The sequence below is a fragment of the Mustela lutreola genome, chromosome 2 (assembly GCF_030435805.1).
Source record: "Mustela lutreola isolate mMusLut2 chromosome 2, mMusLut2.pri, whole genome shotgun sequence".
Classification (NCBI taxonomy): domain Eukaryota; kingdom Metazoa; phylum Chordata; class Mammalia; order Carnivora; family Mustelidae; genus Mustela; species Mustela lutreola.
Genome location: NC_081291.1, coordinates 103331584 through 103575376, shown reverse-complemented (window position 1 = coordinate 103575376; position 243793 = coordinate 103331584). Strand labels below are relative to the sequence as shown.

At 47.2% G+C, this 243793-nt stretch overlaps 2 protein-coding genes and 1 long non-coding RNA gene across 8 annotated transcripts in view; 2 read left to right on the top strand and 1 right to left on the bottom strand.

The window, feature by feature from the left end:
* The first annotated feature begins 1141 nt into the window (after positions 1-1141).
* On the top strand, positions 1142-148016 carry ADCY5 (adenylate cyclase 5). 2 transcript variants are annotated; one of them, XM_059162861.1, is made up of 21 exons: positions 1142-2287; positions 86386-86535; positions 91003-91124; positions 102580-102691; positions 104257-104384; positions 106105-106263; positions 107183-107324; positions 109173-109313; positions 113640-113662; positions 114507-114651; positions 115731-115828; positions 118746-118833; positions 131071-131187; positions 131557-131721; positions 134673-134848; positions 136971-137000; positions 138344-138476; positions 142157-142420; positions 143466-143670; positions 144643-144767; positions 146776-148016. In XM_059162861.1, the coding sequence occupies exons 1-21, from the start codon at positions 1151-1153 to the stop codon at positions 146902-146904; spliced, it is 3789 nt and encodes a 1262-aa protein (XP_059018844.1). In that variant the 5' UTR covers positions 1142-1150; the 3' UTR covers positions 146905-148016. The 2 variants fall into 2 exon arrangements, with proteins under 2 accessions (XP_059018844.1, XP_059018845.1); XM_059162862.1 differs by lacking the exon at positions 106105-106263.
* Positions 148017-154894: 6878 nt separating this feature from the next.
* Positions 154895-220724, bottom strand: SEC22A (SEC22 homolog A, vesicle trafficking protein). 5 transcript variants are annotated; one of them, XM_059162863.1, is made up of 7 exons: positions 220622-220724; positions 213326-213526; positions 202578-202741; positions 201057-201251; positions 183079-183194; positions 168345-168410; positions 154895-159402 (listed from the first exon to the last, which is right to left on the bottom strand). In XM_059162863.1, the coding sequence occupies exons 2-7, from the start codon at positions 213505-213507 to the stop codon at positions 159202-159204; spliced, it is 924 nt and encodes a 307-aa protein (XP_059018846.1). In that variant the 5' UTR covers positions 213508-213526; positions 220622-220724; the 3' UTR covers positions 154895-159201. The 5 variants fall into 5 exon arrangements, with proteins under 5 accessions (XP_059018846.1, XP_059018849.1, XP_059018848.1 ...); XM_059162866.1 differs by lacking the exon at positions 220622-220724 and adding an exon at positions 220384-220404; XM_059162865.1 differs by lacking the exon at positions 220622-220724 and adding an exon at positions 220239-220344.
* Positions 220725-227508: 6784 nt separating this feature from the next.
* LOC131824631 (uncharacterized) overlaps positions 227509-243793 on the top strand; it is an 18283-nt gene continuing 1998 nt past the window's right edge. Inside the window, exon 1 of the long non-coding RNA XR_009350917.1 lies at positions 227509-227621. This is a non-coding gene — a long non-coding RNA (uncharacterized LOC131824631). The remainder of the gene's footprint in view (positions 227622-243793) is intronic.

Sequence of the window (243793 nt, the reverse complement as noted above, 5' to 3'; positions counted from 1 at the left end):
GCCTCCTCGGAGCGCCCCCGGGCCGCAGCAGCTCTTGGGCGGACCCCTCTCGGCTGGCTGCATCTGAGTCCTGGCCCTCGATCTCTGGATGCCGCACTGCCCGGGAGAAGCCCGCCTGCTTCGGGGCACAACGGCGGCGGCGCTGCGCCGGATTCCGCCCTCCGCCTAGTCCTTCTGCGCCCGGCGGCGGCGGGCCCGCAGCCGGCGGCGAGGAGCCTGGGGCTTACGGAGTCGGCGCGGCAGCCCTCCTGGGCCAGCGGGTCCGGGCCAGCCCCGCTCGGTTTGGGGGGAAGGGGGAGGCGAGAGGGGAAGGGCCGCGCCACAGGAGCCGGTCCTCGCCCCCGCCCCCTGCGCGGACGCGCTGAAAGCTCGGCTCGGCTTTCGCGGGGGCCTCGCTCCCACTCTCGCTGCGGGAGGTGGGGGATGCGGGCGACGGCCCCCCTGGGCTCCAGGACCCACCCCCCAGGGCCCCGGAGCTGTTGCTCCGCCCGCCGCCCCCTCCCCCGTCCTCTCCACCCCCCATCCCACCTCCCCACCCCTCGTAAGAAAATAATGCTGCCTGGCTCCCGCACCTCCCAGTCGCTCCTAGTCCGCCGCGAGGAAAGGGTACCCGCTCGGTCTCCACGCCGGGACCCCCGCCTCGCCGCCCTAGCCGCCGCCTCGCCGCGTGTGCCTCTGGGCCCCGCTTAGACAGAATCTGCGAGCGCCGCGCCCCGGCATTGCCAGCCCCGGGGAGGCGCCGCCCGCAAGGACACCTCTCCGTCCCGCCTTGTCCGCAACAACTCCGGTCCTCGTCGAGCTCGACGCGAACCAGGAGTCCGGACGTCCCTCTGCGCGCGGCGCAGCCGCTCGAGCAGTCCCAGCTGCCCCAGCTCGGAGCCAACTCCATCTCGGACCTGGGACTCCGGACGCGGATTCTCAGCCACTTCTCACCTCGGGGCTGTGCCTGCCTACCCGCTTGCCCTCCTGCTGCTCTGCTTCTCCGCTCAGGACGGGGGTGCCAAGATGCCCCGCTGCTGCGCAGGGCCCCGGGCCGCCCTCGACGTGTGACCCCAGCCTGGTCCCCCTGCTCGGCCGTCCTCCGTCCCCTTGGAGACCCCCGGCCCGACCCCGGGGGGAAGAGGAAGAAGACGACGAGGCCGAGGGGGGGATGTCCGGCTCCAAAAGCGTGAGCCCCCCGGGCTACGCGGCGCAGACAGCTGCTGCGCCGGCGTCCCGGGGAGGCCCGGAACACCGCTCGGCGTGGGGGGAGGCGGATTCCCGCGCCAATGGCTACCCCCACGCTCCCGGGGGTTCGACCCGCGGCTGCACCAAGAAACCCGGGGGGGCGGTGACCCCGCAGCAGCAGCAGCAGCAGCGCTTGGCTAACCGCTGGCGCAGCGACGACGACGACGACGATCCTCCGCTGAGCGGCGACGACCCCCTGGCCGGGGGCTTCGGCTTCAGTTTCCGCTCCAAGTCGGCCTGGCAGGAGCGCGGCGGCGACGACTGCGGTCGCGGCAGCCGCCGGCAGCGGCGGGGCGCGGCCGGCGGGGGCAGCACCCGGGCGCCCCCTGCGGGCGGCGGTGGCGGCTCGGCGGCGGCGGCGGCAGCGGCCGGCGGGACGGAGGTGCGCCCTCGCTCGGTGGAGCTGGGCCTGGAGGAGCGGCGGGGCAAGGGCCGCGCGGTGGACGAACTGGAGGCCGGCGCCGTCGAGGGCGACGAAGGATCTGGGGATGGCGGCAGCTCGGCAGAATCGGGTGCGGGGCCCGGCGCAGTGCTGTCGCTGGGCGCCTGCTGCCTGGCGCTGCTGCAGATATTCCGCTCCAAGAAGTTCCCGTCGGACAAGCTGGAGCGGCTGTACCAGCGCTACTTCTTCCGTCTGAACCAGAGCAGCCTCACTATGCTCATGGCCGTGCTGGTGCTCGTGTGCCTCGTCATGTTGGCCTTCCACGCGGCGCGGCCCCCGCTCCAGCTGCCCTACCTGGCAGTGCTGGCGGCTGCGGTAGGTGTCATCCTCGTCATGGCTGTGCTCTGCAACCGCGCCGCCTTCCACCAGGACCACATGGGCCTGGCCTGCTACGCGCTCATCGCCGTCGTGCTGGCCGTCCAGGTGGTGGGCCTGCTGCTGCCCCAGCCACGCAGCGCCTCGGAGGGCATCTGGTGGACCGTGTTCTTCATCTACACCATCTACACGTTGCTGCCTGTGCGCATGCGTGCCGCGGTACTCAGCGGAGTGCTCCTGTCTGCCCTCCACCTGGCCATAGCCCTGCGCACCAACGCCCAGGACCAGTTCCTGCTCAAGCAGGTAGGAGCCCAACTGGCCACAGGGCCATGGGTTGTGGGGTGCAGAGGCCTGGGGCTGACTCCAAAGAGAAGCAACCCCATCACCCTTTCTAAAGCAGTGAAAGAGCCAGAGTGACTTGGCTGTGCCAGTCAGTGGTGTCTATAGAGCCACTTAACCCCCTCTGAGCCCCAGCATGTCCATTTACAAATGATGCCGTTGCCCCCGGAGAGGACACGTAGCCACTAGTGTGGGGCTAGGCGTGAGGAAGGAGAGTTGGAGGAGAAAATTCTATGGCGAAGTCCCCCTTCCCTCCCCTGTCCCCGTATATAAAAGGCCCCTCACAAAAGTGTCTGGACCCCATAGCAGCCTCTCCCTCCTCGTTTGTTGAGGTTTCCTGGATAGAGCGTTGGGGAGGGGAGCTCCTGGGCGCCCCTTGCCTGGTTTCAAGGAGGAGAAATGATAACCCTGCCAGTTGTCCTAGGCCGAGGGGGTTTCCATCTCCCGAGCTGGAGAGGTCCCTGAACTTGAGGGAGGACTGACAAGTTTGTTTTGTTTATGAAAGTGCCCAAAATCAAAACCAAAACCAAAATAAAAACAACCTGCCTTTAGCAAAGGTGGGAAGGAACCTCTGAGATGTGTGTGTGTGCGGTACTCCCACTCCTGGGCTGAGCAGAAAGCTAGCATTGGGTGGTGTGACCCCTTTCCCAGGGTGTTCCTGGCTACTGCTTGTGGTGGGGGCTCTTTCTTTCTGTTGAGACTGGTTCCATGCGCTCAGAACGGTGAGCTCTGGAGGAAATAAAACCTCTGGTTAACTGGTGACTCCACTGAAGGCTTCTGGAAGAAAGGTGCACTTGGTCTCCCCACCTCCGGTGAGACCAGCCCCTCTGAGGCACACCTGCTTCCTTTAGCAGTGGCCTTGTCTGGAGCTGCATGGGCCTCAGGCATTGACCCTGCTTCAGTGCAGCTCAGCTGTGAGACTCAGGTGAGCCCTTGACTAGGCTCGTTTCTTGACCGTGGACCCCACTGCACCCCACCCCTTTCCGGATGTCTGCGTCCTCTGATAGACCCTCTGGCCATATTCCATTGACATTCCCTTCCCCCTTCTCCCCGCTTTTGATGCCTTTTCTCAGACTTTGATCCTGTTGAGTACTGCATATTCTTTGAGGGATTTTTCTGTGCCCCCAGCTTCCTGGGTGTGGTACTCATCTCTCCACAGAGAATAACACCAGTATGGGCTTCAGGGAGCTGGACTCTAGCTGCACCTCCAAAGTACTCCGTGACTGGGAGGGAGAGGATCTGCAGCCTCTCTGGGCCCCAGGTTCTTTTCTCGAGAATGAGAGAATTGTGTATGCTCCTTCCAGTTCCCACCTCTGTGCCAAGCCTCACCCTCTGTGCCAAACCTCACCTCCTACCGGGGGCCCCTCCTTCCAGTCCAATCACACTGGTCTCTCCCTCTTCTGCATGGTTAACAATAGAGTGTGAGCCACACAGCGGAGCACTTACTTATTTTCCAGCGCCCATTGGTTTTGCTCCCCGTCCAATGTAAGCTCCTTGCATGCAGGATTCTTGACATGTATCGTTTTCCTTCTCCACCCTCTCCCTTGTCTAGCACATTTTCGGGTACTTAGTAGGGATTTAATAACTGCTTGCCAGTTTGGTTGTGTTCCAGTGAGTGGAGTAGGTGGGGCTCTTGAAGCTTCAAGTTTTTCTGATCTGGGATCAGAAAGAAAAAAAAATCTTCAGAGATCAGCTTTGAACTTGACAGAGAAACCCATTGAGAGGTGGGGTATAAGAAAAAGTTAACTGGTATTGTTAGTGCTTATATAGGCTGCGAGTATTTCTGACCTGAGGACCCAGGCTCTCACAGGGATATCGTATCTTTGGGCGTTGTTCCTGGCTTGGGTGGGAGGCAGGTTGCTTGGATGGGTGTAGCTTTTCTGCAGAGGGAAGGGCATGTCATCCATATGGAGAAGCAGAAATTTCTAGGATCGTTCAGGGTATTTTCTCTGAACTAGCCCTAAGCCATCCTAGATGTATGGTTTCAAGGGACTGGAGTCAGATCCCAAGAAAGGAGTTCTGGTCCTGGGGTGCTCCAGCCCCATCTTAGCATAAGAATGCTCTGGCCACAGCAGAGGGACTGTCTGAGGGGCTCCCCTTCTTTCTCCGGCAAATCTCCCTTCTCTCCTCTACCTTCACCACCTCCCACCCAGGCTGCTTTTACCTGTTACGGTCTTTAGACTTGGCTGTAGGCTTTTGGGTGGATTTACACTTAACTTCTCACATTCTGCTCCGTTGAGGACAGCAAAGCTTGTTAGCGATGGTCCAGGACGAGGGAATGCAAACATTCTCCTTGCCTTCAGAGAAAACTGTATTTTAGGGGGGTTTGTATTTGGTTATGCCTGGTAGAAAATTTGTGTTTCTTGACCAAACTGTGATGGATGGTAGGGAACCATTAGTGGGACAGTTTAGCATTAACCTCTGCCTCAGAGCAGCCGTTGTTTGAGGCTGGCTTGCATTACATGCCTTGTTCTTTTCTGGGGTAAAGACATACGTCCAGGGAAATGGGGGAGCAGTGCATGGTTTCTAATGTTGGGGCATTGGAAATCCTCCCCACACTTCGCCGACCCACAGTGCCTTGGACACATAATAGACCCTCAGAAAACCATATTCTTCTCTTCTCCTGCAAGGCCAGCCCCTTTGCTCCCATAGCCCACGTCCGTCCTCAACATCATTATCTGAGCCGGGTATTTTCTTCCCCCCCCCCCCCCCCTTATGTTCAGGGCTCCGTCCTTTGCTCCAGTTAGGAGGAGAAGTACTTGGTTTCTGAACCAGTGCCTCCTGACAATTTTTCCTCAAAAGATGAACGAGATGTAGTCGTCTCTGGGGGACGGTGTTTCTTCCCTTCCTATGCCTTTTGCTCTAGCTCTACCCCCAGCATCCATCACCCTCCCCCTCTGCTTTCTCTCTCACTTCCTCTCTCCTCCCGCCCCCCTTCCAGTTCCCTGTTGCTCTCTGCCCACCTTTCCTCTCTTATCTGCCTGCCGGCTCGTGCTACTTCCCCATCTCTCACTCCCTGTTTGCAGCCTCCCAGCCTCTCCTGTGATCTTTTCTCACCGTTGTCTCCTCCGTGGGGTACAGTAGGAGCGTCACGGGCTTGTTTTTTTTTTTAATCCTTCTTTGCCTGTTAGAAGTCCCTCTGCTACACCCATACCATAAATAACACTCGAGCATCTGCCAAACACATTCCTCACTTGTGTTAATAGGGCTGCAATGATGCTGGAGCCTGTTGCCATGGCAACCTCATTTTTGTTTGATTGTATCCCACTCTGCTACATAAAGCCTCTGCACGCACTCACACACAAACAAGCACGCTCGCACAACCATCACATATGCTCAGCTATTAAAGATCATTTTGGAGAATATCTCTCTGGGCTCCGTGGGTGCGGGCGGTCATCTACTCGAGGAGATGAACATTCCTACTGTCCGGTGTTACTCCATGAGGTGATGACAGATGGGAGAGGAAAGTAGAGAGTCCTGTTCAGATGTGGGGTATTATTATTATTATTATTTCTGAGAAGATTCTGACCCCGTGCGTGTCCCTGTGAGCTTGGGAGAGTTGCAAGAAGCCGCCCTCGTGGTGTGGGATGACCAGTCCTCCTCCCCCGCCCCCATCACCTCCTTCCTCTCTTCCAGCCATGACCCTTCTGGAGAAACCCCACGATTGCCTGCGTTTCTTCCTCTGTGCCTGTTTGAACCTGTAACCATCAGCAGTTGTCCCAGAGATCAGAGAGGCACAGGCGCTGTGTGGGTGATGTTCTGTGGCTGTGAGCACGTGTGAGTGTCTGTAGCGAGCTGGCTGGTGGGGGGAGGGGCTGCCGAGCACGAACTGACTGCTGTGCATGCGCGGGTGTGTCTGCCGGTGTGCGTGCGCACACACGTGTCTGGTGTGTGTGTGTATGTGTGTTCATCGCATGGGCTGACCCCAGCAATGGAGGTGGGCCTGGGGACGGCTTTGTGTTGACTTCCAAAGGAGATCACTGCAGCTCTGTCCTGTTTCTTCTTGGCTGGTGGCTGGCCTTTCTGATTCTGGGCCTTGACTGCCTTCCGACCTTGACCTCTGGCTCCTTGGGGAAGTATTCTGGGTACACATCCTCTACTATCCCTAATGAAGCTGGGGGCTAGACTCGAGTGGTCAGCTCCTCTGAAATATAGGGCTCCGATCCTTCCCTTTCGAAGATTCTGCCTCCTGCCCACTCACTCAGCTGCCCAGTGAGTCCCATTAAAAGGCTGCCTCCTGGGCGCCTGGGTGGCTCAGTGGGTTAGGCCGCTGCCTTCAGCTCAGGTCATGATCTCAGGGTCCTGAGATCGAGTCCCGCATCGGGCTCTCTGCTCGGCAGGGAGCCTGCTTCCTCCTCTCTCTCTGCCTGCCTCTCTGCCTACTTGTGATCTCTCTCTGTCAAATAAATAAATAAAATCTTAAAAAAAAAAAAAAAAAAAAAAAAGGCTGCCTCCTTGCTCGGGAGCTCGGCGCAGAGGCCTGTGTGGTGGGTGACTGGGGCTGCCGCCGGCCGCTCCCTCCTTGCTTGCTGGGGTGCTGTGAAGGAGGACACTCTTCCACCACAGTGCCTGGGAATTTCTGACCACTAGTTACTGCCCCCATCACCCGCATATCTGGACAGGAGACATCTGGCAGCAGTCTGTCTGGGGTGGGGGGGGGGGTGGGCTCTGAGTTTGGAGCCCAGGAGGGTCTGCTTGTCTTAGCTCAAGGCTGATTGTTTTTGCCAATTCTCTTTGCTAATTGTTTTCAGTTATGTTGTCCCCTTCCCGATGCCACCGGTCAGGGGTGTTTGGAGGGGAGCAGAAGCCTGGGGTGGGGGGTCGTCAAGCAGGGCTTCAGGGTAAGGGTTGTCTTCCAGATCCCAGGGGTGCCTTGTTTCCTAGTGGGAGGACTTCAGGCAGGCCAGAGACCCAGCCGAGGAACATGACCAGCTTCTGTATTTGTGGGAATGTTCAGTGTTCATAATTCAATCTAAGTTTTGCTCTGGAGCAAAAGCCTGAAGTATGTGTGCCGTGAACACAGAACAGTGTGCTCATGTCTGTCCGTAAAGAGGACACAGATGCTGTGTTGAGCCTGGTCACGGGAACCTGCCCAATCTCACAGAAAAGTTTCAACAATCAGTATAAAAGTTCTGGACAGACGCTTTTTCATGCAGAAGGGCCCTGGCCATTGGTCACCTGTTCTGAGGGGCAGCTGGCAGCAGAAGCAGGGCTTTGGCCCACGGTGGGCCAGGCCTCTTGTTTTCCTAAGGGTCATGAAAGGTGCAGCCTTGGTCCCAGCCAGAGATGGAGTGGGTGTTGGGCAAGGCCAGATGGGAGACTCCTGTGACTGTACCAGCCTGTCTATGGGAGATGTCCTGTCCATGACGCCTGCCTCAATTAACTGTGTGTATCTTGTCGGGGGTCCAGCTCCTGGTCATTTACTTCCCGGGGGGGGGGGGGTTGGAAACTCATGCCCATCAATCCTTTGGGTGCCGTGACATAGGTTATGTTTTAGAATCTCCTCCTTTCGACCATGCTTATCAGATGGGGGCAGCTAGCTAACTGAGGGCAGGATCAGCATTAATGTTCTCTGCCAGACCCAAAACTTCATTGAGAGAGTTAGAAAGCCCTATTTCCCATCTCCTCCTCCCAGTTTTTCTCAAGGCATTGTCCAGATGTAGGACAGGGAAGATCTCTCTTTTTATAAGGTTGCAAACAAAGTCTGGGGGTTTCCAGGTAATAGACTGTGTGTTCAAAATGAGCCTGCATTGCAGACTGGCTGTTTGAGAAGACCAGTGGGTTAATGAGCATACCCAGTTCCTGGGAGGATTCAGGCCCCCTTTGAAATACTGTTGTTGATCCTGGAGTTCAGAGGAAGGTGACCAGTTGGGAAGGGGACTGGAGACCTTGACTTCTGAGAGAACATTTGAAAGGCGGGAGAGATTCAGCTGGGAGGAGTGCAGGCTATAGCAGGGTAAGAAAACAGCTGGGCAAGACATCATTGCTGGGACCCTTGTTACCAGACACTAGAAGAGGGACTAAGTTTACTTTTAGTTGCTCTCAAGGGCAGAGTTGGGGTAAGTGGGTGGAAACAGTGGACAGATTTCAGCTCCAGGAAGGAAGTACCTTTCCAGACTTTGGGGCAGCAGCCACTGAACCAGATGTCTCCCAGGGTAGGCAGTGGGGCAGTGGAGGCTTTCAAGTCGAGGCTGGCTGGCCTCAGCTGCACCTGTTCCTGAGAAAGTGGTTCTGCTTTCAGAGGTCTGGCTTGGGCTCCAGAAATGGATCTGTTTTTTTAAACAGCTTGGATCTAGTTTTCAAAGTTCTCCAGGTGATCTTGACCGATGCTTAGGCTTAGGATCATTGACGAAGATGACTTCTTGGGTCACCGTCGACCCTAGGAGTCTGGGGTTTAGTACCCGGCATCAGTGTGACTATCCCCTAAACCCTGTTGGGGTGTTCTATCGTCATGCCCATCTCAGGCTCTGTTTGAAAGAAGCAAGAGCAGGGGAGGGCACCTGGCTGGCTCTGTCAGTGGAGCGTATGACTCTGGATCTCGGGGTTGAGTTCAAGCTCCACATTGGATGTAGAGATTATGTAAATGTAAAAAATTAAATAAAAAATTTAAAAAGAAGCAAAATCATAGCAGACCTGATGTGAGACTTTCAGGTGGGGCTGGCCAGGATGTGCTGATGGGAAGATGCAGGTCTGGAAGGCGATGGGTGGTGGTGAGATCGGATGGAAGGGATGCCCCAGACCTGGACTCATATTCTCCTCTCAACTTTTCCCATCCCCTGCCTCTGATTTGGACAAAGCCCTCTGTGGCCCTCTGTGGCGGTGCTGGGGGGCGTTCAGCAGAAAGGTCGACCTCGGTTTGAGTCCTGGTTTATTCATTCCTTTGTCTGGTAGTGGTTATGAAAAATACTGAGGATACCCTGGTCCAGAACAGACGCACAGGATGGGGAGAACAAGGAGTGGGGCAAGAGGTAGGTTTGAAGGAAGAGTAGAGCTTCAGGAAAGCGAGAGGAGATTGCAGCTCTGAGGATGTGGCCAGGCCTGGCCGTGGGGGCAGGGATGCTGTCTGGGAACAATGGGATGTAGTTACCAGAAAAGGGGGAAAGACAAACAAACACGGGGAGACAGTAGTGGCTTTATTCTACAGGCCAGCCTCATGTGTCAGTGTGCGATCCTCCCACCCCCTCCTTGCTTGTAGTGGGGTTATGAGCTGTTGCTTTTGGGCTTGAGGCTTCCTAACCTCACACTTGGGTGGTCCCCCTCCCTTCCCCATAGGGGTCCTTGGGCTTTATTGCACAGCTCACTGCAGTCTCAGTTGGCTCTTGAAAGGGGTCCTCGGGGACCCCAGTGCCTGGCACATAGTAGGTGCTCAGTGAGGGTTTGAATGAGTGAATGAATGGGCGGTGGGGTGGGTGGATGGCTGCACACAGACTCTGTTGTGCCGAAGTGCTAGACCAACACCTCCACAGAAGGAAGCGATGCAGCTTGGCTTGGAAGCCTATTTTGGTGGATTGCAATCCGAAACTCAGAGCAGGGCTTCCAGAATCCCTCCTGCTGCAATCTAAAACGTGTGCCTTCTTGGAAACGGAGAGCTGTCGCCTGGCACTGCCGATACTATATCACTTCACAGATCTGAAAACCATTATTAAGTCATTCTTTCAGCCTTCTCCCCGTTCAGTCAGACAGCAGCTGTTTATTAGGCACCTACTGTATACCAGGCACTGTGCTAGGCCATGGCGGGCGGCGGGGTGCGTTACAGAGGCTGGGTCGTGGCACCCAGGACTGCCATTAGTACATACTCTAAGTGTCCTTTGGAGGGATGTTAATAGATGTTTTGCCTACACACATTTGCTTCTGTGTCAGATGAGCTTTGGACATACTGGCTTAAACAGAATTCTTTACCATAGGACTTCAAAGCTTTGAATGTGTTAATGCACACTAAAATTTGTCAAGGGGGATATCATATGAAGCCTTTATCAAGCATATTTGACCCTAGAATCCATTTTTTAAGAAACATAACAGGGGTCAGTAGTGTTTGTTGGGGGGCGCTTGGGTGGCTCAGTGGGTTAAGCATCTGACTTCAGCTCAGGTCATGATCCCAGGGTCCTGGGATCAAGCCCCTGCATCAGGCTTCTTGCTCGGTGGGAGTCTGCTTCTCTCTCTGCCTCTGCAGCTTCCCATGCTTGTCTTCACTCTCATGCTTTCTCTTTCTCTCTGTCCAATAGATAGATGAAAACTCTTAAAAAATTAAAAAAAAATAGTGTTTGTTGGAACTCACTTTAGGACACAACTGCTTCAGGAGCTGGGAGCAGCCTGGAAATTTCTCAGGCATGGGCCTCTGGGATAGGCCTAGGCAAAGTAATTGAGATGGGGGCATTGTCTGGGGGCTTTCCTCCCTCAAGAAGATTTCTCAGCTGGCATTGGCTGGCTGCCCGTTTTAAAGTCTCATTCCTCATCTGGGTCTGAAATCCTTATAAAATAGAGGGTTTTGATGGAAGGGACCACAAAGATGCCTCCTTTAATCTAATTTTAGTTTGTTTTTGGGTTTTTTTTTCTGCCTTTTTTTTTCCTTTTTTTGCTATCATTCGACATTGGAGCAGGTTGGTTGGGTTTCTGTATAATGACCTTTGGTGGGTCTGGGGGCCACTGAATGTCTTTCTAGAACTTTCTTCAGGCTCTGATTATATGGCTGTCTGTAGGGAAGTAAGTGATGGGTGATTCTAGATCATTCTTCTTCCCTAAATTTTGTTTTCTTCCCACCTCAACTTCTTCATCCAAAAGGAAGAAGTCTTGAAAGATTATTGATTATATGGGATGCCTGGGTGAGCCTGGGTGGCTCAGTCGTTAAGCGTCTGCCTTCAGCTCAGGTCATGATCCCAGGGTCCAGGGATCAAACCCTGCATTGGGCTTCCTGGTCAGTGGGAAGCCTGCTTCTCCCTCTCCCACCCCCCTGCTTGTGTTCTCTCTCTCTGCTGTGTCTCTCTGTCAAATAAATAAAATCTTTAAAACAAAACAAAACAAAAAAACAAAGATTATTGATTATAAACCATGAGTATATACTCAATGTTTACTAGGAGCCAGACATGGAAGGAACTAATCCCCTCCATACATGACCTCATCTAATCACAATATCCCTACGAGAAAGACATTTTTATCCTCATTTTAGGGCTTGGATAATGAAATAAGAGAAGGTAAGTCACACAGCTGGTGACAAGGTCACACAGCCTGTGACAGAGCAGATGGTATGGCGTGCCCCCATATTCCCTGGGCATGTACCTTTCCACTCCTGCCAGCCGTAAGTACCTGAGGGCTTTTTCTGTCCCTGAGCCTCTCTGCTTGCCCGTGGGGCAGGTCAGAGTGCTGGGGGTCTCCAGCCTGAGAGTGGCTCTCAACCAGTGACCATCGTGTGCTGGTGGAGGGATGCCCCAGCTCTCTTGTCCCTGGGGTGCGGGGAGTCTCACTCTGAGACATGTGTTCTACCGGCTCCCCACCCCAAGGAAGTTGTCGGCTCTAGTTGCCCACAGTGGTAGCAGGTTTGATGATGTTCCCTTTTTCCGGGCCTTCTTCCTTTCCTCGTCTCACTCATCCATTCCCCTTTAGTGTTTCTTGGGGTCACCTCCCAGGTAAGCCACTTGTACTTGAATCCTTGTTGCACGATCTTTTCCTGTGGGGAATCCAAATCGAGAGTTGAGAAATGGGGCTTCTAATCCAGGTCTAACTTAAACACCAGGAAAGGGGAGAGGCTGCTTATGCAGGTAAACATGCATTGGGTGCAAGACTCTGTGGCAGGCTCAGAACTTAGTCTTGGGGTGCCTGGGTGCCTCAGTCATTAAGCATCTGCCTTTGGCTCCGGTCATGATCCCAGGGTCCTGGGATCCAGCCCCGCATCAGGCTCCCTGTTTGCCGGGAAGCCTGCTTCTCCCTCTCCCAATCCCTCTGCTTGTGTTCCCTCTCTCGCTGTGTTTTTCTCTGTCAAATAAATCAAAACAATTAAAAATAAAAAAGAACGGAGTCCTGCCTGGGCCCCTCACTCCTACCTGGTAACCTTTGTCACTAGTAGAGTGGTTGTTGCTGGACAAGAGGAATGAACTGGAGTATAAAAAACAATAAAAATATATATATATCTCTATAAATATACACTGCCTGGGTGCTGAGTGAGGAGCAAATGCGGGGCTTGATCTCATGACCCGGAGATCCTGACCTGATGCTTAACTAACTGAACCACCCAGGCGCCCACCATCTCTTTTTTAATGACTCACTTTCCCATTTGACTAGCACTTGATTGGTAACAAAGGACTTTACCATGTGTGATCTCCCCTGCTACTCATGAGGGTTCTGAGGCATTGATGGGTTTGGATGGGGCAGTCAGGAGCTCTAAGGCCCAGAGGCCCAGAGGCCCAGAGAAAACCCTCATTCTGTCCCAAGCTGAGCTGCTTTGCCCCCTCAGTGTTTCCTGTTCACGAGGGATGATAGATTCCTGATTGACAGGATCTGACATTGCGTGGCCAAAACAAGGTAATGCATTCCCAATTCCAGACCTGTGTTACTGATATTATGTTGGAGAGGGGGAAGTAGGGATTCTGAGGGCTTCAGTGAACTCATTTAGGTTACACAGCTAGCCGTTTTGCTTGGAACCTGCCCCATAAATCCCGATCTCTGACTCTAAATCCTGTGCTCTTTTCACATATGGACTCAGCCTTGCCTCCACTTCATGGTGCATACAGAAGCTAGAGAAGGCACAGCTGTTGTCAGGTTTTGGAATGCGTGGTGTTTTATTTGTGATAGCCTTCCTTCCTTCATGGTGTCTGGCTCAGGTGGGCATTCAGTGAGTTGTCATTTCCTGAGCCTGTGATGCGTCGAGGGAAGGCAGCCTGGAGGTGTTCAGGGGCTGCTTGGGACCAGATGCTTACCGATGAAGAGCTCCTGAGTGGTTTTATGGATGTGCGATAGGGACTGAGACCCAGGGGAGGGGTCAGAAGTGACACTAGGATGGCTTACCTCGGGGGAGGCCGCCTCCTATCCACTCTTACGGTGGCATAAGTGGAGTAGCGGAGGGGACGGAGGAGGCTGCTGGGGATGCGTCATGGTACTCCTTGGTAGAGCCTGGAGGTCAGACCCCGGGTCTTTCTGGCAGTACCATCTAGTAGATGTGCAGTTTCGTGCTTATGAGAGTGTTCCTTTGATATAGTGGAAGCCCAGCTCCTCACAACTAGCAACATCCTAAAAAGTACCCTAAACATCCTGCTTCACATCCGCTTCTCTCCCTGTTCCTCTTCTCAAGAAGACGAGAGGAAAACATTAACTCCTACCCAAGTGCCATTTTTTGCTAAGTGGGATTTCAAGATCTTTATTTTCACATTCTCTTTTGGGGATGGGAAAGCTATTTATTTGTTTACTTAGCCTGCCAAGTCCCCAGTCTGTCTCTGGCCAACGCCCTGTTCCTGTCAACATTTTACCCTGTTGCACAGGAGGGAACCATCCACCACCCTCCCCCATTCCCCAACCGGCTCCCGGTGGGTACCACCAGCAGGCAGTGTCTTGGCCCTACATCTCAGCCGAGGAGTCTGCCAGGGAGCAGTGCGTGAGCTGAACCTTGGTGAGCAGGGCAGCCTTGTGCCCCCCTCCCGGGGCCCTGCCTTTGCAGTTGAACCCTGTAGCTCTAAATTAGAAGGTCCTCTTCTTTTTCCCTGTAGTACTTATACTGGTCTGTAATTTGTCTTGGCTCGTTTTTCTATCTTTCTACTTGACAGTCAGCTTTCTGAGGGCAGGGGTCTGTGTCTGCTTTAATACCCGGGTTTTTACAGAATGCTCTTGACTGTCTGGTTCCTACTTGCCCAGCAGTGTGGGAAGACAGCGGACAGTTCCCCTTCTCCGTTTCCGTAGGGATTTCTGACTTGGCAGAGAAGAGTCCCTCGTGGTGCCCCCTCCGTGGACCAGGGCAGGCTCGTCCTCCACTGGCGGGGGACCACGTGTCTAGGGTCATGGCGTTAGAAAACACTTCTTTTCTTCTGTACTCTCTTCTCTCTCTCGGATTTCCTACTGGTCTGGCTGGTGGCGTCAAGAAGGGCCCCTGCCGCTGTTTGCTCCGCCCCTCCCCCCATCCTCAATCCCCTGTCTCTTCTTTTTTTTTTTTTTTAAGGTTTTATTTTATTTATTCATTTGACAGAGAGAGAGAGGGAGAGAGCAAGAGAGCACAAGGAGGGAGAGCCGCATAGGGAGAGGGAGAAGCAAACTCCCGGCGGAGCAGGGAGCCTGATGCAGGGCTTCATCCCAGGACCCTGAGATCATGACCTGAGCAGAAGGCAGACCCCAACTGACTGAGCCACCCAGGTGCCCAATCCCCTCTTTTTCTCCTCTTTCCTGCTGCCTGAGTCCTCCCCAGCTCCGCCACTCCTGCTGTAAAGTGTGGGGAAGACCCCCAGAGACTTGCTAGGAGTCAAGTTTAAGCATAAGGACAATAAATATGGGCGCGGATGACTACACAGATGCCAGAAAGTGTTCTTCATGCTTCTGAAAGCAACCCCGTGGAATCGCGGTTCCCGCAGTACATTCTCAGCTTCCTTCGAGCTGGTTGCCGCGTGCTCCCGAGGGCTCCGCTTTTCACCTCAAACTCCCAGGGCCAAGACCTCAGCTCTCTGGGTGGGTTAACCTTAAGAGACCCAACGGAACTTAATGTGTGGGAAGTGAAGACACATCTAGGGGTTCTTACGTAACCCCAGTACCCAGGCTCATGCGGGGGAAGGGGCCCCGGGGGTGGAGGGGAGCTGGGCGTCTGCAAGTTCTCACGTTCCTGGTGAGTCTGCCGCGCACTGGGGCGGACAACTACCGCCCTGAGCTTCCCTCCCTCCGCCGAGGGACCGGGTAGATGACACTGAGTCTGATTTATGGCTCTACTGAAAGGCGAGTTGTTCCTATCGAAAGGGTTTATTGTGGTGATTCAGGAAAGAGTGATGGCCACTAAAAATTATTGCAGGCATGTAATGGGAAGGAAACTTGGTTGGTGGTCGGTGTATAAAATCTTGTCAGGCGAGGCTGTGGCTTGGTATATTTATGTTGCTCTTATCACCAGCAATTAGCCCCAAACGCAGCTCGATAAATGGCTGAGCATGGTGCTGTAATAATGGCAGGAATATTTTTGGAAATGACTGCCGCACCATGTGCTCGCCTGAGCCGCCCTAGCAGGGGCGCAAATCTCCCGCTCCGGGCTGCGGCCCCGGCAGCGACACCCGGGTCCCTTCTGCTCCGCAGGAACTCCGTCCTGTTCTCCGTTCATGGCATCTCCCTTTGGAGTGGGCGGAAAGCGTGCAAACACCCAAGGCCTTCCTCCCCACCCTCAGCAGTGTTTGCGGCCCTCTGTGAGTCCCTCCACCTAGCCTGTAAAGGCGAGCAGCGTCTGTAGTAGATGATCAAAAAATATTTGTGGGATGGATGAATGAATTTGCCCTGAGGGACACAGCAGGTCACTAGCGAGGTTTGCGCTGTGAACTACGGGTACTCCTTGGACTGTTGATTTTTTTGAAAAGCAAGGGGTGATGTCGTTAGTGACTCCCTGTGTGCATTTACTGCTATCAATCAGCCTGTGTGGCGAAGACACCTTCAAATCACTTCTCCAGCACCTTCAGATCAGGGCAGGAAGCACAAGGGCTCTGCTTCAGTCTTCACGCTCTGGGGACACCTAGAGAAGCACAGGAAATGGGGGTCCATCTGAGAACTGGGACGATGGAAACGCATCAGATGTGTGGGGTGGAGGCCTGGAAAACACCCCTATCCAGGACAGAGCGATGTCCTTGGGTTAAATTGTACGCGAATGGCCACATGTGGATTACGCCGTGGTCTTTTTTGGAAAGGGGTTATCTGGGGAGAGTTAATTTTGGATTTTGCTTTACATTTATTTTTAAAGTGGGATATTTCTCCAGCATTGGTGACAATGGCCTAGAAAAGCCAGTTAGTCACCAGCTGACATCTTCCCTGTGTGGGGTGTTTTGCCCCTGCCTGTTTCCCACCTGCCTTCCTTCCGTGGGGTGGGTTTAAACCCTCTCCCTCCGAGGTGTCTGGGGAGATCGCACTGGCAGACAGGTCTCTAGGGAACTCCTGCTGGGTCTGGAGTGGTGTCATTCTCTGCTTTGATCCTGGGGTGTGTGTGTTGGGGGGGCAGGTGAGAGCTTATAGGGGTGGCAGGATGGCCTCCAGGGGTGCTCTTTGCTTCTCCTTGGAGGAAGTAGTGGCATCCAGGTGAGGCTGTGTCCAGGTCTGTAAGCAGGTTCCAGCCTGTATTCTCCTGTAGTTTTTTGTTTTGTTTTCGTTTTTCTTTAAATTTGCTTTTTATCTTCTAGAAGTAAAAGGGAAATCACCCTAAACCCAGACATGGCAGGTTTGGAAAAATAGACCTGGTTTCTCTTAAGGAAACAGAGATGTAGGCTGCCCACTCCACTTTCCCTAGGGTCCTCTTTATGTTCCACTGCGGAAGGAAGAGGGTGCCTTGGGCCCCTGGGTGAGGAGGGCCCCCTCCACACCCCCCAGGCTGGCCCTGGGATGACAGGGAGCACTTAACTCATTTACTACAGGCGAGTAAACACTATCTGCTGGAATGAGCCTAATAGGGCTGGCTCAGGCCTGGAGGGAGCAGAGCAGTAGCTGAGAGCAAGTGAGCTTGGGAGGACCTGTTGCAGTCCCGTGCAGGTGTCGGGGTGGGGGCATTCATATCCTCCTTAGAGTGGAGGGGCTGGCAGCCTTGGGTTTCCAGGAAGCTGAGAAGCTACCAGGTTAGCCACACCCTAACTTCTCCCACTTGCTCCCACCACCTTAGCCAACCCCATCTCTGGGGAATGGGGACTCTGGTGGTCTCGGAGGAACCTAGTTCTCTCTGCCATTCCCGTAATTCAGGGGCTATGGGAACAAAGAACGATATAGCCCTTCAGGGACTGAAAGTCATGCAGCAGACACGACAGGGTTCCTGGATGCTTCTTTCCTGCTTTAACCTCCATCAAGGGTCCCTGTCCACCAGTCCTCCCGGTCAGTGTCCTTCCACCTCCTGGAACTTAGTATGTCCTAAACCGAAATTCTTCAGCATTCCTAACTTGGCTTTATTTATGTCAGTGTCATTTCTCTCTCTGCCTGGGTCCTAATGTCCAGGTTGGTGGATTGAGATGTTTAGCAAATATGGCCCATGTGTTAAGCACTGGGAACCAAGATGAATTAGCCACTGACCCGTCCCTTGAGAGGAGACCTGTGAATAGTGTCTCTCACGTCCCAGGCTCTGTTCTAAGTGTTTCAGTTGTGTTAAGTCATTTAAACCCCACAACTGCCCTCTGAGATAAGCACAGATGTTGTCACCCCCATTCTGCAGATGGGCACATTGAGACATGGCAGGGTAGAGCCAGCTGAACTGATGACCCAGGCAGCCTGGCTCCAAGTCTAGTCTCTTACCTCACACACCCCGGGGCTCAGTGGGGCACCCGCAGTGTTGGCACCAGAGACAAAACCCACTGGCTTCTCCCTGGTGGGAATGGGAAGTGCTGCAGCAAAGGGGAGGCTGGCTCGTAGGTGGGACTAGGTTGGGCAGAGTGTAGATTTCTGGACCAAGGCTTGTTTGTTTGGAGGCAAAGAAGATCTCTAGAAGGTTCTTATGGATAGCAAGTGGATGTGGCCCCATGTGCATTTAGAAATGTGGTTTTAGTGTTGGTGTTTGGAGCTGAAGCGGGGAGGGTAGGATGTGAGTGGAGAGACTGCTGACCTTGGCCCTGAGACTGGGTGAGGTGGGGAGGGGGAGGGTGGAGAGTTGAGGGTCGGGCCTTCAGACAAGACAGGGCGGTTCCCAGAGAGCACCTGGGCATTTGCCTATTAGTTTCTTCTTGCCTTGGTTTCCAGCTGCTCCCTCGTGCTCTCTAACCAGGACACCAGTTCTCCAACCTCTGGGCAACTGGATATCACCTCCTTTCTGGGGAGATCTGGGATGGATCCCTCCTTTCCTTTTCTTGGATTTTAAATATCCTGTGTTAGCCTCCCCCACTTTGAATCCCTAGGGCTCTGCCTTTGTCCAGATGTTAAGCCCTCGACATTCAACCTCTGAGTTCTCCCTCTGGAAACTGGGACCCCCTGCCGCAGCCAGCCCAGCCAGGTACCCAGAGATCCCATGTCTCTGAGAACATTACCTGCTCTGGGACCTGGTGTCTTGGCCTTGCTGACCCCCAGCAGAGCTCCTTGCACTCCCCGAGTCCCATTATGCAGACTTCTACATATTGTCCTTTCTCAGAGACCCCGGACAAAGTGCGTATAGAACTCACTCATTCATTGCTTGCCTGTGCTCCGTCCCCCACAGGAGTGCCTGCTTCCCCAGGTAGAGCCTCATGCTCAACGACCGTCTTCCCTAGGCCTACACGGTTGGAAACCCCAGGTCTGCCGCACCCCTCTGGGCCTCTTTAGCAGGTCCCTGCCCCTTCTGAGCCTGTTTTGCATAAAATAGGATCTAATACAAATCGTGAGCTTGGAGACTCGTGTCGGACAATATATGTGATGATATATACAAAGGACTTAGCACAGGGCCTGCCCAACTAAAATGCCCTGAATAAATGACCCGTGGTCTGTCCTGGCTGTGTCTAGTTTGTACTTTTAAATTCCCACACATTCTAGGAGAGCCTAGTGTTTGTCTCCAATGTCTGTGAGCATGGATGGTAGTAAAGAGGGTAGAAGAAAATTGCACTATCTCCCAGAAGAAGGCTAAGTGGAGGGAGGTCTAGGTGCTGGGGCGGGGGTTTTGATTTCAGGCTTGCCTCATCCTTATTCTGGCTACCAGACGACTGGCATAGAACCCCTAGGAGTAAGGCAGCTTCCAGAACCGACTGGGACTAGTCTGGGAACTGGGGCAAGACTTTCCTGGGTAAGCATGAAGTGGGGAGTGGGCTGGGCCAGGTCCCTCCCTGAATTTGGTGGTGGCTGTCGCTGAGGAGGCTGTGAGGAGATGAGGCCTGTGACCAGCATCCCCTATCAGGACCTTTCTAGAGAGGCCAGTAAGTAAACTGAGAGTGGTTTTCAAGAGTCGAGGCCCTGGGGGCGAGGGGGACACACATCTGCTTTTCCCAGACGTACTTTCTTCTGTAACTTCATTAAGACATGTACTCAGGCAGCAAAGGACAAAAAAACCCACCCACGGACCACCAGAGGCCTCAGTGTGGAGAGCACTCTGAGCTGGGGAGAAGTCCAGAGAGAGGCCAGACTAGACACTTGAGGGATCTGGTTTGAGGGTGAGGGCAACCAGGCCATTGAGTCACTTGGCTTGCCCCTCAGTGAGTGTCTAGGTGGGACAGGGCCCTTGCCTGGTCAAGGGATCAGTGATGATGTCCAGAACATTCCCCCACCTGGTTAGACCTTGGGGGCTAGAAACAGGGCTGGCCAGCTGGGTGGACTGTTGGAGAACTGCTAGGAAGCGGCCTGCCGGCTTCCTGCCTGTTCCTAACCTCATGTACCCCAGACAGGGCCCCTTCCCTCCAGTGCTGCTACTCTCCTGGTGCACCAGGGGCCCCCTGTGCCTGGGCTGCACTCAGGATGCCTGGGGAGGGGCTAGGCCAGCGCCAGAAACCACAACAGACCCTGACCCTGGCTAATGGAGGCGGTCTCGAAATGGACCTTTTTTCTTTTTGGCTAAATTAACATTTGGCATTTCAGGGTGCTGGCCCCATGCCCAGCTGCTCTGGCCTTCTGCCTGTCAGCTCCTTTGAGGCTATTTTTGCCATTCACTTATTTATTAACTATTATTGCTCCCCAGGACAGATGGGCACACACACACACACACACACACACACACACACTCTGACATGCATGTGTGTGCACAAACACACACCCTCAACCCAGAGCCCATTGGAAAAGCTAGCCTGCACCCACCAGGCTGAACACAGGGTGCACAGGGGGATGTCATTAAAAGGATGGTCACTGAGTCGGGGTGGAGGAAGGGCTGATGGAAGGCAGTGGCCTCCCCAAACTCATCATTCCCCAGAAATGCCTCCCACCCCCACAGAGCATCTCTGTTCCTGTTCTCTCGCCCTCAGGGATGTTCAGTCCTAGGAAGGGCTCATGGGGGAGAAGATTGTTAGCCCTGTCTGAACCATCATCCTTCCGGAAAAATAAGCATGGGGCCTAGGAGAACTAAGGGCCCTCTTGATAGGACTTTTCTATCTGGTTCCACCAAGCCCATGTCTTCCAGAGGAGGGAAATGTCACTTCTGCCTTCGGAGAGCTCCCAGCCTGGTGGGAGTAGCTGTGGGCTCTGTCGGGGAGAAGGAGTTCTCAATCCGACCCCCTGACAGCCAAGAGTGTGAGAAGGGACAGGCATGAACCGAGGGGAAGTGTGCACACAGCCCTGCCCATCATTTGATCCCCTTGAGAGCAGGTTGCTGGAGCAGAACAGATGCTAAGCCACAGCACATAGACCTGTGAGCCCCTCCTGCGTGCAGGGCACTCTGTGCAGTACAGGGGTGTATGACGTGGACCCTAGAGCGCTGTGTGATGATGCCCACATTTGTTTCCGGTCTCCTTGTTTGGGGGCCAGCCTCTCTGCTCTGAAGCTGGAGCCCTGGCCACACCCCCCATCCCCCCAGCAGCCCCTGACACTGGGGCTCCCAAAGGCAAGCGTGGAGCCAGTGGGAGAATAGAATGAACAGCAGAGACCTTCCGCCTGAGGCTCTCTGGCCCTTTTCCTGGGTGTTGGCTTGTTCATGTGAGAAATGGGACTGATACTCTTGCCACCTCCAAGATCAGGGGCTGGGGTGGAAGCTGCCCGGGAGTGATGGTGACCAGGCCTGAGTCCTGGGGTAGCTCCCTATTTTCTCCCACTCTGCTGGCCAGCCCCACCCTTCCCTTCTTAGGGTGTGTGGCAGCTACTTTCCTCATCCCTGGTGAAATGCCTGCCCCATCCTTCCAGAAAAATAAGCAGGGGGCCTAGGATGGTTCTCTGCCTCAAGGAGACACCGCACTCCTGTCCCTGGATGCTGTCTGTAGAGGGACAGCCAGCTGCTGGGCTCTGTCCTGTGGGGCTTCTGCCTTGGGACCAAGTGCCAGCCCTTCTAAGAATGTCAGAGAACTTCAGAGCAGGGGGCTTGCCCCTTCCATCAGAGTGGGCGCTAGGGCCGGGGCTCCATCTTCCCTATCAAGACCAGGAGCTCCTGAGGACAAGGACCATGTCTCCCCTATCAGACTAGATGTTCCCTGAGGCCAGGGGCTGAGTCTGTCCTCAGCAGATTGGGAACTGTCTGAGGGCAGAGGATGTTACCTCCCCCATCAGACTGGGAGCTCCCTGAGGATGGAATTGGGTCTCTTCTTCCCCACTTTAGGACCCAGTTCCTGGCCTGTGGGACACAAAGGTGCTCAGTCCCGGGAACCTGGAAAACCTGGAAAGTGGGTGGAATGCTCAGGGCTCCACAGTTTATAGCCAGGGATGCTGGCAGAGGAGAAATTTCCCACCTTCCTGCAGGAAGTCAGAGCCAAGAATTAGACCCCCTTCAGCGGGAGTTTCACTTTCCTTTCCCTTCTACCCAGGGGTGGAATGGGCATGGGTTTTACAGTCAGGATGTCACAGTATGATACCAGGGGAGCTCTAAGGGTTTGTACTAAGCCCAGGGCCCGAGTCGGGAGTGGGTGCAGGTGTGGGATGGGTGGGTGGTCAAGGAGGACTGGGTGGCTCTCTGGTGGGCCAGTCTAACTGTCCTCTTGAACTGCTGCCTTACGTGACCCAATTCTGAGCCCAGGGCTGAAGCAGCCCTGGTCACTTGTCCTGTCCCCGCTTTGTCCTCAAGCTTGGCCCTGATGCTTCTCCCCAGGAGGGACATTTGGGAGGACCTCTCTGCTCCATGCATCCAAATTGTGCTAGCCTCCTGTCAGACTGTGATCTGTGTCTGTATCTTTCTCTCCTACTTGAGAGAGGACAGTCTTCCTGATTTGTGTGCTTGTCCCTCTCCTGGAATGGCCATGACCCCCAGATTCTTCTGGAGTAGCACGGCTTCTAAGGGCTCTCAGGGGCATGAGGAGGGGCTCGTTGAGGAGGGGTCTAAGCCAACTGCTGATGGGCCTGGAATGGAAACTAGTGTCATATGGTCTGGTCATTCTGGTGGGGGTTATGGGAGGGGGATTTGCAGCACCTCCAGTCATGAGCTGAGTTAACTGCCCTTGACCTGCAGTCATGACTCAGTTGCTGTCAGGTGCTTGGGCTTTGCAGTCAGACGGCTCTGGGTTTGAAATCCACCTCTGCCACCTCCCTGTGCACAAGTCACCTCGGATGAGTGCCCACACGTCTGACCTTCAGGGTCCCCATCTGATTACTTAGGGCTGTTTCTGTTTATTCCATAGCACTGTTCTAAGACTTGTGCGCTAATCTGTGTAAAATCATGGAAATGCCTGAGACCGGCCGAGAGGAAGAGTGCGGTCAGTCAATTGTCTAGCTCCTTTGGCTCCTGTGCTCAAACTAGTTTCTCCATGGTCTTAAGTGTTTTAACTTCTGGCTGCTCTAGCTACGCATCTAAATCTTGCCTCAGCTTTGGTGCCACTTTGCCGAGAGAAGGGGAGAAAGTGTGGCCATATTAGGAGCTGAGCAGAACCCCAGGAGGGCCCCTTTCTGCCCAGGAGGAAGCTGGCATTCCCAGTGCCGGCACACTGTTCTGCCTCCTAGGCAAGACTGCATTATTATGAGCTAATGTCTGTGCTGTCCCCAGAGTGGCCAGGGAAGAAACCTTGAGTAATACGATTACTACAACAGTAATAATAACAGCAACAACACCAACAAGGACGCGCAATTATAGAGAAGCCAAGATTTGAGGACCTGGCTCCAGGCCAAGGCTGTGGTTAGTGCATGAGGGATGGCTGTGAGGCTGGAAGGCAGTGGGTTTCTGGCTTTTCATGCTCACCTCTCTCTCTCTCTCATTGTCTTCCCCCATTAAATACAAAGCCTCTGGACATGGGTACAACAGGCTTTTGTTGAGTTGTATTTTCCTAAAAGACGTTGAAATTCTAATTCAGTACCTGTGGCCTTATTTGGAAATAGGGTCTTGGCAGATGATCGAGTTAGATGAGGTCATTGGCGGGGGGGGGGTGTTAATCCAATATGATTGGTATCTTTATAAAAAAGGGGAAATTTGGATGTAGAGATAGACATGCGTTGAAAGAAGATGGCCTGGAGACAAGGAAAAAGGCCATCTACAAGCCCAGGAATGCCCGAGGCTCCCTAAATCTAGGAGGGAGCCCTGAGACAGATTCTCCCTTCCAGCCCAGAGGAACCAGCCCTGCTCACGCCTTGGTTTTTGGACTTCTGGGCTCCAAGACTGTGAGACAGTAATTTTTGTGGGCGAGCCTTCAGTTTGTGGTGCTCTGTCAGGGCAACCCCCGAAACGAAAGCCAAGTCTGATGGGTGTATGCTCCCTCACCCCAAGCCACCCTGAGCTGCCTTCCACCCTCAGGGGAGAAGAATGGAGTTGGCGTGGAACAGCCATGGTCTGTGGTCTGCTGTCAGGCTTGGGCTGGCCTTGGGCATCTGACATCTGTCTCAGAGGGTCCAGGTCCTTGGCCTGCAGATGAACGAGCTGGAGACATTTATAGGGCCTGAGACACAGAGAGCTCACTCCTCACCTTCTGCCCTGCCTTCCTGCCCCTCTCCTCTGCTTCTGAGAACACTTCCCACCTCCTCCCTGCTCCAAGCCAGAGGAAACGGAGAAAGGAGATCCCAAATCCCCAGAGAGGGCAAGCCAAGGTGGGGATTTGGGCCTGAACATTACTGCCCATCCCCTCACTGGTCTCCTGGAACCTTAACTCTGTTCTCTAGGCGGGAAATGGCTCGCCTGTCTGGTGCGTATCTGTGTGCCTGTGATGTGAGTGTGTGTATAGAGAATGTCCCTCATTAAGCTGCTGTAGGCCTCGTGACCATGACTCATAAGCGTACAATCAGGCTGCGCCGGACAGAGGAGACCTGTCCCCGGGGCGGGCGATGCCGGCTCCCGATGCGGCAGCCAGCGCCAAGGCCCTCCCCGGCGCACCTTGGCAGCCCGCCCCTGCCTTCTCCCTCCAGAGAACTGGTTGTTCAGTGTCACTTGAGGCAACAGATAGGTCCCAAGTGCCTCTGTCTGTAGGGCACGGGGATCCAGTGATAAGGAAGGCACAGGGCTCGCCCACTGGGAACGTGTCATCTGTGCAGGATGGAGGGGTGGGTGGCGTCTAAGACGAGCACACGAACGTCTGAGGGGAATAAAATAAGGAGCATGGAGAAGTGCAGACTGAGAGCCAGAAGCGGGCAGAGGGCCTGGAGTGAGGAGGAAGAGCTCAGTAGCCTCTGGGGATGTTGGGGGCAGGGAAGGAGCCCAGGGGGTCTTCATGAGGGAGGTGCTGACAGGCCGCTGACAGAAGCAAAGGGCCAGACACTGGAGGGTTGCAGGGTGTGTCTGGGCACACTGAGTCTTCCTGGTGACCCAAGTGCAGAGTCCTCCCTGGGGTGGCTGGGAGGTGAGGCAGGAAACGTAGCCCAGGGTGGCCTCAGACACGGGCTGTGGAGTGTGTGTGTAACAGAACTGTAGGCAGGGACCCTTCAAAGACAGGAGTGTGTGTTCAGGCTGCACTTTAGAGGGGGGTGGGGGAGGGAGAGTTTGTGGGGTGGGGAGCGTGCAGCCCTGGAAAGAGGCTGAGGCGGTCTGGGAGGTGGGTGGGGAGCTCAGTGGGAGTGGGAAGAAAGGTTGACGGGAGAGACATTTCTCTTGGACAGCTGACAGGATCTGGCAAGGAAGGGAGAGGAGGCACGGAAGATGAGCCAGGGTAAAGGAATAGGGCTGCCATTCAAAGGGAAGCGTGTGGTCTGGGGCTTCTTGGCCTGTGGGCGTTTGGAGGGAAGGGGCTGGTGGCTTGGGGTCAGAACTGGAGCCCCTGATGTGGTGGAGGGCAGGTCTCTGGAGAATCGTGAAGGGGCGAGGGAGATGTAGGGCCAGGGCCCCCTCTGGGGTGCCTGGGATGGTGGGATTCTTGGGTGAACACGTGGCATTTCCCTTTCCAGGATGAGTGAGCGGCGTGGGTCCTGGCTCCCAGGTCCCTGGCTGTTTTAGTAGCTCAGACTTGCCAATGGGCCTGGCGGCCAGGGCTCCCCGGGGAAATGAGCCCACTCTGATTACTGTGGCTGTCTCCTTGCCGCAAAAGAGTTGGTAACCACGGCTGGTTCAGGGTCTTCCTGTGCCGGAGGGCCACTCTGGGTCTTCACCCAGCATGTTTCAGGCCTCTCAAACTTACCCTGCAAATCTTCACTTGTATCATTTTCTGCACTTTACTACCTACAATTCTGAAATGTCAGAGGTTGCAAGAACGTTAGCTATCGTATCCAGTTCTTATTTTTAGTGGCATGAATGGAGGCCCAGGAAGGCGAGGTGACCAACCACCGAAAGTCACGGGACTTGTCAGGGCTGATCTAGACCTTTCATAATTGATTGGGATTTAGACCAATTTTCTGAACTGAGATATTCTCCACTTTCCCATGTCACCTTCTTTATGTGTGGGTTTCTGGCCTCTTCAAAGTCAGGAGCTACATGTCCATCTCTGGCATTCAGCTAAGTGGACATTTAATAAAAATTTGTTGCCTGAATAAAAGGACAATGCCTAGCATATGCAAATAGTCATTTAGGGAGTGGCAAGGGCTTAAGGAAACGTCCTCTCTGGGGTCCTGGCTGTTCAGGGCCTGTGAGAGAGGAAGGCTCACTGGCTTTGGCTGGCTTGATGGCAGGGTGATTTTTTTTCCCTCACTGCCTTGTTGAGCCCAGGAAGAGGGCTGAGGAGGAGAAGGGGAGGGCCTCTGGCTGGTGCCAACTCCTATCCTTCCTTGGAAAGGCAGACCCTCTGTGGGCTTTTCTTGCCTCCTGCCCTAGGTCATGGCATGTGTTGGGTGAGGAAGGCCAAGGCACCCTCTACCTCTGAGCGTGCTAGGCAATCAGGTCTGCTGACTGGGTCAGATGGAACTGCAGTGCTCCTCGGCTCTCTGAGGGGAAGAATTAGTCAGTTTGGGCTGCCATAACAAAATACCACAGACTGGGTGGTTTAAACAACAGACATCTATTTTCTCACAGTTCTGGAGGCTGGAAGTCCAAGATCAAGGTGCCAGCAGATTGAGTTTCTGGTGAGAACTGTCTTCCTGCCTTGCAGATGGCCGCCTGGCTGGGTTCTCACATGGCCTTTCCTCTGCGCATGAGCTGTTGAGAGGGAGAGAGGAGACTTGTATTGTAAGGAGACTTATAATACCAGCCCTATTGGATGAGGGCCCCACTCTTATGGCCTCTTTTAATCTCAGTGACCTCCCCAAACCCCATCTGAGTGTCCCATTGTGCCTTAGAGCTTCCTCCCCTCCAGTTAGGTCAGGGCCAGGGATGGCTTTCGGGATGTCAGCGCAGCTGTCCCTCTGCGGGGCAGCGTGGTGTCTTCCTCAAGTCGATTAGACAAAATGTTCTAGTTCTCAAAGTTCCAGAGAAGGAAATTTGTGCTGTTAGCCCCTTTTGGGGAAGAGTCTGGAAATGAGTCCTGAAGAATGAAATCTCAGATAGAGAGCTGCTGGGATGGAGGCGACCTGTTCGTCAAGGCAGCGGGTCCTGGGGGAGAATGCCAACCTCCGTGGGGGCATCATCTTCCCTTCCAAGCCCTCCTGCGCCACCTCGGCCTTCCTCCTGTCCCTCCTTCTTCCTTTTCCCGTGCCTTCCCTGCGCACCTCATCTGGTTTCTGCATTATGACTCCCCTGCCCCTGGGTGGGGCCTTTGTCTCAGATGTTTTAATATGAAACATTTCAAAGTAGAGAGTCATGAACTCCCACATAGGTACCCATCATTCAGATGCAACAACTGTCAGGCTTTTCACCCCATTTATTTCATTTATCCTTTCTTTTCCTTCTTGCTGAAGCATATTAAAGCAAATTCCCACCGTCATGTCAGTTTTATCTCAATGTGTTTAGTATGGATTTTGGAAAAAAGAAAAAATCGGCACCTGAATTTGACTTCTACCCCGTGCCATCCCAAGTCCATCAATGATGCCCTCAGTGCCCAGTTTCCTCACTCTGATTTCTTCCCAAAGGTACGGTGTTGGGGGTAAAATAAAGGAGAGCTGAAAAAGAAAATCCGTGTAGTAAGGTGTATCAGGTTATACCCAGAGGCCTGGGCTTTGTAATTAAACTGCGTTCTCCCTGGTTGGAGCTCCTCCCTGAGGCTGCAGAGGCTCTGTGGGACGTGCTGCCCCCTCTCTCTGGCCACAGGAAAAGTAATCATTTTCTAAACGGTCCCCCAGACGCTGAGGAGAGGCTCATTAGTCCTCCCAGGGGCCCGCTGTCACCCCCGGGAGGACAAATGGCCCAGCTCGGAAAGAATCTGGGTCATTTTATCTTGTACCAGGAAGACCTCCCCGGCGCTCTGGTGAGAAGTGCTCTGACCACAAGACTGGAGGTGTGCGGGCACCTGGCGTGGAGGTGCGGAGTCTGTGGTGGGGTTGGGGGAGAGGCCACTGAGTACCTGTCCAAGGCTGTTTCCACACTGCCTCCCTGGTCCCCGCTGAGCCTGGGGAAGTGTAAGGATTCTGTCTCATTCCTCTCTAACAAATGAATTTCTCTCTCTCTTGGCAACCTCAGCCATGTTTACAGAAAATATCAGAGTCTAGAATAAACAGTTCCTGTCAGACCCCAGGGCCAGTGGGGATTTGGGCAGAACGTGTGGGCCTCCTTCCTGGTCACCGGTAGGGGGCTGCTGGTCCTGCTGGGTTTCACCCCGTGGTTCTTCTCTCTGGGGGTTCTAGATGCTGATGTGGTGGAAGCTTTGAAGTCAGACAGCCCCACATACCTCCTGCCTCCTGCCTTGTCTGCCTGGCAGCCTCAGGCAGGTAACTTGGATTCTAGCACCTAGCTCAGAACTGGTACTCAGAAGTGCTGCTTTCTCTTCCCATTGACTTGCAGCACCTACGTCCCTCGGGCATTCACTTCATGACACAGAGAACCATTGGCAAAACAAATCACTGACTGGGCGCCTAGGTGGCTCAGTGGGCTAAGCATCTCCTTTGGTTCAGGTCCAAAGATCAAGACCCTGATCTCAGGGTCCTGGGATAGAGCCCCTCGGCAGGCTATCTGCTCAGTGGGGAGTCTGCTTCTCACTCTTCCTCTGTCCTTCCCTACCGCTTGTGTGCTCTCTCTCTCAAATAAATAAATAAAATCTTAAAAAGAAAAGAAAAAAAATCATTGACTCCTGTCCCCAAATCATTTTTGGTAGAGTTTCTGAGGAGCGTTTCCCATACATTATCCCACTGATGTGTCAGTGAAGTATTTATTATCATCCTCATTTCACAGATTAGAAAAATGATGCTAAGAGAGGGTAAGAGGATTTCATGTAGTTGCACAGTAAGTGTGGCATTGGGGCTGAGGGGAGGCACAGACTAGTGAGTGAGATCCGTGTGGAGTGGCAGTGGGGCTGGGATTGTCCTCCTGGGAGTGGAGGAGGCTGGGGATGGGCTGAGATGTGGTGCAGGCCTTTGAAGAGTCCGTGTACCCCCAAAGTCATTCATCACTCTCCCATCCCAAGGCAGGTTCCCCAGTAGTTTATATGCCTTTGGTTCACAGCATACTGTCTGCACCACCTTTTCATCCTCTCTCTCCTTTCCCCTCTGAGGTCTGAACCAGAGCTGGCTGGGACCCTTGGGGTCACTCCACTTGCCCTGAGGACGAGGCTAAGTGCGCAGAGGTGAAGTAACCTGTCTAGGAGCACACAGTCCATGGTGGGGCTGGGAGGCTACTCGCACATCTTGTGCAATCCATGGCACAGCCCTGCCCCCTACGCGATCTCCCTCAGTCTGGGCTGCTGCACACTCTCCTTCAGGGCGGACGCTGGGGTTTATGTCTCTTTCCCCCAGCACTGTCTGGTTTAATAAGTGCTTGCTGAACAAAGCAAAGGGAAAGTGAACCGCTTCCTCTCTGTCTTTTCTGAAGAGAGAACAAGAAATACCTCCAGATGCAGCTAGAGGTTTTTAGTTTAGACTCACGGTACGGACAGGCAGCCACGCTGCCCCGAGTCTCTGGAGGCTGTGTCCTTGATTGTCCTCTCTGGTGAGAGCCACACTGGTCTAGGATTTTCTGGGGGGGGGGGTGGTGGTGATGGGGAATCTTAGGCAGGTCTGGACCGACTTCAGGCCTCAGGTTTCTGCGGGGAGGCCCTCCCCAAGTGCATTTTTCTATATGGTTCAACTCTAGAAATTCTGTCTAGGAGGGAGCATTGACATCCCTCCCTCCCTCCTCAGGCTGAGATCAGAAATGGCCATCCTTCCTCTGGCCCCAGTCCACCCATGGGCCTGAGCTCAGAGCCCAGGGACCTCGTCGGGGACAGGAAGTGCTCCTGCCTGCCTGAGATTAGGAATTGGGGAAGTGTTACGTGTTTTAGGCAAACTCCGTGCCTGCCTTCAGAAAGGTCACGACTTAAGAAAACACTGCTTAAGCAAACAGCCTGGCAGGGTCTGTAGCTCCTCTCCCACAAACTGGCAGCCTTTCCAAGATGAAACTGGGAAAACATTGAACAGAGGAGAGAGGCTCTTCGTCTCCGGGATAAGCCTATGTTGTGAAGTCTGTGTCTGTTTCTGCCACTGAGGACGTCTCCGGGGACTCTGTGACTTCTAACAAATCTCGAGTTCACCTGAAACGAAGTCCAAACTGGCTGTGACTCCTGCTCTTTGAAGCCATCCTGGGTGTCTGGAACCCTGTGAGTGAAGGTCCCTGGCCATCGTGACGGGCGTGTTCAGAGACCAGGCTCATTAGAGGGCTCATCAAATAAGCACATAACCATGACTGCCTTTCCTGGTTGTTTGTTTCGTTTTTAGCCCTGAGGACGGATCCAGATGTTTCTGATTCCCCAGATGTTTTTTGTGGTAAAGCTGAAGAGCAGAGATAGGAAATGAGGGGTGTGGGGCAGGTGGGTTCCAGAGGCTTCCACATCACACAGAACTGATTGATCATTTGTCCTCTGTAGGGGTCCAGATTCTTTCTGTGCTGGACTTCTACACGGAGCCCGCCAACATTTCCAACCTCTCTCTTTTCTGAGACTCTCCATCGCCAGCACTGTGATTGCTGTCCTAATACCCTTTACGTGTCACCCAAAGAACCAGCCCTGGCCCCTTTGAGAATCACAGTTTGAGGAGGGCCTAGACTTTTGGAAAACATTATGATTGCACTATTTGGCATTTATTCAGAGCAAGAGAAAGGCAGGTGAGGACAGTGCTATGGGGTTCTTTTTAGCCTTGCTGCTCTGTTCTTATCTCTCCTTTCCCCCCTATTTCCTAGTGGGGAGAATGCCTTCTCTAAGGGCAGTCTGCTGGCAGCAATCTGAACTAAGATGGGTCACCCAGGCTGGGCTCAGGAAAGCCCTTTGGGGGAAGGTGTTTCTCTCCTGCTGTGACATTCCCCCCCCCCATTTTTTTTTTTTAAGATTTTATTTATTTATTTGACAGAGAGACAGAGGTCACAAGTAGGCAGAGAGGCAGGCAGAGAGAGAGGGGGAAGCAGGCTCCCTGCTGAGCAGAGAGCCTGATGTGGGGCTTGATCCCAGGACCCTGAGATCCTGACCTGAGCCGAAGGCAGAGGCTTAACCCGCTGAGCCACACAGGTGCCCCGACATCCCCCTTTTGATCAAGAGGTTTCCCTGAAGGCAAGACTCCTTCCTTCCTGTTGTCTCTTCTGATCCTCCCCTATGTGGAGGAAGATTTTTTGAATAGGGACTTCATTGGCCCCTTCTAGAGAGGAGGGCAGAAGTCTTGAACTCCTGGATGTTAGGGCAGGGACCTGAGGCTCTGAAGCTCTGCTCACAAAAGGAGGGCATGGTCTAGAAGGGGGGACATTCTATTTCAGTAGGTTTGGTGAGTGGGTCCATAGGATGTGGGGATAGGAACTGGACTGCGTCTCGAGAAGGATGATGAAGGCTGCAGTCTATTCATGTGGGACTCTGTTGTGTGGTCAACACAGGCAGAACACTCTGCATGGGTCCACTCACCTGTATTGACATGTCAGCCCAGCTGTCCCCTTAGGTTATGCTGTTCTTAGGTGTTGTGTGCTGGAGCCTGGAAGCCTGGGTCCCCGGGTCCCTGTGCTGCCCTGGCCTCCAGCATGTGAGGTCAGGAACAGCTTTTAAACCCCCCACCCTGCTTTGCTTCTAGGACCTGGGGCTGAGCCTGTAGTGCTGGGCTGGTACTCTGAGAGCCAGGACTTAGAACATGTCTGGATGGTGGGTCTCAGCCCTGGGGGTGGGAAGCAGGCTGAGGACAGCAAGCAGGAGCTGAGATCCTGAGTCAAGCTCAGGCCTTTGTCCTCTGTCCCCTTGGGGCCGGGTCAGCATCTGTTGCCTCTGGAGGTCTCTGTCTCAGGCTGGGAACTCAGAGGACATAGTCTCTCAGAACCTGACCTCCCCCAAGTGCCCAGGACAGGCCCTGATCATGTAGGATGACTAAGACAGTGGTGGGAAAGGGTCAACCAGCACCCATTTGCTCTCTGCTGATTGTAGGATCTGCTTTCTCTTCCGGAACCTGAAAGGATTCCATTCAATTTTCCAAACATTGGTTTTGCTCTTGGCCTTGCTCAGCCCTCTGTGAGAGGACCCCAGGGTGGACGACGGGTGCTCTGCCAAGCAGGCACTCATCTCCTGGAGGCCTGGGCAGGTTGCTGGGACTGGGAGAGGGGAGCACAGTACAGGCAAAGAGAGCTTCTGACAGACAGAATTGGGACGGTCATGAAGGTCTTCCATGGTCCCAGAGGTTGGGCCTGATAGTTGGAGGGCATAATTGACAAATCAAGAATGTCTTTCTGTTGTTGCTGGTTTGGAGAGGAGTGGGAGCCGGAAAGGCCAGTTCCTAGGTATTTGGGCTTTACCCAGTGGGTGATGATTAGCCGTCGCAGGAGTTTGAATGAAGGATGGGTTCACGTTGATGGTGGTGTTGAATTGAGGGGCTTCTGATGTTGAGCCTTTCCTGTGTGTACTTTGTGTTATGTCCTCTGATTTCATCCTCCACGCAGCCCTCTAAAGAGGGTATTGTTATCCTACTTTTCCAGAAAACCTGAATCTCAAAGGTCACCCCGCTAGCAGGAGGTGGAAGTGTGATTTCAAAGCCAGACCCCGTGCAGGGAGTGGCCGGGGGCTTTGGAATAATAGGGGCTGAGCCTCCCCAAACAGGCGATGGGCCCCTGTGGTCCTCTGACACCTGGGAGGTGGGGGTGCTCCCACCAGGAGGAGGAGGAGGAGGAGGAGGAGGAGAGGAGGTGAAGGGCTCCAGGGGCGGAGCTGCCCTGGAGGGAGTCTTTGTGAGCTGTTTCCTGGAGAGTTCTAGAAAGGAAACTCCTAGTCACTTTGCCGCCCTTAGGAGTGATGAGCTGTGTTCAAGCCTTCATCTCTCCCTCCTTCATCCTCTCAGCTCTGGAGGGTGCCCTGGGGGCAGATGGGGCCTCCTGCTGGGCTGATAGGATGCCAGCTGTGTGGGGAGAGCACAGAGAGGTCCCAGTCACCTCCTCCTGTCCAGGGACCTCAGGGCTCTGGGGCCACTGCCTGGGAGGCACAGGTTTCAGGTCAGGAAAAGCTAGGGTGGAAGCAGCCGCAGGCAGACTGATTTAGGCTCTGTCCCTTTAGGTGTTTGCCTTTTTCAGGCCAGTGGGCTGGTGAGGAGAACGAAAGGTCATCTGTATTCAAGGGCTAGATGAGCTCCTTGGAGCACAGTACACTTTCTCAGCTCCACCCCCTGGGGCCTGGAGGTGGGTGGGGCTGGAGCAGGTGTCACACTCTTCTTGCTGGGCAGGCCTTGCTGGTGCAGGAACCAGGTAGTCAGGCTGGGCCCCACCCCTGCAGTTTCCAAATCACAAGGTTTAGATGGGGTCCAAGAATTCACATATCTAACCAGGTCTGGTGTGGGTATCCCTCTCTGGGAACTGTAGCGCTAGACAACCAAGTGCGGATATATGGTGCCTCTTCCTTCGCCCAGCCTTGCCTCTCGGACAGGGGTGCTTGCGGTTGGGAACTCATCCTCTCCAACTGAGAAAGCCACGTCCTGTCTTTAGACCCTGGTTCAAAGGACACTTTCCCCTGTGGCCACACAGAGCTGTGTGTGCTGGGCCATCTGTCCTCTCTTTTCGAATTCTGCCTGGGTTTCTAGTGCTGTTGCACACTCCCTGAGGACTGGGGAGATAGTCTCATTAATGGGGGGGCCCGTGGCACCTTGCAGGGCCCTTGGCACATGGAGAGACCAGGGCTTGAGTGTGTCTGTTTCAACTGGGCTGTTGTCATGGTCAAACCATTCTCCAAGCCAAGAAATAGAGGTTTAGGCAGGGAGGGATTTCACAGAGGTGTCCCAGGCTTGTTAGGGTCAGAGCCGGAAACAGCAACCTGGCTTCTTGGACTCCCATGATGCACTGTCTGTACAGACCATTTTATAGAAAATTCCGTAAGCTGAAAACACCAGCCAGTTCATGAGGTCTTCCCTATCCAAACAGAGACACACATTTATGGATGGAGCTTGCCTAGTTAGATCTTTGTGTCTGCTGGTTTTTTGAAACCTAACATTTTGCGTGCTCATTTTCCTGCTGAGTGTACAAATGAGTGTCTTTTGTGGGATTCCCTACATTATCTCATGTAATTCTCCCAGTGGCACTGAAGGCATGCATTTTGAGAGTATGCCTGCTGTCGGACATCCCACGGAGGTGACGGTCCATGGCTTGCCTCATGGTTCCCCAGCACAGCACACGGAGTTGGGGCTTAGCATGGCCACTGTGGGTCCAGCATTCTCTGTGCTGTCCCAGACCACCTCTTCCGTTCCTGTGTGCCCATGGTACAGGACTGATAGATGACCCAATCTGATTCTTTCTTTGTTTGTTTGTTTAAGATTTTTTTATTTGCTTGAGAGAGACAGAGAGTGTTCAAGAACAGGGAGAGGGTTAGAGGGGGAAGCAGACTCCTTGCTGAAAATGGAGCCTGACACGGGGCTCGATCCTAGGACCCCGGGATCTCAGCCGAAGACAGATGCTTAACTGGCTGAGCCACCCAGGAACCCCCGATTCTTTTTTTTTTTAATTGAGGAGCCAGCCAAAGAACATGAAGTCAGGCACTTCAAAGAGCATGAATTCGGTAGCATATAGCACATTCACAGTGCTGTGTGGCCACTGCTTCTGTCTTGTCCCAAACGTTGCTGTCACCCCCAAACCCATTTCCAAATCCGTGAGTAGGCTGTTTTCATCCTTCCCTTCCCCCAGGCGCTGGCAGTCACTAGCCCGGCTCTGCCTCCATGGACTTACCCACTCCTCGGATTTCATGTAAATGCAATCATGTAACACGTGTGTATCTTTGTGTCTGGCTTCTCTCACTCAGTGTCATGTTTCGGAGGCTCATCCCAGGTGTGGCGTTTATCAGGATGTCATTCCTTGGTATGGCTGAATAATACTCAGTTCGCAGAGAGATCATGTTTTGTTTATCCAGTGCCGTGCTTGTTGGCGACCGGTGAAACCTAAGGGCCAATGTTAGGGGTTATTTTCTGAGAAAGGAGGCGCGCTGAGAGAGCAGTGGGAGGAGTGCGAGGGTGTCTAGTGTTGGTGGTCAGGGTTGGGACTGGGGATGTGGCCCTGAGGGACTGAGGGGGCAGAGCCGACGGAGGGAGCCCGGCAGGGAGGGGCAGCTAAGGGCTGTCACATTCCTAGAAGAGAGGAGCAGGCAGTTCAGGGGAATGTGGCTGAACTCCAAGGATGTCCCCAAGCCTGGATGTGAATGGGTTCACATTGAGGGATTTTGATCCAAAACCAAGGGGTGACCTGGTGCCCTGATGGAAAAGGTCCTGTATTTCCTGAGAAACAGCAGCAGTAGCTGCAGCCTGGCCTGTGGGGTGGGCGTGCAAGTGTCAGGCCGGCTGAGGACAGCTGTGTAGCCCTGAGAGAAGCTAGCGCAGGGCACGGCGGGGAGAGAGGGCCTGGACACTGTCAAGAGCCTTATAAGGAGCCCGGCTGGGTGGAGTGCTGGGAACGTCAGCTTGCTCAACCCCGTGTCACCCGAGTGTCCTTGTCCCTCCCGTCTTTACAACAGTGGGTCCTTGTTAAACCATTGTTTGTGCCATTTGAGTGGTCCTGGGAGAGACAGAAAGGAAACAGCCTTGAGTCTCAAGAGCACGACTTCAGAAGGAAAAATCCCTTTCCTCTCCTCTTTACTGTCTCCAACTCAAATGAAAACACCACTTTGCTGGGCAGTGGGACCTGGAAATTATCTTTGTAACTGACTAAAGAACTCTAGTTCTGAGTGTTTTCAAATGGAGGTATGATTATGATTCAGGTGTGTTGAGCCCAACAGATCAGGGGATGACTTTCACTGAAAAGATCTGTTGTTCCTCACAGTTCCCTGGGAGTGGGTGCCACTCTGTGGGAACCCACCCCCCCCCCCATGGGGAAGCACTGTGGTGGGTCAGGAGGCATTGTGAGGCAGAATCCTGAACGAGAGATTTTGTTGGACTTTCTATGGGAAGAAATGGGTGAGGCAGGGTGAGAAGGTCTGGGATGGGCTAGTTGGAATCATTTCAGTGGCCTCTGGGATATAGGGACCGTCCTGAGTTTGGTACCCGTCCCTGGGGTGATTAGGGCAGGGGAGTTGTGGTCTGGCCTATAAGAGCTTGATAAAGGAGGTGCTTGGCCCTTTGGGCTCTGGGTTCATTGATTTGCCTGTAAAAGGCTTGTAGGCAGGTAAGAGGCAAGTCATTTGCTATCTCTAGGAACTGACTGGGCTACAAGATGTCAAAGTCTCGAAATACAGAAAAATAAACAGACCTGATGGCTATGGTGGGGAGTGCCAAGGGCCGTGTTTTAAGCCTGGCCCTACTGGTCCTCTGTGCCTCCCCACTCTTGCAGGACCTGAAGCAGAGCCCAGCTGGAGTTCTAGCTTCTCTGCCTGTCTGGACTCTGCCCCTGGAAGGAGGATTTGGAAGGTAGACGTACTGTGAGCCGAGAAGACTCTAGTCTGCGGGTCCCTCTCCATCAGCTCCTGGCTGGTGGTCAGAGTCTCGCAGAGGGGCTGAGGGAGGAGCATGCAGGGGTGGGGCTATTGCGGGCCACGGAGGGCCTAGGTCTCTCGGCTGCAGAATCAAGACCATGGCAGCCAGGCCTGGCGAGCCTGCGCTGTTTGGCCCATAGGCCTTCACTGAGCAACTCTGCTCTTGGGGAGCTGTTCCAGCCAAATGGCAGCAACACTGATAGGAAACACTAACCAGTGGTTCTAGCATGCTTGCTTCCCACTGCCTTCCTTCTGGCATCTCTGTGTTGTCCTAATGACACTCCAGAGGCAGGGAGGGTAGGTCTAGTTCTGTCTGTGCTATGTAGGCACGCTGAGGCTCAGAGGAGGCCAGAGGCAGGGGCTCAAACCCCGAAGTAAACATATTTACCAGACTACTCTGACAGGCGTTCTCTTGGGAGCTGATTGAGGATAGGCTATGAAAAGATAGAACGAGACAGAAATCTGCGTGTCAGTCATCTTCCCTTGCAGCCGGGGGACTTACGCTGACTTGTCTGTGTTCAGCTTGATTCCTCCGAGGATGCCCGGCTAGTGAGCCATGGTTCTGTGACTTTCTCACCATGCTCCCTCTGATTTGAAAATTCCCTAGTGCTGAACTCCGAGTAGCTCTGGGGACACACACATACACACACACAGAGCCCACAGAGCTGCCAGGATCCCTGGTCTGATGGGGGTGGAGGCTCCCCCTTCTTTTCCCTGAGCTGTCTTTCCACCCAGGAGGCCTGTGTGAGTGTTTGTTCTGGGCATAGTGCACATTCTTCTCTCCAGAACACAGCTGGAGAGATGGGACAAGGCAGGAACCAGGCCCCAAACACAGGCAGGGACATGGGCCAACCACCCGCCTTCTGGCCCTATCCCACCGGCTCCGCCAGAGCCGGAAGTCCTGGGCGGGGGCTGGTGAGGCAAGGCTAGAGGTACCAGAGGGCCCTCTGCTTGATGCTCTGAGATGGCCAGCAGCTCAAGGATAGTCCTGTCCATCCCCTGTGTCTGGGACAGTGTTTGTCCAGGGTTGGAAGCTATGGGAAGAGAGACTGCGTCTTCGTTTGGGTCTTGTGTTCTCAGCAGTGGCGTGCTTGACTGGTGCTTGTTAACCCAAGTTCCTGCTGCATTTTAAAGTCCCTTTCCAAAGCCTGAAGGTAGCATCTTGGAGGTTGGCCCCGGCAGGGTTGCAACTCAGCTACTTCTGCTGGTACTTTGCCATCGAATGTTCTGTCTCCTCAGTGTTTCCTGGGTGGGCATATCTCTGTTCTTCCTCACTGGATTCCAAGGTCTTTGAGGGAAGAATTCCTTTCTCATAAACTAAGCAGACTCGAAATGTTTGCTTTGTCAACAGGATGGACACCTTCCTGCAGGTGACTGTCATCAGATCAGCATGTGAGAAGGTGGTGGGAGAGATAGGATTCCCTTCTGACTGGTGATGTCAGGGGAGACCTCACAGAGGAGGGATGATGGATGGGCATGGATTCCAAAGAGACAGGATCGAAAACAGAAGAGATAGAAGGAAGGTGGTGACAGGGGCAGAGAGGAAGGAAGGACCCAGGGCTCATGAGGAGTGTGAGCAGAGGCCCTCCGATGGCTGGGAAGGGCTGGCTCACAAATTCATTCTTAATCTCACGGTCAGCAGGAGACCATTGGGAGCTTTTGACTGTTGTGATTGATTCTTGCATCTGGCAGTGGGGTGGGAGTAAAGGGAAGGAGAAGGTGACATCCTTCGGAAGACGGAGGTCAGACCCCATTCCTCCCTGTGCTGAGCTTCCCACAAACATGCCTGAACTCTTCTCCTAGTGATTCTGGTAGGTGGCTCTTCTTACCATCCCCGTCTCACAGACGAGGAAACCGGACCCAGGTCCCTCATGCCGTAGGTGGTGGGGCCATGATTCAAATCCAGGTCTTTCTCACTCTAAATCTGTGCTCTTCGTGATGCTCAAGACAAGGCAAGATGTGGAGGTCCTGGTAAAGAAATCCATTGATTTCCTTGTCCATCTTGTTAGTATTGAGAAGTATGTTCATGGTTTCCTTTTCTACTTTTTATTGCCAATCTTTGATTATATAATCAAGGTAACCTAAGTACATTTTCTTTGTCAAGAAGAAAATACGGTAGGCATGACTAGAGTCCTCTCGGAACACCTTTCCCAACCGTGGTCCTCAGAGCCGTTCTGCTTTGGGATGCTCAGTTTGGAACAGACCCTCTCTTACACAACAAGGGTCCCCCTTCCCTTCCACCATCCTGCTGGCATTGTCAGCCACACAGCCGCCCAGCTTCCCGGCAGTCCCGCGCTGTCAGGCAGCCAGTCAGTCCCAAGAATAGTAGCTCTGGGTTGGAGCCATGCTCCGCAGCCCCAGCACTCCACCTCTGGGCCCGGCCCAAGCCAGTGTGTTTGCAGAGTGGAGGGCTGTCCTCCTCGCCATCAACCTTAAAAGGTCCTGCTTGTGGTTCAGGCATCCCTTGTGTCCCTTGATAACCAATCTTAATTTATCTGAACCTTCCCTGTGTCTGTTTTGTCCTCAGCCTATCTCAGCTTGGAGACAGTGGGGGTCAGAGGTTCCCGTCCAGTTTAGCAGAAAGCACTTCTCTTTTGTGTCCGAACTGGACTTTCTTTAAGCCCTCAGGGTCACCAGCACTGGTCTTGGCTCATGATTCTGGCTTTTCATGGCCCTTGTCCGTGCCCTACTCCCACTGCCCCATCCCCCAGCCTGCTTTAGCCTGGCCAGGCTTCATCTGAAGTGTGACCCAAAGTCCCATCACTCTAAGTAACCACTATTGGCAGTATGGTGAATTTCCTTCCAGTTTTGTGAATATATACAGGTGCATATCCATAGGGGCACAATCTGTGCTCTTCGTGAGCACAGATTTTTTTTTTTTTAGATTTTTTATTTATGCATTTGACAGACAGAGATCACAAGTAGGCAGAGAGGCAAGCAGAGAGAGAGAGAGGAGAAAGCAGGCTCCCCGCTGAGCAGAGAGCCCGATGCGGGGCTCCATCCCAGGACCCTGAGATCATGACCTGAGCCGAAGACAGAGGCTCAACCCACTGAGCCACCCAGGTGCCCCAAGAGTTTTCCTTTTTAGAACATAATTACAATTATATAGTACCAGCCTTTCTGTACCCCACATTTTTCACATGGCCCCAAAGCACATTTTTGGTTGATGCTGCATTCTTTTACATAACTGTATAACTTCATTAAGTGGATTTACCATATCGGATTAGCCGTTCTCCTATTATTAGATATTCGCTCACTTCCAGTATTTTAGTGTTCTAAGGAGTGCTGAGATGAAGGTCCTTGCACATAAAGCTTTTTCCTTATTTAGGATTATTTCCTTACGATTCTCAGAAGTGGAATTACTGGGTCAGAGTTTGGACATTTCAATGGCTCTTGACACATATTGCCAAATTGCTGTACAAAAGGACTGCGCTGGCGGGCACTCCCACTGGCTGGGTGAGCGGTGCCCATCCAGCTGCCTCTGGAAGCCTCCAGCTTCTTACGTTTCAGATGAGGAGACTGTAGCACACAATGCAAAAGCAGCAGTGAGCCAAGGATGCACAGTGTCCGGGTAGCAGAGGTGATTCTGGAACCCCAGTCTACAGGCTCCCATTTTAGCTCTATTCACTATCCTTTCCACCTACTCTTTCTTTAATAACATTTCTGCTTTTGGACCTCTGTCCCAGCCTCTCCGTAGAGGCAAGGAGAGCGTAGCTAGAACTCTGCTGCTCCTGAGCTCTGTCCACTGCCCTGCCCGCGCATGTGCTGCAGGGAGCGTCTGTGTGTCAAGCGTTTAGGTCTCATCTTGGCATGGCCTTTGCACACTTTACCCCCTAACCTTCTGTTCTCTTACCTGTTAATATGAATATTCATGACTGGCCTGCTTGCTTCATGGGGTCAGTGTGTGAACTAGCTCGTGCCCAAAGCACCACGGTACAGTAAGGGACAATATAAAAGAAATGTGCTGTCCCCATGGCAGTTATTCCTAAAGCACAACTGGGATGAGCGAGACTCAGCATTAGGGCACCAGAGGTCTAGCTTAAGTAACTAATTTGTAATAGCGTTTTGTTCCAGAGAAAATTTGAGGCATCTGTCAGAGAGGCATGCCTCAAAATAAAAGAAAACTAGAAAAGTGATGGGGTATGCTAATGTGCATAGTTACTAATGCAGTACTGTGTACTTAGACATTTGTTAAGAGGGTAGATTTCCTTATATGTTTTTTACTACAATAAGCAATATGGAGAGGGGGAAAAAAGGTGAGTCATGAACATTCTTCCGAAGGGACACTCATTACACCCTTCAGGGGTCAAAGAGAGACTCTTGTAACTGAAAGGTACAAGCCGGTGAACACACCCAAAGCTTTCTAGACAGGTCCATCCAATAGAAACATACATAATGGCAGCTGCATGTATACTTGAAAGTTTTTCTAGTAGTCACATTCAAAACAGTGAAAAGAAATTAGTACATTTATTTTTTAAAATTTTTTATTATTTATTTGACAGAGAGACCATAAGTAGGCAGAGAGGCAGGCAGAGAGAAAGAGGAGGAAGCAGACTCCTCACTGAGCAGACAGCCTGATGCGGGGCTCGATCCCAGGACCCTGGGATCATGACCTGAGTTGAAGGCAGAGGCTTTAACCCACTGAGCCACCCAGGCCCCCCTGATATATTTATTTTTAGCACTGCATTTTATTTAACTCAGAATACATAAGCTACTATCATTTTAACCTGTAACAAATATTAAAAAAATCATCATTGAGATATTTTATCTTTCCTGAGTCTTTGATATCGTTGGAGGCTTACAATAGATCTCATTTTATTAGACCAGTCACATTTCAGGTGCTTGATAGCCCCTTGTCACTTGTGTCGGTATTTTGAACAGCTCAGATACAGAACATTTCCAGTATTGTAGAAAGTTCCAGGGGCTGGCTCTGCCCTGGACTTCCACTGTTCAACTTGCCTTGGAAGCCACAGCTGTGGTGTGGAGAAGCCCATGAGGGGCTGAGGCTCTGGGGGAGGTGTGCAGAGATAGCTCACCCAACTCTGTCCCTGGAGAATTTTCATAGGGAAACTGGGCTGCTGGTCCCTAGGGAGTGCCTGGTCTGATGGAGGAAGCTACATTGTGGGTCCTCTGAGAGTGCCCATTCTAACAGGGGAGTCTCACAGACTAATGAAAGAATACATTTCCTGGTTGAGGAGTTGGCGGTGAAATTAGAAATTGGGAGCCCACAATCAGATGGTCATGTACGGCAACATCATTACAGTGACAGATTACAGCATAGTTTTTGGGGACCTGAACGTGAACCAGAAGGCAAAGACATGCAGGAGGCAGGGTGAGGGGAGGGGGGCATGATGGCATGAGCAGAGAAACATGGTAGAACGGGAAAATTGGTAGAGAAGACTGGCGTGGCTGGAATGGAGGGGACCTAGTGTTGAATTTGGAGTGTGTGGGGGTGTAAATACCATAAAGGTTTAGATGAGAGCTGATAAGCCAGAGCAATCTATTTTAGGCACTGAAGAGTGATTGGATAAAAATAGTATTTGGAGAAGATTATCCTGGTGGTGGCGGCGACCGTGAGCTTGATGGTTTGGAGTAGGAGAGATTGTTGTGAAATCCAGACCAGAGGTGATGAAGGGCAAGTGGTGTGGTGATGAGAGAGGAGGCATATTCTGACTCATCCTTGCAAAATCTCAAGAAGTGAGTGCCTTCGAGTGTCCCTGTGTCATCTCAGCCCTGGGATCTCTGCAGCAGACCCTTCCAGACCGTGTGATGGCCTGCATGACGGGTCCAAGTCAGGGCGCACACTGGCCTCTCTGTTACTCTGTAGCCAGATGGCGTGTCTCAGTCCAGGGCTTGGCAGAGCCCTTGATTTTGGAGGAAGGAGGCTGTGTCAGAGGTCACCTGGGGGCATCCTTGCTGATGAGACCTGGTCTCCAGGTGCCTGGAGAGCTGGTTGCCATGGCGATGGGCACCTGTTGCCGGTGCTCTGAGGAGGAGGGCAGCCCACACTGGCTTAGGTGTCTGGGCATCCCAGACAAGGGGGTAATGGAAGCCAAACACCCGTGAGCAGCTTTGTCAGTGCCCAGCAGCTGGTTGGCAGGACTTTGTGACAGGAGGGTTAACCCTTAAACTTGCCTTCTTCCTCTTCGTCTGTCCCCTCTTCTGCACTCTACCCAGCAGCCTCTTGCGCTATCTCCCCCACACGGGCCCCTTCACTGATGCTTTTTTTGTGTGTGTGCTTTTTAAGATTTATTTATTTATTTGAAAGAGAAAGAGGGAGAGACCATGCGTGTGAGTGGGGGAGGGGCAGAGGGCGAGGGAGAGAGAAACTTCAGCAGATTCTGCTGAGCCTGATGGCGGCTCCATTTCACCACCCTGAGATCGTGACCCGAGCAGAAACTGAGAGTCAGTTGCTCAACCGGCTGTGCCACGTCGGTGCCCCTCACTGTTTTATCCCTAAGATAAGACAGAGCTTAAGCCAGCACTAGGGTAAGCCCTTTTCCTCATCCCTTTTTCACTCTGGTTGGAAAAAGTCCAGTTCACTTAAGCTCCGAGGGGGAAAATGGTTGAGAATGGGACAGAAGATCCTTCAGCCTGAACAGGAGAGATTTCAGCTAGACGTCAGGAAGAACTTCTAGATCTGGAAGTGCTGGAATGACCAAGTCTGCCATTCCTCCCCACGGCAGTCTTTGAGGCTGGGGGAGACTGCTGCCTGGTGAGGTGGGAGAAAAGAAGGACTGAGGGGTTCTGGATGTTTCTGCTTCACCCTGCACTGTGCCGTAAACAAAGAATAAGGAAAAAGTCAGCGAGGCAAGATGCCGAGGCAGTTGTTGGCAGGGCCCCTTTCCCTTCCACCTAGCTCCACCCATTCTCAGGAACACCAGTACAGAAACAAATTTAGCCCTTCTATTTTTTAGAGTTTATGGAGAAAAACATTAGCATAAAGTCCTTATTGGGCAAGGGGGAATTCCGTCCCAGCTGGACCTCGTTGCTTCCTTCCTAATTCTGGGAGCACATCGCGTGTGAGTTTCCCCAAAGTGGTGGGGAGGGTGAGGCCTGCATGTGAGGGTGCCCACGGGTGTGCACGCCTTTGTGTGCCCTGGAAAGCAGGGCAGTGGAGTGGACGCGGGTTTTCAAATCCAGCAGAAGTTTACCGAAGGCCCATTAAGTGCTGACTGCCGTGCTGTTCCTGGAGGCAGCCACACAGGCTGGTTCTGTCTGTACCCAGCTTACCATCTATTGGAGTGGGGGAGGCAGGTGTGCGCACAGCTACACTAAGTACAGGATGGGAAAGAGCTCAAGGGAAGCCTCAGGCAGGGCCTGCCAGGTGAAAGGGGTTTCAACGGGTGGATTAGGGTTTTGGTGGGGGGAGAGCCAGCGGGCCCTGCACTGTGAGGCACACTGAGGAGCACCAAGGGCACACGAAGCCAGGCAGCGTGGAGGTGGGTGCGTGTGTTTGCGGGAGAGGAGGCAGATCGGGTTGGGGGATGGGTATGTCCTGGGGCCACAGTGGAGACCTGACTCCGGGGACACTGCATGCCTTGGATGGCCCATGTGTCAGCTGTCTGGCCCAGCGGACGCCAGACTGAGGTTTCGGTCTGGATGCTGGGTATGGGTCTGATGGGCCCTGTGAGTGGAGAACAGGCTGTGTCCTTGAGAGTGGGAAGTTCTTCTGCTTATCACACAGGGCCCAGGGAAGGAGGAAAAGTCCAAAGGGCAATGTTCACTTTGAAAAAAACAAAGAAATGAAGTTTGCATGGTAACCCCGCTGCTTCCCCGGAAGCCTTAGGGAGGAGGCCATTCTCTGTGGTTTGCTTTTTCTAAATAATTAAGAATTTATGCCAGGATTTATTCTTATAATTATTTTGAAAGATTTTATTTATTTGTCAGAGAGGGAGAGAGAAAGAGAGCACAAGCAAGGGGAGCGGGAGAAGGAGAAGCAGGCCTCCTGCTGAGCAGGAAGTCCGCCGCTGGGCTCCATCCCAGGACCCTGGAATCATGACCTGAGCCGAAGGCAGACATCCGACCTACTGAGCCCCTCAGGTGCCCCTATTATAACTATTTTTGATAGATGTCTTCTTAAAATATGTACTTCGTCCACCTCCTTAAGTGGTTCCCGGTATAACCTTTTCTGTGCGATTTGGGGAATCCTTGTGTGAGTAAATGAGCATGTTTTGCTACAGAACAAGGCGGGCAGGTGGGCGTGAGGATGTTTGCTCCCATATTAAAAAGCCCCAGCTGCTGGGTCTTTTGGATCACTGAAGCATGCTTTAAAAAAATCATGATCTGTCTTCTTTCTCCTTAATAGACTGTCACTTGTCACTTCTGAAAGTTATCACAGGGCCTGCCCAAGCGGCTCTTCACCTCTCCCTCCCCCACTCCGCCACCTCCACCTCTAATTTGCTATTTCTAAACTGCACGAGCTTGGCAACTATATTATTAGAATCTGCGGAGACTAACAGTTATCAGGTACTTAGGGATAACCCGAGATTATCACTTGTGGGTAAAGTTCATGAATGTGAGTGCATAGTCTTAAGCGACCTCTGTTTTGTCTCATACGGTGCCTTTTTGGTTATTTCTGGGTTCTAAATTGTGCTGTGGAAGGATGAGGTACCACTGTAAATACACATTGTTTTTAATGCAAAAATAATAAGATCCCCCAGAAGGATCTGAAATCAACTAAAAAATGGTTGATTTGTTAAGGTGGGAAAAATTCATTATCTTTGATTTGGGTAAGAAAAAACATTGTTTTAAGTCAAATTCAGCTAAGGAGTTGAAAAAATATTTTTAAAGTTAGAAAAGAATTTAGAATGTCACCATCTTAAAATCTGATGTTGTACGTGGTGGGCCAGAGTTCTCAGCAGCTGGGGAAAGAAGGGAAGAGGGCAGGTAGAATGGGGGTGAGCCGCTGGCATCTGGCACTGGTCTGCAGAGGTCCCTGCTGGTGGCCTCAGTGGCTGCCAGCTAGCGCGCACCTGGCCAGGCTAGCCCAAATGGGCACTGTGCACGTGTTATCTCACTTTCATGTGACACCACACCCCTAGGAGTTAATGTCCTTGTCCTCATTTTGCACGGGAACTTGGAGAAGTGGAATAACATACCCATGGCCGCAGAGCTCAGCTCTGAGTGAACCTGTTGGAACTAAGGCCTGCCCCACTCCTAAACCCTGTGGTTCTTTGCACCTCTGGGGGACAGCGGTGTTGGTACACGTGTGTTGCTGGGGGGAGGTTTTGACGAAGGGGACCTGGGTGTCTGTGCCAGCTCAGACGTATGCCTCGACTGTGTCCTGATGCAGACCCTGCAGTGCCTACAGCCTTCCCCCTGGGTACCATTGTCTAGGCCCAGTGCAATCAGGGTCACATGTCCTTGGAGCCACTTGAGGAGGGGGAGATGGTGGGGACCTCCTTGAGGATGCTGGTATCCTCCCCTCACCAAAAAATAGCTTGTTCCATATGTGTGGGTGGTAGGACACAGAAGGGCAGTGTGTGTGTCCGTGTCCATGTGTGTGTGAGAAAGAGAGAGAGAGAGAGAGAGAGAGAGAGAGAAACCGGCACAGAGAGAGATGAAGAGGGGGGAAGTATCAGTGCCCTGTGCCTGTGGTCAAGAAGCTGAGCTCAGGCTCAGGCTCAGCTTGACCAGTACCCCCTGGCTAACAGACTGTAGGTCCGCTTCATATCCTCCAGGCCTCAGGCCTCCATCCTGGGGTAAGTGGGTTGGAGATGCTTCTTGATCTCTAACTGTGGGGTTTATAAGTGCCTCAAAGGGGCGCTTGAACACATGTCCTCACCTGAACACACCAGCCATCTCCACTTTTTCCTCAGACTTTGTAACACCTGGCAGGTTTCATCCCCGACCTCGAGCTCACGGAGCTTTCCATTCAAGGTTTCTCTGAGGGGAAAAAAAAAAATCTTTATTGCATTTGTAGTTCTCTCTGTCTGATCATAAAAGCCATACATGTCTCTTGAACACCATCTGGAAAATTTTAAAAAATGTATAAAGGAGAAACTAAAATCACCCTTAATTCTAAGACATTTCTGTATGTCCTTCTAATTGTTTAAAACCAACATAAGGATAATACAGAATGTACTGTTTTGTAACTTGCCTCCCCCACTCTGGTCACTACATAGTGAATTTTTCTTAATTACATGAAGTAAATTTGATGCGAGGAGGAGGCACCTGTCCAGAACCTCCCGAGGCCTGTGTCAGCTGCCTTGCTTCTGTTGGGGCCTCTGGAAAGGGCCCTGCCCTTACTCTCAGAATCCCTGCACGATGGGGAAGCCATGAGGGAGGGGAGCATGGTGGGGACTGCGGGTGCTCCTGGAATCGGAGAGGAGTGGGGGGCTACTTGTCTGGAGGCTTGGGAGCAGGTTGTAGGGACTCCCTGGGCTTGACCACCCATTAGCCCGCCCAGTCTACCCCATGCGGGGCATCCCCTGGGGTTGTACAAGGCCAAGGGTGGTCCAAGGCCCAGGGGACTGCCTGCGCGTCACCACTTGGAGTTAACAGGAGCCCCGGGCCCTGGAGACAGCCCAGCACATTTCATGGGCTGAAGTTATTTTAGTCCTGTTTCCATTCCATGGCATTTGGGCCTTGGGAAGGGGAGATGGTGGGAGCTGGGCTGTAGCAGGGTGTCAGCCCCCGGAGTGTCCCTGTTTCTCGGCCTCCTCAACTGAGTGCGGGCTGCCTCTCAGGAAGGGCAATCCCATTGTCTGCTGTCCATCCTCAGTACCGGGGTTTCTCCCTCCTTCTGGGTGGGAGGTCATAGCTGTAATTTATAGCTGGTCTTTCCCAAGAGATGATCTTTCACTTTTTTTTGTCCGAGCTGCTCTTGCTGTCTCCAGCACGGCCCTCAAGGACATCTGGAAGTGTTTAGACAGTCTGTGGTCATTGGGCAGCAGCGCCACGGACCGGTTAGGAAGGGTGGGCTTGGCCTAGTTTAGTGGCCCAACAGCCTTGGGGATGGCAAGTGTTTTGAGAGTCTCAGAATGTAGCTCGGTTTTTTCATCTCAGACCCGCACACTTTTGCTTCCTTTCCCATCCATCTCCTCCCAACCCACCCGGGAGGGATTAGCATGCCTGCACATTCTTTGAGCTTCCAGGAACCCCTTGGACAGTCTGTTTGGGCAGCTGGGCCTCGTGCGCAGGTACGCTGGGCGGTCCCCTGAGCTCCAGGAGGGGCAGCTGGGAAGTGTGCTGGCTCCCACCCAAGGCTGAGTCAGCACAGGGTGCTGGTAGTGTTTGCTTCTGGTTTTCTGAAGTCGGCTTTGGCCACCTCATTCCAGGGAGGGGGGGAAACCTCAAAGTGCCCACCTTGCCCCCATGAGTCTCTGTTTAAAGTTCTTTTTGAAGTTTGAGTCAATTCTCCCTTCTTATGAGATTTTGGGGGACAGACCGCAGAGATGACCCCGCGGGGGTACAGACCTCAGCCTGCCACTTTGAGCAAGTTAAGGGGAAGAAAGGAGCAGGACGAGGCCATTCTGAGGATGTGACTGGGCAGCCCAGCTGCCAGGTCCAGGATGCCCTGTGGCTTCAGCCACAGCCACCAGAGCCCAGCCCAGCCCTTGTTCCTTACTCTGTGGCACCTCTGAGTCCCTGAAAACAACGTTTTATCCTCCTTTGGGTCTCAGCCCCTCTGCAAATCAAAGGAAAGCTGTAAACCCTCCCTGTAGAGAAGTGCACCTCTGTACACACAAAGAAAGCTCAAAATCTTCTTAGAGGGTCCTGGGCTCCTGAAGACCACCTGTGCATGCCTCAGTTAGAGACCCTGCTAACCAGGTCGCACACAGCAAGGCTGGCCATCTGCGGCCCATTCCACCAGCATGTGCAGGAAGGGTCGGGCTTGAGGGTGCAGGGCGAGGGCGTAGAGGGCGGGGCAAAGCCTGGCATAGCACCCGGTGATCTAGCGGTCCCCGAAGGCTGTCCCACACCTGACCTACTGCAGGCTTCCAGGCCACCAGCTCCCTCTTCTTTCCCCATTTGGCCATAAACCATGAAAAAAGTCAGGCCCGACTGTGAGTTGTGTCTGCCAGGAAAGGGTAGTGGGGTAAGGGAGTGGGGGCGGGATGGGGGTCTCTTATCTAAGCTGGTAGCTCCAAGTGTCTGTCCAATTTCCCAGCCTGTGACCAAAGCTGGAATCTTGATGGTTCAGGGACTGGCAGTCACCCGTCATCCAGGGCCACCTGCTCTGCACTTGTGGGCAGCCCTGGCGCAGGAGCATTTCCCTGGCCCTCCCTCTGGCTCAGCCCCCACCGGTACCCCCCGCTGCTCTTGAGAAAGGACAGGACCATTTGCCGTTCCCTACAAGCCAGGCTCCCCGGCATGCTCTGTCCCCTTTGTTTCTTGGGGCTCGGAGGCCTGCTTGGACATCTGTGTCCTCTCCATTAAATTAGGTTTAGGTCATGTTCGCTCTCCTTTGGAGCTGATCCTGCTCAGAGCCTCGGACATGAAGTACTTATTCTGGGAGAGTTGATTGACCCTGTGGTCAGCGAGGGGGAAAGTTATAGGTTTTTCTAACCTCTGGGTTAGTGTCCCTCTCATCTGCTTGTCACATGCCTCCCTGCATGCAGTGCTCTGCTGGGGGCATCGCCGAGAGCAAGAAACAGATGTGGACTGTGTTGGACGGGGGGTTTGGCTGTGATGTGCAGGGAGTGTGTGTGTGGGTTCTCTGGGGAGAACTCTCCATGGGCAGAGGCACCCTGCTGGCATCGGGGACAAAGGGATCGAAAGATGTAGGGACAGGACTACAAATCCGAGCCCCGAGGAAACTCTTCCAGCTATGTTCCTGACTCTTCCGAGCCAGTTCCCCTTCTGGGCTGGGATTCCTAGCAAGGATCTTCTAATGAGGTTTGTGGTTTTATTCACATCCTCCTCCCCAGAGTGGCTGGCTGGAGGCGTCTTCACTGTCTCTCTCGCTCCCAGGCCTGTGTCACCCGACCCCTCATTGCTGGCACATGAACTCCATGCCTCACTGAAGACCCTTCAACCTCTGTCCCTCCTTCTCTCAACTGACCTCCTGCGTACCCTTCCTGGCCTCTCAGAGCCAAGCCAGGACTTTCTCCTGCCGTCCTGGCCTCTTTTCTGTCCCTCCAGGCCACCTCCCTCCCCCCATCCCTCCTGGCCTTCACTCAGCCTCCTCCCTCCTCGGCTGCCTCCCTTAGATGCTGAGTGTGGGCACCGGTTCTCCCGCGACACACCCATTCTCTTCCTCCCCCAGGCCTGCCTGCATCCTCATGTTCTCTTTCTTCCTTGTCACCACCAGCCTTCCCGACAGGGTGTTCCCAGCCCATGTGTCTCCCTAACTCCCCAATTCTACCCCCTCAGGATGAAAGTGGCTCTTGCTACACATTTTGGGGTCTCCTGGGCTGCCACATGGTTGGGGCTTCTTAGCTTCTGGTCTTCCCCCTCTTGTTAGCCTGGCTCTACCTCCTGCCTGACACTCTCTCCTGCACCATCTCTTTTCTTGGCCTCTGGTCCTCTCCTTCCTCTTTGAGCATTGTTTCCCAGTCCGTAGTGGGCTCTCTTCTAGCTCATCTTGCCCACCTCTGTGAATCACTAATTGTCCCATGTACCTGTCCCTCTGGCCCAGGCCTCACAGATAAATAGCTATCTGTCACTCCCAGGCTGTGTGTCCCTTTGGCTGATGGTTTTTTGTGTTCTTTTTTTTAAAAGATTTTATTTATTTATTTGACAGACAGAGATCACAAGTAGGCAGAGAGGGAGGCAGTGAGAGAGAGGGGGAAGCAGGCTCCATCCCAGGATCCTGAGCAGAAGGCAGAGGCTTAACCTACTGAGCCACTCAGGTACCTAGGCTGATGGTTTTGGTTTTTTTTTTTTTTAAGATTTTATTTATTTATTTGACAGAGAGAAATCACAAGCAGTTGGAGAGGCAGGCAGAGAGAGAGAGAGAGAGAGAGGGAAGCATGCTCCCTGCTGAGCAGAGAGCCCGATGCGGGACTCGATCCCAGGACCCTGAGATCCTGACCTGAGCCGAAGGCAGAGGCTTAACCCACTGAGCCACCCAGGTGCCCAGGGCTGATGGTTTTGGCCCTGAAATGTTCTCGCTGTTCCTCCCCACCCCCACTGCCCTGTTCTGCCCCTCATCTCTCATCCTCACCATTGCAGCAGCCCTGACTTGGTCGCCGTGACTCTGCTCTCTCCCTCTTTGGTGCGCTTGCTACACGGCTGTAATGCTACATTTCTGTAGCTCAGGTCTGAGCATACTGCTTCCTGGCCATTCCAGCCCTCCATGCGGGATTCCCCCATCTGCCCTGTATACTTGTTTAGCTGTCTCTCCAAGCCTCCTCAGAATGCTATCTGTCCCTCCTGCTGCCCACTCTGCCACTGCTCCTCTGCATTCCTGAGCTCAAATCAAACATCACCTCCTCCAGGAAGCCTTCCTGGGCCATGTCTCAGTACACTGAGATGGGCTCTTTCCTTCCTTTCTTGGGGCCCTTTGGGGACTACACTCACCTAGCTGTTGTGCTCTCTCTGGTTTTCTTTGTCTCTCTTCCCTTAGACTGGGTGTGTCTCAAGATCCAAGACAGGCGTTATTTATTGCTGATTTCTCTAGCCCTAGCAGAGTGCCTGGCCTGCCACTGGCCTGGGTCCGTTTGTCTAATTAATGTTGTGTTAAGATAAATTCTCTCTTGCATCTGCTAATAGGTCTTTTTAAGGGAGGTTACTCTGTCACTTAGTTAGAAAGTCTTGTGTTCGTGGCTGGGCTGGGCTGAATGTCCTCAGCAAGAGGCAGGTTTCTCTCTGCAGTTTGTTGAATTTGCATATTTTTATTACTCTGACTTCATGTATTCCCTCTGTGGTTTTCCCCCCAGCTTCTTGTCGTCCTGGTCACATCCTGGGCAATTAATACAAACTCCCAGGTCAATGAATTTGGTTGAATTGATTTTTTTCCCCTGGCTAGCTTCCCCAACCCTTGGTATTTTCTGAGCATGTAGAAGAGGTCTCAGAATCTAGGCTCATTTAAATAACAGTGTAATATCCTTGGGCTGAAACATCACCAATGAGGTAAATGTATTGAACAAAATCATCTAATGCATATTAAAGCCTGATTCCATGGATTGTCACAATATCCCTGGGATAGCTCACAACTCACAAGCACTGGTAACTAAATCTGTATATATGTTGTGTGTATTTCCACCCTAATTCTCTAGGTTTTCTATATATTTTAATTATGTGAGTTATGGTTTCACTGACTGTAGGACAGAGCCTGAACCTCACGGATGTTCAATCAATTTTTGTGGGATGAATGAATGAAAGGAGCAATGATCGAGCAGACTAGAACTTGAGGGCATTTTCTCTCCTGGAAGATGTGGTGATTTCTCATGGACCTCATGTGGCGGCAGGCCATGTGCGGTGATGCATCTGGCTGCCTCCCTTCTCTATTCTGGAGTGGCCAGTTTCTGCTGGAGTCGCCTTCCACACTGACAGGCTCACGACCTTTGGTCACTTGTGCTGTGTTGAGAAGACCCAGCTGTGCTGCTTCTAGAAGTCACAGGCAGTGGGGGCAGGCAGGCAGCGTGGGAAGAAAGTTTCCACAGCCTGGAGAGGAAAGGAGCCTGGTCAGGATTGTTTCTTAAAGGTCCTTGGAACTGCCCAAGGAGGGTGGGATGTCCCCTTGGGTAGCAGATTTTGGCCCAGGGTTCAAGAACCCCTGCGGGGGGCGGGGAGGGTGGTGTTGGAGTATGGGGACCATAAAATTGAGCATCAAAACCAAGACAGTTTTGACAGTGAAGGGGAGGGAGCACCATGAATCACTGCTCCGAAATAGCAGGCATAGACCAGGACCCACCCGGACAGATGGAAACATCCGGTGTGGAAGACAGGCCTGTGCTAAGGTAGAGAGCTGGAGCATCGTGGCAGCGTTCTGGGAAGTCGGGAAATCGCCAGTGTGGGAGTCAGGGTCCCGGGCTGCTAACATTCTGTGGAAGACCCTCTCTTGGGAACTCAGGGCTCTGGGCACCAAGGGGTGTGAAGTGTCAAGGCTGAGGCACCCAGCCTGGCAGCCAGCCCTGTGCCCCCGCGCCTGCCCCCGCCCCAGGGTCCTGCACACCTGTGTGGCTTCTTTCACTTTCTCTTGGCCTCTTGGGTTCTGACGAGCTGGCTCTTATAAAAGCCTTTGCGTGGGGCCGATGCCTCTATTTCTGACTGTGTCTAGGACAAGCCTCCCCACAACCTCAGGCCAGTCGAGAAGCTTCTCTGAGCCTCTAAGATGGGGATAAGGACAGCTGCCTTGGAGCACTGCCGTGGGATTGAAGGGAGGAAGATGGTGGTGGTGATGATTCTCTGCTGGTCCACAGAAGTAGTCTTTTCGACCATGAAATGGAAGGAAGAAAAATGGACAATGGGATCATCGTCACGATAGCTAATATCTAATTTCCACGACTCTCAGATACAGACCCTGTTACTCTCCATTTTATAGATGGGAAACTGAGGCACAGAGCCCTTGAGAAATCTGTTCAAAGTCACTCAGCAAGTAAGCGGTGCCGTGGGACTCGGACTTGGGCTTTCTAGTCAACTTGGGGATAGATAGGGCTCCTTGTGGGAGTTCTAGGGGTTGGAGGGCACAGGGATAAGCATTCATGAACCTTGCAGGTCCCTCTACCCTGCTGTACACACCTCTGTCTCAACACCCAGGTCTCCAGAAAGCTGGCGAGTCACAATTTCTGGCATTGACGCTGCATGTCTGGCTGGGGCTAAGTGGGCTTATTTATAAAAGGTTTTAATAAAGTAAGCATTTTGGCTATACTGACATTCCTTCCCTCTCCCTTCTCCACCCCCCTCCGCCTCTCTCTCTCCCCCCACCCCTGTCTCACGCACACACAGTTTATAGCACTGGTTGTGTGTGTGTTTGTGTGTCTGCTATGGACATTTTTTGCCCCTAGAAGGACTTGCTCTCTAATGGAGTCTAAGTGGGCAACTCAGGCTCAAGGGTGACCTCTGCAGGGAGGGCAGCTCTCTTGGCTCCAGCCGTGTATTTGTTTATTTGTTTACTGCGAGCGGAGCAGGGCGCCGAGTGGGGAGAGGGGGCCGTGTTCACATTGTTCAGAGACATCTGCTGTTTGCAGCAACTTGCCAGCCAGGCGGAGCTGCGGGGTGGCTGGCTTTTCAGTGTTCCCTGTAAATATTATGACTTCGAGGACCGGGGCGGGGCCCCAGGGACTTCAAGGAGACTGCAGGGATTGTCCTCCGCTTGATCCCTGCATCCCTGAAGTCCTGCTGTCCCCTTCCTCTCCCAGCTGAAGGGTCATAGGTGCAGGGATGGCTCCAGGGACAGCAGGGTGATGCGAGGGGCCTCTGTGCCCTGCAGATTGGAAATGCCGGGCTCCGAGATGGTGCTAGAGCTGAGCTTCAGCATGGGAGTTTGGGAGAAAAGAGGGACACCAAAGCTTAAGGCCAGTTCTTGTGACTTTAATGGGGAGGGGACAAAGAAGGAACAGTGTGTGGTCCCCTGGAGCTTGGTTATGATGTCAGAGAAAGGATAGGGCATGAGGATAGGCTTTACAAGGACACACCTGCTTTCAGATCCCAGCTCTGTCCCTTACCTGCTATGTGACCTGGGGCAAGACTCTTACCATCTCTGAGCCCCAGGAAGTGTATATGCAGGAAGTACAAGCAGGTGTTATCAAGGGCTCCGATCAGCCCTGTAAGTGTCCCCCTACCCCCAGTCTGCATGTGGGTCACGCTTGAGCTAGCCCCAAGCCTGGCAGAAGAGGCAGCCTTCTGTGACAGCCATGCTCTGGGAGGAGCTCTGCGGCTCTGTGTTTGAGGTTTCTCTTGGTTGGAAGATTCAGCCTCAAGTTCACCCAAATTCCTTGATAATATGTACTGCTGAGCTTCTCATTCTGTTCTCAGAGGAGACAGCTGGGCCCATCTGCAGCTGTGAGCTGCAGGCTGTTTATTATTAAATCTCCCTCAGGGTCTCTGCCTGGGGCCTAGCGACCTCAGGCCCTCTGAGCTGGGGAATCACAAGTCACATGGTTCATGACATTCGCTGGGGACTTCCTGGGTCAGAGCTACAGGGAGTGAGGAGCGTTGACCAGTTCCCTCCCTTTCCTAGGGCAGGACAGAGCATTTCCAAGGCCTGCCTGGAGGAAGGGTGCGTGTGCACGCAGGTGGGGGTGCCTGCATGGGCATATTTCCCTCCCCTTCTGCTTGGCCCCAGAGTTTAAGCCTCCTTAGCTGAGTGGTACAGGGAGTTTTGCTCGGGGAGCTGCTGCTACCACCGCCGATGCTGTGAGCCTAAAATTAGCCCAGGAGGCGGGCCCTTCTTCATCTGGAGTTCTCTCCTTGAAGATCTCGGCCTTCTCCAGGAAGGTGGGAGCCAGAGCTCAGCCCTGGCGGCCCTGTCCCGCCCCACCACACCCCGCCCTGGGCTGGGGCTGGTGCAGGGGCAGAGCTGTGAGCATCTCCAGCTCTCCAGGAGGCTGGAAGAGTTTCCCTCTCCCCTCTCAGCCTTGTCAGTTGTGGGGAAGGCCAGGCCTGGAGAGCCCCGAGTCTTGGAGCTTACTCCAAGGGAGAGTCTGTGCGGATCCACTTCACATTCCTGAAGCACTGGCCCTGGGGACAGCTGCCAGGCTGGGCTGCGGAGGACAGAGGCCTCCTCCTGCCCCTCCAAGGGGCTTTCATGCAACTCAGAGCACTGGAGATGGAATACAGAGTTGTCTCGAGGCCTCACCGGAGACTGCTTTTTCCCTTTGAGCTTTCCATCTATTCACAGGGACTGTCTCTTCGTCAGTGGCCTGGGCTGTGCGCGTTTATCTGGGTCTGAGGGTCCCTTACACGTGCTGTCACTAGGGGGTGCGACAGAGCCAGAGCACCCCCTTCCCTCTCCAGCACGGGGCCAAGACTCAGCTACCCATTGTGCAAGGTGGTCACTGTCACCCGAGATCAGAGTCAGACCATGGGGTGGCTGTGGAGGAGGCTGATGAGTCCAGAAGGGAGTCTGGGGCCTAGAGTAGATTCCAGATTTCACAGAATCTTCTACCTTCAGGCTTTTCTCTTGTTCTGGTGAAATATACAGAGCATCAAGTTTGTTATTTTGATCATGTTTGAGTGTCCAGTCCAGTGGCAATCAGCACATTCACTGGGCTGTGCAACCATCACCCCCAGCCATTTCCAGAACTTTTCCATCGTATCAAGCAGAGACTCTGTTCCTATTAAATAACAACTCCCCATTCCTCCCCAGCCCCTGGTAACCACCATTTTAGTTTTTGTCTCAGTGAATTCTGCCTTATGGAAGTTGAATCACACGACGTCTGTCCTTTTGTGTCTGGCTTATTTCACTCGGCGTGATTTCTGTGAAGTTGATCCGTTTTGCTGCATGGGTTCGATTTCATTCCTTTCTAAGGCTGAGTGCTATTCTATTGTGTGCACGTACCACATTTTGTTCACCCGTCTACCTGTGGACATTTGGGTTGTTTCCACATTTTGGCTGTGGTGAGTAACGCTGCTGGGAACATGGGCATACAAACATTTCTTTGAGTCTCTGCTTTCCGTTCTTTGGGGTATATCCCCCAAGCTGAAATTACTGGGTCCCATGGTAATTCTGTGTTTGATTTTTTGAGGAACTGTCATACTGTTTTCTGCTGCACCATTTTACATCCCCCACCCCCCAAAACTGGTTGTACCAGGGTGCCAATTTCTTCACATTCTTGCCAATGCGCCATACTTTTTTAAAGACCAGATTAAGTGTCAACCAACTTGGGGACAAGGGGATAGAGATGATTTTAGAAGACTTCTCTGGCATTAAAGGGCGGTTTGGTCCTCTGTTTGGAAAGGTTATCTGGGATCGGAGTGTCCCATGCAGAGGGAACAATCAGAGCAAAGGCCCTCTGGTGGGAATATGGCTGCTGGCATTTTTGCAGAAGAGCAAGGAGGCCAGTATGGCTGGAGCAGGGGGGAGATGAAGGGAGGACCCCAGATAAGAAGTCAGTGAGGCAAGGGAAGGATGCAGACTGTGAAGGGCCTCAAGGCCTCTGTCAGGAGTTGGTCCTGCCTTCTACTCCGAGTGCGATGAGGATTACTAGAGGGTTTGAGCAAGGGTGATAGGATTCTGACTCCTAGTTCAAAAGGATCCTCTGGTTGCTTTGTTGCAAAGAGACCGTAGGGAACAAGGGTCGAAGGTGGAGAGCAGCCTTAGGTATCCAGGTAAGCCCTGACATGGAGGAAGCTCTCAAACATGGAGCCCTGGGTGTGACAGGAGAAGCCACTGGGAGACAGGTGGAGAGGCCTGCTAAACCTGCTACGTAATTCGTGGGGCCCGGTGCAAAATGAAAATGCGGGGCCCTGAGAATTTCGAGATGAATATAGCAGAGTGTTAAACTCAGCGGTTGCCAGGATCGCACACCAGCCAGCTTCTCCCAGGCCAGCAAGCAGCGCTGCAACGAGGCAACGCTTCCAGCCACGGGGCCGATTCCCCGGCACCTGTGGCGAGAGGCTCCTGGGATGGGTGCTGGAGAACCCATGGCCCAGGCCCCAGGTTAAGGACTCCCAGGTGGATGGAGATGGTGGTCTCGTGGCTGAAGCAGGTGGTGAGCTCCCATCCCGCCGTTCCGACCCAAGATGATGGAGATCTCAGCTCTGAGAAAATTCTTGGCATTTTCTAGAAAGGAGAGAGTTGCTGTCCTCCAGTAATGGAAGAGTAGAATAATACACTCTTTTGATAAAAACAAAAAATAATGTGTTAGCAGTTTGCATTTACTAGTGCGTATAAAATCCTCAAACCAGCCTACGGGAAAGTACCGTTGTTATCCTTCTGTTGCAGACCAGAACGCTGACACACGCACACAGTTTCAACAACTTGCCCAAAGTCACACCAGGAGGTAGAGAGGCCAGAAACAGAACCCAGGCTTGCTGTCTCCTGGCAGACTCCTGATCTCTCCCTGATCGTGCTAATTGTGAGCTCCTACCCCCCTCCCCATCCCAGAGAAGCAAAGGAAGGGGAAAGACTGGGGGAGACATGCCTCTCTGGGCTCTCCACATCTGTCCATCGCTTCCTCAGATTGTAAGAGTGTTGGCAACAGTCTTGATTGGCACAGTTAGTGCTTTTCAGGGTAGCAACTCACTCCTCAGGCCAACCTAGAGGATATCTCTGTTCTACAGAATAAGGGACTGACACCCCATCATGTACTTGCTGTGCACCATGGGGGACACTTGCTGTTTGCACTTCTTGTTAGGGGCAGAGGGTATTTGAGGAAGGTCAGAGGTGGGGACCCCAGGCTCTGGCACTGCAGGAGCATGCCTGCCCTGATCTCAGGCTCCAGGACAGCCAGCCAGCAGAGACTGTGTGCAAAGGGCCGGGTGGTGGGCAGTGTCTAGCCCATGGTTCAGGTTGGTAACTGAAGCTGACAAAGCTCGTCACTCAGGTCCCACACACCTCTTCTCCCCCACTTCCTCCCCCCTAGGGGGCCAGGATCTGCAATCCCCGAATGCTAGTGCTCAGAGCTTGGTTTTGCCAGTCGTGACCAAAACATCCTCTTGAAGGCAGAGGGCATTATCCTCATTTTCTTGCTCACCAGCTTCAACTTCTTGCCCATTTTCATGGCTCCCCATACATGTTTGTGGCTAATAATCATGCTGATGGTGTTGGTCATTGTAACTGGGATCTTTCCGGCTTCTTTATTCCTAGGAGACCAAAGTGTTCAAACCTGGACTCACGGTTTCAGAGCCAGGTGAGGGACGAATGACTTCTAATTAGGGAAGGAGCCCCAGCTAGGAGAGTCTGACCCATTTTCGGGAGAGGCTTCTCAGGCCCCCGGGTGTTTGGCTGTGTCCCTTGGAGTTAAAAGGACCCAGATTTGAATTCTGACTCCGTATTTGCTGTTTCTTCTGCATAACCTGGGATTGCAATGGTTTCTCCTTTGAGTCTGTTTCTTCTTTCGCAAGAGTGAGGATAATCAACTAAGGTTACGTAGAAACTCCCGGTGAGATCCTTAAGTGGAATGACAAGTGCAGGTTCAGAAACTTTTGGAGGTTCAGGCAGTCTGGGACCTGGGACCCCGGCTGCATTTCTCACCTTTGCTGTTACCCGGCAACCCCCCCCCCCCCCCCCCCGCCGAACTCCCTGCTCCTCATAGCCCCCGTGAGGCGACCCCACCCTCACCCCACACCCGTCCCACGCTCTGAGCTGTCACACAAGCCTCTTCTGACAGCCTTCATTGTCTGCCTCACCCACTCTCTTCTCACACCTTCTCCTCCCCTTCCTGTCTCTCCCATTTCCGCACCCCCACCCCAAGCAGCAGCAGTTGCTCTCCTAGATTGTCTCAAAGTTCTTGCAAACCCACCTGCTCTGTGGGCCTGATTCCTCTTGCCTCCTGCGCTGTCTGTTCCTTTCTTACCTCATCATGCTCCCCTCCCCAGAATGGAGAGACCCTGTGTTATTTCCAGAGATTGTCTCAAAGTCCTCCTGGAGGGCAGATCTCGGCCCGAGGAAAACTGGCCCAGGCTCAGCCTTGCAGTGGTTGTGAGGTCCTCTCCTCCTGCTCTCCCCACCCCCACTCTGGAGCCCCTGTACCCATGCCACCCCATATCAACCCCACTCTCCAGCTCCAGAACGTCTGCAGGGATAAGACCAGATATGATCCCAGAGCACCTGCGAGTGGTGTGTCTCCCTTGGCTGGACACAGTGAAAACCTGTGTGCTGGACAAGAGCAGTGTTTGCATGGAAAGTTTGTGTCTGACGCCGTGTCCCCTGTGTACTGTAGAAGGAGTGAGCTAGCCAGTACCAGGAATTCACTTCACTTGAAGAATCTCAGCCTGATTTCCTGCAAGCCAGGCTAGGACACTCGGAAAATGAGAGTGTGGGACTGGACATCGGCAGCACAGGCCTGCCATGCAGTCAGAGGAAGGTCAAAGAGGAGCCTCCCTCCCCCTCTGCCGGGGGGTTGCTTTACGTGACTCTCTCTATAGTAACTGAGGTTGCTTTAATCGCAGCATTATTTTTTACTTCTCTTCCTTGATCTGCACACTAACCCTGGGCCATAGGGTGGGGTGGGTATTGGGTCTCCTCCTTTTACCTTTCGGGAAACAAAGGCATGAAGATACACAGGTAAAGACATTTGGCCAGTCCAACTAGGGCTGGGAACTGAGTCACAGGTAGCTTTCCTTTGCTGGGGCTCCTTTCCCTGGTACTCCCTTGGCATCTCAGGCTGATGACCAAGATAAGAGCCCCCAGTTTCCACGCAGTGGTGGGGCTTCCCCAGGATAGTGTCAGGCTGCCTGGATGGGATGAGCTGGCCCATCGAGCCTCCAGGAGCGAGGTGGGCATAGGGCACTAGGCCATGGTCCTCACTATTGCTCAGCCCCCAGCAAGTCTGGAAGACCCTTGCTGGTCTCTGCCTGGGGGCTCTTTGCTCTGGGAAACTGGGCTCCTGGCCAGTCCATCATCACAGGGTAGGAAGCTCTGTCCTCCCACGAGGGACGTGGGGCCCCTGGGCCCACAGAGGCTATGGGTCACTACAGGATCTGGCGGGAAGTAGACCCAGCAAGGAACAGCAGGTGGTGTTGATGAGTTCTCCACACCATCCCTCTTCACGGGTTCTGCAGCCTCCCTCCCAGAGGGTTGGGGCCCGGTGACTGACTGAGTTGTTGCCTGTGGAACACAGGCAGAAGCCACATACGCCACAATGTGTGCCACGTACAGGGCCAGCCTACAAGAGAGAGACATGCCAACAGAGAGACATGTATTTTCTCCCACCTTCCCATGGTGACCCGAGAGGCACATGGGCCAGAGCGAGTAGAGCACTCAGCCTGTATTGTGTCTTTATTGAGCCAGAGCTAAGCTCGTACGGAGGGGTCCCCCGAGATTCTTGGGTGTACTTGTCTCTGTGGCCAGGCCTGGCCCATTCTCACACAGTGGCACATGCAGTTGGGTGGTGGTCCCCACTGTGTGTCTGATCCTGGGCACCGCAAGTGTTTCCTTCTCTGGGAAAGGAAAGCGTCTAGTCCTTTTGGGGCCTGAAACTTGAAGATGAGCGTTGAATGATCCCGCTGGAGGAGGAAGGGTTCCTGGGCAGTGGTGAAGAGTTAGGCAGGTGCCTGTGGTGCCCTGGCTGTTTTTCAGCTTTGCTCCCAGGTGCGATTTGTGAATCTAGCTCCCTCAGACCTGGTAATTCTTACTCATTCATTCATTTAGTGTTTCTTGAGCATTTGTTTATTCTGGGCCAGGCACTGTGCGAGTCATGGGTTTTTCACTGCGAGCAGCTGGGCGTGGCCTTGAGGGAGCTGTCCGTCCAATGGGGAAGTGGTTCTCTGATGAGAAGTCACACAGGCAATGGTAACCTCTCCATTATAGTCAGCACAAAAGGGAGGGAGATGTAGGCCTGTGGTGGCTGTTAGGGAGAGGTCACAGCCACTTTGGGAGGTCGGAAAAGGCTTTTCAGAGGAATTGAATAATTGGCTGCCATCTAAAGGAAGAGTAGACAATACAATGCAGAGAGGGGTGAGGGTGGGAGTTGCGTTTTCTTGTATGAGGGACTAGCACATGCAAAAGCCCTGTGGCATGTTGAAGCAGGGATTGAACTCAAGGGTAGTGACAGCAAGAGGTAGGGTGAGAAGAGGCTGGGGAGGTCAAAGGAGGCAGAGGACACACGTACATGTAGCTGAGTTAAGGAGACTGGGTTTTATTCCAAGAGGCGTGGAAATTATCAGTTTGAAGTGGGGGAGGAAGCGGAGTTTACATGATCAGATCTGTGTTTTGAAAAGATCATCTTGGCTACTGTGTCAAGCTCCAGCTCTCGTCTGCTCTGCTCTTGTCAACCAGTGGTGGACAGGTGTGTGTGTTTGCCTGGGTGAACATGCACATGATTTTAGAAAGGCCATGGGCTGAGGTTCCCTTCTTCAAGCTGGGGCATGTCTCTCTGTTGGTCTGCGTCAGCACAGATGCAAAGCACTCCATGCTTGAAACACAAGAGGATGAAACTTCCCCAGGGGATGATGGGAATTCGCCAGATGCGAATCCTAATTCTGGGAAGAATGCTGATAGAGAAAGGAGCTATTGTCTAAAATTAGGCTTTGGGAATATTTCAGTGAAACATCTTCTTCCTGTCCTTTTCTTGCTGAGGGCTTGGCGCTGGTTCCTCCCACCTGCCTCCCCAGACTTCTCTTCTCCAGCCTCTCCTTCTGGCCAGTAAATTCTTTTAGCTCACTTGGCCCCGTTGGCTCTGGGGGGCATGTGGGGCTAAGGTTGAGAGCCTCGTTGTTACGTGCCTTAGATCTCACTGGCTACACACATGGTAGGTGGGCTGGCCGTTGGCTGACTGTCATTTCTCCTTAGCAGGTTTTGTCCTGAGGCCTCTACTGGAGGAGAGTCCACTAGAAACAAATGTTTCCTCCCCCTAATGAGGCTTTTCTCAAAGGCATATGGCCTGGACTGGGAGGCCCTGGCCTTGGGCAGAGAGAACGTACAATGCTCAGAAGAAATTCGGATTCCTCTTACAGCCGTGCCAGGGCCCTGATCCTGCTTAGCTTTTTAACTGCGACCACCGGAGCTACACTTGGGGTGTCTCCTTGTTCTTTGATCCTGTGGGCCTCCGAACCGAGGACTACCTCAGTCACAGTCCTGCTAAAACAGGCAGAACTGCCAAGCGGTCCTTGAGTCCCCCCTGTACCCCACTGCAGTCCCTTGGCCTGGAGAGCAGACAGATCTTCCAAGTCTACTGCACACCCCCCACCCCCAAACAGCCATGAGAGAATTCAGCCTTTGAGTTGAGAACTCCCATGTCGCTATTGCCGCCAGGACTCCCACTCTAACTCTGAAGGCCTGCAGGGAGCCCAGCCATGGAACTCTGCTGGACTTCCTCATGGCAGATGCCTAGGAATCACCAGAAGAGACACCGATGTGGATACATGACCAAGGTGTTCCCTCCTAGCTTTCCACATGCGGTGTGAGTGCCCCGTCCAGCAGCCCCAAAGGCCACATGTCCAGCATGCCATGGGGCCTCAGGAGACACTGAAGGATGAAATCAGCCCTTAGAATGGCTGGCCTGCCAGAGGCCTCTCACCCCTCTGGCACCTCATGCATTCTCGGGGCAAACTCTTAATTGCAGACATTCTTTCTCAAGAAAGCAAGATGGTGCCTGCTGACCTTGGGTTGTAAATATCCTTCCTTCTCCAGATTGCTCTGAAAACCGGGATCAGAGGGACCTGTCTCAGATGGGTGGCTGAGCCCAGAGACGGGAGTGATGTTGGGGTGATGCCTTGACACTTGGCTGTGGGGGCCCAGAGTTTCCAGGAAGGACACCCTGTGGAAAGCCCTCTTGGCTGTGATTTCTGGCAGCGGGACCTAGCAAAGCTCTGCGCCTGGTTTATCTCGTTTGTCGTCCACTGAGGAAAAATGAGTGTGCTTCCTGCTCAGAGGCAGAGCTGTTTATATCTGCAGGATCTTGATACATGCGTGCATGCTTTCACACACACAGACTCGGGTGTAATCAGTCTCCCACTCTGGACTCCATGGCCTTGAATAGACACTAACCAGATCAGGGCCATTTCCCCTGGGAACAGATGCGCTGCCCTGGAGGAGGGACTCTGGTGGGGTAGAGGTATTCCTGGTGGAGGGACCTGCGGGGGTTGGGGGCAGGGAGAGGGTGGGGCTAATTTGAAAATCCCCAGGCTGGAGTTGGGGTTAGGCCAAGTGGGAGAACCAACTCCCCGACAAGGAGAGATGTCCTGGCATCAGCCATGTGGGCAACTCTGCACTCCTCCGCCCTGTAACTGGTGGACTTGTCAACTTTTCTATCTCTGTCACAGGTCTCCTGAATGTTCAAGTCTCTTTGGGCTGATGGGGGTCCATCAGTCCTTTCCTCAGTACTCCCCTCATGGGAGCTCTTGCCTTCGTCTCTCCTTCACCCGTCGTCCTCATCCTCGTTCACCTAAGGCGGCAGTGCTCCCAGTCTGCAGACCTCACTGTGTCTCCCCTTCCTTGCGACTCCAGACAGATGATTCTTCCTTCTTGGTGGTGGCGAGGAGCAGTGTTGCACGATGGATAGTCCTTTCCTAGCTGTGTGGCCTGGAGCCAGTTGCTTAACTTTGCTGTGCCTCATTTTGTTTGTCCATAAAATGGGAATTCTCACTGCACCCGCCCTTGTCGTGACAGACACGGTACGCAGTCAGTAGAAACGAGCTGTTATTAAATATCATCTCACCGTGAAACTCCTCCCTGCCCCCACCCACAGTGGCTCCTCATTGGCTGTGATACCAAGTTTCCCATCGGGGTAGGCAGTGCCTCATCCGGGCTACTCAGATATGCAGGGCCCTCTCATCACTTCCTGATCCTGCTGGGAAGCCTCTCCACCACACTGGCCATGCCGGAATCTTTTCAAGATTGTCACTTCTGTGTAAAAATTTCCCCTCTCTATCCACATTCTATTCAGCGTCACACATGCAAACCTCGCCCCTCCCTGAAGCCTGTTTTGGCATCCGGGGCCCACGGGTGACCTCTGTGTTCTGAACCGAGCCACCTTGTTCTTCACCATCTATCTGTGTGGTTTCTCCGGGGCTTTCCACCTTAACACAGAGGGCCTTGAGCCAGGGCCATGTCTTGAATGTCCGTAGCATGTCTTGTGGGGCCAGACACACTGATTTGATTCCTTTGACATGGATAGTTGGAGATTGACTGTAACCATTAGTAGAAACCTCTCCATCAGGCTCAGGGAAGTCCTATCCTGATTTTATAGGCACTGAAAGGTCGAGAGATGTGTCCTAAGGTTCCCCAGTGGCTGCAGTCAAAATGGGATTGGACTCCAGCCCAGGGCCTGTGCCCCCTCAGGCCTGATCCTGTGCTACCAGGGGCTCCTGGCCAAATTCCACTGCTCAGCGAGTGTCATTGATGCAAGCCGGACCAGCCCTGCAAGTGCGAGGCAGTGGCTGTGTTTTAGTTTAGGTGGCTTGTGGGAGCACTTGAGGTACTGACAAGGACCTCTGTTCAAGCTCCCAGAGCCCCTTAGGACTTGGCAGGGGGTATCGCTGCTGGGAGTCCTGGGGTAGGACAGGGAGAATCTGCCCCTCGCTCAGCCGCCATTCCCCCGGTCCTGTTCTGGCTCCTGGAGTGCTGAGACTTGTAGGCTCCAAGAGAGGTCCCCACCCCTCTGGGTGTCAGTCCAGTTAGCTGCATTAAGCAAGGAGGCCAGTGAGCATGGTTAATACCAAGCAACAGAGAATTTCTAAATGCATTTGATAGCTTGGAATGCACTGGGTGATTTGTAGCAGACTTCCTCTCTTAATTATTTTGAGCTCAGACTGAGGTCAAATCGGTCTGTATTCCTTGTGCATGTACATATCTGCTGCCTGCAAATGGCCGCAGTTAGGATAAGCCCATCACTCCTTGACGTGTTTGCCCATTCTCCTCCTCAAGTGCCTGCCGCGTGCCAGGCATGGTGTGGCGTTTTGAGGCTCTGTGAGATGTGGTCTTGGCACCCGAAGGGCTACCTGGCCGACCCGGTGGGAATTTGGTGTGGGTACTTCTCAACGTGAAGAACTTAGCTGACCAGAAGAGAACCTGGGGCCAAGTGTTGCAATGCCCATGTTTCTGAGCATCTGCATCCTTCCCTCTGCTGGTCAGGGCTCAGCTGCTCCAGGATCCAAGGAGGCTTTGCCAGGCTCTGCTTTCTGCTGTAGCCGTGGCCTTCTTTAAGAAAGCCCCGCTGACGGGGCGCCTGGGTGGCTCAGTGGGTTAAAGCCTCTGCCTTCGGCTCAGGTCATGATCCCAGGGTCCTGGGATTGAACCCTGCATCGGGCTCTCTGCTCAGCAGGGAGCCTGCTTCCTCCTCTCTCTCTGCCTGCCTCTCTGCCTACTTGTGATCTCTGTCTGTCAAATAAATAAAAAAGATCTTAAAAAAAAAAAAAAAATCCCTGCTGACAAACATTCAGACTCACTGAGCTCATTGACGATGGGAGTGATGGTTTGCTTCAAGTAGGGGACTACAAAGGCTGTGCCCCAGGCTTCCTGCCCATGGCGGCTTCCTCCGTGCAGACCCTGATCCACAGCCCACCATAGGGAGTGGCTGATGCCGGCCATGAGCCTGCTCGGGCTTTCCCACCCTCATTGCTGGTGTGGAGCCGGGCGTTCAGGAGTGGGAGCAGGCGTGGTGGCCAAGCATGGGCTGCTGCAATCCTCTACTCTCGAGTTGTCACACTTTGTCATCCCAGGTACAGGCACGTGGTCCGGGGATGAGAGCATCTTGTCTCGCTGCCTTGGGTTCTTCTCCACGCTGCCTTACTGAGGGCTCTAGCTCTTTCTATCCACCTCAGTCCTGGGCAGGACTCTGCTTCCTTCAGATGGGGAGAAGGAAGTGCTCTCCGGGCTCTTCCAATCTGGGTGCTCTCCAGACGGCCATGTCGTTCCAGGGTTGAGAGTCTGCCCCACAGGCCATCATGATGTTTTCCTGGAACCCACCATGTTTCTGGGAAATGCCCATGTTTCGGGGATCAGAGCAGAGTGTGCTGAGTCTTTGGGGAGAGGTGAGGAGCGGGGAGCTTGCCAGAGGTGAGGAGTGCAGTTGGGGCGTGTATAAGCAGCAGGGACTAAGGTCAGCGTGGTAACATGGAACATGGGGGTGAAGTAAGGGAGAGACAGGGCTTTAGGCTGGCACAGGAGGTCATCTTTAGGAGGAGACAAAGGATCCTGGACATACCCCGTGGCAGAGGGACGCGGCCAGACAGGTTGAGAGCCCAGGGGTCTGTGTGGTGGGCTCATCAGAGTGTGGGGCTGGGGCTCTCAGGGATAGCCTGTGGGGCCAGGCAAGGGCTGAGTTTCTGTTCACTTTCTTCCACCAATTCAAATAATTTTGGGAAGAAAGGAAGGAACTAGAAGAGAAAGAGGAAGACAGGCTAAAGGGCAAGAAGGGAACTGTGGGCGGTTCTAGTCCCACTACAGACCTCAGGGACTTTGCTGTCCCAACCTCTGCAAAATCTCTCACTGTCACCCCAGTTCAGTCTGAGCCCAAGGCTTGGCTGTGCCTGAGGCAAGGTACTCAGACAACTTTTGCTTTCCTGCACTGGCTGTATGGAAATGCCAAGGGCCCATCAGACAGATACATGAGGTGTTCAAAAGCCTGTGCTGGCCCAGACCTGGCAGCTCACTGAGAGCCTCTGGAGAAGCTTAAATCTTTGCTTTCATTCCTACGTTAGAGACTTTCCAGATGCCTCCCAGCTCCCCGCTTTTAGGTAAAGGACATGTGGACTCTCTAGCAAAGGACTGTTGTCCCCAGGCAAGAGCTTGAAGAGGCCTCTGGATGAAGGAGAGGAGCCCCTTCTCCAGCAGGGGTCGTCCCTATCTTTGGGGGCCTCTTCTCCTCGTGGGTGGAGCCCCTGAAGTGCTGCCCCAGAGGCATGGGCACAGCAGTCTTGCCCCCAACCCTTGCCTGTCTCTGAGCCTGGGCTGCAGATGCCCAATGCCATGGGTCCCCAGGCCAGACCCCTCGTAGGTCTGCTCGTGTGTCACCTTCCCTGGTAGATGCTCTGGGAAAAGCACCCAGCAGCACTCCCGGTGCTTCAAGACACTTGACAGATACCAACTGATGTCCTTCCCGTCCCTACTCCCCTCAGGGCCCAGGGATAGATTGGTTGGGGTTCTCGGTTTCTTGCTTTCACCGTATCTAAACCCAGATAGGCAGTGGAAGATAATTGCTTTTTGGACATTTTATATTATTGCCCTATTTTTAGTTTATTAACAGGACCTGAGAAGTAGGTAGTACATTCTTATTTTATAGAAGAATCTCGGGCTAACTAGGGGATGTTACTCAGTGAACCCCACTCATCTAGTAAGTAACTGAGCTGAGAGCTGAACCTAGGTCTTTGGACACCAGATCCCACTCCTTTCCCCGTACCATGCTTCACCTCCTTGAGATAATGCAGAGCTGCTCCTTCTCTCCTCTTGGCCTCTGTTTCCCAGCTTGCTGAGTGCAGCCACCGCACCTCCTTCCGCCCTTGAGAACCCAGCCGCTGTCTGCTTTGTCTCTGCTCTGGTGTCTGGGCTCGGGTCCAGCTCTTGTCAGGACCACTACCTCAGAAACCGTCTGCTGTTTTCCAAGTGGCCTTCCCGTGTTCACACGTCCAACCCCATGCTGCCTTCCTTCATCTTACGCGCCCTGCGTGTCATGCCTTCTCCCTTCTGTACTGGAGCAAGTATTAGGGGAGGAGGAAGAAGGATGGGCTCAGGCTGCCGTTGGATGCTCAGTTCTAGAAACCTCTGCTGTTTGCTGTTTTGTGAGTTGGGGAAAAGGCTCAGCTCTACAACACAGAGGTGCCAAGATACAGTGGCTTTTAGGAAATGGGTTTCTTTCTTTCGCATGTAGTAGGGTCAAAGTGACCTGGTCCTTTTCCCTGGGGTTGTTCTGCTAGCTATAAGGATGTTCTCCCCATCTGTGTGCTCAGAGCTGGGTTTGGAGCCTGTCCCTGTTCCAGTCCAGAAGAAAGTGCAAAAAGGTGCTGGTCCAGGTCTGATGATAGAGGGTCATGTGCATTCTTCTACTTCCACCTCTTTGACCTGAGCACCATCCTATGGCTGGAGGGATGGCTGCTGCACGCCCAGCTACTGTGTGTTGTTTGGGAAGAAGGGGAGAATGAATTTAGGTAGACCATGAACAGTCTCTTCCGTAGCCTTTTAAAAAATGGATTTTCAAAATAAAAAGCTTAATGCTGTACTCTAAGGGAATGTGGTAAGAGGTGGAGTTTGATAATCTAGGGCTCCCCAGGTAGACCTCAAACCGAGATGATGTTTCTGGATGGAGGGGAAGGGGGGGGGCAATCTGCAAAGGAACGTCTGCCACATTCTTCCTACTGAGTGCTTTTTATAGGCGTGCACCAGGCTTGGTGGTTTAATGACTTGCCCCTCAGCATCCGGGGTATGTTGACCTTGGCCCTGGGGAGGACTTACCTCTAACTCCTCATACCTCATGGCCTCGGTGCCAGCCTCTGTCGCCCTTCCTACCCCTTGTTAGCGGGATGACTGGGAGTGAGTGGCCACTGGACTGGGACCAGCTCTTGGTTTTTTCTCTGGCACGCTGAGTCACACCACAGAGAAGCCTCCCAGAATGTCAGGGCCCTTGGGAAGCAGGGAGGAGCCATGGGGTCACGGTTCTCCTGTTTTACATAAGAAGAAACTTCCCAGGCCCCCCCAGAACTTGCTAAGGTAGCTGAGCCAGGGAGGAGGAGGGCTGGGCCTTTGCTGTTCACCCCGCCTCACCAAGAGCACCATTTCCACATTATGCCTCCCTCACTGGCTTGGCCTCTGGGGGTTTCCCTGGGATAGGGACAGGGTCAGCTGGCTAGGCAGGGACTCCCCAACACTACATCCAGATCCAGATCTCTGCCCAACTGAGCTTTCATCTCTCCTCGCAGGGGCACACAGACTTGTCTTGCAGCTCATCTCCCTGCTGGAAACCACCTTTAGGCCCTTCGTGTGGCAGTTAGTCTGTGTTCGTTTGCCTGTCTTTTACTGCGCCATCTGTGTTTTGTTTCATTCTGAGTCAGGCCCCAGCGGCCTTGTGAATGGGGGTCCTGTACCCCGCCCCCTCCTGCCTTGGGCTGTATGCTCATGTCTGAAGCAAAGACTGCTGGGGGCCTTTACAGACTCCTCATGGGAGCTGGACTCCTTGAGGCCTTGGACGTGCCCGGCAACCCTCAACTTCCTTTTCACCCGTTTATCCATTTAGCAAAGCATTTATGAGTGCCTGCTGTGTGTCAGCTCCATCCTGGAGCGGGAGGCCTTGCTAGTGAGCAGGGAGGCCTGGCCAGCACTCCCCCTCCCCCCGCAGGGCTTTCTTCCAGCTCTCATGGTCCCAAACCACTCACGGCGTGGCCGGCCCAGGTACGGACGTGGGGAGTGTGCCTGCACCAGTATTTTATTAGCAGGTGACCTTCACTCCATTTTAGAGATGAGGGCTTTGAGATTCCTGTAGGTGCTGTGACTTACCCAAAGGCACAGGGCTAGCCCCCGGGTCCCCAGACTTCCAGCACAAGTGCTCTGCCCATTGTCTCTGCCTGCCTTCCTTTGCGGGCAGTCTGTGGGATAGCCTCCGGAGCCCCCAAATCCCTGCTGGCACCTGTCCTGAGCAGTGCCAGGCCACCTCTGCCCTGGGTCCTGCACGGGGTGCCTGGGCCTTCCACACAGTCTGACCCAACCCCATAGCACATTGCGCTAAGTCAAGGTTAGGTATGTGGACTAATGGCAGTTTCACTTTCCCTCGAGCATTCCTGTTTTCCTTCCAAATTCAGCAGACCTGCAATGGGCCCTGGAGGTGAGGTCTGGAAGAGGAAGGGGAGGAGGTTCGTGGGCAGAGAGGCACGAGGAAAGCCCACGCTTCACCTGTGCAGGGTGGCAAGCAGTGCTCAGGGTTTGGTGGCGCTCCACCCGCACCCCCACCCCAAATCCGATTCTAGCATTTTGTCAGCCCCTTCCCTCCGCCTACAGAGCCCGGCATCATCCTTATCTGTCATCGTGGCTCACCTGGAACAATGAAAGCCTGTCTGACTTTCCTGGAAGGGGGAGGAGGAAGCTGAGAGTGGGGGAGCTTGTGGGGCATGGGGGCTCGATAATTGTTTCTCCAAGATGAGATTTTGGAGGAGAGAAATTTCGTTTTCACTGGTTTATAAATAAACTGCTAGCCCCCAGAACTTCTTGCCAGGCCACAAAACAAACTCTTCCTCACCCCGGGGATGAGAGAACTGCACGAGAAGCAGCTTATTGGGTGAGTAGACTCACCACCCAGCTTCTCTAGAAAGGCTTTTGCAGGCACTCCCGCCAGGCCAGCCTCCCTGTCACCCCTGTTCCCTCCACCCCACCCGTGTCCTTGCTTTGGTTTGGGTGGGAATGTATTTGCATTTCCACAAGGCTTTGTACATGTGACCGTGACATGGATGTTGAGGGACTCCAGCTTCCTCTGGGATTCCCCATGGATCCTGCACAGGCCAGAAGGGAGATCTTTGCAGGACTTCCAGCTGTTACCAGCTGTCTACATGCTGCAGTCTGGGGCATTCCATTGCATTTCAGGAGCACTGGGAGCAGAATATTTGAAATAGGGGATTTCTCAGAACATCCTGTGAGTGGCCTCTCCATTCCCACTAGTATGATCGGGACAAGTGTCCTGCCTGAGCAGCCAGACTCAGGCTGTGGCTACTCCATGGATTGTCCCAGGTGGCAGAGACCTTAGCCTTTACCCACTGCCTCTCTCGTTTAATGTATACACACATAATTTTTTTTTTTTTCAAATCCAGGATGAGAACTTAGCTTCCTAAGTCCCCAGTCCCTTCTCTACACTCTGCTGCCTATAGACATTCACTCGTCGCTCCTAGGCTGCCCCTTCTCTCCATGGATTCCAATCCATTTGTTTTCCCAGAGTCCCCAGGGTTCATCACATGCTAGAGAAAATGACATGCTAGCTAGTTCTGCTGTCTCAGTCTATACCTGGGCTCCCACCTGAGACTTTCTAGTCCCTTGGGGTCTTATGGGTGCACCTCTGTCCCCACACAACCCTTCCACTTTTTCCTTTACATTTTATGCTCCCCAAAGCCAGAGGGAGAAGCTGCTATGGGGTGCACCATCCAAAGTGAGTTCTGAGCCTGGCAGATGAATGAATCTGAGCCTTGGGAAAATGACCCCCCTAAAGGACAGGGAGGGAGGCCAGTCTCTCTGAGATCCAAAGGTGGTGCTCTAGGTAGAGTTGCCAATCCTTCAGTTTTCCCAAACAACGGTTGAATATTCTGCAAATCAGCCCATGATGACAGCGGGTTCCTGGTCCCTCTTGATTTGCCTTCCCTTTGTTCTACGACCAGCTGTGCTGTTCAACAGAAATATAATGAGAGCCACATACATAATTTTAATTTTTCCAGTAGCCAAAAAATTAAAAAAGAAAAGCAACAAAAAACACAGAAGAAACTAATTTTAGCAATATCTTTTTTTTTAATCCAGTATATCCAGAATATCCTACCAACATGTAATTAATATAAAACATTCTTTCAAACTCTGGTGTGCATTTTACAGCACGTCTCAATTCAGACTAGTGACGTTTCAAGCGCTCGTGGTCACAGTGGCCAGTGGTTCCCACCATGGACAGCACAGCCGTGTTGTTGGATGGAGTTCTGTCCTTTGGCTCTTTAGTCCTCCATCCCTCTGTCTTTGGATAAACTGGGTTCTCCTGCCTCTCCTTCTGTTTCATGCTGTACCCCCTCCCAAGCTGTAACCCACGCTTTCTCCCAAGTACCCTAAGAAAGAGCCACCTTCACTAGTGTCTTCCTCGCCACCCCTGATGACTTATATCCTTGCAGTCTGGACCCCTCTACCTAATCTCTCTCTGAGGTCACCTGCGGGACCCCTGATCACCTTGGATTCCTCCTTACCTCTTCAGCCTCTCCCGCAGCACCTGACTGTGAGCTCTCCAGTTCTTGCTTGAATCTCTCCCTTCCATTTCGCTTTTATGACGCTGAATAACTCATTCTGCCCACCCTGAAACCATTCCCTCCATGGCTTTCCCCGCATGGATTAAGAACCAAAGCCCCTTCCCTTCCTCCTGAAGACTCACCCCTCTGAGATGCTTCCTTGGGACATCCTGAACACTGCTCCCCTTTCCCTTCACAGGGCCCCTTGCCTCCATCAGGCTCTGGTCATTCTCATCTGTGCCATTTGCCCAGCTCTCTGGCCACTTTTCTTCTAGCACCTTCCTTTTTTGCCAGCTCCTTGCCAGCCATGAAATTAATATTCCCAAAATGCAGCTCTGATCACATTTTCCTACTGAAATTAGAGGAACATTAGAAGTTGTAATAACGGGGGAATAGACTTATGTTATAACTTTAGGTGAAAAAAGCAGGATATTATAAACAGTAAGATCGCAGCTTCAAGAAAACAAAAAACTGTGAGTAGATTAAAAAAGAAAGAGGAATGAACTGGTTAACCCCGGTTGTGTTGGGCAGTAAATTGAAATTTTCTTTAATGAATGTGCATATTAGAAACTGAAAATTATTCATTAAATTAAACATATTGAGTTTTGGAAATGCAGCCACAAAAGAGTTCTTGTGCTTCCTGCATCATGAGCCGCCTCCTTACCCGGACATGGATATCCTTTGGGATATAGCCCTGAACTCCACCACCTCTCTGGCCACTTCCCCTTACTTGTTCTATTCCAGTCAACATTGACTTCCTGGAGTTCCTCAGGTAGCCTTGCACCCACTGAAGTCCCTCCACCCTTAAATCATGTGGTTTCTGGATGCCTGGATCTTACTCACACTGTGAGTTCCATCTCCGTAACCTTCTCCATAAAGCCTTCCTGGTTCCCACTGTCTCGAATGACTTTTTTTTTTTTTTAATATTTTATTTACTTATTTGAGAGAGAAAGATAATGAGGAAGAGCACAAGCAGTGGGGGAGGCAGAGGGAGAGGGAGAAGCAGGCTCCCCGCTGAGCAGAGATCCTGATGCAGAGAGCCTGATGCTGGACTTGATCCCAGGACCCTGGGATCATGACCTGAGCCGAAGGCGGATGCTTGAGGACTGAGCCACCCAGGCGTCCCTCCAATGGCTTCTTTTTCTGATTTGAATCTCTTTTCCCATTTGGCTTTTTCAGCCTGGTTTTGCAGGCATTTGGATTCTCATCTTATCTCCTCAATTAGTTGAGAAGTTTCTGCAGCCTGCCCTGCTCACAGCAAAAGCATGTATTTTTTCCTTTTTAATAGCAATTTATCATTTTTGTCTTTTAAGAGTAATTCTTATAATAGAAAAGTTGGAAAGTGTTCAGTAGCCTAAAGAAAGAGGTCTGAAAAAGTACTTAGAATCCCACTGCCACCTAGAGACATGCTACTGCTGTTGACACATACACATTTTTAGATTGGGATCATGTTGAATATGCAGTTCTGCATTCTCTTTCTCCCCCACTTGACATTGGATTTTGAAAATTTCCCCATGTTGTTAAATCTTCAAATGAAACATTGTAGAGGCCTTGACATGTTTCAGGGTACTGAAGCATTGACATTTTCCTAACTCTTCTCCAGTTCAACATTTCTGTTCCTCGTGTTAAATTTTCTAATTTAAGATTGCATTTAAAGCCCCATCCGGCCAGTGAGTTTCTGCATAGGAGAGATTCCGGGGAGGGGACGGACTTGTGGGTCAAAGACTGTAAGCATGTTATTTTTTCACGGAGGTGCAGTTGACACAGAATGTTGCATTAGTTTCAGGTATACAACAGAGTGACTGGACAGCTCTGTATCTTGCTGTGCTCAGCACAAGGGTGGTTCCTTCTGTCACCGTGTTATTATAATCCCATTGACTGTACTGCTCATGCTGTACCCGTCATTCCTGTCACTTATTCATTCCGTAACTGGAAGCCCATACCTCCAACTCCCCTGTGCCCATTTTGCCCGACCCTCCTCACTCCCCACTTCCGGCAGTCTTCAGTTTGTTCTCCGTATTTATGGGTCTGTTTCTGCTTAGCTTGTTTGTGTGTTCATTTGGTTTTTAGATTCTGCATCTAAGTGAAATCATATGGTGTTTTTCTTTCTCTGACTTATTGCACGTAGCATCACACACGCCAGACCCAACAAGCTATTGCAAATGGCAAGATTTCATTCTTTTTCTGGCTGAATAATATTCCATCATGTATGTACGCCCCATCTTCTTTATCCATTCTTCTGCCAGTGGACACTTGGACTGCTTCCATATCTGGGCTTTTTTGAATAATGCTATAATAAACATGCGGGCACGTATGTCTTTTCGAAATAGTGTTTTTGTTTTCTTTAAGTAAATGCTCAGAAGTGGAATTACTGTATCATACAACATTTCTATTTTTAATTTTTTGAGGAACCTCTGTACTGTTTTCTGTCGTGGATGCACCAATTTACATTCCCACTGACAAGGCGTGAGGGGAGAGTATGAACATTTTTAAGGCTCTTCGTCCATACTCCCAAATTGGTTTCCAGAAGGGTGGTACCTATTCTCATCCCCACTGATGGATGGAAGGTGTCTGTTCTGTTGCATTCTTGCTGCTAATATTATCACCATGAAAAAAAGTGTTGCTAGTTTAATAGGCAAATACTGTTTTCATTTGTATTTCCTGGTTTGCTAGTGAGGTTTCACCTTTTTTTCATGTCATGCATTTGTCAGTCATTCGGAGTTTACTTCTTTGAATAGCTTGCTCATCTACGTCACCGATTATTCTGTTCTACTTATTTCTTGTTAATTTAGAAAACACTTCATATTAAGACTGTTGTCTCTGCCGCCGTATTTTTTGCAAACTGAGTGTCTAGGAAACTAACTTGGAGTTGAAGTTTGCAAAGCCTGTAGCATGAGCATCCTCTCAGCTCCTCTGTGCGCGTGCCTAACTCTGTCACGAGACTTGCAGTCCTCGGGGACAGGGGCCAGGTGGCCAGGGCTGAGCTTTCCCAGACCCCTCAGTACAGTGCTCTGTCCTGGGCTGTTCAGTCAGTGTTTGCTGAGTGCGGTAAGAGGATATCCTCCTCAAGTGAGGACTGTTCTGTGAAAGCTGTCATTTCTCTTTTGAATGAGTCTATAAGGTCTGCGGTCTTCCTAGGGATACGTAACCAAAGATGACAAATATAAAGTTTACGGTAGGACTATCTGTCTCTAAAAGCACAGTTGTTTGAGTTACAGAACAAACCATCTCACTTATTATTGTCACTATTTGCTTTAAAATTTAAGGAAATCCGGGGTGCCTGGGTGGCTTAGTGGGTTAAAGCCTCTGCCTTTGGCTCAGGTCATGATCCCAGGATCCTGGGATCGAGCCCCACATTAGGGTCTCTGCTCAGCAGGGAGCCTGCTTCCTCCTCTCTCTCTGCACCTGCCTCTTTGCCTACTTGTGATCTCTCTCTGTCAAATAAATAAATAAAATCTTTTAAAAAAAATAAGCAAAATTTAAGCAGATCCAAACCACAATGAGATAAACAGCCTTGCTCCCACTAGGACGGCTGTAATAAAAAAGATGCACAGAAACAGGTGTTGGGAGGATGTGAGGAACTGGAACCCCTATATACTTCCGGTTGGAGGAGAAAATGGTGCAGCCACTATGGAAAACAGTCAGGCAGTTCCTCAAAATGTTTTCTGTAGATTTACCACATGACCCGGCTTCTTAGTCCATTCAGGCTGCCATAACAAAATACCATAAGCTGAGGGGCATGGGCAACAGACATTTGTTTCTCACAGTTCTGGATGCTGGCAAGTCCAAAGGTCAAGGCACCAACAGATTCTGTGTCTGCTGAGAACCCATTGCTTGGTTCGTAGGTGCGTATCTTCTCACTGTGTCCTCATGGGGTGGAAGGGGCATTAGAGGGAGCTCTCTAAGATCTCTCCCTCTCTCTTTTTAAGATTTTATTTATTTATTAGAGAGAGAGAAAGAGCATGAACAGTGGAAAGGACAGAGAGAGGAGCAGACTCCCCGCTGAGCAGGGAGCCCCATGTGGGGCTCTAACCCAGGACCCCGAGATCACGACCTGAGCTGAAGGCAGACACTTAACTGACTGAGCCACCCACAAGCCCTGAGATTTCTTTCTTTTTTTTTTAATTAAAAGATTTTATTTGTTTATTTGACAGAGATCATAAGCAGGCAGAGAGGCAGGCAGAGAGAGAGAGGAGGAAGCAGGCTCCCTGCTGAGCAGAGAGCCCGATGTGGGGCTCGATCCCAGGACCCTGAGATCATGACCTGAGCCGAAGGCAGCGGCTTAACCCACTGAGTCACCCAGGCGCCCCAAGCCCTGGGATTTCTTTTATAAGTCCATGAATCCCATTCACTAATCTTAACCTCATGAACTAATCAGCTCCCCAAAGCCCCACCTCCTAAAGCCATCTCACTGGAGGTGAGGATTTTAACATACAAATTCGTATGGGGGCGAGGAGACACAAACATTCAGTCCAGAACATCTAGCAATTCCACTCCTGTGTGTATATACCCAAGAGAATGGAAAACATATGTCTGTGCCAGAGCTCGCCCATGACTGTTCGTAGCAACATGACCCACATGTTGGCTAAAGAAATAAAATGTGGTATATCCATTCTATGGAATGTCCTTTGGCCGTAAAAGAATGTAGAACTGATACCTGCCCCAATGGAGAGGGATCTTAAAAGTATTATGCTAAGTGAAAGTAGTTGGGCAAGAAGGCTCCCTATTATATGCTTCTGTTTCCAAGAAGTGTCTAGCATAGGCAAATTCATCAAGACAGAAAGTAAATTAAGGGCTGATGTGTGCTGGGGGTCAGGGTGCAGATGGGAGATAAGCAGTGATGAATGGATGTGGGATTTCTTTTGGGGATGTTGAAATGCTCTGGAATTAGATCATGGGGAAGGTGGCACAATCTTAAGAGGACATCAAAAACTACTGAATTACGTACTTTAAGAGGGTGAATTGTAAGGCACAGAAATTGTAGGTCAATGCAAAGGTAATTAAGGGAAGCTGTACTAGAGAAAGCGTTGGCCTCCCTGAGGTACGGGGTGCGCCTTTCTCGCCCACAGCGGCCGTTCCTTGGAGAGAGCAAGTCTCGGAGGCCGTTGCCGGGAGCAGGTCTCTAATCAGCAGCATTTTATGTGACCAGGATCTATGAGGAAGGCCTGGGGCACCTAGGGCGAGAGTGGAAGAAAGTCGAGTGTTTCTTTATTAAATAGAATAAAGCAAAAGTAGGCCTAAATTAGGTTGGGATAAATAACAGCTTAGCCCTGTAGAGTAGGATGAGCTCTGCACTTGGAATGAGAATTTGTGATTTAGGTCTGCTGCCTCTTACGCTGCGTAGCTGCAGACAGCGCTCCTGCCTCGAGCCTTGGCATCCTCATTAGTGAAAGGGGTGATACCACCCAGCTCGCTTATCTCGGCAGGACGAGATAAGGAGGTGGTGAATTGGTGCATGTGAAAACTGTTTTAAAGCTGTAAATTGATGCACCCAGTCGTTCCTAGATTCTTGTCTTTCATCACATTTTAGTCTACTTGGTCCTTGCTAAAAATGTATTAAGCAGATGCTAATTATTGATTTGTGACTATGTCATGCCCTGCATATAGTAACAGTAAAATCGTATTAAATAAACATTATCCTTTTGGATATTTTCCAGAGACAATGGGTAGCCCGTATGTTTGGGGTAGGAGATGAGAAGGGGAATGTGGCCCATAATGAGGCTTGTAGAAACTGAGGCTTTTTCTTCCTGGTGATAGGGAGTCATGGCAGGCTTTGGAGCAGGAGCCATCATGATGTGATGTGGGGATCTCTGACACAGAGCCTTTCAGAGCTGGAGAGATGGACAAGCCCTGAACGACTAGATCCTCGCTGGAATGGAGATAGGGGATGCCTCCTGGGCAGGACCCCATGGGAATGAAGACAGCAGAGAGCCTGGTCTTGTCTCCCCAGAGCCACTGAGATAAACCAACTATCTCCACGAAAGGAGATCTCATCACGAAAACCCCCGAGCAGAGATAATGCGGCTTTGATCACCAAAAAAGCATACAGTCTTCTTTAATCTTTGTAAGGGAGACATTTTTAAGAGGCGTCACTATGATTTTTTAAAAAGTTAAAAATATGGAAGATTTTTAAATAGCCATTTAACACCTCATTGAGCACGGTGCAGTATACAAGGAAGCGAGCTGATGTGACTTCCTAGAGTATATAATTTAAGATTATCTTTCCTTGGTTTATTGTATTTTGTATCATAATAGGATTCCACTGAGGTCCCTCGAGCTTCCCACCGCCAACATGCAGAACAAATGAAATCTGGGGCAGGCGGAAGAAACTCCTGTCAGGCTTGTCAGCTTCTTTTATTGGGGACTCATTTGGTTGCCAGCTTTGTGTGTTTGCAAATAAAAAAAGGACTGGAACAGGAGGGGGCTGTGCCTGTCTTTAGGGCTTGGGTCCCAGGAGAGGACTTTTCTTCTCTTCCTAACACCAGAGCAGTGGGGTCCTCAGCCCGCAGGAGCCAGAGGTGGTCTAGAACCTTGTGGCCAGATGGGTGGATTTGGAAAATCAGATCTCAGCTTTGGCGTGCTCTTAATTGAGGGGGAGTCAGACTTTGATATGAAGAGAGAGCACTGTGGTCTGTTTGTGAAAGGTCCGCAGAGGGTGGAGGAGGATCTGGAAGAAGTAGGGTGGAGTGGGAGCTGGGTCATTCCCAGGGTCCTAGGGCCGCCCTGCCTAGGGGGAGAGGGTTGCCAGAGTTGGGAGAGGGCAGGTTTGAAAAGGCTCCCTCCTAGGAATGCCCGGTAAAATACGGTTGCCCAGTTAAATTTCAGTTTCAGATAACAACAAGTAATTTTTTAATGTAAGTATGTTCCAAATATCGTGTGGGACATACTTATACTAAAAAATATTTGCTATTTATCCGAAATTCACATGTAACTGAACATCTCACCCCCCCCCCCCATCACTAAATCTGGTTCCCTGGGGTATTCTTTTTTTTTTTTTTTTTTTTTTTTTTTTTTTTTTTTTTTTTTAAAGATTTTATTTATTTATTTGACAGAGAGAAATCACAAGTAGATGGAGAGGCAGGCAGAGAGAGAGAGAGGGAAGCAGGCTCTCCGCTGAGCAGAGAGCCCGACGCGGGACTCGATCCCAGGACTCCGAGATCATGACCCGAGCCGAAGGCAGCGGCCTAACCCACTGAGCCACCCAGGCGCCCCTCCCTGGGGTATTCTGATTCCTTATCTCTGCCACCATTGCCACCACCAGAGACATCCTATGGATCACCGTGCAGGAGGCAAGCCAACGTGTCCAGGACAGAAGCCATGCCAGAGAGTGAATTGCGAGAGGGTCTTCTCCAGCTCATTTCCTTCTGTTCCAGACCTGTTCATTCCTCATCCCCCTTTGCCTTCCACCTTTCCCAGCAGTGACAAGTAGTAAACCCCGGGAGCGGGAGGTCAGAGAGGCGGTGACATTTGCAGTGCACAAGGCCAGCGGCTGGGATCCCTTTGAGCCTCCACGAGGAGGCGCTGTGCACACCGGGCGCTGTGGCTTCCCCCTGGGCCAAGTCAAACCTGCAGCTGGCAGGCAGCGAGAGATGGGGTTTCCTAAAGTGCTGGGATTTTAGAACTGTCACCACCACTGCCGCCACCAGAGTGGTAAATATTCATAGGCATCTCTCCTGCGTTTCCTGGCACAGAGACGAGAATTCCAAACATTCCCCTCTAGCAGGGGGGAGGGGGTGCCTCTCCCAGTGTGGTCCCGAGACCACCTGCCTGGCTCATTTTAAAACAGATGCTGAGGCGAATCCCAGGGCTGAGGTTTGTTGTACTGTTAGGTCTCCTCATTACTCTGCCTGGTGTAGGTGTATGTGCACACGCGTGTGCACATACACGCATGGCTGTGCACATGTTCTGTGTGGTTAGATGTGTCCCTTGAGGTCAATGCGAGGAAAACCAGCAAACCCTTAATTAGGCCTTGTTGCCCTGCTGTTGTGAATGATACCTGTTTTTATTTACTAATTTGGTTTTTTATATATGGACCAGGTTTATATTTTCACTGAGTCTGCACGGGGCTCAGTAATTGAAATTTGTTTTTATTTATTATTATTTATTTTTAAAGATTTTATTTATTTATTTGAGAATGATTGAGAGAGAGAGAGAGAGAGCATGAGAGGGGGAAGGTCCGAGGGAGAAGCAGACTGCCTGCTGAGCAGGGAGCCCCTTGCGGATTGTGGGAATCGATACCCGGACTCCAGGATCATGACGTGAGCCAAAGGCAGTTGCTTAACCAACTGAGCCACCCAGGTGCCCTGAAAATTGTTTTTAGTGGAGATCATAGCCAGTTAGCATTTGGACCTAGTGCTCAAGGTGTGAGATCATTTTTAAGCTACAAACTCCTTTCTAGAAGAAGGCTTTAAACAGAATTCCACCTGATTTTACTGATGCCTCCTCTCCATTCATCATATTAGTGTCTGCATAGGCGTCTTACCATCTATGAGAACTGGGGCACAGATTTCTGTTTTTTGGTGAGTGGTGTGTGTGTGTGTGTGTGTGTGTGTGTGTGTGTGTTGTAACAAACATATTCATCACTTACTTGTTTACTTGCGAGTGAAATTTGCTGAAGCCACCCTTCCCAATGAGCTGGCCCGAGACCCCTGTCTCATGACCCAGCACCCTGTAACCAATCACCCTGTTTTGTTTAGTCAATGAGAAAGGGGTTCACGGAGACACACTAAGCTCAGCAAAGCCGTTTGGACCCCTATTGGGTGATGGGGCATCGTTTTACCTGGATTTGCACCGTCTGTTGCTATCAGGCTTCTGGCTGCAGTAGGAGTCAGATTACAGCAGGAGAGGCCCGGAGGATTAGGACTGAGAAGCTCCAGCGACCAGTTGATAATTACCTTGGGGGTCATGTCCCGAAATAGACTCTGACCCCTCTTTCTGACCTCAGAGAGAGGAAAGGCTGCTCTTTTTCGGCCTGGCCAGCGTTCACATTCTCTCTTTCAGTCCCTCCTACATCTTACTCCCATTCTTTTTTTTTTTAAAGTCTCATCTACAAGCGGTAGAATTCACCCTTTCTGGCATACAGTTCTGTGGGTTGATGGAGGTAAACAGATGTATAACCACGACCACAGTGAAGGTGGGGAATGGGTCTGCCACCCAGAAAGATGTCATCCTGCTGCCCCTTGCAGCCAGCCTGTCCCTCCGGCCTCTGGCAACCCCTGGTCTGTTTGTGGCGCCTCCAGTTTTGCCTTTCCCAGAATGCCATGTAAATGCAATCGTGTGGCCTTTCAAGGGTGGTTTCTTTCACTCATCCTCATGTATTCATGACTTGTCCATGCTGTTGTGTGTTATCCCTAGGTCGCTCCATTTTATAGATCAGTCATACTCTGTAAACATTCCTGCACAGAGTTTAGAGCGAACACAACTTTTCATTTGGGCAAATACCTGGGAGTGAGGTGGCCGGTCATATGGCAAGTATGTGTTTAGCTTTAGGAGAAGTTGCCAAGCTGTCTTCTTAGGTGGCTGGGCCATTCTTCATCTCTCATAGCAAGGTGTGAGGGTTCCAGTTGGTCTACCTTGCAACCGGTCCTTGTGTTGGTCGTTCTTTTTTCTTTTCGTCATTTTATTTTAGCTGTCCTAACAGTGTTGAGTAGTACTGCATTGTTTTTAAAAATTTGCATTTCCCTAATGGCTAATGATTTTGAGCATCTTTCTATTTGTCATGTTTACATCTTTGATGAATTATCTATTCAGATCTTTTGCTCTTTTATTTTTTTTTAAAGATTTTATTTTTTCATTTGAGAGGGAGAGAGAGAGCACAAGCGGGGGAGAAGCAGAGACAGGGGGAGAAGGAAAAGCAGGCTCCCTGCTGAGCCGGGAGCCTGACATGGGGCTCGATTCCAGGACCTTGGAGGTCGTGACCTGAGCTGAAGGCAGATGCTTAACCATGTGAGCCACCCAGGCCCTCCTCTTTTGCTCTTTTAAAAAGTGGGTTGTTTTCTATTGTTGGCTTTTGAGAGTTCTTTATGAATTCTAGGCACAAGTCTTTTTATCAGGTATGTGATTTATGAATAATTTTCTCCCATTCTGTGGCTTGTCTTTTCATTATTTTAACAGTGTCTTTGGAAGACAAATGTTCTTATTTTTCATGATGTCTCATTTATCAGTTTATCATTTCTTTTCTGGGTCATGATTTTGCTGTTGTATATGAGAAGTTTTTGCTTAACCCAAAGTCCTATGTTTTCCTGAAACATACAGTGAAATCTTAACAGTGTCAGGTTTTGCATTTGGGCATATGAACCATTTTGAGTAAATTTTATGTCTTTTGTGAGGTTTGAGTTAGTCATATGCATGACCAATTTTTCTATCACCATTTGTTGAAAAGATAGTCCTTTTTTTTTTTAGTTGCCTTTATTTATTTGCAAAAAAATAAGAGTATAATCTATGATTTGCAGGTATTTTCTCCCATTCAGTAGGTTGTCTTTTTACTTTCTTGGTGCCTTTTAAAGAGTAAAAGTTTTTAATTTTGGTGAAATGTAACTTATCTTTTTTTTTTTTTTTGTCATTTGTGCTTTTAGCATTCTAACTAAGAAATCATTGCCTAATAACAGATCATGAAGATTTACTTTTTGTTTTCTTCTGAGTTTTATAGCTATAGCTATTATATTGAGGTTAATATATATATTAATTAATTTTATATATGGTGTGAGGTTAAGAGACCCAACTTCATTATTTTACATGTAGATATCAAGTTATCCTAGCATCACTTGCTGAAAATATTCTTTTCTCATTCAATTGTCTTGGTACACTTGGCAAATTATCAACTAACCATAAGTGGAAGGGTTTATTTCTGGACTCTCAACTTTATTCTGTTGATCTGTAGTTCTATCTTTATGCCAGTACTTAATTACTGTAGCTTTATAGTAAGTCTTGAAATTGAGTAGGAGTCTTCCAATTGGTTCATCTTTTTCAAAATCATTCTGGCTATTCTAGTTGTTTTGTTTTTCCATATAAATTATAGACTCAACTTGCTAATATCTTTTAAAATATCCTGCTTGGGTTTTGATTATGATTGTGTTGCATCTATACATCTATTTGGGGAGAATTAACATTTGAACAATATTGAGTTATCCAAATATGTGAATATGGTATACCCATTTGTTCAGGTCTTTTTTTTTTTTTTTCTTTCATCAGTGTTTTATAGCTTTCAGTGACCAGGTTTGCATGTTTTTTGTTAGTTTATACACAAATATTTCATAGTTTTGGTAATAATTTAAATGGTACTTTAAAAGATTTCATGTCACATTATTTATTGCTTACATATAGAAATAGAGTTGCTTTTTATATTTTGAACTAGTATCCTGTGGTCTTATATTCTTATATTTTTAAACTTGCTTATTAATTCTAGTACCTGTTTTGTAGAATTTGAAGGGGATTTTCTGCGTGTCATCTGCAAATATAGACAGTTTTATTTTTTTCTTTAAGTCTGTATGCCTCTTATTTCTTTTTATTGTCTTACTGCATAGTTGAAAACCCCTAATTACCATGCTGAATAAAAGTGAGAAAGGGGTCAACCTTGCTTTCTTCCTGGTCTTAGCAGGAAACATTCAGTCTTTCACTATTAAGTACAATGTTCACTGTATTTTTCTGTATATGCCATTGATCAGATTGAGGCATGTCCCTTCCATTCCTAATTTGTTAAGTTTTTCTTTTATATCTTGCCTTGATGTTGAATTTTTTTCATATACTTTTTCAGTACTATTGAAATAACCATATAGTTTTTCTATTCAGTCTGTTAATATGGTGAATTACCTTGATTTTTCAAAGTCGAACCAGCCTTCCATTCCTGGGACAAACCCCATTTGGCCATGTTGCATTATCATGATAACTTATCCTATCTGAGGGTAGCTTCTCATCTTTTCCTTTCCAGTTTTTCCTGTTTTTAGTCATCTGGCACCTTCCTCTCCTTTCAAAAGATACCTCCTAACTAGAACGTTCTCCAGCATTCTCTGGAGATTGTTCCTTCAGCCTTCTCCTCCATTTCATTCTCTCTCCTTCCTTCTCTCTCAGTGGGCCCCGCTGGCTTCTGGAGGCTTGTCTCATTGGTCACTTGTGTTGGTAACACTGTAAGCCATAGTCTGTTTCTTCCTGAACCTTATCCCCCTCGTCTTCGGGGCTCTTCCTTCTGAGTCAGCTCTGCCTGTCCTGGCCCCCAGCCTCACATAGGTCTTTGGGCTTCTGTGGCAGCCTCCTGACTGGTCTCCTACTCCCTACACTACTCTTGCCCCCGATGAGACTTCCAGAAGCTGTGTGCTCATCCCTGCTATTCTTTCCAGGTGAAGAAAGAATTCTTCCTTCAATAGTCCTTCATTTCCTATTGTATAAGGGATAAGGGCTGTGTCAGGCCTCCTCAGCCTGACATTCAGATGCCCCTTCAGTGTGGTCTGGTCTGCCTTTCCAGCTCTATCTTCTCTCTGTGGACTTCCCCTCAGGATCATACAGCCTGAGTTATTTATTCAAGGACCCTGAGTACCTCACAAACTGAGCATCATGGATACTCTTTCCAGGGTATAACCTTTCCCATGCCAGACTTGCTAGCTATGCCCCCAACCCCAGGGCTAATGTGCCCTGGCCTGCCCTGGTTCTCCTCTTGCCTCCTCATGATCTTCTCCTTTTTTTCTTCCTTGGCTGTTTCTGCTGCTTGTTGCCAGTTTTTTGTCAGTCTTGACCACTTATCTCTTCACCTGGATTGTAAGCTTCGTAGAGCAGGGGTTTTCTTTCCTTGTGCTGAGTAGGTTATGTTTTCCTCTGCCATGTTTTTACATGAAAGGAAGTTCTGAGGTGGGTGGGTTGGGGTGGAGTCTGGGGGAGTTATGAGTCATCATCAGGGTTGGTGGAGCTGGTAATCAGTTTGCCCCTTCCTCGAAGACACATCCAGGAAGTGTCTGGAGGTGCTCAAGGGGACCTTACAGTGTCCTTCAGCTAGGAAACCAGGATTTATTGTGCAACCAAGGAGAGAACAAGACTTTGGGACGGGAAAGACAAAGTCTCTCTCTCTCTCTCTCTTTTTTAAAGATTTTATTTATTTATTTGACAGAGATCAGAAGTAGGCAAAGAGGCAGGCAGAGAGAGAGGGGGAAGCAGGCTCCCTGCTGAGCAGAGAGCCCGATGCGGGGCTTGATCCCAGGACCCTGGGATCATTAACTGAGCTGAAGGCAGAGGCTTTAACCCAGGTGCCCCCAAAGTCTCTTTCTATTGACGGATTGGGACAGTTATGGTATAGGATATTTCCAAGGAAATGTGGCACCACATCCAGCATGGGGCCCACATGGCCTCCAGGCCTAGGCTGGCCAAGGACCCTGGGCAGAGTCAGCATACATCAAAGCTCGGCTGGAGAAAACCTTCAGGTGAAACACAGACCTGAGTGCAGGACAGGACTTCTAGGTTCCAGAGACAAAGAGGCCCCTGGAAGAAGGGTGTGGGGAGGCTGTCTACCAGGTCACAGTCAGGCGCTGAACTCCCAGAAAGCTTCAGGAGCTATAGCAGAAGGTGCCAGGGGCCAATTGGGGTTCTCTTCTGTCGTGGAGACTAAGAATTAAGTTTTGGGAGGGAGTGATGGGTCTGGGGAAGCCTGAACATCTTTGCGTGGCTTCTGTCCTGTGTGGCCTGAGGCAAGGGCAGGACCAGCGTAAGTTTACCCAGATGCCCCAGGAGCTACACCTGCCAAGAAGAAGTTTGTCTCAACAGCATCTTTGCCAGGATCTGAAATGTGCTATGTAAATTTGCTTTTGTGGGGTGTGTAGTGTTGTGTTCTGTTTTCCCTTAGCTTTTCAGTAAATACTTCTTTCCAAAGAATTCCAACCTTGTCTCTGCGACCTGAGGGGCAGTAGTATTTTTCCACACACACATCTCCGTCAGCACAGAGAAGGGCATGAGTGCGGAGCAGAGGGCGATGGTGGCTGCTCGCCAGCTGGTGCAGAGAAGGAATGGAAGCCCAGGAAGAGGAGAGGGGACCAACCGTTGACACTGACCCCTCCTGGCCAGGGATCCTCTCCTTCCTCAGTCCCCAGAGGAGTCAGCGCAATGCTGGGTATCTCATGGGTAGCCAGCACTGCTTGCTTCTCTGCAGTTGATCCTAGGGAATAATAAGCTAATATAAAAATAACCATCTCAGGCTTCTCTGCAAATTGGCAGCCCTTTGTCCTATGCTGGACTCTATCACACTTTCAAAACATGAAATCCCATGACCCTTATGGAACCTTCTTTGCAATGCCCCTGCCAGCCCCAGTGTATACACAGCTCCCTCATATCATTACCGATATGCTGAACTTTTCATCACTGGGGCTATGGGCACGTACAGTATGATTATTCAGAGACTTAGTTCCTTAGGGCCACAGCCTGTCACCTGTCACAGGCCAGCCAAGCTTTGGGCTTCAGGGAAGTCAGAGAACCTGACCTATGATGCATGGCTACTCCCTGTGGCCAGCCATGACTGGGTGTCCTTGGCGTTGGTTAACTCACAGGTAGGTAGGTGTGTGTGTACGTGTGTGTACGTGTGCACTAATGTGGAAGCTGGGAGCTCCACGCTTTGGGGCTGGAGGATTAGGGTTGGGGCTCCCATGACTGGTGCCTGCTCTGGGCCTGAGCTCCGTGTCTTCATCTCTCCCTCTGCAGCTTGTCTCCAATGTCCTCATTTTCTCCTGCACCAACATCGTGGGTGTCTGCACCCACTACCCGGCTGAGGTCTCCCAGAGACAGGCCTTCCAGGAGACCCGGGAGTGCATCCAGGCACGACTCCACTCACAACGGGAGAACCAGCAACAGGTGAGGCCCTCCTGTCCTTGCATGGCTACAGGGAGCAGAGGCCCCAGACCTGCCTCAGCCCAGCTGCCTGTCTCCCCACCAACCGTGCTCCTTGGAGGTGCCCAGCCCCACCTCCCTGGGCATGGACCCAGCCAGAAGGGAATGTTTTCCCTGGAGGGAGCCTAGCATTTCTGGCTCTGTGGGAATGCTTTATGGAGACTTTGGAGAAAACTCTACCTCAGAGTTTGCCTATTGCCTCCTCAGTGTCCACCTGTGGGCTGCAAACAAGCCAAATCACCCAGGCCCTGGGCACCAGAGTGGGCTCTGCCCCCTCCCCAGTGCTGATGAGTGGGAGCACTGAGAGCTGTAGTGTTCCCATCTGGGATTAAGGTGCTCCCTGAGAGAGAGGAGAGGAGGTGACTCAGTCAGCCCCTGGGACACCCCCACTAGGCACTTTCTCTGCGCCGAGTTCTGGGGTTTAGTTGGTTCAGAGAAAGGACGGTGGACCTTGTCTCACCCTAAACCTCACTCTCAGGGAAGCCATTCACACAGGCCACAGACTCAGAGGGCTGGGGCTGAGGGAGCTGGCCCTATGTGCTCTCTTGGGTGGGAGCCGGGCAAGGACTGAGGGTTGTATCAGGGTGCCCCCTACAGCTGCCCGGCATCCTCTTTGGGGCTCCAGACCATTGTGCCCTCTCCTGCATGTGAACCACATGTGGTCTGGGGACTCTGGGACATGATGGAGCTGAAGAGCTCACAGGAGCCCCTGAGGTGGGGCTGTGTGACCCCAGGGAGAATAAGGGCAGGTCAGCAGGGTGACGGGGTCGTGACTGGACTCGGACTAGGTGTGGCTCTGAGAGATGAATTCTCCAAAGCAAGTTCTCCTCTCTCCTTATATTCATGTCTACCTAACAGATGTGAGTGGAATCCCACTGCCTTTGAGCTTGGGGACAAGGGAGACAAAAGCCTAGACAGCAGTGGTCCCCTGCACCCTCCTCGCTTGCCCAGAGGGCATGCTGGGGACACCCCAAGTGCACAGCAGTCTGACCCCAGTGTGAGAGGGTCTCTGACTCCGTCTGGATGCCTCCCGAGGAGTTATGTGACACGGGCTGGCCAAGTCGGAATGGCTGAGCAAAGGCGTGAGGCTCTGTGGTGTCTCTCCAGCACGGCACCCCTCCCCCACCTTGCCCCAGCAGCCGCCTGGCCTGTCCCTGTTTCCCGTCCAGCCCTGCTGCTCTGGCCGTTGAGTCTTGCCAGTCCCCAGCTCATGCTGTCCAGTCGGAGGCCTGCCTCGCCCCAGGCATTCTTTCAGCCCTCTCTGAACTCCTGGTCTGGCTCTTGAATGAACCCCATGCTTGGCGGTGTCCCTGTCTTTCTCTGACAAGCTTGTTGCCCTTCTGCCCCCTACCCTGAGCTCCTGCATGCCTCAGGAGCCACCTCTTGTCCCAGTTCAGGCCCTGGCATTGCTCATCTGAGATCGGGGTGCCTTTCTTCCCTTTTTGTGTCAGGGAGTGTCCCCTGTCATGTCCCCTGTCACTCCTGAGCCTTGTTCTTTCTCCAGTAAAATGTGTATTTTACAGCTCCTCACAGCTGATTTGCACTGGCCCTGGACAGGCTGGACGTTCCAGCAAACCCACAGGGATTTGGAGGAGAAAATCCATTTGCTTTACCATGTTCTGAGCCAAGAGAGCAGGGAGGGGAGGAGTGCTTCCTGGGGACAGGCACTCCTCACCCAGCCAGAGCCCAGCAGCTCTGGGGCCTCCCCCACCCTCTGCAGAAGGTGCTGCTCTTTGGGTCCTTGGGGTGGCACTCCGAGGTGTCCCCTCATGGTGGGACTCCAAACTGTTGTCCAGCCATCCGCACCCATGCCCCAACCCTCAGACCCAGAAGTGGTTAGAAATGTGGGAAGGTCTCTCCCAGATATAACTATAGAGAGCACCCCTTCCCCCAGCTGCAATATATTTCCACAGAATTCTCCTTTAGTTTGTATGTCTGTCACCAGGAACTGCTTACTGAGAGTTCAGTAAATAACCTTTGAAGGCCATGTCCACTGATGCTCAGGGAGACCGAGAACATCAGTGAGCACCTTCAATGCATTACCAGTGTTTTCCAGGCCCAAGGCTGTCACTTGTGGAGGTGAGAGCGACGCAGCTCCGTCCTTGGGGCTGTCTCACTGCATGCGCTGCAGGGAGACCCCATTAACAGATCAGGAACTTGGAAGGAAGACCCTGAGTGGTGGGGGATGCCTCTGCCAGAGCCGGGACCCTCCCCACAGGAAACAGAGCCAGGAAGGAGGGTCCCAGCATATGTGAGGATGGTGATTCTAGATGAGCTTGTGTGCAAAGGCAAGGAAACACTGCCAGGAGCTTGGGAAGCAGCTCATGGTTCACTGTGTCTGGAACAGAGCTCTGTGTGCTGGGCCCAGGGAGGGGTAGAGGGGAGCCAGATCATGGAAAGCTTGAGGCCAGGCTGGGCTTATGGGCTAGTTCTGGAAGCTTTGGGAAGCACAGGAGGGTTTTACACAGGGCAGTAATGGGGTCAGGTGTATGTTTTAGAAAGATCACTTACTGGCTTGCAGTGTGGATGGTGGATCAGAGGCAGCAAGCTGGGACGCAGAAGCTGCTGCAGGGACTGCCCTGGTCGCCTGGGAGGGACTTGAAGCTTGCCGAGACCTGTGAGAGCCAGGCTGGGATGGTAGAGGGCTTCAGAAGGATGAGAATGGCAGCCAGGCCTGGGTTGATGGGAGCAGGCCAGGCATGGGAAAGGGGGCAGGTAGAATGAGGTTGTAGTGGAAAATAAAGAGGCGTGGGTTCTTTGGGTCCAGAAGAATGCACATTTGATGCGGCTGGTGGAACCCAGGGAAGCTTTGGAGGCTTTGAGCTGGGGAGTGGCATGACAAAGGCAGTGTGCTGGAGAGACTGGGGCCATACAGGGAGGGAGGAGGGCTACAGCGGGGCCGGGGTCGTCTGTCTGGGATGGGGTGGCCAGAATCCCACAGTTGGGTGAGAGAACTACGTGCAGGCAGTGGAGGGGGCCGTGGAACAGGAAGGCCGAGAGCCCACATCCACAGGACTTGGTCAGAGCTGGACAGCGCCTGGGGCCAAAGGGACAGGCAAGAATCTCAGAGGGAAAGTTCTGAAGAGTTAAAGCAGTTACTTGGGTGGGGTATTGACCTCTGACCAGGAGGATGGGGGCTGGCACGGGCAAAGACAAGAACTTGAAGAGCCACTGGGGAATAGAAACCTGGGAAGGGGAGGTGGTTTTGGGTGCGGCGTCAAGGTTGTAGTAGCCAGTCATCGAGCAGGCAGCTGGAGACACGGAGCCTGGACAAGGTCTAGGGGGCAGAGGGTGGTGGGCAGAGTTGCTGGTGGAAACCGTGCTCGGAGGGGTGAGAGTGAGCAGAAAGAGGAGAGAGGCGCGGATGTGCTGTGTGGCGGGCAGGAGGAGGGAGAGAAACCAGAAAGATGCGGGAACAGGAGCGGAGTCTTAGGGCCACACAAGGCGGGGGGCCCAGCATCCAGGGGCGAGTGATGGGAGAATGAGGAGGCCTGGGCCAGCCGGGCTGAAGGGCCCCAGGTGGGAGAAGTCCGTGAGCTAGGCTAGCAGAGCACCTGGCATGAGTAGTGGGCTGTCGGGGTGCAAGGCGAGGTCGCCCATTCCTGAGGCCGCTGGACCTCTGACCCCAGGCGGGACTGGGAGGAGAACGTGGAAGGGAGGCAAAGTCGGGACGCTCCCCTCCACAGCGTGCTCCTGGCCCCTCTCCCTGCTGCTCTCCCACCTCCTCTTCCATAGGTCTTAGCTTCTCTCAGGTTCTCAGAGTCCGTGTGCTTTCCTCCTCCCCTGGTGCTATCCCTGACGTGGAAAGGGAGCACCCCAACCTCATCCTTCTGGTCCCCATGAAGCCCTCTCTGGCCACCCCATTCCCCCAAGCCTGGGTCAGTTACCCCTGTGCAGTGCCCCGTAGTACTGCGGAATCCCACAAGACTGGGAGCTTTGTGGAGGAGAAACCTTGCCCCTCCCAGTCGTAACTCGGGGACACCAGCACGGTGCCCGGAACGTGGTTGGAGCTCAGTATGTGTTTGATGACTAATTGAGTGAATCTCATGTCGTGCTCTCAGCAGCCCCCTCCCTATTTATAGATGGGAAAGCTGAGGCTCAGAGAGGATCAGTCATTTGGCTGAATGGTTACACATGGTCTCAGGTGACATGGGGGCTCAGTACTGGTTCACCAGGTGTGCTCTTCTCCAAGTACCCACACAGAAAACCTGGGTGGTCTCCCAGGGAGAAGAGTCCAAGTAGCCCTGAGGCATCACGCTGGCCTCACCCCCACATGAGTGTTCGCTCCTTGAATTTCAGGCCAGCCTGAGGGGTTCTCCAGGACCCTGTGGGTGGGGGGGGCCCAGGCGCTGAGGAGTTGGCCCGGGGAAGGAAGGGGACTGCCAGGCAGGCGGAGGGAGCTGTGATGAAAGCATGTGCTTCCCTCCCCAGGAGCGGCTCCTGCTGTCTGTCCTGCCCCGTCATGTTGCCATGGAGATGAAAGCAGACATCAATGCCAAGCAGGAGGATATGATGTTCCATAAGATTTACATCCAGAAACATGACAACGTGAGGTAGGAATGAGGCTGGGGGGCGAGGGCAGGGTGGGAGGACTGATCCCCAGGGAGGCAACATCCCCACTTTCTGCCCTTCCAAGGGAGGTCTGTGGCTGATCTGACTGCGTGGTCTGTGGCTTTGGGGTGTATTATCTGGGGTGCCCCAGCCATGAGGCACCCTCGAGGTTGGTGAAGTGAATTGTTAAGGGGAGGCCCCAGGGAGAAGCTAGGGAAGGAAGGAGGAGAAAAGAGAAAGCAGTAGCACCAGCTGTTGGGGAAACTCCTAGCCTAACAAGGGTGACAGAAAGCCAACGTGGGACCTGCATGTTGCTATTATCATCTCCATTTTCATCATTATCTAGCAGCTTCCATTCCTTCTGAGCCGGTGTGTGACAGGCATTACGTACCTCATTGCCAGTCCTCCTGACCATGCTGCAAGGTGGGCTCCCTTATCAACATTCCTCGTTTAGAGATTGAGCTCAGAACAGCTAAGACCCTTGCCCAGGGTCACTCAGCCAGGAATGGTAAAGGGCGGTGCATTCTGGTCAGCCTGCCCCGGAGCCCATGCCCCTTTTACTGCACATTCGCTGCTTCTCTAGAGGGAAGCTGCTGACGGCAGGCCCGTGCAAACAGATGTAGCCTAATGGAGTGCACAGTCGGCTTCGGAGTTCCGTGGGGACGGGGAGCGGCTCAGTGGCCTTCCTGCAGCATGGCTTCCTGGAGAGCCCGGGAATCATCCCACAGGCCCAGAAAAGGAGCTGTTGAGGCTGCCTTTAAGAGAATGACTCTCTTCCTGGGCAGGTTTTCCTTGGACCCACAAATATTCCAAGGCTGGTGTAGAGGGAACCCTCTGGAGGCTTGGGCTGAATTTTCATAAAGGGATTAAATGGAATAAAATGAATAATGGTGCACACACCTACACGCACACGCTGATAAATGTGCACTCAAGGCAAGGCTGATGGCTGCAGGGGTGGGGAGGACACAGTTTTCATGTAGAAATCATCAGAATTTCAGGCGCAATTGCCCAGTTGCCAAGCATACCCTGGAATCCAAGACTGTTGTTTGCCCTTGTGTCCTGTATCCATCTTCCAAAAGAGATGCTAAGCCTTTGGGAGAAAGAGGTTACCTGAACAACACTTGTGTCCTCAGTTTTTGGGGTACCCTGATCCCTCTGGAGCCCACGCATATTCACTGTCAGGCAGGGAGAGCATCGCCAGCGGTAGGAAGAAGGCTGCTGCAGGCAGAGTCCCCACGCCTGCCCAGGAGGCGTTCCGAGGGGCCGTGGGCTCCGCTGAGCCGAGCTCAAGAGACGAGAGTAGGGCCTGGGATTAGGCAGGTCATGCTGACATGTGGGTTCCCCACTTCTTCTCACACCCCTCTCTGCCCCCACAAGGTAGAAAAATTACTCACAACAACAGTCATACTCGTCTAGTGCCTCCTTTAACCCAGCACTCTTCTGAATACTTTCAAACATTTGCCGAGTCCACAGCGTACATATAAGAAGTCAGTGCTGCTATTATCTCTATTTTGCAGGAAACTGGGGCATAGGGGTTAATTTGTCTAAGATCCTAGAGCTGGTTAAGTGGGACAGCTGCCCCCAGGAAACTTTTCGGTATCAGAATTCTTACCTAGCCTTACTAGGTATTTTTTACATGCCCAGGAGGAAGGAGTGTGTATGAGGATTTGTGGGAAGGAATCTCGGGGAGTCCCCAGCCAAGGGGAGACTTTGGAGAGAAGTTTGGCTTCTAGAGAGAAAGAGAGAGAAAGAGAGAGACAGACACTATGGACCCACCAGAGGCCTTTCCTGTTTAGCAATCCCTGAAGTCTGGGGGACTCTAAGACATTTAAAGAAATAGCCTTCCCTGTTAGAACACATCCTGGAGGCCCAAAGTTCAGGTGGGAGCCAACATACCGGAACCCCTGTTACCTGCTTCTGGGATACTCTCTCTCAGTCCCTCTTCACGGCCTCATGGGCCCTGGCATTGTTCCAAGCACAGCACGGACAAAGGTGCTTTTCTTGATTGTTCTCAGCTCGGCAGAGCATCTGGCTGACTCCGTTAAAGTATGATGTCGAACACGTAGGGAATGCAGAAAATTCCCAGCTCAGAAACAGTGTGGCAGGCAAGGTGTAGGTTCTCCCTGGCTGGGCTAGCACATCTGCCCACTTCTGCATCTCTGCCCCGCACCTGGCCCTCTCACCCCTCCGTCTCCTGCCCCTCTGTTGCTTTGGGCCTCCAGCTCTCCAGCAAGGTGGTTGGGGCAAAGGGGCTGACTCGGGCCTCTTCTGCCACCATAAGGAGTCATCCGCTCCTGGGGAGACATGCCCTCATCTTTCCACTCCCAGGGAGGCTGTGACTTTGGGTAAAGAAAAGAACAACACCCTAATCACAGAGTGGCCCGAGTGTCCATGTGGCAAGAACCAGACCCCCCCCCCCCACAACAAGCTTCCAGGGGGGTATTTCTGTTTTTAGACGAGCTAAGGATCAATGCAGCTATCAGATAAAAGGGGAGAAAAATCAAGACGCTGCCCTTTTCATAGGGACAGACATAATTCTGACTCTGAAATTGCCAGGCTGGTTGTGGTTGGTACACACCATAGCCCAGCCATGAGCAGTCAGATGCAAATAGCCTGTGGGGGCCCTTCCTGTTCTGTGAGCAGCTGTGGCCGCAGGTCTTGATGGAAACACATCGTGCACTTAGTCTCTGGACTTGGGTTTGGAGCTGGGTAGTGGGTGGAGGGGTGACATCAAGGTATAGAAATGCACCCTGGGGCTGGGCTTGAGGTGTGGTGATTAGGTCTGGGGCCTGGGGTTAGTCGGGCTCCACTGTCCTCTGGCCATGTGAGCAGGGCAAGTGATGGGCCTGGATACTCTGACCTTCAGTCTCCTCCTCTGTATGGGACAGGAAGGATACCAACTTAGCAGCGTTGTGGAGAGCGGATGAAAGGGTGTGAGGGAAGCGCTTAGCGCCGTGTCTGGCCCTGGCCACGTGTTCAGTAATTGGGAGCAGTGATTATTGTCGTTACTGCTATTATTGTGATGATTATCACACTCCTATCAACAAAGCAAGGCCTGGGGATTCTCTAGCTCAAGCGTGGAAGGGTGATGAGTCACGTTTGTCAATTCTCTGCGGAGTTATAATATTTAGAGAGGGTGATGACATGCTGCTCTCTAGCCCCCACTGAGAACAAGGCCACAAGAAAAATAAATCAGCCCTGCAGTGTGACAGACTGGGCTTGGATCTGCGGAAGGGCAGGAGACGAATGGGTGGGGAGAGTCTGGCCTGGGCAGGGAGGGGTGACAGCAGACCCCCACTGCCCTCTGTGGCCTCCCCCTTTCCTGGTGCCCGATAGAAAACTGCCCCTGGGACCTGCCGGGAACCTGTCAGATGCTTTGGTGCTGAGCCGCCACTGGCAATGCACTGAGGTGGGCCAGGGGCCCAGGAACCTTTGGAGACACCACCACCCTCCCCACCCCCTGTCTGACATGTAGTGACAGGTAGAGCTGTTTTAGCCCTTCTGGCTGGACAGGGCAGCTGGGACCAGGTGGCTGGGGTGTCAGACCTGTGGCTTGAGGGCCCTCCTCCCAGACACCTGCCTCCCCTGCAGCCAGGGCAGTATGAAGGTCAGAGGGAGGCTGCGCTGTCCTCCCCGCATTCCTGGGACAAAGGCCTCCAGCATGCCAGAGGCCTCCTCCTCTGTCTGGGAGGAGGGCACTGAGGTGGGAGGAAGGGGCTGGCCCTAGAAGCACGTAGCACATTCCCGTGTGTCACAGTAAACTTACAGATGCTGCCAGAACCCAGCTGTCACCAGGGGACCCTTGCCAAGATGTCACTATTGTGGAGCAAGATGAATGTCTTGTGTGGAGCAGCCTGGGTCACACCCTTCTCTGCCACGTATTGGCTGTGGGAACTCAGGCAAGTCATCTAACCCAAGCCTCAGGTGCCTCATCTATGACATGGAGATGGTGATGTCCCCTCACTCATCCATTCAGTGGCTGCTTTCCTCTGCTTCCACTGGTGGGACACTTAGCTACAGAGGCAGGGATTGAGATGGGAATTAAGAGGGACACTGTCTCTGATGTTGGGAAGCTTGCTTTCTCTTGAGGAAGACATACAGTAAACAGCAGGTCAATCAGTAAATTGGGATTGAATCACATAAGGAATGGGGGTTAGGGCTTTGCATTCTTATGAGCATATATAGATGTTACAAAACTTACCACTTAATTTTTCTGTTAGGATAAAAGCCACAAAGGAACAGAGCCCCTAAGAGAGGGCCCCAGGACTTACTCCTCACGGGGTGCTGGAAGGGGAGACGAGGTAGAGTATGGAAAGCCGCTGCCAGGCCCCCCACTTGGGAGGTAGCTGCAGACTGTCTGCCCTCTGGAGGCAGAGCAGGGTATGCGGTGAGAGTCAAGGTCAGAAGACCAATACCCCAAAGGTTTCAGGGGGCAGGGAACGTTCAAGCCAGCCCGGAGAGGCTACTGAAGGATACGCTACTGCCCTATGGGTCCCAACTGAGAGAGACAGCTTGGCACCTGAATGACATGTTCTCACGGGGGAGTCCTGCGGTTTTAGAGGTTGTAGATGGTGGGGCGGGCTGGAGAGCTGGCTCCTCCAGGGGGCGCTGGTCCTCACTTGGCTTCCTCTGTTTGGACCCCGGGAGAAGTTCTTGATGGAGTACAGGTCTTGGCTCATTGGCTGGAATCACAGCCTCATTCTCAGGGGGCCTGGCTGAAGAGCTGCAAACTCAGGGGGTGGAAATGAGGTAACAGCCAAACCCGAACTGTGGGGGGGGGGGGGTACGTGTGGAGGGGGCTGGGGAGCGCTCCCTCTCCTCCCTCCTCCCCCTTTCTTTCCTTCTCTCCCCAGCCTCTCCTGAACCTCCCCCTTTTAAGGTTATCATCTCCTCTCCCGTCTCCTTCAAGGACTTGGCTGTGTTCCCCAGGTCGTTCTGGAGTCTGGCTCAGCTGCGGCGCGGCTCTGAATTATAATGGCCTCACGACAGCGTCCCTGATGCTCAGATACCTGTGGGTGGATTGTGCACCCTGGGGGCAGAGAGGAAAAAATATTTACCTCCAGTCATATTCCTGGGAACCGACCACATAAGGGATGGTCCGTAAGCCTAGCATTCCTGTCTCCAACCTGACACTAAGAAAAGTATTCTGAGCTCTACGCTATACCAATTATAGACACAAGTGGTCTTTATATTATTATCTCATTCATCCCACATTTATTGTGCTGCCCCTCTTTGCCACGTGTGACTAGGAGTAGATAGAAAAGATATGGTGCTTACCTCTCAGGGACTGTCCAGCTCTCAGCAGTGAGGTCGGGCCATGCCCACTGCGGTGGGATCAGCAGCCTCATAACCCATCTGGTCCCACTGGGGAAGCCCCTGGGGGCAGGGCTTTCCTCTTAAACAACCAGCTAATTCATTATCTTACTTGTGATTAAATAGACATGATATAAAACAGGCCATTTTGACCTTTCCCATCATTGTGCAGCCACCATCACCATCTGTCTCCAGATGTTTTTCACCTTGCAAGACTGAGATCCTGTCCCTGTGAAACGACTCCGCATTCCTCTCCTTTTACCCCCCGGCCCCGGGCAACCACCCTTCCACATTATGCCTGTGACTTTGACTACTCCGGGTACCTCCTGGCCGTGGACTCCTACAGTACATGTTCTTTTGCGGCGGGCTTATTTCAGTCAGCATAACGTGGCCAAGGCTCGTCCATGTGGTGCTGTGGGCCGGGATTTCCTTCCTTTTCCAGGCCGCCTAGTACTCCGTGGCATGTGTACGCCACAGCTTGTTTATCCATTCCTCCGCCAAATTGGGCTATTGTGAATGATCCTGCTGTGAACGTGGGTGCCCAGGTCCCTCCTTTCGTCCCTTCTTTCAGTTCTTTTGGGTGTATACCTAGAAGAGAAATTGCTACATTCTAATTTTTTAAGGGAGTCCACTGTGTTTTCCATAACGACTGGCCATTTCGCCTCTCCACCTTGCCCGAGGTGGTTTCTTCATTTCCTTGCATGGACGTGGGTCTTCACAAGAGACCCGAGTTTGTCCTTGGACACGGAATGGGGATCAGTGGGGGAATGGAGCTGGCAGCCAGTTAGGACTTGTTATTTTAGCTCTTTGGATTCAAAACTGGGGGCCTTGGGGGTAGAGGGGAAGGCAGAGAAGTTAAGGTGAAGAGACACCGACCCACTGAATGTGTCAGGCTAGGCCTTGGAAATTCTGATCCTAATAAGAATTCAGAATAAGAAGAATTATCCTGGGTTGGGTAGGTCAGAAAAGACATCATGAAGATAGAAGGGTTAGAATCAGATCTTAGAAGAACATAATTAGTTTTCAACCTTTCTCGTTCTACAAAGGATGTGTTTTCTTTGTAGAAAATTAAGAACTAATAATACACTAATAATATTCTACAGACAGTAGAAATCACCACGAGCTCATCACTGAGAGGTCACTGACTACTGCTCAGTCTTGGTGCAACCCTTTACCTTTTGTGGGCTTCTCCTGTGGGCCACATTCCCCCAGCTCTTGCAAGGCTTTCTGAACACAAAGTCTGTAAGTGCGATGGGAGGTCCACTCTCTGGCGGTGAGAGTAGGATGTGGTGGACAGAAACAGGACCAGGGGATCAGGGGTTGAAATAGGGTCTGCAGGAGGCCCTGAGGCTGGTAAGAAGGATTCCAGGACATCTGTGGACCCCAGACCCACTGGATCCAATCCCGAGAGTCAAGCCAGTCACAGGGCCCTTCATCTTTCAGAAGGAAGGTGGCCCGTTGCCAAGAGAGTGGAGGGGGCATGGCTGTCCAGGGTGGAACGGGTACCCATATCCAGTGTGTTCAGCATTCTCTCAGTGGCCTCTCCTCTCTGCCTCTCCCATCCTGTCCCTCAGAAGGTTCTCTGGCTGCTCCTTGTCCAGACGCCCTGCTCTAATTATTTTGCACCCCCCCTTGGAAAATGCCCAGTCATCTGGTATCTGTCGTCAGCCAGATGTTGGTGTGAGCAGCCTGACTGCACCGTTCGCCAAGCGCGTGCAGTGACCCACTGCTCCTCCTTTATCGTACTGGGGGCCTGGACCCAGGTGGTATGGCCTGGAGCACACAGAGGGCAAGCTGCAGGGGTAGACCCCTCCCCAGCCTATGCTGCTAGGGCCTCCCAGGCATATCTTGCCCTGCTTCCCTAAAACCTTCAGCTCCTGCTAGGCCCAGATCCTGAGAGTTGGGCTGAGACCTTGCCATATTCCCTTCCTGCCCTTGCCCGATGACCTCTGTTTCCCCAGACCCCCACGCCCCCTGGGCTGGCCTCGACAGACGGTTTGCCTCCCAGCATTCCCTGAGTCCCCTCCGTGTACAGTGCCGAGAAATGCAGGTCCAAGAAGCAGGTCCTTGGTGCAGCCTTCCGCCCAGACTGTGAGGAGAAGTCTGTGTCTGGGTGCCCCAGGGGCTGCTGGGTGTGGCTTCTGTTCAGGGGCAGAGTCAGACCCCAACATCTTTGTCAGGTCACAGCGCCTGCAGGTGTGAGAGGGAAAAACGGTAGGGAGAGGTGCCTCCCCAAGAACGCGTGTGGAGAAGCTGGGCCGAATGTGGCGGAATGCTGAAAGGCCTGTTGTGGTCACTGGGCCACCACGGGGTCTGGCCACTCTGGCCTGCAGAGGAGACGGCGGGCGGCCGCAAGGGATGGATGGCTGGGCTCAGGGAGGAGTGCGCCACCACGGTGGGCCGGCCCAGCTTCCACATGCCCTCTGCCCCCGCTGCCCCCACTGCCAGGGCCTAAGCGCATTGCCAAGCTGAGTTCTGAAGTGAGCTGATGGATGGAAGAGGACCTCGATGCCTCTCTGGGCCCAGCATGCTTGGAAGACGGCCTTCAGGGTCACCCAAGAGCCGATCAGGAAATCTTGCTGGGGGAACAGACTGCAGCTGGGCAGACCTCAAAAACACAGGCGCTTCCTGAGTGACAGCCATGGAGGGGAACCCTGCACCGAGGCGATAGCAGAGGCGTGTGACTTCCCTCTGACAGGAGGTGGGGGGATGTAGAGGAGGCAGAATTTTCATGAATGTGTAGGACAGGCCGCAGGGCAGCAGAGCTGAGACCTTGGAGACCCTGTCCAAGCCGCTGCGCAAGGGAGCAACCCGCGCTGGGCCCTGCTCGGAGCCACTCCTCTCTAGTGGGCTGGTGGCTCCGTCTCACCCCAGCTCATCTGCCCGCATCCTGTGCCCCCAGACTCCTCCCCCCGAGGAGGGGCTGTGAAGAGCAGACCCCAGCAGACTGGAGGGGTCTCCGGCTCTCTCGGCCCCCAGAGGCCTTTCACACACCACCGTTGTTTCCCACGCCTCCTGGCATGGACTGGGAAGCTACTCACGGCCTCTGTAACTGTTCTGCCGTTCATCCCATGGACCTAGGCCCTGGGCCCCACAGACTCCTGTCTCAGGTGACTTAGCTTGGGACTCCAAGAGGCCCCATGGGGTTGAAGGAAGAGCTGCTGAGGTGACCGGTCTTGCCTCTTGCTTGCTTTGAAAGGGTGACTATTCTCTTCCATTCAACAAACATACATTAGAACATTGGGTTGAACTGGGTTCCCCTAAAACATATGTTGGAAGTCCTGACCCTTGGTCCCTGTGAATGTGGAAATAGAGTCCTTGCAGATGAAATCAGGTTCAGATGCTAGAGTAGGGTGGGGCCCTAATCCAATATAAGGGGGGACCTCCTAAGAAGAGGAAAATGCTGTATGAAGACCTGGATACGCAGGGACAGCGCCGCGGGAGGTCAGAGACCGAGTTGGGAATAACACAGCCGCCAGCCCCACAATGCCATGCGTGGACACCCCCCACTGGCAACTAGGGAGAGGCAAGGAAGGCTTCTGCCCAGAGCCTCAGAGGCAGGACGGCCCGCTGACAGCTGGCCGCGGATGCTGTGTAGCGTTGGACTTAGCATGGAGTAGCCATGGGTGTGGTATCTGCTGGCTTTGCATTCAAGACACTGCTCCAGCCCGGGGAATGTTTCTTAACTCTGGAGCCGTGGATCTTGACCCCAACCTGAACTAGCTCTGGATTCTTGAGACCTAAAGAAGAATTTCCAGAACATCTATGTGATGGCGCTTTTCCACAGACTGGGAGAGACCTTTCTCTTGTTCCTGAGTGGAACGGGCCAGTTGCCTGCAAGACCAGCGGAGAAGCGGCAGCTGGTTGAAGAGGGGGCTCTAGTTAGTTAGGGGGCTGAGATCAGCATCGGGGGCATGGCAGCCTTCCCTCCCCTGCTCCTCTTACCACGCATGCTGACGCAAGGCACTCCCTGTGTACTCCCCTTGGAGGGGGTTGCTGAGCCCATGTGCCTGGTCAGACCCCAGGCATCGAAGGCTGCTGGAGACTCCCAACCACCTCGCACCATCTATGCCCCTGCCCCCCTAGCTGCCTGCTGAGGAACAGCTTGTCTGCTTTCCCGAGCTCTGTGGCCAGCCGGGGCAGTGTCTCTCCTCTCCATTCCTCCTCCTCAACTTTTCTTCTTTCCCCTCATTTGGCCTGTCTGTCTGCACCTTCCCTCGTGTGGGCTGGCAGACAGCCACCGAGGGTGCCCCCCTCCTGATGGAGTCCCGGACGCCATGTGTGGTGACCCGTACCAGCCCCTCCAGCTCCCTCTGCCCCTTTCACAATGCCGGATCCCTGAATTACGCTCATATTTACTTAAGATGGCTCTGGGGCCAACAGCTTCATATTTATGGGTTTAGCTCCTGGGCTGTGAAGCCAGGTTGCCTGTGTAGCCTTGGGCACAGGACGCATCTTCTCTGTTTTCCTTCATTTTCTCGCCTGTAAAGGGGGGATATTGACCTCATAGGGTGGTTGTGGTGTTCAAGTGAGTTCATACACATAAGGGCACAGGACAGTGTCCAGTTGTTTTAAAAGGCAGGTTTTATTACCAGCCAGATGTGTGAAGGCGAAGAGGTGAGGAGACAACTGCCGTTGGAAAGATTGTTACTCATCCTGGGAGAAGTGAGCAGGTCGCTCCCAAGCCGTGGGGGCCCCTGGGGAAGTGCTGCAGTGGCGGGTCAGGAGGCAGAGCGAGAGGGGTTTGAGGATGAGACTTTGTTGGGGTTTCTGCAGGAAGGAATGGATAAGTAGGCTTGGGATAGGCTAGTTGGAACCATTTCAGTGGGCTCTGTGCTGCAGGGACCGTCCCGAGGCTGGTACCCATCCCTGGGGTGATTAGGGCAGGAGAGCCATGGCCTGAGCGTGAGAGCCTAGCTGGGCTATGGGGCACTGGACGCTAAGGCAAGTTGTTGGACAATCTCTGAGACCCGACCAGCCTGGGACTGACAGGCTCCCCAGGGTCAGTGAAGTCCCAGGTATCAAACATCAGAATAGAAAGACAGGCTTAATGCACCAATGCATATTTTTCAGATAGAATGACAAAATATGCTTGTTCTACATTCCTCATTTAAAAAAGGAAGGCTGTCTGGGGCTTCAGGAGCCTTGTGGTGTAGTGGGAAGAACACGGACCTCGGAGAAGGAGCCCACCATGCTGCTGTCGGCAGCTTCTTCCCGGGGGCTCAGCCGCCTCCTCCGTGAGATGGAGACCCCAAGCCTCTGCTGCAGGGCTGCATAGAGGACTCAGTGAGAAGACAGTCTGCAGGCTCCCAGCCCTGAGCCAGCCCATCTCAGTACATGAGGGTTATTACGTTTCTGTGTCTACTTAAAGAAAAAACTCCATTAGCCCTTCTACACTCCCGCCCTGGGGCCTCACCTCTAGTGGTGTACTGTGAGCAAAGGAAGATGGCTTCGGTCTCCAGAACATAAACCACAGACACAGACAGAAGACCCACAATAACCACCGTGGGGACCGGCTGCTGCATTTGACTCCGTGCCTGGGGATGAGGCTGCCGTTGCTGGCAGGGATGTGTTGGAGGCTTCCGGACATGTTTGCTGTCTGTGTCTTCCTCTCTCTCTCTCCTTCCCGAGCCTCTTTAGTCTGTCCCTTCTAGAGACTCCCTAGGGATGGAGGGCTTGGGCCCGAAACCCTATCTGTGGGGCTGGGAAGTGAGACCTTAGTGGGATTGACACTGGGGCCTGGAACACTTTCTAAGCCCATGAATCAAAGGCCACAGCTACCTTGAAGGGGCTGTTCAGGAGTCACATAGGGCAGGCCCAAGAGGGCACAGAACTGGGGGTGGGGGTGCGCAGGGCCCTGTCTTCGGTAACTCAGGCAGATGCACACTCCCAGGCCTCATATGCCTCTGCCCCAACCCCACCCCCACCGCCATCCTGGGTGGGAGTGAGGGCACGTTGAGAGCATAGAGTTGTCTCCTGGGCAGCATGGAGAGGCCAGCTCCCTCAACTCTCCAGGGCCAGGGACCTTGATGCTCTCCCCAGCAGCCATTTGGAGCCTCCCCGTCCCCAGGACTCTTGCTGGCCAGCAGTTGCGTCCCCTGTCCTTCCTCCCTCACAGGGGTCTTCCTCCACCTGTCTCCCCAGCATCCTGTTTGCCGACATCGAGGGCTTCACCAGCCTGGCATCCCAGTGCACTGCCCAGGAGCTGGTCATGACCCTCAACGAGCTCTTCGCCCGCTTTGACAAGCTGGCTGCGGTGAGTCACTCTCCCTGCCATCCCCGGCACCCGGGGCCCGTGCCAGAGCCAGAAGGTTGGCTCCATCTGGGCCGCCCAAGGGAGAGCGCTATGGCCAAGGCCCTGTGAGCCCCAGGGACGGGCCCTGGGCCAGCATGTGCCCTGCTGGGCAGGGGGGATGCACGCACTGTGGCTGTGTTTCCTCACACCTCACACAGTTGGATGTGTCTTTGTATGTCGGTGATCATGAGGAAGCAAGGGAGTGAGCCTTCTACCTGAGGAAGGGCGTGGGAAAGCCTGTGGGTGAGGCTGCCCAGGCCCCTGAGGAATTTCTGTTTGGTGGGGCAGATTCAGTGCCCGTAGAGCCATTTTCTTGGGGAGCTCAGCCAGAGTGGTAAGAGAATGAGTCTGAATCCCAAATGGCCTGCAGACAGCTATGTGCCACCCCCCAGAGGCTTCCAGAAAGAGGACTCTGTGCTGTTCAGACAAATTGGAAGTAGCATCCCAGGCCAGGGAGCGGTAAATGACATATTTGTTCATTCAGTCCCTGTTTATACTGCCATCCTCTCCAGCTTTTGTGTCTTTAAGTGATGTTCAGGACCTCTGTTGAGTCATTTTATGTCAGGGCTGCCCACTGCAATGTCCACCAGCAGGCGGACACGTTTCCTTTTGCCATCAAACCATTTATGAGAGGCTGGTGCTGGTCAGAGGGGTGCCAGGGCCTCCAAGGGCATTAGATGGCGGATCTCACACTGGCTTGGTGGTTTTTATCCCCTGACCATGGATGAGGGGAACTGGATATATGCTGGGCCGTCAGGCATTGGACGGGCCTTAAATGAGAATCCAGGCCACTCGGACATTTGAGTCCCAGTGTCCTACTTCATGAAGTAACCTCTGGTGGCCAGACTTGGAGAGCTGAGAATTGGTGACTAGTGACATCCCATCCGAGTCCGAGTTCTGGCTCAGTTGTGACCTGCTGGGCGACCCCCGTTGTGCCTGGTTACTCTCCTCAGGAGCAGCAGTGGGCAGGACTTCAGCTCTGCGGGGTGGGGAGGTCTTAGTCCTCACATGCTTGCTGGTTAGCAGCGTGCTGTTTGGTCACATCTCAGACAGGCTGAGGGGCAGGCAAGCTTTGGTTAAGTCTCATTCCTGCTTCAGTCTTTTTATAAAAGAAGGAGAATCAGAAAACTTCTCATAGAGCCTTAGGCCAAGGGCCAGAGCATTCTCAGGGCCTGGGAGTAGAAGCAAGGACACCGACTCTCAACCTGGAACCTTCGTGAATTGATAAGTCTGCCCTCTTTGCTCCCACATCGGACTGCACTCTTCTTGGGTCTCAGCAGTGACCCAAAAGTGAGTTCCTGAGCCTGGGGAGGCTGGAATGCCTGAGAGCTGCTCAGCTGGGCCTCCATCCCCCTCTCAGCTCCTGATAAGCCTGTCCTGGGGCTGGGGCCATGCATCTGTCTGTGCTTGCTGCCCTAAAAGGCAAGTTATTCCAGGCATGGGGTGAATCTGTTTGCTTCCCGTTTCTTTCCCTCCCACTTCTCTTTCCTACTATTTTTAATTTTTAAAATTAATTTGCTTTCCAGGAGAATCACTGTTTACGTATTAAGATCCTGGGGGATTGCTATTACTGTGTCTCTGGGCTGCCGGAAGCGAGGGCTGACCATGCCCACTGCTGCGTGGAGATGGGCATGGACATGATTGAGGCCATCTCGTAAGTACCTGTCTGGGAGGGGACTATCCCACAGCCTGAGGACCTGATGTTGGAGAGTTGATTAGTGCCTCCCGGCTTAGAACCTTCTCCTAGGCTGCTTCTGCCCACAGCAGCCCGGGAAGCTTTTCCCAGAGGAGCGTGTCCTAGGAAGGGAGAGCTCTGCAGACTCCGGGGCACTTGGAGGTGTGGCCCCAGCTCTGCAGGCGAGGAGGACAAGCTGGCCATCGTGCCGTGCCCTGTGCCTCCCTCCCTCACCTCTCAGGGCCCATGGCCACCCAGCCCCATTTCTTCCCAGGTGAGAGAGGTTGGATGCACGGAGGTTAAACATCTCCCCAGGGTAATACAACATGCCAGGTGGATGCAAATGCAGGTGTCCCCATTTAAGAAAATCCATCCTTCATGGGAGCAATAGCAAGAAGGATCTTTGGCCAATTCTCGATCACTGCCGGCCAGAGAAGGAGCCCTGGTTATTAAAAGATGTGGAGATAATCCAAACTTGGGCTCAGTAACTTGGAGCTTCAGAAGCAGCCTGGGTAGGAGCAAAGGAAGAGCCACCGTGGACAAGGTCAGGGGCAGAGCAGCTGTCCAGGAAGGTGGCCGGGTCCCTTCGGTTTGGCAGAGCCCCTTTGGGCGGTGTTTGCTGAGTGCCCTTGTATGCCGCCCAGTCATGCAGAGCGGACGGCATCAGGTGAAGAGGTCAGACTGAGATGGGGGCAGGAGGGGCATTTGTTTCCATTGGGAGGACCAGGAGAGGCTTCATGCAGGATGTGGTTCGGGAGTTAAGCCAGAAAGGTGGAATGAGATACTAGCAACCCAAGCAAGGGTCCTGAGGCACTGTGGATGGAAGGCACATTCCAGCAGGGACAAGAGAAATGATGAATGACATAACTCTTCCCTGCATTGGTGTTCACCACTCGCTGGCTGGCGGGGAGGAGGGCAAGCCTCCAGGGCTGGTCCAAGTCAAGCTGCCAGCCCGCCACTAGCTGAGTGGGCCTATACCAGGGTATCTGAGAGCATGCAGGTCCCCAAAGAGTACATACCGTGTAACCCCCTGCCCTGCCCCGAGCTCCTGCACCCTCTTCTGCAGACCTCGGGCCTCAGACGTATGCCCAGAGCAGTATAGCTCCTGTCACAACCTGCAGCCCACAGAGGGGTCCCCCATGTCCCGGGGACACTCTCAGCCCTGGGTGTGGTGCCTGTGGTGGGAAGTGGTGCTGCTTTGAGCACATGGAACCTCCCCAGTCAGTTAACCACCTTGCTCAGCACGCCATTAATATCCAAGAAGCAGCAATGGAGACAACTCTGAGCATTACACAAACGGGGTTCGCAGCGGCTCTAACTTCCCTGTTTGGCTCAAGTGGACACTAACAGCATTTGCATCCTCAGAGTACAGTTGAATTGACTGAGGGTACGGAAGGCCCAAGGTGCCTTCCTGGGGAAGCAGTGGGGTCCTGATGGGAGTGTGAGGCACTGTGCCCCCTTGTGGCCACACCGGGAAGTGATGCCTCCCTGCTTGGAGCCGCAGAGTACCAGGGCCCAGCCCCTGCCCACCTCAGGCAAAACAGTCTCAGACTCTGGGTTTGGACTGGATCAGAGAGAAGTGACTCTTTGACCCCTGCACCTTCTGTCACACCCCCGATCCCGTGCCTTCCAGCCTCGCCCCCACTCTGTGCGCCTGGTCCCTGACCCTCTCCTAGCCTTACCCCTGCTCCATCCCCAGGTTGGTCCGGGAGGTGACAGGGGTGAACGTGAACATGCGCGTGGGAATTCACAGCGGGCGAGTACACTGCGGTGTCCTTGGTCTCAGGAAGTGGCAGTTCGACGTCTGGTCTAATGACGTCACGCTGGCCAACCACATGGAAGCTGGAGGCAAGGCAGGGTGAGTGAGGGTCCAGACTTAACTTCCCCAGCCCACCCCCATCTGGGGGTCTGGGGGTCTGGGGGTCTGCCCATCCTGGGGTGGGCAGGATGGGGTAACTTGCAACTCTGGGTTGGCAGAATTTAAGTAAAAATTCCGCTCCTTAACAAATGACTTGCTTCACACCAGGGCAAGTTGTAGGGACCATCCTCTCAACCTTTGCCCAGAACTTCGCCCAGAAGATATTTGCATAAAACAGGGCCACTTGTTGTGCGATGGGATAGGTGGGGTAGAGTTCTGGAGGCCGGAGGAACCATGGGTAATTTCAGAGTAGCCAGGACAGAAAGGAAGTGGGACATGGGTTGGCCTGGATGGCTGAGCAGGATTCTGACAGGTGAGGAAGATGAGGTGGGAAGAGAGCCAGTCCGAGGGACTGAGGTGAGGACAGGCACAGGTATAGGAAACATGGAATGGAATTAGAGCCGGTGACCTATTAGGGACCTGCAGGAGAAACAGTGCCTGTAATAAAAGGACCTCTGTGTGTGGTTGGGGGATCTGGGCTCAGGCCTCTTCTCAGCTGGGGCCACTGCCAGCTTCAGAGCAGGTTAGCAAAGTTTGTGGGACCGAGGCTGTGTCCTCCTCATGAGCCAGTGATGTCTTCCGCTATGACAATGCTACAACTTAAGTGGGATATGATATACTCAGGGTGGACACGAGCTCGGAGGGGGCCTCCCGGAGCCACCGTGACGATGACAGTGGAGGGATACAGCACACTGAGATCGAGGTCGGGATCTAGGCTGGGGTTACCGTTTGAGCCAAAGTGCTGGGCTCTGGGATCTGATCTGTGACAGAGTCGGTCACAGAGTGATTCTGCGTGGGGGCTAGAGGTCTGAAGTCACGTTCTCTGCCCTCCTCTCCCCGCGTCCCTCCCCACCTGCAGGCGTATCCACATCACCAAGGCCACACTCAACTACCTGAATGGGGACTACGAGGTGGAGCCGGGCTGTGGGGGCGAGCGCAACGCCTACCTCAAGGAGCACAGTATCGAGACCTTCCTCATCCTGCGCTGTACCCAGAAGCGGGTCGGCCGGGGAGGGGGCTGAGGGCTGGGGGGCCGGGGTGGGGCGGGGAGAACCCGGGGGTGGGGGCGGGGGCTGTGGGGACTTGTTCTTCTAGGGAGGATTGTTTCCCAGCACCCCCTCCCTTCTCTTCTCGCTCTCTCCTTGAGTCCGGGCATGAACTCCTCACGCACTGTGGTTCCTGTGTCGGGGAAGCTCATGAGCATTACAGAGGGCTTGCAAAGGCCAACAGCAAAGCAACGGTGTTTTAATTTTGCCTCCCGTTGCAGAAATGCAACAGGCCTCAAATCAGTTAGCCAAAGCACAGCCGCAGGCCAGGCATGGAAATGAAACAGCAGGGACTCTGTCCACCATCTACTCTCTGTCCAACCATTGGTTTCGTGTCCATCCTGCTCCTTGTCTGTTGCCCGGACCAGGTGGATATTGGGCCATTTTCTGCCTCTATGTGTCCTGACTGTCTCTGCCGTCTGTCCCGACACATCTTCGTTTCTCTGGAGGATCTCCAGAGAAGAGATCCTTTCACCTTCTAGTCCGTTTCGCCTCCCTCCCTTTGTCCCAGCCCACACTTGCCCAAATATAAAACTGAATTATTAGCAGACTTCGGCGTTCTATTTTTAATAGTGTCATGTTCCATGTTCTTAATTTTTAAGAAGCGAACAAAGAGAACATTTTCTATTTCTCCCTAGATTAAAAAACCTTTTACCAATGAATCTTTCCATTGCATTGACCTGTTGGTCAGTGACCTTTGGTAGAGAAAAGTTTCCCTCTTTCTTTTGTAAGAAGTTAAATGAAAGATAAAACTAAGCTGGGAGAAAAGTCCAGAGAAAGTCTTGGGTGACCCCAAAGGTACATTTGGGGGCTCCTTGGGGGCATGTCCACCCTGACAAGGACACCACCGGGGGGGACCTCACTTCCCACAGCAGGACAGGAGCTGCGTCGGGTCCCCATAGAACGCAGAGAGGGATGGGAGGACTTTTGAACATTTGCTCGCTCTTTGATTAGAGTATAAGTGAACTGACTTCCTCCCGGCCCCTCCACCCCCTCCCCTCTGTCCGGGTGACAAGGTCTTCAGCCCCAGCTTCCTGCCCCGCTCAGGCTCAGGCCTCACCTGCTACTCTGGGTTCCCTGGGTCATGTTCTTCTGACAGGGGGTCCAGAAAGATGAAATGGAGACAGGGAGTGATACCTCATACCCCACCCCACCCCACCCAGAGCCGTGTCAGCTGTGTCCCTGGTCCGACGGACTCCCTTCCAGGTTCAGAGAGGGAGCTGAGGGGAAGGCTGCCTCTGGTCTCCCCAGGGCCTCTCCAACCATCCGCCTGGAGCCCATTCGGATGGGTGGACGAGCAGACAGAGATCGTGGCTGGCATATGGGGAGACGGCTGAGGCCCCACTTGTGTATTTGTACAGCGTATGTTGGCCTTTGCCTCTCAGGCTCTAGTGATCCGAACCTCCAGAAGCTGCCTCTCCGGTAGAACATGCCTGTTTGGGATAAGTCGAGTGGAGACTAGAATCCTTGGTTTCCTCTCTCTTCCTCTCTTGGACCCAGGCTCTGCCCACCCCCTGAGAATTCCGTGCCAATGACAGTCTTCCCCATACCCCTTTGCTTTCTCACGAGACCAGCCTCCCACCTAGGCCAGCCAGGGCTACCCTGGGGAGTAGGAAGGCATTTAGGAGACTTTTTACACTGAGCTCCGGGATCCCAGACTAGGCTCCGGCTGTGCACCAAAGAAAAGGCTACCTTCCTTAATTCCTACGTGGCCAGGCACCCAGGAGGGATGAGAAACGCCCCACTCGGGTTCACCTGGTAGGCTCTGCCCACAGGCTGATGTTGTCTGTTTTACTTTCGCAGAAAGAAGAAAAGGCCATGATTGCCAAGATGAATCGCCAGAGAACCAACTCCATCGGGCACAACCCACCCCACTGGGGGGCCGAGCGTCCCTTCTACAACCACCTGGGGGGCAACCAGGTGTCCAAGGAGATGAAGCGGATGGTAAGTACAGGTGGGGCAGCGTGCGGGCTGAAGCTGCTCCGGCACTGGGGCCTTCCATGGGTGTGAGGACTGGGCCAAGCCCCTCAGGTTGCCTGACAGAACCTTGGAGAGTCACAGAAGCAACACTGGGCTAGGACCCAGAGCACCTGCCTACTCGCCCTGGGTTCTCTCTCTGAGTCCCAAAGGCTGGAAGCAGACCCCGAGTCCAGGCAGAGCCTTCAGTCCTCCCATGACACCATCTGGTGGGGCAGCAACTCCTCAGACGTCCTTCCAGCACCTTCCGCCTTTCCCAGGCAGCTGAAACACATCCTCGGGCTCAGAAACCATCTCAGTACTTTCTGGCAAGCACCAGGCGATGGTCCCCTTAGCCCTCTGTGCTGAGAAGTGCCCATGCTAACCGCAGGTGTCTGGGGTGGGGCAGGCAGATTGGATGGGCAGAGGCATGGTAAGGATGCTACGTCCCTTTCAAGTGACCCTGCCTGCCTGGAGGGACAGACAGCCCCGGCCCTCCCTGAGTACACCAGGGGCCGCCTAATTTGGGATGTACTGTCTGGGTTCTGCCGGGGATGACAGAAATAATTCAGACAATGGGACGAAGAAGAAGAGGGATGACAGATCAGGTAAGGGTACAGCAGCAGTGTTTTCTTTCTTTTCCTCTGAGAGCTTGGCTTCCACATCCACGCGTGCTCCTTAGCTCTAGGGCAGCCTGGTTCCCAGGCAGGAGGCGCCCACACTGGGGAGAGGGATGAGTGAGGCCGGAGGGTGCAGGGAGCTGTGTGTGTGTCTGGGGGGCACTTTGCTCCCTTGGAGCCAGAGTACCGGAACAAGATGGGGCATGCTGGCACTGCGATCACAAATTTGGGGTCTGTGGGTTTGACCACATTTTAGCTATAGCAATAGGGACTGTAGGTAAATTCTATGAAAATCCCACAGAGGCAGCAGACTGAGCCAGGGACAGGCTGGGAACCCGGCCACTCTGCTCCTTGCTAGGTGGCAACTAACAGATGACAAGGGTTTAAGGAAAACCTATAGGATCAAAAAATGAATTGAGTCAAGACCTTCGTTTCAATTTTTGATGGTAAAGAAGCAACTCATAGGACACCAAGTTTATGAGGGGGCAGAGTGGAGGAAGGGTTCCTGCCTTCCTCCAGGGCTTTGAATTTGGACTTCTACAGATCTCCAGCCACCACTTCCCCTCCTGGCAGGGGGGGGGGGCCTCCCCAAAGCAAAGAGCAATTGGTGGTTCCTCCCTGTTCTCGCCCCAGCCCTTTCATAATCTCCTGTGGACCATGTATCCGTGTGACCAGGACCAGAGAGGGGGTGGGCAGAGGTAGGGGGCGGAAATCAGAGAGAGCCTGGGGCAGAGAGGGAGGCTGTCGTTCAGGGTTCAGGGAAGGGGGAACAGGAAGATAGGAGGGAGAGGACAGAGGAGAGAAGGAGACTGTGGGAGCGGGGAGTGGAAGAGCCACAAGCAGGCAGGAAAGGTACCCGGTGGGCTTTCTCTGTTTAGGATCGTGGGGAAGCTTTTTTCCTGGTGATATTTGGTGTAAGTGCAGTCTTTAGTTCTTTCAGAATCCCAAAGGAGGCAGCTGGGAGTGTGAGCACTGGTTTAGCAGACACATTAATCATTGTTAGGACCAGGAGCCTTGGAAGAAAAGGGGTGTCGTGGGGAAGACGGGCTACAGGATTTCTCCATGGTGTTGGCTGCCTCGCCAGCAGGGAGGGACAGGAAAGTGTGTGGACAAAGAGTGCTGGGAACACCTCTGCCACAGCCTTTGGGAGAAGAGACTCCCCAGCCCTCATCCTGGCTGGGCAGAGTCACCAGAGGCCAGCGTCGAAGGACACACACCACGCCCCCTCCATGCAGTCAGAATGTCCAGGCTGAGGATGGCGTGGGTCCAGAAGCTGCTTGGCACACCGTCAGCATTTGGTGGTACGCTTGCCTGAGATCTTTGAGAAGGATACACAGAGGAAGAGCTTCTCCCCTGACTTCAGCCAGTGACCGGGGTGGGGGTTAGATAAAGCATGACTGGGAGTGCTAAGAAAGGTACCAACTCATAGGCATCAGTTAACGTCTTTAAATTTTGTTCCAACTTGGACTCTGCTTTTAAAGTGTAGTGGCGAGCTGCTCTGGTTTGTGCTTAGGCCTGTCTCCCTAAGGGTACTGAGGAATAAGAAGGTTGACAGCAAGGGCCCAGAGGGGCCTCTGCTCATCTAGCCAGGGAGGCCCTCCGTTCTCCGGGAGGCAGTGGGCAGGGCCGGAGTGCTCAGGGAAGATACAGCTCGCCTGCCCGGCGGGCAAACCAGAGCCTGTGCTTCCCCGTGGGTGAGTGGAGGGGCCACAGCCCCTGCTCCTGCTTTTAGGCCCAAAGGGACAGGAATTGGGAATGAAACAGAATCAGAGCTGCTCCCCGGAAGTGGTGTGTTACAAACTACAGGAACCTGTCTGGGGCTCCTCCTAGCCGGGTGGAGGACTGCTGTCCTGGAACTAGTAAGCAGGCTGGGGAACTTGAACCCTGTCTACTGGACTGGGTTACTTTTTTTTTTCTTAAGATTTTATTTATGTATTAGAGAAATTATGAGCAGGGGGAGGGGTAGAGGGAGAGGGAGATGCAGACTCCCTGCTGAATGTGGGCCTGACATGGAGCTCGATTCCAGGACCCTGGGTGAATGACCTGAGCCGAAAGCAGACACTTAACTGACTGAGCCACCCAGGCGCCCCATGGACTGTGTTCTTAATGACCGTCTGCCGTGGTCAGTCTGCCAACACACCAGCCCAGTGCTCAGCTCTCCACACTAACAAGGCACACGGAGCAGACCTGCTCCCCACCCCCAGCCCCAGCAGATGACCAAAAGAGCATAGGAGAAAGTCAGAAACAGGTGTGTTAAAAAGTCTCAGGTCTACTTCTGAGCAGCAGAAGCCAGCGCTGGCTTCATAGTAGCTCCGTTGTCCTTGGTCCCAGAGTAAAATCATGGCCGGCCCCTGTGATGGAATTCAGGGCCAGCCCCCCGACCGTATTCTGTGGAGAGCTGGCTGTCTGGCTTCCCTTAAGCTCACGCCTGAAGGATCCGGGGAGCACCCAGCACAGGCCTGCCCCCCAGTGGAGCACTCACGTGAGTCCCCCCCACCCCCCCGCCAACTCCTCCTGCCGAGGCTGGGTGGTATCATGGGCCAGGTCTTGTGGCCTGGGCCTGATGATGGTAGGAGGGCAAGAAGAAGGCCTGGCTGTCCAGGGAGGACCACTGCCAGGCAGCCTGGGAGGAGCTCAGAGTCCGAGGTCAGGCACTTGGATTTGCCATTAGAGGCTGCCAAGGCCCTCGGAAGCCCTCCCCTCAGGGACAGAATGGAGACACCGGGGCAGTGTGGGCCCCAATCTCTTTTAGCATCTGGCAGCTCTGGTTCATGGAGAGCAACATAAATCCTGATTTTTGCATTTTCAAAACACGTCTGTGGTGTTTTAGGATTTGGGTTCACCTGGCATTTGCTGACCCCCATGTTTGCCCAGCAGTAAGCTCCACACTGGGCCGCTAGAAACCACAGGTAGCCTTCTGTCCTTATCCTGGCAACCTGAGCCTTATCTGAAACGGCCCTGGGGCTGTTTGCCAATGCCTCCACCTCCTAGATTCTATGCCCTTCCCATTTCAGGGAACCCACCCTCCATTCTGCCACACCTGGTCATACCCTGAGACACATTTTCATGGACGGCGTAGATTAACCGTAAATAGGGCTTTGAGGTTGGCAACCAGTAAGGGACTGTCACACTCAACCCTGCCCAGGGTATGTGAGCAGTAGTCACTCCCATGCCCACCCAGTTCTGGCCTTGGAAGAACACACTGGTTCTCAGATACCGTGAAGGCTGCTGCAGGTCACTGGCGTTTAACTCTCTTAAGCTCACAGAGGGGGGAACTTTGTGTGCTCAGTGGGGGTGAGGGGTGTGCACACATGTGGGAACTGATCACGCAGTGATTTCTCTTGTTCCAAGCTTATTTCAAGGCAGAATTGAGAGGGACCTACCCTGCCTGGGTCCAGGAAGAAGGGGAGATTGGGGAATTGGGTGTGGGGATAGGATTTGCTTAGACACCTGGGTTTTGCTAGTGGATGACATGAAATTGCAGTGCCGGCCTCCTGCAGTGTCTAGCACAGCTCCCGTCCCATAGGAAGACCCTGGCTGTATTCGCTGAAGGAAGGAAGAAAAATCTCCTGAGTGACAGGCCTCCCTCAGGGCAGGCTCCTTGGTGAGCTAGACTGCCTTCCCACAGTCCCTTCTGGAAGCATCCTCTCTGTTCTCATACACCTTTCCTTCCCTCTCTATCCCTCTCTTTTAGGGCTTCGAAGACCCCAAGGACAAGTGAGTAATATGCCTTTCTTTATTCCTGCTCTCTTGGCCTGAGGGATAGCCCCAAGTTTGCCTTATAGTTCATTTGCCCCGTGCTGTGTGGGCAGTGCGCCCTCATGGTCTTGGCTGAGAGTGACTGGAGCCCCTGCTGCTGACAGAGGGGCTGCCGGGCAGACAGGCTGGGCACGAGGGCCGCCCGTGTGTCCTCACCCCACAGACGTGTGCACACACAACTACAGACATGCATACTCTGTTCATGGCTGTGCATGCACACACACACACACACACACACAGGAACCGCAGCTCTCAGGAAAATGCAGACCCAGCACATTGGTCACTGGCCCTGGTCACATCCTAATGCCCTGAGGGAATGTCTTCTATCTCTTCTACTTCCCCCGCTCTGGGGCGCTAGCTACCCCACTGACGACTGGGTATCACCTTGAGGAATAAGGCTTTTTGTGCAGCAGCCTGATCATGAAACCCGCTTCCCAGAGGGTGTCCGGGATGATGGTGCAACTGGGCAGTGAAGAGCAGAGACTGTCACCTGTGGGGAAAAGCAGTTAGACCTTCTATGATAAGTCATATTATTATTACACTACAATAATGTATCAGTAGTTCAGAAAAGCCTATTGTCAGCGAGGCCCTTCAGCCAGAGGGTCAGACATGGGCAGTTTTCTGTGCACGTGTGCAGTTAAGAGGGGGGACTTGGCCTTCAGGCCATCCTGGTCTCAGTCCCAGAGTCCCCGCCCCTTATTAGGACTTTTCTGATGGGCCTGGGTCCAGGGCGCCGGGTGGGCCCTCTAGCGGCGCCCCCTGGTGGTCAGCCTGTCCTGCATCTGCTCCTCTTGCTCCCCAGGAATGCCCAAGAAAGTGCAAACCCTGAGGATGAAGTGGACGAGTTTCTGGGCCGCGCCATTGACGCCAGGAGCATCGACAGGCTGCGGTCTGAGCATGTCCGCAAGTTCCTCTTGACCTTCAGGGAGCCTGACTTAGAGAAGAAGGTAGGGTACCCTGGGTGGGAAGGAGGCCCTGGGCAGGACCAGGACTAGGGGGGGGAGGACAGGGCGACAGTTCCCTGTTGTCCCCACCACCATAGAAAGTGCCCTTTCTTGTCAGTGTCGCCTGTTCCAATGCCACAGTGCTCAGGAGATGGAGATTTCGGGGAGACATTTCGTGGTCAGCAGGGCTAAGTCGTAACTTCCTCATGCCTCCGTTTTCTGACCTTCTTCAGAGGGCATAGTGAGGGTTAAACAAGTCTATATGTGTAAAACACACAAAATCGTATCTGCCACGGATGTTCAGTGATGTTAGTTGGTATTTATTTTATTTTTATTGCTGTATGTTAGTTGGTATTTATTTTATTTTTATTGCTGTTACCATTATGAACATCATCACCAGAGGACCTCCCTTCTGCCTTTGGCACACTGATAAAAAGTTGGAAGGAACAGTCAAGATCTCTCTGTCCCATCTCCTTAAGTTGTGACTGAGGTGTTGGGCGACTTGCTGTAGGCAACCAGTGAAGTCGTGACAGAGCCAGACCCAACCTTGGCCCTGTGAGGCCGACCTGTGAGCACATGCTGCTGGCCCTGGGGAACGGGACCCGAGCCGCGAGCGCCCTCTCTGGTGCCGTTGTGCCAGCACAGCCTCAGTGGGTGCAGCTGGCTGCTGTCGCAGGAGGAATTGGCCCCTGGGAGATGAGCTCTGTGATTTGCAGCAGGCCTCCTGTTGGCTTCTCTGCGAAGTGGCAGCTACACAGGTCCTGTTCCTGGGGCTCTTGCGAGGGTGTGCCGAGGACACCACAGACGGGCGCGTGTCCTAGCCAGTAGCTGGTGCTCCGTGATTGGAGCCAGGATCATTATGAAGGACTCTCACGGTGACCCGACCCGCAGAAAGTGTCCGGTTTGACACAGTCCAGCTGCTGTCCCCACAGGCATTGCGTTAAACGTTGCTTGGGACGAGTTTCTTCAGCACAAGGGCTAGGGCAGTTTTCTCCCAGGTGTTGGGAGTAGGCTGCCCGCGTGTCTGGGCTGGGCGGGGCTGGAGCAGACCGGGCCCCCCTCACCCTGCGCCCTCCTCTCAGTACTCCAAGCAGGTGGATGACCGATTCGGTGCCTACGTGGCCTGTGCCTCGCTTGTCTTCCTCTTCATCTGCTTTGTCCAAATCACCATCATGCCCCAGTGAGTACTGTCCCTGGCTGTAGGGCTCTGAGGGTGGAAACAAGGGTCATGGAGGAGAGCAGGGAGGGGGTCAGGGGGTCGGGGGGTGGGCTTGTTCAGACAAGGAGAGCCTTCTGCTTGTGTCTTTGGAGGGACTGGGAAGCCGGGAGTCTGACTCCCCGGTGACAGGGTGGGAAGCCCTCCGGGCCTGCCTTGCTGCATGAGAGACTCCTTTTTGACACTTTATCCTTTATCATCTCACCCCGTTGTCACCCACACCACGGTCGCCCTTAAATCACCCAAAGTATTCGCCAGGTTTGCTTCTGTGTGACCTTTGGTTTTTGCAACAACGTTAACACATCTTCAAAAGATAAAGGTTTTCTGCTCCTCTGGGTATTTCAAAGAATGGATTTCTGGTTCTGATGGCTTTTCTCACAGATAAGCCAGAACACTTCCAAGGACTGGCTGTGTCCCTGAGGGAGGCCTGTGGCCCCTGAGGGGACCACCCTGTTGTGGGCAGTGGGCTCTCGGAAATGCAGTCACAGAGTCACATGGAGACAAGGAAGAGAATTGCTTGTGTTATCTCTGCGTGTGTGTGTGTACACTGGTATGTGCATGTATGCACGTAGCTACATGTTTGTGACATTTTATTATGCAACATTGCAAACATACAGAAAAGCAAGGTAATTAATATCCTCAGCACCTACCCCCTGGATATAATTATTGATGATGTTTTACCATTGTTTCATCTGGTTTTTTTCTGATTATTTAAATTTTAGATGAAAGGACATTTTCCCCCTAAAAGCCCTTACCATACACCTATTTTCAGGGCATTTTCCTTCTTCACCACAATGCCCCACACACCAAACAAAATTAACCCCAGTTCTGCAATCATGTAACACCAAGTTCATGTTCACATATCCAAAGTCATCTCCAAACAGCTCCTGCCCTGAGTTCCTCATAGCTGGGATCTACTCGAGATCCACTGGTTGTGTTTAGTTATGTCTCCTAAGTCCAGCCGAATCTAGGAGAGTCCCCTCACCCCAGCACCTTCTACTTTTCATTTTGAAATAATTGTAGACTTACAGAAGCGCTATAGAGACAGAGTCTCCAGACATCCTTCATCTAGTTTTCCCTAACACGGACACTTCCGTGACAGCAGCCCAGGGTCAATGGCGAGAGATGAACCCGGAATGACGCTATTATCTGACTGACTATAATCTAATTCCATTGCTGTTGCCCCTAGTGACCTTTTTGTGTCCCAGCAGCTGGGTAGGATCCCACACTGCGTTTAGCTCTTCGTTCTCCACAGTTGCATCTAATCTGTGACGCTTCCTCAGCCTTTGCTTATTTTTTGTGGCCTTGGAGCTTCTAATGGGAGATGGTTGATTAATTTGTAGACTGTCTCCATGTGGGTTTGTCTGATGTGTTTTCACAATTCGGTTGAGGTTATGCAGTTTGGGTGAGGATCCCACAGAAGCGCTATGTCCTCCTTAGTGCATGTTATCAGGAGGTACACAAGGCCTCCATACGTCTTTTATTTGTGATGAGACACTGTTGCAGGGATAGCCCTTACATGTGTGTCTGCTGGGACTCTGTCCGGACCCCACAGACACCAGCACCCAGCTCCACTCTGGTGGGTGCCGCTCATGCCCATTGCCGCCCACGCTGAGCGGCTGCAGAGCTGGTGTGACTGTGGGTCCTTATTGACACAGGACCCCATTTTTTTCTATATGGAAATGGAGCTACAGGTATAAAGAAGCGACCCAGTCTTTCTGTCCCATTGCTGCTCCCGATAGTCCAGTTAGCCCAGGTCCCTGTAACCCTGCCTCTATGCCACTCGCTGTTTTGTTTCTGCAGTGTGGCTCATGGGCTGGGTTTCCCTTGGTCCCTGCTCTACCTGCCGTGGCTTCCTTCCCTGCTGGCTACAGCTCCGAGCTGCCAAGGCATTGATGGAAGTTTTGCTCCAGCAGTCCTCTCTCTACAGAAGCATTAAAAGCTACTTTAAAGATCTTTCTTTCCCTCTGAAGAGCGTTCTCTACCCTCATTCTATTTGTTTAAGGCATCTAAGTGCTGGCTTCTGGGGGAGCCTGGAACAAAGATGCCCTTTGAATGCCTCTCTAGAGGTATTCGCCTGCCTTGTCAAGCCCTCCGTTTGCCTTTAACCTGCTAATAGTGCCTGGCACCTCCGGGCCACTCTTGCTCCCCGCAAGGGAAAAGGGATTTCTGTGGCCTCCTGATATGACGGGGTGTACCTTAGCCAGCCCCTGCCCCAGGAGGGCCAGATGGAAAGGCACTGGCAGCTCTCCTGTCTGAGGATTCTGGCCCATGGTGAACAATAAGGTCACCTGTGATCCGCCTCTGCACGGATGGGGTAGGAGGGTCCTTGCATTTCCATGTTGAACCGGCAAGCTGAGTAGGACTTGTCATGGGGCCTGGCAGGATACAGGGTTTAGGCACTCTGTCCCCCAAAAGGAAACATCACTGCTGTTTCTCAGAGTGTCTGCTTAGGCTGCTGACAAATGTGTGTTAAAAAGTGACGGTCGTCTATCCCGTTTTCAGCCTTCATGGTTACTTACCTAGCCCTCAGTAACTGCCTGGGGGGAATAACCAGGTGACTTTTAAAATGGGTCCTTCCCAGCCCAATGAAGTGAGTCTCTGGATGGCTAAGATTTAGGCAAAATATGGAGCAGGTGACACTCGCTTCTCCATTCAGCCCCCTTCGGGCTTCTGTGCCATGCAGGGAGATGACAAGAACGGGAGCCAGGTGATCGTGGAGGGGGTCCTGAGTCAGTGCACAGGGCTGTGTAAGCCCCTTTCTCAGTGAGTCAGGGGCCGGAAGAGACTGGGCAGTGGGTTCAGGGAGATGGAGCCATCTCTCCCGCCTTCCAGAGGCTTTCAGAGCCCCCAGAATTCCCCACCTCCTCTCTTCTTCCAGCTCCGTGTTCATGTTGAGTTTCTACCTGACCTGTTTCCTGCTGCTGACGTTGGTGGTATTTGTGTCCGTGATCTACTCCTGCGTGAAGGTGAGTCTGGCTGGCACTTGAGCCCTCTGTCGCCTTCTCCCCTCCCTTCCCGGCCCGCTGATAGGAGCTCCTCCCAGGAGCCCAGGAGTTGCATTTGGCATCGGGGTACATGATGCTGGGGCACCCCTCTGGCTTGGCATCGGCAGTGACCTAGACCACAGGGAGTGCGTTATTCGTGGTGACCGTGGTGGTAGTTATTCTCATTTGCCTTTGTCAACCTTGGCGATAAGAAGGTCGTGCCACTGTCCCTCCTGTCCGTCTGCTTGGTGTCAGGACAAAGGCGTCTAGCACAAAGCAGTGGTCAGTAAATATTTGCTGGAAGAGTGAGTATGGAAGAGACCTCTCGCAACACCCTCTTCAGTGCCCCCCATGTGCCTGGAATTGGCCTTGGAGGGGACCATAGGGATGATGGCTTTTGAGCCAGTCATCACAGAGAGTGGCCCAGAGTGGTTCAGTGTTTCTGACAGAGCCACACAGTCAAGAACGTGGGCATGAGACCCTGTTCTGTTTTTCTCCCATATTTCCTCTTTCTCTTAGGCATGCTGTGACCCCCCTCACCCCCGTCCCAAGGCTATATCCTTCCTTCGGACCTGGTCACAAGCTATTCTGGTCTGTGGTGGAAGCCATTCATGTTCCCCTTTGCCCTGTCCACCAAGCCTTTCCCTCATTTCCTTCCCTAGTGATTGAAGACTTCCCTCACAGGGGCGCCTGGGTGGCTCAGTGGGTTAAGCCGCTGCCTTCAGCTCAGGTCATGATCTCGGGGTCCTGGGATTGAGCCCCGCATCAGGCTCTCTGCTCAGCGGTGAGCCTGCTTCCCCCTCTCTCTGCCTGCCTCTCTGCCTACTTGTGATCTCTCTCTCTCTCTCTCTGTGTCAAATAAAGAAATAAAATCTTAAAAAAAAAAAAAAAAAAAAAAGACTTCCCTCACAGGCCAGCCTAGTCCCAGAAAGCGCTCTGTCCCTAGGCAGGTACAAGCCCTTCCAGCTTCTGTGGAAATCATTTCTCTGCTCCTCTTTGATGCTCACTTGGAGCCAAGCCCCAGGAAAAGTGGGGGGCCGTCTCCGCCATCATTCTCTACCTACACCGCCGTGGCCACCGAGTTCTTCTTCTGGAGGGATTAGACCTTGATTGCCTCCAAATTCCCCTTTCTCTCTCCACCCTCCAGGCAGGGTATTTCATTATAATTATAATTGTTTAATTATCTAATGGTCAAGGTCTTGATGGACCAATGATCAGAACTGGAAGGCCCCCCGGGAATCATCTGGAGCAGTGTAGGATTTAATCCTGATTTCCAGCCTTTCACCCGCTCCTTCCTCAAGGCTCTCTGTTCAGTCACACCTTGCCTTTTGGTCTTGCTGTTCTCATGCCTCCCTCCCCCACACCCCCACCCCCCACCCGCTTTGTCCCAGGAGCCAGTTCCACTTTCTCCATCTCGTGGCTGTAGAAGCATGTGGTACATTCGCAACTGCCAAAAGGTAGAAACGACGCAACTATCCATGGACAGGTGAATAAACAAAAATGGCATTTCTGTGAGGGAATGTTATCTACCCACGGAAGGTTGTGAAGCTCTGACACACCCTACAACATGGACGCACCTTGAAAACATGCTGAGTGGAAGAGGCCAGACCTGAAAGGACATAGACTATAGGATTCCACTTATGGAATCTCTGGAATAGGCAAACTCACAGAGACAGGAAATAGACTAGATGGTCCTGGGGTTGAAGGAGCAGGGATGGGGAGCTACGGCTTCATGCATGCAGACTTTCTGTATGGAGTGATGGAAGGGTCTGGAACTAGAGCATTCCCGGAATGGAACTGTGACAGTTGCTCGACTGTGTGCAGAGAGTTAATGCCACTAAATCGTATGCTTAAAAATGGTGAAAATGCTAACCTGATGAAATATATGTTTTACCACAGTAAGTCACCACAACCGGACAAAAACAAAAACAGTACACCACAGCTAAAAAGGACCTTTTAAACATTCTGTTTTGAATGTCCAGAAGAATCTATTTTCTTTTTAAGTTATAATCTGAGACAAAGTCCTTGTCTGTTTGAGGTACCTAATTAGCTTATTCCAGTCAGAATCAAAGCTGTATGTGGTCTCTGATTTTAAAACTAGAACCTAGATTTCCCTCTTTCCTGTTAGCTGCTTTGGTAAGCCTGAGCTACCCTGATTTCACTTGGTTTGGGTTTCCTGACCCACACGTATATCTGGGCATAGGGGAGGAGACGGGGAGGAAGGCTCATCTCCCACTTGCCCTGGCCATTTTGAGTTCATACTTTGGTCCGGTGAATTCTTTTTGCTACTCTTCACGATTATTTATGAAAATCATTCCTGCCTCCTTGTGTCTCATTGAATCTATTTTGTAATCGGTGTCACATTCAATAAGTTTATTCTCAGTTCCTTTGTCCAGCCCACTGATTTTTCTGACAGCTCTGAGGAGGCCAGGGCCCCCTCAGGGGAGGCTGAGGAAGGAAGTGCCTTCCTCCTGGCCCCACTTCATCCCTCGCCCCTCCACACACAGCCCCTCCTCAACCCGGGGAGGCTGCTGCTTCCATCCTACAGTATAGATCCTCTAAACAATTTATTTAGGAAAGAAGTGCTCCCTGACTTATCAAGTCTTGCCCCCACTGATTTGGGCCAAGAGTCAAGTAGACTTGAACCCCCGCCTTCAGGTCCTGCTGGGTCCTTTCCCCTCCACCCTCGCCCCGCCCCATCTCTGATGCATCATCTCAGCATTTCTCCACTTTCTGGGAAGTAGACCCCAACCTGAGAAGTTGTTTGCAGTATGAATTCCTCTCCCATTTCGTTATCCTTTCCTCCTTCGTGCTGTGGACGAACTGTTGGCACACTAAGATGTGAAGGGTAATTCTCCTTTGGCCTCTGTGTCCCCATGGTGTGTGGCCCGTGGTGGAGCCCCGACTGAGAGTTGATTTTATCCCACATTCTCAGGTATGGCCCCGACACTGACTAGACTGGAATTTTCCATGTCCTTCTGTTTTCCCTTTGAAAACATTTGCCCTTTGCTAGACCCCAGACATCTCTCATCTTCGTTCCACGGTTTTTCAGGAGTCACGGGTGGTGGCTTCGTGATGAGATACGACAGTTCCTAAATTACCCGCGGCCTGGGCTCAGCAGATCTATACCGGGCGGCTCTGTCAGCCACGGTGGCTTTCTCTGTTCCCTTTGATCTCCCATGTCCCTAGCACAGCAGGGGCTTACTTGCTCAAATGTCCCTAGTTTACCCTTTTTGATGAGAGAACTCTGAAGAAAGTGTGGGCTGAATTAGTTGAAACCAGCCTACTTTGTTGTCTTAGCTGTGTGTCGGGGAGCGCTGCCTGGGACCTTCCTGGGTGAAGGGGTCTGACGTTCACCACCCAGGGCTCTGATGGCCTTTTCGTCCTGAGCTTGTTTGATCTCCTGACAAGCGAGGCCCAGATCACACTCACACCTAGATGTGGGGCTAACCTGGGGCCTTGGTCTCCTGGTCTTGTTGCCCCATTAGCTGCCTGCCCTTCAGGACCCTGCTGTCTCCGGGCTGCTTTGCCCTAAGGTTTCTCCCTCAAGCACTTCTTTTCTTCTGGGGTCAGTCTGGACATCCGACATGTCACTCCTCCCTTCCCTCGGCATCCATGCTGATCTGGGCACCAGAGCTGCTCATCCTAGAAAAAGCCATGCTAAATCCCTCCTTGTCATCACACGGGGCCCGCAGGCTAGGAATCTCAAATTGGAAATGGCTGGAGTAGTGAAGCATCCCAGACACCCACCTGAGGTTGGAATCCCATTATGACAAGCATGCAAGGATGGGTTAGCCTCTTCTTGGTTACCTCCAGGGATGGTGAGCTCACTCATGTCTCCTGAGTATAGCCTTTTCCTTCTTTGGGCACCACTAACTGTTCCATTAACCTCCCTGTGGCTTCTGCCCCATCATCCAGTGAAGCAGCCCAGGCCTATGTTGGTTTTGTTTTTGTTTTCATTTTGTTTTGAAGATGTTATTTATTTATTTTGAGAGAGAGCATGAGCAGAGAGAGAGGGAGAAGCAGACTGTCTGCTGAGCAGGGAGTCCCACACAGGACTTGGTCCCAGAACCCTGGGATTATGACCTGAGCCAAAAGGCACATGCTTAACTGACCGAGCCACCCAGGCACCCCTAGACCTACTTCTGAGAGTGCCAGCATTTTTGCCACCACCGCTCAGATAGGTAGAAAGGGGTGGCTCCCTCCTTTCCCCACATTCTGGCCTGGACTCCCTGTCTTCACTGTGGCTCTTTAGCACTTCCTTAATAGAAAAGCCAGACTCCTCTCCTGCATTTTGGGGCTGGGAGTAGATAGGCACAGAAGGAAGACTCAGTGCCATAGTTCTTGCAGTGTGTGTGTGTGTACACATGGGTACATACATGTGTGTATTTAAATCTCCTCCTCCTCCAGGCTGCTGGCTCTCTTTTAGCTTGCCCCCCATGGACTTCTGGGGCCCAGCTGTCTGAGCTCCTGGGAACTGTGAGCAGAGCTGCATCTAGGCTCTGTGCAGTCTCCAGAAACCTCTTCTCCCTCCCTGCAGCCTGACTGTCCTCACCAGGTCCCTCGCTGTGCCGGCTCTCCTTTCAACCCCTGCAGCCTGACCGCTGTCCCCGGTTTCTGAAATAGGGTCTGACTACTCAGCAGTACTATTACCTCTTAGGTATCTTCTATCCTGGGAGGACTGGAGAATGCCCCCACTCGCCTCCCACCAGCATGCTCAGGGTCCCACTCTGTTAAGGGGAGGTTGTCATTGTGAGACTTGTGTTCCTTTGGGGATAGAGAACTCTTCACTTCAGGAGGCATGTCTCAGGTTCCTCCCACAGCTTCTGAGTCCGGCAGTATAGGGTCTGGATCCCAGCTCTGCCCCTTTGAGCTGTGTTTCCTAAGCCTCTAAGGTGGCTTTTATTACATCTGTCCTGCAGATGAGGACGAGGAGGCTCTGAGGTGAGGCAGTCTTCCCGAAGCCTTGAGGCTAGGAAGTGGTAGAGCTGGGGTTTAAACCCCAGTGGTTCGTGACTCCCGAGCCCATAGTCCTTCTTAAAGATACTGTTAATGTGTCCGTTTAATCCCTGGGAGAACAGTGGTATGGAGCTTGGTCAGCTTCTGCCTGCCTTGGTTGGCCTCTGAAGTTTCCATATATTTTAAATAAAATTTTGTGAAGTAGAAGCTACTGCTTTTTAAAATTGGTTTCTTGTCAGAAAGACAGTTTTCTTAAGATTTTTTCCATCAGATTTTTAAAAAAAGATTTCATTTATTAGAGAGACAGCACAAGTGGGGCCGGGGCCAGAGAGTGAGGGACAAGCACACTCCCTGCTGAGCACAGAGGACGACACACCTGAGACCCTGAGATCATGACCTGAGCCAAAGGCAGATGCTTAACTGACTGAGCCACCCAGGCATCCCCTCTCCCATCAGATTTCATCATTTTTTCCACTATACTACCCTGACCCCACATCACAGACAGGGAACCAGGGCCCCAGGCTTGCCATTGATTTGCCTGGAGGCTTTATGAAAGGCCAGGATCAAAACTGCCCTTCACCCAGTCATGATTTATTAATTATGTCCTCACTCCTGTTTTTTATGTTGAATTGATTTGAACTAATCAGACAAGGAAAGTACTAGTTTGGAATTTTTAAAAAATCAATCCTTTTTCTGAGCTGTAATTGCGAGTGAGCAGGCATTGAACAATTGGTTTGCATGGGCACAATTATCCTGCTGTAAAGAAATGGTCTCCAGGGTCTTTGTGCAGCCGTGGTGCGTCCCTGTGAGAAGACGTGCCCTGGGTGAAGACTTTCACCATCCACACTGGGATTAGTAAAGACAGGATTTAGGGCAAACATACGAATGAATTCTCTGATCACAGGAGATGAGATACTCTATAAACCATTACCAGAGCAGGATGTCAAATCTTCTGGAGATTTCAAGACACCAATTCCTGGGTTCCTGCCTGAGGTATTAAAGTTAAGAGCAGTTCTTTTTAAAGGGTGACAAGAAGGGTGCCTGGGTTGCTCGGTCAGTTAAGTACCTGCCTTTGGCTCCAGTCATGACCTAGGGTGCTGAGATTGAGCTCCATGTCAGGCTCCCTGCTCAGCAAAGAGCCTGCTTCTCTCTCTGCTTGCCACTCTCCCTGCTTGTGCTGTCTTTCTCTGACAAATAAATAAAATCTTTAAAAATAAATAAATTTTTTCGGGCGCCTGGGTGGCTCAGTGGGTTAAGCCGCTGCCTTCGGCTCAGGTCATGATCTCAGGGTCCTGGGATTGAGTCCCGCATCGGGCTCTCTGCTCAGCGGGGGGCCTGCTTCCCTTCCTCTCTCTGTGATCTCTTCCCTTCCTCTCTCCTACTGTGATCTCTCTCTGTCAAATAAATAAATAAAATCTTTAAAAAAAATAAAAATAAATAAATTTTTAAAAAAGGGTGATGAGAATTTGGCTTGTAACAACTCAATGCATGAAGTTAAAAGCGAACTACTGCATGACCCAGCAATTGTACTGCTAGGTATTTATCCAAAAAATATGAACGTAGTGATTCAAAGGGGAACCTGTATCCCAGTGTTTATCACAGCAATGTCCACAAGAACCAAGCTATGGAAAGAGCCCAGATGCCCATCGACTAATGAATGGATAAGGAAGATGTGGTATATACATACAATGGAATATTACTTGGCCATCAAAAAGAATGAAATCTTGCCATTTGCAATGGTGTAGGTGAAACTAGAGGTTATTATGCTAAGTGAAATATGTCAGAGAAAAGACAAATACCATATTTCACTGATTTGTGGCATTTAAACAAAAGAGATGAACATAGGGGAAGGGAAGGAAGAACAAGATGAAAATAGAGAGGGAGGCAAAGCATAAGAGATGCCGAACTCTAGGAAACAAATTGAAGGTTGCTGGAGGGGAGGGGGGTGGGGGGGAAGGGATAATTCGGTGATGGGTATTAAGGAGGGCACTTGATGGAAGGACACCAGATGTTACATGAAGCTGATGAATCACTAAATTCTACCTCTGAAGCTAATAAAAATTAATTTTAATATATATATATAAACACCCCCCAGCCCCCCACCACCCATCAACCGTTCATTAGATGTTAGAACTACATTCTGGATTCAATGTAAAAAATAGCCTGAAGTTCTTCTCATGACCCCTAGGTGGCTCCTGTGGGCTCCTGGTCCCACCATCCCCAGGAAGCCCATGCGCCTAGCCTGTCCCTCCAGCCACCTTCGGCTAGCATCTACTTGTACCCTTCGATTGATGGGTAGGATGATCAGAACTGAAACAATTTAAGTAACATGGGTTAAGAAGAGTACGATGGAATGGCAACATTTGAAGCAGACACAAACGGGGAACCATCTGTCGTACTTCAGGCTAGTGCCAGGACACTTTCCCCAGCTGTGAAACAACAAAAAAAATTCCTTTACTAGGAAACAAGGACTTTTATTCCTATTGGCAACAGAGCTCTTTTAAAAAAAAATGCAAATATTAACTAAATTTTCTGTTGAATTTCGCAGCTTACAAAGCACTTTAAAATGGATCATTTCATTGAGTCTTATAGCCCTCTTGGGAGAGAGATATCTCTCAGGTATCGATAAGAGAACTTGTGCTCAGAGCCCTTGATGCCTTCCCCAGGGTCCGACAGCTAGTCAGAGCTTGTGCAGGGTTTTTAAGAAGTGCTTTACTGAGCTACAATTCACATACAGAAGATTCACCTTGATAAAGGCAGATGAAGTTGTAATTGTTTTTAGTACATTCATGTAGCGATGCAAGGGAACCCCAGACGTCTTAGCGGTCCCTCTTCCTTCCCTGCTTCGCACAGCCCCTGGCAGCCTCAAACTCTTTCTGTATGCATTTGCCTGAAATCATACAATATGGCTCCTTTTGTTTCTTTCCCTTAGCGTAATACTTTCAGGGTTCACCCATGTTGTACCATGTGACAGCATTTCACTCTGTTTTACGGCCAAATGATGTCACATTGTGTGGCTGTGTCCCACTTTGTTCATCCCTGAGGGGATGGACCTTGGAGTGGTTTCCACTTTCAGGCTATGATGAATAGTACTGCTATGAACTTTTGTATCCAAGCTCTTACGGGCCCTTAGGTTTTCAGTTCTCTTGGGTAAATACCTAGGCGTAGAGTTGTTGGGTCATCTGGTAACTGTGCTTATCATTTTGAGACACTGCCCACCTATTTTCCAAAGCGGCTGCCCTGTTTTGCATTCCACCCAGCTTCTCTACATCCTCACCAACGCTGGTACCAACACCTGACTCTTGCGTATAGCCTTCTAGGGAGTGTGAAGTGATATCTCCTCTTTTGGATTGCATTTCCCTGATGATTAATGACAAACATCCTTTGTGTGCTTCTTGGCCATTTATATAGATTTTTTTGAGAATCAGCTATTCAAATCATTGTTCCATTTTTAATTGGGTTATTTGTCTTATTGTCAAGTCATAAGAGCTCTTTGTATACAGTAAACCTTATCTAGGGTTTCACTTTCTGTGGTTTTAGTTCCTGGGGTCAGCTATGGTCTGGAAGCAGTAGACCTGTCGTCAGAAGGCCAGTGGGAACCTAACTCTATGTCACAGTGCTGATGTCATTCCCCTCACCACATCCCATCATGCGGCACTTTACCTCACATTACCAGCAGAAGAAGGGTGAATCCGGCAAAATATTTTGAGAGAGAGAGACCACAGTCACATAACTTTTATCACACTACATTGTTATAATTGTCCCATTTTATCAGTAGTTACTGTTATTAAGCTCTTACTGTGCCTAATTTATAAATTAATCTTTATCCTAAGTGTGTATGTAGAGGAAAAAGCATAGTATATATAATTTTAGGACTGTCTGCAATTTCAGGCATCTAGTGGGGAGGTCTTGGAATAAGATGGATAAGAGGAGACCCTTGTATTCTGGTTACAAGACCCTCATTAGATATATGGTTTGCAACAATTCTCTCCCATTTTCTGGGTTTCACTTTCTTTTTAAAACGCACATAATACAGATTTTTCCATGGTAACCTTTTCCAAATGTACAGTTGAGCAGCGTGAAATGCATTCACATCGCTGTGCAAAGGTCAGCAGCAGCCATCTCCAGAACTTCAACTTCCCAGACCAAAACTTTAAACGCATTAAACCGTACCTCCCCATTCTGCCCTCACCCCTGGCAGCCACCATGCCACTGCAGTTCTATGACTTAGAGTACTCTCGGTATCTCATACAAGTGGAATCCTACAGCGGGACGCCTGTGTGGTCCCATCAGGGAAGCATCCGACTTTTGGTTTCAGCTCAGGTGGTGATCTCAGGGTCAAGGGATCCAGCCCCGCATTGGGATCTGTGCTCAGTGCAGAATCTGCTTGAGATTTTCTCTCTCCCTCTCCCTCTGCCCCTTCCACTCGTGCTCGCTCAATCTCTCCCTCTCAAATACACACATAAATCTTTTTGTAAAAAGTGGAATCCTATACTACTTATCCTTTTGTGACTTCTTTCACTCCACCTGCTGTCTTCAAGATGACGTCCACACTGTAGCAGGGCCCAGCATTCCATTCCTTGAGGCTGAATGATACTCCATTACATGTATATTCCCCATTCGGTTTATCCATTCATCCATAGGTGGACACTTAGGTCTTCCGCCTTTTGGCCATTGTGAGTTGTGAACACAAGTCCGCAAATAGGTGTACAAGCCTCTGCTTTCTATTCTTCTGGGTATATTTCTGGAAGTGGAATTGCGGGATCATACAGGAACTCAATGTGTCGTTGGTTGAGCAACTGTCATACTGTTTTCCACATCAGCTGCCTCATTTTTTGTGCCCACCAGCAAATGCATAGAGGTTCCAATTTTTCTAGAGCCTCGCCTTTTCTTCACTTTCTTGTGGTGTTATTTGAAGCACAAAAATTTTTAAATGTTGATGACATCCAACTAATCGATTTTTTCTTTCTTTTTTCTTTTCCTTCCTTTCCCTTCTCTCCTCCCTTCCTCCCTCCATTCGTTCTTTCTTTCTTTGCTGTTGGTGCTCTAAGAAACCATTGCTCAACCCAAAGTCCCAAGGATTGGCTTGCATATTTTCTTCCACAAGTCCTGTGTTTTATTCCTTGCATTTATGTCTCTGATCCATTTCAAGGCAATTTTTATATGTGGTGAGAAGGAGCGGCCCAGCGCTATTCTTCTGCCTGTGGATATCCAGGTGCCTCCGCAACATTTGTTTAAAGGCTATTCTTCCCGCATCATGTTGGCAACCTTGTCAAAATAAACCGATCAGAAATGTCAGGCATTGTTTCTGGATTCACTCTGTTCCTTTGAGTGGAATATTCTGTTCTCTGTGTCATTAAGCAGGATGTTCATTGAAGCTTATGCTCTCCAAATCACACATGGCTTTCCTTCTACCACAGAAGTGGCTTTAACCAGAGTGTCTTCTTTCTTACTCCAAAAGGAAGTGTATTTTCAGAATAATGCCACAGACTTGATGATATGTGAATATGGATGGGGGGGCGCCCCTGTTGGAATCCAAAGTGGAGCGTGAGGCTGTGAGACCTCTACCATTGCTGCGTGTGTCCTTCCCTGTGGTCCTCTCTCTCCTGCTGAATAGGAGGTGGCCTTGTTGGAAGGCTGGAAGGACATTTGGGTGGAAAAGATACACTGCTTCCCAACATTCATACCCAGCTCGAAGCCCAACACTGAGGGGTGAGCAGGGCACTTACTTAATGGCAAGAACTGTAAAGGGTCTGAGATTCAGGTTCACCTTACTGGTAAGCTAGGAAGTGAACCTTACTATGTCATGGATTCTGGCAGGGGACACAAGACTTCTGGGTCAGAGATGAAGGAGTCTGTGACTGCCAGCACAGCAGGCAGCAGGCACATCAGCATGTAACTGCCAGCTCCCCAAAGCCCTGTGGGGCGGGTGTGATGGGCCCATGTGGGTGCTCTGCATATAATGAGGGGGGGTTGCAGCTGGGGAGCAGTAGACCAAGGTCCCCATACTGGCCAGCAGCAAACACCGTAGCACACAAGCCAGTCTCTTGCACAGTAGGAATGAGCAGTCACCTCGTGGTTACAGGGTGTCCTCTTGCCTGTTTAGCTGTCTGTGTGACCGTCCTGTCCATATCAGAGGAGGGATGAGCCTTGTAGTCTGGCCTCCTCAGCCAGAATGTGCACACATGCTCAGGGCTCTGAGAGTCCTACCGATGGGGAGCCTGCAGAGAAGGGATGTGACTTGCTAAGGGCCGCACAGGAAGATCCATGTCTAGGGGTGCCTGGGTGGCTCAGTGGGTTAAGCCGCTGCCTTCGGCTCAGGTCATCTCAGGGTCCTGGGATCGAGTCCCACATCGGGCTCTCTGCTCAGCAGGAAGCCTGCTTCCCTCTCTCTCTGCCTGCCTCTCTGCCTACTTGTGATCTCTGTCAAATAAATAAATAAAATCTTTAAAAAAAAAAAAAAAAAAGATCCATGTCTAGAACCCTCCAGACTCCTGGTCCAGTACTTTTTCCACCCTCCTCTGCCCTTCCGGGTTTCCATAGGACACCTGGACTTCATGTAGCAGACCAGCCTCACCAGGAGGCACTGAGGTGGGAGGGGCAGGGGAAGCCCAAGTCCACCCCTTTGTTTCTCTGTGTCTGCCAACATCTTTTTAAATCTAGGTTTCTTTGGAGATGAAGAGGGCATGGTTGGACAAAGCCACCAATGTCAGATCTGGCGGAGTGGGTCATTTTATTACCAGAGCCACTGAGGGGCTTTGGACATGCAGTTTGTCTAGTTGAAGGAAATGTAGGAAGGGTTAGGTGAGGCAACAGGAGATCAGTGAGAGTCCTGGAAAAAAGGTTCACTAAACTCTCTTGTCCAGGGCCCCGCCCTCCTGCTCACACCGTACTTTGCCCCCATCTCACAAGCCCGTCCCTTCCTCCAGACCCCAGGTCCTCTCCAAATCCTCAGACCCATGCTTCCTCCTGCCACCAAGCCTTCTGACCCTCCCTGGGAAAGTTCTGGGCCCCTTCAAGGCCCCCCAGCTGCCACCTCCCGCCCCTCCTTGACTGTAATCCTGACCAGCTCAGCTCACATGCTGCATTCCCGTGCTTTTTCCTGCACGCTGTTGGGGTTAAGATGGCATCCTTCCTTCCATCAGGAAGCCCCCTGGGGTGAGGGTGGGGGTGGGGAGGACGGTGGGTTTCACCAACTCCTCTGTGGCAGTTTGCTGCCTCCCACTGACTCCTGTTCTCTCGCTCTCTTCCCCGGGGCAGCTCTTCCCAACCCCACTGCAGACCCTCTCCAGGAAGATCGTGAGGTCCAAGATGAACAGCACTCTGGTCGGCGTGTTCACCATCACCCTCGTGTTCCTGTCGGCTTTCGTCAACATGGTAGGCGGCTCCACCTCCCAGAACCTTCCCCCACTCTGTTGTTCTCCCGCCCCCAGATTTCTTACTAGGGCTTCACCCAGGTCCAGAATCAGATCTGACTCTGGAGCCTCTCACACAGGCTCTTGGTCCCTTGCCTGCGAGGCTGGCAGAACCAGAAGGACCCAGAGGCGTTCCCCAGGGAAGTTGACGAGCCCCAGTCCGGCAGACGGGCAGACCTTGTCCGCTCCTTGGCCTCTTCCAGGCTGCTCTCCCATCCCTGGTCTGCGGCAGGCTGCCCCTGAGTCCGTGGGGGGACGGGCCACCCCGTAGGAGGTGAGTCTTACTATGTCATGGACTCCCGCGGCTCACCCGCCCCTCCCCTGCCCCCAGTTCACGTGTAACTCAGAGAACCTGCTGGGCTGCCTGGCAGACGAGCACAACATCAGCACCGGCCAGGTCAACGCGTGCCATGTGGTGGCGTCGGCCTCCAACTACAGCCTGGGGGCCGACCAGGGCTTCTGCCGCAGCCCGTGGCCCAGCTGCAACTTCCCTGAGGTACGTGGGGTGGGAGAGTGGGGGGGTGGGGGGTTCTTGGGGCAGTCAGACACCCTCCCACCCCATCCCTCCCCGCCTTCTGCTGCTCCAAGGGAGGCAGGGCTCTCAAGCTCGAAGCCCTCCCAGAGACCTCCCTTCCCTAGGCTCTCGCTACCTGTGTTGGACCCCAGGGAGCAAGGCCCACCTTCTCAACCCAGTACTAGAACAGGAGGGCTGTCGTTTCCATAGTGTGCCAGGCACTGTGCCAAGTCCCCGACACGGCATCACTCATTCAGTCCTCACAGCAACCCCATAACACAGACATGATGAATATCTTTTTTATACAGATGAAACTGAGGCCCAGAGAGGGTAAGTAAGTTGCCCAGGGTCACACAGCTAATCCGTGATACATAGAGCCAGAGCTTTCACCCAGATCATCTGCTGGCTGTAGAATTCTTGGTCTCAACCTGAGGGCAGAGCTGTTTCTGGATCCTCGGCTGTGGCAGCAGGCCTGCCTCAGGAGAAACGGCCTGAGCTCCTCTGCTGTGGGCCAGAGCCAGGAGGGAAGCCAAGGAACCCCTTCTTCTGTCAAGGTCACCCAGTCTGAGTCTGTGGTTCAGTAATTATTAGTGTATTCACACGTGTGCAGTCATCAACAGCATCAGCTAATTAGAATAATTTCATCGCCCCCAAGAAAATCATACCCCTAGGTTACTGGCTTTAAAAACCAGTGCTGAGAGTCCTTAGAGGGCAGCATGCATTAAGTGCCTGTGGTATGCGAGGTACTTTGTTCACCCTTCTCTTGGGGAGTGGTTTTGAGTGAGCAGCCGGGCCAGGCTTCCTGCCCAGGTTGTCCACTCCATGCACGGGGCCATGCCCACACCCCAGCTGCGTGTGGCTTCCACACAACCTGTGAGTTATTGCCCTTTCCTGGGCAAGGTCCAACCTTCTATCCTATTCCAGAAGGGCCCAGGACTGACAGAAATGTCCAGAACTGCAGTGAGGGCCCCCTGGGCTCTCATGGTGCTAGCTTACCCCATCCCCCACCCCCCGCCCCAGAAAGGGGTCAAGGGGAATTCAGAGGGGCAGGACTCTTCCAGTGTTCACCTAGATGGGCTCTCCTCTCCCTCCTGCCCTGGGGTCTAGGCCAAGTCCTCCTCCTCCCCCCATGGAGCCCAGGCTCCACTCTTGCCTCTGTCTGCCACCCCCCCCAACCCCGCTGACTTCCCCCCAACCCCGCCCCCGCAGCTGCCTGAGCCCATAGGAGCCGCTGCTTGAGGGCTGTCTGTGGAGGAGCAGAGGCTGTGTTTGATCTTGTACTTGCCCCTTGGTGGTTGTTTCATGGAAGAAGCTGAGGAATGGGGGAAGGGGGTGGTGGCAGGTTTTTCTAGCTCCTTCTTTCTGGGAGATGCTTGGTGCCTGCCTCCAGGCCTCACTAGTCCCACCAGTTTCACTCACACTGATCCCAGGCCTTACTGACTACAGAGCTCTCTGGCTCCCCAGACCCCACAGTGTTCCAACTCAGCAGCTCCTCACAGACTCTGAGGCCCTTCAGGACACCTACTTTAAACCTTGGCCTCCTGGTTGTCTGGCTCAGCGTCTGCATGGGAATCCAGGCTGGCCCTGAACGATCCCTCCCCTGCTCCCAAGGACCGGATTATGATCCTTGGGGCTGGATTATCTGATCGAGCCTCCCTGCTCCTTCCTCTGCCCCTGTTCCAGGTAGTGGCTTGAGGCTGCTCCCTCACGTTGCCAGTCACCAGGGGCCCTTCACAGCCCCTCTCTGGGTTCCAGAAGGCCTGGGGAGGAAAAGGTCTGACCTGGGAGTGCCCTCCACTGCCATTTGGCCTCCAGCCCATGATGGGCAGAGGAAGCAAACAGTGACACCCAAAGTCTGACTCAGAAGTAATGATGCTAAATTTAAAAGAAATAACAAGGGATGCCTGGGTGGCCCACTCAGTTAAGCATCTGCCTTTGGTCAGGTCATGATCCCGGAGTCCTGGGATCGTGCCCCGTGTCGGGTTCCCTGCTCAGTGGGGAGCCTGCTTCTCCCCCTCCATCTGCCTCTCTCCCTTGCTAATAATAATGATGCCGACATGTCTAGGATTACCCTCAGGGGATGACAGCAGGAGGGAACCACTGAATCCATGGTTCAGCTCCTCTGCTATCTGAGAAAGAAACTGAAGCGCAAAGGACCTCCCTAAAGTAAATCGTATTGGGCCACGGTCCCTCATCTGAAGGCTTCCAGATGAAATACGTTTTGAATTTCAGAATTTTTCGGAGTTCAAAAGGGTATGTCACACCCCTGGTGTAGTCTGGGCAGCCCCTGCCAATGACATACAGTAATACTTATGCAGCAAGATGTGTGCCTCGTCGGAGGAGGCAGGATGAAGACGTTAATTAGCAGCACACCCGCTGGAGTGGTTTTCCCACCAGATAAGGCCAGCTTAGTGTTGCCGCCCTATCAGTCCTAGAAACACTTTCCGTTTTCAGAATTTTGGGTTTAAAGTTGCAGATCAGGAGCTGGGGCGCCTGGGCTCCCTATAGTTACTGAGGGCACCAGGCATAAGCCACCAGGTGGTTCCAACTCATGGAACCATCTCAGTGAGCCCATGACACATGAACTTTTGCAGATGGGGAAACTGAGGCTTTGAAAGGTTGAATAATAAATGGCCCAAGTCACACAGACAGTCCATAATAAATCAGGGGTAAGACTCAGGTCTGTGGGAGCCTGGAGCCTCGCTCTAACTTCGGGGCTCTACTGCCTAACCCTAGCCACACAGGCTAGGCTGGAGCCCCAGCTCCTGGTTCCTAACCTGGGCCCTTTCTCTGCCTCCCAAATTTGCAGCAGCAGAAATACCCTCAGAACAGGCTTGGCCTGTGGCCAGCTCAGACTGGGGGGGATTTTGGAGGGTGGGTGGGCCGGGGGAGGTGGGGCCAGGGTGCTGAAGCTAGCTGCCCTCTCTCCGCAGTACTTCACCTACAGCGTGCTGCTCAGCCTGCTGGCCTGCTCCGTGTTCCTGCAGATCAGCTGCATCGGGAAGCTGGTGCTCATGCTGGCCATTGAGCTCACATACGTGCTCATCGTTGAGGTGCCCCGTGTCACACTCTTTGACAATGCTGACCTGCTGGTCACCGCCAATGCCATGTAGGTGGCACCCCTCTCCTCATGCCTGGCTGGGTCTGGAGCATTGTGGAGAGGCCAGAAGAGTGGGTGGCTGGGAGCTTGGGGTGCAGGGGCCTTGCAAGGGCAGTGTTCTGTTCCTCCCCAGCTGACTGCCTGGGCAAAGCACCTCAGTGTCTTGTTTCCCTCCTTCCCTTCCCAGGTATGGGGGGTGGCCTCAGGATGACTGGGTACTGCTGTCCTTCTGCTTCCAGTTTGCTACTCAGTCCTGCCCTCCAGACTCAGTGAATTGTTCCTCATTTGTTCAGGGCAGCCTCTGATGAGCTGTTTTCACTTAACTCCATCTGCCTGTGGCACCTCAGGCCCAGGGAGGGGTCAAGATTCAACAGAGCTGAATAGCAAGGTCTGTGGGAGCAGAAAAACAGCCTTTGTTGTTCTTGGGCTCTGTGTCCTGCCTCGAGCTAGGCACTGGGGCTTCCATGGACGGGTTGGGTAATTTGTGCACTGCTCAAAGGCTCCTAGTTATGACGGTGAGTCATTAGGTCTCACATCTAGGTAGCAGGCTTGAGAGTTGTAACCCAGGCTGTCTAGCTCCCAGTAAAATGGGAATCATATTCCTAGTAGTAAAACGTTCATTAAGTGCCTGATGTCAATACGCTTCTGTTCCCATCACCCCATTACACACACACACACACACACACACACACACACTAGGAAGTGCAAAAAATTTTGTGTCCCCTGAGAAAATGCAGCAAACTGTGTTTTCTCCAAGTTATAGAAAGGGATCCATTCATCCTTCTATCCATTCATCCAAAGGTATTTCTTGAGGGCCTCCCATATTCCAGGCACTGAGCCTGGCAGAACAGTCATGGATAAAACAGGCCATAACTCCAGTGTCAGAAATGTCACTTTCTAGTGAAGAGATTGTCACCTGAGCAGAGGAAGGTATAATGAAGGGTCTAAGATCCAAGGACGCCCTTCTCAGTGGCTGTGTGGAGCTGTGGGCAGCCAGCCAGGAGACACAGTAGCTCCAGGAACGGGGCAGCCTGTGGTCCTGTGAGGACCAGGGGAGGGAGGAGGTCCAGGCTTTTCTACTCTCCAATCAGGGTAGGAGCTGGAAGTTTGGCCTCCTCTTTCTTGTGTGCTCCTTCCCCCACCCCAGCCTCTCCTCTCCTCCTGCTGGAGCAGAGGTCCTTTCTGGTTTGGGAGACACTGGCTTGGCTCTAGGGCAGCTCTGTCCAATAGATTAATCATGCAAGCCACGTACATCATTTAAAGTTTTCTAGTAGCGCTATTAAAAAAGCAAAACATGCAATTTTAATCTTTGTATTTAACCAATATATTCAAAATATTATTTTAATATGTAGTCAATATAAAATTATGAATGAAACTTACTAGATTTTTTCCCTCACTAATTCTTCAATACCTAGTAGCTCTTTTTTTTTTTTTTTTTTTTTTTAAAGATTTTATTTACTCATTTTTTTTTAAATTTTAAAGATTTTATTTATTTATTTGACAGAGAGAAATCACAAGTAGATGGAGAGGCAGGCAGAGAGAGAGAGGGAAGCAGGCTCTCCGCTGAGCAGAGAGCCCGATGCGGGACTCGATCCCAGGACTCTGAGATCATGACCTGAGCCGAAGGCAGCGGCTTAACCCACTGAGCCACCCAGGCGCCCCCCTAGTAGCTCTTTTACACTTCCAGAACTTTGTAACTTTAGCCACGTGGGAAGGCTCAAGAGCCACATGTGGCTGTGGTAGCCACACCGAACAGCACAGGGACATGTTTCTCTTCCTCTGGATGCGGCAAAGTGCTGGGGTGGGAGGGGGGCTGGCTTCTGCCCAGGTCGATGTGCTTGGGGGCCCCAAGTAAGGGCTGGAGATTTGTGGTCATGGTGACCAGATACTGGCTGGGGTTGGGCTTTTGGCAAGACTCCCATCCTGAAAGTATCCTTGGATCCAGAGAAGCGCTGGGGGCGGGGGGGGGGGGGAAGGAGCAACAGTAGTAGCAGTGGGCATGGGGTAGCAGAGCTAGGAGCAGGGGCATGGCAGTGTGAGGGGTTGAGCAGGGTAGGGGAGCACAGTGGGCATGGAGACTGCCGATGCAGAAGAACAGCCCCAAACGGCCCTCCCCACTTCCTGTTCACAGAGACTTCAACAACAACGGGACCTCCCAGTGGTGAGTGGATCCGTTCCTCCAAGTTCTATACAGCCCCTCCCTGCCCTTGGTGCCGAGCAGCTAGAGTCCAACTGCCCAGGGCTCAGGAGAGAAGGCAGTGGTGCCCCGCGGGGATGGGACCTTGGCGGCAAAGTGCGCAGTGGAGGAGGAGGCTGGAGGGGGCCAGGAAACCCTTTCCTTCCAGGGTACCAAGGGGGCCTCCTGGGTAGATGCCCTTCTTGGATGATTCCTACCACCCCAAGGTGATCTGCAGACTCAGTAGCTAGGTCATCTGGAGCCAGAGACCATCCCACATTCCATCAAGCTCTTCCCCAGGAGCATGTGAGATCCCAGGCACAAGAGAATGGGAGCTGGTGACCTCACCCCGCCCCCCCCCCCCGGTCCCTGCCCCCGCTCCCGCTCTGGAAGACCGGAGCCAAGGCAAGGCCTGTGGGGTTTGTAGGGTAAGCCCTGCCCTGGGGCGGCTGCTGGGTAGGGAGTCTGTGGCATTCAAGGTTTGGGCTCTTTGCTGGGACAGGGAGCAGGGTTTGGGAGAGCTGCTTGGTTTTGTGGGGAAGGGTTGTTTGTTTGGGGTGTTTTTGAGAGAGAGCATGTGCACATGCCTGTGGGAGGGGAGGGGGAGGGGGAGAGGGAGAGAGAGAGTCTTAAGCAGAGACTCCACACCCAGCATGGAGCCTGACGCCGGGCTCAGTGTCACCACCCTGAGACCAAGACCTAAGCTGAAATCAAGAGTCAGCCATTTGACTGAGCCAGCCTGGTGCCCTGGGATAGCTGCTTTTATTAAGAGTACTTACTAATAATATTAACAGGAATGTAATTAGCCATTATTAGCTACCAGTTTTGGAGTTCCTACTGTTTGTCAGGTGCTACACAAGGAATTTTTTATGCAGTATCTTTAATTCTTAGATGTGGGTGTCGTTATCCCATTTTACAGATTAGGAAACTAAAGTTCAGAGAGGTTAAGAGACTTGCCCAGAGCTGGTCAGTATGGCCTGCCTGGCTCCCTTGTTACTGTGCCCACGGGCCCTATCTTATCCACTGGGTGAGACCAGGGATGTACATACTGCCTTTTACCAGGGCCTCACTGATCCCCTCATGTGACCAGAGAAGTTTCCCAGCCTGGGGCAGAGAGGGGCATCAGGAAAGGAGTCACGACTGCTGAGCTTCTGGTGGGAGCAGGGGCTGAGATGGGGCTGCCAGCCAAGAAGGCGTCCTGGAAGAGGCCCTACGTCAGGAAAAACTTGAGCAGGAGGGTGAGGAGAAGGGGGCATAGTGGGAGGAAGAGAAAAGCAGGGGCCTTGGAGCCCACCATGAAGCGCTGGGGCATCTCCCTCGGCCTGCAGCCCCGAGCATGCGACCAAGGTGGCGCTGAAGGTGGTGACGCCCATCATCATCTCGGTGTTCGTGCTGGCCCTGTACCTGCATGCCCAGCAAGTGGAGTCCACCGCCCGCCTGGACTTCCTCTGGAAACTGCAGGTGGGTGACCCTGGGGCTGGGCTGGGGAAGCATCCACACCTCGCAGCACTTTGTGAGTGAACGGGCTCATCACTTGGGCTGGCTGGGCCTTAGCTCTGCACTGCTGGGGTGTCCTGCTGAGGCCTCACCACCCCCCCCAACTAGTGCCCCAGGTCCCGGCAGCTCTGCTCCCTTCTTTCAGGAGCCCAGGGGCAGAACCCCAGCGCTTATTCCAAACACACCCCCCTTGATAATGCTGGGAATTTGATGGGTCACAAATCCTGAGCAGGCCCCACTGTGTGCATCCAGGGGCAGGGACAGGGCATGGCCAGCTCCAGTCTGCTGTGTGGGTGGCAAGGTCTCAGGAGGGGGTAGGAAGGAGTAGCAGGAGGTGAGTATGGGGAGGCTGCTGAGCAGGGCTTGAATGACCAGAACTGGCGTGAAGGCCCTTCCAGGGGAGAATGGATGGAAGGGGCATCAAAGACCATCCATAGGAAGCTTAGGCAGGTGGCTGTGCCCTCGCCCTGGAGAGAGGTGGCCCAGGCAGGGAGAGAGGCAGTGGGGTGTTAGGTGTCCTGCATTTTACCCTCCAGGCTTTGTGCCTGCGCCCTGATGGTGTCCATGTGCAGGAGGGGATGCCACTGGGCCACATGCAGGATAAGGCTCCAGGTGCTCGCAGGAGACCCAGTTGCTGTCATCACCTGCTAGGTGGCCTCAGAAGTTCCAGGGAGGGCACCCAAGGGCATTCATGGTGAGAAAGCCATCTTCCCCGTGGGCAGCCTCAGACCTGTTATCCCAGCCCAGTCTCTGCCTCCCCTGGCCTGGTCTCCATTTCCAGACCCCTTCTCCGGCTCACCTGCAAACCACTTAGGCTTCCTCATCCTCAGCTTCTTACTAACGCTGAGACTCAAGTCTTCAGGCTGCAGCAGGAGGTCCTGGGTTTTTGTTAAAGATGGGGAATCCAGTTGCCCCTGCCGTTGGATGTGTTGCACGAGGTTGGCTGAGGTCCCTGCTGAGCAGATGTCCTGAGGTTGGAGGGAGCCTGTTTTGCATGTGGCATGCCCCTGGGCAGCCCTGGGTTGGGAGGGACCTGGAGCACCTCCAGGGTGAGGCTCTGCCTTCTTGGGTCACATTGCTGCCTCCCTGCCGCCTTTTGGCTCCCAGCCCTCTCCTTCGGGGAATGTCCCCGGAGGTTGCAGCTCTCTCCTAGGGGCTGACAAAACTCCAGAGTACCTAGGGCTGATGTCCGTCCACGTCTCCGCGCACACACACCCAACCTCCTGCATGAGCCCCAAGGAAGCCCCCTGCCCCCAAGATGGTTGCTATTGTGCAGCTCAGTTATGCTGTAGAGACCTCGAGAAAGGGGTGGAGGCAAGGGAAGGGTGATCCTGCCATTCAGCCCGCCTGTGCCCTTCTGCCCTGTCAGCCTCATCCCATGTCTGTCCGGCTCCTGAGTGCATAGGGTCAAGGTACAGCTGCCTGCCAGGGATGAGCAGAGCAGCCTGAGGCTTCCTCACAAACCCACCCCAGAGCTCCTCTCCCACTCTGAGAACAATTAAGGCCTGTGCACAGATGTATGGGGGTGGGGGGGGGGAGTGAGCGTGTCTCCACCTGCCAGGGGTGTTGGCCTTTCTCCACTGAACCCCTGCAACAGGCTCAGGATGCTTACACATCCCTCCATCTCCTGTCCCCCTCCAGGACTTTTGGGAGGGGGAACAACATGCCAATAAGCAAAAACTTGAACACAGGCTCTTGGGATGGGTGAGTGATAATCCATTGCCCCATCCCTAGTCTAATCCAGAAGCCAGTTTTGCTATTGCATCTTTGGCCCTGGTGGGTGGGTGTGGCGCTGACAGGAAGATGGGGAAGCCTGCGGTCCTTAGCTTCCCTGAAAGATCTGCAGGAGGCATCAAGCCTGCTCCTGGGCAGACCACTGGGTCTCAGTTCTTGGGAGAGCCCAGTCTTGTCCTTCTCCCACAGCACTGGCCTTATTAGCCTCAGCAAGGGGTGGATGGTCTGTGGGGCCCTGAGTCTTCCTTCCCAGCCAGAGCCTCATCCTAGAAGCAGCTGGCTATGTTGGGAGCTGTCTCAGAGCAAAGTTGTCCGGATGTGGCAGGAGTCCCTGGTCGGGACTTGGCCTCTGTTCCCAGCGGTCGCCATGCTCCCAGTGTCCCAAGCCCAGCCTCCACCACCACCTGCCTGATACCAGGCAGATGTACGAGGGAAGGGTGCGTGTTGTGTTTCTGCCACCTGCGGGGCTGATCAAAGGATCTGTGTTCTCAGCAGGCAGTAGGGCTGGAGGCAGGCTGAGCATTTGCAGTGGCAGATGGAGCAGCTGGACCTCCTCCATGAGAATTACAGCGATCCCCACTTCGCCCTGTTCCCTCTGGCACACAGGTTTCAGGGCTAGGCTAGGAGCAGGTGGCCCCGTTTATGAGGATAGGGGCAGTCAAAGTATCTCACCTCACAGGAGCAAAGGTCGCATGGGTTAGAAGAGAGCTTATGCCCACTGGGCCCATCGGGCATCTCAGGGTCCAGTAACTTCCTTGGGCATGGCCCCCATTCTCAAGGCCATGTTTCCAGGGACTCTGGGTGTGATGGGTCCTCTCACCTAAGGCATAGGGTGATGTCAGGCCTCTGAGCCTCAGGACCCCTAAGCCTTCTGCCACAGCTGCCGGACGCAGGTCCTGTGCCTTTGGCTGGGTGTGCCAGCTGTTTCCCCACAAGTAGCCACCACCCACCGGGAGAGTCACGGAAATTGTCCTGGCTCTTGTGGAGATTCTTGTTGCTGCCAAATAGGCCTCCACATGTAGTTAGGGAAGGCCCAAGCAAGCTGCCTAGATCTTTTCAGTGGCCCTGTTACTTATCCTTTACCTGCCTATTTTACCGACATGGTGACTCCCAGTTAAAGGGGCCATTTTGTTTGCTATCGAGGGGGAGGAAGGCAGGAGACTACACTCGTACCTCCTGTGTCATATGGCTCCTTGCACACCTTGCTGCATGACTGTCTCTGCGTTTCAGCTTGTGGGCCACCGTGGGCCTCTTGACTCGAGGGCTCTGCACGCTCCCTCTCACCTGGAGGGTGAATGACCGCAGATCCCAGTTTCCCAGACCCAGGATCCAAACTGGGGAGGAATCCAAGTCAATGGTGATGTCCTCATCCTACCCCGGGGGGCACTTTGGGGCACCCCCACCGTGTGGCCCCGGGGCAAGTCTGCTGTTGTGGGAGCCCCGGAGAATGGGCAGGGCTTTCGGCCATCCTCTGTGGGGCCAGGCTGTTAAAGCGATCTTATCAAACTGCAGTTCCTGCTACGAAGAGGAACATGGGACGGTTGAGGAGCGGTTGGTAGCTGGAGGGCCTTCGGGGCTGTGCGTGGTTTGGGATCAGCCCCGTAACGCCCTGCCTCGGTCTAGCTTTGGCCAGACAGGATGCATTCGGCCTCTGCTTCAGGATGTTTCCAGTCTGGGGATCCCTCCTTCAGGGCCAGCACCCTCCCTCGTGCCACGTTCTGAGGGGCAGGCAGGGCCCAGGCTGGGGCGAACACGTCTCTCCCCTTCCTGATGGCCAGAGCACCAGCCGCTCCCTGTGGAGAGCCTGGCAGGGGGGTGGGGTGGGGGGGAAAGGCAGGGAGGACAAAAGCCAGGACCCCGTGGAGGCGTCGGGTGCACGGCCCTCCCTCTGAGCGGCTGCCGGGTCCTAGGCCACCGAGGAGAAGGAGGAGATGGAGGAGCTGCAGGCCTACAACAGGCGGCTGCTGCACAACATCCTGCCCAAGGACGTGGCCGCCCACTTCCTGGCCCGCGAGCGGCGCAACGACGAGCTCTACTACCAGTCGTGCGAGTGTGTGGCCGTCATGTTCGCCTCCATCGCCAACTTCTCTGAGTTCTACGTGGAGCTGGAGGCCAACAATGAGGGCGTTGAGTGCCTGCGGCTGCTCAATGAGATCATTGCCGACTTTGACGAGGTACGACTGTGGGGAGCTTGGGTTCTTGGAGTGGGAGGAATACTGGGGCACCTGAGGACATGCACCTTGCCTCCATTTCTTCCCCGAGCCTGTCACAGAGGAGGAAACAGGTTCACTGATGCAGCATGGCTTCCAGGCGGTGGGTGGCAGATTGGGTGTTCCAGCCCCGGCTACTGGGGTTTGAAGTCTCAGCACCCTGGCTGTGCCCCACTGAGACCCTGCCCGGCTATCTCACTGACCCTGCCTGGCTATCTCGCCAGTCCTTCCTGTTCGCTGCTGCTTCTCTCATGCCACCTAAGGCTGGGCAGGTCCCAGGCCAGGGCCCAGCTTTTGAGAGAGTCCAAGGAAGAAGGGACTCCCAGGCTAAAGGAGGAGGAAGGACAAAGATGCAAAGCCCTGAATAGTAGGGACAGAAACACAAGCATGCACCCTCGCCAAGTCCTCTCCAAGTCCCCCAGTGCCAAGTGCTGGGTACACCGTGCCAATAGGGCATTTTGGGCATTTTGACCCTGGGAGCTCATTGAGTGTTGAGTGTGAGGGGGCCAACCCCAGTGGGAATGTAGTGCCTGGGGTGAAGGATGGTGGAGCTGGGACGGGACTGTGCTGGAAGCAGCCTATGAAGGTCCTGGGGCAGGGGGAAACTAAAGGTGGGTGAAATGGGTCTGGGCAGGCTCCTGGCTGGCAGGGCCTGGAGTTGGAAGAAGGGGATCTCTCTGGACAAAGACGAGGATGTATCCCTGGGAGGGATAGGGATGTGAGCCCGAGAAGGGGGGAGATGGCCAGCAGCCCCTGTTCGGGGCAAGAGGCTCTGGAATGACAGGGAGCTGGCTTGGGGCTCCTGGTACGGGGCGGATGGTAGCACCCGGCCACCGCACATGGGTGAATACTGGAGGAGGCCTGCTCTGTCGGTCTTGCACCGAGTTGGTGTGGAGATTGGCCCCCTGTGTGAACTCGGGGGTTGTGGGGGGGCCATGCTGCTCCCTTCCCTGTAGACCTCAGTGCCCCAGCCTTGGTGGTGACCCAGGTTTGACCTCCTTCCATCCAGATCATCAGCGAGGATCGGTTCAGGCAGCTGGAAAAGATCAAGACCATTGGCAGCACCTACATGGCCGCCTCAGGCCTCAATGACTCTACATACGACAAGGTGGGCAAGAGCCACATCAAAGCCCTGGCCGACTTTGCCATGAAGCTCATGGACCAAATGAAGTACATCAACGAACACTCCTTCAACAACTTCCAGATGAAGATTGGTGAGCTTGGCTTCTGGCCATTTGGGCCTGGGAAGAGCAGGTGGGGTGAAAAGCTCCATGTGGTGTGGCAGGACTGAAGAGGAGGGCTGTGGTGGGCAGTATCTTATGGACGGATGACATTGTTGTTTAGGAGCTTCTGCTGTGTTTGCAGTCCTGCGTCTCACACAACAGTGAGGCTTCATGCAACCCCCTGGTGACAGAGACCATTTCTGTGATAAGAGGGAGTCCCCCAGGGACATGGAGACATGGCAGGAAATGTCTAGATAATGTCAGTTGAGTCAGATGTGTTGGGAAAGGCTCTTGCCTGCAGAGGAGGGAGGACACTTCATGGGGGGAACCAGCACAGCCAAAGTGGAGTAGCAGGGTGATCAGGGTTGGGGTGGATAAGACTGGGAGGGTGGAAAGACTAGAGCAGACATGCCAGAAGCGAGACAGCGAGCCCAGGCGGGCAGTGGCTTTGCCTCCTGGTGCTGGGTCATGGCGACATCCCTGCCCTAGCCTAGATACCCAGAGGGAGGATCACTTGGACAGAGAGGAGACTGTGGGTTAGGAGCTAGGTTCTAAGAACTGCAGTGCCCCTGAAAGAAACAGGAGGTGAGGAGTAAGAAAAGGGGGAGTTATAGTACATAGAGTCTGAACTGACGTGAAAACTTAAGTGCCACTGAGAGGGATGATTAAAGAAGGGCAGCTGGGTGGTGCAGGTCACTGGGCACGTGAAGTGACCTGGTGATGGGCTTACAGGAGCTGCTGGCTGGCTGAGTGGCCAGTATGTAGGAGCAGTGCTGTGTGAGCAGACCTCTGTGGTTGGGGTTAGCAGGCCCTTAGTGGAAGCAGTGGAGTGGGAGCCGCAGGGCCAAGCAGGGCCAAGCATGGCCTCAGGCCCAAAGGACCCTGAGTATCTAAGGGGAATGACAGTGAGTGTGAGCTCTGGTCTTGAGTCCTGATGAACATGCTAACTTCGGTCCCCTGCAGGGCTCAACATCGGCCCTGTGGTGGCTGGGGTGATCGGGGCTCGCAAGCCTCAGTACGACATCTGGGGCAATACGGTGAACGTGGCCAGCCGCATGGACAGCACCGGTGTGCCTGACCGCATCCAGGTGAGTGCTGGAACATCCGCCACCCACCTCACCCACGTGGGGGGCCTCTGTCTGATGCTGCGTGGGCTTTGGGCAGGCTGCCCACAGTTCCTACTCAGAATTTCTGCAGCCAAACTTGAAGGTAGTTAGGGCTGTGTCTTGGGAGCTTGAAAAACACAATTGTGTTTCAAGCCCTCAGGACCTTGGACAGATCTTCACGCCTGTGCAAAGCCCTCTACTGGCCACAGGAGGAATTGGGGGGTATAGGCGGGAGCCACGGCCCATATCAAGCCAGGAGTGCTACTGTCACAATCCACGCATACAAGGGGACACAGAGATGACTGCAGGGAGCAAGGTCTTGCCGAATGGAGCTGCCAGCACTCAGGGCCTGGTTCAGTAGAACGAGGCAAGGCCACTCGTCCCCCTGGGATGATGCTCCCAACAGCTAAGGGGGCTGGCCAGAGACACAGAGACTTGTGCTCCTTTCTCTCTTTTGCAAGCTGGTGCTTGTCATGCCCAGGTCTGCCTCTCTTCAGCTGCTGTTGTTTTTCTCAGGCCTTCCTTGATTCCCTCTGCTTCAGTCCGACAACAGTGAGGCCCTAGACCGGGCTCTCTTCCTGTACCCTCCAACCCCAGTGCCCCGTAAGCCTGTGGGCAGGTTACTTAGCTTCCCTGGTCTTTTTCCCATTTGACCTGTGCTCTCTTCAAGGCCCTTTGCTCACACTGACACTGCTTAAGTGTCCCTTAAATTCTCTCTCCTGTAGGACCTCTGAACAAAGGGTCAGCCCTTTGTTCAGGCAGCAAAGCTCTGGCCAGATCAACCAGGCCTGGCTGGTGTTTAGGGCCTGGCTGGTGTGTAGGGATTGGGGTGATGGAGGGACTGGGCCAAATGGCTCTCTCTCCCCTCCAACCCTATGCCAAGAGGAGAAAGGACAACAAGATGGAAGATGGAGAGAGAGGCACACGTGTATAGAAATTTTGACCCCACCCATAGATGAGTGAAGGACTCTGCAATGACACAGTGGCCTGGCACCTCACCTTTGCATAGGGCATTTCCATTCTTGGAATACATGTGATCACACAGCAGGTCTCCTTCCAGCAGCCCAGCCAGGCGTGATAGCCAGGCGGGGCCAGGATCCTCAGCAGGGGTGTTGTAGGGTGTGTTCACATAGCTGTCAGGTCACCTTGCAAGACACAAGTTTGCATTGCTGCTCCAGTCAGCCTTTCTCCTTCGCCCAGCAATAGTGCAGTGATGCCTGAAGCCACTGGGGAGTTCCCCTCTCTGTTCCAAAAGCTAAAGCAGATGGGCAGTAGGACATACAGCTGAATCCAGGCTCTGCATTTGTTAGCGGTGGAACCTCAGGGAAGGAACTTAGGTTGTCTGAGCCTGAGATAAAAGTGCTTTCCTTATGGCGCCTGGGTGGCTCGGTGGGTTAAGCCTTTGCCTTCGGCTCAGGTCATGATCTCAGGGTTCTGGGATCAAGTCCTACATCAGGCTCTCTGCTTCCTCCTCTCTCTCTCCCTGCCTGCCTCTCTGCCTACTTGTGGTCTCTGTCAAATAAATAAAATCTTTAAAAAAAAAAAAAAAGTGTTTTCCTTAGATTAAATGAGATAAGCAGTGGCTTTCCACCTGCCTGTGGTGGAGTGAGACGTCAGTGAGCACACTGGTCTTAAGCTCGCTCTCGAGGCGGCAGGGTCAGAACGCTATGGACATGCCCACTTCTGCTCACCTTCTGCACTTCTCACTGTGGACAGTGACAGGCAGTTCAGGGACCACAGGCCACGCTCTGAGCAGCACTGAAAGAGCACAGGTGAGCTCTTGGCCACACTGCCTGGAACGGAGTAGGTGCTGCTGTTCTGGTTTCTAACAGGCAGTTCCAAGGATGAGCAGCTGTCAGTCCTCAGGAGCCCCTGCCTGGGAGGTGCTGCCCGCCCTCTGTGTTGGGGACAGTAAGGCAGAGCCACCAGACAACAGACTCACAGCTTAGCTTAACCACAGCCTATCCTGTCTCCTCCATTGCCTCCTCAGGTCACCACGGACATGTACCAGGTACTGGCTGCCAACACTTACCAGCTGGAGTGCAGGGGTGTGGTCAAGGTCAAGGGCAAAGGCGAGATGATGACCTACTTCCTCAACGGGGGGCCCCCGCTCAGTTAGCAGCTGCCACCTGGTGATGCCAGGCAGCCTGGCCTCCAGAGAAACAGAAATGGCTTCTTTGTGCACCGGTGGGCAGGTGGAAGCCTGCGCTCTAGCCCACGTGGCCGCGCCGGTGATATTTTCCACTTTGACTCCAGAAGCAGCTTCTGCCTTTGTGGGTAGGCAGCAGCCTCCGTCCCAGGCCCCACGGTGCCAGCGTCCTGCGAGCACCAAGCTGACCAAAGATGTTTCCTCCGTAGAAGACTCCACTAGGCGTGATCTGAATCTCGAGTTTTCTAACGGGTGCCGCTGCTGCACGGGTGGAGCGGAGCTGCTGGAGCTCTTACGGTGTGGGGCAGCCCGGCGTGTGACAACAGGGCTGAGGGGGAGGCCTCGGCCGAGTGGGTCGGCGGTGCGACTCTGGCCCCAGGAACCTAGGGGCCCCAGGGGTCCGGCTTTCTGTGTGAGCCTTTCAACTTTCGACAGAGGCCACGGCCCCTGCCCCATGGAGGGGTTTTCTGGCAGGAGCGTGGGCTGTGGCTGGCCTGCGGCCTTCTCCGCAGTCCTCCTCCCACACCTACACACGTAGCCAAGGCCTCTTCAAGGGGAACAGAGCGAATTGTGCGGGGGAGGTGAGAGCACTTGAGGCAAGGAGGGGTGGTTCTGAGAAAAAGAATATTTATTAAATAAAACAACTTTCTGTGCCCTTCTTTAGACTACGCTAGTTGTATGCGTATAAGACCCACAAGCAAACAAAGATGCCACTGGGGTGGGAGGGTGAGGATCCCAACTTGTCTTTTTTGTATTTTTGATTTTGTATTCTTGAAATCCTTGGAGATCTAACAAATATACCAAATTCTATATTTTGTAAATGATACTAGATAACAGCTGTGCACAGCATTTGTACCATACGTACGTCCGTGTGTGTACTGGTGTAGGTGTGTGTGTTTGTGCTGTTGACCTGGTCACGTACAGGATGCCTGCTGCCCTCGCTGCAGATGCAGCAGTTTTGGGGGTTTTCCAGGTCCACCCAGAACAGGGAACATGTGTGCTTTTGGGGTGCCCTGCGCGCAGATGAAGTGGGAAGATGCATGCAAACATCACATTCAACACAGCACTTCCCTTAAGTTAAATGCAAATGGTAACAAGACAAAAAGCTGTTTTCCCATCTCAGGCCCAGCTGGAACGAAGGGAAACAGCCCCAAGCCGCCGCACACCACTGTCTTGTCTCCTCTCCGTTCCCTGAGCTGTCAGCCATTTGCTGCCTGGGGAGAGGCGGCTCTGAGAGCTCAGGGACAGCCACGGGCGCTCAGCTGGTGTGCGGGCGGTAGGAAGCCTTACCTGCCTGACCTTCTCAGTTGGCTATTGTGCAGGGGGCTCTCCCAGAAAGAACGCCGCAGACTCGGGGGTAACTTACGTGCAGCCCTCGGGTGTAGGTAGGGTGGTGGCTTTGCTCTCCATCTGCAGACCAGACAGAGAAAAGGGGAGAGCCCAGCTTCAGCGTCCAAGGGGCAAAGTTAGCAGAAATTTTTTGTCTGGTTTATGTTTTTTTTTGGGGGGAGGCAGTTAAATATATAGAAAAAAATTTTTTTTATACCCTACCAGGGTATAAAATGGATATGGGCATGAAAGTGAAAAATGATCTATTATCATAGAGATCTATTCAAACAGAACCCTTGGGTTCTGTGCCCAGATCTTTTTGTTGCTTCTCAGGGCAGAATTCTTCTCCCCTCCAACACGAGCTTGCAGGAGGTGGGGTGCAGCTATATGCTAGCTGTGAAACATGACTTTGACCCCCAGCCGCACCACATCTCGCTGGGCCCTAGCACTGGCCTCCCCTTTCCGCACACCATCCCTCGCCCCAGTGTGAACTCTGCTCTGAGAAGCAAAGCTTACAGACCCGAAACTGCCAGCCCAAGTTTGTCGATGCTTTTGCCGCTCCATCCTTGAGTTCTGCATTGCCACCCCCCAACCCCCCGCATCTGTTGGGTGGGCTGGCTTTCTCCACGGTGGTGGTCTCAAGTCCCCTTCCCCTCCATAGTGCCCGCCAGTGGTGCCAGGTATTAATTTTGCTTCCAACCTTAGTGACGTGTGTGTGTGCTGAGCTCCTCTGGTGGTTCCCCTCTGCCCCCCCGCCGTTGGTTATGGTCTCCTTGGCCTCTTGGGGGCCCACCCCTCCTATCTCAGCAGTGACTGTGACACCGTGCAGTGCTAGCTCTTCATTCCCTCCAAGGGTGTGCACTCTTTTTATTCCTGCTCTTGCAAAAACAGATACGATTATGATTTCCCATGGAAATTTAAAAGTCTATTTAAATAATTTAACTATTAAACACTTTCACTGGTAATGTGTGCTGGTCTGATTTGTGGCTTGGGCCATGGGCCTGGTTCCAGTCTGAAGAACAGTGCACTCAGCCCTTGATGGGGCACTGGGGAGGGAGCCCCAGAGGGCAAAGACCTACCCTGAGTGGGGAACGGTTTGCTGCTACAGAGAGAATGTTGGCTAAGGGCCACAGTCCTCATGGCAATCAGGGGAGAGAACATTTGTGTTCTTGGCAAGCGGCAGTTCACTGGACTGCACAGCAGATCCCAGGGTGCTGGAGGCTGAGGAATGAGGAAAGACACTAGGAGTGAAGGGGACAAGGGACCAAGGATGGGTACCAGAAAAGATGCAGGGTTGAGCAGAGGATGTGAGCCAACCTTGTTTCTATGCTAAGGGAAAGAAAGTTGCAAATACAAGAACACTGATCACAGAAAGGACCCAAGTAGCAGGGAGAGGAGGAGATGCTGGCCGGAGGCATACTGACTTGGCCTGGACAGCTAGTAGCCATGGCTACCATTTACTGGACCATGTGTGTGCCGAGCACGGGGACAAGCACCATACAAACTCCATTTGTTCCTCCTGGCCACCTCACGTCACTGACAGACAGAAGTTGAATTATTTGCCTAAACTCACACAACTGGCAATTAAGATGAGATTCAAAGCAGGCCTGTCTGCTAAGCTCATGCAGGTAACTTCAAGCATGCCCAGCACGACTCTTCCCTCGAGAGGAAAGGGAAGGTGGTAGAAAGGCAGTGGCTGCCTGCCACGCCCATCAAATGCAGGGTTCTATTTGGGTTCAGGAAATAAGGGCGGGGGCTTGGTCAAGCAAAAATGAAGGAGCCAGTGAAAAAGACCTCACTGGGCTCACTGCAACAATGGCCACCCACGGCACAGATGTGGCTGTCCTGCTCATAGGCAGGCCCCCTGCTCCGAGGAATCAGGACAGCATTGGCAAGGATTCCACTGTCCATGGTGTGGGATGCAACTGTATAGAACTCATGTTCGACTCAGAGAGCTTTTCAGGCGAGGGTCCACCAATTAGAAAAGGAAACCAAATGAAAAGGCCAACCTGTGGGGGCTGATTAGACTAAGTTAGCAGGCCAGCTCCTGAAGAACCCCCATCCTGCTGGGATGAGTGCAGTCAGGCAGGCCCAGCAAACCGCAGGCACACCCAGCGCACATCAGGGCAGCCAGGGAAAGCAACTCAGAACTCCCAAGAGCCCTTCCGCTTCCATCTCCACTGAGCTTGTTCCAGAGAACACATTTGTTTCTCCCTTATAGATTTCACTTTTTGGCAAAAGTATATCCATACCTGCAATGTTAATTAGCAAAACTTACTAGCAAAGACACCACTGATACATGTATCAGTGATACGCTTTAACATCCACTGACCGCAAAGGCCGTTAAAACCAAGACTGGACCTCAGCCAACATGGTGATGATTTGATTGTAGAGCGGGGTGAGCAACGTTTGTGGGAAGACATGGTGAAGCTTGGTGCACCAAGAAAGCTGGAGCTACGTACTCACCGGGTAGTCATGTTAATTTAACACTTTCAAAAATACAAATGCATTCACAGAACTTTTCCAAAAGTAAGCATCCCGAGTCAAATGATGCCCAGAGCTGTGGTTTTTACATAATAAAAATTATTTTCCATAATGTTGCAACCTTGCCACGAGTTGCTGATTAGCAGAAAGTGAGCCTCTAGAGCTTGGAAAAGATGCTGAGCCCATATCATTACAGGCCAGGAAAGCATTTTTGGGCACGGCATGGCCAATACTCAGAAGTAGTGCTGAGCACATTCTTGCTGCCGCCTGAACACAAGTGCAGGGACACACACTGAAAACCCACAGCTTCTGAGCTTGCCTAAACCCAAATAATCGCTCACTGAAGACAATGAATGCTGTACACGTTGTCTCCCGAGAGAAGAGACAGTGTGTGCCATGTTGGCCATGAAAAGGTACCACTTAGCACAGGGATCAGGAGGAGAGTTGGAAGGGCCGGTGTTACCTGTGGGGATGGGGTTGGGGAGGGCACAACAGACCAGGGAATACCATGCCCCTCATACCCTGCCTTTGGATGAACTTCATCCAAAGTGTATAAAGAGCTTTCCCATACATGTTCTCACTTGTGCTTGCCCCCAGGCCCAGGAGACGGTGGGAGAGAGGACTGGCGCATCTCCTGGGCTGCTCTGATCTTCCAGGGCGAAAACTATCGCTCTAGCCCACAGCCACTTCTGTCCACTGTGCCCATCTGGCTGGGCACTGATGACCTTACAGGGACAGAGGGCCTGCCACTTCTCAAGGTTGACAACAGATGAGCTGAGGCCCTTTTACTGTAATACTATAGCTTTCCTTTGCCTTTCCGATTTTCAAAAAAGCCCTTCAGTGGGTGTCCCCCCCCCCCCACCTCGTCTTGGAACAAGAAATATGGTATTTGCTGTCCTCTTCTTGCCTCTTTCCTTCCCACCTGTAAGGGTCACTGCTTCTCACGATAGACACAAAAACAAAGCCAAGTCAGGCCATTGGAATGGCTGACCTCCAAGGCTCCTTTCTCCTCTGGCATTCTCAGATTCTAAATATTTGTGTGACCCTGTCCAATCTTCAAGCGCCAGACCCCAAGTATGACACGGACATAGACACAATCAAATCAGGATTTTAAGATTTTAAAGCCGAAGACAGACAAATGAGATGAAAAGCATCACACCAAGGGGGGTCTGTGGGAAGATCACCTTCAAACCAAAGTTGCCAAAGCCTTTGCTTGGACCTCCTCCGGATACGCCAGCAGCAGCAGCAGCAGCAGCAACAGTAGCCGAGCACCTCGGCGGAGTGGCCGGAGTCCTTTCCTACCAAGGGCTCTGCTCCATGCAGTGCAGAGGGTTAGGTGACCAGTCTCAGTTCACAGACCCAGCAGAAAGTCCAGCAGATGGGATGAAGGGGAAAGACAGTAAGGAGAAGGAAGAGGATTGTCTAGGGCTGAGGGTAAAGTAGGTACCCTGTTCCAACTGGCTTGCCAGCCCTAAACCTCACCCACCCGTCAGTTTCTAGTGAACGGAATGGAGCCACCCCATCATTGGCTGACTGCATCCGCATCCTCAAGGCCCGCTCCCTATTGCTGGTCTGTTAGGCTGGGGAATTAAAGAGTTCTCACTGGAGTCCATGAGGGACCTCATCACTTTTTCTCCCCCTCAGCCAATTTCTAATTTAGACCTCCCTGAAATCTCTGGTTTGTCAGCATCTCTATTTTCCAAGTTTGCAAAATTTGCTTCTGTGCTTTGACTTTGTCAGTTAGCTGGAGTGGCACTTCTTGGCTCATGTGGGATTTTTTGGGGGGTGGGGGGGTTGCATTCTGCATCAGACTAATCTTTTAAAATCCATGTCACATTTTCACTTTTTAAGAGTGCCTTGAGCTTCACATCCCCAGCATCTATATGTTATTTCTGTATTGTGGGTTGGAGGCTGCTGGCTTCATTCTGTCACCCTTTGCTTCCTTATCAGAGCAGAGACCACACACACATGCACATTCAGGAAGGCCCTTACATGGTGGACACTAGGGCAGCCACCATTCAAGAGTACCCACTAGATCAGATCAAACAATGATGGTGCCACAGTGCTAGGGCCACAATGAACAAGTGAGGATCCCAGAGGCACCTTCCCCTTTTGACAGCACGCCAGCACCTGGGAGAATGTGGGGTCCTGGAGAGCACAGTCTGCCACTGCTGGACTGGGTGACACCAGACGACATAATCTTGCTCACTGACCTCAGATGGATTTTGTTACGCTCACAGAACCTGTACAGAAACAAGCACAAGTCTCTACAAACCCTTCTCCTCTCTTTGAATGCACCCTCACGACCCTGCCCAGAAGTCTGCACCCAAGAGCTTGCCAGGGCAGATTTCAATAGGATCCTCACTTAGCGGGTGATCTCTGGAAAACTTTGTACAATGACTTATATTTAGAGGCATTTACAATGCAAGAGACTTATTACCTTGAAAGGAATAGTAACACTAAGACAGACCATTATGCTGTGGCCCATGCTGTCCTAGCACTCACTGTGCCAGGCTCTAAGTACTCTGTGTTTGTTGACTCATTAAATGCTCTTGAAAACACTTTGCCCTGGGTACTATTATTATCCTGACTTTACAGGTGAGGAAATGGAGGCAGAGACGTTACATGGCTTGCTGAGGTCACCATGCCAGAACAAGTGAGAGCCAGAGAGTCTGACTCCAAATTCATAATCACTATTCAAAATTGCAAATAGTTCTATTTTTCATTTAGTGTTTTCAAATACATCTGGGACCACTTACTGCAGACTTTCCATAATACTACTTTATATCAAAGAAGCAATTGATTCTGTCCTTCAATTAGAAAAAGTAAATGTTTGAGAGGTGCCTGGGTAGCTCAGTCAGTTAAGTGTCTGACTCTTGGTTTTGGCTGGGGTCATGGTCTTGGAGTCATGGGACTGAGCCCCATGTTGGGCTCTGCACTCAGTGGGGAGTCTGCTTGGGATTCTCTCTTGCCTTTCTCCCCACCCCAGCTCATGCACTAAATAAATGATTCATAAAATAAATGGATCTTTAAAAAAAATAAGAGAAAGCAAATGTTTGTAATAAATGAATCACTAGTGAAACTTTAACATTCTACATCAAGAATCATTAATTCATGAGTTAGTCTCACTACAAACAGCAGACTGTATTGCTTCTTGCCCTAAAATCTAAGGCTCACTTACATTTCACCATACCTCCTGCAGCCATATGTCTTGATGTACCATTATAGGCACAGGAATTTTAGGAAATCATCTTCCTCAGTCTAGAATATCCACAGTGCAGGAGTTAGCACTGACCAATTTCTTATTTAAAAAGTAATGTAGACTACTTATATATACATTCCAATATATATTCCTTATACACTTCAACATGTTGTCTAACTTAGTATTACATGATGGTTAAAAACATGAGCTCTGGGTAAGTCTGATCTGGATTAAAATCTTGGTGCCACCACATGAGCTAGATTTTTTGACTTAGGTCAAGCCCCTTAACCCCTGTATCCCACTGCTGTGCTGTGGAATACAGGAGAAAAGGGCCAATGGAACTGTGGGTGAGGTGGGGCAGAAAATACTGTTTGTTATCAAGGATGTAGCAGGAACAATTTGTAAGACTAGGCTATTGATTTCAGGAACTCCTTGAGAACTAAGTCTGTTTTCTTCTCGAATTTCCTACGGTCTCCAACTGTGCTATTCATTATACACTGTGTATTCATTATACACTGGCACTGCCAACGCAGAAGAAAACACATACACATGTGTCAATGGCAATCACTGTTCATGAGCAAGGTTGTTACTGGCCACATGACTTGCAATCACACAGTGCCTCCACACTGTGACTCCACCTGTGAAATAAAGTAATCTAGAAAGCTTGGCCACTCGGGGAAGAAGTTTCGATAGTGGCAGCCACAGGCACGGTTTCTCTTTGAAAAGCTCACTGTTCCCACAGGAAGCTACAATAACGTCAGCGTTCAGCAGCAGTCCCAGAGCACTAATGAAGATGATCGGACACCTCCAGCCCTAATCAACAGAACGACTTGAGTTACCTTCTCAGGCAACACAGCCTTTACATACACTCATCCATCACGCTTGGAGCTGGAGGGACTTCTTTCATTAACTTTTAGGGAGCATATTACTAAAGCCAACTAGAACTGAAAATCAGGTTTGATTTTATTGCAGCATTTCCTTAGAGATGATAAAGCAGAAAAACACAAAGAAGGCTTGCCCGTAGAAAAAGACAACAGCCCTGAGGAGTCACCTATAATTGGTGGTAAGGCTGAGTGTTCAATTCGATCCGAGTGCTGGCTGCTTTCGAAGTACAGCCGATCCTTAAACAACACAGGTCTGAGCTGTGCATGGCCACTTACATGGGACCTTTCTACAATTAAAGTACTATAAATGCATTTTCTCTTAAGATTTTTTAAAATGAAAAAAAAAAGATTTTCTTAAAATGTTCTCTTATCTTCATACAAAATGTGTTAATTCACTATGTTATCAGTAAGGCTTCCAGTAAGCTGTAGGTATTACTAGTTAAGTAGTTATACATGGATTTTTGACTGCACAAGAAGGGGTTGGTGCCCCTAACCCCTGCACTTGATGTTTGAGGTCAACTGGAATTTATTCATCCTTTTACTACATACTCCAGATAGCTCTTTTAAACTGAACAAAAAAATTCTTAAAATAAATCTCTCTCTCTCTCTCTCTCTCTCACACACACACACACACACACACACACACACACACACGTTTCACTGTATCTCTTAGAAATCCAACAGCTCAGAGTGGGGTCCCCAGGTTACATAGTAAAACTTTTGGATTAAAGGCTAAGCAACTCCCTTTTAGGTTGGCAGCTAAGAAGCTGAAGCAAGAAGCACTTCTATGACCTAGAAGTTAAGGCTCATACGACAAATCAGTGGAGCCCTGACAAATCAAGTCTAATGAGATTTTAGATGTGGCTTAACAGGAATGGAGCCAGACATTTCTCCAGACTAGATTCCACTGTGAAAAAGACCACATTTAATACAAAATAAATGTGCTAATACAGGGACAGCACATTCACTTGATATAAATCATAAAATTACAAAATTAGGTAAAGATTCTCCATGTCTCCATTTGTTTCAAAGGGATTTTCAAGCCAATTTTAGCTTAGGATAAGAATTTTTCCTAATGGGAACAAAATCCTCTATTAACCACACCAAACATTCTTAAATGCATTCTGAAAGCTGTTACAAGCTGAGGATTTAAGGCACAATCACAATATGCAAATATCTAAAACAGTTGAGGGTTCTGTTCATTTTAGGATTTCACAGGAGCCCTAAGTGCCAACATTTTTTATCAGAATCCCTCAGGAAGAAGTCCCTGGCTTCTGAGGAAGTGGCGTACTATGACTTACAGACAGAGCTAGAGTAGTGCAAAACATGTTTCCCTTCTTCTAAGCCATGACCTCCAGGAAGTTCAAGAGTCAAGTTTTATACCTGATAACAGCATCATGTTCCCTCTTCCTTCATTTTCACTGATCTTGTTTTTCTCCCTTTCTGTTCATATTTTATTGCCATTGCTGTGTAAGTCTTATTTGGTATCATGCTTCAAGTTCTTTTGGGAAGGAGGCCAGGTATAAATACATTACAAAAACAGACCAAAACAAACAAACAAACAAAAACCAACCAACAAACAAAAAAAACCCCAAAACCCCAAGCAAAAAAAAAAAAAGGAATTATTTTTAGGATATAAAAGAGAGCATCTATGCCTTCACGGCATACTTTAATAAAAAAGCAGTATTTCAGAATTACCCTAATTTCAAGCCAATTTTAGCTTAGGATAAGAATTTACCACACCACGCCTGAGCTCATTAAGTCCCCAATTCCCTGATTTCACCAAGAGCAGACCTATTTCCCGAGTACCACCTTAGTTATTTATCATCATCAGTCCCCACTCTGGTGGGGAAGCGCCCCAAGGCTAAGGGATTAGAAGTTGTATGTGCTTAGCTCTGTGACCCTAGATAAGTCATTAACATTTGATTACCTTAGTTTCCTCCTTCATAACAAGAAGGCAAGTAATTCTCCTACACTACAAAACTCATTATAATTAGGTAAACAGAAACTTGTTCTTTAAAGTACAGTACAAACGGAAGATATTACTATCATACACATTAGAAGTCTAATGAGCTTAAGAACTTTACATTCATGGCAAAAATTTTTCATTCCAAATTCATAATAGTTTCTTTGGCAACATCACAGAGACAGAGCAGTTATATAAACACTCAGCAATGCAGACACCAAATAATGAAAGAAAGCATTTCTATACATAAACATTATTTATGCCTATTTTCATTTTTTTACATTAAGATGTAAACATCCCATTATCCAAAAGAGCAGTGAAAACAAAACAAAACAAAAACAAAAAACAAATTAAGCCTTTAAAGACAGCTGGTGAATTTTAAAATGTCTCTGCTGAATGCTCCAAACACCAAACACTATAATTCAATAATTCAATAAGAAGAACCAAACTGAACCAAACTGGTAAGCGAGCCATAAAGTGTCAATATATATAGTAAAATCGCAGAATGCTCCATCTTCTTGGTTAGCTGGCTATTTACAAGAGAACTCTTCTTGTTTCAACCATTAGTTCAGAAAAAGCTTTCTAAACTGAACTACTTCACTTTCCTGGCTCAGTAAAAAAGTACAAAATAACAAACATACATCAACTTGATTTTGCTGATTTAATATCATGTTGTATATCTTGGCGTAGCTCTAGAATATACATAATTTCTGTGCAGTTTTGCTAGAGGCAGAAAACTGAAATGGAATTTCCTGTTTTAAATAAATCCCTGATATTACAAACTTATTGTCTTCCTTTTGCCTCATTCTCCTAAAAGGGGAGTGCAACAAAGACTTCTAGTTAAGCAAGGTTTTACAGTCGCAGATATACCTACATAATATGGGTTCAGGCAAACATGGTAGTTCAACAACTTTACCCCTCTGGACTATTCTGCTTATATACACCCAGTAACATGAATTATACGTAATGGGTCCATTATTTTCTAGATATCAAATTTTAGTACCTTATATATATACTTTTATAATCTTTTCTTTAAAAAACAAAAGAAAATCATTAATGAAGGTACCTTCCAAAACCAGAGAGTTGGCAGATTTTGCTAGTGGAATCAAACTGTGCTTCCTATATTATTAATTCATAACTGCTTGAACGTTTATTATTATCAAAAAGCAAACAAATTCTCTAACATACTAGGTGCTGAACTCTTCGAAGCCACAAAATAGAAAGAGCTGCTTGGGAGAAGTCACCTTCTGATTCTTAGCACAGGTTACTGTTTCCAGAGAGCACGACCCACAACACTGGCAGCACACAAGGGGATTTTAGGCGGTATACAACACAGAAGTGAATAATGCAGAATCACAGTGAAAATGTCATTCCCTTTACAGTTTTACCCTTCTGATAATTCCACAGAGAGAGCCCCATTTTCATACTGGGTAAGATCTCTCTCACTGCAACAAAGAGCAGGCTTCAGAGATTCAGAGCCTTGGTGGTGGTGGTGGTGGGGGGTGGCATTAGTATCTAGTTAGAATTTAATAACAGTTTTTGTTTTATTTTGTAGTTAACTCATGGTAAATTGATGCTGGTTTTTCTCTTGGAGTAGAGATTAGTTTGTCTTTAAACTATTTTAAGATTTAAAAGATAAATACTAAAAATAATAGTATATGTTAATACTCAAGTGATTGAAGTCTGGGGAATGATAGCTATAATCTAACAAATTCCATGTTTAAGAAGTGATTTCAAAAGAAACTACAGACATGGTCTAGGAAGGAAACATATGTTACTATGTTCTCAATACTTGTGATGTTCTAGAGATAAGCTCATAAGAAGCCTTTTCCTATATCAAGTGATTTCCAGAGTTAGGATTCAAGCAAAAAATATAAAAGGAAAAAGAACCAATTCCACACCATCCTGGACTTCATAAACTCAGGGTACTGTAAGTGTGCAAATAATGTGATATTTAGCAAGTTGTTTTAAACACAAACTCCACGGCATGTTTTTATTTGGGCTATACTCATGCCTCACAAAGGCGAACCCAGACTGTAGAGTTCCCGCTTGGTCCTCAGAGCATGTACCAAACACATTTTTTGATTGAACTCTTCAGAAGGAGTAAGGACCGCTGGCCAAGTCTCCAAATGGCTTCTGACTGTTCTTCCACGATCATGGCCCTGGAGAGAGAAGCCTCCTCCTCCTCTGAATAATAATCCCACGACTAACATGAGGAGTTTGCCTAGCGGGTGCTGCATGCTCTCAGGCATGCCATGCGGACTTAAAACAAAAAGGATAGCTGGCGAGAAAGAAAGCAGAGCTCCTCGAGTGTGGTGAACAGTTTCTTCATCACAGTGGCAGTTAAGATACGCTCCCTCCTTTTCCCCCGGAGGCCAGGGCAGTATGTCTGAAAGATGGGGTCAGACATCGTAATCAGGAGCCTTGCTCTGGGCTTGCCTTAGCCAGATCTGCAGTGTAACAAACGCTCCCACAGTCACGTGAAAGAAAAGCTGCCACAGGTTGCGCAGTTCATAGAGATACATGTTGCACAGACAGATTAAACCAAAAGTCAAAAAAGATTTGACATTCCGCCAGCCGGTGTAGTAGACAAGTAAATAACACTGTTCAAAATATAAAATGAAAGATGATTAGGGTTACAAGAAAAGAAATAGATGCTTCTATTATAAAATTTTAACAGGCCACAGAGTAAAATGTAAGAGTGGAATAAGAGGATTTTTCACCTACAGATAAGATAACGTAACCTCTTTAAGACATTCAGCTACGAAAGCGCTGCAGCTTGAAAGGAAAACAGATTTTTCCTTTTATGCTTGTCACTGTCAAAAGATACATTTTGTATCATATTTTAAAACAGAGTTGCAACTGGATGACTCCTTTGCAAAGAGGCTGAGCACATCACACATTCCTCCAAGGTGTCAGGCAACTATGAAACACTCAGGGCCTGAGGGGATTCCATCTCTCATTCTTAGCCCAGAAAAGTACAAAATTCCTCAAACAAACCACAGCAAAACCTGAATCTGCATATTAACGAAATCCACAAATATTTACTGCTCTCCCATTAAGCGCCAGGAACTAGTAAGGTAGAGCATCTGAGTGAACATTTGAGGTAGAATTCATTCAACAGATGTTTATTGAGGGCCAGCTACAAGTTAAGCATTGTTCTTTAGTTTCAAGTTACGAAATAAAGCCCTTGCTCACATAGAACTTAAATTCTAATGGAGGGAGAAAGATTATATATACAAAAGATCATATTATGTATATAAAATACCAAATAGTTATGTCTTAAAATAAAAGATGGAACAGGGGGACAGAGAATGTAATAACTGCTATTTTAGAAAACAGAATAAAGAAATTACCCCTCATAAGCCCCAAATTGTGGCAGTCACCTTTTCCTGCTTTATTTTTCTCCACAAGATAAACACACTTTACAAATGTGCTTGTTTTGTCTGTCATATATATATTCTTCCAATAGGATCTAAGCTTCATGAGAGGAGAGATTTTTGATTTGTTATCCAGTGGGCACTTTATCCAGTGCCCAGAATAGTGCCTGGCACATAGTAAGTACTCAATAAAAATTTGTTGAATGAATTGTTTTCTAGACAATGCCTAAATTCACAATCTGTTAAATATAGGAATTATATGTGATTACAAAGTCTTAAGAAAGACGCAGAAATTGTGAAATTCTATCCAGGCATCAGGAGAGGAAGGACTTTAAGGTGTTTGCAACAATGTAGAAAGAATGTGGAAATGTTCTATTAAATCTTTTTATTTCTTTAAAAAAATTTTTTTTAAAGATTTTATTTATTTATTTGACAGACAGAGATCACAAGTAGGCAGAAAGAGAGGAAGGGAGGCAGGCTCCCCATCCAGCAAAGAGCCCAACATGGGGATCAATCCCAGGACCCTGGGATCATGACTGGAGCCAAAGGCAGAGGCTTTAACCCACTGAGCCACCCAGCTGCCCCAAATCTTTTTATTTCTTATACAAATTAGGACTTTGCTCACTTAAAAAGAAGACTACTATCCAAGCAAAATGAACTGTAAGTACTTATTTTATTTGAGTGGTTTTCACTGTGTAAAAAAAAGTTGAAAAAGTAATTTTTCCTCTTGAAATAATTCTAGACCTAGGGAAGAGTTGTAAAAATCACAGTTCTTGTACATCATTCACCCTGCTCCCCCTAATGTTCTCTTGTCGCATAACCACAGTATAATCATCAAATCACAAAATTAACATTGATAAAATACTGTAGACTAATCTACAGACTTTATTGGAATTTTGCCAGTTGTCCCATTAAGGCCCTTCTTCTGGTCCTGAATCCAATCCCGGATTGCCTCTTGCATTTAGCTGTCATATCTCTTCAAATCTGTTATAGCTCCTCAAGTCTCTTTTTCATGACCTTGACAGTCTAAAGAGTATCAATCAGTTATTTTGTAGAACGTCCTTTAATTTTGGTTTGCCTGACATGGTCTCAAGACTGAAGTGAGGACATGCACTTTGGGCTAAAATACCACAGAGGTGATGCGCAGTATATCTTAAAATTGGTGGTGTTAACTTTGATCTCTTGGTAAGGTGGTGTCTGACAGGTTTCTCCACTGTGAAGTTACTATTTTTCCCTTTGTAGTTAGTAAGTTCTCTTGTGGGAGGAGAAATAAAGACATTCTCAGGTGAAAGACTAACAGAATTTGACACCTACAGAAGTACCCTAAAAGAATGGCTAAAGGAAAATACCTAAGCAGAAAGGAAACAATAAAAGAAGAAATCCTGGAACACTGAGAATACAAAAAGAAGTTAGCAAAATAACATAATAGTTCTCCTCCTCTTGAGATTTCTAAATTGATGACTGAAGTAAACATTTGTAATACTGTCTGATGTGGTTCTAAATATAGGTAGAGGAAATATTTAAGACAATTTTATTATAAACAGAGGGGGGCAAAGGGACATAAAAGGAAATACAATTTCTATGTTTCATTTGAACTAGTAAAATGACACCAAAAAATTGAAAAGTGTATAACGCAATACTTAGAGCATTTAAAAACCATACAAAGAGGGGAGAGGGATACATGGGTGGCTCAGTCTGTTAAGCGTTCCACTCTTGCTTTTGGCTCAGGTCATGATCTCAGGGTCATGAGATCAAGCCCACATCCTTGCTTGGGATTCTTTCTCCCTCTCCCTTTGCCCCTTCTCCCAATCCTGCATGCATGTGCATTTTCTCTCTCAAAAAAAAAAACAAAACCAAAACAAACAAACAAACAAAAAACTATGCTAGGAAATAAACTCAAAAACACTACAGATAAATCAAAATGGAGTTTTAGAAAATGTACGAGTAACCCACAGAAAGATAGGAAAAAGAAAACATAAAAATGAAAACCAGCAAACAAAAAATAAGATGGCAAACTTAAGCCCTAATGTATCGATTCTACAGTAAATGTAATAGCCTAAACACAATAATTAAAAAACAGAGACTGGCAGAGTGGATTAAAAACAGCTTTTAAATCTACCAGAAACTCACTTCAAATGATATAAGCAAGGTGAAAGTGAAAAGATGGAGAATATATTATGCAAACATTAATCAGAAGAAAGCAGAAATGGCTATATTAATATCAGATAAATATAAAAATATTTCCAAAAAAAGAGAAATGGCTAGAGAGGGTTATCATTATATAGGATATTATATAATGATATATTATTATAAATGGATCAGTCCACCAAGAGGGCAATAATCCTAAATGTGAATGAACCAAACAACAGAGCTAAATGTGCAAAGCAAAATATGCAAAGCAAAAACTGATAAAACTGAAATAAGAAATATACCAAACCACAATTAGAGTTAAAAACTTCAATACTCTTCTTTCAACTGATAGAACTAGACAAAATCAACAAGGATACAGAAAAACTGAGACCCATCAACCATCGTGATCTAACTGACATTTATAGAGCACAAAATCAGCTACAGTAGAATATACATTCTGTTTAAGTGCTCATGGAATATGTACCAAGACAGCCCATATTCTGAGCCACAGAATAAATTTCAACAAATTTAAAAGAACTGAAATCACAGAGTGTTTTCCAACCACAATGGAATCAAACTAGATATCAATAATGGAAAGAAAACTGGAAAATTTCCAGACTCTTGGAAGCAAAGCACAATTCCAAATAATCCATAATCCATAGGTCAAAGAGGAAACCACGAGTATGAAAATTTTTAAATACACTGATATAAATGAAAATAAAAATGCAACATATCAGCCAATGGAAAGAGCCCAAATATCCACTGACTGATGACTGGATAAAGATGACATGGTGTGTGTTCGTGTGTGTGTGTATGTGTGTGTGTAAACTATTATATAAACATATATATAATGGAATATTAATCATCCACAAAAAAGAACGAAATCTTACCATTTAGAACAACATGGATGGAGCCAGAAAGTACTATGCTAAGCAAAATAAGTCAGTTAGAGAAAGACAACCACCATATGATCTCACTCATATGTAGAATTTAAGAAAGAAAACAGAAGAAATGTGGAGGGGGAAAGAGAGGCAAATCAGGAAACAGACTCTTAATCACAGAGAACAAACTGAGGGCTGCTGGAAGGGAGGTGGGCAGAGGGATGGGTGAAGTAGGTGATGGGTACTAAGGAGGGCACTTGTGATGAGCACTGGGTGTTGTATTTAAGTGACGAATCACTAAATTCTACACCTGAAACTAATATTACACTATGTTAACTAACAGAAATTTAATGAAAACTTAAAAAATAAAAATTTTAATAAAAAGTAAGGTGAAGGGACACCTGGGTGGCTCAGTCAGTTAAGTAGCTGCATTTGGCTCAGGTCATGATCCCAGTGTCCTGGGATAGAATCCCACATCCGGCTCCTTGCTCCATGGGGAGCATGCTTCTCCCTCTGCCTCTGCCTGCCACTCTGCCTGCCTGTATCTCTCTCCCTCACTCTAAGAAATAAATAAATAAAATATTTTTTAAAAAAATAAGATGAAAAAATGCATCATATCAAAATCTATGGGACACATAATAAAATGCTCAAAGAGAGAAAGGTATATCACTAAAAGTATATATTACAAAAGAGAAAATTCTCAATAATCAAAGCTCCCATCTCAAGAACCTAGAAAAAGAAGAGGCAAATTAACCCAAAGCAAGCATGAAAAAGGAAATAATAAGGAGAAATCAATAAAACTGAATATACGAAAAAAAACACAAAACAAAGAGCAGGTTCTTTGAAAAGACTGATGAAATTAACAAGTAAGTCTGACCAGTATGAAGAATGAAATAGAGAATATCATTACAGATCATACAGACAGCAAAGAGATAGTAAGAGGATGCTACAATCAACTCTACACATGTAAAGTTGGTAAGATGAAATAGATCACTCCCTTATAAAATACAAACTATCATAATCATGAGAAAGAGAATTTGAATAAATGTGTAACTCTTAAGAAAATGGAACTTAATACAGATTATACGGTCACGGTAATCAATACTACGTGGTACTGGCAGAGAGACTGACACAGATCAATAAAACAGAATAGAAAACTCAGACTCTCACAAATATGTCCAACTGATAATTGACAAAGATGTAAAAGTAATTCAGGAGAGACAAAAAAGGCTTTTCAAAAAATGGAGCAATTGGCTATTCATCCACAAGCAAACAAAACACAACACAAAACCAAAAACACAAAGACAAACCCTCCAATCTAATCATCTAAGTCTCACATTTCATACAATCTTATACAAAATTTAATTAAAAATGGATCATGAACTTAAATGTAAAACATAAAACCAAAACTTTTAGAAGAAAACAAAGAATCTTCAGGGTCCAGGATTAGGCAAAGAGTATTAGACTTGAATCAATGGAATTATAATATTGGATGGTGACAGATGGTAGCTACATGATGGTGAGCACAGCCTAGAGTATAAACTTGTGGAATCACTATGTTGTACACCTCAAACTAGTTAATACTATGTGTCAACTATACTTCAATTAAAAAAAAAGTTCTTAGACCTGATACCATAAATATTTTTCCATAAAAGAAAGAGCTGATAAAATGAACTTTATCAAAATTAAAAACTTTTGCTCTGCAAAAGACCTGGTTAAGAGGATGAAAAGACAAACTACTGACTGGAATAAGACACTTGCAAATTACATTTCTGACACAGGACTGATGGCTAGAACTCTCAAATCTGACAGTAAAAACCAAATGATCCAAGTAGAAAATAGGCAAAGACATGAAAAGATATTTCATCCAAGAGGACACATCGATAACAAATAAGTACCTGAAACAATGTTCAACATCATTAGCCAGTACAGAAATGCAAATTAAAATCAATATGAGGGATCACTACACATCTGTCAGAATGGCTAAAATAAAAAACAACAAATGCTGGAGAGGATGTGGAGAAATAGGATCACTCATAACAATGCTGATGTGAGTGATGTAAAATGTAAAAATATAAATGTAAAATGGAATGCCACTCTGGAGAACTGTGTCAGTCTCAATAAAACTAAGCATGCAACTACTATAAGACCTAGCAATTGTACTCCTAAGCATTTATCTTAGAGAAATGAAGACTTATGTTCTCACAGACTCCTATACAGAATGTTTATAGCAGTTTTATTTATAATAGCCCCAAACTGGAAACCCAGATGTCCTTCAGTGGGTGAATAATTAAACAAACTGTGGTACATCCATACCCTGGAATACCATTCAGCAGCAAAAAGGAACAAACATTGATATATGTGACAACCCAGAAAACTCTCCAGAGAATTGTACTGAGCAAAGTACAATTGTACTGAGCAAAATTGTACTGAGCAAAAATGCCTTCATTAAGGCATACCTGAGCAAAATAACGCCAATCACTAAAGATTCATACTATATATGGTTCCCTTTATATAACATTACTTAAAATGAGGAAATTATAGAAATGGAGAACACATTAGTGGTTGCCAGAGATGAAGGGGCAGGAGAGAAGTGGATGTGGCTCTAAAAGGGTAACCAAAGGGGTGTTTGTGGTGATATGAATGCTCTGTATCTGCCCACACTGACATCAACATCCTCGCTGAGATAATGTATCATAGTCGTACAAGATGGTACTACTGGGGGAAACTCAGGTAAAGGATATATATCTCTCTCACAGCTATTACAATTAAATCAAATAAAAAGTTTAATAGGAAAAACAACTTTATACTCATGTACATATCTGCAACTTACTTTATAGAAAACTAATATACACACTATGCACATACACATACAAAAGAGAATGGGATATAGAAAGTGTTGCAGAATGTTAATAATTTGGTGGCTCTAAGTGTACTAGTCTTTCAACTTTTCTGGAAGTCTGAGAGTTTTCAAAATAAAGCACTGAGAGGAAAAAAGAAAAGTTTCTGGTTTCTACATCTTTTGATTTCCTCTTTCAAATGTTCCATAGCAAGATTATTCCTATCTGGCTGAGTTCTGTGGGTCCATAAGTACCCCCAGCCTGGAGAAAAAGCCAAGAAACTACGTAGTCATAGCTTTTGAGGTCTGATCTAAAGGGGATTAAAAAACATCCTCACAACTGGAGATGGAGCATGTTATAGGGTAAAATATAATCACGCAAGTTTTACTGTGGAAAAAAACAGCGTTATTATCACTGTGCTCAGCATATTTGGGAAGTGTGCAGTTTCATGCCTGTCAAAAAGAAAACTGGCTTTCTGCTATTCTTTCTTAAAGCACGAATCCATTTAACTTCTCTCAAGTAAAAGAACACCTGGGTGACAGTCTCCTCTGAGAACGATTTTCAGCTGTTCCAGGTAATGTAACAGAGGTGTGCCTTTTAGAGAGCCTCTCTAAAGGCAACAGCAGGGCTCTGGAGTCGTGCAGACTGGGGTTGGAGGCAATGACGATAAGACCTGGCTAGCCCTCAGTGAAAAATGACAGTGAACACAAGATTAGCACGGGACTTTCTGTAGGATTTAATGGGTACAAGGAATATAAAGAACTTGGCACACAGTAAGAACTCAATACATTTTGCTATTATTATTAGTATTTAAAAATATAAACAATGAATCTTGGAACACTGAAAAAATAAAATTAAAAAAATTTCATTAAGTCTCTTTGATAAGAAGTGATTTTTAAAAATATAAATTAATGAATGAATAAAATTATTTCATTAAGGCAAAACAGCCAAAAGTATATTTTGCAAGAATTACTCGTTAAATTATTTTAAAGTAAACATTTACCTAACATCGCTTTAGAATCATATGAAATAATGCATATGTAATAAAATTTTAACTGAATAACCTTATAGAAATTATACAAATATAGGAATTTTGCTTACAGACAGCATAATATAGCGGAATGAATACAATATTTAAAATCAGAAGACCCAGAGTTAAGTCCTGACTCTACCACTTACTGGGCTATATGATTTCTGGATAGTACCCAAACTACCTCAAATTTCTCATTTTTAAAAATGAGATAATATCCTCTGTGTGACAGAATTGTAGACATTAAAGTTTTTAAAAAATCTACACAAGAATATTTCATAAAATGAAAGCATTTGTGACATTAACAAATACAAGTTTTCACATTTCCTGCATGAAATGTCATTCATTGTAGTTCAATCTGTCAAACTGTATAGAAAATTTCTAAATACAAATGATTAAGAAAAACTAGGGGCTTTAAAAAAACATGAAACTAAAATCTTTAATCTATCTTTACATAAAGTCAAATGTATATATTCAAAGTATTTCACTAGAGACTTCTGAGTTGTAGGTAGCCCTATGTTTGCAGTCCTCAATCTTTCTAACATTCTTCCTATGCAAGCCAGAGAAATGTGTTACTTATAAGTTAGGTCAAAAGGTCTTGCCTGCTGTACCACATTTTAGCAAAGACATTCCTCAGCTTGAGTGACTGGCATGGTCACCTCTCCCTTTCCTACAAATCTGTGCTTCCTCTCTTCTCAGGAATGCCAGTACCCATTTTCCTATCACCAGGTGCAAAGCCTCCTGGCTCTGTAAGTCTAGGTCCTAGGAGTCTTCCTCCTCAGTGTCATTCCCTCACCCCTGATCCCTACTGCCATTATCAGAGTTCACTCTCTCACCGCCTCCTGCCATAAGTAATGGAATCGCCTCCCAACTAATTTCCTTTCTTCCAATTTCTCTGCTCTGGCAATCCACCCCATTCCTCACTATTAAATTAAATATCCTAAAATCCGCATTGGCTGTTTCCTGTTCAGACTTGCCCAAAAGTACAAAATCCTCATGCTCAAGTATAAGCAGAGCCCTGAGGCACCAAAAAATCTAGAAGTAGCCTTTACCGCCACAGGCAGATGACATACTGCCACTGAAACCTAACACAGAAGAGTGTTAACATTAAGTACACTGGGATCCAGGTCCATTCAAAATGGAGATGTAGATCATAAAGTTAACAGAGGTTCTAAAGTGAGGTAAAGAACTCAGACATTTTATTTATTTAAAGTGTACAAATAAGACAATACCTAAAACAAACAATAATAGGAAAGTGTTTCTCAAAAGTTGGAGAGAACCTACCTGGTAAAGGCAGGCTGCTGTTCCAAGGAAAAATGCAACAATGTAATTAAAATCTTCACCATCACTCTGCAAAAACAAAATTAAAAATTACTTTTTTCCTGGTGGAAGCCCATTTCCAAAAACAATCCATCAGGATAGGAGACAGCAATGTTTAAGCACAAATGGTTCAAATCTTCATCAAAACGTGGTATGTAAAAATTCTCAAGAGTCCTGAAAGTTCCAAGGAGTGTGAGGTACAGAAAGACTACCAGTGTTCCTTTATGTTTAGACCCATCAATTTCACCTTACCCATGTGTGCAAGATGAAATGAAATGAAATCACTTTTGTCAAGGAGTTTTAAAATGGTGTAGAGGCCATTAAGGAGATGGACCTTTATGTACATCCTCACCAGATGAAGCTATGAACTTTATCTGGGCCAAACTACAAATATTCCTAAGACTGCAATTGCTGTAGTAAGAGAATTTGCTTAGGGACAACCTTAGCAGCCAATTCTATTCAGCCAAGATTGGTGTTCTGCTGCCAACATCAAACAAAATTCGTTGTAAATGACACATACAAACATTCCTTTTTGTCTTAAGCTCTTGACTTTTTGTAACCTAAAGGGACACAATCTGGGTTGTTACCAAATCTGTGCTCTTCAAGCTGCAATTCTGAGACCCCAAATAATTGCTCTTATTTTATTTCAGCTCTACCTCTTTTCTTAGTCAACCCAAGAAAAGATGAAAGCCAATGGGAAAGTTTCCACATAAGGTAAAAAAACCTCTCTTCTCTACTGAAAACAAAAAACAAAAACAACAATAACAAAAAAACCCATAAAACATACAACACCCCAGTGGCCTATAAGTCCATCCCACTCACTAGGATTACTACTTGACTCAAATAGATATTGACAAACCTTACTATCAGGTAAGCACATCACTGAAATGTCCAATAAAGTAATTTGACATGATTAAAAAAAAATTGAAAAGTTACTGTCCACTAGAGTGTGCTAAATCCCAATGAGAACAGCCACACATGCTGTGTGAGAAAAACAGCCACCTAGAAGATACATCACACACAGAGTGTTTTTCAAACTGATGCAAAACTAAGAGAAAACCCAAGTGTTTTTCTATTTTGAGTCCTCTTAAATATTAAATTTCTTTCAGTGTTTTTATAAAGTGAAACATAAATCCCAGACAGGAGCCTTACATTTGGCCCTTATTTTAGAAAAAATACCTTTAAACAACGAAAATTTTCACAAGATATGGGAGTGTCTCTCATGCCCATGTTTTCATGAAAAAATACACAGAGAAAACTCCTTTCCCACTTGCTACTGGGCAACAGAACTGACCATAAAGCAGAAGGAGAGTTGCTTATATTAGTGAGATGATCTTAAAATAGGAACCATTAATCTGTCTGGGATGCTTAGGCCTGTTCCACCTCAGAGCCAAGGAAGGTCATGAAACATTTCTTTTTTTTTTTTTTTTTAAGATTTAATTTATTTATTTGACAGAGAAAAGATCACAAGTAAGCAGAGAGAGGAGGAAGCAGGGTCCCTGCCAAGCAGAGAGCCCAGTACAGGTTTTGATCCCAGGACCCTGAGACCATGACCCAAGCCAAAGGCAGAGGCTTTAACCCACTGAGCCACCCAGGCGCCCGGGTCATGAAACATTTCTGACTTTAATAATTGTAAGACTAAATCCTGCTTGCTTTTTCTTAGTCCTTTATTTTTTTTTAAAGATTTTATTTATTTATTTGACAGACAGAGATCACAAGTAGGCAGAGAGGCAGGCAGAGAGAGAGGAGGAAGCAGGCTCCCTGCTGAGCAGAGAGCCTGATGTGGGGCTCGATCCTAGGACCCTGGGATCATGACCTGTGTAGAAGGCAGAGGCTTTAACCCACTGAGCCATCCAGGTGCCCCCAAAAAATGGAGTCATACTTTTATATACTGCTTTTTAGTACTATATATTCTATCATAAATACTTTCTCAAGATAATGAGTATTTCTCAACTACATGATTTGTAGCGATTATACAACCTTTCATTGGGGGGCTATACCACTGATTTAATTACCCTATAATTATACCCTATAATTGGATATTATTTTTTCCCTTGAAAAAGAGTCACTTTATGACTCTCTTAATTGCCTTTGGAACACTCAATGGCATGTTTGTGGAGTTAGTCAGACCTGGGTTCAAATCTTTACTTACTATCTGTATAGTATTGGACTATTTAACTTCAATTTCCTTTTTAAAAAAATATAAAAGTTGTACAAATTAAATAACACTTGCAAACAGAGAACAGTAACTGGCACACAGTAAATACTCAAAATCATTCACCAACTCCTCTCTCCTTGAGGCTACCATATGCATCATTTATCGAATAATTAGATTACCTTCTAAGTATACTGGTCTTAGCCTCAAGTAGACTCCGACCTGTCTTTTTTTTAATTGAGGTATAACTGACATACCACATTATATCAGTTTCAGGTGCACACACCATAACAATTCTTTATTTGTGTATGTTGCAAAATGATCACAATAAATCTAGTTATCATCTGTCACTGTACAAAGTTAGAAACTTTTTCTTGTGATGAGAACTTAAGTTCTCTTATCTCCTTTCAATATACAATGCAATATTACTGACTATAGTCACCATGTTGATGTTACATCCCCATAACTTATTTAGTTTATAACTGGAAGTCTGTACCCTTTAACCCCCCCTTCACCCATTTTGTCCATCCCCCTAACCTTCCTTCAAGGCAGAAAATCAATCTTACTACTTGCATCAAACTGCATATAGCAGGAATTCAATAAATGCATGCCAGGTTGAGCTGAGCTTAAAAAAATCTATTTCTACTTGCCAAAGATTGTCTATGTATTTTCCATTCAATAAATATTAATTAAACACCTACAGGCCAGGTCTTATATTACTAGACCTAGAACAGAAGACAACTAAATCCATATGAACTCAAGGAGCTTACTTTCTGATTAAGAAGGCAGATACATTAGCCAACAATTCCCACTTAAAGTGGTAACTGATGGGACAGGTGTGTGTACAGAGTATAAAAGGAGACTACTGGAGACACATCTAAACATGCATGGAGAAACAAAAAGTCAAGGAAGTAAAGCTTAATCTGGGTCTTGAAGAATGATCTAGTAGAAAGGTAGACAAAGTAGGGAGAGAATTGCAGGCTAAGGGAATAGCACATATGGTCTCAAAGAGGGAAGAGCCTAGGATGACTCCAGCCTTCTTTTTTTTTAAATATTTTTAAAATTTATTTGACAGATAGAGATCACAAGTAAGCAGAGAGGCAAGCAGAGAGAGAAAGGAGGAAGCAGGCTCCCTGCTGAGCAGAGAGCCCGATGCAGGGCTCGATCGCAGAACCCTGGGATCATGACCTGAGCCGAAGGCAGAGGCTTTAACCCACTGAGCCACCCAGGCACCCTCAGCCTTCTTTTAAGGCAACATTTGAATTATAGCATGCACTAAGTTGGGAATATAGGAGGAAGAGTAGTTTGAGAGCAAAAAAACTGAGTTCATTTTGGACATGTGATTTGGGAGGGGCCAATGTGACATCCAAATAATTATATTTCATAGATTTAAGTCAGCTTCAGGAAAGAGTTGGCTCTAGAGATCCTACTTCAGTCATCTATTTAAACAGTTGTCAAGTGAAGGCCTAGGACAATCAAATGTAAGTCTTAATTCTTGATTGGCTCCTAGAATGGAGAGAGAGAAAAAAAACTATAAAGGATATTTAGTCAACTGTAGAAATTTGAATATGAATTTTATATTAGATAATACTGCATTGATCTTAAAAACCTTTGGTGTAATAAAGGTATTGTGATTATGCAGAATTCCTAGTCCTTAAGGCATACATACTGAAAAACTTTCAAATAAACTGTCATGATACCTACTATTTTATTTTCACATGATTCAGGAAAGAAAGAAAAAAAAAGTGTAAGTAGGTATACAGGTGGGTGCTAATTGCATTGTTTTTTAAATCTTTCTGTAAGTTTGAATTCTTCTAAAACAAGAGGCAGTGGGAGGAAAGAGGAATACAAAAAAATTTTTAACACTATGCTACCACCAAAATGAATGTAATAGATCTCTATACACTGATATAAAATGACCTCCTATATAGTGTTTGGTGGAAAAGATGCAAATAAGCATGGAGTATACTGCCATTTATACAGAAACACTCTGAAAACAATTATATAAGTAAATATATAAATTCATATGTACTAGCATACATACATTCTGTCTCTAGAAGTATAACCCAGTGGTTGATTCTAGGAAAGAGAAATGGGAAAAGAATGACTTATTGTGACATCAGGCTTTGGAATTATAGGCTTGGAAACTATAGGCACATGTACATTTTACTGTGTGAGGATGTGTGGGTATGTGCACAAATTAACGTCTTTTTAAAAAGCCATCATGAAAATACCCAAAGAGAAGGTGAAAGTTAAGAAGAATATTAAATGGCTCAGTTGGTTGAGCGACTGCTTTCAGCTCAGGTCATGATCCTGGAGTCCCAGGATCGAGTCCCACATCGGGCTCCCAGCTCCATGGGGAGTCTGCTTCTCTCTCTGACCTTCTCCTCGCTCATACTCTCTCTCAAATAAATAAATAAAATATTTAAAAAAAGAATATTAAAGCCAAGGGCAGAACATTGGAGAATGCCACTATTTAAAGCACAGGTGAAGGAAGGAAGTTTACCAAATAACTGAGGAACAGGAAGACAATGAAAAAAGATACAATAGGAGAAAATGGTTTCATGAAAATGAAGGGATAAGAGAATGTCAAGAAGAACAATGTAGCAAACCATTAATAGTGATTTATCTGCTTCTAAGGTTTTGAAAATAAATACTATTTCTGAAATTAAATAGAGTTACTTTTCAAAGGAAAACCTGAATAGTATGTAAGGTGAGGCAGAGAGGCCACAGAAGACAAGGCCTCAAGAGTGGCTGCAGCATTTGGCAACTGGAAGGATTCTAGAGAGCTTAATGGCCAGTATTTGAAAGAATTGAGGACAGAAAAGAGATCACAAGAGACTAAGAGAATAGAGGGAAGGGAGTGGGAACAACAAACACAGTTTATTCTTTCAAAAACAAGAAGGGTCTCTTCATCAAGAAGTTTGTTTATTTTTAAAGGCCAGCAAGCTAGGGCATGTTTATGAGCTAAGAGCGTCCTCTCCAGTAGAGAGGAAAACGAAATGCACGGGAGGGAACAGCTAGTAGTCGAGGGAAGGTGGGACAGAGGCTCAGAGTGGGACAGAAGTGTGTGTATGTGGGGAAAGACAACAGAGGGTTGAAGGCAAGAGCAAAGTGGGGCAGATGTAAGGAGTTCAAATAAAAAAAAAATTTTAAATGTCACTTTCACCTTTAGGGGAATGCTAGGATACCAATACACTGCTTTGAAAACTAACAGAGGAAAAGAGTATCTTTTTTTTTGAAGCTGAGGATGAAGAGATAAACAGAGGCTTTATATAACAGTCACACAATGTTTTCAGATGATACCATTGAACTGTTTGTAATAATTGGGAAATATTCCCTTTTTAATCTTAAGTAGAAAAAAAGGGCACAAACTTACATAATGGATATGATATTATACAAGTCTATGTATATATGTATATGTTTGTATGTATGTGCATATGTATATAAATACAGAGAAAATTTGGAGATGATTTTTATCTTTATACTTTTCCCCCCTCTATTCTTTAACAATGAGCACAGAATCAGGAAAAATACTTTTAGTTCTTTTGAAAGCCAGTAAGTAAGCACTGCATCTTGGCATAGATATTATGCCACTAAGTAAGGCAAAAACTTTTGTTGAGCTTTAATAGGCAGAAAACAATCTATGGGAAATAACTCAAGGAATAAAAGTTGATTATTTCCTGCTTTGTAGTAGCCATTAGAAAGAATTTCAGAATCAGAGAGTCTTAGAATGCTAGTACTGAAGTGGTCCTTGAGCCTCTTCAAAATCTGCATCTTGCAGAACAAGAAAATGAGATCCAAGAAGGTAAAATAACCCATTCAAGGGCACTGGTTACTGGCAGATGTGACCAGGTAAACTGAATTCCAGGCCAGCATTTCTACTGCTGTATCAGAATCCTCAGTTTTTTCCTAATGCACCACATGCAAATTATTTCTAGGTTGGTACCAGCTTAATTAATATCATTGTCTCAAGGTTGATCGTTAAAGGAACACAAGCAGTATAAACCTAGTGTGATAAAAGCTTATATATTCACAAGATGCCAATTCACAATAAACTTATTAACATCTCTAAACTCAGAACAAAGTTAGGAAATAGGTGAAAATAATCTAATTTACACATTACTTGAACACCAAATCAAATTTACCAGTTTATTTATTTATTTATTTTAATTTTATTTATTTGACAGAGAGAGAGAGATCTCAAGTAGGCAGAGAGGCAGGCAGAGAGAGAGGAGGAAATGGGCTCCCTGCTGAGCAGAGAACCCGATGCAGGCCTCCATCCAGGACCCTGGGACCATGACCTGAGCTGAAGGCTTTAACCCACTAAGCCACCCAGGTGCCCTCAAATTTACCAGTTTAAAATAAAACTGTACTCATTCTATACCTCTCCAGTTTGAACTTACATTCCAAAGAAATGTTTCAGTGCTATATTTTTAAATAAATTCCTTATTATCATAAAAGGCAGTTATTAATTTAGAAGAAACATACACACTGAATCTTCAAACAATGTTAACAACATAGGAATGTTGATTCACGTGGGTTCTCAAATTGAAATGCGCCTCAGGCACCAACTTACATACTAGCAGATAAATGTGGCAATCATTTTCCACATTCAGAGAGAGGAGTTAAAATTCACAGCCTTAAGAAGGTAAACTTTAATATCAATGTACTGCTCACACTCAGGAAATAGAATACATATTTTCAGCTAGATCTAAAAATATCCCCAAATAAATACTTGGCTTTTCAATCAAGTATTAAAGAAATGCTGAGGCGACTTACTCTGTGTATGCCTTCCTGCCTCCTCTATGACCACCATGATTTCAGTAACTCCCCCACAGTCAACCTCAAAACAAGTAAGTTTAAGTCCCATGTCCTGGAATTTGCACTTGAGTCTACATACCACACCATCTCAAAAAGATCTTTTACTCACCAAAATTATCTACAATGACTCTAGGGATTATTTCTAACACAAAATACATGATGAACCACAGAGAAGGCTGAGAGTATGTCTTAAATTCAGTGGCTCTAGTGACATTAAAAAGGACCCTTTTGATCGAGCCCCACATCAGGCTCTCTGCTCAGTGGAGAGCCTGCTTCCTCCTCTCTGCCTGCCTCTCTGCCTACTTGTGATCTCTGTCAAATAAAACAAATAAAATCTTTAAAAAAAAAAAAAAAGAGGATCCTTTTATCCAATACAAGTCATGAATAATAATAAAATAGACTCCAATGAGGGAAAATGAAAAGCAAGAGACCTCAGGCCCCCATTCTGTATGTGTTTTTAGGTTAACTTGGGATGAAAGGATGTACTTGTTGAAGTTAACATAGTTTGTACCCCTAATCCTACTCTGGTTAACCTCTAAATTTATCACAGTGCCCTCTGCAATCTAGCATTCCTTTCTCTCCTTCTCTTTGCCTACTGTCCATTCCATCCTTTAGGACACAGAATCCTTAGAAGGTAGAGATTTCCAATTCTACACTGCTCCTTCATTATTCTTCTAACAAGACATGGAAAAGTATTGCCAAGCACCAGTCACTTACCAAAACATTTTCCTCTATACTGATATAAAATCCCCAATAATTCAAATAATATGAATCTCTACTTTTAGTCCAATGAATTTCCAAAAAGCAATGATTCTCATTCAGATGAGGAGATCAGAATTTGCTAGAAAATCTTAAACTACCTATGAGTGACAAACTACCTGTGGACAATATTCCCCCAAACTTTGTATTCTGTTTACTCATTCCCTTCTCTGAGCATCCCTGTTTTAGAAACCTCAATTATTGATGAGTATATGTGGAATATGTCAGATGCCTATGACAGAACAAAAATTTAAAACAACCCTAAAGGAACCAAGTAACCAGGTGTCCACAGTTTCCAGTCAGCTAAAAATCCCATATGGACCAATTTACAGTTCCTTGGATCAGATGAGAAGGAAACACTGCTGGAATAAATTTAGTCTAGGACAACAGTGAAAAAGAGAATTCTGTATCAAGCATTAGAAAGACAGATCTCAAAGATACAAGCATCCATTGAGTTCCCAAATGATAAATGACCTATGAATAGAAAGCCCCTTTTTCCCTACTTGTAATTCACCCCATGTGTCCTTCACACTCTAGCACCACAGTTTTAAGGAACCATTTAAAACAATCAAAAAACCTTGAAGCTTCTAGGGAAACTGTGGATTCTAAGACATTGGCAGTAAGAAACTATAAAAACTCAGGAAAATTGCTCAGGCTCCCTTTAACCCCCACAAAAATATTTACCTTTACTCTACTGAAATGTTACTTGAAAATCTACTTACTAGGTTGGGTTAACTGAAGTTTTGTTTTGTTTCATGCTTAAATAATAGGTGCTGATAAACACTCATTTTTATTACTTAAAATCTGAATAGTATATTCATATGGTTCAAAGAATAAAAATAATACATAAGGCATATACTATGAAGAGTGTCATTCCTACCCTGCTTCTCATCTGCCCAGTTCCTACTGCATGTTTTAGTCTCTCATTGTTCCAGACTTCCTTTATACAAATTAAAGGATATTATTTTCCTTGTCCATCTTTGGCAGGGGTATTTGGGGCTGAGCTGGGAGGGGTGAGTGAGTATAGGGTCGGGGGGCTCTCCATTGCCTTTCTCAAAATGGCCACTATTCTCAGAGGGCACAAAACTGTACATCTGACCTAAAACATGAATCACATTTCTAGACCCAGGTTCCACTCTGGCTGGGACACTGACATCCCGTCCTGGTCTGTGTGAACGGGAAGGCTCAGCCCCTTCATGAGAAGAGAAAGCCAATCCACCATTTTCTAAGAGGCAGCTAGGTACAACAGGCTATACTTTAACTGTTAAGTGGAGCCACAAGTAATGAAAAATCAAAGCCCAAAGACTGCTCCTCCCTTCCTGTTCTTTGTTTTAATGGTGCTGTGTGGTATGTGTGTGTGTGTGTGTGTGTTGAAATAGGTTTTTATCTTTAGAACAGGCTGACGGAAAATTAAGCAGTATGTGTACTACAAAGAGTTCCCATATAACTGGCTCTTTCCCTGTTCACAGTTTCCTCATTATTAACATCTTACATTAATGTGGTACATTTGTTACAACAAATGAGCCAACAGTGACACATTATCATTAACTAAAGCCCATAGTTTACATTAGGGTTCACTCTTTGTGTTGTACATCCTTCGGGTTTTGACAAATGTATAATGACATAACCACCATTACAGTAACTAGTGAAGAGTTTCACTACCCTAAAAATCCCATAACCCAGCTACTCTTCCCTTCCTACCTCCCTCCAAACCCCTGGCAACTACTGATCTTTTTACTTATTGTCTACACTTAGTTTTGCCTTTCCTAGGATGTCATACAGTTGCAGTCATGTAAGTATGTGGGTTTCTCAGACTTCTTTCATTAAGTAATGTGCATTTAAGGTTTAGCCATGCCTTTTTGTGGCTTGAGAATTCATTTCTTTTTATTACTGAGTAATACCCCATTGTACAGACTGCCACAGTTTATTCTTTCACCTTTTGAAGGATATCTTAGTTTCTTCTAGTTTTTTGAAATTGTAAGTAAAGCAGATATAAACATTCATAGGCAGGTTTTTATGTGGACACAAGCTTTCTATTCTTTTGGGTTAATAGACCTCAGAGCATGATGGTTGGATCATACAGTAAGGCTATGTTTAGCCTTGTGAGACAGCCACACTATCTTCTAATGTGACTGTGCCATTTTGCACTTCCACCAGCATTGAATGAAAAGTTTGTATTGTTGCATATCCTAATATTTGGTTTTTGCCAATCTAGGAGTTTAGTGCTATCTTATTGTTTTAATCTGCAACATATGATGTTTAATCTAGTGCCATATGATGTTAGACATCTTTTCATGTGTTTATTTGCCATCTGTATATCTATTTTGGTGGGGTGTCTGTTCCATTCTTTTGCCCAATTTTTAATTGCATTATTTGGTTTCTTGAGTTTTAAGAATTCTTTGCATGTTTCGGACACACGCCCTTTGTCAGATGTATTCTGCAAATATTTTCTCCTAGTCTGTGGCTTATCATTCTCTTAATGTCCCTCACAGACCAAAAGTTTTTTACACTTTCATGGATCATATTTTTGGTATTATATCTAAAAAGTCATCACCATATCCAAGGTCATCTTGGTTGTCTCCTGCTATCTTTTCTAAGTTTTATATCTTACATTTAGGTCTGAAATCCATTTTGAGTTAAGTTTTTTTTTTAATTAAAGGTATAAAATCTGTGTCTAAAATTACTTTTTTGCTTGTGGATGTCTAGCTATTCCAGCACCATTTGCTGAAAAAACTTTTCTTCCTCCACTGAATTGTTTTTGTTCCTTCATCAAAAATCAATTGACTATACTTGTATGGGTGTATTTCTGGGCTCTCTAGTCTGTTCTACTGATCCATCTGTCTATTATTTTGCCAATGCCACACTGTCTTAATTGTGATAGCTTAAGAATAAGTCTTGAAGGAGAGCCTGGGTGGCTCAGCCGGTTAAGCATCTATCTTTGGTTCAGGTCGTGATCCCAGGGTCCTGGGATGGAGCCCTGCACTGGACTCCTTGCTCAGTGGGGAGTCTGCTTCTCCCTACCCCTCTGCCTACGGCTCCTTCTGCTTGTGTATGCACTTTCTGTCAAATAAGTAAATAAAATCTTTAAAAAAAATAGTAAGTCTTAAAGTTGGGTAGTGTCAGTGCTTTGATTTCATTTTCCTCAGGATTGTGTTGGCTATTCCGAGTCTTTTGCCTTTCCACATAGGATCATTTAGTCAATATCTATAAAATATTGATTTTGCCTGGTGTTGTGTTGAATCTACAGATCAAGCTGGGAAGAACTAACAACTTAACAATATTGAATCCTCCCACTCGTGAACATGGAATGTCTCTCCATTTATTTAAATCTTCTTTTTCTTGGGGCACCTGGATGGCTCAGTGGGTTAAAGTCTCTGCCTTCGGCTCAGGTTATGATCCCAGGGTCCTGGGATCGAGCCCCACATCGGGCTCTCTGCTCAGCGGGGAGCCTGCTTCCCTTCCTCTCTCTCTGCCTGCCTCTCTGTCTACTTGTGATCTCTGTCTGTCAAATAAATAAATAAATAAATTTTCTTTTTCTTACTAGAGTTTTAGTTTTTCTCATATAGATCTTGTATATGTTTTGTTAGACTTATACTTGAGTGCCTCATTTTTGGTATGCCAATATAAATAATATACTGTTTTTTAAATTTCAAATTTCAATTGTTCCTTACTGATATAAAGTACTCGATTTATATATATATATATATATGTATATATATATATATATATATATATATATTTTTTTTTTTTTTTAAGATTTTATTTATTTATTTGACAGAGAGAGATCACAAGTAGGCAGAGAGGCAGGCAGAGAGAGAGAGAGGGGAAGCAGGCTCCCGGCTGAGCAGAGAGCCTGATGCGGGGCTCAATCCCAGGACTCTGGGATCATGACCTGAGCTGAAGGCAGAGGCTTAACCTACTGAGCCACTCAGGCACCCATGATTTTTATATATTAACTTTGGATCCTGCAACTCTAGTATAATCATTCATGAGTTCCAAGAATTTGTCAATTCTTTGCGATTTTCTACATAGACAATCGAAACATCTGTGAATAAAGACAGTATCATATTCCTTCTTTCCCAATCTTTATGCCTTCTGTTTTCTTGTCTTACTGCATTAACTAGGTTTCCCAGTACAGTGTTGAATGTGAATGGTTAGAGGGGACATCCTTGTCTTGTTCCTGATCTTAGGGAAGAACCTTCTAGTTTTTCATCAAGTATGGTAAAAACTGTAGGATTTCTGCAGATGTTCTTTATCAAACTGAGGAAGCTCCCCTTTATTCTTAGTTTATGGTGAGTTCATGAACAGGTACTGGATTTTGAGTCAAACGCTTTTTCTGAATCCACAGACACGATCATATGATTTTTCTTCTTTAGCCTACTGATACGATGGATTACATTAACTATTAAATGTTGCACCAGCCTTGCATACCTGGAATAAATCCCATTTGTCTGTGGCATGTAATTCTTTTTATATACAATTGGATTCAATCTGCTAATATCTTGCTGAGGAGTTTTCCATCTGTGTTCATGAGTTACATTGGTCTGTAATGTCTTTTTTATATGTCGACAGGCTGAGAAATCTCAGAGCCATCAGTCAGTTACATGTAAGTGGTCATCAGTTTAATCAGATTATTGTTCTTTGGAAAGCTAAACAACAACTGCAGGGGGCAAAGATATTACCGCACAAAGGGAAAACATAAAACATTCAGGGATCAAGGCAGTCATCAGCCAGCTGCAGCAGCTCAAGAACATGAAAACCTTAGTTTATACTATTTTCCTTAGTTCTGAAGTTGTGAATCAGAGGAGGGAGAAGGAAAGAATCAGTCCAGGAAGATGAGGGATAAGATATCTTCTGAGTGCCTGAAAGAAACTATTTTTCTTTTCTTTTCTTTTCTTTTCTTTTTTTTGTGAGATATAATAGCCTTGTCTGACTTTTAACTTAAAAATAATGGGGGTCTAAGTCCCCAGTTCCATACTGTCTTCTGGGTCAAGAATGATAAGTCTCTGTAGCACAAAACTTTTCTCTACCCAGATCTGCTCCCTCCCCTTCTTTATCAATTTGACAATTTCAAACAACCCAAGAATTTTAACCACAGAAAACTATCTTCACAATTTTTGCCAACTCTAAATTATACCATTATTTACTTAATAAATTCCATAAAATTATGAAAATTAATCTTAAAAGGAAAATTTTATCTCCAACATTAATCTCTTTTTAAAATATTTTATTTATTTATTTATCAGAGAGAGAAAGAGAGCACACACAAGGAGGCAGAGTGGCAGAGAGAGAAACAGGCTCCCTGTCGAGCAAAGAGCCCGATGTGGGACTTGATCCCAGGACCCTGGGATCACAACCTGAGCCGAAGGCAGCGGCTTAACCGACTGAGCCACCCAGGCGTCCCTCTCCATTGTTAATCTTACCAAATACAGATGCTACACATTGACATACACTAAAAACATGACTCCGAAAGTTAAAAATATTTATCCCTCTACCACCTAAAGTCATCTACTGTGCGACTAGTGCTAAATATGCCCCATACTTTGAGAAATACTCATGAGATCTTTGTTTCATAAGTAATGAAGGTGAGGAGCAGAAAGTAAAGTGAGCTATTTAAGGTCACAGAGCTAATCAGGAGCTGAGCTGTAGCCAACCCTTTCTCTCTTTCCTCCACAAACAAAAATCAACTCTTCACCCACCTATACTACTAGTCTTTCCACTACATCAACTATTAAAAAAAAAAAAAAAAGGAAGAGGGTATCTTATTTATTAACTTTTTAGTCAGTGTTCTCCAAATTGCCTTTTTTTCTTTTTGGCAGGTTGTCTTACTGGCTCAAAACTGAACTCCCACTGGAATAAAATTGACCTGGCTACGAAGCAAGGACAGGAACACCAAGGGAGAGTAGCCATCTGTCCTGTGCCTGATAGGGAAGAGGGGCTTTACCTGAGGGTTCATGACGGTTGAAAAAAGAATTGAAAAGTCATGAGAAGCACCCCCTTCTCACTCAAGGGACAGCTCAGCTGCCTGGAACCTCTGATGTCCTCTGCTACTGGCTCCATACAGCAGAGGACATTCGGATGGTACTCAGAATGGTACTCTGAGTGTTCCCCAAATTAAGAAGCAATTTTTAAAAAGAATATAAGGTGTATTAAGTGTTTTTTTACGAATAGTATTCTGAGCTTAATGCTGACCAAAAACAGAGAACTAATTCACATGTGGAAGTGTCAAAAGAAAAAAAAAATCTTTAGAGAAGTGAGTAGAAACAAAGGTACAGAAAACTGTCCAGTCTGAAATGTGCTAAACTTAAAGAAAGAAGTTTCAAAAAGTTTATAAAAAGAGAAAAAGTTAATATATTCTGATAGCCATAGTCTCTGGAAAAACTCCACTGGAAAACAAAGTAGTTGCAATATCTGAAAAAAATAGTGGTTTCAGGTAGCCACCAACAAAAAGGAAAAAGAACAGATAACAAAGTTGAAATACATAGAAGTAGGACAAAAACCTGCCCATAAACACCCCCTTATTCTTCCATTCCTCTCTATCCACTCAGATCCTTCTAGGTCCAGCTCATTCCTCCTCCACAAAGCCCCTTTCTCCTATCCTGACTTAAAATAACTGCTCCTCCTCCGAACTCTCTGTACTTGACAATCATTTATGTGCTGTTTTCCCCCTCCCAATTCAACCCTAGGCTCCGAGACAGCAGCACTCATGTCAGACATACCTTGGTGTCCCAAGAGTACCTATAAATAGTGCCTCCTGTGAAGTAAATAATTAATACGCACTGAGTCAAGGAAGCCAACTAGAAATCACTGTTCTTAGAGGAAGGGGAGACTAGGGCAGGCGTAAAGAATACAGAATCTGAGCATGTACCATAAATTGTACTATACTCAAATCAATTCAAATCAAGTTACAAGTAGAATCAACAGGCAAAGTTACCTGAAATTGCAAAAACAGTACAGTACCTGCAAAAGACTCTCTATGGCATGAAAACCTCGAATTAAATTCAGAGCTCCACATAAAAGACTGAGAATAAATGCCACAATCCCTGACAGAGTCGCTGGTTCCAGTCGCTGGTGAGCTGGAAAATAAAAGTAATGGTTAGAAATGAACACCATTATTCTATGCCAATACCTAAACTTACGTAAAATGAAATTCACTGCTCAATTTAAATGGGTCAAACATGAATTAATCTTCATAAATTTATTTATTAACATATTAGTAGTTAAATTTTTTTAATGCAAAATGTCTGACAACATGATAGCTTCACTGCCCTGAACTCAAAGTCAATTAACTTCTTTTTCTCTCTATTTTTTTTTTTAAGATTTTTATTTATTTATTTATTTGAGAGAGAAGTGAGAGAGAGAGTGAGCATGAGAGGGGAGAAGGTCAGAGGGACAAGCAGACTCCCCATGGAGCTGGGAGCCCGATGCGGGACTCGATCCCAGGACTCTGGGATCATGACCTGAGCTGAAGGCAGTCGCCCAACCAACTGAGCCACCCAGGCGCCCCTCTCTATATTTTTTTTAACAGACATCTAACGTGCACTTGGGGTATATAGGCTAAGGAGTGCTCACATCTGGCAGTGTATCATGTAAAAAACAAAAACAAAACCAAAAACCTTACTGCCTAAATAGGTCTACCATTTGCAAAGAGTTGCAAGTATTTGCAAAGGTGACTTCACCTGAAAGATCATTGCGTAATTCCTACTTTTTCTGAAAATGCTTAGATAACATTTTTAAGAACAAACACAGCTTGCTTTTTTAAAGCAAAAGTCTCCCTTATTTGGGTTCCAGGTCTATAAATATCACAGGATATAGGTGAAAGCTCCTATATAATTACCAATCTGAACTTCACAATAGAAAGTCTTATGGCTATGAAGTTCTTGATCCCCGAGGACCACTTGAAGACCATTACAAATGATAAAACACTAGTTGAAAAAGCAAGTGACCACTTCAACTTCACAAATGCATCCCCTAGATAAGGGGTTTCAGCAATGTAAGAAATTTAGTTATACAACAGTTTTACTTTATCATCATCTTGGGCTTAATAAATAACTGAGTCTAAAGGAAAATACAAAACTAAATACATAATCATCTAGACCTCAAAAAGGAGACAGAGGGAAAGAGAGGACAACAGAACTACAGTTAGGTCATTTATCTAAATCACTGAAGTGTAAAAGCCCTAACAATGAAGTTAATGGGATGGAACTTTAATATAAAAAAAGACTTAAATCTTTGCAACTTATATTCAGCCATTACAGCAGAAAAGCTTCCTTAAACAGTTCACAGAAACACAAAACCCCACATATCACAGAAATTATTTGTTCCTCAAGTTCAGCAGAAAATGCTAAGATGGGAAAAAAAAAAAAAAAAAAAAAAAAAAAAAAGAAAATGCTAAGATGGGAAAAAGTTCCTGAAGTTTCTTCTGTGCCCAAGCTGATTGCTGGGTCTCTCAATCAATTTCCTTGAGATTTTAATATGAAAATAAAAAATTAAATATCTCTGTAAAGTATTAATACCAAGTTTATAGTAGTAGAGGAAAAAACCCCTCACAATTTAAAAAAATCTTTCCAACTAGTCTACCAATTAGTAATGTTTTGTACTCCTGGTCCATCCTTCCCCAAAGGATGTAAGGGGAAGCTCAGCAGTAAGGGAAAGCTGGCTTCTAATAAAAAAAAAAAAAAAAAGAAATCCTTAATATGGGCCTCAAGCATAATACCTGACAACTAAACAGATTATATAAATCATACTTCTAAAATACACAAGTTTACCTTACGAAAAAACCCAAATAATATTCTGTATTATAACTAAAAAATATTAGCTGTTTATGGTCAAGTAAAGTATAGCCATTCTTGAATGGGAAAATATTACCATTTTAATGTGTTGATCAATGTTTAAGAAATAAAAAATAGGACTATATAAATTTTCTAATATTTATCTCTTGACCTTCCAGCACTCTCTTTATAATTATAATATACCATTTGTTATTATTAAAATTATTTCAAAATGAACAGAAATATTTTTTAAAAGCATAAAAGCAAATGACAATTCTCTTTTAATAAAGGCAACACATGTATTATGCTGCAGGAGAGGCTGGAGCTGTGCGCAATCACTGTGGAAAAGAAATTCTCAAGTGGAGATTCACCCACTCCCACCCTATTTCTTTCCCTAGGACCTGTGGAAATGGTTACCAAGAGAAAACTCCATCTGCATACAACATGAGGGTGATACTCCCTAAGGATAATTTGTCATGTCAACAACTGAACAAGATATTTAATCACATTTTAATGTATTATGCGATATCTACTACTTTCTATTTCAGTAAAATAAATTTTAGATTCATTGTTATCCACAAATGCTTACTTGACACTTCAGTCTGGCACCATGATAGGTACTATTAGGTTAAAGTGGATTTGGAACAGTAACAAATGAGAGGCAATGTGGAAAAAAAGTTACTGAATCCAAAATAGTGTTACCTGGTCAATTTCTGTTTTGTTTTTGCTATTATTATCTTTTGCTACAACACCATTTCTTTACTTAGCCTCTTTGAGCCCAATAATGTCATTTTCATAAAATTATATTTTTTATGAACCAGTAATTATTGAAGTCTAGACAAGTTCCTAAAGAAGTAAATCTTTTGGGACCAGAGGGCTATTGCTTATAGGGAATTAAGTATTTACTCAGCAAATACTTTTTAGCATAATTCTGTGTAAGATGTTGTGCTTTAGAAAATACAATTAATGATTTGCATAACCTGCCCTCAAGATACTTCTAGTCTTTTGAAGGGAAGAAAAACAGATAAGCCTGTGAAAGTAATAAGCATTCTAAACTAAAAGAGTTAAGATTCTGAGAGGAGGAGAGCTGGGTGGCTCAGTCTGTTAAGCATCTGTCTTTGGCTCAGATCATGATACCAGGTTCCTGAGATCAGGTCCCGCACTGGGCTCCCTGCTCAATGAGGAGTATGCTTCGCCCTGCCTTGCTCCTTGTGCTCTCTCTGTCAAATAAATAAATCTTTTTTTTTTAATAAAGAAAAGAAAAAAGGAATTCTGAAGAGTAAAGATAACTAGGGGGAAGGTGGTGATACAGCAATGGTAAGAAAACCAAGGAAGATCTTTAAAGATGGTTAAAATTTAGACAGGCACGAACGGGAAAAACTGCACTTCTACAGAAGAGAATGTGAGCATGGAGGTGGAAATGAGATGCAAATAAGAGCATGAACAACAACAACTACAACCACTTCTGCCAATCCTACTAATAGTGTCTGTTCTCAATGTACCAGGCACAAGTGCTTATATACATGATCTCATGTCACCCCTCTAGGAACCCACTGCAGTAGGTACTAGAATTATCCTTATTTTTTTAGACGAAACTAAGGTTTGGGGAGATTAGGTAATTTGCCCAAAGTAAGTAAATGAATGGGGGATTTAAACCCAGGTAGACTGACACGAGACCTCATGTTCTTAACCACTCTGCCACTGGGCACTATTACTGGTTCTGTTTGGCTTAAAATGATATTTATGAAGAGAGGAAGAAAGAAGGTAAAAAAGGGGGGTTGAAGCAAATTAATAGATAGTTGTAAATACTAGACTAAAAATTATGAACAAGTTAGACAATGGGGAAACACTGAAGATCAAGAGACCAATATGGTTAAGGCTATGCTTAAGGAATATTAATCTATCAATGGGCTGTAAGGAGATTAAAAGCAGGAAGACAATATTTTCTCAGTGCTTTCTTAGTAGGTATACTTTGTCCCACTTATCCTTCAAAATGAGGTACTTCATAAGGCAGGAATGACTAACTTCTCAGTTTCTGAATTTTTTCATCTGTCAATGGAGGCTAAATAATTTGCTGTAAGTCAGACAGCTAGTAAGTGCCATCTTCACAATTAGCACTTGGGTCTGTAAGACTGCAAAGCCCATGCTATTTCCACAAATATGCCTTAGGGATTCATTGCAAAAGACTGGCTGATAAGAGGGCCTGAATTTGGATAGTGACAGCAGGAATAAAGAAGAAAGAGGTGAGTGATATCACAGGGGTTCAAACTACTAGACATGGCAACTAGTTAGATATGGGAAACAAAAGGGAAAAAAGTTTTTTTAAATGTCAAGATTTTAAGTGTGGGTAATTAGAAAGTTAATGGTGCTACCAACAAAGATGCTGGAAGAAACTCAGGTCTGATCAAGAATGGAGATTTTTTTTTCACCATTTTAATTTTTTATTTTTTTATAAACATGTATTTTTATCCCCAGGGGTACAGGTCTGTGAATTGCCAGGTTTACACACTTCACAGCACTCACCAAAGCACATACCCTCCCCAATGTCCATAGCCCCAACCCCTTTTCCCAACCCCCCTCCCCCCAGCAACCCTCAGTTTGTTTTGTGAGATTAAGAGTCACTTATGGTTTGTCTCCCTCCCAATCCCATCTTGTTTCATTTATTCTTCTCCTACCCACTTAAGCCCCCATGTTGCATCACCACTTCCTCATATCAGGGAGATCATATGATAGTTGTCTTTCGGAGATTTTTTTTTTTTTTTTAAGACTTTATTTATTTATTTGACCGAGAGAGACACAGCAAGAGAAGGAACACAAGCAGGGGGAATGGAAGAGGGAGAAGCAGGCTTCCTGCTGAGCAGGGAGCCTGATGCAGGCTTGATCCCAGAAGCTTGAGATCATGAACTGAGCTGAAGGCAGACGCTAAATGATTGAGCCACCCAGGTGCCCCGAGAATGGAGACATTTTAAACATATCAAACTTGTAGTGATAATGAGACATGTTTAATAAGCAATGAAAGAGTAGCAGAGCTGAAGAAACAAGATGTGGCTTGTATCTGAAGGGAAGGGCTGGGATGAGATTACTAGGGAAAGAAGTAGCCCAAGAGCAAATCCTGGGCAAATCTTTGGCAAACAGTACCTTTGCAGGGAGGAGGAAGAGTCAGGAAGACAGATTTAGGAGAACAAGAGGAGGAAAGAGCCTCAGAAGCCTAGAAAGGGGAGGCCATCCAGAAGAAAGATATGGATAACAATGCCTGTGGACAAGCCAAAGACAGTTTGAACTCAAAATGAAAAAAAAAATTTAGATTTATTGACTAAAAGATGGTTGTTGACCCTTTATAAAAACAATTTCACAAGAGTGAAGGCAAAATTTAGACTGCAAGAGGCTATATAACTATTGATGGTAAGAGAGAGAAGCAGTAAGTGAATGCTACTGCCTCTAAAGAAAACCAAGATGACAGCGTGACAGATAGAGTAGGACTGAGAAATAATAATTTTTCCCCTGTAATGTGGTGGAGGAGGGAGATTTAAATACATTTATAGGTAGAATGAAAAAATTCAGTGTAGAAGAATCAGAAGAGTCAAAAGAAAGGGAAAATGATGAAAAGAATACCAGAAGAAGCATTATGAAGATTCAAAATGATGGTACTATTCTAACCTTCAAACCTCCTCATAATACCACAGTGCCTACGCTTTGAGCAAAAACGAAATTCAGGAGGTACAGTCATTCAATGATGCCCTAAATATCTGGAGAAACAGATTTTAGAACATATGAGAGAAATTTCAGGTCCATTCCATCTAAATGAGTATAACTGATTACTAAATTATGACTGAAATTAATTGTATGGTATTAAAAACACACCATTCTTTTCACCAGTGAGGCCCTTTCTTACATCATTACCTGTCAAAACCCTGTATGTTGTTCAAGGCCCTGGGGACTGAAAGTGGTACTTCCATTTATCTCTGTTTATCTCTTTGGGAACATGTATCACATTCTATCTTGTATCTTACTTATTGGCATGTGTGTGTGGGAGAGAGGGAGAGAGAGAATGAGAGATTAGGAAATTTATTTGCCTCATGGGGCAACTTGCTGAATAGAGTACCATTCTCAGCCAACTGACAAATTGTCTATAAAATCACATAGGTGGAAAAAGGCTGATTAATCTAGTGTTTATCCTAAAAATAAAGGTGTTAAAGAGACAGAAAAATGTACTGAATTTAACGTTTTGTGAAGTTTTTTTTTTTTTAAAGCAGAATAATAAAATTAAAAAGATTAGCAACAGTAAATGTTGATGAGAATGTAGGGCAATTGAAACTCTCATACACTGCTTATGAAAATGTAAAATGGTACAACTACTTCAGAAAACCGGCCATTTCTCAAAGTGTCAAACATGTACCTCACGTTTGATTTGGCAAATTCCACTGCTAGTATTTACTCAAAAGAAATGAAAATGTTGGGGCACCTGGGTGGCTCAGTGGGTTAAAGCCTCTGCCTTTGGCTCAGGTCATGATCCCAGGGTCCTGGGATTGAGCCCCACATCGGGATCTCTGCTCAGTGGGGAGCCTACTTCCCCCTCTCTCTCTGCCTGCCTCTCTGCCTACTTATGATCTCTGTCAAATAAGTAAATAAAATCTTAAAAAAAAAAAAAAAAGAAATGAAAACGTGTTAACAAAAGACAAATATCTGTAGAAGCTTTATAACCCCAAACTGGAAATAAGCTAATGTCCATCAGTAGGAGAATGGGCAGAATGTGGCATGTTATTCAGTGACTACTACTCAGCAATAAGAAGGATCAAATTACAGAGACCTACAACATATGATGTAGTACTAAAAAAGGATGAACACAAGAGTACACTATATAATCCTGTTTCTATAAATTTCTACAACAAACAAAATTAAAAATAACTAGAGTGTAAAAGATTAGAACAATGGTTGTCTGGAGGTGGGATGGAGATTCGGAAGAGACATGAAAGGATTTCCCAGGGAGATAGAAATATTCTATATCGTGATAGGGATATGTATTCGGTGTTTTTTCTTATATTTGTATTTTGATGCTTTGATATCTTGGAGCCTTGCCGACCCTAGAGGAAAGCCTTTAGGGCTATCTAATTCCCAGAGGTAGCAAACAACTCACCTGCAAGAGTGCTTTTCAAAATCAAATCCCCTAACCCAAAGTCCACACACACTATCGCCTCTGTGGGGCTCTCACACTCAGGGCCACTATCCCCTTGCCCAAATCACCCCAGGGTCTGGTATCAGACAACAAAGGACAGCCCTCTATCCCAGAGCTGCCATAAGTACTCAAGCTAGCCAATCTAAACCTGCTTAGCCTGCTTCTCCAGTTCCTTCCTAGGGAAAGCACAATAAAGGCTCTTGCTCATATTTTCCTCTCACTCCCTCACCTCTGGACCAATACCTATACTTCCCCACGTGGGCGTGGGTGGAGTAGCGTGAACCCTTCTCTTGGGATCTGAGTATAACAAACTACCTTTTCAGTGGCAGCTGTCTCCTGATCTGTTGGCCTTACCATACCTGAAGAGTAATAAAATCTATACTTTAAAAAAGAATGGTTTATAAAAATGTATCCATGTGTCTAAACCATATAGCAAAGATATGTGCATGTTAATATGTGCAAATTTTCCTTAAAAAAGAAAGAACCATGGGTGTGCCTGGGTGGCTTAGTCAGTTAAGTGTCTGCCTTTGTCTCAAGTCACAATCCTTGGTCCTGGGACTGAGCCCCAAGTCAGGTTCCCTGCTCCATGGGGAACCTGCTTCTCCCTCTCCTCCCCATTTGTGCTCTCTCTTGCTACCTTGGTCTCTCTAGGAAATAAAATCTTAAAAAAAAAAAAAAAAGAAAAAAAAGAAAGAAAGAAAGAAAAGAAAACCACAGAAGTAAATTATCAACTAGATGAGTGGATAGTGGCTGGGGATACAGAAAAAACAAGAATGGCAAAATGCTGATATAGTTATTATAACTGGGTGACAGGTACATGAAAGTTCATTACACTATTCCGTTTACTTTGTAGCTGTTTGAAATTTCTCTATAATAAAATGTTTTAAAAAGAAAAGAAAAAAGGTAAAATTAGGACCTAGTGTTTAACTTAACATATTGACCCATGATGGACAGCAGAACATCTGTAGACTTCAGAAAGTTAGAGAAAATATTCATGCTAGACTGTGCAGAGAGGGGTCAAAAGGTCAGAAAGAGAAAAAGTCAAGAAACCAAATGTAAGGTCGTCTAACAGTCTTTCTCTCTAACAGAGAAAAAGGCCTGAAGAGTAATGTCTGTCAAATAACTATTAACCAAATTCCAAAATAAAGTAAATAACTTTATTCAGGAAAGAAAATAGGAAAACATATTTAAACTCAGAGATTATAGGAAGTATTACCCAGGTTTCATCTGGATTAAAAGAAAATTTTCTGTTAATATTAAAATAAGTTCTAACTGTGAATTACTTTAAAAACTTCTCTTTCTTAAAACAATTATCAAATCCCAGATGTCCCTCCATCTTCCAGTGTCTGCTGTCTGGTGATCCAAGATACCACTGCAGACTACAGGTCAGAGTGGGGACTTACAGAAGTCAAACAATACATGAACTTTCTAAAAGAATTTCTCTCTTGGTAGGTCAAGTTGGATGGACCCCTACCCCAAATTAAAGACTAATTTTCTAGATCCTGAGTGTGTACAGTAATGGACAGATACTCTGGCAGCAACACTGACTGACAGATCTATGGAATTAGAACTATTAGAAAAGGAAAGGCCATGGAAGCCATGGAGCTTCCCCCACCCAAACATCATCAAAATATCAATCCCTAAGGTAAATGCAGCAATCAGTGTCATTATCCAAGGCTTATTAAAATATGCACAGACAGTGATTCCTACTACATACCCATTTAACTCTCCAGTTTAAGGCTCCAAAATGAGAGTGTCTTAGAGGAAGACAACAGATTACTGTGGGTTCCAACTGCACACACTTTTCCATATGGAACAATCAACTAATTCCATGACATGTAGGTGCTAATTTGCTAACAATTTCTTCTCTACCTAATAAACAGAGAAAATCAGAAGCATTTTGCTTTTACCTGATAAAGATAGCAGGGCACAGGAGCACCTGGGGGGCACAGTCAGTTAAGCATCCAACTCTTGATTTTGGCTCAGGTCATGATCTCTGGGTTGTGAGACTGAGCCCCATGTCAGGCGCCACACTGAACATCAGTCTGCTTGGGATTCTCTCTCCCTCACCCCCTTCCCCTAGTACTCCCTTGAGCTCTTGCTCAGAAAAGAGAGAGAGAGAGAGAAGCACATTTAGTACATTTACTATATTGCCACCAAGTTATATCAACTCTAAGCCAGAGATTAGTATGTAGCAGGGGTTGGCAAACTATGACCCACAGGTCAAATCCAGCCCACCACCTGTTTTTGTAAACAGAGCTTCACTGCAAAACAGCTTTACCTATTCTTTCACACATTGTCTATGTTTGTTTTTATATTATACCAGCAGAGTAAAGTAATTTCAACAGAGACCATTTAGCCTATAAAATCTAAAATATTTGCAATCTGGCCATATATAGAAAACGTCTGCTGACCCTTGGCCTTTAAGGACCCAACATCTTAACACCTCCTGGAACATTATACTGATCCATTTTGTTGATAACCTCATGCTGCCAGGATCTGAAGAACAGACAGCAGATACCCTGAGATGATACGTGTATGGAAGAGTATGGAAAATAATAACAAAATTATAGGAGCCTCCCACCTCAGTCAAATTTCTGGAGGTTAATGGTCTCAAGTATACTAAATGTAAAAATCAAGATGCTCATTGCAACCCATACCACTAAGAAAAAATATGCTGCTGAGTATGCCTTTCTAGATTTCAAAAGCAACGTTACAAGAAGAACAGACAGCAGATACCCTGAGATGATACGTGTATGGAAGAGTATGGAAAATAATAACAAAATTATAGGAGCCTCCCACCTCAGTCAAATTTCTGGAGGTTAATGGTCTCAAGTATACTAAATGTAAAAATCAAGATGCTCATTGCAACCCATACCACTAAGAAAAAATATGCTGCTGAGTATGCCTTTCTAGATTTCAAAAGCAACGTTACAAGACTTGGGTAAACTGCTTCAACATGTTTACTGAATAACAATGGCTGAAGAGAGCCAAAACAACTGAAAGATCTAGACTGCGTTACAGAACATTTTGCCACTCAGCCCTTATGACTCACGGATCTAATGGTGTTCAAAATATTTGCAGAACATAATGATAATGTTTTGAGTCTGTAGCAAATTCGGAAAGAAGAATCATAAAAGAGGCTCCTGGGTTTTGAAGCAATGACATGGCCCTTAGGCAAAAAGAAAAATGTTTTCATTTCAAGAACTAGTTCCTGTTTTCCTTTTTGGCCACAGCAGAAACTAGTGGCCCTACCATGAACTATCAGGTATATACTATAAACCCTAAGGCGCCTGCTAAAACAAACAAAGAAATGAAGAGGTATAGTAAGTCAACCAAGAACAGAAAAGGATCAAAAAATAATTTAAAGGAAGGAAGAAAAATAGAAAAAGGTGACTAAAAGCAGATGGGATAAAAAGAAAACAAATAATCATGACGGTAGGTTTGAACCCCACTGTATGGGGGCACCTAGCTGGCTAGTCACTGGAGCATATGACACTTGATCTTGTGGTTGTGGGTTCGAGCCCCATGAGGGGTGTAAAGCTTACTTAAAAATAAAATCTTAGGGACGCCTGGGTGGCTCAGTTGGTTAAGCAGCTGCCTTCGGCTCAGGTCATGATCCCAGCGTCCTGGGATCGAGTCCCACATCGGGCTCCTTGCTCTGCAGGGAGCCTGCTTCTCGCTCTGACTCTGCCTGCCTCTCTCTGTCTGCTTGTGCTCGCGCTCGCTCTACCTCTTTCTCTGACAAATAAATTAAAAATAAAATAAAATCTTAAAAAAAAAAAAAAAAAAAAAAAGCCTGGGACGCCTGGGTGGCTCAGTTGGTTAAGCGGCTGCCTTCGGCTCAGGTCATGATCCCAGCATCTTGGGATTGAGTCCCACATTGGGCTCCTTGCTTGGCAGGGAAGCCTGCTTCTCCCTCTGCCTGTGCCTGCCATTCTGCCTGCCTGTGCTCACTCTTTACTCTCTCGCTCTCTCTCACAAATAAATAATAAAATCTTTAAAAAAAAAAAAAAAAAGCCCAACCACATTAATAAACACATTAAATGTAAGTGGCCTAACTGCCTAAACACCTAAATGAAAAGGCAGATACTGTCAAACTGGATTTTTTTCCCCAACAGACTCAACTAAATAATACCTAAAAAGCAACCACTGTAAATAGAAAGACACAGAAATATTAAAAGAAAAAAGACAGAAAAAGACACACTATTACAATACTACTTGAAAAAGTTAGAGTGACTGCATTAATAAAGTAGATTGCAGAACTACGAATATTATTAGGTATAAAGAAGGTCATTTCAAAATGAAAAGGAGTCCATGCATCAAGAGAACAAAACAATCCTAAATATTTAACAAGCTTTAAAATATTTAAAACAAAAACTGACAGAGACATAAAAGGAGAAAGATACAAATTCACAAATACAGTGAGAGTTCACCACTACCTTCTCAATAACTGAGAGTCTACAGAAAATCAGAAAGGATATGAAAGATTTGAACATTATCAACCAACTTGATCTAAATGACATTTATAGAGGTCCACCCTACAATAATAGAATACACATTCTTTTCAACACAGAACACAGAAAAATGGCCAAGATAGAACATATTCTGGGAGAGTAAAACAAGTCTCAATAAACTTAAAAGAATTAGAATCATACAAAATTTGGTATCACACAAATGGGTTAAGTTATAAATCAAGAAATGAAGGATATCTAGAAAAATCTCTAAATTCTTAAAACTATGTAACACATTTCTAAACAATCCATGGATCATAAAAGAAACTAAAAGGGAAATTAAAAAGCATTTTAAATAGTATGAAAGTGAAAATACAATATATTAAACTTTATGAATGTAGCTAATGCAATATTTATAGGAAAATATATACTATTAAATGCCCATTTAAAAAGAAGATCTCAAATAAAAAAATAACCTCCACTTTTTTTTAAAAAATAACCTCAACTTCTGCCTCAAGAACCTAGAAAAAGAAGAATAAATTAAACCATAAGTGAGCAGAAGACAAGAAGTAGTACAAATCAGATCACAAATCAATAAAATTAAAAAAAGAAACCACAATAAAAAGGTCAATGAAACCAAAAGCTGATTCTAAGAAAATCAATAAAAACGCTAAGCTCTAATAAAAATGATCAGGAGAAAGAAGCAAAAGACAAAAATTTCCAATATCAGAAATGAGAATGATTGTATCACTGCAATTCTACAGATATTACAGGGATAAGAGAGTATTAACTTATGCCTCAAAATTCATTAACTTAGGCAAGATGATCAGATTCCTTAAAAAAATCAAACTACTAAAACTCATTCAAGAAACAGATAACTTGAACATTCATCAAAGGAATTGGTTTGTAGTTAAAAGCCTTTCCACAAAGAAAACCAGATGCTCAAAAAGCTTCAAAATACTGAACAAAGAAGAAATAAAAATTCTACAAAAACATTTTCAAAAAAATGGAAGAAAAGGAAATATATCTCCCAATCTACTCTGAGACCAATGTTAATCTGATAGCAAAACCAGACAAAAACATTACAAAAAAGGAAAACTATAAACAAACTATAAACCAATTCCCACATGATGGGGCACCTGGGTGGCTCAGTGGGTTAAGCCGCTGCCTTCAGCTCAGGTCATGATCCCAGGGTCCTGAGATCGAGCCCCACATCGGGCTTTCTGCTCTGCAGGTAGCCTGCTTCCTCCTCTCTCTCTGCCTGCCTCTCTGCCTACTTGTCATCTCTGTCAGATAAATAAAGAAAAAATCTTTAAAAAAAAAAAACCTTGCTAAAGACATTGGTTTTAATAGTTTTTTAGTGGAATCTTTAGGATTTTCTATATATTTTTTCACACTCATCAGGAGTCTGCTTGAGTTTCTCTCTCCCTCTGCCCCCAACTACACTGGCTTTTGCTCTCTCAAATAAATACATCTTAAAAAACAACAACAACAACAAACAACTAAGAGCAGACATTGTTGTCTTGTTCCTGATCTTAGGAGAAAGCATCACTCTTTCACCACTACATCTGAGTATAGCTTGGGTTTTCTGCAGATGATCACATCGAACAAGTTTCTATTCCTAGTTTGCTGTTTTCACTTAGTATTGAAAGACTGTTGGGACTTTTTAAAAATGCTTTTTCTTTATCTACTGAGATAACCATGAGATTTTGTTTTTTAATTCTGTTGATTTTGTATATATTAATTGATTTTCAGATGTTAAACCAACCCTGCATTCCTGGATTAATCCCACTTGGTGACAGTATATAGTAATTTTTATGTGGCTGGATTTGGCCTGCTGGCTTTTTGAGAACTGTGGTCCATATTCATATGATATATTATTAGTCTGTAGTTTTCTTTTCTTTGGATGTCTTTATCTAGTTTTGTATTAGGATAATACTGGCCTCAAAGAATGGGTTGAAAAGTTTTCTCTCTCTTCCATTTTTGGGGAAGAGTTTCTAAAGAATTGGTTAATTCTTAAACTGGTAAAATTCTCCAGTGAAGCCATTTCAAACTAGGGTTTTCTTTGTCAATGGTTTCTTTTTTTCTCCTTTTTCTTTTTTAAAAGATTTTTATTTTTAAGTAATCTCTACACCCAAAAGAGTCCCATTCACCCATTTAGCCAGCCAGGAACCCCTGTCAGTAGTTTCTCTCTTTCTCCCCATTCCTCCCTTTTTTGTTTTTTACTATTTCCTTTCTGGAATTTATTTTTTTTTTTTAATTTGACAGAGAAGAGTGGGCACACACAAGTAAGGGAAAAAGCAGAGGGAGATGGAGAAGCAGGCTCTTGTCTGTGCATGGAGCCCAATGCAGGGCTTGATCCCAAGAACCCAGATATTGTCCTGAGCCGAAGGCAGATTTTTAACTGTCTGAACCACCCAAGCAACCCCATAGTTTCTTATTAGTAATTTAATCCCTATTCTTGGATACAGCTTATTTATTTCTTCTTGAATCCATTTTAGTAATTAGTGTATCTCTAAAAATATGCCCATTTCATCAAAGTTGTTTAATTCATTAGCACACAACTGTTCAGTGTTCCTTTAAAATCCTTTATTTTGTATTGTAAGATCAGTAGAAATGTCCTTTCATTTCTGACTCAAGTAATTTTTTTTTCTTGGTCAATCTAGCTAAAGGATTGTTAATTTTATCTTTTCAAAGAACCAGTTTTTGGTTTTATTGATTTTTCTCTATTTTTCTATTTTCTATTTAATTTTCATTTCATAATCTTAATTATTTCCTTCCTCCTCTTTATTTTAGGTTTAATTTGCTTTTTTTTCTATTGTCTTTAGGCAGATCATTATTCATTTGAGATCTTCTTTAAAAAAAAAAAAAAAAAAGGTATTCCTAGCAATAAAATTTCCTCTAAGTACAACTTCAGCTGCATCTCAGATTTTGTTATATTGTGTCTTCATCTTCATTCATCTCCCAGTATAAATTCTCCTTTGATTTCTTCTTTGACCCATTTATTATTTAGGAGTGTATTGTTTAATTTCCACATATTTGAGTCTCGCAAATTCTTTTAACATCTAATTTCATTTCACTGCAGTTACAGAATATATTTTGTATTATTGTTAGCCTATTAAATTTATGAAGGTTTTGTATTTTAATGGCTTAGCATAAAGTCTACCCTACAGGAGAATGTTCCACATATGCTTAAGAATATATTTTCTAATGTTAACTGGAGCATTCCATAGCTATTAGATTTAGTTGGTTTATGGCATTGTTAAAATCTTCTGTTCCCTTGTTTATCCTTTGCCTATTCTATCCATCATTGAAAGTTGGGTATTCAGTCTTCAACCATTACTGTTTAAGTGTCTATGTCTCCCGTCATTTCTGGTAGATTTTGTTTCATGTATTTGAGAGCTTTGTTGTCAAATGCACCTATATTTTTATAATTGTTACATGTTAATCAATTATAAAATGTCCTTCTTTGTCTCTAGTAGCAAATTTTGTCCTAAAACCCATTTTGCCTAGTATCAAAAAGCCACTCCACCTCTCTTTCAGTTACTATTTGCATTATATGTTTTTTTCCCTTTAACTTTCTTTTTTTTTTTTTTTTTAAAGATTTTATTTATTTATTTGACAGAGAGAAATCACAAGTAGACGGAGAGGCAGGCAGAGAGAGAGAGAGGGAAGCAGGCTCCCTGCTGAGCAGAGAGCCCGATGCGGGACTCGATCCCAGGACCCTGAGATCATGACCTGAGCCAAAGGCAGCGGCTTAACCCACTGAGCCACCCAGGCGCCCCAACCTTTAACTTTCAATCTATTTCTACCTTTTGATTTTTTTAATCCACTTTTATAATTTTCAACTTTTGATTGGAATGTTTCATCCACTCACATTTTTAAATCCAATCTCATTAATTATTGACAGTGATCTACATATACCATTTTACTTATTTCCTTATGTGTTATGCCCTTTTTTGCTCTATTTCTCCTTTAGTCTATCATTGCATTAAATGTTTTATACTGTAGCACTTTAATTTCTTTAATGATTTTCACCATTTTTTAAGTGATTTACTTAGTGGCTACTCTAGGACTTCACATATACGTCTTACCAGAAATATCTTCATATTTATACTAACTTAATTCCAAAGAGCTACAGGAACATTACTCCTATAAAGTGCTATTCCTTTTCTTCCCTTTTTGTGGTATTGTTGTATACAAATTACATTTATAAACATTACAAACCCCAAAATACATTGTTAACAATCATTACTTCACATAATTTTATGTCTTTTAGAGCAGCTAAGAGGACAGCAATTTTTTGTAAGTTTTATTAATATAAATTCTTATCACTTCTGGCTTTCTTCATTTGTTCCTGTGGATTCAAATTATCATCTAGAGTCATTTCTTTAGCCCAGTGAAGTTTTGCTCCCATCCACCTCCTGTGTGCTGTTATGAAAAATATGTATTACATTTCTATACATTATAGGCCAACAATACATTAGTTTTATATACTTACTTTTTATATCAGTCAACAAAACAAAGAAGAAAAAAATGACTGTCTTATAATTACCTTTACTGTTGTTCTTTGATTTTGTTGGTGTGGATTCAAATTACTGTCTAGATCACTTGTCAGCCTAAAGAATTTCCTTTAGTAATTCTTGTAATATGAGTCTGCCAGCAACAATTCTCTCAGCTTCTGCTATCTGCAAATGTCTATTTCACCTTATTTTTGAACGATAGCTGTGCTGGATATAGGATTCTTGACTGATACTTTTTTCTTTCTTTGAGCATTTTGAACATGTTGTCCCACTGCCTCCTGATTGCCACTGTTTCTGTTGAGAAGTCAGCTGTTAATCTTACTGGGGTTCCCTGATAAGTGACAAGTTGTTTTTTTCTCTCACTTGTTTCAAGATTTTCTCATTCTCTTGATCTTCCAGATTTTTAATATGATTCATCTATTTGTGGACCTCTTGCATGGTTATTTGGAACTCAATAAGCTTCCTGGAGGAGTAATATTGTTGAGTAAATCCAGAAACTTTTTACCCATTATTGCTGCAAATACTTTTTCTGCTCCTTTCCTTCTCTCCTCTCCTTCTGGTTTTCCCATCATGCATAAGTGTGCTTATGTGCCCCACATTTTTGTGAGGTGCCCCACATTTTTGTGAGGTTCTGTTCATTCTTCTTCCTTCGTTTTCCTCTGTTCTTTGGATTGCAAGATCTCTTCAAATCTGTTAACTTTTTCTACTGTCAGTTCAATTCTACTTCTGAGCCTACTAGTAAATTTTTTTATTTCAAGTATATTGGTTTAATTCCAGAAGTTCCAGCTGGTTCTTTTTCTTTATAATTTCTATCTCTTTATTGATATTGTCTATTTGATACAACATCATCATACCTTCATTACTTCTTTAATCATGGTTTTGTTTAGTTCTCTGAACATAGTTACAATGGCTACTTCAAAGTCTTTGTTAAATCTGATATCTGATCACTCTCAAAGGCAGTTTCTATTGCCTGCTTTTTTCCCCCCTCATATATTCGTATATGGATTATACTTTCCCCTTCCTCTACACGTCTTGTATTTTTTGTTGGAAATTGGACATTTTAGAAAACATATTATAACAACTATGAGTACTGATCCACCTCCTCTCTCCTGGGGCTTGTTACTGGTATTTGCCTGTTTTCGTGTTTGTTTCCTGATTGACTGGATTATTTTACTAAAATTTGCATCTCCCTTTCTCCTATAATTTGAATTAATCAACTGAAGAAATGTGTTCAGTCCTGAATGCCACATTTGAAGAATACTAACAAACTAAAGCACACACAGAAGCAGCTTCCAGGATGGGGAGGGTTTCAAAATGTCACAGAACAAAAGGCTAAGGAAACTGATTATATCTGCAATTAATCAGAGTAATAGGATAGAAAGAACACAGAGCTGCTGATTTCAAAGTTCTGAAGTGCTATTCTGGCATAGCTGACAAGCAGAGAAAAAGTCAGAGAACAAACAAGTTGGAATTACATAGAATTTTTTAAACAAGCAATTCAACAATGGCATATGCTACCTTATACAATAATGAGGTTTCCATTTTTAAACAGAAGTTCTCTATTGTCACAACTGTTGAGTATGGTATTTCTTGTTTGGGAGGGTAGGTTTGGGTAGATAATCCCATTTTCTGTGATAATCAAGAAACCTGGCCTTGAATGTAGCCATTCTGATATAATGCAAAACACTTACATGTACATAAATATATATTACAAATTAACTATTATTCACTTCTTGAAAACACATTATACAGAAATATTTAAGAAACAATTAAGAAAAATTCTTAACCATGTCCCTAGCAGAGTTCCTCTCAGAGTACTATTTAAAGTATTTTCCTGATTAGTCACATATCTGGTAGATTACCATATAAATTACTGGGAGAATTACTTTAAATTTCTACATTCTCTCATGTACTTGCTTTAAAATATTAGAATAAAGTAATTAATTTACAAGAGTTACTCAGTTCTTACAAAAGTTTTTTTTAATGAAATAGTTTGTAACTGAGATCCATAACTCACCAGAAGAAATCTTACCACCACCTTTATAGTCAATAGCAAATGCAGATGTGACTCCATTGGCCGACCCCAGTTCACACATGGAAATTTGATAAGGGGGCCTCAGCTTGATTTCCATCTGCATGTCAGACAGATTTATCTTTGTTGAAAGAGACCTGGGATTATTATATCGCTGCTTGGTCCTCTGAATGAAGTTATCTATGCAAAATAAAAATAAATTTCCTTGCAGTCATTTGTTAATTAATTTGAGAGTGTGATGTTTATAGAATAAATTCTGCAGATCAACAGTTTTATTTTTTGTCCAAAATTACTAAATCTGGGGCGCCTGGGTGGCTCAGTTGGTTAAGCAACTGCCTTCAGCTCAGGTCACAATCCTGGAGTCCCAGGATCGAGTCCCATATGGGGCTCCCATCTCCACAGGCAGTGTGCTTCCCCCTCTGACCTTCTCGCCTCTCATGTTCTCTCTCACTATCTCTCTCTCTCAAATAAATAAAATCTTAAAAAAAAAAAAAAAAAGCTACTCAATGTGTCATGGAATATTCAAATATTATTTGTGTTTAATAGTTTATATATCATGGAGTCATCAGTGTTTTACTCCAGAAATTATATTCTAGAAATAATTATAAATAAAATACGGATTTAACACTTCATGGCTGTGAGACTTTCTACTATAATATTCCCTTCAAGGAATTACTTTAAATAAAAAAACAAACCAAATAAAGCAGCTTTAATTTTAAACCAAAGTCTTAATTTTTATACGGTTTCATCTCTCATAAAATATTGTCTTGTAAATACATAAGAACATATGCTGTAAGTTGCATATTCTTATAAACCTGTTATATTTATTGCTTTCACCATTAGAATGTATGCTTTAAACAATGAATTTAGTGGAATCAATAAAAGACATTTCCTAAATATCTTCCGATTTTCCTTTCATTATTTACAACTCGGTTTTACGTTTTTCTCCTCATACACCAGGAGTCAAGCAAACTAATGCCCAGAAGCCAAAGTGAGCCTGCTGACTGCTTATGTAAATAAAGTTTTATTGGACTATAACTATACTCATTCATTTATATATTGCCTATGGCTGCTTTCAAGCCACAGTGGCAGGGCTGAGTAGTTGTGACAGAGACCATATGGTCCCTAAAGCTTAAAATATGTACTAACTGGTACTTTCCAGCAAATGTTTGCCAACCTTCGTTCTACATTAAGCAGACTATAAGAGATTATCACATAAACACAGAACTCTGAATCTCTGGCTTATAAATTTCTCATTGAGAGACTGTCCTCTCGGATTAATTCTTTGTGCCAATAATCACAATCCCCTCCACAGCCCAAACACAATTTTTTTCAAATGGGCCAAAAGAAGTTGCCATAATTTACTGACCATTTGTCAAGTTATTCTATCAAAAGCAAGGTAGCAGAATTTTCTGAGTTTTTCCCCTAGCCCCCAGTATTATATGAAAAATCATTTACGATTGGATAGAGACAGGATAATGAAAAGGAAAAAAATCAGGCCCTTACCAAATTCAATGAAACAGTATGGTCTGACAGCAGTATTTGTCTTCATCATGTTATAAGTAGTAATGAACTCCTTCTGAAGCTCATCCAGGAAAGAGAAGGCCAGAACATTTGGGTAATTTTCAGTGCACAACATCATGTAGCTCACTCCCAAAGAGCTAATAAAACTACAGTGTAAAAAACATTCATGTTAAAGTTTCAAATTAAATCAAGGTAATTTATTGCTTCAAAAGACTGGTTCTATACACCATAAATTGCTGCTACAATGGAAATGAAGATATTAACATTTATTATATATTCCAGCAAAAAAAATAAGGAAACCAAAATATAATACTACTTTCAGTTGCAATTAAAAACAGCAGATAAAAAATTGGAATGTACCGACAGAAGGACACATACTACCACTCTAACACTTCAGTTATTTATCACTTGGGGTAGAAAACCGGCAAAGAATATACAAACATACCCCTGGGGCAAATAATATATGTTAATAAAAATAATAAATTTTTAAAAAGGAATACACAATATATAAGAATTACAGAGAGCTTAACATTTAACTATTCAACCTAGTGGGACTTAATCCTGTTTGAATCAAGAACTCTTGGGGCACCTGGGTGGTTCAGTGGGTTAAAGTCTCTGCCTTCAGCTCAGGTCATGATCCCAGGGTCCTGGGATCGAGTCCTGCATCAGGCTCTATGCTGGTGGGGAGCCTGCTTCCTCCTCTCTCTCTGCCTGCCTCTCTGCCTATTTGCTACCTCTGTCAAATAAATAAATAAAATCTTAAAAAACAAAAACAAAAACAAAACTCTTTAGAGATTCTGGTTAAAATTATGGACACCCTCCTCAGAAAACTGTCCACACACACAACCTGCCACACAATTTCAGGTTGGTCACTGACCTCCTGACGTCATCCACTAATTCCAGAAATAAATCCTCTACTTCACAGAATAAGGAAGTATGAACCACTGGTTAAATACGAGTAATTGAGGAGTTTATAAGAACAAGTAAGTGGAATAGAAAGGAGAACTCTTGCTTACAAAAGAATGCTGAGTTCCAACTGGTAAATGTATAGGTAGTGCTTAACTGGAAAAATCAGCACTTTTGCAACCAACACAGTAAAGACTGGATCAAGCAAGGACAATCAATGAATGGTAAATCCAGGTGGAAATTTTGGTGAGGAGCAGGAAATTTTGCATGGTTTTAAGAATGTCTTCCCATGCATTACTTATTTGTTACAAAGGGAAAATATTTATTATACAGCAGAAACTAGATAACATCTTGACTACTGAGTATTCTAACATTAATGAGGGGTAGATGGAATTCCTGTGCCTTCAGCCTTCAGTTGTGATATCCTCAGAAAGACATATCAGCTATATAGTGTGTGTGTATATATATATAGCCAAGAATGCATAATCTGTATATATATATATATATATATATATATATATATATATATAATATAGTATTCTAGCCAAGAATGCATAATCTGATTCTAATCCTAAAAGAATATCAAAATGATCAACATTCTATTTTTTAAAAGTGTGGGGGGGCTATATTAAAAAAATCTCAATGCTGTAAAGAAGAAATAAAGGTTGTAAAATGTTTCTGATCAAAGGAAGCTAAAGAGACAAAACTAAATGCAATACCTAAACCTGATTTGGATCCTGAGCCAGAGAAGGGGAAAATGCTATTAAAGGACATCTCTGGGTCAACTGACAAAAATGGAAAACAGGCAGCAGATTCAAGTAGGATATCAATATTACTAGAGCTGGTATCTGTTCCATTGTTAAGAGAATACCCTTAATCTTAGAAAATACACCTCAAAGTCGTAAGGAATAAAGGGGCATGGTATTTTAAGCTTCTCTCAAATGATTCAGACAAAAATAAATCAGATAGGCAGGAAGATAAAAATGATAAACTAAATGGGGTAAAATGTTAACAAAAGGTGTGACTCTGGGAATAGGTATTATGTATTATCATTCTTATTTACATAATTTTTCTCTAAGTTTGAAATTATTTCTAAATAACAAGTTAAAAAAATTTTTAAACTTCTAATTAAGCACTGAACTGTTCAAATTAGCCATGTTCTCTTGAAAAAAAAAAAATTCTAAAGTGTATAACCCCTTAAAATAAGCAGGGAATGGGACACAAATTAACCCTTCTTAGTGAATCCTCTAAACATTCTTTTATAGAACTGTCAATGTAGATCATCTAGATCAGGGGCAGCAAACAGAGGACAAAAGTTATTATCTCTCACTCCTGTGAAAGACACTGCTAATCTAGCACAGCAATCTTTACTGAACAAACCCAGATCCAAAATGGATTCCCCTGCCTTCTTTTTTCTCTAATAATGTAGACGTAGAATTTATTATTTTAAATATGTAGAATATATTCACATGGTTCAAATTTTAAAAACAACGAAAATCACTACCTCCACCCAAAGCTACTCAATTCTCTGTCCCTCAAGCAACTCATGTTGTTGTTGTTGTTGTTGTTGTTGTTTTTTTCAAATGATCTCCACATCCAACATGACAACCCCAAGATTAAAAACCATATACTCCACTGACCAAGCCAGCCAGGCACCTCAACTCATGTTATTATTAAATTCTTATGTATCCTTCAGTGAGAGTTCATGGATGCCTCCCTTCCTTTCTTTTTTCTCTCTTTCCTGGGTGGCTCAGTTGGTTGAGCGGCTGCCTTCGGCTCGGGTCATGATCCCAGCATCCTGGGATCGAGTCCCACGTCGGGCTCCTTGCTCAGCAGGGAGCCTGCTTCTCCCTCTGCCTCTGCCTGCCATTCTGTCTGCCTGTGCTTGCTCTCTCCCCCTCTCTCTCTCTGATGAATAAATAAAATCTTTAAAAAAAAAAAAAAAGACCATCCAATGCAGCCAAATGATATGGGGTTGGCACCTATTGATCACCTATTATTAATGGTGTGGAATATACTACCAGAAAAATTGTGCTGGTTTTACGGCTGCTGGAATAACCTGGAATTCTTTCTGAAGTTCACTTAATACAGTCATTTGATGCAATGTTTTTCAAATTGCAACTTGTGACCTATTAGGTCATAAGATTAGTATAAACTACATAAGGCATTTTCTTAAAAACTGAAATAGAACATAAAATATTAGAATGTATATCGTTTCATAAAACTTTTTAGTTTCCTAGTTGTATAATAATGTTTACAAACTAAAATGTATCTCTTGGGAAGCCTTGGTGGCTCAGTTGGAGTCCTGGGATCGAGTCCCATGTCAGACTCCTTGCTTAGCGGGGAACCGCTTCTCCTTCTGCCTGCAGCTCCCCCTGCTTGTTCTCTCTCTCTCTCTCTGAAAAATAAATAAAATCTTTTTTAAAAATTTAAAAAATATATATATCTCTTCTTATGAATCACAGTCAAAAAAGTTTAGCCATACATATTGCATTTTTCTATGAAATTAATAACTAAATCAAAGGGCAAAGTATGTTTGTTTTTCTCAGGCAATTTTCTCTTCCCAAAAAATCTTCACTATTATTACAAAAATTCTTTGACATGTCATTAGCATTCAAACATACCCCCCGAGTAACCTGGGGGATAAAACAATTGGTGACTGCTTACCTTACACTCCAAACACCCAAGTAGCTACCTAGGAATTGTTTTATTATCCTCTAAAAATATGACTGAAGCTTTTGAACTCGGACAAGTTTTTGTGTTATTTGTATTTCCATATTAATATAAAGTGAACCACAGACACATACACGACAGTTTATCCCAGTTTCTCTTGCTTGCACTTAGTTAACTAGAGAATTATTTGTGAAATAAAGAGAAGCCTGTGTTTTTAAGATTATATGTCAGCATTTTCAGAGAGTCTTTCTTTCAAAGACTTTAGTTTACTATAATTATGTGATATTCTCTGAAAAGGCCATAAAGTACTCTATAATATTATGGCTTTTCATAGTGAATTTAGTCTTATGCTATTGTCTTTCTTTGAAATGCAAAGCCAGTTTTCCACAGTACATACAAGCCTTCTGTTATCAAAAATCTTCTGGCTTTCAACTATCACAAGAACAAACTCAAAGACTCCCATCCTTTCACGGAGAATTCCTCATATGAAATAGTCTAAAGTCACTACAGGCATGCCGGTTTGTGCATGCATTATTAGCCTGTCCATTAGATTCATTTAGCTCACCTTTCACAGACAATCTGGCTGCTGTCCTTCTGCCTTGACGAGGAGGAGGAGTAACAGCAGCAGGTACAGTTTACTGACCATTCAGTTTGAATGAAACCCTCTGCTAAGTGCTTTGTGTATATATTTTATTTAATTTCATTCTCACGATAAAAGGGCACTACTATCTCCATTTTACAGATGACAGAAGGGAGGCTCAGGGATGTTCAGTAGCTTACCAGGGCCACAAACACCATTACGAAGCAGAGCAGGGTCAAACTTAGTTCTAACTTCAAAGCCCACATTCTTTCCCAACATAACACTCAACTTCCCCATGATCTAGATAAACCAATTATGTGCTAATTCATCAACAGTTTCCCCCCACTTTTTCAAGCCACAAATCAGTCTCTATATTTTCCTTCTAATTAACAGTAATGAAACCTCAGGATTTGGGACCTTGTATCAGGATATTCAAGAAGCTCTGCCAACTCCTCTACTTCTTGTGCAACTCTACTCCTCCCTCTCTGCATTCTAGCCACACTAGTGTTATTTCAGATCCGAAGGATACCAATGTACTCCCAGTCCTCCAACTTCCAATCTGAGATACTTCACGAATTCAGTCTTCCTCACTTGCAATGCTCCAACCCAAACCCATCTCTACCATGCTCTAATTCTGATCTGGCTAATCCTATTCATCCTTCTTGGAGTTAAAGTTCCTCCCAGAGCACACAATCTAAATGGATCCCGCTCCGGGGCACCTGGGTGGCTCAGTACACTGAGCATCAGACTCATGACTTTGGCTCAGGTTATGATCTCAAGGGCTGCAGAACTGAGCCCTGCGTCAGGCTCCATGACCAGTGGGGAGTCTGCTTGAGATTCAATCCTTCTCCCTTTGCCCCACCCCCTACTTGCTCATACTCTCTCTAAAATAAATAAATAAATAAATAAATAAATAGTAAAAGAAATAAAATAAAAATTGATCCCACCCTTATGGTTGTTATATCACAGTGGTTGCTATTTTTCTTCATATAATTAAGTCAATTTGTAATTATATATTTATGTTTATTTGTTCTAATGTCTTTCACTAATACCTATAGGCTCCATTGGAGCAGAGATAATTTCTACACAGCTTACCACTGTATTCTTAGCAACCAGAATAGTTGGTGTCTAGTATAAAATAAACGCTCAATAAATTAGTGAATAAATGAGTACAAAGATTACATCATTCCTTCACCTATTTATATACTAATTTGTTGAGTATATTGTGTACATATAATTATACAGCCCAGCAGTATCTACACAAAAGTACCTACATAAAGCAGAAGCTCAATAAATACTTGACTAAATTTTACAGAACAGAATACAACTTTATCTCCTCTTCCAGAAGGCTTTAGGGTTGAAGTCAGTGAGTTTTCAACATTCCCCTACCTTAAAGACAGAGATGATCTCAGATGCCATGCAGAATTACTCAGCTACAGATGGCTATATATATATGTTAGGTATGTCTATTGTCCTTTTATCACGGACAGTAGTAATCCTCACACATCTTTTCTCATAGGACACAACTTAATTTCATATGGTTCATAAATATTGCTTTAGTCATCATTGTTTCCTAAGCTCTGACATGTTTATATATTAAACATTTATGACAATTTAAGGAAAGTATTCTTCAACTTATGAAACAGATAAATTCCTTAAAGCTTTACCTAGAGAGAACTGTACCATCACTATGACAGTTGACCCTTAAACAATAATGTGGTTAGGGATGTGAGTATCCTGCACAGTCAAAAATCAGCATAACTTTTGACTTCCCAAAAACTTGACTAATAGCCTACTGTTGACTGAAAGCCTTACCAATAACACAATCAACAATTATTTTGTATATTATATACTGTATTCATACAACTAAGTAAGCTAAGGAAAAGAAAATGTTATTTAAAAAATCATAAGGAGAAAATACACTTATAGTATTACACTATATTTACTGAAAAGAATTATCTTATAAATGGACCCATGTGGTTTAAACCTATGTTGTTCAAGGATTCAAGTATAAGAAGAGAAGAAATCACAAAACTAGATTATGCACCCCCCAAACACCCAAACTGAAAATGAAGACGTAACTCCATGCTACTCTGAACACTACCATACTCCCAAAACAACCATCCCTCATTTAGCAGTTAGTATCTTCTGTGCAAGGCATTGTGCCAGCCTAAGCTCCACAGAATGGGCTCCATTAGCCAAATTCAAGTATTCAGCCACTACAATCTGATGAAGTACATCAACACATGTGGGGGCTGGGGGGATTAAACTAATTTTCCCAATTTTATTTTTCTAGTTTTCTAAAAATATTTTTTTAAAGATTTATTTATTTGAGAGAGATAGTAAGAGTGTGCATGCAGGAGCAGGGGGAAGAGCAGAGGAAGAGAATCTCAAACAGACTGCCTGCTGAGCACAAAGCCTGATGTGGGGCTCAATCCCACAACTGGCGAGATCATGACCTGAGCTGGAACCAAGATCTAGACACTTTAACCAACTGAGCCACCCAGGCACCCCAGAGTTTTCTTAATTTTAAAACATTATTCCAATTTTTTTTCTCAAACTCTACCTATTCAACTAGAATCCACTGTGAGGTACCATCTGATTTAGTATATAACTACACACCTAGCTACTCTGTTTTGGTTCTCAGGGGTATTCTGCAAAGAACACCTGAATTTTTACAGAAATTTGAAATCCACAAAGTTAAGAGATGAGGAATCATTTATAAGCCAGAACAGATCAAGTATCTCAGTGACTTAACTATAGAGAAAGGATACAAAAATTTAAAATTAAATGTAAAATAAGAAAAATATAAATGATAAAACAAAAAACAAGTTCTATAGGCAATCTGTGTAAGGAGTGTGATCATAAGAGAAATGAAACAGTAATAGCAAGGAAGAAGGTGACTCAAAAGAAGGAGGCTCTAAGCCAGGCTTCAACAAGGCAGACAGGCAGCCTGGTGCCAGTTCCAGACTGTGCTATGATGCTACGCCTGCAAATCTGTGAGTTTTATCTGGCAAGCATATGGACAGCTAGAAAAATAGGTGTCACAAGAGAACTTTAAATAACTCAGGTAACATATAAACTCCCAATTTTATGGTGACTTTATAATTCAGTCTAAATGTATTGTCAAACAACATGAAAACCTCAATAAAATAGGAAACAATCAACAAGTCCTCTAATCAATGATAGTAAACAAATAAAGTCCAGGTTCTTGTCCGGAACTAGAACTGAAACTTCTCTTGTTCAAACCTTTTTAAAAACTTCGTTACAAAAATAACATGCATAGAGGCTTTTCTATGTGTGGTTCCAAAGGCCATGTAATCTATTTATTCCTTTAGACATTTCTAAATTGTATTCTTAGATCAGGCTAGATCAAACCACTGCTGATTCATCACACTCCTAAACTTGTCTCATAAAATTGCTTTTTTGTATCATGTCATTTGCTTACACTAGGGAATATTATAAGAAAAATCATAAAAAGCTCATTGTTATGGCTGTTGGAAGAATGCTACCCAAACGCTGTCCCTCTTTAAGTATATCAGGTCTCAAGAACATGAAGAGCAAAGTTTGTATCCAATGAACACCGAGTCCTGGTGAATGATTCATTATCTTCCTTTGTTTTGGCCATGAAGATGCTCAGAGCAACACTGCCAAGTCCTTTTCCAACAAATGAATGTGGACTATGTAGTCTGTATATCCAGAAGGAAATGTTACTTCAGTTTATTATTCTCCTATCTCTATCTCTACTTTCATTTGATTCTCTTTCCTGTGCTCTTTTTTTTTTTCTAATTGCCTCACATCATTTGTGGAATAAGATGGGGTATAAAGAAATAATACATAATCTAGAATTAAAACCAATTAAACAGAATTGGAAGTGTGTTAAAATCTTACTACATGATACTCTTAAGAAAATAAGAGAGAGATGGGGCGCCTGGGTGGCTCAGTGGGTTAAAGCCTCTGCCTTCGGCTCAGGTCATGATCCCAGGGTCCTGGGATCGAGCCCCACGTCGGGCTCTCTGCTCAGTGGGGATCCTGCTTCCTCCTCTCTCTCTCTCTCTCTGCCTACTTGTAATCTCTGCCTGTCAAATAAATAAATAAAAAAAAAAAATCTTTAAAAAAAAAAAAAAAAAAAGAAAATAAGAGAGAGGAAGAAAAATATTTGCAAAAAAATTTGTTCTTTCAAGTCCAGAATGTCCATCAGAATTAATATATGTTTAAACAATCTTCTGTAATGTTGACATAAAGGTCTACAGTACCATACAATAGCAACTGATACTCAGAATAATGACCAAGGGTTCTAAAAGTGCCTATTAAATGGAATATTAAAATTTACAAGTTTTTCTCCATAAAACAGAAATAGGTTAGACATTATTTTAGATATATTTTAACCATCATACCCCTACATTTCCCAGTTAAACCCTTTAAGCGCCCAGTTTAAGATAAAAGCTCACTACCTTACCATTACCTCGCTGATCTAAGTAATTATGGACATTTCCCTAAGGTTCTATTTGGGCCTCTCAGAAACTCAGTGGGCATTTCTACTCTCAGAGCTTCAACTTCTATGTGAATGATTCCAAAATCTCTAACCTAGCTCAAGTGGGCTGCCTAGTCACAAGCTCAAGTAAAATACTCAAAATAGTGTTTAGTTATCTATCTCTTCTTCCTCACTCCCATAAGCAACCCTTCCCAAAAAGCTCATTCTGTCCAATTCCAAGGCTTCAGTCATCTCCGGTATTCCATCTCTTCATCTCTGGCATTCCATCTTACCAGGCTTACCTACTCCTTCTTTTGACGTGTCTTTGTGACCGGCATTTTCTTTTGCATCTTATTAGGTCAGGCCCTAATTATAAGTTAATCTCTCTCAGACTTTCCATTCCATCTTACATTTCACTGCCTCAGCATTGTTTTTTAGCAAGTCACTTCTCTCAAACCTGCAGTAACAGCTTCTTATAACCTATTACATCATAGTGACATCACTAAGTCGGAACTTGCCGAGAAACCCAGGATCAGGCCCCACACTATTTATCTCACATTTCCATAACTATCCCTAAATCACCATTCACTATACCAGGCCAAACAGGTGAATACACCCCCACGGCCAAGTCATTCTTTAATAATTTTGCCTCTCCTCTCTAAAATTGGAATGCTCTCTCCTCTGTCTTAGCCAAATCTTATGAATTCTTCAGGACATGGCTCATGTATCATCCCAATAACGAAGCCCTTCTCCTAATTATATCCCTTCTGAATCTTGTCCTCATCTGATATCCTTCTGTATGCAAAATCTATGTCAAACTGCTCAAAAGTTAATTGTTTTATGCATATGCTCTCCAGGGGAGGGGGAGTCCTTATCTTTTCCCATAGTTTTAATTATAAACTATAAGGCTGACCCCCAAATCTATATCTCAGTATTGGTCCTTTGCCACTAGTCTCCAGACTTACACATCCAGCTGCCCACCTGACTGTGCCTCCTAAATGTCTAATGTGCATCTCAGACTTAACATGTTCAAACAGAACTCTTGATTTTTATCAATGAAACACATATCTCCAACCTTACTCATTTCAACCCCATTAGCCAAGTAATTATGAACATTCTCTAGGCCAAAAATCTAGAGGTAACTCGATTATTCTCTTTCCCTCACATGCCACTACTATCCATTAAGAAGATTTGTTGGTGTTATTCCCCAAATCCAAACACCTTTCATCATTCTCACTTTCATTCAAGTTCTCAGCATCACCTCTACCTGAACTTCTTTAAGAGTCTACTAAATGATCTCTCTGCTTCTACTCTTTTTCCCATAGGGCCCATTCTTCACACAGCAGCCAGGATGATCTGCTCAAAGCCAAAATCACACTATGTAACTCTCCAGTTTAAAACTCTCCAATGGTTTCCTATACATTAGACTCAATCCAAACTCTGTATCACAGCTTAGAAGGCTCTACATAACCTGTCCCATTCTTAGCTTTCTGACCTCCCCTTCTGCCACTCTATTAATCATCCAAAATGCTCTAGCATCTCTGGTTTTCTTTCCATCCCTTCATCAGTATCAAAGATCTTCTGCACTGGCTGTTACTCTGCCCTGCTCTTCATCCACAGCATCCTTCACCTGACTACCTGTCCCCCCATCTTTTAGGGTCTCTGCTCAAATATCACCCTTTTAGAGAGTCCCTGAACTATTATAAAGTCACTCTACCCCATCACCCAGTGTTACTTTATATACAATAAATAGAGATGTGCTAGCCTCTCTCACTATATGTAAACTTAAATTCTTTGAGGGCAGGTATCATGTACAATTTTTATATTTCCCAAGACAGTTTGCCTGGGTACCAACTTAAAAGATAAAATACCTGCGATCTCCAAAACTATAAAAATTTCTAAAGCAGATATAGACACAGAGAAACTGCAAAAAGGGCAATGACAGGATGACTACTGTTTAAGTTCAGAACCACATGATTCTTGACTTGAACACTTTTCTAAACTAAGCAATCACTACGTTTTACAGCAACCACTTAAATTTCATGCAACTGGCAACCACTACGCAAATGATTCTAATGGAGCAAAATGAAGTCTTACTTAATGTTATAATGTCCAGTTTTCAGTGTACATCTATCAGGAAGCTGAGCAAGTTTCTTTGAGAGCATTTTAAAATACTTTCTGCACTCCTGCACACCTGTGCCTTGTTCATAGTCAGTAGAAGCAGAAAGTGGCAGCCCATCTCTGACACGAATGACTGATGCAGATAAAATCATGGACATTTCAACCAGCAGAGGAGACCTAAAACAAAACAAATAATTAGGTTAGATAAAAAAAATGAAAGCCCAATCTGATAAATGGTGCAAAAATGTTCAACTCACTAATAACCAAAGATTCACTAATTAAAACAATGACATACTACACTTTGCTTAACAAATTGGCCTTTAAAAAATAGTAACTGTTGGGGCACCTGGATGGCTCAGTCGGTTGAGTTACCTGCTCTTGATTTCAACTTAGGTCATGATCTTAGGGTCCTGATATCCAGCCCGACGTCAGCCTCTGCATTCAGGGTGGGGTTTGCTTGTCCCTTTCCTTCCCCCTCTGCCTCTCCTCCAGTGTGCCCATACCCCTCTCTCTCTAAAGTAAATAAATATTTTTTTAAAAAACTTTTAAAAATAATACTTGCTTTTTTCTGGCATTTTTGTAAGTATTTGCAGAAGTAAATATTGGAATAAACACCATTCTCAAAATAATTTGGCAATATTCAACAGAGTTTAAAAATATTGATGCCCTTCAACCACGATAGCAATATAAATATATAACCCTACCCTAAGGGAAGTAATCAGATTCAGACAAAATGTTAAACAGAAAGGCATTCTTTCACAGAAATATCCAAAAACGATCTAGACATCCAACAACAGGAGAATGGTTAAATAAATCATAGTACACTATGATTGAATATAATGAAGAACAGTTATGTTTATGAAAAAGTTCAATAATGTAGTAAAATGCTTACATATAAATCAGAAAAAAAGCAGGATAAAAACTGCAAATGTTTACTGTAAAGCCAAAGAGAAGAAAGGGGAGATAAATGGAGAAATAGATATCAAAAGGAAATATGCCACAATTATAATAATGCTTATCTCCAGAAAGTAGTATTAGGGTGATTATTATTTTTTAATTTCCTAAATTTTCATAATATTCCACAGTGGGCATATATTACTTTTGTAAACAGAAAAAAAGTTTAATTGGGGTGCCCATGCCGCTCTGTTAGTTGGGGCTCCAACTCTGATTTTCGCTCAGGTCATGATCTCAGGGTCTTGAAATTGAGCCCCGTGTTAGGCTTCCCACTGAGCAGAGAGGAAGCTGCTTGGGATTCTCTCTCTACCCCTCTCCCCACTGATGCACACACTCTAAAATAAATAAATACATCTTCAAAAAACAAAAAAATTACTTTTAGTAAGTCTTTATTTATTTGATAGAGATCACAAGTAGGCAGAGAAGCAGGCAGAGAGAGAGGAGGAAGCAGGCTCCCTGCTGAGCAGAGAGCCCGATGCAGAGCTCGATCCCAGGACCCTGAGATCATGACCTGAGCCTAAGGCAGAGGCTTTAACCCACTGAGCCACCCAGGTGCCCCTACTTTTAATAAGTCTTAAAGCTAAAGGAATACTGGTTTAAGTACTGTTCCCAGTACTGCTTATTACCAAAAAATAAACCATAATGCTTCTTTTATTATATTCTGATCAAGCTTCACAAAAATAGATAAAAGGACTTCATAGGCTAGGTCTGAAAGAAATGTTGCTCAAATTTTAGCTTGTATAAAAACCACTGGAAGTTTGGTTAGATATGCAGATTTCTGAACCTCCCCCTCCCCCAAATTCTGATCCACTGACTATAAGGTAGAGCTTGAGATACTTCCATTTTTAACAAATTCCCAGTAATTCCTATGCAAAATGTCTACGGACACTTTGAAAAACATTAACTTAAAACATGTTCACGGTCTGAAATTAAGTGATAACTCTTTCTTGCCAGGTCTTAGAGAAGAATGTCACTAAATACTGCCTCACTAGCAGTAGGGAAAATGGTGAAAATTGAAAATTTTCAAAACAATTTCATAGGCTTTTTTCAAGATATTGTATCTCAAAGACTAAATCTTCACCTGTCCTGTTCAGATAGCTCAATAGTATCACATTCCAAATGTGAAAAACTGAGTTTATTATATATCAAAAAATGCCAAAGAAAAACAACTGGTACCAACTTTGGAAATCAGTACTATAGTTTGTTGTTTTCATTGCCCTGTAAAGTTGCAATCTGTCTACTCATGATGGTAACTGACATGAAAAATTAACCCAAACAACAAAGTTAATGCATTAAATATACTCTCCCTTTTCCTTTTTTCATGAGGAAATTAAAGGAATAGTTAGGTATTAACAGGTCAATACTATTTTTCTCCTCCGTTCATTTAAAAAAAGAAAAAAAAAACCAACAGGAATTAAATTATTCTTTACCATAATGGGATCTTCTAAAGAAAACCAACATGACATATTCAAATCACTTTTTTTTTTTTTTTCTATTCAATCAGTTTCTTTTCTCTTCCAAAAGCAATAGCAAGAGAAAGCTGGGAATCTTCAAGGGACAATATCCAAACAACAAACCCCTTTTAAAAACTATTACTATGTTTTATTTAATTATTAAACCATAATTATGAGATTTAGCCTAAGTATAAGAAAGTAGGAAAATGTCTTTGAACCCTTAGGCATTCATTATTTAAATATAAAATTTTTTCTTCCTGAGGTTTACTGCAACACAATGACTACTCTGGGAATTACCATGAGGGCAAGAGTTGTGACCTATAGTTTCCAAGCACCCACATTCTTAGAATTTAGAAGTAGGCTGCATTCTTTCATGCCTGATCTTTCTAGGGTAGCAACAGAAATATTAGGAATAATCTTTATTACAGAGTGCCAATTTTCATGTAATCTTCAGTTACTCTTTTTTTATGAATTAAAAACTGAAAAATATGATTCATATTTCCTATAACATATACGGAGAAACAAATCCCAAACTGTAAGTTCCATTCATTTAACAAACATCTACTGAGTAGGTACTATACGCCAGGGACTATGGGAGACATCAGGATTACACAGTTCCTACCCTCAAGAACCATCAATCCAGAATTAAAGAAATTCAGATGAAAAGAGCAAACACAAGTTGTGTCACCCACCAATTAACTGGAAAACTATAGTTAGACAAACTCGCATTTCAGATATTCCTAATACATTTAGGCTTGTAACCAAAAGCACAACAAAGCACTGACAGTCCTTGTCAAGATTCTTAAAAAGTTGTTGGAAAATTGCCTCTGTCAGTAGATAAAACTCCTCGGAGAAAAAGTTAAATTTCCTCCTCCCAGAGTCATTGGACCTAATATCCAAACCAGTGAGCTAGCAAACAAAACTGTTATGACTGCCCAGTGAACACTGCCAGGCTTGAATAAGTTGTAGATGGACTTGAGTCACTTTAGGATAAGCAATCTCTCCTCTAACAACTACTACCACCTTTCTTTTCTGTTTCTACCTTGGATTCTTAATGCAGTTTCTTAAACACACACACACTCTCTCTCTCTCACTCCAATATCATCTGGACTATGCCAGTAGAAAAAGGCATCTGTCCCCATAAAGGCCAAGCTAGGGTTAGAATACCCTTAGAGTCTAGGCACGGTGGTGGTTGGGAAAACCAAGAAAGACGTGATGGGAACTGAGGAAATCAAGAGGTTAACATTTGCATGGAAAGATTCAGGAGCAATAGTAGTTTTATCAGGGCCACAGATACATTTTTAGGCCATGATTCATTTTCCCTCACCTTTAACACTGAAAAAAAAAAAAAAAATTATGTCTTTTGACGGCAGAAAACTCACAGGGAATCTGAGTACTGACCTGTATATTCTTTCCTCAATAGCAACTGCTAAAGGAACTGCTAAATTAAAATCCGGGTAAGTCTGGGAAAACATTTATGTAGAGCCTGAGGAAAATAAACTCCCACTATGCCAATGGTTTAGCAACTATTTAGTCCCTGGATAACGGGATGCTGACCTCTGCTTCATAACCTTGTCAGGTACTGACTGTGAGCCCCAGGAAGGCACTTTCTCAAAAAGTAATTAATAAAACCCAACACTTAAGTACACTTTATATCTACTTTCCAGCAAGATGTTTTCATAAAAGATAAAAACACTTCATATTGGGTTAACCACTCATATCTTATTTTAGTTGTTTCCCAAACCTAAATCATCCAAGTACCATTTTCAGAATTCTTTATTTTTTTTAAGATTTTATTTTAAACAAGCAAGGGGAGAGAGAGAGAGAATCTCAAGCAGACTCCATGCTGAGCTTAGAGAGTGATGCAGGACTCAATCTCCTGACCCTGAGATCATAACCTGAGCCCAAATCAAGAGTCAGCTGATTAACCCAATTCAGCCACCCAGATGCCCCCATTTTCAGCAGTCTTACCATATCTACATCTCACCTGTACTATTATTTACCTAATATAGGTCTTTCAATTGACTTTTTTTTGCCCTATCCTTAGCAATAATATCTGTGAAATCAGTTTTTAAAAGATTTTTATTTATTTATTCATTTGAGAGAAAGCACGTGAGCAAGAGAGAGAAGAAGCAGAGGGAGTGGCAGAGGGAGAAGGAAAAGGCGGTTCCCCCTGAGCAGGGAGCCTACAGGGGGCTTAATCCCAGGACCCTGAGATCATGACCTGGGCAGAAGGCAGACACTTAACTGACTGAGCCACCCAGGCGCGCCATGTGAAATCAGTTTTGAGATGCTAGAAGTTTTTCTCCTAATTAGAGATTTTTTATGTTGGTGTTTCATCCAAATGTATGTGTGAAAATTCTTTGAAAATTATTTTTTTAAATGTTCACCTACATATCACTCAAATTACCTTGCATGGGAAACACTACAGTGGTGCACACTTGATTGAAAATGCTAGCTGAGATCTCTCGGAATTGGAAACGGAGGTTACTGGGGGAGAAGGCTACATTAATTGTGATTATAGGGTGGGAGCAAGATTGAGAGAAAAAGGAAGGACTTTGCACAACCATATGTTAACAGAAAGACACTTGAAAACCAGTTTGAAGAGGAAAAGGGGAAGGGTACCAAAGAAAATCAGAATTTATTTAGCAGCTTTGCCTATGCCCCCCACCTTACCAATAGCCTTCAAGTTGCTTGTACTACACAGTATGTGTAAGACCTCAGGCTCTGGAGTAATTATACACACAACTAGGAACAGGGCCCCCAACACATGCACAAATGTGTCAATCCCCAACAGTTATGTAGCACCTCACAGTTTACAAACAGTGAGATAGGTATTAACTCCATTTTAATGATGAGGAAATTGAAGGTCCTTTCCTCAATGTCATACTGCAAATACACAGCAGAACCAGCACTTAATCCTAAGTTTCTTGTACCACATCACCGCTGTGCTAAAACCAACAATGGGTAAGAACCCAGTAATAGAGAAACTATCTATCTACTAATTTTGAAATTATAAAAGACCACCTTACATTTTAAGAGACAGTATAATAGTTAACAGGATGGACTCTGGAACAAATGGCCTGTGTTCAAAAACTGGCTAACTGTAAACTTGAGCACCTGTAAATTGTGGTCACTAACAGTATATATCTCATAGGATTGTTTTAACAATACTAATAGTGGGGCGCCTGGGTGGCTCAGTGGGTTAAAACCTCTGCCTTCAGTTCAGGTTATGATCTCAGGGCCCTGGGATCGAGTCCCACATAAGGCTCTCCGCTCAGCGGGGAGCCTGCTTCCACGTCTCTCTCTGCCTGCCTCTCTGCCTACTTGTGATCTCACTCTCTGGCAAATAAATAAGTAAAATCTTTAAAAATAAATAAATAAGTAAATAAAAATAGTGATAGTGTCTACCTGATAGGGATACATAAAGAACCTGAAACATCACCTTGAATACCAAAAATACAATACTGTTTTTTATTAATATTATTATCATTAATTGGCTGCCCTCTATTTTCTAGGCACTTTATATACTACTTCATTTAAGTCTTCTGATAACCAGTGAGAGAGGTATTATCAGTTCTATTTTATCTTTGAGGACATTAAAGCTCAGAAAAGCAATTTATTCAATTTCTAAGTTCAAAAGTGACAGATTTAAATACAGGCCTAATTCTAACCACCCAATAAGACACTGCCTTACAACATTTCCAAGCTTCCTACTCAAGTATACAGAAAGTCACATGCACCCCTTTGATAAGACCTGTGCTTCTCTTAAACATAAATATATAGATTTTTAAAAATCAGTTCATACACACACACACACACACACACACACAAAATCACTAAACTGATATCATGATTCTTAACATAGGAAATGCCCAGATGTCCCACTAATTTACCGCATAGACATATGTCAAATTCAAATACTGAACTACCTTCAATAATGGAAAGTATAGGTACTATTTCAAGTACTGCCCAACTCCTTATAATGTCAGCATGTGAGCAAGTTCAGAGTTTATAAAAATGACTGCTCCACCTGTTAGCTGGGATCACATCTCGCCCCTCTGACACTCTAGCCCTGGACTTTGCCTTGGCTGTACACGCATAGGAGAGACTGGTTCTCAAGCTCTCCAACAGCCCCAGCGGATGATCCAGGAAACTAAGGCGGAGAAAAGTCCAAAGCTGCTTTCGCTGGCAGAGAGAGATTCAAGTACGCTGGAGCTCGGCCTCCAATTCCGGAGCCCTCTTCCACCTGTCGAGCCAATTGCTCAGGTCTCCTTTAAGCCATATCGCTCTCAAAGTGTTATTAACAGGACCTTAAAAGGTTTCTGATGGCGAACGCGGCCAAATCACTGGGTTCAATGTCCATTAAATCCCCACAAAACGCAAAGTAAGCCACTAGTTCAAATCCCACCCTGCCTTTAAAAAAACAGTAAATGCCACGTCAAGCTCTCTGGGCCACCTAAATAGCCTAGGTGGATTACCGTGTTTCTAACAACTGGGCTCCAGGGAATGCCCCCCGCTGCTGGCAGCCCACAGAGACTGCCCCTTCCCCGGACCCCTCTGCTTGGGCTGCCCCATACCCAAGACAGGTCAACCACGGGGCAACCGCCGCTCGCGCGCACTCACAGTACTCCTCAAGTCCAAGGGGACCAAGCCCCCGCAATCCCACCTCCCCAGAGCTCGGCGGCTCCAACCACCGGGCTCCCGCCCCGAGGGCACGCGCTGGGTTCCTGCCTAGGGGGAGGTCTGCAGTCGCGAGGGTAAGGGCCATGACGGCTGGCAGGGAGAGCAATGGGAACGCCTGCTAGGGGTTCGAACGACCCTAAGAAGGGAAGAATAAGAACTGCGAGAGGTCAGGTCGTACCTGTCGAGCCGGGACCCGCCGCTCCGAGTGACGCGACCCGCAGTGCATTGTGGGGCCAGGGAGTGGCCTTTCTGCGGGGCAGCCCCGCGTCCAACGTGGCTGGCGCCAGACAGGATCAAGCTCCGCCCCCGTCCCTCGGCTCTCCCGGACCAATCAAGTTCTGTGCGAAGGACACGCTGACCCGCCCCCTCCTGGCCCGATGTAGTCCCGCCCCCATCCAAGAAAGATTGGCAGCTTTTCACGCACCTGCGCGGAGATGTTACCAAGTCCTCTGGTGACCGTGACTGATAATGTTGTCTCTCACAAATAAAGCTAATCTCTCCTGCCTGTCGCCTCTATCCAGAGGCACTTTGTCTCTCACGCGGCCCTACAGCAAACACTTATCCGAGCAGCAGGGGAAATGCCCCCTCTGAGTGAGCAAGAAAAGGACTTGCCCCATCTATCACCGCAAAAGAGGAAGCACCTAACCTTGGCAGAGAAATGCCAGATGCAGACCCTGCGGCCCTTTCCAACCTTTGCAGAGGTCGTGCATTGTTAAATAAGCACTCAGTGACTGTTTACCACGTGCAAAGCACGGTGTTAGGCATTGGGTTACAAGAACGAACGTAACACTGGACGAAATCTAAAGGGCAATAGAAGCAAGAGACGGTAAAGCATAAATCATTATATAATTATCAACTGTCGTTAGTACTACGAAGGAAAATTAGTAGGTATGATGATGGATTAATTCTGGACTATCAGGGAAAATGTCTTTGAAGAAGTGTCTTTTAAATTCCAAGCATGTGAAAGAGCCTTAAAAAATGTTTCGAGCCAAGATAACATTAAGTGTTAGATCCTTGGGGGCATGAAAGAACTTGGAGGGTTCTAGGAACTGAAAGGAAGTCAGTGTGGTTGAAAGGTAGGGAGCAAGCCTGGGCAGAGATGACATAGAGGCCAGACCATGCAGGATCTTACTGGCCACATAATAGATTTCAGACTATATTTTGGAATGCATCCTAAGGTTAATGGGCAGTTAATAGAGAATGTTAAATAGAATCTGATTTACATATTTAAAAGCTCACTCTGGCTATTTGTGGGAAGTAGTTTGGAAGAGGGCAGGAAGGGTTGCTGAAAAGCCAGGTTGGAGGCAGTTACATTAGTCAAGGGCAGAGATGATGGTGGCTTGAACTGGGATAATGGTAGTAGAGACAGTGAGAGTTGGATAATTTCAGGACATGCATAAATGAGAGATGGAATCCAAGAGGCTTAATAATGTATTGGTTTTCTGGGAAGAGTTAAGAAAAAAGGAGCATTAAGAATGACTCCTTAAGTAACTAGACGGATTAAGAAGCCATTTACTGATTCAGGGAACATAAAAAGAGGAGCAAATGGTTTTGGATATGAGTTTGAGATGCTTACAAACAAAAATGCCAAACAGTTTTGGACGTGTAAGTCTGGAGAGCAGAAGAAATGTCTGGACTAATTATATAAATTTGGTGGTAATTGAAGTGCGTTAACCCAGCAGTTCCATTCCTAAGCATATATGCAACAGAAATGTATTCATGTATTCACCAAAAGACATATATAAGAATGTTAATAGGATGAATAAATTTTAAAATATTCACATAGTGGAATAGCATACAGGAAAGAGAATGAACAATTTACTGGTACACACAAACACAGATGAATTTCACAGTTGTCAAACTGAGTGAACTAAGCCAGACACAAAAATTGTATATTATATTATTTTACTTTTATAATATTCAAAAATAGACAAAAATAATGCATGGTAATACAAGTTGGGATATTGGCTATCCTTAAGCGGTAATAATATTTAAAAAGGGCCACTAGGGGGCTCCTGGAGTTCTAATACTGTTGTTCTTGATCTGTGTGTTGATTACACCAATATATTCAATTAATGAAAATTCATCAAGCTGTACACTTAAAGTTTATGAAATTTTCCAGTACACACTTTATTGTTCAATAGAAAGTTTACATTTTTAAAATGTTATGCATGATCCGGCCATGAACAAGTTACTGGTACCAGACTAAACTTCCTATAACAAACAGTAGAAAACTAGACCAAATCTATGAAAGAAGGGTTTTCAGACATTGGACAATAGGTACACTAGGAAAAAGGAAAACAAATAAAATGAACCCAAAGTTTCCCCAGATTTCTTTCTGGATGTATTTACCTAAGCACAGGATAGGAAAAAACTAAACAGGTTATATTACTCCTGCTAAATGAGGAGAGAGAAATTAGAATAAGGAGACATTGAGACAAATTAAATTTGCAGGGCAGAATACCAGAGAAAGAGCTCCAGAAACATGCATAAGGGTCTCCATGAAACTTTGGTGTAAGTTTAAGGATAAACTTCTTAAACTAGTTAAATTACAGCTACTGGGGGAAATATAAGCCGAACAATAAAGTTCGGAAACATTCAAATCCTGACCAATTGGAATGAAGACACCTTATAAACACCTGGGGCGTTTGGTAGGGAGACCTCAAAAAAGCCACACTTTAAAAACAAGGCTAACCCAAGAGTTTTAAAAATAAAACTAACCCAAGAGTAAAGCCTATTCTATCCACTGAGAAAAGCTTATTTGTAAGTAATCAACTGATTGCTTGAATGAAACTTAACAATCTTTAAATAAAGATGATATCCAGGCATCAAACCAGGAATACCCACGATGTCTATTATCCAATTAAAAAAAAAAAAGTTATTGTATATGTGAAGAAGTAGGAAAATGAGAACCATGAACAGGAGAGAAATCAGTCAGTAGAAGCAGACCCAGAAATGGTGAAGATGATGAAATTAACAGATAGGAACTTTATTTTTTTAAATATTTATTTATTTTACAGAGAGAGACAAGAGAACATGGCAGGGAGGAGCAGAGAGAGAAGGAAAGAGAGAACCTCAAGGTGATTCCACAGAGAACAGAGCCCCACATGAAGCATCATGCAGGGCTCAACATGGGGCTCAACCCATGACCTGGAGATTGCAACCTGAGCAGTCAGACATTCAGTCAACTGAGGCACCAGGGACCCCAGGAGATAGTAACTTTAAAGCAGTTATAATAAATTTAAAGAAAAACATAAATGTAATTAAAGAAATTATAAAAAGAAACTATAAAAAGAAACAGATAAAACTTCAAAAGTAGTAAAATAAAATATCCCAAATGAAAATTTCATTGGATGGCTTTAAATGCACCTTAGATATTGCACAAGAAAAGATCTGTGAATGAAGAAACCATACCAAAAAATGAACTATGGGAAACCTGGGTGGTTCCGTTGTTAAGCATCTAACTTCAGTTCAGGTCATGAACTCAGGGTCCTGGAATTAAACCCTGCTTAGGATTACCCACTGAGTAGGGAGTCTGCTTGCCTCTCTGCCTCTGCTCTTCCCCCTGCTCCTGTGCATGCTCTCTCTCAAGTAAATAAATAAATAAAATCTTTGAAAAAGAAGAAGAAGAAGAACAAACTACACAAAAGTGCAGGAAGAAGTAAAGTTAAAAATAAAATGAACAGAGCCTTGGTAATCGGTCTGACAATATCTAACACATGCATGTAACCAAAAGATCCAGGAAGACAGGAGAGGAGATTTTTAAAAATATATGAAGAAATAATAGCCAAAAGATTTCTAAGTTTAATAAAAAGTATAAACAGATAGGTCAAAGAAAGAAAACCAACCCTCAAAAAAGATAAATATGAAGAAATCCTTACTGAGGCATACCCCACTCAAACTGCTAAAAATATTAGAAATGGTCAGAGAAAAAGCCACATAGTATTCAGTGAACAAAGATACATATTACTACTGACTTAATATCAGAAAGAATGGGGCACCTGGGTGGCTCAGTGGGTTAAGCCGCTGCCTTCGGCTCAGGTCATGATCTCAGGGTCCTAGGATCAAGTCCCGCATCGGGCTCTCTGCTCAGCAGGGAGCCTGCTTCCCTCTCTCTCTCTGCCTGCCTCTCCATCTACTTGTGATTTCTCTCTCTGTCAAATAAATAAATAAAATCTTTAAAAAAAAAAAAAAAGGAAGAAAGAAAGAATGTAAGCCAGAATATGATAGTATACAACCTTTAAAGTCCTAAAAGAAAAAGCTCTGGAACTTTATACCCAGCAAAAATTCTTCCAAAGAATAAAGGTGAAATAAAAGCATTTTCAAACAAACAAAAGATGAGAGAATTTGTTACTAGCATATCTGTATTATAATAAATGCTAAGAAAAGTTCTCCAGATTAAACAAAAATGATTTTAGATGGAAATATGAATTCACACAAAAGAAACAAAAACTGTCAGAAAAGGCAAATATGTAAGACTTTTTTTTACAATTTTCTCTAAAATATAAGTAACCATTTACATCAAAAACAGTAACAATGTTTTGTGAGGTTTAAAGAAAATGAAGAAGTAAAATATACATTAACAATATAAGGAAAGGGTGATAAACTTATAACTAGAGGTAAACTGCTATAAGATTCATATACCAAGCTTGAAGTGGTATAATATGAAGATAGAATGTGATAAGTTAAAGATATGTTTGGTAAGACAAATGACTAAAAGTGAAAAAAAGGCATTTAAAATCTAAATAACCAATAGAAGAATTAAAATCAGAACACTATAAAATACTCAATCCAAAAAGAAAAAAGGAACAAAGAACAGGGAGACAAATTAAAACCAAATATCCTGCATGACAGATGTACACAAAACATATTATTGATAATTACATTAAATGCAAATTGTCTAAATTCTGCTTTAAAAGGTAAATTGTCTTACTGGATTTGAAAAATTACTCAAGACCCAACTATAGGCTATCTATAAGAAGTTCACTTTAAATAAATGACATTGGTAAGCTAAAAGTGAAAAGATGAAAAAAGAAAAACCCAATCACTAACCCAAAAAAAGGGGAAGTAATTGTATTAATATCAGACAAAGTGAACTTCAGAACAGGGAATATTATCAAGGCTAAATAAGGATATAATATAAAGACAAAAAAAACTATTTCATCAAAACAGGCATATATTCTTCTTCTTCTTTTTTATTATTTTTATTTATTTTTTAATTTTTTTGACAGAGAGAAAGATCACAAGTAGGCAGAGAGGCAGGCAGAGAGAGAAGGAGAAACAGGCTCTCTGCTGAGCAGAGAGCCCAATGCAGGGCTCCATCTGAGGACCCTGAGATCATGACCTGAGCCCAGGGCAAAAGGCTTAACCCACTGAGCCACTCAGGTGTCCCTGGAACAGGCATATATTCTAACAGAAATATATCTAATAACAGAGTTTCCAACTACACAAAGCAAAAATAGGTAGAACTGAAAGGAGAAATAGACAAATCCACTATTATAGTTGGAGATTTCAACACTTTTCTCAGGAAATGATAGAACAAGTAGACAAAATGTCAGTAAGGTAATCGAAGACATGAACTAGCAACCATCTTGACACAACTGACATTTATAGACCATTCCACCGAACAGCAGCAGAATACACATTCTTTCCTAGTGTACATGCAATATTCATCAAGACAGACCATATGTTGGCCCATAAAAATAGTTTTTAAAAAACTATTATGTAAAACAAAAGAAACCATACATGAAAAAGTACTTTCTGTATTTTTCCATTTAAATGAATTTCTAAACAAATCCAACAAATCTGTAATGAAAAGAAAATCATAAAATGGTTGCCTCTAGTGGTTAGGTTGACTAGAAAAGGGCATGAGGGAATTTCTGGAATTGGTGATAATGTTCTGTATCTTGATAAGGGCTTGGGTTGCACAGGTGTGTGCATTTTTCAGAACTCATTAAATGGTACACTTGAGATTTTTGCATTTCATTGTATGTAAATTTTACCTCAAAAGTGACAAATAGCATATAAATATTGAAGTCTAATTAGCAATTCTGAAACTACTTTCTGTATTTTCTAGGCTTAAGCAAATGAGTAACTACATAGAGGATAATGGAAGCCAGTTTCTCCTGACAGGGAAGGTAGTTAAAAATAAAAGGAGTTATCTAAAAATAAGGGAGTTACTTTAAAAAAAAAAAAAAAAAAAGGAGTTACTTGAAAATAAGGAAGTTACCTAAAAATAATGAACATAACGCCATTTCCACTGAAAGAAACCAGACATCTTGGTGGGGGGAGTTGACCTCTAGCCTGGGACACTGAAAGAATAATATGAGCCTAGACCATCTTGTGTCAGAAGGCAAATAAGTACCAAAGAGTGACAGGACATAGGAGCCAGCTTGAAGGAATTCCCATGGATTCAATCTGGGACAACATGAACATTAACTCAAACAATGATTGTAATGTTTTATAACCCATTGACTGGAATAAAAGTAATGACTAAAACAAATAATCCATAGTCCATACACATAAATTTAAATAATAAGTAAATAAATTAAAAAATAAGGAGAGTTTTTCCTTATAGTAGAATGCCAACTAGTAAATACAAAAGAAATGATGGAATTAGAAAACCATTAATAGATGCCAATGCCAACATCAGTAGTTAAGAGTTTAATGAGGAAGAGGACTTTTAAAAATAATTTTAATTTTTTTTTAATTTTTAAATTAAAAAAATGTTTTTAATTTTATTTTATACAATACATTATATAAACATATAAGGTATTATTAGCCCCAGGGGTATAGGTTTGTGAATTGCCAGGTTTACACACTTCACAGCACTTACCATAGCACATACCTTCCCCTGCCCTGGCCAGGGCGGCCTCCGCCATTAAAAGATGGCGCCTGGCTAGTTGCCAGGTTAGGATTGTCTCCTGAGACTAAGCGGAACGCCCAAAGAGGAAGTAAACAGCATTGGTTGCTAGCAAAGTTTCGTTTAGATGCACAGCCTGATTCGCTCCCTCCTGTACCCTGCTAGCTGATTGGCCATGTAAGCGTATATAAGTGTGTAGACTTGCAGAAATAAAGAGAGAGAAGATGCATCCGAACTGAGGCGTCTTGTTGTCCTTGCGCGTTGAGGGCTATAAATGGCGCTGGCACCCGGGAACTAAATAAAGGAATCTTGCAAGGTAATCCGCAGGAAAGCGGGGAGTAAAGGTCCGCGGGTAAGCGGAGATGTTAGCCACGTTCAAAAGTGGGAATTCCGCGGTAAAGCGGGGAGTAAAGGCCACGTTCAAAAGTGGGAATTCCGCGGTAAAGCTGGGAGTAAAAATAGAAAAACCTTGCAAGAGAGAAGTCCGCAGGCAAGCGGGGTAAAACCACGACAGAGGTGGTGGGAAACTTGTACAAGACCGCAACAAGAAGCGGAACGGCTATAGAGCTGGGATTTTCTTATCGAAACCACAGGTAAGCGGGGAAGGGACCACGATCAAAGTGGTGGGAATCTTGTACAAGTCCGCAATAAGAAGCGGAGCGGCCTTAGAGCTGGAATTTAGCGGCGAGTCTTTAACGTCCGCGTCTGTTGTCTTTGTGTTCATAATGGGATCTGAAGTATCTAAAGTGCGGTTGGAAGGGTCTTTAGAAGACCTGCTGAAAGCCAATGGAACTCCACTAAAAGCAAAAACTGCTCGGGCCTTTTTGAATACAGTGGAAAAGGCAGCTCCATGGTTCCTAGATGAAGGCTTGCTAAACATACCTCAATGGGACCACTTAGGGGAGGATTTGAAGAAACAGGACAATAAAACGCCTTTGCCACCCAGGACCCTGGCAATATGGACCTTAGTCCGGGGATGCCTGGTGGGGCCTAAACCCAAATGTGAATCAGCTCTACAAGAGGGAGCAGAGGCATTGGAGGAAGTGAAAGAGGAGCGGTCTTCTCGTGCCTTAGAGGGGGGTAGTTCTAGTGAAGAGGAAGAAGAAATGTCAGGGGAGGAGTTAGACCGTAAAATGCACTCCCAAGTTTGAACAGTTGAAACTGTCGACTCCAGCGACGCCTAGTGCCCCTCCGCCGTATAATCCTATGGCGTGCCAAGGAGCTTGTAGCTGCTGCACCACATGTGGTAGAGATCATGACCTGGCCTCTGCCTTTCTGGTTTTAGAGGACCAAAACAACCAGCGGTATAATCCTGATAGTCAACCAGAGAGTGGATTTGGTTCAAGAACAAGTGGACATATGGGGGGCCCTATTGGGACTGGGATGCATAGTACCCTTCCTGGCAATTTGTGTAACTCCCATAGCCTATACTAATATGAGTGACCTACAGAATGTCTCCCGACAGCTCTCCCAATACTTGCAGGGGAATTAGTCCGCAGAATTCCAAAACTATACTCAGCACCTGCTACTAGGCATAACAAGGATAAATAACACCAGAATTGAGCTTGCAACCCTCCCAGAGATAATCAAAACATTGCAAGATGTGTTAACCTTTACGAAACAATGGGCTAGCGTAATTGGTCTGATGATAATCCTCGTAGTGGGCTTGATTCTGCTAGTAAGGAATCTGCAAATTTGGAGGCGACAGCAACATTGGCAACAGCAAGCCATGGTGCAGGCCTTGTTAGCCATCGAGGCTGGAACATCCCCACAAGTGTGGCTAAGTATGCTGGATCGGTAGTCAACGACGGGTAAGATTGGTGGGGAAAATATACCAACCTAAGACAGGACGCAGATCATTGATATCTGCCATCTCATGACGGGTAAGGATATTCCCCGCCACTGACAACCTAAGACAGGCACGATCCCTGCCATAAAAGAAAAAAGGGGGAGATGTCGGAGGCAGGCCCCTGGCCAGGGCGGCCTCCGACATTAAAAGATGGCGCCTGGCTAGTTGCCAGGTTAGGATTGCCTAGTGAGACTAAGCGGAACGCCCAAAGAGGAAGTAAACAGCATTGGTTGCTAGTGAAGTTGTTCATTTAGGTGCACAGCCTGATTCGCTCCCTCCTATACCCTGCTCGCTGATTGGTCATGTAAGCATATATAAGTGTGTAGACTTGCAGAAATAAAGAGAAAGAAGATGCATCCGAACTGGGGCATCTTGTCGTCCTTGCGCGTCAAGGGCGATATTCCCCAATGTCCATAACCCCACCATGCTCTCCCTATCCCCTTCCCCTCTGGCAACCCTCAGTTTGTTTTGTGAGATTAAGAGTCTCTTATGATTTGTCTCCCTCCCGATCCCATCTTGTTTCATTTATTCTTTTCCTACCCCCCAAACTCCCCATGTTGCATCTCTACTTCCTCATATCAGGGAGATCATATGATAGATGTCTTTCTCCGATTAACTTACTTCACTAAGCATAATACCCTCTAGTTCCATCCACGTTGTCGCAAATGACAAGATTTCATTTCTTTTGATAGCTGCATAGTATTCCATTGTATATATATAACATATATAACACATCTTCTTTATCCATTCATCTGTTAATGGCCATCTAGGTTCTTTCCAGAGTTTGGCTATTGTGGACATTGCTGCTATAAACATTCAAGTACACGTGCCCCTTCAGATCACTAGATTTGTATCTTTACGGTAAATACTCAGTAGTGCAATTGCTGGGTTGTAGGGTAGCTCTATTTTCAACTTTCTGAGGAACCTCCATGCTGTTTTCCAGAGTGGCTGCACCAACTTGCATTCCCACCAACAGTGTAGGAGGGTTCCCCTTTCTCCGCATCCTCACCAGCATCCGTCATTTCCTGACTTGTTCATTTTAGCCATTGTGACTGGTGTAAGGTGGTGCCTCATTGTGGTTTTGATTTGTATTTCCCTGATGCTGAGTAATGTGGAGCACTTTTTCATGAGTCTGCTGGCCATCTGGATGTCTTCTTTGCAGAAATGTCTGTTCATGTCCTCTGCCCATTTTTTGATTGGATTATTTGTTCTTTGGGTATTGGGTTTGCTAAGTTCTTTATAGATTTTGGACACTAGCCCTTTATCTGATATGTCGTTTGCAAATATCTTCTCCCATTCTGTCAGTTGTCTTTTGGTTTTGTTGACTGTTACCTTTGCTGTGCAAAAGCTTTTGATCTTGATGAAATCCCAGTAGTTCATTTTTGCCCTTGCTTCCCTCGCCTTTGTTGATGTTTCTAGGAAGAAATTGCTGTGGCTGAGGTTGAAGAGGTTGCTGCCTGTGTTCTCCTCAAGGATTTTGATGGGTTCCTTTCTCACATTGAAGTCCTTCATCCATTTTGAGTCTATTTTTGTGGGTGGCATAAGGAAATGGTCCAGTTTCATTTTTCTGCATGTGGCCATCCAGTTTTCCCAACACCATTTGTTGAAGAGGCTGTCTTTTTTCCATTGGACATTCTTGAGGAAGATGATATTTACCTAGTCTCAAAACATCTCCCTAAATTGCCTCTTAAACAAAGGGAACACCAGGAACTTTACAGTGAAGAAGATTGGCAGAAAATGGTCATGACAATGCTAATGCAATGAGCTAAAAGTCAATACAAATCTAACCAAAGGACCTGGGAGGACCTTTGGGTGTACCCAAAGGGGTGACAAACTGAACTGGAGAAAAACAAAATATCACACAAAAGGAGGTTCCTTTCTTACAGGAAGAAGAAGTTTATCAGGCAAACTGTGGTAGGGCATGGAAAAGGGAATCTATATTTATAAAGATATAAGTGTAAGGGCCTATTTAGCCAGAGCGATTTCATCTGGGTTAAACAGTGTTTTTGTTGTTTATGCAGTAAAACTTAAACTGACCCTGACCCCCCACCCCAGGGGAGCTTACTTAAAAGCAAGTCCAGGAAACTAGTAAAATATGGTTGACCAGTCCCTGATAACAGAGCCCAAATACAAGGGCGGGTCAGGTCAGGTGGAGATAACAGCCCGAATGCAGGGATCAGGTGGAGACATCCAATCAGTGGAGCATGCATACTCTCTCCCTAGCTATCAAGGAGTGTGGGACCCGCCTTTTGGGCGCCAATTCTGACCAAGGTGATAGGCTAGTTCAAGTAGCTACTATGGGGTGAATTGTAATTCAATTGGCCACCCAGGTGTGACCTAGCATGACTGTGCAGCTTTCTCTGTGTGTTACAATCTCATTGGCCATCTGTGTATGGCCAGGCTCAACCACATGGCCTTTGCTCTATAAAAGTTAGTCTGTGAGGCTGGGAGCGGCTCACTCTCTCTGTAAGGGGCGGCCCCGAATGGTTGGTTTGATTCTCAATGCTTGGCACGAAATAAAGCTTTGCTTGACCTTTGCTTTGTATCAGTCTTGCTCCTTTGATCACGGACCTAACAAGAAACAGCATTATAAAGATATGGAACAGCATTAACAATTCAGGGAACTGCAAGTTGTCTACTAGTGCTAAAGTGTGGATGGAAATGAGGTGCCAAGGAAGGCCAAACTCAAAAGAGCTGAAATGCCAAACTACCAAGTCTGACTTTTATCATGCATTCAATAGGAAGGTAGGGAAGGATTTTACATAGAGGAATAGTAAATATGCATATTCAAGGAAGGAAGGAAGGAAGGAAGGAAGAAAAAAAACCTTAGTGTTTTTAAAACAAATGTGTTCTTGGGGTGCCTGGGTGGCCCCATTGGTTAAGCACCTACCTTCTGCTCGGTCATGGCTCAGGTCATGATCCCAGAGTCCGGGGATGGAGCCCCATGTTGGAATTCCTGTTCAGCAGGGTGCCTGTGTCTCCTCCCTCTGCCATGCCCTCCACCTCTGCTTGTGCTCTTTGGCTCTCTCTCTCTGTCAAATACATAAATAAAATTTTTTAAAAAAATAAATAAATGTATTCTCTAATTATAAAGATATTCAACAATAAAATAGCTGTAAGAAAATAAAGATGGATTTGGCTTTGGGATAAAGAAGCATTTCTGTGCATAAAAGTAATGAGGAAACCACAAAGAGAAAGATTAGTAGACCACACTAAAATATAAAGTGTCTGTACATGAAACAAATAAATGAAAAGTCAGACAACAAACTGACATATACACCACATATGTCAAAGAATGCCAACATATCAGTAAGAGAAATAGGAACATACCCATTGCAAACAGGCAAGGGCACTTAAAAGATAATTCACAAAGAACTATCAGTGGCCAACAAACATTTAAATGGTGATTAAATCCTACTTTTCTAGGAGGAGCTGTATTTCAGAGTAAGCAAATAGTTCCAGTCAATGAGAGAAAGCTCTACTTAATGGAATAATGAAAATTGATATAACAGAAGGGATGATAGAATTAAAAAATCATTTTCAACTCAAATGAAAATACTAATTTAGGCAGAAAACTTGGTGGTAAAGTCAGTAGGTGAATGGTGGATGGACAGAGGACTCTTCTGATACCAACACACTCCACACAGATAACTGTTCAGTTGCAAAGGGGAAAACCCACCTGTAGGATGAAGGTGAAGTGTTGCTACCACTCTCCTCCAGGGGGCAATCTCAACTTCCCTGACTGACTAAGATGTTATGGCTCTGCCCCCTGATATGATGCAGTAAGAAGTACACATCGCCTGTGATGGATTCTTTCCAGAAGATGTTTAGCTTGAATCTATCGTATCTTTAGAACTAATTCCCCATCTACAAAAAACACATAAATTTTTAATTTTTTAGACATATATCAAGTAAAAAAGGAAAAGTCATCACTTCACCTTTCAAAATTAATCTTCCTCTTATTATTTTAATGGGTATCTTCCACATGAACTTTTTAAAATGAGATCATTTTCTAGGTATTGTTCTGCAACTTGTCTTTATGACAGTATTTCATGGACAATCCTTCTTCATACCCGATCTGTCAGTATCTGTGGATTTGCTTCATTCCTTTTCATAGTGGCAGATGGTAATATGGTTGTATGGTAAATTATTGAATCACTTTCTATTAATGGATGATCAGGTTCCCCTTTCATGCCATTACAAACATTGCTGTAACAAACACCGTCATATGTACATCTTTGTACAGTGTGTGTATTTAAGGAGGACAGATCCTTCAAAGTGGAATTTCCTTGTCCAAGGGCATGCAGGTTTAAAATTTTTAGAGCTATTACCAGATTGCTCTAAAAAAAGTCCTTTGCTATCTTATACTACCATCAACATGTGCATTTCCCCACACCCTCAACCAAAGCTGGATTCATATCATCAGACTGTTTAATTTTTTTTCCAATTTGAATAGCGGGGGGAAAAAGTTATCTCATTGTTAAGCTTGCAATGCTGAGATGATTAGTGAGGATGGCAACTGTTTTATATGTTCCTTGGACAAACGTGTTTCATCTTTTATAAACTGCCCATTCATCCATCTCTTTGCTGAAACAATGTATATGTAACTATTATTTTGATGAAACACTAGATATAATATAGCTTCTTCAAATATTACAAACTCTGTTAACCGGGGATAAAATGTTTCCTAGACTCTTGTTTTTAATGTTTGCCCATTTGGATCCAAAAGTCCAAAAAATCTTTCTGATGTTCTCCCTTTAAAAAAAAAAATAGACTCTCGTGCCATACTTTCCAGATAGTTATATTCTCATAATCTTCCAGGTGGAGAGCTCAAAGCCCAAACGTGTCCTACTTATTTAGAGTCACAAAGTGATTCCGTGGCAGACATGCATCTCAAATCCATCATTCCATCTTATTTTTCAATTATGTGCCCCACACTTTCTTCTCCAATTCACTCCCTTACCTGTCTCATTTACTGGAATAAAGAGCCAGTTAGTATTCATAGGTTTTATTCAACACATAAATATGTGAGTTCATGAAAGAATGCAATGATCATATATAAGCTATAAATTATTTTTTGTTCCTGTTTACAAATAATGTTTTAATTACTGTATACTTCTTAGCTATAGGAAAAATGACTTAGAAATAATTTTCCCTCCAACCAAAATTCCATAAGATATATGTTTTAGTATGGTGGTGCTTGCACAGAGAAACCTCAATGTGACATTGACAAAAAATATATATATAAGGTAAGCTGCAAGGAAAGGACTTTAAACTTTTATTACAGGAGAGGGTTTTAGGTGGGGGAAGTTCTCCAAATCCAAAATACAGTTTCCTTAACTGCTATAAATACATCCGTCATTTCTTCACCGCCCCCATACAGCAATGACCTTGTAGGATAGATGGAGTAAATAGGAAAGCCTATTTCAGAAATGAGGGGTTGACTGTGTGGCATAACAATACCTCCTTTTTAACCATTTCCTGGGGACTAGGAGATGTTGCTATTAACACTGATAAAAATGATTTAAAATAACTATTACCATTTGTTTCTTATATGCTAATTACTTTGCACTCGTCTCATTTAGTTTTTCTAGCAACTCTGAGCCTTAACTATTATAATGATTATTGTGTTATAGGACTAAGCCTCGGAAAACTTGGCCATGTTCCCACAGTTAGTGAATATAAGAGCCAGTATTCAAACCCAGGCCTGCTGACTCACATGCTGGTTCTTCTCACCGTGAAGCTTGGCTGCTGCTTGCCATTGATGGTACTGTAGGGCACTGGCGGTCTGGCTGTTTTAGGCTTGTCCTCTCGGGACATATCACATGTCACAGGGATCCAGCCTTTAGTCTGGGTTTTCCTCTCAGCTGTGCAATTTCAGGAAGCCAACATTATGCGTTGGTTCATGCTGGAGTGGAGTGAAGTACTGATCCATGAGCATCGTGAGCGAGAAGATCCAGTGAGACAGTAGGAGAATATGAATAGGGACAAAATCCACAGGTCCAAGGAGGGAGGAGGAGAGAGACACCAGGGAGGCCACTGAGACTGGAGACAGGGATCCAAAAGCAAGACAAGAGGAGATGTCTGGTCCATGCCAAAGATCAGAGTGGTCTTTGAGAACCACATAAGGGTGTGGTCAAAGTTCTCCCTGGCTGGACAAAGGGCAGCCAGGGGCAGAAAGGCCTGTAGGAGCTTTGGCTTCTCTGATTTGAGGAGAAGCCAGATGGTGCAAATCTGGGAGCTAGCTGAGTGAAAAGGTAAGCTGTAGGACTGCAGGAGCATAGGGCAGGTACAGGTTTCTGAGGTGCGTCAGTGGACCCAGCGAGGCAGCCATATTGGAAACTAAGTTGTAGGTTACTTTGCCCGGCATACCCAACCTACCTTTCCAGGCTAAGTTTCTGACTTATATTCCTGGAAGGATTAGTCTTTCAATGACACGATCCATTCCCACTTAGCCACAGCCGATGGAACCATCCGACCAGCAACCAATCCAACTATCTTGAATTTGATCTCTGAAACACAGTGAGTTGGTCAGATGCCATGTGCAGGGAGCTGCAAGGCCATATAAAGAGCAGGACAGCAAAACTATGAACTGTCACATGTGGCCCAAAATTATAGGGGAGAAAATATTTAGAATATAGCAAGGAAAGCCCAAGAGAAATGAACAAGACTGTGTAGTCCCAGTCTAGAGATGGAGGCAGGGAATTCATTTTATGGTTTCCAATGAGGATAGGCGATTTCCCATAATTGAATCTCTATGAGTTCTCCTTGATTAAAAATAACAATAACAACAACAACCTCTTTTTATGAGTTTCTTAGAGCAGATTTCTTACGAACAATTTCTGGCTCAGACATTGATTTATGAATAAGAATAACATTGTGGTACAGCATAGGGAATACCATCAGTGGTATTGTAATAGTGTTGTATGGTGACAGATGGTAGCTACACTTGTGGGGAGCATAGCATAGCATAAACCAATCAAATAGCTATGTTGTACACCTGAAAACAACGTAACACTGTGTGTTAGATTTTCTTAATGAAGAAAATGGCTACACACACATACACACACACACACACACACACACACATACTGCATGCATGGAGGACAAAATTCTATTTTTTTAAGATTAGAGACTTATTTATTTAAATGAGAGAAAGCACAAGCAGGGAGAGGGACAAAGGGAGAGGGAGAATCCTCAAGCAGACTCGCTACTGAGCACGGAGCCCAAGATGGGGTTCAATACCCTGAGATTATTATGACCTGAGCTGAAATCAAGTCGGTCACTTAACCAACTGAGCCACCCAGGCACCCTGACATAATTCTATTTTTTTTTTTTAAAGGAATGCCATTGCCTTCATGAACAATAGGACAATCTTTTCTGACAAGAATTTATATGTTCACATACATGGAAAATGGAATTAGTAATCAGAACGTGGCCGGAGTCCAGAGTGTTGTTTCATCTCATAAGGAGTATGGCTTGGACTGAGGTAGCAGGTGGAGAATGCTTCCTCCTGGAGAAGCAGGGGGGATATGAGCAATCTTTGAGCACATATGAAGGGACCCTTGGATGATACACAGAATTATATCATTGAATTCTCACAACTTTATTATTTCGTTATAGAATCTGAAGCTCCCAGAGGTTAACTAAACTGCTCAAGGCCACAAAACTAAAAGGAAATACAGTTGGGAATCAAAGTCAGGCCACTTTTCATTGTAGGTACCCTGTCTTCTAAGGACTAAAATACCAGCAGCCACCCGTCACAATCCCATCCTCCTTGGACAGTGTACTGGCTAATATTATGTGTCAACTTGGTTGGGCCACAGTGTTTGGTGGTGGGTCCAACATTATTCTGGATGTTTCTGAATTGGTGTTTTTTAGATGAGATTTCATTTGAATCTGTGGATTTGGGGTGTCTGGGTGGCTCAGTCAGTTAAGCATCTGCCTTCAGCTCATGTCCTGATCTCAGGGTTCTGGGATCAAGCCCAGGGCAGGATCCCTGCTCAGCAGGGAGTCTGCTTCTCTCTCTCCTTCTACACCTCCCTTCCCCTGCCCTCCCTGCTTGTGCATTCTCTCTTGTTTACTCTCTCTCGCAAATAAAGCAATAAAATCTTTAAAAATAAATAAATAAATCTGTGGACTTTGAGAAAAGCAGCTTGTCCTGCATAATGTGAGACTTATCCAGATAGTGCAAGGTCTAAATAGAGCAAACACACACACACATACACACACCCCATTGGTTCTACATCTCTGATCACCCCTGACTAATACAGGCGGTGACACATAGCTAATATTAGATTCTCTTTTTACTCTGGATAAGTCAGGGCCATTACTTCTAACATCTTGGGTGCCTAGGAAAGCACACAAAACAGAATATGGTATAAAAACTCCACTCCCTTGTATATTAAATCCCATTAGATTCCATTTTAGAGGGTGACTTTCCTGACCTTGTCCTCAGATTCCAGCTTAGCTCAGTGTTTCAAATAGTGGGAATATATAAATTCACCAGGATATTACTTGTCACTCTTTAATACTAGCAATAATAAGTACTGATTCTGGACCTATATTCTTCGGCGCAATCACAAATCTCTGTGACCTCTATCCACACACAAGTGTCATTGACACCTGCAAGTGCCAGAGAGATGTTAATTTGAAAACTTTTATTGGCCGTAATTTGTTTGAAGATGGTGAACTGAATCACAAATCAAGCTCAAGGTGTGCTTCAATACTCTCCATTAGTATACAGAATTGTTGGAAAGGTGCAGGGACAGCGAGTCAAAACTGAAACCTTAGATCATACAGTCAATGACACATGTTCTATTTTGAAACACTTTCCTCATTTCAGGCAACCAATAACTGTTTTGGTGTGAAGAGTGAAGAGCAGATGAACAGTATTTATTGAAATTGTATTATGAACCTTTGTGCCAAATAGCAGTGATATCATTTAGACTATAAGAATGTATGTATTTTGATAAAATAAATGTCATCATAATAAAAGTTATAGTTAAAAATTATACAAGTCCTGTTAAATTATATATTTTCTAAATGAATTATATTTTTAAATTATACAAAAATATATTCCGTATGTTTTGAAATAAAAGGCACACTTAAAAATAACCCACGGATTAAAAGAAAAGTTATAACAGAAATTATGACCGTTAAAATTGTACAATGAAAATACTATATATGACAACGTAAGTGATATAAATAGAACTAGAAACAATAACTGTGCCCTGCTTACAGTATAAACAAAAAGGGCGAGAAATCCATGAGCATGGTGTTCAATCCAAGAAGCTAGAAAAAGAGCCATAGAATGAACACACAAAAAAAGAAGGAAGAAAATGTGAAGTTGAACCAGAAATGATTGAAAATAGAAAAAGAATGACTAACAAAACCAAAGCAGATTCTTTGAAAGGCTAATAAAAAGACAAACCCCTGGCAGTCCCAATCAAAGGGGAAACAGCAAGAAAACGCACAAGTAAATAATAGCTTTAATGAAAAAGGGGTTATGGCTGTAAACCCAGCAAAGATTTCAAAACATATTGGAGAATAATATAAATTAATATCATGCCAATGATTCTGAAAGCAGAGTTGAAATGGAAAGCTTTAGAGAAAGATTTACAGAGTTGTCTAGAGAAGGACTAGAAAACCTAGATGAACCAATAGTTAATGAAGAAACTGACTCAATGGTCAAAAATTGCCCCCCATCAAAAGGTGTCAGGCAGGGTTTTTTTTTTAATCTTTCTAGTTTGAAATAATGTTAGACTTAAAGAAAAGTTGCAAAAATAGTGCAGAGTTCCTGTTTAATTCCCCCACTGTTAACAGTTTACATCGTTACAGTACAAGAATCAAAACCCAGAAATTGGTGTTATGACTAAAATCTGCAGACTTGCAGAATTTTATTAGTTCTCCCACAAATGTCTTTGGGGTTCAGTCCAGAATCTCCCCTTTCCCCAAGGCATTGATTTATCATAACTCCTTATTATCCTTCAATTTGTGACATTTCCTCCATCTTGTTTTTCATGAACTCGATGCTTTTGAAAAGTACTGGTAACTTATTTTATGAAATGTCCCTAAATTTGATTTTGACTGATATTTTCTTGATTATATTGAGCTTATAAACTTCTGGCAAGAATATCCCAGAAGTTGGGGTGCCTGGGTGGCTCAGTAGTTAGGAGTCTGCCTTTGGCTCAGATCATGATCTCAGGGTCCTGGGATCGAGCCTCACATTGGGCTCCCTGCTCAGTGGGGAGCCTGCTTCTCTCTCTCCCACTCTCCCTGCTTGTGTTCCCTCTCTCACTGTGTCTCTCTCTGTCAAATAAATAAAATCTTAAAAAAAAAAAAAAAAAAAAGAATATCCCAGAAGTCGTGTTGTATCTTTTTCCATGTACCATCACACTGAGCGTTATGTGATAGGGACATACTTTATTACTGGTGACTTACTACTTACTGCTGCTGGGACAGCTCTGGCCCTTACAGTCTGCTTCGTTGCTACAGGATGTGGTGCTTTTCATTTTCTTTTGCTCCGGGAAAAAGGGAACCTTGTGGTTGCAGGCATGCCCATCTCTAGGATCTTCCAGGGTCACGCTTCTGTCTTGTCCTAACCCTCTTCCCATGTGTGAAGTCCATTCCTAAGCCCCAGTTTCCTCTCCAGCATCAGACCCATGACTGTCTTGCATTCCTGAACCCCTGAGCATCCCTATTGCCCTTAAAGACAGCTTTAGTTTCTACTGGGCCTGACCCTATGCAGAACTGACGCTGAGTTGGCCTTTGGAAAGACGTCTTCTTGACCCTTGTCTTTTTTTCTTGGAAAAGCCACTGTGAAAAGTGCCTTATCTTTTTTCCCAATTTATATTCTGCAGTAGCCTGCCCATTCTGTGCCATCAGCTGGTGTGTGTGGGGGGGGTGGGGGGGTCTTGTTTACAAGAGTCTCTGTTCTTACCCAAGCAGCTTGGCTCTTCCCTGGCTTGGGAAGGCCCTAATTCTGCCTGTTCTCCTTGCTCTCCTCCATTAGATCTTTTTTTTTGTTTTGTTTTTTAAGATTTTATTTATTTATTTGACAGAGAGAGAGTTATCACAAGTAAGCAGAGAGAGAAGGGGAAGCAGGATCCCCGCTGAGCAGAGAGCCCAATGTGGGGCTCGATCCCAGGACCCTGAGATCATGACCCGAGCCGAAGGCAGAGGCTTTAACCCACTGAGCCACCCAGACGCCCCTCCATTAGATCTTTTAGCGGCCTCTCTCTTCCACCAGGGGAAAATACTTAACCTGGCTCTTTATTGGGGACAATAGCTCAGAGACCAGTGTTCCCACCATCCCAGGCAGCACCCTCTGGCCTCCATAAGGACAAACAGCCCCTGGGAAACTGCTCTGTCTCCACTGGGCACATTCTGGCCAGTGAGACCTGAGAAGCCAAAGTGCCTCACCAAAGGGCAGACCTAACACTGGTTCTATGGCTTCATTTCGAATTTGAGCTCCAAATCACCAGCAAGCCACTCTTAAGACATGGTAACTAACATTCCTTGGTGGAGGGCATTTCTGGGTCACTGGAACCTTGAGACTGCATAGACATCCATTTTACTTTGGGGAGTTTCCCAGGTCACAGTATCTAGGAGGGCTTCTTGATTGCAGCTGAGGAGCTCAGCCTTGGCTCTCTCCTGGGATTCTCTGACCCTCGAAGGAATTCCTAAATCAATCTTCCACATCACTTCTCTAATGTGGAAATCAGCATAGAGGAGGAGCCCACCCTCTTAAGCAGGCTCAAGGGATCAATGCCTGAGATTGTTGGGACAGCAGAGGCCAACCAACAGGGAGTCCGTGGAGATGAGCTCTGTAGGACAATATTCCATGGGATTGGGTTAAAGTGATGTATATTGGGTGTCAGATGACAGGGAAGGGCCCAGTGACAGAAAGTAAGTTCTTGGTGGTGAAGTTTCAGATCTGAGTGTGGTCTGGGGGAGAGAAGAAAAGTGGTAGTGGTAGTGGTAAAGACTGTCCATTAGGGGTGTTAAGTCTAAATTTTTTTCTAGGTATTTCTCCTCAGGCAAGGGAAATAAAAGCAAAAATAAGCTATTGGGACTACACCAAAATAAAAAGCCCTTTCCCAGTGAAAGGACCCATCAACAAAACAAATAGGCAACCCACTGAATGGGAGAAGATTTTCACAAATGATATATTCAACAAAGGGTTAATACCCAAAATAGTTAAAGAACTTCTATAACTCAACACCCAAAACACAAATAATCCAATTATAAAAACTGGGCAGAAAACCTGAAGACATTTTTTCCCAAAAAAGACGTACAGTTGGCCAACACACATGAAAAGATGCTCAACATCACTAATTATCAGGAAAATGCAAATCAAAACCACGATGAGATATCACCTCCCACCAGTCAGGATGGCTAGTATCAAAAAGACAAGAAATAACAAGAGCTGGCAAGGATGTGGAGGAAAAGGAACCCTCGTGCACTGCTGGTGGGAATGTAAATTAGGGTAGTCACTGGTAGGCACTGGACCCCAATGTAAATTGGGGTAGAAACAATATAAAGTTTCCTCAAAAAATTAAACATATGATCCATATGATCCAGGAATTGACTGCTGGATATTTTCCCAAAGAAAATGAAAACATTAATTTGAAAAGATCCGTGCCCCTCTATGCTTACTGCAGCATTATTTACAATTGCCAAGACATGGAAGCAGCCCAAGTGTCCATTGACAGATGAATAAAAGAAGATGTCACACACACGTGCGCGCCCACACATACACACACAGAGTAATATTACTCAACTATAAAAAAGAATGAGATCTAGCTATTTGCAACGAGGATGGAGCTAGAGGGTAATACGTTAAGTACAATAAGTCAAAGAAAGACAAATACTACATCATTTCCCTTACGTGCAGAATCTAAAAAAAACCAAAACAAATGAATAAATAAACAAAAAGCAGAAACAGACCCATAAATACAGAGAATGAAAGATGGTTGCCAGAGGGAAGGGGGGAGGGGTATTGGGTAAAACAGGTGCAGGGGAGAGGGAGATACAGGCTTCCAGTTCTGGAATGAACAGGTCAGAGGATTGAAAAGCAGAGCCTTAGGAATAGAGTCTGTGGCATTATAATAGCATCATACGGTGACAGAAGTTAGCTACACTGCAGTGAGCAGACTCTAACATACCGAGTTGTCCCATTACTATGTTGCACACTGGAAACTAATGTAACATTGTGTGTCAACTATACTTCAATTAAAAAAAAGTATGTGGCTTAATGGAATTAAGTGATTTGGTGGTAGAGAGATGCCCAGTGGTGAGGGTGAACAAAATGGGGTCACTGGTGACAAAGAGAACTTTGGTGGGAGGTGGGTCTGGCAGGAGAGAGGATCTTGGTGGCCAAGATGAGAAAGCTGGGGACCGGGGTGAAAAATACAATGAGTCCAATGGCGAGGAGGGCTTTGAGGCAGAGGCAATAGGGATGGGCCCCAAGCTGATGACAAGCCAGCGTTTGGAGGGGTTCCTCCAAACCCCTGACTGCTCTCCAGGAGGGTCCATTGAGAGCCTGGGTGCCAGAAATAGAGAGAGGACAGTCACGACAACTGTGGAAGCCAAAGAGGATCAGAGGGAGCACCACCTTCCAAGCACTCAGCCACTGACAAGAGGCTGTACTCAGCAGAAAATTTGCCCAGCTGGCTGCAAGACCCGGAGGAGAGAGCTACACCAGAAGCAGGACAGGCAGGAGCGCCAGGCAGGGGAAGGAGCACCAGAAGCCATCAGCTCCTCACTTCCAAGCATCCACTCTGAGAAATTCGCTCATGTACCGAAGAGAACATGCTCAAGAATGTTCACGTTAGCATTGCTTGTCATAGCAGAAATGAACCCTAGTAATGCAACAAAACAGGTGGCAATGGAATTTAAATGAATCAGAATCACACATATTAACCAGAAAAAAAAACAAACCTCCCAAAAAAAGTTAAATAAAAAAGTAAGTTACAGGGTCGCCTGGGTGGCTCAGTGGGTTGGGCCTCTGCCTTCAGCTCGGGTCATGATCTCAGGATCCTGGGATCGAGTCCCGCATGGGGCTCTCTGCTCAGCAGGGAGCCTGCTTCCCCTGACCTCTCTGCCTGCTGCTCTACTTGTGATCTTTCTCTCTCTGTCAAATAAATAAATAAAAATCTTAAAAAAAAAAAAAAAAGTCAGTTACATGGGCGCCTGGGTGGCTCAGTGGGTTAAGCCGCTGCCTTCGGCTCAGGTCATGATCTCAGGGTCCTGGGATCGAGTCCCGCATCGGGCTCTCTGCTCAGCAGGGAGCCTGCTTCCTCCTCTCTCTCTCTCTGCCTGCCTCTCTGCCTACTTGTAATCTCTCTCTGTCAAATAAATAAATAAATCTTTAAAAAAAAAAAGTCAGTTACAAAAGGTTACTGAGTATGATATCATTTATATAAAGTTTCCAATCTACAAAATAATATTACTGTTTTGAATGCATATAGGATGAGTAAAAGCATAAAGTCTTACATGGGAATGACAAACAAAAGTCAAGATAATGGTGATTTTAGGGGTGGAAGGATAGTTGGGAATTGGATCAGGAAAGTGCCTTCAACTCTATTTGTAAGATCTAAAGTGGAGGAATGGACACAGTGATTCTCTTTATATTC

Coding starts and splice junctions, on each gene's coding strand:
- ADCY5 (XM_059162861.1), top strand. CDS start 1,151: ATGTCCGGCTCCAAAAGCGTGAGCCCCCCGGGCTACGCGGCGCAGACA. Junction 91,125..102,579: donor CAGAAACATGACAACGTGAG/GTAGGAATGAGG, acceptor CTGTCTCCCCAG/CATCCTGTTTGCCGACATCG. Junction 113,663..114,506: donor TTCGAAGACCCCAAGGACAA/GTGAGTAATATG, acceptor CTTGCTCCCCAG/GAATGCCCAAGAAAGTGCAA.
- SEC22A (XM_059162863.1), bottom strand. CDS start 213,507: ATGTCCATGATTTTATCTGCATCAGTCATTCGTGTCAGAGATGGGCTG. Junction 183,195..201,056: donor TGGTGGTAAGATTTCTTCTG/GTGAGTTATGGA, acceptor TTTATTTTCCAG/CTCACCAGCGACTGGAACCA. Junction 168,411..183,078: donor CCATAGAGAGTCTTTTGCAG/GTACTGTACTGT, acceptor TTGTTTTTGCAG/AGTGATGGTGAAGATTTTAA.